General features: G+C 48.6%; 2 protein-coding genes and 1 long non-coding RNA gene across 4 annotated transcripts; 1 reads left to right on the plus strand and 2 right to left on the minus strand.

The window, feature by feature from the left end:
• Positions 1-18,987: 18,987 nt before the first annotated feature.
• Positions 18,988-152,610, plus strand: Plcg2 (phospholipase C gamma 2). The gene is made up of 33 exons (XM_087900458.1): positions 18,988-19,130; positions 24,774-25,012; positions 71,069-71,218; positions 72,910-73,003; positions 74,203-74,250; positions 82,181-82,265; positions 84,509-84,592; positions 95,318-95,361; positions 96,116-96,188; positions 98,660-98,761; positions 100,146-100,264; positions 102,365-102,450; positions 104,122-104,242; positions 105,294-105,462; positions 106,663-106,767; positions 109,265-109,354; positions 109,997-110,172; positions 110,270-110,470; positions 112,210-112,329; positions 115,320-115,500; positions 117,216-117,287; positions 120,090-120,199; positions 123,695-123,791; positions 125,000-125,066; positions 126,720-126,877; positions 127,990-128,092; positions 130,503-130,712; positions 132,377-132,522; positions 133,412-133,526; positions 134,462-134,629; positions 140,624-140,712; positions 151,382-151,566; positions 152,214-152,610. Exons 2-33 carry the CDS (start codon positions 24,820-24,822, stop codon positions 152,254-152,256), a joined length of 3,804 nt encoding a protein of 1,267 aa, XP_087756584.1. The 5' UTR covers positions 18,988-19,130; positions 24,774-24,819; the 3' UTR covers positions 152,257-152,610.
• LOC146890172 (uncharacterized) lies at positions 135,647-136,571 on the minus strand. The gene is made up of 2 exons (XR_014999047.2): positions 136,495-136,571; positions 135,647-135,903 (listed from the first exon to the last, which is right to left on the minus strand). It is a non-coding gene; the product is annotated as an uncharacterized LOC146890172 (long non-coding RNA).
• Positions 152,611-176,931: 24,321 nt separating the features above from the next.
• Positions 176,932-191,097, minus strand: Sdr42e1 (short chain dehydrogenase/reductase family 42E, member 1). 2 transcript variants are annotated; one of them, XM_048437362.3, is made up of 4 exons: positions 190,942-191,097; positions 180,656-180,791; positions 179,404-179,497; positions 176,932-178,603 (listed from the first exon to the last, which is right to left on the minus strand). In XM_048437362.3, exons 3-4 carry the CDS (start codon positions 179,469-179,471, stop codon positions 177,490-177,492), a joined length of 1,182 nt encoding a protein of 393 aa, XP_048293319.3. In that variant the 5' UTR covers positions 179,472-179,497; positions 180,656-180,791; positions 190,942-191,097; the 3' UTR covers positions 176,932-177,489. The 2 variants fall into 2 exon arrangements, with proteins under 2 accessions (XP_048293319.3, XP_048293320.3); XM_048437363.3 differs by lacking the exon at positions 180,656-180,791 and having other exon boundaries at positions 190,942-191,075.
• Between the last annotated feature and the right edge of the window lie 20,446 nt (positions 191,098-211,543).

The following is a 211,543-nucleotide window of genomic DNA, read 5'->3' on the forward strand; positions in this document are numbered from 1 at the left end:
TGAGACATCCTCTTAGCACCAATCATTCATACCCTCTATGGAACAATGACCAGAAAGAGTGGTCACTGTAACCCTGAATTTCCAAAATGGTTTGGTATTCTTTAAGTAGGACAGATGGTCCTGAGGGTGGGGAGGCATGTGTGGGAAGAAAGCCAGACAAACATGAGCTGTCCCAAATATCGCCAGAAAAGGGTTGTGACACTTCTTACTTTGAGGACGGGAGCTCATGTAGCCCAGGCTGGCTTAGAACTTGATCAGTAGTGGAGGCTGGCCTTGAAGTTGTAATCTTTTTAGTGCTGGGATTGTAAGCATTCTCCCTCATGCCTGGCTAGGAACTATAATTTTTGAAAGACTCGAGGAAGAAAGAAAGGGGAGAAAACAAGGGGTCCTTACTGGGTGTAGTGGTGCAAAACTGTGATCCTAGTACTAGGCAGGCTGAGGCAGGAGGATGGTGGGCTACAAGTCAGCCTGAATTGCATGGTGTCTCAATAGCAATGAGCCTTGGGTGCTTGGGAGGCAAAGGTAAAGGAAAAGGAGAAAAATGCTGGGGTTTTTTCAAGCAATACTTTAACCTCAGTTTTGGTATACTTTTACAAAGAATGCTCTAGAACGTTCATGTTATTTTGCTACCCTTCTGGAGAGTGTAAGAACCATCGAATGCTTGCCGTGATGAAACCTGGGCACATGGCTGGTTTCTCACCCTGGTCACTTCAGGACTGTGAGAGGAAAAACACTCTGGTCAGCGTGCCAAAGGGTCCTCTCCTCTTGACAGAGCTCTCAGGTCAGGGGGTTCTGATATGGGAGGTCCTTTTGTCTATGTGTTGTTTTCATTGGTTAATAAAGGAACTGCTTTGGGCCTATAGCAGAGCTGTAGGGGAACAAAGCTAGGTGGGAAAAACCAAATGGCATGCTGGGAGAAAAGAGGCAGAATCAGAGAGACTCTATGGAGCTGCCGCCAGAGTCAGACATGATGGAACGACCTCGTGGTGATACACAGATGAATAGAAATGGGTTAAATTAAGATGTAAGAGTTAGCCAAAAAGAAGCTAGAGCTAATGGACTAAGCAGTGTTTTAATTAATGCAGTTTCTGTGTGGTTATTTTGGTTCTGGGCAGCCGGGACAAACAAGCAGCCTCTCCTCCAACAGGGTTGCACCCCAGCATCTGGATCTTGACTAGTCTAAGCCAGTAAATGGTCTTCCTCCAACTCCCACTCATTGGACAGGACAGGCACATGACCCAGCCTAGCTGCCCAATGACTAGGAAGAAGGGTAGCCTTCTTTGATGACCTGTGACCACCGGAAATCTCTCTTTTCCTTTTATTATATTTGATTTATTGTTGTTTGTGTATTGGAGGTATGAGTGTGGACATGCATGTTACTACCTCGGTGGAGGTCAGAGGACAATTTGTGGGAGTCAGTCCTTCCACTGGGGATCAAACTCAGGTCTCCAGGCTTGCAGGGCAAGTGCCTTACCCACTAAGCCATTTCGTTGACCCCAGGTAGCTTCGTAAGACTGAAAACCCTCCTGATCATTTGGTCTTCCCAACTTTGAACTCTGTTCAGGTCCATCTGGATGACAAGGGCAGCTCAGAGCTGTGTTCCAAATAACACTGGCCAATGACTGGACCACTGGCCACTGATAGCTGGTCATGTGGTGGATACTCCAAGGGCATCCTGGTGGAGGCCGGCATGTGGCTAGATTCTAGGGAAAGAGATAAAAATGCATATTGTCTGCCCTCAAGAGGGCAGATTCTATAGCCCCACGAGTCTCAGGAGTGGCCTCAAGTAAAATCAGTGGGGCTGAAGTGAGATGCAAGGTTCCTCAGGATCTCTCAGAGTCTCTGGCTTTACAAACACAAATATTTGTCCACGTGAGGCTCCTGCTTTTTTTTCTTTCTTTGTTTGTTTTGGTTTTTCCATACAGGGTTTCTCTGTCTAACAGTCCTGGCTGTCCTGGAACTCACGCTGTAGACCAGGCTGTCCTGGAACTCACAGAGATCCACCTGCCTCTGCCTCCTGAGTGCTGGGATTAAAGGCATGCGCCACCACCGGCTGAGGCTTCAGCTGAGACAAACACAGTTGTCTTTCTTGACCCGTGGGTTTCAGGCTCTAGTACAGGTGGAGACCACAACTCCCAGAAGTCACCAGGGTCAGAGATAAGGCGGCAAGAAGACCTCTCTACAGTCCAGGAAATGTAGTCCAGAGTGGTGCATTCTGGGGAAGGTAGTTTATGTGGCTTTCATGGCGGGATTTGGAGTTTCTGGGTAGGATTTGTTTTTGTGACTCCTAAGTCCCCACATCCAAAGAGACCTAACAGCTGTACACAGCTGGTGATGGCACCTGTCTAGACCGGTTCTGTCTCACTCACACTTGAATAAACTGACTCCATCCCGGAAGGCAGCGAGGCTCTGCTGCCCCTGAAGCCCTGTATTTGGTGATTAGGCTGTGTAATGTCTGCAAATAGATAGAGGGGGTCCTTAAGAATTTCTGGGAGGCGGGGGCGGGGTGGGCCTGGAGAGAGAAAAGTTAAGTGCTTGCTGCCCAAGAATTAGGATCCCAGCTTGGATCTCCCAAAGCCAAACATGGTGTTGAGTGTGGTGGAAGACGCCTTTATTTCAAGCCAGCACTGGGAAGGAAGAGGCAGGTGGATCTCTGTGAGTTCAAGGCTGGGTTATGCAGCAAGTTCCAGGCCAGCCAAGATTGCACAGTGAGACCCCGAGACTCTGTCTCCAATCAAAAGAAAAAAAAAAAAGAGAGAGAGAGAGAGAAAACCCAAACATGGTGGCACACACAGGTAATCCCAGCACTGAAGGGGCAGAGTCAGGAGGATCCCTAGGTCTCCCTGGAGAACTATCTAGTCAAATCAGTGATCTCCAGGTTCATTGAGAGACCCTGTCTTAAAAACAAAGGTGAGGCCAGGCAGTGGTGGTGCACACTTTTAATCCCAGTACTTGGGAGGCAGAGGCAGGCTGATCTTGTGAGTTTGAGACCAGCCTGATCTACAAAGCGAGTTCCAGGACAGGCTTCAACGCTACACAGATACACGAAGAAACCCTGCCTCGAAAAACCAAAAAAGAAGGTGAATGTGAGGAAGACAGGGAACTTTGACCCCTGGCCCCCATTTTAACATGGGCACTTACACACCTGGACACGCACGTATATACAACCCACGCAGAGTTTCACAAGTCTTACCCTTCTCCCAGTTGGTTTTCTCTGACAATGCCCTAAACTGGGCCCTCATTCCAGAGACGCCCCTGGTATGTAACAGCGCTGGCATCTCTTTAACTCTGACTGCTTGTGCCCAACAACACCTTGAACACGCTGTGCTGCACCTCATGGGTTCTCACCTCAGCTGTCCGGGAATCTGCCACTAAGTCCCAGAGCCAGGATTCAAACACCCGACCCCCGAGACACATTCCTCAGCGTTCTGCGGTGCTCCATCCTCTCTGAGCCTAAAGAGGACCGGGCGTTGGTTTTGGGGTTTCCACGCGTCTCCCCTCCACTGGGACCTGGAGGCCTGTGCATCAGGGTTGGAGTTTGGCAGAGTGGGGAAACTCTGGACACCCCGACCCAAGTCCACTCTTCCGCAGAGGGGAGGGGGTGGCCGGGGTTGGGACATGTCCTCTTTCAGGCTCTCCTTTGCTGGCCTCTGACCACTTCCTCTTCCCCTGGGCGGAGGGAGGGAGGGAGACGGCTGTGGCTGTGTGGAGCAGAGCAGTGGCCTTAGCCGAGAAAGAAAGGGGCCTCAGGAACGCTCCCAGGAGTGGCTCCCAATGTCTTCATGGACCTATCATGAAGCTTTGTTGGAATTTCATGAGATGATAATGGGTGTTTGTCCTTCAGTCTATCATATGATAGATTCTACATATTGGTTTATTATGTATGTTGAACCATCCCCCCCATCTCTGAGATGAAGCCGAGTTGATCATGGTGGATAATATTTTGATGTGTTCTTGAACTACTTGTCTCATTGAGAATTTTTACCTCCGTATTCAACAGAAATGCTAGCTTATAATTTTCTTTTGTTGTTGAGTCGATCAGGGTAACAGTGCCTTCAGAGAGAGAGAGAGAGAGAGAGAGAGAGAGAGAGAGAGAATTTGGATATGTTCTTTCAGTCTCTCTTGTCTGGAACGTTTTAAGGGGTACGGGTGTCAGGTCCCTTTTAGGGTTTGGTAAAATTCTGATCTCAGTCCATCTGACCCTGGGCTTGTTCGGGGATATTTAAATGATTGTTTTTATCTCAATTAACGTTGCCGTTTCCATTAGGATTGTTTACTTTGTCTGGATGCTCATCGGCAATGTAGCAGATATGAAAACTTCCTTCCTTTTCCTGGCTGAATACTATTCTCCCTTGCCTGTCCATGTCAGGGGACTGTTGTCCTGCTTCTGACACTTGACCAGCGTAGATGGTGCGCCTCTCTGAGTACTGAAGTGTGGGTCCCTGTTGGGGTTCTTGTTTGCAGTGTTTTGGGAGGCTGTCCCAAAATAAGTGCAGTTGCTGGATTGTTTGTGATGACCTGGGGTCTTCAGCAGGGCAGGCATCGGGAAGTCTCACTCCTGCCATACTGGGAATAGGGCTGTGGGAAAGCAAGAGACACATACAATGGGGTCAGACCCTGGCTCCGCCCACTCCCCCGTGGTGGGATTTATTTAGTTTCACAGGGGTGCAGTCCCTACAATCCTTAGATCCCTACTCAGACAGAAGGATAGGCTGGATCCTGGGCTCCGGGGAGGGGCAGGCCTGCAACCAACTCTCACTGTCTTGGTGGCAGCACATGGGTCCCACCCCTCCAAGGAACATCCTTTGGAGGCTGGCCTTTCTCCCTCCAAGGACTCAAGATTTCTTCTTTGATTTCATTTCTTTATCTCACCATGCATGGCTTGTGCCACTGAAGATCAAACTAGGGGACTAATGATGAGGGACCCTGAGGTTCAGCCTGTGGGTGCCAGCAAGACTCAGGCCCAGAGAGTCTCTCTCATATTTGACCATATTCATCCTTTATGACTGAACCATTCTGGAAGCCCAGTTTGCAAGGGAACCAGTGAGGCCAGGAGATGAGGAGCCCAGGTCAGGATGAAGTGTGTGTGTGTGGGGGATGCTGGAGGAGCAATGAGCATAGGTAAAGGAAGCTATGGAGGAGTGAGGAGCGAGGAGCACAGGCGAAGGGATGATGGAGGAGGGAGGAGCATACGTGAGGGGGATGGAGGAGTGAGGAGCACAGGCGAAGGGATGATGGAGGAGTCAGGAGCATACGTGAGGGGGATGGGGGAGTGAGGAGCACAGGCGAAGGGATGATGGAGGAGGGAAGAGCATACGTGAGGGGGATGGAGGAGGGAGGAGCACAGGCGAAGGGATTATGGAGGAATCAGGAGCATACATGAGGGGGATGGGGAGTGAGGAGCACAGGCGAAGGGATGATGGAGGAGTGAGGAGCATGGGCAAAGGGATGATGGAGGAGGGAGGAGCACAGGCGGAGGGATGATGGAAGAGTGAGGAGCACAGGCGGAGGGATGATGGAGGAGGGAGGAGCACAGGCGAAGGGATGATGGAGGAGGGAGGAGCAGAGGCGAAGGGATGATGGAGGAGGGAGGAGCACAGGCGAAGGGATGATGGAGGAGGGAGAAGCACAGGCGAAGGATGATGGAGGAGGGAGGAGCACAGGCGAAGGGATGATGGAGGAGGGAGGAGCATAGGTGAGGGGGATGGAGAAGGGAGGAGCATACGTGAAGGGGATGGAGAAGTGAGGAGCACAGGCAAAGGGATGATGGAGGAGGGAGGAGCACAGGTGGAGGGGTGAGTGTGCTCTCACCCTTTCAGAGGCAAAGAGGTGAAGCCTGTGTCTTAGTTAGGGTTTATATTGCTATGAAGAGACACCATGACCACAGCAACTCTTACAAAGGAAAACATTTAATTGAAGCGAAGGCTTACGGTACAGGGATTCAGTTCATTATCTTCATTGCTGGGAGCATGGTGGCATTCAGGCCGACATGGTGCTGGCTATGTCTTCATCAGAAGACAAAAGGAAGTGAACTGTAGCACTGGGCATGGCTTGAGCATATTTGAGACCTCAAAGCCCACCCCAACAGGGAATACTTCCTCCCTGTAGGGGTAGGCTTGAGGTCTCATATATGCCACACCTACTCCAACAAGGCCACGCCTCCTAATAATGCCACTCCCTATGAGCTTATGAGGGTCAGTTACTTTCAAACTACCTCAGGGTGTAAGTGGAACCTGGGGAAGGAGTTGTTTGTGATGGGCTTGTCTCTGAGCCTGGGTCCTGCTGTCCTGGGCCTGGACAGTCCCTCCTAGGTAGCATTAAGTGTGTATGATAGCCCCACATATCTGTCTCCTTCTGAAAAGGGGGAAGTCAAGGCCCCATGCAGCAGGATTTTGTTCCTTGGGAATCAGGCCTGGGCAACAGTCTTAGGACTTCAGACTGGGTTTCCTATGGTACCCGCCATGGAGACAATGGAGTATGTGCCCCGACCCATTGTCTTTCTGATTCCATCCAACCCTTCTGATTCAGACTCTTCCTTCCTCATCATGACTTCTCTGCTCCTTTCATCTCACACCAAGCTTGGAGTGGTCCCTTTGGACATTCACAAAGCAGTGTACTTCAGTTTGCAGTCTTTTAGCATCAGGGCCTGGGAAGCAGGTGTCAATCGCTGCTCCAATGGAGGACTGACTGCTCCTGAGGTGGACCCCGTGAGTGTGGACCCCCGACCCACCCAGTGCTTCCCACAAAAGGGGCAAGCCCAGTGTGGACCCCCGACCCACCCAGTGCTTCCCACAAAAGGGGCAAGCCCAGATATGTCCAGTGCTGCTGTTGCCTATGGTAGGGTACTAAGTAGAATCGAGTAGAATATTTCAAGAAGAAACACAGCAACTAAGTGTGGCAACCCACAACTGTCATTCCAGCATGCTGGAGGCAGAGTTAGAAGGGTTTGTGTGACTCAGTCTCCCGTCTTGTCATTACTGGGTACATGGGTATTAGAAGTAGGTTTTGCTTTTTTTTTTTTTTTTTTTTTTTTTTTTTTTTTTTTGGACATAGCCTCATTGTGCAGCCCTGGCTGTCCTGGGACTTGCTATGTAGAACAGGCTGGCCTTGAACTCAGAGATCTAACTATCTAACTGCTTCTGCTTCCTGGAGTCAGAGGGGTTAAAAGTGGGTGCCACTATGCCCAATGGGTTCTGAACCTGAGACCTCACGCTTGCAAGGCAAGCACTTTATTACTGAGCCATCTCTCCATTCTCCAGTTTTAATTCTTTTCCAGCCAGGTTCTCCTGTAGCCCAGGCTGCTCTCAGATTCGCCATGTAGGTAAGAAGGACCCAAACTTCTGCTCCTTTCTCTCAAGAGCTGGGATTACAGGTATGCACCAGCATGCCTAGTTTTGGGGTGTGCTGGGGATCAAACCCAGGGCTTTATGCATGCTAAGGAAGCCCTCATCTTATCTATTCTCCTGGTTACATCCCCAGCCCCAACTTTGAAAGCATTCATATATTTAGTGTGTATAAATGTAGGCATGCATGTTCATATGTGTTGGCGGCTGTTATGTGTGTGGCGCATATGCACATGCGCAGAAGGCAGAGATAAATCTCAAGTGTTGTTCCTGAGGACATCCTCCACTTTTTTTTTTGTGACAAGGGGTCTCTCACTAGCCTGGAACTTTCCCAGCAGGCTAGGCTGGCTGGCTAGTGAGCCCTGGGGGTCCTCCAGTCTCTATCCCTACCGAGTGCATACAAGAATGCACCAGCATGTACCACAATGGCCAGCTTTTCTTTTTCCTTTAATGTTGGCTTCAGGGATCAAACAGGCCCTCATGCTTGTGTGATAAGCATTTTATAGACTGAACTATCTCCCTAGTCCTATTTTGGTTTTGAGACTGTGTCTCTGGTAGGGTTAACTTCAAATGTGACATATAGCGGAGGGTGGTCTTGAACTCCTGATTCTCCTGCCTTGATCTTCCGAGTGCTAAAATTACAGACATGGGCCTGTACATACATTTCTATTTGGACATGCTTGCTTTTCTGTATTTTTAAAGGCAGATTCATGGAGCTGTGGGTCCCGTTTCATGCAGTGCACACACAAGAGGTAACTCCACAGTGTTTAGTATGTTCCCAAGGTGGTGACCTCTGCCACAACCTTTGAACTTGTCGCCTGCCAGAACACCCTTCCTATCAAGCAGTCACTCTCATGTCATCCCCTGCCTCCCTTCAAATCCCAGCCCTCTTTTCTCTCTGAAAGCGGGCTTATTCTGGGTGTTTCGTGTAAAGCAGAATCCCCCTTGTGTGTGTTTTTTCTTGACTAATTTCTTTAGCTTTCTGTTGTTAAGATCAGCTCGTGATGTAGTATGGAACTATACTTCCTCTCTTTTTACGGCTGAGCAATATTCCATTGTGTGAACAGGCCGCTTTTTACTGACCTGTTGATCAGTGGACGGGCCTCTGGGTTCTTTCCAGTCTTAGAGACCGCGAATAACACAGCTATTCATACACAGGTCTCTGTGCGGACAAGCCTTCATTTCTCTGGTATTTACCTAGGAGTGGGAGGGCTGAGTCACACACGAGTCTGTGTTTAGCCTTAGAACAGCTAGCAGGTGCCTTGACAGCAACGTCACCACGCTGCCCTCCCTCCCACCTCGGCGTAGCATCCTCACACTTCAGCAACTCTTTATTTATTTATTTATTTTGGTCTATTCATTTTCCAGAACCGAGGATTGAATCCAGGGCTTCCTGCATACTGGGCGGGCGGTCTACCACAAAACTGTACCCCCACGCCTCATTTCACTTTGTATTTGAGATAGGATTTCACTAACTAGCTCCGTCTATCCTTGCTGGGACTTACTCTGTAACCGAGGCAGGCCTTGAGCTTGTGACCCTTCTGCCTCAACTGTAAGAGGAGAAGGGATGACAGGCCTGATCCACTGGGCCCCACCTGTTTTAGTTAGCATTCCACTTGGATGTAGTGAGTTATAGCAGTCATCATTGCACTTGGGGGGAGATGCGGCAGGGGGTTAAGAATTTGAGGCCAGCAAGACTCTCTCTCTGCCATCCTTGCAGGTGTGAAGCAACCTCTCATAATTTCAGTGTGCTCTCCCCAAGATCTCTACATGTATTTTTTGGCCATGTGTCTGTGTCTATTTTCAGTGAGAAAATATCTCTTTGAATTCTATTTTTGTTTGTTTGTTGTCTTTTTGTTTTTTGAGACAACGTTTCTCTGTGTAACAGCCCCGGCTGTCCTGGAACTAGCTCTTGTAGACCAGGTTGACCTCGAACTCACAGAGATCCACCAGTCTCTTCCTCCCGAGTACTGGGATTAAAGGTGTGCGCCACCACCACCCGACTCTCTTTGAATTCTTCATTCACATTTAATTGTGCTGTCTTTTAATTATAAAATTCTTTATCAGCCGAACTTGGTAACTCAAGTCCATAATCCCAGCCCTGGGAGATTGCTGCTGGAGGTTAAGAATTGTCTTAAATTCTTGTGTATCTGGGGACTGACTTCCAATCCTCCTATCTCCGATCTCCGCAGTGCTGGGATTACAGGTGTGTGCCGCCACTCTGGGTTTATCTGGTGCCAGAGATCTCAGCCAGGGCATTTTGCATGCCAGGCAAGCACTCTGCCAACTGAGCTGCCTCCCAACACCCCCTTTTAATAGTTTGTCATTTATGTTGTGAATGTTTGGCCTGCATGGATGTCTGTGTACCATGTGAATACTTAGTGCCCATGGAGGTAGGTCAGAGACAGTGTCAGATCCCTTAGGACTGCAGTTATAGACACTTGGGAGCCACCATGCTAGTGCTGGGAACCGAACCCAGATCCTCAGCAAGAGCAGCCAGTGCTCATGACTGACATCTCTCCAGCCCCCAGTTTCTGCTTTGTTTTTTGGAGGTTTTGTTATGAGGCCCAGACTGACCTCTAATTTACGATCTTTCTGCTTTGGCTCCTACAGGTTTAGATTGCAGGCCTGAGCCACCACCTCTGCTGGTAGCTACATGTATGCATTTTAAAATTAAATTTGCTTTTTTTTTTTTTGACAATGCCATCCGTGTTTACAGCCCATTCTGTTACTCTCACTTCATCCTCTTCTGTCCCCTCTCACTTCTGTCCCCTCCCCTCCCTGTGTGTCCTTTCCCAATGAGGACCTCCAAATCCTTCCCCAGATAATTCTACCCGGGACCAAGCCTTCAAACATAGGAGCCAAGGGGGTCATTCTCATTCAAACCACCAACCACCTCAGCAGTTAAGAGCATTGGTGGCTCTTCAGAGGACTTGTTTTTTTTTTTTTTTCTTTTTTCTCAGCATCCATGCGATACCTCACTAACCTGGTCTCAGGGGATCCAATGTCCTTGTCTGTCCTCTTCCGGCACCAGGCATGTGTGTGGTACCCTGACATACATGCAGGCAAACTCCATACTGATAAAAAAAATATTCACTTGCTTTGTGTGTGCATGGACGTGCAAGCTAAATATTCGCTTACTATAAGTGTGCTGTGCAAGCCAAGTATCAGCACCTTTGCTCCTGAGTCATCTCCTCTGCCGTGTCTCCTTTCTTGATGGCCTTCCTCAGGTAATAATTCCAATAACCACCGTATGGTTTACCCTTAGCAACGTTGTGTCTGTTATGCTTGGCGTTTATCTCCAGGCAGCCCCTTCCTGATTTTGGATTTGCAAGGGGCTTCTTTTAGTAAGAATCATTTTGAAATACAACGTAGCCTGAGTTGGTAGCGTAATTGTTTTAGTGTGTGCAAAGTTCTGGGTTCAAATCCAGCACCTCATTAAAAAACAATATATGTTGTGGTGATGGTTGAAGCTGTGATCCCAGCACTTGGGAGGGTGGAGGCAGAGGTCATCTTGGCCTACAGATGGGGATCAGCCTGGGACATAAGATACACTATCTCAAAAAAAATTAAAAAGGTTGCTAAGCAGGTTCTGGGGGGTCTAAGGATGCTGTCACCTTTGGTCGTGCTGTCCTCTGCAGGTGCCAGGTGCTTCTGTCCTACTCCTCCAGATGTGTGCCTTCTTACACTCGCTTTTCTTGCTGGCTTCTAGACAGGAGCCTAGTGCTAGTACCTCCGAGTGATGGAGCAGAAGCGAGCATCGCTGTCGCAGCTGCAAGGGCGTTGGGAAAGCAGGGTTCCAGCTTCCGCTTTAGACAGGTGCGTCCTCTTACGAAAGGCGGCCGCACACGCAGAAAGATGGCTTGACTGAGATCTAAACGTGGCATAGCCCACGCATACTAACAAGTCAGTGTTTCAGAAGTGTGTAACTATGATTCTTCTGGCGACATGAGTTACATGAGTGCCAGGTGATGTGTGGACATGGCTAAGCACGTACAGTCAGAGCCGACAGCCTACGTTCACCACATCCCTTTCCCTCACCAACCTGGTGGCCTTATTCCTGACTTTAATTTCATCATGCCCCAGTAGGTATGGTGGATGGTCTAGCAATCCCATCAGACCTGACTTAGAGGCTCAGTTAGTAATGGAATGTCTCCTGGGGACACTGGTGGGGACTCCCCAGGAGGGTCCAGACTGAAGAACCTGGGAGGGAGGTTGTCTGCCCAGCAAGGAGGCTGCAGGGAGGGTTGCTTTCCCTGCTTTACCTCGGGTTTTGGGGTGTGTGGTTTAAATCTGAATGTCAGACTTGCTTTTCCAGGTGCGTCCTGGAGTCCGTGTGATTGTATCAACACGGGCACTGTTTATAATGGCAACAGCCATGACCTTCAGTGCCAAAAGGAAACTTTCCCACTCTTGACTCAGGCAGTTCTTCTGCATTGGGATATTGTTGCTATTCACCCAGGCAGGAGGCTGGAGGGCTGGAGGGCAGATGCAATGCTCCAGGCTGGTCTTCCAGACCATGCATGGGTCAGCTGCCTCTTCCTGCTGTTTGGTGCTGGCCAAATGCCATCTTGTCCAGGAACCTTGGCACTGTGCCCTGGTTCCTCCCTCCTCATCTACCTTATTCACCTGAGATGATAATCTCATATACGAGCTTCCTGTTTATGGCCCGTCTACCCTGGCAGAATGGAAAAGCTACAGGACTTATCCCCCCGCCCCTTCCCCTGCCCCTGTGTGTGTCTGGCTCTCTATCTCTTGTGGGTGTATGTAGTGGTAGTGTTGTGTGTATAGTGATTATACCTCTGTGCATGCGTGTGTGTAATCGTGAAGGTCAGAGGCCCAGGTTGGCGATCTTCCTCAATCCCTTTCCACCTTAGTTTTTGAGACAAGGTCTCTCACTGAACCTGGAGCTCAACAATTCTGCTAGACCAGAATTGTTAGCAAGCTGTCAAGGGTCTTTTATCTCACCTTCCTCAGTACTGGGATTACAGAAGCGGTTGCCATATGCAGCCTTACACAGTTGCTGGGGATCCGAACTCACATCCGTATTCTTACATAGCGTGCGCTTTACCGAGTCATCTCCCCGACCTCTTTCTTCTGTCTTCCCTCTCTAAGACAGGGTTTCCCTAGATGACCCAGACTGACTCTGAACTCTTAGCCTATGGTCTTCCTGACTCAGCATCGAAAGTCTATGCCACCACACCTTGTTCTTTGTCTATTTTCAGATCTCAGCTTCTAGAACCGTGCCTTGTGCACAGCTGGTATTAGGTTCATGTTCGCTGCGTAAATCATCCTCCTTTCTCTTTACAGAATAGCTTTTTTCTTAAGTTGAGTTCTGTTCAGCGCACTGATCTGCTTCGAACCCTTCTGTAGCTCCCTATTGGACCCCAGATGCCACAGGTTCCATAGACACGACCTGAACCAATCTCTGGTTCGATGAATGGCATTTCTTGGGGCCAGACACCATTCATTCCAACCCAGCTGAGTCCATCTTGACACTTACTACATAACCTAGGCTGGCCTTGAACTCCTGATTCCTGGGATTAAAGTTGTGTGCTATTATGCCCGGTTTAATCATTTTCCCCCTTAGATTAGAAAAGGCAATTTTAGGCAGTAAAATCCATCCTTTTGGGTATCATCCTCTGAGTTTGGGCAGGTATAAAGCCAGAGGGTCAGGGCTGGGGGGATGCTCAGTGGTTAAGCATGCATGCCACTCTTGCAGAGGACCTGAGTTTAGCTCTCAGTGCTCCGGTCAGGTGCTCACTACTGTCCGCAGCTCCAGCTGCAGGGGGTCCTAGGCTCTCTTCTGGCCTTCGCTGGCACCTGCACACATGTGGCACGTCTGCACACACATACACATAATATATACATAATCAAAACCAATAAAATCCACATAAAACAATTCCATCACTCCCCTGGAAGTGTCTTACACTGTTTTATTAGCTTTCTTCCTGTCCCAGCCCCAGTTCGTCATGAACATGTCTTCTATCTCTGTGGTTTTGCCTGTTCCTGAATGTCCTAAGAACAGCATTAGAACTGGGCAATGCGGCTCAGTAGTAAGGTCTCTGTCTAGAACCCCTCCGGCTCCCCCCCCCCCCCAGGGCTTGGGAGTGTGGCTCAATGGTAGAGTGCTTGCCTAGCGCACTTAAGACTCTGCGTTCCATTCCCAGCACTGAAAAAAAGAAAAGAAAAAGAAAACATAAAAACCAACCAAACAACAAACCAGAGTTTGTGACATCTTTGGCTTAGCATGACACACTGCGGACCCAGCCTCAGTGGGCTTTGGGAATAAGTCTCCTTGCTGGCTGTGGATCCCTGTTTGCCATCTATGAGTTGAGAAGCATGTGGGCTCATCCTATGGTTACCAGCAACTATATATGGAATTTCTGCCAAGATCACTGTTCAGATCATTTCGTGGATGCATTTTTTTTTAAAAAATTTCCCTTGCATAAACACAGGTGAGGTTGCTGGAACCTTTGATTTTTTTTTTATCCATATAATCTTTCTATAAGCTGCTTGGCTTTTTCCCAAAGAGACCACAGGCTTTGTGTTTTCTGGCCAGTCACTGCACATCTTCCCTGGCATGAGTACTCTCGACTCTGCTTGCTCTTCTCCTTTTTCTCACTCTTCCTTCCTACCTCATATTGAGGTGCATGCGTGTGCTGTATGTATATGTACATGAGATGTACATGCACGCACAGGCCAGAGGACAACCTCAGATATCATTGCTTATTATCTGTCCACCTTGTCTTTTTTCTTCCTTTTTTTTTTTTTTTTTTTTTTGAGATAGTTTCTCACTGGCTTTGGGCTTGCAGATTTACCTAGGCTGACTAGCTTGTGAGTCCCGAGGATCCTTTTGTCTCTACCTCCACAATGCTGGAATTACAATGACACATTGTTTAACGGCTGGCTTTTCTGTGGGATCTGGGTATTGAACTTAGATCCTTATGCTAGCCCTGTAAACACTTTACTGATTGAGCCATCTTCCCTGGCTTATTGATGGTTCCCGTTTTTCTTTAACTTTTTAAAATTTATTTTTATTTCATGCTCATTGGTGGTTTTGCCTGCATGTTTAGCAGCCTGTGCTCTTAACCACTGAGCCATCTCCCCAGCCCTAATTTTTTTAAACATTAAAATATGAAAAAAAAATGTTTATGTGTATGTGTATCTGTGTGTGGGTACATGCATGCCATCTGGAGGTCAGAGGACAACTTGCAGGGGCCAGCTCTCTGTTTTTAACCATATAGGTCCCAGGTGATGAAGCTTGGTGCTGCCGCCAGCGCAGCCTGGATAGCCAAGACCGGCACCTTTATTTTGCCCAGCAACCTTTTATACCTCTACCCCTTCTGTGGAGACCCACTGGCCAGAAAGAACACAAACATCCTTGTCAATTGCAGACCACAAGGAAGTTCCGCTGTCAGTCAGGGGGAGTGAGGGCAGCTGGATCACAACAGCTTGGCAGCAAGTATTCTCCTGCTGTGGCATCTCGCCAGCCTTCGGACACTATTGGAAACACTGAGTGGAGGTGGCATCTCTGGCTATCTGTCTTGTGTTCTTTCAGGGGCACCTGGACTGGGAAGGTTAACTCAGGATTAACAATAGAAAGGACTTTGATAAACTAAGAATAGCAGGCACTTCTATATTGTTTTCTATAATATAGAATTCAAACCTGTTTTCAAAATGTAGGTTATAAAAATGCTCTATTTCTTTTCTAGGGATAGGGCTCAGAGTTTGTTGAATTGGTCAAAGATCTGAGCTTTAGCTTCCTGGCCTGTGGTGGGAACGGAAGGGATGGCCTCCGAGCCGGTTGTGTTGTGTCTGTAATCCCAGCACATGGGAGGTAGAGGTAGGAATATTGGGCATTCAAGGTCTTTCTCAGCTACAGTAAAGAGTAAAGAGTTCATGGCCAAGTGCATTTCCCTGGCCCTCTCTTTGATTTTTTAAAGGAAGGATCTCACACAGTTAGTTCCCAGCACTCTGGAGGCAGAGGCAGGTGGATCTCTGGGTTTGAGCCTGGTCTACAGAGTGAGTTCCAGGACAGCCAGGGCTACATAGTGAGACTCTCCCTTCCTTCCTTCCTTCCTTCCTTCCTTCCTTCCTTCCTTCCTTCCTTCCTTTTAATATTTATTTATTTATTTTGTATATGGTATTCTGTCTACATGTATGCCTGTAGGCCAGAAGAGGGTACCAGGTCTCATTATGTATGGTTGTGAGCCACCATATGGTTGCTGGGAATTGAACTCAGGTCCTCTGGAAGAGCAGCTAGTGCTCTTAACCTTTGAGCCATCTCTCCAGCCCTGAGACCCCATTTCTAACAACAACAACAACAACAACAACAAACAAACAAACAAGATAAGAATGTTTCTATATACCCCAGATTGGCTTTGAACTCATCCTTCTCCGACCTCAGCCCCTGAGTGCCAGGATCACAGGCATGTGCCACCATGACTGGTTAACATTATAGTTTCTCTTGATTTTGAACCATTAATCTTGATGTCACATGCAACAGCTTGCATCACAGCAGAGCAGTGCAGAGTGCTGAACACCCTCCTTCACGTGGGGACAGCAGTGTCAACCCTAGAGTCCTATCTGACCAGTAATGGTTCTTAGGAAGTCCCCAGTCCAGGACCTGCTCACCTGACACATCACCTGACAGCAATCCTGTTCCCCAAGCTGGAAGATGAACGAGGCTTACCAAAGTCAAGAACTCTGTACAGGGCCATGTCAGGTCCAAAGGAGACTCCAGTTCCTCAAACTCCAAAAGGCCGTCCTGGAGGATTTCTGGTGGTGAGACAAAAGCCAGCATTCCTCGGGAACTTGTGCAGCCGGTTCCCCTCGGCAAAAAGGACTCCTTCTTATCGCTGGTAGAAAGGACAGTCGGCTGTTTGTGGTGCCTGTTAGCATACCCAAGCACTGCTGCCTCCAGGGTCCCTAAGAAAAGCACCTGCTCCACATTTCAGAGCCCATGCTGTGCCCTAACTCTTCTCACCCTAGACTCCCTCTAGTACAGGCGTTAACCTTGTAACCCTGTTATTGTCAATATATTCTCTCTGTCTCCCTTGCCCAAATCTTCCCCCTCCCCCCCCTCTCTGCCTGTCTGTCTCTCTGCTCTGTTTCTGCTTCTCTAAGAGATAGGGGGCCAGTCCACTGGTCATGTTTAGCCTACTTCTTTCTCTTTCTGCTCTGGACACTTCCAAATGCCTCTGGCTGGTCTTTCTCGCGTATCTACAATAAAACCCTTTGCCTTAACCACACCGTGGAGCAGTAATGACGTCACACAGATGTGAGTACTAAAACTGAGATTGTGACCTGACTCAGAAGTCCCTTGTTTGCCTAGCCCGCCAACCCACTCTAGGCTCACTGGATTGGGCTGCGGTGATTTCGGCAGCAGCCCTGGAGCCAAGCAGTGCCCACCCAGCTCCTTGCTAGGTACTTGGTTTGTGTTGGTTGAATGACTAAACCTGGCTCAGCAGGATTCCAGGTCTGAGAAGCCGGAGATCTGCAAGGACAGCAGCAAAATCCCAGGTCCTCCCTAGTCAGTCTGGATGGAATTGTCAGAGGGGTTGGACCTGCCTGCTGTGGAAGCTGCCAGGTTTGCCAACCAGTTCTGGGTGGTACTTCCTCTCCCAGAGCCCAGTTCGCAGCAGCTGGGACTCAGCCTGTCCCCAGGGGCTACGTACTTTGAACAATGCCAGGAAAGGAAACCAGACTCAAAAGCACTTGGGCTTTTTCTTGTCGCTATTGGTGCCAGGGCTGGGGGGTTCAGACTGGTAAGGCCCAGGGGCAGGGTAGTCGTTCGGACCTGACCACTTCAGGGGTGAGGAGGCCCAGGTTTGAGAGCTCCTTCAGATCTGGAATAATCAACTGCGGCTCAATGGTGTTTGTGCAGTGGCACGCCGTCTCCTTCAAACCTGCCAGACCAGCAGCCCTTGTGTGATGGGCTTGCCGCCCGGTTTGTCGACTAAAATGTGATGTTCTGCGGTTCTAGCATGTTCTACTCCAGTTTTTCTCAACCTCTGGGCCGTGACCCCTTTGCCAAACCTCTCTCTCCCCGAGAATATTTACACTACGATTCGTTACAGTAGCAAAATTACAGTTATGAAGTAGCAATGAAATCATCTCTTGGTTGGGGGTCGGCACAGCGTGAGGAGTTGTTTTAAAGAGTGGGAGCATTTAGGAAGGTTGAGATCCACTGTTCTGCTCCAAAGAGAGAGCCCTGACCTGTCAGCCGTGACTTGTCAGGCCCCACGCCCTGTAGTCTTTAGTGACCTTAAGTCTCTTTTGCATTAATTAATTAATTCGTTTCATAAGAAAGCTTGGGAGTGCCACAGCACAGCTATGGAGGTCAGAGGAGAGCTACCAGGAGTCAGTTCCCTCCTGACATCACATGGGTCCCTGGACCAGAATACAGGTTGGCAGGCTCGGTAGCAAGTGCCTTCACCCCAGGTCCATCTCACTGTGCATGGATGGAAGGTGAGTGACCTGGAATCGAGGCTGGAACCACGCCTTTAGGAAGCTTCTGTCCCATCTCGAAGGCGAGCGGACGAGGCCCCAGTAGCCATTTACTCCTTGAAGTCCAGGATGGTACAGCATGGCATCTCTTTGGCGGTCACAATTTCCCAGGCAGCCACTGTGGTGAAGCTGTAGCTTGTTTGTCATGAGGTTGTCTGTCAGGCACTAGCCAGTCAAGTCCAAGTGCAAGGCAGCACGAGAGAGCAAAGCTCCCAAACCACACACACACACACACCAAACAAAAATCCATCACCACTATCAATAACAACAACAACAATAACAAACCCTCCAAAACAAAACAAAACTAGGTATGGTAGCTCACACCTGTAATTCCAACACTCAGGAGGCAGAAGATGGAAGGTAACTGTGAATTTGAGGACAGCCTGGGCTACATGGCGAGTTTCAGGCTGGTCAGGGATACATAGTGAGACCTGGTCTCAAACAAAATAAAATTCCCCAATGATGATATAAAGCGCAGGTCTTTAATCCCAGTACTAGGGAGACAGAGGCAGGAGGATTTCTATGAGTTTGAGGCCAGCCTGATCTACAGAGTGAGTTCTGGGACAGCCAGGACTCTGTTACACTGAGAAAGCCTGTCTCGAAAAACCAAAATAACAAAACAAAGCAAAAACAAAACAACAACAAAGACAAACAACCCCCCAAACAAACAAATAACAACAAAATCCCCCAAACCAAGGCGCCAATTCTCTAGTGTCCAGTTACTCTTTGCAACAAACATTGGGCCTGGCACTATTTTTATCTGTTTTGCAGAGAGGGAAACTGAGGCTGGTTTACTTAAGGCGTCTAAGGTAGGAAGAAATGCATTGACTTCAACAGTGTCAGCTCCGAGTGGGGGAAGGCAGTAAATGATGCAGGATATTTACATGCAGAGGTGTCCCCAACACCCTGATGTTCCTGGAAAATTTTTGTTCATCTAGCTAAGTGATTGCAGCTAGGTAGCTTATCCCGGGGCTGCCTCAGTTTCCCCCTAGGCGGGCAGAGGCGTGACTCAGGGCGTGAGCTTTTGGGGTGCTCTGGCGGGTCGGGACCGCCTTGGGACGGGGCGGCGCGTTGAGGGGGGCGGCCCCGAGGAGTCACGTGGCGCGACCGCTGCCAAAGCAGAAGTAGGAGCCCGGCTGAACAAGACGTGTGCTACCGGACAGTCCGGGCCCCAGGCGGCTGCTGCACGCGGGGACCCCTGTGGCCCCCCCACCCCACCCGTGGCTGGCAGGCCCAGGGATCGGGCGGGTGGCTGCGCTCCGGTGGCACGACCAGGTGAGTGGTCTGGGGGGACTGGGCGCCCGGGTACCTGCGTGCGCTCCGGAGGGACCCGCGAGCTGGCACCGCGCATCGGGTGGGGACTGCGACAGAGTGCGAGGCAGAGGGCGAAGGCAGGGCTGGGGTGCGCGATCCAAGCAGGTGGCCGGGTGTGCCCTGGGGAACCCTGCTTAGGGACAACCCGGCCCAGCCGCTGGCCACTTCCTCCCCCGGGCTGGCGCCACCTCTCCGAGACGTGTGTTGTGGCCAACCAGGGTTTGAATGAGAGACGCGGCTCCGGGTGCTGGGGTGACTGGAGCGTTGGCCTTCAAGACTCCTGCGGCTGAGGGTCCTGCTCTGGAGGCACGTTCCTGCTTGCGGGACAGCCCTGACCCTTGATTTTGAACTCGGGACAGTACTTCCCAGTAGTACACAGGTGGCTCAAGGGTCGGGGCGGAGCAGCCCTTTTTCCACACGCGATTCCCAAGACCCGCCCCTCGCGCACCTGTACTCAGAAATGCGCTTTTCTGTTCGACCTGGGGATCTCCAAAGGGTCGTTTGTCCCGCTGGGAACCAGAATTCGAGGGAAAGGTGGGTTGCATATGGACCCCGGAGGTTGATGTCCGTAGAGGCTGGGGCGGGCCCTTTCGGTACCCTGATCTCAAATTAGTGAGAGGCTGTCAGGGTGTGGGGGCGACACACCCGAAAAACAGGTGGCCTCCTCTCTGAGACCTACATTTGACTTTCAGTTCCATTTTTGTTACACAGCAGACAGCGAGGAGCCCCTCCGAGTCCAGTTTTCTCTCCTGGCGCTCTACTGACCCAGAGTTTGTTTGCTGGGACATTGAAAGAGGCGCCTTGAAGTTCCTGACCCTGGCGGCAAAAGGCCCTTTCTGGTGGGCGCAGGTCATGCATGGCCTCTGCTTTTGCTTCTGCGGGACACTTACAGGATGTTAGGGTCCGGGCTGGCCCTAGGCTGTTAGCCATTTTGCGCGGTTGTGAGCCTCAGTGTAGCAGCCCCTGGGGATTTTGGTTGTGGATCTTACTGATGCTTAAAATTGCTAGGTGCTGCTGCCTCTCAGGCGAGGCGAGGGAGGCGGGGCGTGTGAGGTCCTTTGGAGGAGCCGTGGTGACCGATGAAGCACCCCTTTGCGCCTCCTGGGTGAAGTTGGTGGGAAGTTAATGGTAGGAAAACTTCTACAAACATATAAGGGCTTTTCTGTATCAACATAAAGTGGACCGATCCGCGTGATTCCTCCCAGTCGCTCCCAGTGATCCTTCCTCTGGATTTACAAGCAACCTTTGTGAAATTTTTATTTTTTTAATGCATTGCAATAACAACACATTTATAACTCACTGGTTTGTTTCTTTTTATCAAAATAAATTACGAATTTCCCGAGATTAAATAGTTATAAACTCTTTTCTTGTCTTTTGAGACAGTGTTTCTCTGTGTAATCCTCACCCTGGTTGTCCTGGAACTAGCTCTGTAGACCAGACTGGCCTCAACCTCACAGAGATCCGCCTGCCTCAGCCTCCCAAGTGTTGGGATTAAAGGGTGGATCACCATCACCTGGCTAGAAGTTCATTCTTTTCCATAGCTCCTGTACATTTTTAGATTTTTATTATTTTTAAGACAGGGTCTCATTGTGTAGTTCAGTTTGGCTTTGAACTTTTTGATCTTCTTGCCTTCACCTCCAAAGCGCTGGGACAACTGGTGTGTACCAATACCCTTGGCCTGAGCATTCCCATTATTTATAAAAGGGTTCTCCCCTCCCCCCTCCCCAGAGATGAGGAGTCAGTGTTTCTTGGTTTTATGGTCCTGTGAGCATCTTCACGGATGTCTCTCTGCACAGGCATGCTTGCTGGATCAAAAATTTGCATAGTTATACTTTAGAAGATGCTTATAGGTGCCCTTAAAAAAGTGTCAAACCTGTTTTCACCTCCACCTCTAGGGGTGGACATTGCTTGGTTCTTGGGTTGGAACTTGGCTTCCCCTGATGCTTTAGGGTGAATGAAGATGAATTCCAGCAATCCTCCTGCAGTAGGAGGGACAGGCAACATGCAAGGGTTCATCTGAGCCAAAATCTAGAAGAATTCTTTTTGGGGTTTTGGCTGAAAACCAGCACTGACCCAAATGTGCAGAGAGTGTTCAAGAGAAGGACGCTCCCTGTTTCCTGTTTTGGGGTTCTTGTGTATGAGAAGTTGGTTACAAAGTGTGAAGGCCGTAGAAGTGTGACTGTGAAGTCTCTTCTTATCCCTCGGTCCCGGCCATGCTTCTGTGAGGGGAGGGTGGCTAGCCAGGCTATTTCATTATTTTGGGAAGAATAAAACAAAAGCGAAGAGGGAGTTGTCCTATGGCTAGGGTCCTGCTCTGGGATCACAGTCGCCTGGAGACCTTCTTGCCTTGGGTGCTAAGGCTTGGAATTCTACTTGAGCTGGACACAACCTGGTGGTCCATCCAGAAGCTGTTCGCAGTGTGGTGTTGCTTCAGGGCTTGAGAGCCAGGCTTTTTGTCTCCCTGGCAGTGGGGACCTGAGGAGATGCCTGATTGGAACATTCTGTACAGTTCCGAGCTGTGTGTTGGGGACCAACTTCAAGCCCTGGTTCTTCCACTTGTAAGCTGTGTGACCTTGGACAGACCAGTTCCCGACCCACTCTTTCAAGGGTTCGCCAGTTTTGTTAGGATTTGGTCAAATTCTGCCATAATTCTGAGTTCTAGAAAGTAGGCATTGAAGGATCAGACTCAAATGACTGTCTTCATGCTTTGTGTCAACGTGCGTGTGTGACCTCGGTAGCATAATTTTCTCCTCTCTGGATGGACTTTGAGTTTTCAAACCTCAAACTTTCCCTCCCTTCCCTCAGTGGTGGTGGAAATTGAACTCAGGGCTTTGCTCTTGATGAGCAAGTGCTCTACCCCTGAGCCATACCCTCAGCCCTATTTCCCAGACATTTGTCAGTGGAGTACCTGGGGTGACCTGGTGTGACATCTATGGGAGCATGGATTAACAGCTACTTTCCAGGGGACCTGGCAGCTTCCACATTGCTTCTGGTTTTTCTTTCCAAAACAACGAAATAGACTGGGAATCCTCCTTTAACATACCCAGTGGCTAACCTGGGTAACTGATAATATCGGTGTAGCAGTGTGTGAGGTAGCCCCTGAAGGGACAGGAGGGCTCAGGGTGTCCTTTCTGAGCTTGCGTCCTGGCCTGTATCAGAGCCTGCTCCCTTGGACTAAAAGACTGTGTCTCCAACAGGGTCTCTTTCTGTAGCCCAGGCTGGGCTTAACAAACCTCCTGCTTCTGCCTCCCAAGTGCTGGGGTTATAGGTGTGTGCCACCACGCTCAGTTTTATTTTGATAGGGTCTAGTATGGGTTAAGCTGGCCTTAACTGTGGCTGACCTTGACCTTCTGATCTTGCTCCCACCTCCCTAGTGCTGGGCTTCTAGACTTCACCATGCCCTATTTATGTGATGCTAAGGACTAAATCCGGACTCTGTCTTACTGTGCCTAGGGGGTGGCACTGCTGGACTCTGCCTTGGTGTGTTCAGGCAATAGACCAGGAACAGTGGCGAGAATGACTTCCCATGCCTAGTACTCCCACATAAACAGATATGTATGTGACGTGTAGGTGAAGGGGCAAAGGGCAAGGCCTGGGCCTCTCCCTGCTCCCTGGTGTTTGCATCCTAGTTCCCAGGCCAAGTGGAGCCGATACTGAGAGTGCCGGCTCCCCAGCTGGTACACTGTGGAGTATATCAACGTGCCGTGCCTAAACACTCATCCGTCAGCTCTCAGTTCCTAAAACCACACCGGTGGTCCATACCCTAGGGTAATTCAGCCCCATTTTACACATGAGAGGACTGAGACTCAGGGCAGATTGTCCAGTGACTGAGCAGGTTAGAGTCCCTAACAGCCCCTAGTCCCATGCCTGCCTCTCACTTCCAGTTCTTTGGCCTGGGATAGCTCTTTAGTGCTGCTTGGTAACCTTGGTGGATATGGAGTAACAACCGTGGGACCTGGCAGGAGGAGCTGAGGTTACAGACCCATAGAGCACCCTCTTAGTTGATTTTTTTTTTTAAAAAAAATTGTGTTTGAGTATTTTCATGCATGTCTGTTTATGTGTCATGTGAGTGCCTGGTGCCCGTGGAGGTCAGAAGAGGGGATCAGGACCCCCCGGAGCTGGGGTTATTGGTAGTTGTGAGTTGCCTGACGTGAATGCTGGGAACTGAGCCCAGATCCTCTGTAAGAGTAGCAGGTGTTCTTAACTGCTGAGCCCTCTTTCCATCCAACTCTTTCTCCCCACTGTTTTGAGATACTGTCTTGTGTAGTCTAGGGTAGCCTCTAACTCACTGTGTAACCGAGGTTGACCCTGAGTTGATTCCCCAGCTCCCTGCTTCCAAGTGCTAGGGCCTGCATCACCACAAGGGTCTTTTGTCCTTCTGTTGAGGACCTGAGGTGACAGGTAATCTTGTTGAGTGCTCACAACTCTATGAGGGAGGTAATGTTACCTTCCTTTGCATGGCTGGAAATGAGGCCCAAAGGGCGTGGTGCCCCTGGTACAGGTACAATGCCCCATCTAGCAGGCTCAAGGACTATGGGACTTTGGGCTGAGGAGTGATGGAACTGGATTTGTATTCTAAAATGCCGCTAGTCACTGGGCTGAGAATCTCAGAGGCCCAGGGCAAGAAGTAGGGTTCAGGGCCCAGAAGAGAGCTCACCATCCGTACTATGGTACTATGTCTGTAGTGGCTTTGGGAGTATGAGGAAGTCTGGACAATATTTGGAGCACTCTCTTAAGTCCCAGCTACCTGTTGGACTGCTCTGCTCCCAAGACCTCTGGATCTTCTCTGTTGCTGGAGGCAGCAGGTTCCCCTTGGGGCTTAGGAATGGCTAGAACTTTATCCTAAAGAAGGGATAGGTTGAGCTGGTGGTGGCATGCACTTTTAATTCCAGCACTCAGGAAGCAGAGGCAGGCGGATCTCTGAGTTCGAGACCAGCCTGGTCTACAGAGTGAGTTCTAGGACTACCCAGAGAAACCCTGTCTCTAAAGAGCAAAGACCACAGCAACAACGATTGAAAAACCGTAAATAAAAAAAGAAGGGATGGAATGGAACTGGAGGAGGCCAGGACTCCATCCCTGGGTTTGTTGGGGGGCTGCCAGGCCTGGGCATTTTCTGTCCTTTCTGCCTCGTTGTTATGCAGAGGAACCAGTTGCTGTAATTTTGTTGCAAGTGGATAGCGAGGAGTCTTCTAGCAGGTGAGCTGCACTAGCAGGTGAGCTGCACCGTTGGAGAGCGGAGGTTACCTAACTGAACTGCTTTGGTTATTCAAATTTGGACAGGAAGAGAGGAGGGTCACCCATCGAGCTATGGTGATTTGGTTATTCAAAGTTTGTCTAGCAGTTGGGGCTATGTGTGTCTGTGGGTCTCTGAGGCTAGCCAGGGACCCGCTCTCCACCCACTTCACTTAAATCTTTGCCTTCCGGCTGGCTCCACTCTCTGAGTGACCAAGGGCTCTCAGCACTAGAACCTTCAACCGTCCCTCAGTCCGATGGGAATGAGACAGGCTCTTGCCTCCTGATACTGACACCTCATTCACTCACCCACCTCAGTTCATTAAACTCAGTCCATTTTTTTTTTCTTTCTCCTGCTTCTTTCCCTTGCAGCCTCCGTATTTCTCCTGCTGCTTCTCTCTCTCTGGAGTGGCTGACCATGACCACCATGATCAACGTGGACACCCTTCCAGAATATGAGAAGAGTCAGATCAAGCGAGCCCTGGAGCTCGGGACGGTGATGACTGTGTTCAGCGCCCGGAAGGGCACCTCAGAGCGCAGGACAGTGCAGGTGATCATGGAGACTCGGCAGGTGGCGTGGAGCAAGACTGCGGACAAGATCGAGGGCTTCTGTGAGTACTTGCTGGGCCGCACAGTGAGGGCCATCGGCCCTGCCCTCCGGAGAAGCGCCTGTGTATCCTCGGGCCGCGCAGTGAGGGCCATCGGCCCTACCCTCCGGAGAAGCGCCTGTGTATCCTCCGGCCTTTAAGCTGTCTCATTTTGTCAGCATGAATGTTGGTTTGGTCCCTACTTTTAAAGACAAAAGTGTTTCCACTTTATGGGGGGTGGGGGTGGGGTGGGGTTGACAGCAGGTCGGGGAAGTTGATCCAGGGAAGTTCTTGTGAAATGACAGCAACCCCAGTTGGTCAACTCAGCCATGATATTGAAACAGCAGTGAGGTTCATCTGGTTCCCATAGCTGTCTAGCTGTCTGGCTTCTGAGGGACTCACTGGGGCCCCCGGAAGGCTGGAAGCTTGGTAGCCAAAAGGCTAAAGATTGATTGATTGATTTTATTGCAAACTGCAGCAGCAAGAGGTTTTTACTTTGGTGTTTAAAGGCACAGGGGAAAAAAAAAATCATTGGATGTTTTGTGGCCTTCAGATGACGTTCTGGTCCTGGCTGTGCCCTCCCTCATCCCTGTCCCCTTACACTGGGCTATGGGCTCAGTTCCTGGACTGTCTGAGGAGATGTCCTGTAGCAAACAGAGTCATGGCACTTAAGCAGTTTTCAGTTGCAGACGTGTGCTTTAATTGTATTTGTTAAGATGTGTTTTGTTTATTTCGGTCTGCATGTGTGGATGTGTTCGTGCCCACAGCATTTGTAGAGATGTCGGGGGGGTGGGGGGGACCATATGTGGGAGTCGTTCTCTCCTACGTCGGTTCTGGGGACAGAACTCAGGTTATCAGGTTTGGGGGGCAAATACCTTTAGCCACTGGGTGATCCTGCCAGTCATGCTTGCTTTAGAAGGGTCTCATGTAGCCCAAGCTAGCCCAAATGTAGCTAAGGATGACTTTCAATTTATGATCTTCCTGCATTAGCGCTCAGGGCTGGGATAAGAGGTGTGTACCACAATGCTGTTCTTTTTTTTTTTTTTTTTTAATTCAGCGCCGAGGATGGAACCCGGGGCTTTGAACACGTGAGGCAAACACTCTACCAAATGATCTGTCTATTGAACAGTTACCAAGATTCTTTTTAATAGTAATTTCTTTGCATATATGTGTGTTTTGGCATGTATGTGAAGGCCAGAGGACAACTTACATAGGAGTTGATCCTCTCTTTACCATGTGGGTCCCAGGGATCAAATTTCAGTCATCAGGCTTGGTGGCAGGAGTCTTTATCCACAGAGCCATCTTGGCAACCCCCTGAGTAGCTTTTCACTGAAAAACTATAAATGTACCTTTAAAATAGTAGCTCCCAGAAGGCTGAGACAGGAGAATTGTGAGATCTTGTCTAAAATATAAAGTACTCTTAGAGTGCCTTTCACCTCTGACCCTTCACCCATACCCTGTACAAGCTCTGTTGTCATACACACTGTGAACAATAGTAAATAGGGAAGGAAGAGATTAATTTCGGCTTACAGGTGCAGCTCATCACTGAGGAAAGCCAGGCCAGGAACTCAAAGCAGACATGAAGAGATGCATTGGAAGAACACAGCTCATTAACTTGGCTTACTATCTCTGGCTTGTCAGCTAGCAACCCTAGGGATGCCACCGCCCACAGTGGGCTGGGTCCTCCTACATGCATTTGCAGTGAAGAAAATGCCCCTCAGACAGGGTCACAGGACAATCTGATGGAGGTGATTACTTTTCCAAGGTGACTCGGGGTGGAGGAAGGTTGACAGATGAAGCTGATGATGTCACGCTCACAGGCAGCTTGTTCTGTCTTCTGCTAATGTTCTACCTTCATGGAATGGGTATTTAACTATTTATCGCAAATGGCAACTGCTACCTTCTGCTCCTTGGTTTCTTTTCGCCCGGGGCTGGCTCCTTATCAGCACACAGATCTGTCTCTTGCTTTCTGGGACCTGGCCACTTTGTAACAGTTTAACCCTAGTAGGACCTGTTGTGTAGTTCACTAGCTGCAACAAAGGTGTGGTTTTTTTTTCAGTCTTCTTAAAAAGTCCTTATTTTATTGAAGCAAAATCAACTTAACATACTTACAGTCCATGTTTTAAAGAGACAAATGTAAGCTGCAAGCCCAGGTGTGGTGGCTCAAACCAATAACCCCAGCCCTTTGGAGGCAGGAGGATTATGGGTTCATGAGAATGCTGGATCAGGTAAAGTGGCATGCACCATTTTTTTGGTTTGGTTTTATTTTTTTGAGAGAGTTTCTCAGTAGACCAGGCAGTCCTCGAAAGCACAGGAATCCTCCTGCCTCTGCCTGCTGAGTGCTGGAATTAAAGGTGTGCACCACTACCACCCAGCCATATTTTTAAAGATTTAGAATATTTTTTTAAAGATTTAAAATCAGGTTTTATTTTTAAAGATTTATTTATTGATTTTTTAAAAATTAAACCTATCCTTATAGGTGTGTACTTGTGCCAGTTTATGTGCACGGGTGTGCAGGTGTCTATGGACATCAGACGGTCCTCTGATGTGGGTGCTGGGAACTAAACTCAGGTCCTCTACCAGAGCAGTGAGTGCTCTTAGCCATGGAGTCTTCTCTCTGTCTTGGGTGGAGAAGTTTTTACGTGAACCCCACATGCTTGCTGTGAAATTCATGGGTCACATACAGAGGGAGATGCAGCCCTTGCTTCGTTTCCGCGTGCACAGGTGTGGGTGCCTGAGGTCTAGGGTACAGTGTAGCTTAACCTTCTAGGGCAGTTTGGTATAACGCCACAAAAGCAGCAGCTTCCTTTTGCACTTGAGCCCTGACGCCTTCGCTTACACTGCCATGGACTTCTATACCTGTCCATTCACTACCAGAGTTGAGTAATTTCTTAATAAGATTTTTAAAAAAACAATTTAGTGTGTGTGTGTGTGTGTGTGTGTGTGTGTGTATGTATGTGTGTGTGTGAGTGACAACATGTATGCCTCTTTCCCTCCCAACCTACTTTATTTGGAGATAGCTCTACCAGGTACCTGATAGGGCTGCGGCAGTTGCTAAATTAGATGCAAATGCTCAGGAGCCCACAGTGTCCTGCTGGGAACCAGTAGGTGTCTTGACTTCCTGTTTGCTGGCTTGGCCTCCTGTTTGCTGGCTTGACCTTTCTGTGTTTGCATTTCTTTCTCTGTAGATGGGACAATGTTGCCACTACACACACTGTGGCTGGGAGTGAGCGTTGAGGAGCCCATCAGAGGGGTCTCCCTTGCTCTACAGCACTTGAGAAACCCTGCGCCGTACTCCTCTGATTCTGCGGCCATTATTGCTGCTGCTTCTGCTTTCCCTATACATTGACGTATCATCCACCCTCCTTGCCTGGGTTCTCTGGTAGACAGAGGAGCCAGATCTAAAAGAGAAACTGGCATTGAGACTTTGAGCAGGCTGTGATAGGTGTTCCTGAGGGTGAGGGCGTCTGTGGAGAGTCAGAAAAGCCATCGAGACAAGAGGCTCCGCTGAACCCTTTGAAAGGAGCAGCAGGCCTTAGGACTGACTGAGGACAGTCAGTGCCCCTTCTGGTCTTTTGTTGCAAAGAGTGAGGACAGGGTTCATTTAAGGGCTCCTAGGCAACAGGATCTGCTGGCCACTGTGGGATCTGGAGGGAATGGGCGTAGGTGAGGGTTATATGGGCATGCAATATTAGGGTTCCTAGCAAGTGCGGTGTGACTTTTGGATAAATGTATTAGTTATTATTGTCTTAGCCGCTGTTCTATTGCTGTGAAGAGACACCATGACCAAGGCAACTCATGCACTTAATTGGGGGCTTGCTCACGGTTTTAGAGGTTTCATGGCAGGCATGGTACTGGGGAAGTATTGGGAACTGTATCTTAGAGAGAGAGAGAGAGAGTGAGTTAGAAATAGTGGGCTGGGTATGGGATTTTGAAAACCTTAAGGCCCACCCCAGTGACATACTTTCTCCAACAAGGCCACACCTTCTAATTCTGCTAATCGTATTAGAGAGTGCCACTCCCTGGTGACTCAGCATTCAACTATATCAGCCTATGGGGGCCATTCTTTTGTAGGGGTGCGGGGGGAGGTGAGTTTTCAGACAGTTTTTTCTGTGTAGCCCTGTTGTCCAGGAACTCACTTTGTGGACCAGGCTAATCTGGAACTCTCATAGATCCACTGGCCTCTGCCTCCCCAGTGCTAAGATTAAAGGCGTGCGCTCCACCCCTCCCTCCTCACCCTGCTGGGGCCAGTCCTATTCAGATCACCAGTTATATTTCTCACTGCCGAGACAAAATACTTGACAAGAAGCAATTAAAAAAAGAGAGCATCCAACCTGGCGCAGACAGTGATAGCGGAGAAAGCGTGGCAGCAGGACTTTGAGGCAGCTGGTCACACTGCATCCTGAATCGGGAAGTGGAGAGAGATGAGTGCTGGTGCTTCTCCTTCGAATTCAGTCTGGTATCCCAGAGCATGGGATGGTGCCGCCCACAGTTCCCACGCATCTTCCCACTAAGTTAACTCAGTCTAGAAACCCCCTCACAGATAGGTCAGGAGGTCTGTTTCCAGAGTGATTCGCGTCTTGTCAGGTTAACAGTGGAGATTAACCATTGCAGTAGATGTGACCACCCGCTTGTAGGCCTGCTGAGGTACCGAGTCCTGCCACCTAGGGCAGTGAGTGGTTTACAGTCACAGTGGTTTGCCTCACCCTCACCCCAAGAGCATGTGACAATGTCTAGAGCCATGCGTGGTTGGCACAGTTGAAGTCAGGGTACCACTGACATCCCATGTATAGATACAGGTATAGATATAGATACAGTGCAAGGTACAGGACAGCCTCTCCACAAAGAACTGTCTGGTGCAGTGTGTTAGTGGGGCTTCAGTGACAAGCTGTCTGAATACATGCTGGCTTTACTTCAAGCTGTGGAGTGTCGTGGGTATCAGCAGTTTCCTCTGGAAACGTCCGTAGGAGTTATCTCCTGTTCCTATTTGACATCAGACTGAGTATAGATTCTGCTGAAGAGAAAGGGGAAGAAGAGCAGAGAAAGAGGAGAGGGAGGAGGAGGGGACGGGGGGGGTGAGATAGAGGGGAGATTGAGTTCCTGCCCAAGAGAGAAGGTGAGGCAGAGACTAATGTGTCAGGACTGTGTGGTTAGTGCCATTGCTGGGTTTTGTATGTTGGAGGAGGCCGCTTGTTCTTCCCGGCCGCCCGGCTAGCTTAGACCTGAAATAATCACACAGAATCCATATTATTTAAATCACTGCTTGGCCCATTAGCTCTAGCTTCTTATTGGCCAACTCTTATATTAATTTAACCCATTTCTATTAATCTGTATATTGCCATGTGACTGTGGTTTACTGGGTAAAGTTCCTAGTGTCCATCTCTGGCAGCTCCATGGCTTCTCTCTGACTCTACCGTTATTTCTCCCAGCATACAGCCTAGCTTTCCCCGCCTAGTTCTGTTCTGCCCTTGCCATAGGCTCAAAGCAGTTCTTTATCCATTAACCAATAAAAGCAACACATAGACAGAAGAACCTCCCACACCATTTGTATTTGGTGACAGCAGAAAGCATACTGTCTATCTGGGTGTGGGGACCCAGTGGGAACCCAGCAGTGATCAGGGAAGGCCTTGAGCTACAGCAGAAGAGCTACCTTGTGTGGAGCATGAGGGGCAGGATTTGCAGCCGGCCCGCAAGGATGGTATATCGAAGCAGGAATTGTGGGAGCCATGAATGCAAATGAGCAGATGGTGGGTCAGATCTGGAGAGGACTCAATCGGCCTACTCCGTGTGGCTGGCCCGAGGCACTGGTGGTGGTCCTTAGCTGGTGTGTTTCTGGGTCTGGTGATGAGGATTATGGTGACAATGATGCTGATTGTGATGATTGTGGTGCTGATGGTGCTGATGGTGGTGGTGACTATGATGGTGGTGGGAGGAGGTGGTGGAAGAGACTGTGGTATAGTAATAAGGATGATTGTGTCAGTTGTGACCGTGTTGGTGACGATGATGGTGATGATGTTGGTGCGAGCATTCTAATAATGTTCGCTGCATGCTGGCCCCTGAGTAAACATATCCTGTACACCTATTTTTCGGTTGTCATGGTGACTAAACAGTAGAGATTACATTCATTTTATGTATGGGGAGATTAATTCCTGGGGACCAGTGCAAGGGTGACTGGTGGTCTCAAGTCTTCCGGATCTAATTTGCCACTGTCTCCTCACGGTGTTTTCAGAGTTCCCAGCTTGGCTCCAGCATGGTGACCTCAGTCACACCGCACTTCAGCAGGAGGGAAAAGCCACAGTCCCCATGTGCAGAGGCCACATACTGTGGAGTGCTGGATACACCAAGGGGGGCGAGCACTCCAGATCGTCCTCTGGGTGTGTGGGAGGACTGGATGGCTGAGGGGGAACCTGGACAGAGTGTGTAGATCGACTGCTGGAGGGGGAACCTGGGCAGAGTGTGTAGATCGACTGCTGGACGAGGGAAGAAAGGAAGGTTTTTGTGTCTCCTGCTTCTCTCTGAAGTCCATCCTTGGATGTTGTCCTGGCTAGTTTTATGTCAATTTGACAAAACCTAGGGTCGTTGAAGAGGAGGGAACCCCCTTTGAGATAATACCTCCATTAGATCGGGCTGTAACAAAGCGGTGGATTGTTTCCCACAAACTGATGGCTAGGCCCAATGGCTAAAGACAACACCTCTATAACTCACTGAACATCAGGAAATTGAACTGTTGCCTACCTAGAGTCTTCACCCCTACCGACTTGTCCATGCTTATGGTACTGGAAGGTATTCTGCATGCCATCAGCGAGGGAAGGCAAACATCAGCCCCGCTACAAATCCTTTTATCTAGAGTGGTGACCGGTGCAATCGTGGCACCAAAGTTGTAGGAGTAACCAACTATCATCTGATTGGATTTAGGGTTCACTCCATCAGATGGAATCCTTGCCTGATACTGCTTGGGTGGCTAAGAACCTGAGACTAGACAGGCCACGGGCCTAGGATGAAACAAAAATACTGTTCTGCTAAAGGAATGTAGCAAAAAAGACTCCCAGATAAGTGGCTCGTCCATTCATCATCAGAGAATCTTCCCCCTGCCTCCTGCAATGGAGGGGAACAAATACAGAGACCCACAGCTGGGCAGTGTGCAAAAGTGAGGACCTTGGAACACTCAGTCCTAGAAGGGATGTCTCCATCAAATCTCTCCCCTCAGGGTTCAGGAAACTCCGTGGAAGAAGAGGAAGACTGTAAGAGTCACGGGGATGGAGGATACCAAGGAACCAAGGCCTTCTAGATGCAAAAGAACTGACAGGCATACAAACTCAACAGAGGCTGGTAGCCTGCACAGGGACTGCGTAGGTCTAAGTCAGAGGGGGTCCCACGGCTGAGAGGGGAAGTGCACACAAACCCTCCTCCCTAACCGGGAAGCTACCTCCAATTGGTAAGCACTCATAAAGGAAAAATTAGTTTTTTTTCTAACAGAATCTCACTGGGTATAAAAACCACATGTCAGGGCGGACCCCATACCCGTCAGAAGATGGTTAACACAAAATGAACTAAATGGTATTGTGGGTTTTTTTTGTTTTGTCCTGCTCTGGTTTGTTTGTTTTTGGTTTATGCTAATTAATATTAATGAATGACTTAAAAAAGATGCCTGTTTGTTTTCTAATGAAAGAAGGTGTGAATTTCGGTGGGTGGATAGGATCTGGGAGGAGTTAGGGGAGGGGAAACTGCAATCAGAATATATTATATGGCAAATAATATATTTTCAGTTTATTTTTCAAATAACTTTTCAATAATGTATTTTTCAAAAATTTTCAATTTAAAAAAGCTAATAAAATTGAAAAAAAATAAAATATCAGGGACTGGAGAGATGGTTCAGTGGTTCGGATCACTAATTTCTTCCAAAGGACCTGGGTTCAATTCCCAGCTCCCACAAGGGAGCTCACAACTGTCTATAGCTCCAGTTCCAGGGCTTCTGATAACCTCACACACTCATCCAAGCAGGCAAAATACCAGTGAATATAAAACAAAAAATACATCATATATATATATATATATATATATATATTTTAAAAAGGTCAGGTTGTGTATTAGGTTTTTTTTTTTTTTTTTTTTTTTTTTTTTTTTTTTTTTGGCTGTGAAGAGACACCATGGCCATAGCAACTCTTACAAAGAAAACATTTATTCTGGGTTAGTCCATTATCATCATGACGGGGAGCATGGAGGCAGATGTGATGCTGGAGCTGAGAGCCCTACATCTTGACCAGAAGGCAGCAGGAAGTCAACTAATTGTTACACTGAGGGAAGCTTGAGCAAAAGAGACCTCAAAGGCCATCCCCACAGTGACACACTCCCTCCAACAAGTAGTGCCATTCCCTTTGGGGGCCATTTCCTTTGAAACCATCACAGGCTAGAAGCAAGCATTTTCTTAGTCAGTGGTTGAGGTGGGAGCGCCCAGTCCATTATGGGTGGGGCCGCCCCATTGGCTGGTGGACCCTGGTACTATATAAAAAAGCAGACTGAGCAAGCTACAAGGAGCAAGCCAGGAAGAAGCACTCCTCCATGGCCCCAGCATCAATTCCTGCCTCCAGCTTCCTGCCCTGTTGGAGTTTCTGCTTTGGTTTTCCTCAATAGACGGTGATTCAGGCTATAGAAACCAAATAAACCCTTTCCGCCCCAGGTTGCTTTCCTTTGCCATTGTTTCAGGTGTACAGCCCTGCAGAGAGGACCTGGGAGGCATTATCCAGATGCTCTGGTTCTAGAAGAATCCTCTTTTATTAATTAATTAATTAATTAATTTTGCACCTGCTGTGTACCGCTGGCATACCTCTTCTGCACTGGAGCAGCTGCCCTGGAGGCCATTGGTACTTTATTCTTGATGGTGCTGCCCTGCATTGCGCTGGTGCTGGGAACTTGTTTTGCCTTGTTATCCTATAACTTTGTCCTATCCCAGTCTCTGTTATTGTTCAGCGAACAGTCAGAGGACCTAGTCTGGGTCACACTGCCTGTTGCTTGTTTGTGCCTAGAGGTCCAGAAGAAACAGGACAGTAATGATCCCTAAAGACCCAAAGAATTCTCAACAGGGCTTGGACTTGCCAAATAGGCCAGGCTGACTGGCCAGTGAGCTCCAGGGGCCTTCATTGACTTCTCCCCCCTCAGTGCTGGGATTGCAAGTGCACACCAGCACGTGAGGCATTTTTATGTAGCTACCAGGGATTGAGTTTGGGCCCTCATGCTTATGCAACGAGCATGTTATTACAGAGCCATCTCCCCAACTCCAAAGGAAACCTGTGGTGAAACATTTTGGAGAGAATTTGCCCCCACCACCTGTCTATCTTGGATGTGACTGCAGACTGCAGCCCAGAAACAACAGAGCACTGTGTCACTGTGGACAAAGTTAGATGGTCTGGTGCCAACTGCCCTGTTTGTGGGCAGTCCTGGGCATCAGGACTAGACCTCACCCTGGACTGTGGGCTTGGGAAGGAGGAGACTGGCTGCTTAGAGGGGAGAGTCCAACCCCCACTTGTTACCTGCTCGATAGACTAATCAGGAAAGGGACCTACATGTACCCTTGGTTCCCCAGATTTGACCCTGAGTATATCAGTGTCTGGGTCTCAGAGACAGCACCTCTGAACTATCCTGATCTTCACTCACACAATGTGATTGTATTCTGTTCTTTTTTTGCTGTCTTCTCTCCCTCCTTTTTTCCTTTTCCCTTTTCTTTCTTTCCTTGTTTTAGGGTCTTGTTCTCCAGTTCATGGTGCCCTTACACTTGTAGAGAGTCTCCTGCTTCCACCTCCCCGATGCTGGGGCTACAGGTATGCACCTCCTGTCACCTGTAAAACTGGGGCTTCAGTGTTCTCATGGGTAAGACAGAGTGACAGTAGAGCATATTCGTCCCTAAGGTGTCACAGGGACTGAACTTGTGAGTGCTTGTAAGAAGAGATGGAAGGGTCTTAACAGGGCACCTCTCAGTTGGGGGCTGAAACAGCAGGCCACTTGCAGGTGCCAGTGCAAGAGATGTGGAGGGGACCCCAGGTGTAGCCTGCACTCTTTGGTGGGGCATGCCTCCTGCTGTGCTGTGGCTAAGTTGGGGGTCCTGCCAGAGTAGACCCAGGATGTGAGGCTGTGTGCTGGGCAGCCTGGCTCCTTGCTTTTGTCCTTCCACAGGCTGGGGAGGCCTGGGCTGTTGTGGGCTTGCAGAAGTGGCATGCACTGGTGGTGTATGGTTCTGCAAGCAGCTCCAGTGCTGTCGGTTCAGCACGTGGCTCTGCAGCGGTGAGAAGAAGCTGCAGCTTGCACCTCTAAGTTGTTCTGGTGGTCACGGGTGGGTGTACATGGAGGTGGGTTGACAGGCTCATGTGAGGGATTCTGTGCAGAGACCAAAGAAAATGGAGCTTAGTAATCTGTAGAAAAGAAAGTAGCAACCTTACCTTAGCAGCAGGAGGAGGGGCTAGCATGCACTCCAACTCCAAGGAGGGGAGGAGGCAGGGTGGGTGCCTTCCCTCCAGCTTCAGGAGCTGAGGGCTCTCTGGTCTCAGCAGCATCAGCAGCCTGTCCTGCTGCCAGCCTCATCCCCTGTAGAGTAATGCAGATGCCCTGGAGGGGATTCCTGTCCCTAAGGTAGCAAGAAGTACCGGCTATGTGTCCTGAGGGTTTGCTGTGGAAGTGAGCTCAGAGTCATCCCCAAGTGAACCCTCCCTCACCACCCCCTCCGCCAGCTCCTTGCCCCCACTGTAGAGAAGTTTCATGAACTCATCAGTAGAAGCATTTAAAAACTAAATGGGGTGAGAACATCCACTTAGTCCCTCCACCTGGGAGAAGTGTGTCGAGATGCCTAACTCTTTTTTTTTTTTTTAAAAATAATGTGAGATCTAGTGTTTTTACTAAATACTGACTTTTATATTATACTTGAATTTGCCTGTTTTCATCCTTGCCATCTGATGACAGTTACATAATGATAAACTAATTTAAAAACTGAGGCTGAGATCGAAGATCGTGTGGCAGATGTTCCATGGGGTAGAGCAAGGACTCAGGGCACAGGCCTCTCTCTCTGGTTCATTGCCCCAACTGTTCAGGAGGCGGAGGCAGGAGGATCCCAGGTTCTAGGCCTGCCTGAACTACAGAGTGAGCTCAGACCTGGGTGGGTTAGCACGCACCTGTAATCCCAGCACTTGGGAGATGGGGGCAGGAGAATCAGGAGTTCCTGATCAGCTGTCTACATAGGGAGCTCTTGAGACAGCCTGGGCTACATGAGACCCTTCTGTCTCTTCCTTCAAAACAAAACAAGAAAAAAGAAAGACACAGTAAATGCAAGGCCAGCCTGGGCAGCCTAGCAAGGCCGTGTCTCAAAATAAAAAGTTTAAAAAAGCGTGCGTTGGAGCGGAGGCACAGCTGGGGCTGGCAGGATGGCTCAGTGGGTAAAGGGCCTGACTGCCCGAGTTCGATCTCTGGGACCCACATGGTGGGAGGAGAGAACAAGCTTCCGCAGGCTGCCTCCTGACCTCCCCTTGTGTGCCATGGCATAAATGAAATAAATAAATGAAAAGGGTAGGGGCAGAGAGTGGCTGGGATAGAGAACGGTCAGTGGTCGGGCATTTGCTGTGCACACATGGAGCCCTAGAGCTAATCCCTAGTGTGCAGAAGAAACGGAGAGATTGTCGGGATCGGATGGCCTGCCTTGAAAGCTCAGCTCTTCAGTTTAGGAGGTTTGTTTCCCATCTGCAGAATGGGGTGTGAGGGTGCCCCCCTGCAGGATGTCAGGAGTCCAAGGGGAGTTAGCTATGTCCCACATGACGGGGTTGTGCTAGATGTGTGACTCCAGGCACGCAGGGTGAATAAGATGCTGTTCAGTTCATAGCCGCGAATCTGCTATGCCCCCTCCCGGAAGGCAGTCACGTTTTAAGCCCTGGAATCTTTGCGTGTGCCGCCCTACCTGTCGAAAGGCTCTTGGCAGAGGTCTTGAGATGGTACAATGATCCTGGGTGATGGAGCTAGGCTGTTGTAGTCACAGCGATTCTCACAGGTGTGAAGGTCAAAGTTCGACCGAGAAGCAGATGGTATTTTGTTGGCTTTGAAGAAAGGGGCCATAGGCTGAGGGATGCAGGCAGTTTCTGGAGACTGGAACTGTCGATGGAGCTGGTTTTGGAGCCTTTACAAAGAACGGGTCCTGCTCAGATCTGTGAGATGATGAATTAGAGAGTCTTAAGCTATGGGTTACAGCAGGATGGAAACTAATACGTTTGCCTAACCAGTGTGGATAAGCTGAAACGCTGACTTTGAGTCTTTTCTATCTTTATAAAGTTTATTTTTATAAAAATACAGCTAGGTCTTGTGCACACCCCTCCCTCCTTAGAGAAATTAGTATGGCAATTGAGTAGTGGTCCTTTTGCACATCTGTAATCCCAGCTCCTGGGCAGCAGAGGCAGGAGGGTCACTCTAAGTTTAAGGCCAGCCTGGTTGGCATATGAAGTATCAGGCCAGCCTGGTCTACATAGTATCAGGTGAGCCAGTGCTACATGGTGGCATCCTGTCTCAACAAAACAAAGATTTAATCCACAATAAACTTATATTTTGTTTGTCTTGCTATAAAAAACAAAAACAAAACCCACAAAACTCCTGGTTAATATGTAGCCCTCAAATAACTTGCATTTTGTCCTGTGTCTGATGACCATTTTTGTTGATTTTAGAAACTTTCGTCATAAATCTTTTCTATTCTGTGTGTGTACACGCGTGGAGGTCCAAGGACTCCAGGTGTCTTCCTTAATTACCCTCTCCTTTGTTTTTTGAGACAGGGTCTCTCACTGAGTCTTACTGACTCAGCTAGACTGGCTTCCTGTGAGCCCCAGGGATCCTCAGGTCTCCATCTCCCTGGCGGGGGTATTACAGGTGCGCCCTCCAAACCACCTCTTCATCCATCCATCCATGCATCCATCCATGCATGCATCCATCCATCTATCATCCATCCATCCATCCATTTGTTTAAATGCTGTTTTCTGGGGATCCGAACTCGGTGGCAAGCACTCTGTCTGTGGAGCCATCTCCCAGTTCCCCAGGCCTTTATTTAAACATATTTCACTCAACAAATTCGTGTGCTAGATGGGTCTTTCAGTGTCCGGTGGTGAAAATCTGCTCCGCGCCCGTCTATCTTCCGTGTTGTTTGAAGTGAGTCTAGTGTTGAGGTTTGTTTCTTAAACCAGTGTCCTACTTTTAGGATATTACGTAGTCTCGTGTTTTCCGGTGCCAAATGTTGATTCTGGAACTTTTTTTTTTTTTTTTTTTTTTAGTAGCTACACTTAGGCAAATTTTCTGTTTTTCATAGGATAGATTTCTAAACACAGCTGTGTGGTGGGCTTGGGCACAGTGTGGTCAGTTTTCCCCAGGAGGCTTGTACCTTTTCTACCCGTCACCCACCCTCGCCAGGGCAGACTTCAACTTTTAGAGACTTAAAGTCGAGCAGCAGAAACCGGGTGTGCTTCAGTCAAGTGTGGTGGTGTTGTGGAGGCGATTCCTTTCCGCCCTCAGGGTGTTTGTTCTGGCCCAGGCCTCCAGACCTCAGGACCAAGCCGGCAAGCTCCCCTTGGCTGGAGTGTTGTATGTGGAGCCTGCCTCAGCATCGGCTTGATGGTATGAGGGTGGGGAAGCTCTGGAGCCTTTCTTGTGGCTGAGGCGGTCAGCCCACTCTTTCTTTTAATCCACATGGGAAGGAGATGCCGTTTTCCAGTCTCCTTACCGTGAGAGATCTGATGTGGAGGTTAGTCAGGCAATCCTGGGTGGGCGCAGGCAGGCAGATGGAGTTCAGTCCCCAGCTGGATGTAGTTCGTACTTGTTTGTAATCCTGTTGCCGGGGAGTGGAGCAGGAATGGACTCCTGGGGCTTGCTGACCAGCCTCTTATCTCTGCAGGTGAGAGAGCATGGCTTAAAGATGCCAAGTGGCTGGCTCTTGAGTTTGACATCTGGTTTCTACATGCACACATTCGCATGCGTCACTGTACATACATGGACATGTCTGACCGCTAGTTTCACAAGATCCTTTTTTAGTACACTTTTATAAATGTGTGTGTGTACATGCAAACACGCATGGCACCTGTGAAGAGGTCAGAGGATGACTTGGGAATCTGTTTTCTCCTTCCACTGGGATCAAACTCGGGTCCTCAGGCTTAGTGGCAGGCACCCTTACCTGCTGAGCCATATCGCTGGCCCCTGGCTATAGTTTGAGTTGTCAACCTGACCTAATCTAGGACTACCAGGGAAGGACTTCTCCATGAGGAGTGGGTCTGTAGTAGGCTGGCCTGAGGGCATTTTCTTAATTGGACTAATTGAAGGGAAAGGCCCTCTTAATTGAAGGTGGATTCATAGGCTGGGCCGGGATTGAATGAATAGGGGAGTGAGCTGAGTACAGGGTGACCATCTGTCTGGAACACCTGCCACTGAGATGTCCTCATGTGGAGGGGTCATGTGGAGAGACTGTGACCGGGACCTTTGAACTAAAACAAACCTGTCCTCCCGTGATGTGCCATTCACCCCAGAGGCAAAACAGAGACTACGACAGGACTATAGATGTGAGTACACACAGAATGAGGCCAGCTTGACTTTCAGATGGGAGTGTGCTTCCAATAGTAGGGCCTATGAGAGTTGCCAAGCAGAGCTGACTGGAGTGGATGGTGGCTTGTTGTTTCTTCTCGCGTTGTCTCCAGTGGCTCCCGGGAGAAGTTTAATAGCCGTATGATGTTGGACCGGCCCCCTCCTGCCTCCTCCTCAGGTTAAGCCCCAAACGTCCTCTCTGTTCCTCAAACTGCCACTGAAGTTCTATTTATTTATTTACTGGTAAATTTTGAGACAGAGTTTCTCTGTGTAGCTTTGAAGCCTGTCCTGGAACTTGCTCTGTAGACCAGGCTGGCCTCGAACTCTCAGAGATCCACCTGTTTCTGCCTGCTTGAGTGCTGGGATTAAAGGCGTGCACCACCTCCTAACTGAAATATATTTTTTTAACATTTGCTTATTATGGATGTGTGTGTGTGTGTGTGTGTGTGTGTGTGAGAGAGAGAGAGAGAGAGAGAGAGAGAGAGAGAGAGAGAGAGAGAGACTAGGGACGGAACGGGGGGGGGTGTCTTTTGGTTGGTGGCTGCTCTGCCGTTGAGCTACACCCTCAACCCCAAAGGTGCCGTGTTTACAGGCAGCAGCTTACCTCTGTTTGCTTGGTACCTGTTCAACTTTGGATGTCGCAGGGGAGGTGTGGCATAGAACTCCTCATGTCACATTTGATGCTTCAGCCAAATGTGTCTGTTTAGTGACCATAGGCACCTCATATCTGTATGACCAAAGCTGTCTCCCCATTTTCTAACTGCCCCCAAGCTCCTCTGTCTGCCATTTGCTCAGTGGTCCGTGAGAAGAACATGGAAGAGGTGTGTCAACTCACACCAGCCCTGGGGCGTGTTGAAGGAGTTGATGGGGTGGCTGCCATGTGCTAGCCTCCCTCTGTGCACCTGTAACCAGGTGGTGCATCTGGACGGTTTCAGTAGTGTTTAGGCATCATGACCAGCTTGTGACTCTTGAGGGGCCAGATCATGTCACCAGGCTCTTTGGGGAGCTGCATCAGACAGTTGTCCCTAGTCACCTTGTACCCCAAACCTTTAGATTAAGAGATAGAAAAGATAAGCTCCAGGCTGGGAGAGGATGTTGGCAAAACACGGCTGACAAAGGACCTGTATCCAAAACAAGAAGTTTGAGAACTCAACAGAGGACAGGCAACCCAGTTAAAAGTGGGCCAGAGATCTGAACCCCTTCCCTGCCCCCACCCACCTCCCTGTCTTCCATCCTGTGGAAGCCACATCCAGCCGCTTCTGGGCCAGCCATTTTCAGATGACCTCAGTGCAGGTCATGTGTGCAGTTTAAAGTTTGCTAGCTAACACATTAAAAAAGGGTAAGAAGTAATGGATGAAACTATACATGTTATATTTAATTCAGTGTAGCTGGTGTTGTTTTAACATAGATACTATAATTAATGAGGCATTTAATAAAAATTATTTTATTGTTTTGTTTGTATGTTTTTCCTGCCTATATCTATGTGCACCACATGCATGCCTGGTGCCTGCTGAGGTCAGAAGAGGGCATCAGATACCATAGACTGTAGTTACAGATGGTTATGAGTCATTATGTGGGTGCTGGGAATTGAACCCGTGACTCTGCAAGAGCAACAAGTTATTAACCATTTGTGCCAACTCTTCAGCCCTGAGACATTTAAAAATCTTGTCTGCATGTGTGCCTGTGTACCACATGTGTGCCTGGCATCCATGGAGGTCAGAAGAAGGTGTCAGATCCCCTGGAACTGGAGTCATAAATGGTTGTGAGCACCATGTGGGTGCTGGGAACCAAACCTGGCTTTTCTGCAAGAGTAGCAAGTGCTCTTAACCACTGAGCCCTTTCTCTAGCTCCATTAATGAGACATTTTACGTTATTGTTTTTGGTCTGGTCTGACTTTTCAAAATCCACTGATTTTTATTTGTTTTTGAGACAGGGGTCTAATTTTTTAACCCATGATTCATGAAACCCAATATGCTTCTTCTGTCTTCACAGTGCTGGGATTACAGATGTTATCACACCTAGCCCGTGTGTGTGTGTGTGTGTGTGTGTGTGTGTGTGTGTGTGACTGTATCCGTCCCAGTTGCTCTCCACCTTAATTTTTTTAAAAAATATTTATTTAGGTTTTCGAGACAGGGTTTCTCTGTGTAGCTCTGGCTGTCCTGGGACTCACTCTGTAGACCAGGCTTAAACTCAGGATCCCGAACTCAGGGATCTACCTGCCTTTGCCTCCTGAGTGCTGGGATTAAAGGAATGTGCCATCACCACCCCACACTATCTTATTTTTTAAAATAAATATAATTAAATTTTAACAAAACCTTTTAGTACATGCAGAATTTTACATCTGAGTACAATGGTGACACTTTCAAAACTTACCATTTATACAAGTTGTTACAGAGTAACAACCAGTGGGTTAAATAAGTAAAATTAACAATTTTTTTAAAAAGTTAACTGTAAAAGGTTTGACTTATTTCTCTGAACACACAAAAATAAGTTAATTGTAATTTTCAGTCAAACTACCCATTAGAAATGTTTCTACTTTTTTTTTTTTAAATCCTGAGACAGGGTCTCTCACTGAACGTGGAGCCCACTTGATTGGCTAGGCTGGCCAGCCAGCAATGCTCAAAGACCCTCCTGTGTCTGCCTCCTCAGCACCGGGATTACAATCACTTGCCACCATGCCTGGTTTTGTTTTATTTATTGCATATACAGTATTTGGTCTGCATTTATGCTTGTACACCAGAAAAAGGTGTGAAATCTCATTCCAGATGGTTGTGAGCCACCGTGTGGTTGTTGGGAATTGAACTCGGGTCCTCCGAAAGGGGAGCCAGTGTTCTGCACTGCAAAGCCCTCTCTCCAGCCCGTGCCATGCCTTTGTATGTGCATTCTGAGAACCACACTCACATCCTCATGCTTGTGTAGCTAGTATTTTACTAACTGAGCCTTCTCTCCAGCCATTAACACGGTGTGCGCTTGTGTGGGTGTGTGGAGACTCGGGTTGTCCGGGATCAGTCACCCTCCACTGTGTGTGTGTGTGTGTGTGTGTGTGTGTGTAGGCAGGATCTCTCCCTGAACCCGGAGCTCACTATTTTGACTAGTCTGAGTAGCCAGCTTACTCCACTCTGGGATTACAGGGTTCTATATTGTCCTAGGGATCTGAACTCTGGGCTTGTTTATCAAGAACTTTACCCAATGAGCCATCTCCCAGGCTTCTCCCCAGACCCCGGTGTGTGGGTGTGTGTTATACCTATATCACATATCGGTTGTCTCAATTCAGATCAATTCTCTGCAGCCTCCTGTGGTGGATGAGAACCAGAGTGGGTGGCACAGGCCTGGCAGGTGGTCCCATTCCTGTTTGCCGTCGCCTGTCTCCTTGTTCGTCACGCTGTGCGGTGGTCTACGTAAGGTAGTTGCTATGGTGATTACACTCTAAACTCCACAAGGTCAGATGTGGATACACGTGTGTGGCTCGACCACCCCTAGCTTCTCTGGGAAGAGGAATGTGCTTCTGTCTGGAGGCTGTGTCGCCTGTGCAGGGTTGCCTTAACCTTACAGGGAGCGAACCCATGCTGCTTTGAGGTTAGAACTTGCAGAAGAAAGAGATGGGAGGGTACTGCGTCCAGTGCAAGGGGGGCTCCATGTTCCCAAACAGAGACTTTAGCCTATGGCCTACTGTTGGACCCTGACATCTATACATAGAGGGTGGGGCAGATAGAAAGAGGGAGGGAATGTTTTTCTGTTTAAAGTGGCTCCAAGCACAGTGTCTTCCTCTGTCATTTCTTCTTTATGTTACTCAGTTATCCACTGAATAGCCATTGCTAGGAGCTAAGAACTGTTTTGAATGGCTAGAAGGAGACACGGTGTTTATATTGCATCTCACCCTTCATTGGTGATGAGCAAGTAGACGTTGGCTACCACTCAGACAAGTGCATCATAGTGAAAATGAGGGTGCTTTCTGCTGCTTTAGGGGGACCCTGGGAAGTTCTGTACCTTTCTCAGGGAAGCATCAGCAAAGGACTGGCAAAGAGTGGTATCCACCTCATGTGTCAGTAGGAAAACCAGAGTGTGTGAACCATTGGGCTCAGCCCTTCAACTGATCACTTCCATTGTCGGGATCGTTGTTAGGGAATGGTTTTGATTCTCTGGAATCTCGGGCAAGGCCCGCATCCATGTTAGTCACCCCGGAAGAGAATGTATTCTTGGGTCTGGGAACAAATTGGGATGGCGCCAATTTTCTTTGGTAATGCAACAAACCCCACCAAACAACAGGCTCAGAAAACCCCCTCTGTGGGCCGGGGATATCAGGAGGGCTTGATGGACAGGTGTGTCTGTGCCCCAACTGGTGTTAACCAAAGACACAGTCTGCTGAAGGCTGGGGTGGACAATACGTGACAACAGAAGGTACGGGTCATTCTGCATGTCGTCTCAGTCAAAACAAACCTCAGGGCTGGTTCTCACAGTGTAGACCTTTGGTAGCCAGGGTAGCCGGAGCAGCTCACCAGGCCTTGACCTTGGAGTACTGAGCTGTCTAGAACACAGCTCTAAGGCTCTTTGGGATGCATCACTAGCATCTTGTTCTTTATGTGGCCTCTCCCTCCGGGGCAATCCAGTGAGCTTTCTCACATGCTAGGCTCCTAGGGAGTGGACAGAGAGCCCCAAGGTTTCTTGAGGTCTGGGCTCTGATGTACACCGTTTTACTTTTGTCTTGTCCTCTTGATGTCCAAAGCGGGTCACTAGACCAAGGAGCACAGTAGAGTGGTTTCAGTGGAAGGACCCAGGGAGGTACCGGCCTTGCTCTTGGGTTTCACTGTCTCATGGTGGCCTCCTTGACCACCGCTGACTGGGAGGGGCTGTCTACCCGCTTCTGTGGGGCTTTGAAGGGGTCCTGGGTCCCATGTCAGGTTTGTTGCTGCCAGAGCCTCAGGAAACAAGCTGGTAATCGACGTTTCCAAGCCTCACCTGTCCTTCAGGACGCGGCTGGCATATGTGGCGCATCAAAGAAGGCGTCGTGATTCTTTTGTTTCACAACTAGTTTGCTGTTATTTTTTTATTTTTACATTTTCATATAATCTATTTGGATCATATTTCTCCCTCCCCAAATTCCTCCCAAATCCTTGTCACTTCCATACCTACCCAACCCTCCCCCACTTGAAACAAAAAGACCAAAATGCTTTTTTTTATTTTGATTTTTTTGGGACAGAATTCCTCTGTAGCTTTGGCGCCTATCCTGGAACTAGCTCTTGTAGACCAGGTTAGCCTCAAACTCACAGAGATCCACCCGCCTCTGCCTCCCGAGCCTCCACCACGGCTCGGTCCCAGGCAGGTTTGAAAACAGCTTGCAACTGAGGATCATGTTGGATTTCTGATCCTCTTGCCTCTTCCTCCCTAGTGCTGGGATTGCAGGCATGCACTACTATGTCCTGTTTATGTGGTACTGGGGTTCGAATCCTGGGTCGTGCGCATGCTACGCAAGCCCTCTATCAACTGAACCATATCCGCAGCCCCTTCGCATGTCGACTGAGAACACACTGTGTGTCTGGCCAAGGCAGGTCAACCCTATTTGATAGTTCGTCTGGTGACTGTGACTTTGGGGGAGAGGGGCCAACACGAGCCCTAGAAGCTGAGAGGAGAGGGAAGTCCCATGCAGGGAGAGAAGGAGTAAGATGGAGCTGGCTGTCATCTCATCTCTGGTCCTTCCTCTCTTGGGACCTAGGCTCCAACACTTCCTCTCTGCGGCTGGCATGCCTGGTCTGCTCTTTGAGGGTTGCAACACCTGCTTCTTAGGGCTGCTGTGGGGACCGAGGGGTTTCTTTGCTCAGCTGTTGCCACAGTCCTCTGAGCCTCAGGGCTCCTCGTCAGGGAGGCCCGTTCGGGGCCGGCTCAAGGCTCAGTTGCTCCTCCCTTCCAGGCTCCTGCCTGGCTCCCCCGTTTGTCTCCTTCTTTTTGGGATTTGGCCATGCTATAATTACAACCTGTAAGGGTAGTTAGGGTTTCCCTCCCTCAGTCGGCCCTGGGAAGGGCTGTTTGTTGCTGCTGTTATTCCAAGGCCTGACGTGATGTCCAGCACGCTATACACTGAGTAGGTGGACTCCATATTCCTTGCCCCCACCTCCCTGGTCTCAGGGACATCTAGCTGCTGAAGTGAAGTGGAGCTCAATGTGTTCAGCAAGGGCTATGTTTCCAGAACCTTCTGTGGCCTGGACAAGAGCCAGGCCAGAGCCAACTATCCGGGAACACCCTTCCTCAGATGTGGCAGGCTTGGTTGGTGCTGTGGGTAGAGGAAATGTCTCGAATAGGTTGTGTGAGGATGCCCCTTGTCTTGAGTTTCCATGGAAACTATGGGCTGCCCAACCCATCTCTCTGACTCAGGATGAGGAGGAGAGGAAGGAACATCATGGGAGTTAGTGTGTAAGTGGCTTTTGTTTGTGAGACAGTTATTTTTTTTCTATTTTCTTGTGCATGTTGTATGTGAGTATATGTGAGTTTGCATGTGTGTAGGCATGTGTCCGTGTGTGAGTTCATGTGGAGGCCCGAAACTGATGTTGAGAATCAACCTCAGCCACTTGTTCTTGAGCTTTCAGATACAGACCAGCTAATAGAATTGAGGTGGGTTTCTCCATCACTTCACTGCCGGAATACACACTCCTGAAGGGTAACCCTGGGCATGCCACCGTCCCCTTCTATAAAACAAGGCACAGTGTCAGCCTCTTTACCACATTGCTATGTGGATGAAGTGAGTTAAGAACCGAGGAACCAGGCTGTGCACAGCCATGCGTGGTGCACATGCGAAATGAGTGGCCGCTGTGGAGAGGCGCGGAATGGTTTTTAATCTATTGATGTGTAGCAAACCTCTCCAAACTTTAAATCAGGTGTTTGAGAAGCTAGTTGGTCCCTTCAGGTAACCAGCAAGGACTACCAACAGGGGAACAGCTTGCTCACTTCCATTGCCAAGGGTTCGAGATATCCTGACTGCTGTCCTATTGTATGGGTTACATACATGTTCTTTAACTGGGCCCCATTCCCTACCCTGTTACATAGTCCCACTCTCCTACCTTGATCGTGTAGCATATGTTAGCTAAGCCTGCTTCCTGGTGATGCAAGACCTCCCCTCCACTCAGAGACCTTTCAAAGTCGGCACCCTGTTCTGCCCTGAGAGGCAGAAATTCTCCTCTCGAGTTCTTCTTATTGACTGTTGTAGACACCCGAAATCTCTTGCCCGAGGGGTGTTTGAACTCAGCCCCTCTTGGTCTTGAACCCCCTTCTTCTCCTTCCCTAAAACCTAACAGGAGGATGTTGGAGGGCAGTGCGGGTGAGCAGAACGACGGAGTTGTGAACTTAGAGGTACACAAGCCTTTGGGGAGGGCTCCGCTGACCTTCCTCTCGGTCACAGGTTCGCGGGCAGCTGCTGCCTCTTCTGAGGTGGCTGCTTTTTGTTTGGAGCTGGGTCCTGGGTTCCTGATGGGCTCCCCCAGTTACTCTGCACCCTGCCCTTGCTGGGCTGGCCCTCCAGTCTTTCCTCTGGGCCTCAGGAAGTGGCTGTGTAGAAAAAGGCATGGCAGAGGGTGGGGAGCTTTGGGTCACTGGTGCACAAAACCCCAAAATAGATTATTTTCTAAGTTACCAAGCCAGTGGGGGCAGAGACAAATGCTTTGCATAATTTCCTACCCAGAAGGAAAGGTTCTACTGCAAATAAGTTTTTGGAGAAAAAAAAAGAAAAAAGAAAAAAACCCCAAGAGACTTCAAAGGATCCAAGTGTTTGGTTCAGAGCATCACAAAATGAGAACCAGAGAGGCTCAGGTTCGAATCCCTGACCTGCCATTTTGCAAGCTGTGTGACCTGAATCAGGCTCCTTAGCTTCTCTGAGCCACTTCAATGATGAGGAAGATGAGAGTAGACCTTCCGGCACGTATGAAGCAGAGCCTACACTGCCCTGGACACGCTGCAGAGACACCGCCTTGGTGCATCTCTGTCTCTCTTCTGTTTTTCTTTCCTTCTCTCTTCTTGGTCCCCAACTTGTACTCTGTTCCAGGGAGCTTCATCAGCAAGGAGGGGATGGAACTAAGTCCTATATTTTTCTGAGAAGATACATCCAAAGCCCCCCCTCCCCTCTGGGTCACTGGGAAGGAGAGCGCACGCATGGGCAGTGACTTCCATAACCTCTTCTTCTCAAACCCCAGAAACCTGTGGACCCGGGATGCTCTTTGGCATGGGAGACTATGGGTGCAGTCAGGTGGGGCAGGCTGAGCCGGGGGAGGGTCCTGGGTTATCCAGGTGGATCCGGTGTGTTCGAGAGGTCTGGTGACAAACAGATCAGGTGGAGCAGAGGTTGAAGTGGTGCGTGGGTAGGGACGGGGTTGTGCTAAGGTATCTGGATGGGGCTGAGGCTTTGCAGCTCAGCTGTCAGAATGCTTGTCTCACATACACGAAGAACGTGAAGAAGGAGCAACATGAGTCTCTGGAGCCTCAGGAAGAAGCCGGGCTCTGAGCTCCTCGACTTCAGCCCAATGAGACTGACTTTCACATGGCAACTGGTTAGTGTGTTGAGGCAGAGGCAGGATCTTGAGCTTGTCCAATGCTTGCTAGGTAGCTTGGTGGCTGGACACTTCTTGGTGTTGCTGTCCCCAGCCTCTTCAGACGTGACGTCTAAGGCCAAGGTGTCTGGTGTTCTGAAGGTTGATGGGGCGCGGTGCGATCGGTAATTAATGATCCGCCAGACTAGCTTAATACAAAATATCCAGCTTTAGTAAACAGAAGGAAGACTTACACCAGAATCCCAACGATCCGTCAGGACGCAGAGAGAGAGAGACAGAGAGAGAGACAGAGAGAGAGAGAGAGAGAGAGAGAGAGAGGGAGGGAGGGAGAGAGAGAAAGAGAGAGAGAGAGGAGAGAGAGAGAGACAGAGAGAGAGAGCGCGTGTGCGCGCTAGGGGAAGCACACCCGCCAGGTTTATAGGTAAATTTTTGCCTTAAGGCAACACGCCCCACGGACAGAATGTGATTGGCTGAACTCCCCTATCAGAGGGTGGCCTCACAGGTGGGCTTTTTTGGCCATATGGGTTAAGCTAGTATCTGCTGTGGTACTGTTTCTTTTAGTTGGTGGCAGCCATCTCCCCATCTGGCCAGGCTTTGCACTGTTATGTCTTTTCTAGGGTCAGGGTCAGCTGAGGGTAGGGGTGGGAACAGGGTGCTCTTATGGCAGCGCCTCCCTTCCTTTACCCTGTGGCATAGACTTCAAGTTGTAAAGCTCCTGTTGGGTGTGGTGGCAAATGCCTGTAATTCCAGCACTGGGGACTCTGAGGTCAGTCTGGGCCCCACAGTGAGTTCAGGCTTGTCAGGGCTACAGAATGAGATCTGGTTTGTGAAAGAAGGGTTTGGGGCTGGGGAGATGGCTCAGTGGGCAAGCGTCAGGACCTGTGTTCGAATCCCTAGCACCTCCCTCTGTGTGGGAGGGATGGGCAGGGTGGCCGGCCCGCATTCCAGTGCTCAGAAGGTGGGGCGGGGTCCTTAGAGTGAGCTGCTAGCTAGACTGAGCTGTGCTTGTGAGCTCTGTGTTCAACGGAGAGATCATGCCTCAGTAAGCAAGGTAGGGAGTGATTGAGGAAGACCCCTAACAGCAGCTGTTCTTGCACACTTGTGTGTGCACACACAAACACACGTACACACACACACACTACACACATAAAAATATGCATAAGAGTGGGGGAGGGGCTGGGAGACGACTCCGTGGGTAAAATGTTTACTGAACAAGCGTGAGAATCTGAGCTCAGATCCCAGCACACATATAAAAAAAAAAAAAGCCAGTCACAGTGGCATGGTGTGTCAACTGCGCATGGAGGGCCTAAAGACAAGGTTTCTGGGGGTTTGCTCCCTAAGCAGCGAGAGAGCCTGTCTCAGAAGCTAACGTGGAAGCTGGGCGGTGGTGGCACAGCCATGGGACAAAGTAGCCATGGGACAAAGAAAGTAGCCCCTCCCTTAGGTGACCTCAGACAGCAAGGCTTGTAAGTTTTTGTTTGTTTGTTTTGGAGATGACCTTGAACTTCTGATCCGCCTGCCTCCACCTCCAGATTGCCCGGGTAACAGGTGTCAGCCACTACACCTGGTGGATGCTGGGCTGGGGTGGGGCATGCTAAGTGGGCACTCTACCAACTGAGATATAGTCCCAGGGCAGCCTTGGAGAAACCCTGCTCGTCTTTCAGGCTCCATTCTGGGGCTGGAGTGGCGCTCAGTGGTAGAGCCTTTGCCTTAGGAACTCAAAGCTGCCCCCACCCCCAGCCGTACAGTGAAAACGAGGGGTATCTCAAGAGGCAGACTTCTTGCTATCTACTCCCAGCTCTGCTTACCTGTGTTTGAGGTCTTGTGTGCCTCAGTTTCCCTTGGGCATGGTGAGAATCATAATTGCATTTATCTTTTAGGTGGTTTTTTTTTTTTTTTTTGGCTTTTCAAGACAGGGTTTCTCTGTCTAGCCCTAGCTGTCCTGGAACCAGCTCTTGTAGACCAAGCTGGCCTCGAAACTCACAGAGATCCACCTGCTTCTGCCTCCCGAGTGCTGGGATTAAAGGCGTGTGCTACCACGGTCCGGCTTTTAGGGGGGTTTTAGAACGCATACATTACCACATAAGAAGTGGTTGGAAGAAGGTACATCTGTTCACCGAGGTGGCATGGGGCAGCAGTTAGGATAAGACATGCTGTGTCCTATTCAGTACCAAACACCATGACAGGTGAGATTGTTTATTAAACATATCCTTGGTCCTTGAAGAATCCTGCTATTTCACTGGTGGGATCGAGTGTCAGAAGGCAGTAGGCACTTCCTGAAGTCACTCAGTTAGCTGGGCCTTGGCCGTGACTCTTCAGGGCAACTCTGGGGGCAACTAGAGACAATTTGAAGCAACTGGGGGTTTTCCAGAGTTCCTCTTCCACCTCCTATTCAAGTATTGCCATTCTCCTGCCGGATCAGACAATTGTCCACAGGGCGCTTGGCCCTGAATTTGACTGGATCTCCTCCTAGCTGTCCTGAGGAGAGTAGATTGCAGCCAGGGGACAGATGAGTTCAAAATCAACCTTCCAGGAGGGATCTACTGAGCCATGGCATGCCTGCTAGAGAGTGGACGCCATTCTTCCCCCTGCAGGTGCAGGCTCCACAGGCCTGTGGCTGGGGTGGCAGGTTGTTACGGTGAGATCTCACCCTTCAAAGTGTCGACTTAGTTAAACAAATAGACGAACACCTCTGTCTTGACCTAAGGGACACCCTGGCAGCCGCTGTGGCTCACAAGCTGCAGGCTGCTCCAGGCTGCTCTAGGCAGCTGAGCACGTTCACAGCTCTGAGCAGCTGGGTGAGCCGACTCTTCCTCTGCTTTCATCAGCCACAGTGCTGATAGGCGTGCGGCCTTGTTTGGTGGTGGTGGCGGCAGCAGCGGCTGCAGCCGGGGTCCTCTGAAGACAGCAGAAGTTATGAAAGTCACTTTCCTTCCCTAGGAGCCTTGTAGAGTTCAGCTGTGGAGGTTGACCAGCGGCTTCAGAGTGCCTGGTGAACGTTCTAGAACACTGAAGTCACCCAGTAAATATGAATCTCCTTCCTCTTAGCATGTGTTCTTTTCTTTTTATGAGTTGTTCGACTTCAGAAAACTAAAAAGGGTGCAGAAGGAGTCGAGAGAGGGAGAGAGGGAGAGAGAGGAGAGAGAAGAGGGAGAAGGTTCGTGCTCATCACCAGAGACCTGTTTGTAGGGTAGCATTGCAAGCTAGGCAAGCATCCTGACGTCTAGCTCACTGTTTTGGGCCCTGGTGTATTTGCTTTGTTTAGGCACACCTGGCCACCTGGCTTTGGTCAGGAGATGCCCTTTGGCAGGTGTAGGAGGGACCTCAGAGAAAAGCTTGTGTGTGCTAGTAGGTGTCAAGGCCCTGTGGCCAGAAAGTGTTCATTGGCTTTTTCTAAAACAAAACAAGACAATACAGGTAGAAAGAGCAGCAGGAAGAATGGCTGCAAACACGGTGGAGAAGCTGGGAGTATTTCATCAGCATGAGGAAAAGGCTGTGCTCATCTTCCCGGGCATCTTAACCCATGAGAATATTTAAAGCATCATATTTAAGTGTGCAGTATAATGGTTAATTATAGAACATACCACTTCAGGGCCATCAGTCAGATCTAGGCTGGGCCCTGACCAGATGGCTGCTGCTCTTAGGACCCCCTCTCTCCCTAGCTGGTCCCATCTTCTCCTCTTCCCTCTCTTCTCTTCCCTTCTTCCCTTCTTTCTTCTCCCCTTATTGAGTTAGGGTCCTCTCACATACTCTACGGTGGCTTTGAACTTGTTAACACCACCAAGGATCCTCCTGAACTTCTGACCCTCCTCTCCCTACCCTCTAAGTGCTGGGATGACAGGCATGGGCCAGCACACCCAGTCCTATGAGTTCTAGGAATCAAACCCAGGGCTCTGCGGATACTGGGCAAAGCATGCTGCTAGCTGAGCATCGTCTGAAACCCCTGCCCTCTTAGCATACAAGGCTTCGCCTTTGCTTATATGCTGTTTGGGACATTTTCCCAATCCTGCCAATGCAGGTAATTTAATATGTCCCTTTTGGCCACTGCAGAATGCCCCGTAGTGGGGAATCCTCTACAGCTTTTGTTTATTTAGCCTCCGACACATCGGAGCCAAGGGTCTTGTTTTTGCTCTGTTACTGCTTCCTATCACGTCCAGTATCAATGGGAGGAGTGTTCTTTCTCCAAATCCTAGCGGTAAGAAGTATTTACTCTTTAGACTGGGTTTGAAAACAGTACGATCTCTCCCCTAGGATTACACACACACACTCATAGACTTTCCTTTTTAAAATAATGTACTTATTTTTGTTCTATTAGCATTGATTGATGTTTTGCCTGCATGCATGTCTGTGTGAGGGTGTCAGATCCTCTGGAATTGGAGTGACAGACAGTTGCAAGCTGCCACGTGGGTGCTGGGAACTGAACCCTGGTCCTCTGGAAGAGCAGCCAGTGTTCTAACCATGAGCCATCTCTCCAGACCCAACACACTCACATCCTTAAACAGGATTTTTTTTAAGGGGGTGATGGTGGTGGTGGTTTTATTTATTCATATTTAAAATATTACTATTATTATTGGTGGTGTTGGTGTTCGTACTGGGGTGTGTGTGCATGCGTGTGTGTATGTGTGTGTGATCACGCATTCCACAGCACATCTGGAGGTCAGAGGGCAACTTTTGGGAGCTGGTTGTCTTTCCACCATGGGATCCAGGTATTAAACTCAGGTTGTCAGCCTACGTGGTGAGGTCTTCCACTGACCTTTGTTTTGTTTTTTTTGAGTCACAGCTTTGTTGTGTAGCCTGGGCTTGCTTTGAACTTGATATGTAGTCCAGGTTGGTCAAAACTCACAATCCTCCTGCCTCAGCCTCGCTCCCAAGTGCCGGGATTGCTTTCTGCTACTTCTACGTGGTCACTTGGCTGTCGTTAGTCTAAATGATCACTTCACCCTTCCTCCATGGCTGCCCAGTATTCATAGTGTGTCTGGGGTACCCCTTCTCTGCTGAATTCTATTGCAGACAGTGTTCTGTAGACACCTATAGACTGAGAAACAGCAAAGAAGTCTGAGTTTTAATAACGGGTGTGCCTGGGTCTGCCTGCTGCCCCTGACACCCCTGTCTTTTTAAATTTATTTTATCAGGGTTTCTCCATGTAGCCCTGGCTGCCCTAGAACTCACTCTGTAGACCAGGCTGTCCTCGAACTCACGGAGATCTGCCTGAGTGCTGGATTAAAGGGTGTGTGACACCGCTGCCCAGTCCACTCTGTCTTCTTCTGCTTCTGTGGCTTTCATTCTGTTATGGAGGTGGCTGGTATTTTATTTTGTTTTGTTTTGGAGACAGACTTTCCCTGTATAGCCTTGGTTGTCCTGAAACTCAACTTTGTAGATCCACCTGTCTTTGCTTCCTGAGTGCTGGAATTAAAGTTGTATGCCAACACTACTCGGGTGTTTATTTTAATTAATACATGTTCATGCTTTGCTGTTATGAAATACTTTAAATGTAAACATCAGCACACAGAAAACACTATAAACAGTATCATGCATTTACTAAGCTTGACCATATCTTGGTATTTTTATTATATATATATTATATATATTTGAGATCTGTCTGCCTATCTACTTCCCTCCCTCTTACCTTGGGTTTTTTTAGTTTGTTTGTTTGTTTGTTTGTTTGTTTGTTTGTGTCAGGACCAAACTCAGGGTCTTGTACACAGTAGGGCAATAAAGTAACACTCAATAAAAATGATCTATGAATGGTGTGGAGCTCATACCTGTATTCCTAGCACTCGAGAGGCTGAGGCAGGAGGATCACCATGAGTTTGGGTCCAGCCTGGGCTGCATCGTCAGAACTTGTAGAAAGGAGCACATTGCTCCCAGCTGCACCCCAGTTTTGTGCCTCTCTCTGTTTATGAACTTCTGCTCCAGGTGCCTGCTGGGTACTTCCACCTCAGCGCTCAGTGCCCAGGTCTGTTTCTTTCTGTTGCACTTGGCTGTGGGTGCCCTGCTGAGGGCCGGGTCACTCACTGTCTAAGATCGAGGTCTGCATTGAGCCTTTTGCTTCCCTGCGAGCAAGCATGTTATTTGCCAAGGTTGTAGGCCACAGCCAGCACAGGGTCCTGGAGGTGAGGCAATGCATGTCTAGCCCCACCAACACGTGCCCAATCCAGGTAGGTATGGTGGTTTGAACGAGAATGGTTCTGATTGGCTCATATATTTGAATGCTTGGTCTCCAGTTGGTGGAACAGTTCTGGAGAGATAAGGAGGTGAGGTCTTGTTGGAGGAGATGCATCACCGAGGGTGGGAGGGGTGGGGGGGGGTGGGCTTTGAGGTTTCAAAAGATTTCTGCAGTTCCCAGTGCTCTCACTCTGCCTTGTGGTTGTGGATAAAGATGGGAGCTCTCAGCTGTTCCTTTGCTCCACCATCATGGACTCTAACCCTCTGGAACTATAAGCCAAACTGAACACCTTCTTTTATAAGTTGCCTGGGTCATGATGTCCTATTACAGACATGAAAAAGTAACAAAGTCAGGGAGGAGGCTCGCTCGCTTTTCCACCAAATCCCCACTTGGTGGAAATCTGGCACGTTCTTGAATGTCTCGGTTGCAGACCGAAAGCTGGCAAGCCTTCCTTCCAGTGTGAGGGAGGGAATGGCCAATTTGTAATTGACAAAGACACCTGTTGAGGGTCACAGAAGGCTCCAGAAGACCCTATGGGGATAATGGACCACACTGAAAAGTCCTGAGAAAGGAGTGCAAGAAGCTACCGGTGTATGTGGGGGTATGGAGCTCGTGTGAGCAGATGTCCCGGCTGTAGAGGATATGTGCAGGTATAGAGTGACCCGAAGTCTCCAGGAAACGGTTGCAGTGTGACCAGCAGGGGATGGCATTGTTTTCCCTAGAATATACCTTCCATTCCTCCAGCTCAACACCTTTGCACCTACTGTTGCTCTGCCTAGAAGGATGCTTATTTTAGATTAGTTTTGTAAATGTATGTGTAGATGTGTGTGCCTATACGAATTTATGCATACCATGGTGTGCAGGCTTCCTTAGACACCAGAGGAGGGCGTAAGATTTCCTGGAGCTGGATTCTGAGCCACCTGATGGAGGTGCTGGGAACCGAACCCAGGTCCCCAACAAGCACAGTAAATGCTCTTAACCACTGAGCCACCTCTCAAGCCCCTCCTGTGTGTATGTGTGTGGCAGTGGAATGCATGTGTGTGGTTTGCTTGCTCATGCGTGTGCTTGTAGATGCCAGAGGGTGACATTGTCTGTCCGCCTCACCTGCTTCCATACCTTGTTTTCCAAGACGGAGTTTCTCAGCAATCCTGGCGTTTGCTGTTCCGGCTAGGCTGGCTGGTCTGTAAATCCCATTTCCCTTTTCTACCCCGGGCTGTATGCAGACACTGCACACATCCCTTTACCTGGGTGCTGAGGATTCACACTCAGGCCTCTAGGTTTGCACAGCCAGTGCTTTGCCGCCTGAGTTGAGAGCTGCAACTTTTTTTTTGTCTGACTGATCTATTTTATTTTTATTTTTTTTATTGTTTTTATTGAGTTATGCATTTTTCTCCACTACCCTCCCTTCCTTCCCTCTCCCCTTCTACCCTCTTCCGTGATCCCCACGCTCCCAGTTTACTCAGGAGATCTTGTCTTTTTAACCTTCCTATGTAGGGGATCTGCAACTTCTAGAATAATCTTTCTTAGATGTCAGCTTAGATGTCACCTCCTAAGGGTGACCTCCCTGATTACTCAGAGAGCCCTCCCCACTTCCCATCATGCCTCACCCTGCTTTGGTTAAGTTTTGCAGTATTTATCACTGTCAGATGCTATATATACTGACTTACCGAGGGCAGGGCTGGGATCTGCTTTGTCCCCTGCCTTCCAGAACAACGCCTGACAGCTGGGTCTGGCACCAGCATTGACCTGGAGAGCCCTTGAATGACAGACAGCATTGATTGCTTGTGTCAGGCACTCGCTGATCTTTTGGAGCTGAACTCATGTCTTTAAGTCCTCATGTCCCTGTTGTTTATGGTTTTCATCTTACCAACAGGAAGTGGAGACCGGAGGAGTGACAAGTGGCGTGCATGACACAGCAAGGTTGTTAGGGACCCTGGCCATTGTTGGGAAGAGGGAAGACAGGTTGTGGATCAGGTCATGCCGCAAATTAAAGCCATTGCATTTGTGGAGCTCAGGCTGACCTTTCTGACTGAGGGTGGTCCGGACACCCAGGCTCCACCTCTTGCCCTTGTCCTGCCTCTCTGAGAGGGAAGGGACTGCTCACCTCCCCACTGGCTGCAGCCGGAACTGCTGGGAGGCCACCCTGGTCTGCCTAGTCTTGGTTTGCAAAATGCTGAACCTGGTGGGGAAATGAAGGGTTGGCCTGCTAACCACAGTGGGGACTCATTTGCAAGAGTGAGGCTGGGGCTGGGCCCTGCCCTCCCCCTATCACAAGGGAGCCCTTTCTGCAGGCAGCTCCTCTGTAGGAGAACCCAGTGGGTCCCCAGTTGTGAGTGAGGGAGCTGGGAAGAAGTCAGACTCTAGCCTCAGTCCTCTCCTCTGAGGAATGGGCTGATCATAAAAGCGCGAGATGCAAAGGAGGGGGTTCTTCAGAACCCTTCATTCACCGTGAGTGCTTGCCCAGGAATCGCTACTGTTACGGTGTGGAGTTGGTGGACATTTTTAGAGACCTTCCGGCCCCTCCCTCACATGGCTTCTACTTTTCAGGAATAATCCTCAGATTCAGTAGCAGTGTATCTTCTACATTTCCTTTTGAACATAATTTAAATTTATTGATTTACTTCTGAGACAGGATCTGATATAGCCCAAGCTGGTCTAAGACTTGCTATCTACTTGAGGATGGCTTTGAACTTCAGATCTTTCTGCTGCAACCCCCGAGTGCCGGGATGACAGATACGGGGGCACCATACCTTGGGCCTGTGCACGCTAGGCAAACATACTCCCAACTGAGCTACATGCCTGGCCCTAACTATAGTTCAACTTCCAGGAGTCTGATAGAAAGCCGACCCCACGCCTCATCTTGACAAGACCTCCCTTCTGCAAAGCTAAGGATGAGGCAGAGGCCACCTGGTCCATGTGGGTGCTAGTCAGCTGGAGATGGCAGGATATGCCCCAGAAGTGGCTACTTGACTGTCCCTTGTGTGTGCAGCCTGATGCCGGGCCCCGATGGTCACCCAAGGACCTTGAGTGGTTATTGTAAATTGTGGCAAGAAGCAGGAAAGAGGAAGTCTGGGGAGAGGAAGGGGAGGTTCAGAGAGGCGGCTCTCAGAGCCAGGCCTGCATGTGGTGCAGTCGGTCCTGACTGAGCTGCCTTTCCGAGCCGCTGCCTTCAGAGCGGTCTCCTTCCCTCATCTCCGCCTTAAGGAAGTGCTCCCAGCACAAGGGCTCTGCGCTTCCAGAAGGGCTCATGGACTGAGGGAAAAACCAGTCTTTTTAAAGAAGGAGAGGGCCGAGGAGATGGCTCAGTGGATAAAGTACCTGCCGTACAAGCACAAGGACCCAAGTTCGGGTCCCCTGTACCCATTTAAAAAGCTGGCCATCATGGTTTTTAACTCCAGGGCTGAAGGGGCAGAGACTTCAGATCCTGACGTTCACAGACCAGCCAACCAAGCCGAACTGAAGAGTTTCAGGATTAGTGAGTGACCCTGCCTCAAAACGAGCAATAGAGGTCAGCTTCGGGCCTCTACACGTGTGCAAATGCACCTGCACACACACACACACACACACACACACACACAGCCATACTAACTAGTGCGTACAAGACCTACACATGTACATACACATGTACACACCTGCACCCAGTAGTACAGACAGAACACATATGCACATACCCACACGGACTAATGCATGCAACACACACACATACACACCACTCCAAAAGATAAAACTAGTGAGATCCGTGCCCCCTGCCCCCCAAGGTTTCCCAGTCCCAGGGAGCTACATATGCAGTGGCTTGGGTATGCAGTGGCTTAGGTGGGGGATAGGGTCATGAGGACTCCAGCCGATCCCCCAGAGACCCCGCCCTTCTTCTACATTTTTCCCATACTTCATCGGCGCCCTTTTCTTGTGGATGTATCTTGGCCTGATGTTCCTGAGCCAGTGTGGCCTTTCCCAGTGCAGCTGGAGACTTCTGAAACAGCGGGGAAAGAGACATCCCGCGTGACTTCGCAGATGCCTGGCTTTGGCCTTTGGAGTTTCCACTCACTCGTAGAGATTTCCCTAGCTTTAAGGAAAGGGCCTGACTGTCGTCAGTCTAAAGCGTTCACCCCAAGGTGTTTGGAGAGGCCTTGTGGGAGTCCCTTTGAAAACAGGGAGGCTGAGGAAAGGGCCCTTCTCATCCCGTCTTTGAACCTCTCACCACGGGGCGGTCTATCCACCACCTTGATTACTTTGGCATCCAAACCCAACCAGGTGGCCCTGACTTCATGGCTGCGCCTTCTGCGGGTGGCTCTAGATAAAGGGACTTTCTTCTCGGGGGCTGGCGGGAAGATGAAGGGGCTGGGGAGGCTGGAGCTGGCATCTACCTCGAGGAAGCCCTGTCTGTTCTCTGTCCAAGTCAGACGTTTCTGGTTGGCACTTGACCTTGGCAGTGCTCCGCATTCTCCAGGCTGTTGATGGGATGACCATCCATCCGTCCGTGGGTGTGCGTCCGTGGGTGTTCGCGTCTTGGCGCGGGAGCTGAGCTCTCTCTAGACCAGCAGGGATCAGGCAGAGCTTGTCCAACCTGCTCAGGCCGGTTTCCTCTTCTGCAAAATGGAAGAAGTGAAGAGTTTCACATCTCAGAGCTCTGAGTAGCAGGCTTGTGTGAAGTCTGAGGATGGTAGGAAGTCTTTCTTGGACCCAAGGTCCACTTGTCCTCTCCAAGAACCTTCCTTTTTATTTTTTTAAAAATAAACTTTTTATTTTTATTGGCCAATATTAGTTATGCATTTTCATACATGAATTTAGTGTTTTCTTTTCTCCCCCCCCCTCACATTCAGTCCCATATCTTCTCTTGTTCCCCATACCTGTCCTGTGCTCACCTTCTCCCTCCTGTCTTCATGTCTGTTGTGTGTGCGTGACATAGTCAGTTTAATTAGGGTAACTTATAGAGGTCAGAACTCGCACCCAGAACCATGAGAACCTGCCTGACCAAAAGCCACACCAGTAAAGAAAATGTCTCCCTACTGTGCTTGGTGGCACATGCTTATAATCCTGCACTCAGGAAACAGAGGCAGGTGGATCTCTGTGAGATCAAGACCAGCCTGGTCTACAGAGTGAGTTTCAGGACAGCCAGCACTACACAGTGTAACCCTGTCTTGGGAAAAAGATAAAGAAAAAAAGAAAAGGTCTCTCCTTCCCCAGCAACCATTTGCTGCCTATAAACCCTCGGGGAGGGGCATGGCAATGTGAGTTCCGCCCCCTCCATGGTAGAATGTTGGGCGCGAATCTTGTGTAAGTCTTGTGTAGGTATTTACAACTCTTATACAATGGCCGCCTCGTACTCAAAGACAGCAACGCTTCTCCCCCTCCTCTGGCTCTTACTGCCTGTCCCCTCTCCCATGATGTTTGCCTGAGCCTTGGAGAGAATGATGTGGATGTCTCATGTTAAGGTTAGGCACTCCACAGTGACTTATTCTCAGTCCTTTGGCCAGCTAAGAGTCTTTGCAGTGACCACTGCCCAGCACACAGGAACCAATGACCTAAGTAGTCAGTGCTAATCTATGGGTGTACATGTAATTATTTGCAAGGTAATTGGACAGGTATGTTTTGAAGGAGGCTGTCCCTTTACAGCCCCCTGACAGCCCATAGCCTCCTAGGTAGTGAGCTGAGGTGTGTTTTGGTTGATTTGGTTGTAGCTTACTCGGATTTCTATTGGGTAGCAAGGAAGAAGTCGTTGCTTAGGACTTGGATGGATTCTTCTCATGGAGTCTGCATTATTTCTCTCTCTAGAGCCTGGATTTGACCCTGCGGGTACAGAGACAAAGTGCCTTGCTCCCCTGGTCTCCAGGACAGTGCGGTTCTCGGCAGAGGGAGGTAGAGGAAGCCGGGGCCCCGTAGCGCCTCCTCCTTGTTTTGGGTGTTGGCTCTGTCTTGGAGTGTGTGACCTTGGGTAAACTTCTCGCCTGCTCTGAAGTTTAGTTTTCACATCTGCAAACGAGTGTCCTGATGACTCTGTCATAGGGCTGCTGGGAGCACAGAGCGGGATGCTTTGGCCAGGGCCTCCCCCAGAGAACTGGGTCTCAGTTGTCAATGGCAGAAGTATCAAGAAGCGTTCTGTGGGACTGTGGTGGTGTCCACACGTGCTGCTGGATGGTTTAATACAGTGGGGAGTCATTCTCTCACTCTGGAGGGTAGGTGGCTGGCCTGGAAGTGCTGGCAGGGCTGTGGTCCCCTGAAGACCTGGGGAAGCTTTGTGTTGCCTTGCTCACCTTTGGTGATGGCTGGCAGACGTTGGTGTGACACATTCTCTCCCATCTCTGCTGCTGTCAGTAGATGGTCCTCCACTTCCAGCTGTGTGTGACTTGGCTCAAATTTCCCCCTCCCCCCTTTAATATTGGCCATTGAAGCCAGGGCGGGCTTGGCACAATTTAGGCAAGCATTCTGCTCCGGAGCTACACCCCAGCCCTTGCTTCTTTGAGATACGGTCTCTTGCTATGTCTCCCTCTATATCCTAGGCTGGTTTGGAACTTACCGCTTACTTTGTAGCCCAAGCTGACTTGGAACTGTTGGTCTTCCTGATCAGCCCTCCTGAGTGCTGGGATGACAGGCATGCGTCACGACACCTGTCTTCTTTCTCCTCACAAAGGTGCTAGGCACTGGTTCTCATTCTGCCTACTTTAACATGATCCAGTCTTAACTTGGCTATATCCTCAAGGGCCCTATTTCCAAAGAAAGTTGTATTCATAGGTCCTGGAGGCTAGGATATACATTTTTTTTTTGGTGGAGAAGTGCAATACAACCTTTAGTATTAGACATTTATACTTTATCTCCAGGGCCACAAGGCTAGAGCCATCCTTACTCCGAATCCGTGGTATTCAGGGTTTTCATGCCTGGGGACTTTCAGTGGCTGGGTCTCCCACTGTCCTCTCATGATGTGGGCACTGGGAGAGTTAGTGCAGCTTCTTCAAAGTTACATAGTGAGTGAGTGGAGGTGGGACTGGACCCTGGCTCCCCAGGTCCTAGAGCCACCCCTATCCTGCTGAACCATTTTCCCTGTGTTGGCATGTGTGCACGAGTGCATGCACGTGTGTATGTGTGCGCATGCATGCATGCACATATGTGTGTGTGTCTGTAACAACCACAGGCCTGTTTGATTTCTGGAGCCAAGACTTTCTGGATGTGAGCAGCGTGAGAAACTTCAGGGGAGAGGATTTTGGGTCTTCTCTTCTCCCGTCCTCTTTCCCTGGCTAGCAGTTAAGGAAGAGTCCTGACTTTGGGGCTGGGGATGTGGCTCAGTGGTAGAGCACTTACCTACCAACCCTGTGTGAAGCCCCGCGGTCAACTCCTAGTACTGAAAAAAAAAAGTATGATTTGGAGTTAGATCACACAGGTTCCATTCTGGCTTGATCAATGTGACCTAGTGTGGGTCATTTCCTGTCTGCCTTAGTTTCCCCACGTGTGGCGCACTGAGGATAACGTAGCCTTACACATGAACACAAGTAACAGAAACACGCTGTGTTGCTCAGACTTGATGAGGGTTCCTTCCCCTTGCTCCTCTTTGGTTTTCTCTGGCACCAAGAGGCAGATTCTGGGAAGGAAGATGAGGAGTGTCGCTGTCCATGGGAGACAAAGCAGTAGAGAAAGTTCTCTGTGTCTGTGGTAGAAACAGAGATAAAGGTCAGTGTTCTAAGAACCTTCCTTTTCCTGTAAAGACCACAGAGCCCCAAAGACTGTGTGCGTGCGTGCGTGCGTGCATGTATGTGTGTACACATACACAGGGCCCCTGGTTGACCGAGGTCAGTGGAGGGTGCCTTTGAGCCGGGACCCCAACTTCCCACATCTGTGATAGCTCAGCATGCCCGGCCATCCTGGTGCCCGTCACTACTGCGTTCCTAGCTAATATCAGAAACCATGCCCTTTCCCAAAGACCACCCAGTGCCAGGCCAGCTCTGGCCCTCCTGCAGGCACTTCCTCTGGGTTCCAGCATCCTCCTTATCAGGAGGCCACAAGAGCATCTATTTCTGGCCTTGCTGGAAATAGTTTGGTCCTTAAAGGGTGGAGGGCGGAGTCAGCTTCAGGAACAGAGAAGTAGCCAGTGGAGGGATGAGGACTCAATCCTCTGTGCCTCAGGGTCAGGTGTCATGGCCAGGTGTGTGTGTGTGTGTGTGTGTACTTTATATAGCGCTCTCTACCTTATTTTCTTTTAAAGATTTATTATTATACATGTATATGGGTATTCTGCTTGCCTGCATTTACAAATGCTATGGGCATGTCGTACCTATGGAGGCCAGTAGAGGGCACTGGAGTCCCCCGGGAATTGGAGTTATAGATAGCTGTGAACCACCATCTGGGTACTGGGAACCAGACCCTGGTGTAACAAATGCTCTTAACCTCTCAGCCATGTCTCCAGTTCCTGTACCTTAGTTTCTGAGCCTGGGTCCGTTACTGGATCTGGTGCGCCTGACTTAGCCTGACTGGCTGGCAGGCTGCACCTGTCTGTATGCCAAGTGCCAGGGCTACAGATCCACACCACCGTGCCTGGCTTTTCCATGGTCACCAGGAATGGGACTCGGGTCCCAGGGATGGTTCAGTTTTATAGCACGCGGCATACGTAGAAGTTTGTATCCACAGGAAGAGACTGAGTAGTTAGTGTGTTTACTTAAGGAACTGTTTGCCCTTAGCTATATATATAGCCTCAACTTCTGAGTTGTCTGCTGAAATGTCTGATTATTATTTTTTTAAACAAATCTTTTATTTTTTAATATTTATTTATTTATTAGGTACACAATATTCTGTCTGTGTGTGTGCCTGCAGGCCAGAAGAGGGCACCAGACCTCATTACAGATGGTTGTAAGCCACCATGTGGTTGCTGGGAATTGAACTCAGGACCTTTGGAAGGGCAGTCAATGCTCTTCACCGCTGAGCCATCTCTCCAGCCCCCCTGGCTGATCTCTAAAAGACCTCTTCTGCTGTGTGGACAACACAAATGGAGAGGATATAATCACACCTCGGTGGTATCATCTCCCAGCCTGGACCCAGACTGCTCTCTGAGTCCCTGACCCAGCCCCTTCTCCAGATGACCTTGATGTGACCTCTATTTCTATCGATGGGACTTGCACAGGGACGTTGGCTTCCTTCTCCTCTGGGCTGAGATGTCTCTGTCAGTGACCAGAGGAGAAAGCTCCTCTTCCTCCCTGAAATTGGCCAGGAACTGAGCTGGAAAAAAAAAAAAAAAAGAGAGAGAGAGGCGGTGGGTAAGAAGCAACACAGTATGGTGTAGCTCAGGCTGACCTCAAACTTACTAGTAACCGAGGATGACCTTGAACTTCTGATTTTCCTGCCTTAATCGCCCAAATGCTGAGATTGCAGGTGTGCATCATTATGCCCGGCTTATGATCTGCTTGCTGGCCTGGAACCCATGGCCCTCCCTTTGCATACTAGGCAAGCACTCTGCCAGCTGAACTGCGTCCCCAGTCCAGACACAAGGAGTGGAAGACACCAAAGTCTGTCAGGGTCATGGGCTCTATGCTTGGCAAGCTGCCTGGAGAGCAGACTTGGAACTGTACGCTGATCTCTGCCTTGCCTACTCCGTCTCCAGCACTCTTGGGTGCTCATGGGTGGCCTGTAGCCTGTCCTCCCCGAGCGGCAGAAAGCAGACAAGGCAGGTGGCTGTGGAGGGGTCAGTCGAACCAGAAAAGGACAGGAGGCTCAGCATGGCCGGACTTAGCCCAGGTTCACCATCAGAAAGTGTCCCTGCCTCTGCCTTGACAGAGTGTGGCTGGGGCAGAGGGCGGGGTGGCGGGAAGTTTCTGTCACCTTGAACTCACCCAGGGACTGACACTTCTGCAGAACAGAAGCATTCACAGCTACGTGGACGAGGTTCCTGTGGGCGTGGTTACCAGCATACTCTACATGGAAGGAAGCAGGAGGCCTGGGTGATCTCTCACCTGGGCTCTTTGCACAGTTTCTGAAACAGGTGTTGTTGTTTTTAACTAAGAACAGCCTTTCCTCTCTATCCTTAGTGCTTGAGATTGTGTGTGTGTGTGTGTGTGTGCATGTGTGCATGCATGTGCATGCGTGTGCATGTATGTGTGTGTACTTATGCATATGGGGGTCAGAGGACAACCTTGGGTATCCAGTGAGCCTCACGGAGTCTCCTGTCTCCATCTCCTCAGTGCTGGAATTATAAGCATGCATCACTACACTGGACTTCTTTATGTGGTATCTGGGGGCTTGAACTTGGGTCTTCATGCTTGTATACTGGAGCTATAGCCCCAGTTTCCAAGTAATTTTTAATATCTAAGACTTCGTTCAGAAGGCTATATCCAGCTCTGCATTTACTCACGGAACAGTGGCAGCCAAACCAGAAGAAAGTGACCTACCCCGGGCCACACAGCCAGGAGAGAAAGAGCTGGACTTTAAGCCTAGGTCTTCTAGATGCTTCCAAATCTCTAGGCTGCTCTGACTGCTGTGGGCTAGATTGGTCTCCAGTGTGTGGCAAGACACAACTACATGTGAATCAGCCTGGCACCTTTGGTTTCTCTAAGCAGGGTCCCTAACTGCGGTGTCACAGCCCTGGGTCTCCTTATGCAAAGTGAAGCCAGTGGAGGGAGCAGTTGAGAGGTGGAACAGAGGAGCATCTGCCCAGTAGCTGAAGTAACTTTGACAGACACCTCCTGGGGCTGTGGCTTGTTTCCTTTGGTTCACAGAGTAGTGGAACAAAGTCAGTATCTGTGTAGAACTGAGATAGGGAGATGGCTAAGCCGGGTCCCCAACCCCACAGAACGGTGGAAAGCGGAGCTGGGGTTTGAACTGGGGTCTTTGGGCTCCCTCACAGGCTCTGTCCTCTCTTCCCAGCCTGAGCCCATCTTCAAGGCTTGGGCTAGACAAACACATGCGCACTCAACAGGCTTCTGGGGCAGAGCCTCGTCCGTCACTTCATCCTGATGTTCCTTGTGCTGGCTCGTTGGGGTGCTGGGACTACATGGGCGGGCAGATGATGAGTTGACAAGGAGGGTCACAGCACGTGTACGCAGCTGTCCGGCTCTCCCTCCGTCTCCCCCCTCGACTGTGTCTCGAGACTATGTGAAGATTCTGTTTGTTGGCAGATAGTGCCATTTAAGGTCAGGCATGGGAAAGAGGGCCACCTTCTGGGTGTGAGGGTTTGGAGGATACCCCAAGGGGACCCTCCAGGAGGCTGGAGATCAGGAAGGGGAGGAGCAAGGAGACAAGAAGGCGTTTTGTTGTCTTGTTTTTGAGGCAGAATCTCAGGGAGCACTGGGTGGTTTTGAACTCCTATTCTTCTTGTCTCAGTTTCCCGAGCATCAGGCTAATAGGTATGAGCCACCATGCTGGTGAGGAGGCTGATGTATGAGAACAGATTGTCACATCTCAGACAGGGCAGCCAGAGGCGGATGATGTAAGGCAAGGGACCGAGAAGAAGAGTGGTAGTGGGGACATCCCCCCCCCACACACACACACAAGGGTGGGGAGAGCAGGAAGTGGGAGACTGGTTAACTCCAGGAACCAGGGTCGGGAGGGTATCTGGACCTGGGGAAGACCCAAGGCAATGCCAGGAAGGGGCAGGACATGCAAAGAGCAGGCTTCGCTTGCGGCTGTTATCTTGTTTCTTCAAGCAGGAAGCTCAGCCGCGGAGCCCCACCGCACAAGAACACACAGTCCGAGCTCAGCTGCCCTTAGCCTGCTTCGCAAAGGCAGGTGGTGGTTTTGCTAACTGTGCCCTAGGCAGAAATCCCCACCAGCACAGACAGTGACCCCTGACCATCCTGCCCCATATCCTTCCCATTATTGGTAACTGTTGTCAGGCAACGGGGAGGGGGGTTTCACCTGCTGTGCCTCCTTGTGCTGTTGTAGACACATGTACAAATATAGCTGTTTCTCCTTGGCTGGACTGAATATATTTCTTTGTGGTGTGTGTGTGTGTGCGTGTGTGTGCGCGCGCGCACGCACATGCGTATGTATATGTGCGAGCATGCCTGTGTGAGGCCAGAGATCAACATCATTTGTTTGCCTCTGTTTGCTCTCCATCTTTATTCTCTTTGAGACAGAGTTTCTCACTAAGCCCAGAGCCTCCCATTTTGTCTAGGCTGGCTGGCTGGCGAGCCCCAGGGACCTGCCTGTCTCTAACCCCCAAGGCCAATGTTACAGATGCATGTAGCCACACCCAGCTTTTATGTGGGTGCTGGGGATCTGAACTCAGGTCCTGATCCTTGCATAACAAGCGCATGACCCACGGAGCCATCTCCCCAGCTCCTAAATCTGTTACGTTTCTGAGAACATGAAGAATGGCAACTTTGTGGGGCTTCACATTATATCCCATTATCTTCATAATACAAAGGGAGCAGGACTGTCACTCAGTTTGAGCACCCGACCCGTTTCCCCAGCATTGATTAACACTGAGACTAGACTATGTAAGACGCTCCATTCCCTCTCCACAGTTAGAGAGCATCTACTCAAAAGCATTCCAAATTCTTTGATGCCGTAGTGACCTTTCTACTGGGCATGTGTTATGATTTGGATAGTGAGTGCCCTTTCCCATAGGGCTTGCTTTCCCAGTTGGTGGTATTTTTCTTATAGAAGGTTCTAGAAACCTTAGGAGGCGGATCCTAGCCAGAATGTTACTGGGGTGTACCCTCGAGAATTGTATCTTGCCTGGGTTCTTGTCTGCCTGTCTGCCTGCCTGTCCATCATGTGTCTTCCTCCCCACCACCACTTTGCTCTGACATGACATTCCCATCATGAGGGAGTAAAACCCGAGACTGGGTTGCATGTGGAGACACAATGTCGGAAGGGCTGAGAGATGGCTCGTTCAGGAAGTGCTTGCTGTGTAAGCATGAGGCCCCGAGTTTCATGTGGAACCAGGTCACAGAATGCACATCTGGAACCCCAATGCTGGGAGATTAGAGACTGATCCACGGGGCTCCCCAGCCTACCATCTATGGGACTGATGAGCTCCAGATTCAGGAGAGATGGCTCCATGGTTGCGAACACTGACTGCTCTGGAAGAGGACCTGAGTTGGGCTCCTGGAACCCACAAGGTCACCCCTAACCACATGTAACTACAGGGGACCAAACGCCCTCTTCCGGCCTCCACAGGCACTGCATGCGTGTGGTGAACAGACATGCATGTAAAATAAAAATAAATTCTGGAAATGAAGAGGAGGGCTAGAGAGATGGCTCAGAGGGTAAAGGTGTTTGCCCCCAAGCCTGACACCCTGCATTCTATGCCAGGGACTCACATGGTAGAAGGAGACAACTGGCTCTTAGAAGTTGTCTGTATGCTATAACATACTTAGACAAACAAACAAATAAATGTATGTTTAAGAAGAAAGATGTAGAGCAATAGAGAAAGATGTCTGATGTTGACCTCTGACCTTTATGTGCACCATGTGCACCCTCAGGGGCATCCTCCACCATGTATACACATGATCGTGTACATATCCATGTAACACACACACACACACACACACACACACACACACACAGAGTACAGTAGTGGTTCTGAGCTACTGTTTTCTTCTGTGCTTTCTCTACTTTGTGTTGTCATGGAAACGGTAATGAGACAATCTGTCAAAACACCAGCTGAATTTCAGCTCTGTTAGTGTAATGCCAGGCTGATTAGATGTGAGCATGAAGAGTCAGAAGGACCCAGGGAGTGGGCACCAGCTTTGCTGCAGGATCATCTTTAACAAGCAGAGCGGTGGGAACGTGCCTCCCTTGCTGCCTGCAGATGTAAGCCCTCACTGTTTGCATTGGTGCCTGCACTTGACCCTCCTGCTGGAGGTCTGAGGTCTGGAGGATGCATTTTTGGGCAGATAACAATGTTGATACCCAGGTAGTGAAAAGTAGGAGTGTCAGAGGACAATTCGTAGGAGTCACTTCTCTCCTGCCATTGTATAGGTCCTGGGATTGAGCTCAGGTCATTAGCCTTTATTTACCTGCTGAGCCATCTTGCTGGCCCTTCACTGTATTATATTTATTTATTTAGTCATTCATTCATTCATTTAATGAATACATACATTCATTCATTTAATGACTCCTGTCCATCCTTGCTCAATTGTCTTAATGATTTAAGAATGAGTAGGTAACCCACACATGCAAGTTTCTACACTTTCGTCTAACTTACTAGGTGTTGTTAGGTGTAGACATATACCTGTAATCTCAGTATTTGGGAAGCTGAGGCAGGAGGTTTGTGAACTTGAGGCCAGTCTGGGTTACATATTGAGATCCTATTTGAACCCCCCTAGCCTTCCCCCTGGCGATGGTTGGGTGCTGTCTTAGTTGGGAACACACACACACATACATACACACACACATTCATTCCATCCTCAGTAAAGTCCTGTGTCCGAGTTAATGTCGCGCCTATACTTGACAAAACAGAGGCTGGCAAAGTGACATCACTGCCTGAAGCCACTGCTCTGATGGGGAGGTTGTGTGACAATTTCAGGCCAGCTGACTCAGAGTCTGTCTCTCAGCCTGGGTGTCAGCTGTGTCATGTCTTGTGAATTGGATGGCCCCAGGAATGTGGAGTCTTATCCCAGTCTTGGGTCAAATCAGTTTCTGTGTTGCTCTGTGCCTGAGGTGGCCTGAGGTGGCCTGAGGTGGCGGGGTCGCTCTGTGAGATGTGCCTGCCTGCTGCAGGGTTCCTGCTGGGCATGCCACTAAAGATGTCACAGCAGTTTCTCAGCTTTGTAGATAGGCCTGTCTTAACAGCACACCCCACAGTTGATGGGGGGGGTCTTCCATCTTCCTGGGGGTTCTTGGTCACTGAAAGAGAATGACCAGGCAGGAGAAACCCTTCAGCTACTCACAGACTTTATCTACTGTTCATCCACAGGCCTGGGAAGTGTCAGCCATGGATGTGAAGGGCTTGACCTTGTATACCCGTCACTGAGACCTGGGAGGTGACCTCTAACCTCTGGGTGCTGGACTTGGTCTGGGCTTGAAGTCCTTTGTTATCCCAGTATCCCTAAGAGTGTGATGGATGGGGAACTGATTTCTAGCTTACAATCCCCACTCCACCCCCCCTCCAAAATCCAACACAGGTGTCCAGTTGATCAATTGCCCAAGATTGTTCATAGCAACTTTGTCACCAGAAGCAAGTGTTTATCAGTGGATAATGAATGGGAAGAGAAAATGAGGTATACAAGTGTGCCAGAAGTATTACCCATATTCACGACCGCAGTGCCAACTCATGCTCTGGCACAAGCAGACTTTGAGAAGGTGGGCCTTGAGAAGGTCGTACCAAGCATGGAGCTCCAGATCAGAGACCCTGTCCTTGGTTCCATTTCCATGAAATGCCCAGAACTGGTGGCTCTCTAGTGATCACAAGTATATTAGTGACAATAGTCATTACTATTAGGGCTACTGTGGGCATGAAAGACGGTGGAGGGGATGGGGAAGGGTCCAATTTTCCCTTTATGTCACAGAATGTCCCCAGATTTACTGTGTGGATGGCCGTGCACATCTGTGAGGATGTGCAGCAATCGGGGGCCAAGGGAAATATCTTAGTTAGGATTTCTATTGCTGTGAAGAGACACATAAGTACAATAACTTTTATAAAGAAAAAGTGTTTAATTGGGGCTGGCTCACAGTTTCAGAGGTTTAGTCCATTTTTGTCATGGTGGGAAGCAATGATGCTCATCTCATGGTGACCAGGAAGGAGCGTGGAGGAGAGAGAGGAAGAGGGTGGAGAAATGACTTACTTCCTCCAGCTAAACCCTACCTCCTATCTAGCACCGCTTGTAGACTACTAGGTTCAAAGCCTGTCAGTGGACTAGATGTCACCTCCATGGCCCCATTTCTGATCACTGTTTCCTGTGTCAGCTCCAAGCTGTGGAGAGGAAATGGAGCATCTTACGTAGTCTAGTCTGAGTGATAATCAGTGCAGAGGAAACGGGTCGGGTCCTCAAACTGAGTGACAGTCCTGCTCCCTTTGTATTAAAAATATGATGGGATACATTTCGTCTAGACTGGCTGGCTGGCGAGCCCCAGGGACCTGCCTGTCTCTAACCCCCAGGCCAATGTTACAGATGCATGTAGCTATACCCAGCTTTTATGTGGGTGCTGGGGATCTGAACTCAGGTTCTGATGCTTGCATGGAGCATGGAGCCATCTTCCCAACCCCTAAATCTGTTACATGAGTGTGGGGGTACACTTAATGTTCACATCAAAGCACCTGTCTTAGTCAGGGTTTTTATTGCTGTGAAGAGACACCATGACCATAGTAACTCTTACAAAGGAAAACATTTAACTGGGGCTGACTGACAGTTTCAGAGGTTCAGTCCGTTTTCACCATGGTGGGACAGGGTGGCACACAGGCAGACATGGTGCTGGAGAAGGAGTTGAGAGTTCTACATCTTGATGTGCAGGCAGCAGAAGGAGACTGTGTGCCACACTGGGCAGTAGCTTGAGCATATGAGACCTCAAAGGCTGCCCCCACAGTGACACACTTCCTCCCACAAGGCCACAGCTACTTCAACAAGGTCACCATTCCTAGTAGTACCACTCCCTGTGGGCCAAGCACTCAAACACTTGAGTCTAAGAGGGCCATTCCTGTTCAGACCAGCACAGCACCTTTCCTCCTCCAGGGCTCATTGGGGGTGGCAGATACCTGGTTGGCTTTCGGTTTACTGTTCACACTCAAGAGGAGTGGGCCCTGAGCTCAGATGGGACTCTGGTGCAGAGATGAACTCACAGCTGTTTTCTAGGACTGAGGTGCTGGGGTGCCTGGGGGCAGGGTGTGTGGCTGGACCGCCACTCTTCTGCAGTGATCTGGGGATTCTTGTGTTTGCTTCCTTTCAGTGGATATCATGGAGATAAAGGAAATCCGCCCAGGGAAGAACTCCAAGGATTTTGAGCGAGCCAAGTCCTCGGTCTCCCGCCACAAGGGAGATTGCTGCTTCACCATCTTCTACGGCACCCAGTTCGTCCTCAGCACGCTCAGTTTGGCAAGTGGGTGCAGATTTGTCTGCTCATCTCCCTCCCTGGGCCTCCTTTTCCTTCTGAGAGATCTCTGGGAGAGGATACTCGTATCTGTATGTCCACTAGTACGTGTTCTCGACACTTAGTCTTGAGTCCCAGCCCTGCTGATTTCTAGTTGTGTCTTGGGCACAGCATTTAACCTTTCTGAGCAGCAGTTAGCTTGGCTGCGAACTGGGGGGGAATGACGTGGCTTTCTGCTTGGGACATTGTGAGAAGTATGCTGTGTGTCGGCCTGGCTCAAGCTGAGGTTGAATAAGGTGGTTAGTGTGGTCACTGCAGGCTAGGCTCTGCTGGACAAAAATGTCACTTGCTTTCCTGTAGCAGCTGCTGCACAGCAAAGACTGGTCTGGACGGACTGTCCTGAGACCTTGGGTGCGTATGCAGACAGAGAGAACACACACATATACATGTGCACACATGTACATAGCACACAAGGATGCACGCACAAAACACACACATGTATGCAGCACTTACATATGCCTGTATAGAATAGAGTATCATGCATTCATGCATACACACAGAACATGCATACACATAGCACACACATATATGCATGTGCATACATGTACATAGCATACATATACATTCAGGCACACAGTGTACATATGTATGCACACAGCACACTTATACATACAGAACACAAAACTACACATGCATGTGCCTAAACATACTTAGCATACATATACATGCATGTACATAGCGCAGCTATGTATACATACACATGTATGTGTGCATGTATGCAAAAACACAGCACATACACATGTTTACAGCACATACTTGTGAACACAGCAAATATGTACACAACATGCACATGACACACAGATAATACACATATGCATGTACACACCACACATGCACAAGCACACATACCTGATTCCACATAGCATATAAACACATATACATGCATGTTCATACCACAGATGCCTATGTATAGCACACACTTTGATGTATGCACATAACACACATGGAAATACACACACAGCACACACATGCATGCAGTGCATTCACATGCATACAGGATACACATACTACACAATGCTTGTACATATGATATAACATACAATATACACACAGCACATATGTACATATAACACACATTTGAGAACATATAGATTCACATATGTGGGGATGAGATTTCTGGCCATCCTTGTGGTGTGTCCATCAAAAAGCTGAAGAGTGAGCTGGGGTTATAGCTCAGTGGTAGAGATACCATTCACAAGGTCCAGATTCCAGCCTCTAGTGGAAACAAGTCACCCAGGAGTTCACACACCCTCCACCCTCTCAAGCACGATCAATAAAAACTCAGAGACAGATATTGGGGTTCAACCTGAAGGTCAGAAAAGCAAAACAGCCAGCCACTGACTCTTCTCTCAACCTCAGTCCGAAAATGGTGATCTTGCCTCCAGGAAACCTCTGAATGAGACTGAGCCTGAGAATCGTCTCCTCCTGTCGTAAAATCCGCTCTAGGGCTGGGATTAAGGGTGTGCACTGCTACTACCCAGTTTCTGTGGCAAGATACTGGGATTAAAGGTGTGTGTCCTTGCTGCCTGGTCTGTAAGTCTGGCCAGTGTGGCTGTTTTTTCTGATCTTCAGGCAAGCTCTGTTTATTAAAATACAAATGAAATGTCACTACAACCCTCTCTGTCCCATTCCGTCTACAGCCGACTCAAAGGAGGATGCCATGAAGTGGCTCTCTGGCTTGAAGATCCTTCATCAGGAAGCCATGAGCGCATCTACTCCCACCATGATTGAGAGGTACACACCTTCCTGTTCTCTTCCTCCTTTCTTCTGGGGCCTTTGGGAATATAGACCAAAGGGAGCAAATGGGACGGACATTCAGGCTTCACGCTTATCACACCCTGTATGGCAGTACTGGCTAGTGGCTGAGGACTCTCCAATGTTCCAGATGAGGGTCCCTCTCCTGCTAGCCTTGGCCTTTGGTGTGTGCAGGGTACCTCAGCCAAGTGGAAACACCCATTGGTGTATGTACTTGTGCATGTGCGTATGAATCTTTCTGTGTATATCTGCGTGCATTTAAATATCTGTGTTTCTATATGCCTATTATGTGCGTGTGCATGTATATGTGAGAGTATTTGCATATGTGTATATATTTGTTTATCTGCATGTGTTCACAGTGTATGTGTATATACATGTACACACAGGCAACACAAGCACAATGCAGAGACGCATGTACAAGTATGTGTGTCTCTGTTGTATGTGTGTGTTCATGTATACAGGTATGTAGGCATCTGTGTGTGGGTCTGTGAATACGTGTATGTGTGAAGGGTAGGTCTTTCTCCTGCAAGGATTTAATGATGGATGAAGTGTACTGAAGCCGAGTCTGGAGACAGCCACCCCACGGTGGCAAGTTCAGCGTGCCATATGTGCACAGGGTTCCGGACTGGGTCACTTTCTCCTTCACTTTTCAGAGTGACATGTATGCACAGGGTTCCGGACTGGGTCACTTTCTCCTTCACTTTTCAGAGTGACATGTATGCACAGGGTTCCGGACTGGGTCACTTTCTCCTTCACTTTTCAGAGTGACATGTATGCACAGAGTTCCGGACTGGGTCACTTTCTCCTTCACTTTTCAGAGTGACATGTATGCACAGGGTTCCGGACTGGGTCACTTTCTCCTTCACTTTTCAGAGTGACATGTATGCACAGGGTTCCGGGCTGGGTCACTTTCTCCTTTGCTTTTCTTCTCAGATGTTTGGGAATTAGTGGCAGGAAACTATTCTGTATGGAGACGCCACTTTATCTCATGCGTGAGCGGGCCCTCTGGGTTTAGAGAGGGGTCTTCAGCCATAGGGGAGGCTGGCTCCCACACTGCCTTGTGGAAGGGGTTGGGACCCTCTTCTCATTTTGGTGACTTTGCCCTCATTCCCTAGAGCTCTTTGGACTTGCTGTGTTCTCTGACGTTTTTCTCCTTTTGACCCCAAATCTCTTTGCAGTTGGCTGCGAAAGCAGATTTATTCAGTAGATCAAACCAGAAGAAACAGGTAAGGACGATGAACAGACGATTAACTGCTTGGCAGTTTTCTTTGAACTCCGATACTTGCTTGTTTTAGTGTCTGGGGAGCGCGTTTGGTACATGTCCTGAGACCAAAGGGCTCTGGGTTCCCAGGTAGATAGAACCTCTCTCCCTTTCCTCTCTCTCTTCTTCTCTTCCTCTTCCCTCCCTCTTCTTCCCTCTCCCCCTCCCCGTCCCTCCCTCACTGTCTGCCTTTTTTCCTTCTTCCCTCCCTCCCCTCTTCCCTTCTTCTCTCCTTATTCCCTTCCTTCTTCACTTCCTCCCTCTCTCCTTCCCTCTCTCCCTCCTCTACTTTCTCCCTTCCCTCATTTCTCCCTCCCTGCAGTTCTCTGTCTCTACCTTTCCCCTTTCCCTCCCTTTGCCCCCTCTATCTATACCTGGTATTGAACCTAAGGCCTACTGGATGCCAGGCGGTCAGTCACTCTACCTCTGAGCCAGGACCCCAACCCCTCACTGGTGGATTCTAGGCAGGCACTGTACCACGAGGCAATGCCTCTAGTAGCCTTCTTCCTTTTTCTTTTGAGACAGAATCTCACTATATTGTCCAGGCTGGTCTCTCTGTAGCTCTGGCTGGCTTTGAACTTTCAGTCTTCCTGCCTCAGTGCCCTGAGTAGCTGGTCTGAGAGACCTACACCTCCAGGCCTGGATTTTTTTTTAAAACAGATTTCAGCTTAGGTTTTCCCTTAGGTGAAGGCAGTGCTAACCTAGGAACTATATCCCTATTGGCGGATGTATAGTGGCTCCGGGCTGCCAGGAAAGCCGCCGCGGGGTGCTTTTGTGTGAACTCGGGCACCAGGTGTGAGTTGGGGGTATGTCAGCTGTGGGATACCAGCCGCCCAGCGTGTGGCAGAGGTGGTGGCAGTGTATAGTTCCAGCTGTGGTCCAGTGTGGTCCCCTTGCTCCACTCCCTCCGCTGCTCTGGTCTTTGTTCTTTGTTAGCCTGAAGGATGGATAACCACGGGATCTTTTGCGTACATTTGCATTTCTTTCTGTGCTGGTGACTGCCCGTCTTTCTGTTTACTTCCTGGTTCTGATTAACGATGATGAAGCGATAAAAGCCACTCAGGGGCTGGAGAGATGGCTCAACAGTAAAGATCAATCTTTGCTCTTGCAGAGGACCTGGGTTTGTTTCTCAGCACCCACATGGTGCCTCGTGATCGTTCATGATGCAGTTCTAAAGGATCCAACACCCTCTTCTGACCTCCATAGGCACCAGGCACACATGTAGTACACATACATACACACAGGCAGAACACTCACACACATAAAATAACTGAACCCCCAAAACACAACCCAAAATCACCCTTCATGGAGCTGTGGCGAACATAGCAGCCAGACAGTGTTAACTCTATAATCCTTGTCTCACATTTGATCTTTTTTGTTTTAAACAAAAAAAGCTTATTTTCAGACTGAAATGTGGCTTAGTTGGTATAGTGGTGCTTGCAACCCCGGCTTCCATCCCAATGTGAATGGACGCGTGGAGTGTGGAGTGCCTGTCATTCTAGCGCGGGGTAGGGGGGTGGGGGAGTAGGGGGGTGGAGAACACGAAATGAGGCAGGAGGGTCAGAAAGTCACGGTCATCACCTGCTGCATAGAGAGTGTGAAGCCAGCTGAGGTCACACGAGGCCCTGTTTCAAACAGACAGACAAACAAACAAACAAGTTCTTTTTATTTCTTTTATTTTCGGTTTCGTATTTGAGGCAGAGCTGAAAGACACCCAGCTCTCCCGTTTTATCCCTGTGTCGTGAAGGTGACTTGCTCTCACTGGGCATCGCCTTCATCTCCTGTCCACTTCTCTCTCGTGTTCAGTGTACCCAGCTGGGGCATCTGTGACCTGTAACCCCGATGTCCATGCGTTCTTTCTTCTGCATCTCCCTCCCGTCCATCATTTCACGGTCACTGGCACCTGACTGCCCTCTGGTGGTCCCAGGGTGGAGCTAGAGGGTGCTATGAACTATTCCATGCTGAGGCCTTAGGATGCATTCTTCTCTGAGACTGGGCTGCTCTGGATACCACTGTCTCCATGGTGATGGAGTGATCTCCTTCTGTCTCTTCTTTGGGGCAGAGATGGACGCCTGTCCCTTGCGGAGGATGGATTCTCCAAATCCTGTCTAGAGCCCCATCTTCCCATCAGCCAATGGAGGGGGGACCTGTTTCTGGCAGTGGTCCCTGGCTGTGCCTCCTCCCGTTTCTCCCCCAGCTCCTTCCCAGCAGTCCCTGCTGCTTGTCAACACTGAGAATTGAAAGGCCCCACCCTCTCCAGGAGACTCCAGGGATATTTGAAAAGGAACGTTGACCGAAGTGTTTCTTTCAGGAAGAGCAGAAAGGGCTGTCTGGCCAGTTTCCCTCCCTTTCCTGTCGCCTACGGTCGCTGACTAAGCCTGGTTTCCCGGCTGAAAACCCAGGAGCTGCCAAGGGCAAGAATGGACTGGCCTAGCTCGAACTCCAGGCGTTTTCCTTGGCCCAAGCCCTGTCCAGCTTCTCGGTTTCTCCTGGGGCAAAAAGGTAGCAGCTGGCTTTTGAGGGAGAACTCGCTCGCCAACAGCCACTGTGTGAAGCCCATCACGTGCCTACTAAGTACTCCCAGCCTACCCTTGAGCTAGGCTCCTATCTTACAGTGAAGACACGGAGGCCCAGAGATGTCAAGTCACTTGCCTAAGGCAGCCCAGTGTGCTGAGGATGACGGCCTGTTTGTAGCCGTATCATACGTTCTTACCTATAAGTGGGCTTTAAGTGCACAGACCTACAGGGTTAATTGTGTTCAAAGAGTTGTACATCTATTGCCACATTGCATCTCCAGCGCTGACTGTGAGTTCCATCTCATTGTCACGGTTCTCCTTAAACTCCTGCTCCCCAGCCCCTCCCTCCCGGGCTCCTGGGAGTCATTGCCCTGTACGATTCTGTCCCTTTCGGTGCCTCCTATAAATGTAACTGTAATCCATTGCCCCTCGCGCTCTTGCTGGTTTGAGTCCATTTGGAATAAGGTCTTCAGGGTTTAGCCACACTGGGCAAAGCCCTCTCCCGTTGAGCTGTACCCCAATATCTGCGGCCTTCTCACTTTTTCTTTGAGACGAGGTCTCGCATGGTTGTCCAGGCAGCAAGTCTTGTCTTAAACTTGTGATCCTCCTGCCTCAGTCTCTGGAATAGCAGAATTGCCTTCTTTTCTTGCGATTGAATACTCTCCCGAAGCTTGTGGACTCTTGGGCTTCCTCTGCCGTAGTGACTCATGGTGCCCATATGGGGAACACCTGCTGGGGTGCCCGCTCTTCCTGCTGGGGCAGTGGGGCCTGGTTAACATTCTGAGAAACTCCTTCCTGAGCCGTTTTCCGTGACGGTGGTGTCCTCACACAGTCCCTCATGCACCCTCACACACGTCTGTCTGTCTCTTCCTCATCCTTGCCAACGCTCTCTTTCCCTCCTTCTTTGCCGCCCCCCCACCCCATACCACCGAATTTGCATAAGCGGAACAGACTTCCTTCTTCAGCTCTGTTGGGACGGAGGGAAGACTGTTGGGTCTGCAGGGATGCGGGAGGCGGAGCACTGCAGGTGGGAGAGGGAGAGCTCACTTAGCTCCTGGATGCAAATAGGTTTCGTGTGGTTAATAGTGGAGGCCACACCTGTGCGGATTCCGTTGCCCTGGCCAGCGTTTTGGGTATGGGATTGTTTTTTAGAAAAAGAGGTTAATATTTTACGTGTATGAGTGTTTTGTTTGCATGTATGCATGCGTGTGTGCTGTGTGTATATCTAGTACCCAAGCAGTCGAGGTAGAGTCCATTGGAACTGGAGTTACGGATGGTTGTGAACTGCCATGTGGGTGCGGGGAACTGAACTCAGGTCCTCTCGAAGAGCAGTTGGTGTAACTTCTCCCGTTCCGGCTCCTCCTTTTGACACAGGGTTTCACTAGGTAGTCCAGGGCTGAGAAGGAAGTCCTCAAGCAAGGGGAATTCTCAGCCCCTTAAGGGCATGGTGAACTAGCCCCCTGCCTCCTCTACGGAGTTGTAGATGTGGGGGTACAGACCCAAAGAATTTTTATTCTGACATATCCTTGGGAAGTGACTTTGGATCCCCAAACGGCCTCAGGAAACAGACCCCTTCAGCTACACAGTGGATGTAGGAGTTGCTGAATACATGGGCCATTTAATTAGTCACAGATACAGTGGATGGCCCAGGACCTCCAACACAGTGGCTGTGTGTGTGGTTGGCTGCGGGTGTGCTGACCCACACAGATATAGAACATATGCATCACCTAGTAAGTTCTGTGAGGTTATCAGGTTTGGTGATGCATACCTGTCGTTCTTGCCCTTAGGATGCTGAGGACTATGTGGTGAGAGCCAGTCTCAACACACACACACATACACACACACACACACACACACACACAGACACAGAGACACACACACAGACACATAGGCACAGAGACATGCACAGACACACATAGACACATGCACACAGAGACATACACACAGACACACACACAGAGGGACACAGACACACACACATAGACATACACAGGCACAAACACACATTCAGACACACACACACAGAGACACAGACACACACAGACACATACAGACACACAGAAACACAGAGACAGACATACAGACACAGAGACATGCACACTCAGTCTCTCTCACACACACACAGACACATGTACATAGACACACACTCTCACACACAGACACTCTCTTTCTCTCTCTCTCTCACACACACACACAAACACAAACACACATGGGGGGTGGGAGGAGAGGGAGACGGGAACAGACAGACAATAAGCAGTACTCCAAAACTACAGAGAAACCCTGTCTCAATATACATATATAACTGCTTGTGTGATATTGGGGGTAACTGATTATTCTTCCTCAGTTTCCCTATCTATGAAAAGCCACGATGTCATCCAGACTGGATGTTGGTTTATAGGATTCAGTGAGGTCACATGGGAAAGTGCCTGGACAGGGCGTGGCTTACAGAAAACACTCCACATTAAATCTCTATTGTCATCATTATTACAAAAAGCTGTGGGCGAGAGATCGTTTAGCATCAGGGTGGCAGGCAGATTCCAGGATCTCCACTGGGGATGGCTATTCAAGGAGTGGCCTTGAAGAATTCCCAGGGCCCAGCTCAGTCTTCTGGTGATCTGCATGGTTGATGATGTCTGCATGGAAGGGGTGTCAGCTGCCCCTTGGGGAAGTTTGGCTATTTTTTGTTTTTTAAATTCCCAGAAGAGATCGCTTTGGTTTCCATTTGACCCAAGGATAGAATCTGAGTTACTGGTTTCTGTCCAGGAAGTGGATGCTGGGGACTGAGAAGAGACGGATGGAGGACGGACGGATGGCTGCAGGGAGTGCAGGCAGCAGGCTGGCTCACGCTCCAGGGGGGATGCAGGGACTGCCCACCAGCTCTCTGGAATGAGGGTTCTGAGAGTCAAGTCTCCTTTGTATGTTCGAACCTGTCACTGGGTCCTGGGGGCCCCTGGCATGGGACGGGCCTGTGAGGAAGACGCTCTCTCCATCTCCTGGGAGTGGCAGAGGCGGATGCAGCTAAGAGCTGCTGCCTTCCCTCCTTCTAGCTGCCGGGAAGTGCTTGGACTGGATGTGTGTTGTTGGAGGTGGGGGAGGGGAGGGAGTTCTGGAAGGGGCCTCAGTTGTTCCTAGCATGAAGAATCTGAAAGAGCCCTTTGGCCACTGGTGTCTTTGGACAGGTGTCGGGTTGGAGTGTTTGGGTTCACTGTCCTGGGTGCCCAGGTTCCCTGCACCGGCTGTGTGAGTCAGACCCTATGCAGCTGCCTTGACTCTTGGGTCCCCTCCTCATTCTCAGCTTCCAGATGTGGGCATGTCCTTTCCTGGGCTCCTCCTGGGGACCTCTGACTTCTTCCTCCTTTACCTGCATGGTCTCATTCTTTCTCTCCTGTGTCTTGCAATGTGTCTGTCACCTGCTGCTTCCCTGTCTTCTTCCTGCCCTGGCCAAAGGGTGTGTCACTTACCCTGCGAGACATCTTCTGTAGTCCACTGGCTTCTATGCACAGTCAGCCTTCTTGGCTCACTGGGGGTGTCCAGTGGTGGGAGCCTGCGCGGGGGGGGGGTGTCTCTGCAAATAGCACAGCCAGCAGCGTCGTGAGGCAAGAGGGAAGTCCAGTTCTGCAGGACTCAGTAGCTGCTGCCTGTTCAAACGTTGAGAGTCTTAACACCAGGCAGTTTATTTTAGGCATATTTAAGTACAGCACAATTTGGTAAGAAGATTCCTGGTGATAAATAACCCAGTCCCGTGTGTACGATACAGCTTAAGGCATGACCACATTCAGACTTCTTTGTAAAGCACATGTGACCCCTTCCAGAGAGACGGATTTCATAAATTGAGGAACAATGCTAAAGATAAGAGTCAGGGGGGGTGACCGAGATAAACATCTGGGTCTGGGGAGCCAGGTGTGGCCTGCCGTACAGGTAGTGCAGAGGTCACTAGGCTGTTAACCACTCCCAGCCTCCTGGGCAGAAAACAGGTTACGCATCTCTTCCCTGGAAGAGACAGCCCTGTGTGTTAACGTTCCTGGATCCGCCAGTGGTGATCTGTGTGCACAAGGACCTCGTGCCCACTGTCAGAGCCTTGAGCGCTGTTTGTTCAGGAGGGGAGGGCAGCCCTGTGTAGGCCGGCCTGATGGAAGGTGTGGGAAGAAGTCTGGCGGAGGCTGCAGCGGTGCGTGGAATCGCAACGTACACGCGGCTCTCCTCGGAATATTAGGACAAAGGCCAAACTGACAGTACGGGACAGGTGTGTGCATTTTCTGCCCACACCTGGGACAGGGTCCTTCTTTGAGAGTGCAGCCCTCTTTAGCTCTGCTAAATGCTTGGGTCTCTGGCCAGAAGGACCCTCTGTCACCCTCATCTCTGGTGTCCAGAAGGTCACTGACTGTGTCTGTTCTGGGTGGCCTGGGTTGCAATGACTCTGGTCTGATACCTCCTCAGACAGCAGGCCTCTCTGAGCTTCAGTTTCCCCGTTTCCCCAGTGATGGCCCTAAGGCTGCCTCATGATGCCTTAGAAGCTGGAGAAGACGTAGCTGGACCTCAGGAAGCAGAGCCCTACCCCCATGGGCCCCATCAGCATCACCTTCATCGTTCCCACCTCTCCTCTTTACTGGAAACTTCCAGAAGCGCAGGAGCAGCTTCTGGAGATTCCACTCTCAGGTGTTCTGGCTTGATGACTGTTGTAGAATTTGGTTTGGATTTAGGCTGGCACTGTCCACCCCCATCCCCTTAAGTCACAGCCCCCACCTACCCTGAAGCCTGGGTCCAGAACTTGGTGTTTTGTTTGTGTGTCTAGGTAGAGGTGAGTAGGGTAGGGAGGAGCCACGGCTTGGGTGAGGACGACACAAACTGCCTGGCACATAGCAGTACTGTCCGTCTTTCTGTCTGCCCCTTTCTGGTTCACTTCACTTTGAAATCCCATGAGCTTTGTTTCTGAGCTTCTTCAGGTGCCTGATGCTCATAGTGTTTTACCCATATCGGGTCTCCCCCAGGACTTGCCTCCAGAGCTGTCTCCCACGTGACCCTTGTCTACCATCTTTGCCGAGGGGTAGGGACCAGCCTCATCAGATTGTTCCTTCCTTCCGCCCCCCTGGTATCTTATTTCTTTTTCTTTTTGGTTTTTCGAGACAGGGTTTCTTTGTAGCTTTGGAGCCTGCCCTGAAACTAGCTCTTGTAGACCAGGCTGGCCTCGAACTCACAGAGATCCGCCTGCTTCTGCCTCCCAAGTGCTGGGATTAAAGGCGTGTGCCACCACCACCCGGCATAGTATCTTATTTCTTATTAGTTTTCTCATGGAGGGGTGCCAAGGTGGGTGTCGATAGGGTTGTGCCACCCTTCCCACCCAACCCCGAGGCTGATGAAACCAAGGTCTTCTCTTTGCAGCATCAGCCTCCGAGAGCTGAAAGCCATCTTGCCCCTGGTCAACTTCAAAGTGAGCAGTGTCAAGTTCCTCAAGGACAAGCTTGTGGTGAGTAGCGAAGCTCAGCCGGGGGGACTCGAACTCAGACCCGCTTAGTGCCTCATTCACAGACCCATGCTAGCCTGGGGCTCTGTGGATTGGAACCCAACCAAGTCCAGTGCCTCTGGAGCGCATCAACCCCGGTCCAGCCAGTGGAGCCCTTCTGAGGACTTGCCGAGGATGGACCGAGAGGAGCCTATCTTGCTGGACTGTGTGACTTGGAACATCTGTGTGTTTCTGTCCCCACTAGTCTGTCTGTCACCATTCCCAGGACCTTCCTACAGCCTCTTACCTTAGCAACAGGAACACACAGGCCCATTGTAAAATGCTGTGGCAGATACCTTCTAGCGGGTACCAGAGGTATCTGCCGTTGTGTTTTGTATGTAAGCCCTAGCAGCAGTCTCATTAGGCCTGACTCTTTTTTTGTCCTCTTTCTCCGACTACTCATTCTTCCAATTGTCTGTCCTTGTCTGTCCTTCCTTCCCCCACCCCTGAAGTTTGCTGTGTTCTCCTGCGCTGGAACTGTGGGTGGGGCAGCCGGTAGAGTCTCTCTGCCCCTTGAATGTTGGGATGCAGTGGAGCGAGGCTGGATGGAGCTGGTGAAGGTGCATCTTTCCCACCGCAGACAGATGCTGTCAGGGAATGCACACTGGATCCCAAGAGCCCCTTCAGGAGTCTCACTTAACTGTGTTTGTGCCAGCTGCCCTTCATGGGATTCCCCTTACTGGACAACTGCATTCCTTTGGGTACCCGTGAGCTTCTGGGACAGCAGGCCATGTTGATGCAGACTGTGCTATCCTTGAACCTGCCCTTTCACCCCGTTCTCCACTCATTACAGCAGAAAGCGGATCCGAGAGATTGAGAGAGAGAAGAGAGACACGTCGTTAATCCCTATACGATTCTCAATCTTGCTTTCTTTTAAATCCAGTGTTAAATTATATGTATGTGTGTGTATGTACGTGTGTGGGTGCATTTGAAGGCAGAGGCATTGGGGTCCCTTGGAGGTGCAGTTGCAGTGGTTGTGAAAGCCACTTGATATGGGTGCTGGGAACTGTACTTGGGTCCTTTGCAAGAACAATACATGCTGTTAAACTGAGCGGCAACCTCATCCATGCGGTCTGGCTTTCTCAAGCAGTTGAAGAGCCAGGCGTGTTGAAGATACTGTCTTGGTTTCTGAGACATCCTATGAGGGCGGCGATAGCGCTGCCATTTTCCAAATGAAGAAACCGAGAGTCTAAAAAAGAGTCCAGTGAGTTGATTAAAGCCATAAAGCAACCGATTAAGGCTGACCTCTGACTTTTGACCGAGTAAGTTAGGTTTTTTAAATACATTTTTCTTAGGGATAGGATGATGGCTCAGCCAGTCAATTCCTTGAAGACCTGAGTTTAAGTCTTAGAACTCATGACAAAGGAGCTAGGTTTTGGGCTGGTGATATGGCCCGGAGAATGAAAGTGCCCACCTTGTAAGCTTGGCGGCCCGAGTTCGATCCCTAGAGCCCCTGGAAAGATGGAAGGAGAGAGCTGATTCTGCAACATTGTCCTCCGACCTCTACATACAGCAATGTGGCATCCTGCCCATACCATACATGTGTGTACACACAGAGTAGGCATGGTTGGCATGTTCTTGTCATTCCTATGCTGGAGGGACTGAGAAAGATGGATCTCTGGGACCGGCTGGCCAGGCAGCCTATCATTCTGGGTGTGTTTCAAACCAGTGAGAAGCCTTGTTTAAAAAAAAAAAGATGACACAAAAGAGCCAAACCAAACAACAACAACAACAAAAACCCCTCCAAAATGGTAGATGCTGGTTGAGGAATGAAAACTGAAGTTTTCCTTTAGCCTTCACACACACACACACACACACACACACACACACACACACACACACAGACTTTCTGCCTAAACACGTACACGTTAGTCAGAAATGTGTACTTGATCAGTATATCTGAATTTGGCAATCTAAAAGAAAGTATACCCCCCCCCCCCCAAAAAAAGGGAGTCATCCCCTGTGGCTCTTGAAAAACTGGCCAAGACTCTTCCCTCCTGGGGTTCCCTGGGTCTCAAGGGTGGGCACTCTATGTATTCTCCCAGGCAGGAGACTGGGGAATCACTGGCATTTGGGGTTCAGAGGATTGCGGGTTGACTCCAGCCATTCTGTTTGTGTGCCGAGGGTGGAGGGCGGAGGGCGGAGGGCGGAGGTGCGATGGTGGACACCTAGCTGTATGCAATCATTTTTGCCTTTTATACTTACAGGAAATCGGTGCCCAGAAAGACGAGCTCAGTTTTGAACAGTTCCATCTCTTCTATAAAAAGCTCATGTTTGACCAGCAAAAATCGGTAAGAGGACTCTGTCTTGTGTTTCTGAGTCGGGTGCAGAGCTGAGAAGCCCACAGGAAGGGTTCTGCTTCCCACTGAGTCAAAGAAGCACAGATGAGTGTGGCGGTGGATGACTTTAGGAGCCTGGCAAATTGTCTTAACCATGCAGAGCTGTGGGGACAGTATCGGGGGTAGGTGGGCCTTGCTGACCATCCTGGAGGGAATTCTGTGGCCAAAAATTTGATCAGGACTTTGAAGGGCATGAAAGAAAACAGTATAACTCACACAGCACTATCAAACCATTCTGGAAGAGAGTCAAGCAAAGTTATTCATAGCCATCTCTGGATTTTATATTTTCATTACTTCAGTTATTTTTGAGACGGGATCACTTATAGTCCAGACTGGCCTCAAACTTGCCCTGCAAAGTTGGCTTTGAATTTCCAGTCCTCCTGCCTCCAGCCCATGAGTGCTGGGATTATAGAGTGAGTTGCCCCGGTCAGGTTATAGAATCAGGGTGGTACCCAGGGCTTTGTCCATGGTAGGCAGGCAGTCTAGCCACAGAGCCAGCCCCCGACTTCTCCTTTTCTTAACGTAGATGCATCAGGTTGTTTTAAAATAAAGATGCACTTTCTTTTTTTTATATTTATTTATTTATTTATTTATTTATTTATTTATTTATTTATTTATATTATGTATACAATATTCTGTCTGTGTATCTGCCTGCAGGCCAGAAGAGGGCACCAGACCCCATTACAGATGGCTGTGAGCCCCCATGTGGTTGCTGGGAATTGAACTCAGGACCTCTGGAAGAGCAGGCAATGCTCTTAACCTCTGAGCCATCTCTCCAGCCCCCAAAGATGCACTTTCATTTTGATAGGAAGATGGCATTTGGCAACTCAGTTTTGCTGAAGCCACCAGATTGTTTATTAGGCCTAACTAACACTGGCTAAATTCTAGGGCCCTGTCGAGTGGCCTCCATGGAGGCTCCACCTAGATGAGCTTTGTGTCTTTGAGACATGAGAGCCACATTCGTCTCTCTTCATCTGGGAGGTTGTTAGTGGTGTTCGTTGAGTGAAACACAGGATTAAGTAACCATCTCATACATGTTTGCATGTTGTGTCAGCCAGTTCTCTTTCCGTCATTGTGTGGCTTCTGGGGACTGAACTCAGTCTGGAGGCTTGTATGGCTTGCTAGTTTGGGTCTTCATTGGGTTCATTTGGCTTACTCATCCCAATTGTGATGAATCACTGAGAGAAGTCAGGGCGGAAACCTTGGAGGACTGCTGCTTACTGGCTTATTTCCCATGTTCAGCTATCCGTACACAGCTCGGGTCCTTGTGCTCAGGGGTGGCACCTTTCATGGTGGATTGGGCACTCCGACATCAACTAGAGTCTTAGTCACTGTTCTGTTGCTGTGAAGAGACTCCATAAACAAGACAACAACACTTATTTATTTATTTTGTTTTTCGAGACAGGGTTTCTCTGTAGCTTTGGAGCCTGCCCTGGAACTAGCTCTTGTAGACCAGGCTGGCCTCGAACTCCCAGAGATCCGCCTGCCTCTGCCTCCCGAGTGCTGAGATTAAAGGCGTGTGCTATCACTGCCCGGCTTGACAACACTTATTTTTAAAACAAGCCTTTCATTGGGGTCTTGCTTAGAGTTTCAGACTATTAGTCCATTATAGTTATGGTGGGGAGCATGGCAATAGGCAGGAACAGGGACTGGCAAAGCCCATGGCCAGTGACACACTTCCTCCAATGAGGCCACACCTACTCCCACAAGGTCACACCTCCTAATCCTTACAATCAGTTATCCAACTGGGGACCAAACATGCAAAAATATGAGCCTCTAGGGGCATTTTTATTCAAACCAGCACATTCCACTCCCTGGCCGCCATAGGCACACAGCCATTCCATCATGCAAAATGCCTTTAGTCCAATTCAAAAGTCCCCATGTCTTTCAGTCCCAAGACTGCTATAAAGTCCAAAGTCTCTTCAAGGCAATCTCTTAACCATTACCCTAGTAAAAATCAAAATAAAAGAGCAGACTATATACTTTCAGTATACAATGGCCCAGAATATATATTACCACTCTGAAAGCAAAAGAAACACAGTGAGGAAACACTGGACCAAAGCAAGCCCAAGAACCAGCTGGGCAAACTCCAAATTCTGCATCTCCATGTCTGCTGTCAGAGTCTTCAGATCTCCAACTCCTTTCAGCCTGTTGACTGCAACACACTTCTCTCTCTTGGGCTGGTTCCACTTCCTGTTAGCAGCTCTCCTTGGCAGGTATCCTACAGCTCCGACGTCTCCAACATCTTGGGGTCTCCGGTGAAATCCAGGCTTCACCTTCACAGCTTCATGGGGCGGCCTCTCTGTGGGCCTCCATGCAGGGAAACCCCTGATATCTTCTTGGCCTGAGAGGCTTTCCTTAGCTGCGGATGGAGATTCCACAGCCCCTTTCTTGTATTCTTGACTCTGAAGCCAGAACCACATGGCCAAGCTCTCCTGATTGATGGAACATGGCCCTCCCATCCAATTACAGCTGCCTCCGTTTCCCTTCATTGCTTAAGTGTTCCTTTAATTCTGTTTCACAGGTCAGAAGCGAAGCTAAGTGGGTCTCGCCCTGGGGCCATTGCTCCTTCATTCCATCCAGCCGCAGGCTTTTCTTTAAGCCTTTTCTCTCCTTGTGCACAGAACTTAGCTCTGTTATACTTCTGGTGCTTCTCTCCTCCTCGCGTCATACCCTCTGTGTTTTCCTTTGTCCAGCTTGCTTCTTTTCAGTGTAGATCTGCCCAAGAATGATAGCTATTAACCACATGACACCGTCAGTACTAGGCTGTCCTGAAAAGCCTTTGCCAAAGCCATTAATCCAAAACTCTTCAGTGTGGCACCTGGTAGATTTCTAGGACAAGGACAAATGACATCCGTATCCTTTGCCAACATAACCACAAGAACGATGTCAGGGCCACTTACTAATATTCTTCCCTTCTGAAACGTTTTAAGTCTGGTTGTCATACTTTACATTCTTCCCAACACGGCTGTCTTCCATGTGTCTACAATGGCCCACTAAGCCCCCACTTAAAGCCTTCAGCCTCTTTCCTAATCCAAAGACCACATCCCACTGACAAGCAGTATAGTCAGGCCTGATACAGCAGTACCCTGCTCCATGGTGCCAATTCCTGTCTTAGTCTGTCTTCTATTGCTGTGAAGAGCCGCCATGACCATGGCAACTCTTAGGAAAGAAAATATTAATAGGGGATTGGCTTAAAGTTTCAGAGGTTTAGTCCCTTATCATCATGGCAGGGAGACTGGCAGTACACATGGCACTGGAGCCTGAGAGCTTTACATTTGGTCCTCAGGCAGAGAGGGAGGGAGGGAGGGAAGGAGGGAAGGAGAGAGAGGTGGTGCTGGGCCTGCCATGGGCTTTTGAAACTTCAAAAAGTCTATTCCCAGTGACACACCTCTCCCTACAGGGCCACACCTCCTAATCCTTCCACGCATTTCTTCAGCTGGGGACCAAGTATGCAAATATGTGAGCCAATGCAGACCACCATAGCCAGCAGCCAAGAAAATGCCCCCACAGATATACCCACAGGCCAATCTGATAGAGACAATTCCTCAATTGAGGTTCCCCTTTTCCAGGTGACTTTAGTTTGTGTCAAGTTGACAAAAACGACACACACAGTAGGTGCTTTCACCAACTGAGCAATCTCCCTGGCTCTAGTGAGTGTTATGTATGTATATTTATATATCTAGATATTTGGGTTTGCTGGGTACAAGAAGGGCAGAGGTTGTCTTCCAGCCTAACCTCTGACCAAGCCATGTTGTGGAAGCCATTTTTTTCTCCCTCAGTCTTCTTTGTGGGCATTGAGTTAGACCCCTGCTTATAAAGGGTTAAAACTGTGTAAAGCCACCTTTAAATAGGAGCCTGCAGCAGCGACAGCAGAGCCTTGTGTTTCTTAAATCAGGTCAGAGTACTTTGTAGAGTTCCAGTCTTTAACAGTCATTAGTCCCACACACAGTGACAGTGTGTGTGTAAGCGTTGATGGTGACAGCTGCTGTCTTAGGTAATTGGCCCGAACTATCCAAAGCTCCATTTGTTCGTTCAAGCTGTGGGGCTGGAGCTGGAGAGTTTGGTGGTTATGAACGCCTGGGGCACTTGGAGAGGAGTTCAGTTTCCAGCACCCACAGAGGGGTGGTGTGCAACCACCTGGAACTCCAGCTCTGGGGGCTACAGTGCCCTCTTGTGGCCACCAATGACACCTGCACTCATGCACATATACCCACACACAGACAAACACACATGAATAGAAAGAAAAATTAACAGCTAACTAGTTGTAAGGTTTACCATAGTGTTCCTGGAAAGTTCAGAATGTCATCTGTTGGACGTATGGCGGCAAAACCCAAGAATAAGGTCTGCCTCAAAGCTGCTTCTCCTGCCTGTGGGGGTGGTGGTGGGTGGGATCGAATTACACATGAGCTATATTTATTCCTTTACTCTCTCATTGGTGCTGGGAACAAACCCAGGACCACATGTACACAACACATGCCCTTTGCCACTCTCTCCCATGTTCCTACTAGGATGTCCCATTAAGGACACTTCAGGTCCTTTCTGTCTTGGTTATTGTTCTATTGCTATGAAGAGACACCATGGCCAAGGCAGTCTCGGTCTTATCCCCAGCCCGAGGTGTATTTCAATTTTAAACTATTTCATGTTGAAGTGACCTCACTATGTACCCCAGGCTGTCTTAGAGCTTGCTATGTGGCCCAGTTTGGCCTCAAATGAACTATTCTCCTATTTCAGCTTCCTCAATGCCACTACACTTTCCATAGCCTGAATTTTTTATTATAATCTTTTTATTTAAAGTGTGTGTGTGTGTGTGTGTGTGTGTGTGTGTGTGTGTGTGTATGCTTGTGTGCCTGTGAGAGGAGAGAAGGAGAGAGAGGGAGACAGAGGGAGAGGACTGGGAGGGAGGGAGGGAGGGAGGGAGGGAGGGAGGGAGGAAGGGATGCTCCCTCTTCTCCCTGGGATGTGCTAGGTGGAACCCTGTGGAAACATTCATGTTGAAGACTGCCCTCTGGTGTTCAGAATACCACACTGAGCCTGAGTCTGCCAGGGTTTAAGCATTTGAAAATTAACAGCCTCCATTTAAAACCTAGAGTTTTGGCTTTTCCTCCTCCTCCTCCTTTTCCTCTTTCTTCTCTTTCTCCTCCTCCCCCTCCTCCCCCTCCTCCCCCTCCTCCTCCTCCTCCTCCTCCTTTTTCTTTCTTTCTTTTTTTTTTTTTTTCCTTCAAGCCAGGGTTTCTCTGTGTAGCCCTGGCTGTCCTGGAACTTACTCTGTAGAGCAGGCCGGCCTCGAGTCAGAGATCCGCCTGCCTCTGCCTCCCAGGTGTTGGGATTAAAGGTGTGCACCACCATTACCCTGCAGATTTTTGGCTTCTTAGAACCACCCACCCGTCCATATTGGGATCTCTCCATTTCTGGGTCCACAGTTCCCTGTAGCATCCCATGGAAGGAAATGAATGGCTGCCATCTCCTTCCCAGGCTGGCCCAGCAGTCTCTCTCAATTTATGTTCACGGACAGCTGTAATCGCCCCCGTCGATGGGTGAAACACCCCCAGTCCAGCTGCTGTATTTTGTAACTAACTCCATGGTTTTAGAGTTTGAATAATGCCAGCTCAACCTATACTGGCAGTTTTCACTGACTTGCCAAACCATCCTGCTTCTGTACAGTCAATGCCGTCTCCAACCACTAACAGATCGTTCTGGTTCCTGAGCTCCGGGGAGGGGGTGGGGGAGTTGGGTTTCCTGGAGTTGTTATGGAGACCTATGATCCTCACATCTGTATCTAGGGAGCGGGTACTTGATCATTCCGCAGCCCAATGGTTTCTAGCTTTTAGTTGCCTGTTCTTCCTTATGTCTAACCACCTGCCGGCATTACAGCTCTTAGGGCTTAATGTTGGAAGATTGGGCAACGGCAGGAAGATAAATTCATATATAGGTGTTAGTAATATGAGCAAAGCCGGCAGCCGACAGTCTCTTAGGCAGGTCACATGACAGCACGGTGCCAAGCCCGTTACATTTTCGTCCTTCTCGGTGCTTTGCTGGAGGTTGTGTGCCCCTGGCACATTTCCCAGCTGACTTTGATGCCCAGCCTCAGATGCTTCCTGTTAATTTTTAAAACATCAGCGGTGAAAACGGTTTCACTGGGAGAGCTCCGTGGGTAGAGGGGCTAGGCTGCCAAGCCTGACGGCCTGAGTTTGATTCCTGGGACCCACACGGTAGAAGGCATGGACTGAGTCCTGCTCGATGTCCTCTGACCTTCACACGTGTGCACCATGGCTTCGTTACTTCATTTGTGCCCTTTCTCTCCCTCCATCTTCTTTCTTCTTCTCCTTCCTCCCTCCCCACTTTCTCTTTCTCTTTCTCTTTTGAGGTATAGTCTTACTATGTAGCCCAGGCTGGCCTTAAAGTCAAGATCCTCCGTCTCATCCTCCCCAGACACATGCTACTCCCCCCCCCACTCATTTCCTTCTTATAGGGTCTGGAGGCAAATCTTGGCTCTTGTGTCACGGCACTCATGAACACGGACACAGAATGGCTGCTTTGTCACGGCTTCTTGGCCTCGTCCTGGCCCAGCCTGTGACAACTCCTATGGTTAGAGAACATTCTAGGAAAAGTAGAAAACTCTTGGGAAGAAAAACCTGGTGATAGGGCCTGAGAGGCCACGTGGGGCTGGGCTTGCGTGTCCAATAAGAAGGCCATGGCTGTGCACGCCTTTGATACCAGCACTTAGGAGGCAGAGGCAGGTGGCTCTTTGAGTTCGAGGCCAGCCTGGTCTGCAAAACAAGTTCCTGGACAGCCAGGGATACACGGGGAAGCCTTGTCTCAAAACCAAATCAAACCAAACCAACCAAGCAAACAAAAACAACAAAGAAGAAGAGAAGTAGGAGGAGGAGGAAGAAGAGGAGGAGGAAGAAGAGGGAAGAGGAGGAGGAGGGGAAGGAGGAGGAGGAGGAAGAGAAGCCATCATTGTCCCGTGGTTTCCCATTCAGCTTGTACTGACTTGAGTGTGGGAAGGGAAGGGTCCACACCCCTGAGACAGCCTGGAGGAGCATTTTTGGAGTGATGCAGATGATTCTAGCCTGAGGTAGTCTGTGTGTTTGAGGGGGGGGTGGTCCTGAAGTAGTTCGCAGCGACTCTGGTTGGCATCTGTCCTGCTGACTCTGTCCTTGGGCTCCTAGAGACTCATGGCTCCCACCTGCAGAGTAGGAGTGAGAAACCACAATTGTCAGTGCGCAAACCTCCAGCCCCGAGGAAACTCCAGCTCCCCTTCCTCACTCCTGTGAACTTGCTGTCTCCTCTCTTCCTTTGACATGGCCCCTCCCTCTCCAGTTGGGGTCTTTTCCCTTCTGCAGCCTGAGACAAAGGTGGCAGTTCTTACTGACTTTGAGCTGCCAGAGAAAGCGAATTAATGTCGCCATTATTTTAGCCATTCATCTGACTTTTGTGACAGCTGTTTGCTGGCCCGAGAGGGTACTATGAGTGACACAGGCCCGTCCTCTGACCTCGCTGACATCTTGCTGGGCTGGACAGACTCACAGATGTCTGGAGTTATCCAGAGCCCAGTGTCCACCCAGGCTCCTTGTTGGATTAGATTTGATCATAGAGTCTTTTTTTTTTTTTTAAGATTTATTATCTATCATGTATACATATACAGTGTTCAACTGCACATATGCCTGCAGACCAGAAGAGGGCGCCAGACCTCATTATGGATGGTTGTGAGTCACCGTGTGGTTGCTGGGAATTGAACTCGTGACCTCTGGAAGAGCAGTCAGTGCCCTTTAACTGCTGAGCCATCGCTCCAGCCCCTTGATCACAGAGTCTTACCCAGAAATGCCGTCCACACCCTGCGTGGCTGAATCAAGGACCATATGAGGCTAACAAGGTCCTTGCCCTTCCCGCAGGCCCGCCTCCTCGAAAGAAACACATGAATGGGGGCAGTGTGCCTGAGTTGGAAAGACTGGCCCAATCCTCAGTCTGGTGACGAGGTTTGTGACATCTATTCAGAGTAAATGGCACACCCTGAAGTCCCACTTTCCCAAGCCTGTGGATGGCTAGAGGGCCTGGCTGGAGGATGCGGAGCTGTTCACGATGTGTCTGTCGCAGGCTGGTGACCATAGGACCATTTCCTCCTGGTGGACTATTTCTCACCTTTATACAATTACAGGCTACTCACCCGGCAGCCAAGGCAGGATGAGGGTCTGCCAGGCTGTTAACTAGAAACAGACGAGGAGTGTGTGGCTGTGTGCATATGCACATGTGTGAGCACAAGTGTGTGTAGGTACACGTGTGTGCATATGCGTATCTCAGTGTGTGCATAAGAGTGTATGCACATGTGTTTACATGCAGCTATGAGTCTGTGTGTGAGGGCATATTTGTATGTATGCATACGTATACGTGTGTTCGCATGCACAGTGCTCAGCCAGTGAGCCGGTGCAGATGGGAGCCAGGAGGGAGGCTCTCCTCAGCCCCATGTCACACATGCAGCTGATGTTTCAGAGGCCGTGAGGGCAGTGCCGACATGGCGCTGTGTTCCTTTGCTGCTATTGGGATTGAACAGTAAAAGGATCATCTGTAAACACCAGCGGTCTGGAACACAGCAGTGTGTAAGTTACCACTGACACTAGCAGTCTGGAATACAGAAGTGCGTAAGTTACCACTGACATTAGCGTTCTGGAATACAGCAGTGTGTAGGTTACCACTTGAGGCTGGGACCACAGTACCTGGACAGAGGAATGACTAGGGAAGATCAAGTTTCGGCTCAAGGCTTCAGTCCTTCGTGGTGGGGAAGGCACCCATGGAGGCAGACACATGTGACAGAGATACCTCATATCATAGTGGACCAGGCAGCAGGGATGACCAGGCTGGAACCTTCTTCATGAGCTAAGCCTGCCTCTGAAAGATTCCATAGCCTTCTAAAACCACCAGCGGGAAAACAAGCCTTCAAAACATGAGCTTGTGGACATGGTTCGGATTCCAGCCATGGAAAGCGGGGCAGTTCTGATGTGGTGTGCATGTGTGTGAGTGTGGTATAGATGTGTATGACATATATGTGTGATGTGTTTGTGTGTGATATGCTTGTATGGTGTGTATTTGTGTTGTGTGTATGTGTGCTATGTTCATGTGTATGTATGTATGTATGTGGTGTGTGTGTATATGTGTCGGGTGTGCAGTGTATGTATATGTGTAATTTGATGTGGTATGTATGTGTGTATGTAGTATGTGTATGTATGTGTATATATGTGGGGTGTGTGTAGTATGTATATTTGTGGTGTGTATGTGTGTGTAATGTGTGTATGTGTGGGTTGTGGTGTGTATATATATGGGTGGTATATATGTGAGGATGTATGTAGTGTGTGTGTGTGTGCGCGCATGTGTATATGGTATGTGTGGTGCTGGGGATCAAACCCAGCTAAACAAGCACTCTACCCTGAGTTGCATCTCCAGTCTTTGATTAAAAAAACAAGAACAAAACCATTTTGAATGACATTTATTTATTTATTTGTGTGTGGCAGAGGATGAGAGAGGGTGTGTATCATGGTGTGGTTGAAGAGGTCAGAGGGCAGCTTGTGAGAGTCAGTTCTCCCTCCACAGTGTGGGCCTCAGGACCCAAGGTCAAGCTGCCAGGCAGGCTCGGCAGCAAGTGCTGTCCCTGCTCAGCAATCTCTGTTCCTGTCTTTATTTTCTGGTGACAAGGTCTGTCCGTGTGGTGTGTGTTAGTCTTGATCTTACAATCCTCCTCTCCTGTCTTCGCCCCCGAGTGCTGAGATTATAGGTGGCCACCACCGTATTCAATACCACATTGATAGGTACTATTCATTTTTTCTTTCTTTTACATCCATTGAGATGATGTCATTTCTGTCCTTGGATCAACCTAGGCGCTGTGGGTTTGTTTTTTTTTTCTTCCCCTGTGCTGAACCATTCTGGCTGTCTTAGTAACATTTCTATTGCTGTGATAAAACACCAAATACAACCCGGGGAGGGAAGAGTTCATTCTGGCTCACATCTCTCAGGCCACATTCCATCACTAAGGGAAGTCAAGGCAGGAACTCGAAAGGCAGGACCCTGGAGCAGGATCTGAAGCTGAAGCCATGGAGGGGGCTGCCTTCGGCTTGCTCAGTACACTCAGGGCCACCTCCTTAGGGGTGTCACCTCTCACAGTGGTCTGGGCCCTCTTTAGTCAATCATTAGTCAAGAAAATGCACTAGAGACTTGCCGCCAGGCCATCTCCATGGAGGGGCATCTTATCCACTGAGGTCCCTCTTCCTAAATGACACTAGCTTGTGTCAAGTTGGCAAAAAACTAACCAGGACACTTGCTTTGGTAATTTTTTTTAAAAATGTAACTTTTTCTTTATTATTATTTAGACTTATTGTATTTTATATGTTTGAGTTCTTTGCCTGCATGTAAGTATGTCACCATGTGTGTGCCTGGTGCCTGTGGCATTCAGAAGAGGGTGTTGGATCCCTTGGAACCAGAGTTACAAATGGCTGTGAGCTGCCATGTGGGTGCTGGGAACTGAACCCAGGTCCTCTGCAGGAACAACAAACACCACCACCACCGCTACCACTGCCCCAAACTGCTGAGTCATCTCTCCAGCCCATTGATAACTTTGGAAAGAAGTCTTGGTGCCATGTGGAGCTTGGTCTGATACTCTCATTTTCTGCCTGTTTCTCATTTCAGATACTTGATGAATTCAAAAAGGACTCCTCCGTGTTCATCCTTGGGTGAGACACCTCTGACGCTTTGCTGCTCAGGGCTGTGTCCGTGTGCCAAGCCGGCCTCTGGTGGTGGGGGCGGGTGGGTGCCGTGTGCCTTTACTGACCCCAGGTTTGTAGCGCAGCGTGGGTGAGTGAACAACATCCGTGGGATGTGGAGTGTTGTGAGGAAGGTCTAGGAGTTTCTGAAGAGAGAACTGTGAACCTCAGGCTTCCTTCCTGATGCTTCAGGGAATGTGACAAACCATTAGGTTTCTCCTTTCCCCTTGCCCTCCCCTCCCCTCCACTCCTCTCCCTTCCCTTTTCTTCTCTCCCCTTTCCTCCCTTTCCCCTCCCCTCTCTTTCCTTCTCTCCCCTCTGCTCCCCTTCCCTTTCTTGTGTCTCCTCTTCCCTACCTTTTCTTCTCTCCTCCTTCCATCCCCTCCCCTCCCCTGTCTCTTCTCTCCCCTTCTCTGCTCTCCTCCCTTCCCTCCCCTCCCGCCCCCCCTCCCTCCCTGTCTCTTCCCAGTGTGTCGCTTCCTTGTCTCTTGCTGCTCTGGTCTCCCCATTCTATCTGTCTGAGGGCTCCTCAGACCTCCTACAGCTCTTGAATGCTGTCCAGGACCTCTAAGAATGTCCTGTTGGGTCTCTCTTTGAGCCTCTTCTGTCTCTGTTTCGAGATTAGCCATGTGCTCCGTGCATGGGGCGGGGCCTCAGGATGGAGTGGACCTTTGCTTGCCAATGTCCTTCTTTCTAACCACCCTGTCACTTTCTCCGAGGGCAGGAACACAGACCGGCCTGATGCCTCTGCTGTCTACCTGCAGGACTTCCAGAGGTTTCTTTTACATGAACAACAGGTGAGAGGATTGCAAGATGTGGCGTCAGGGACACAGTGCTCTCCCGGACACTTGCTGTCGCAGAACAACCGTGGCCTCCCTGGGGGGGGACATCAAGTTCCCTGTCTCCTATGCCACTTTCAATGACCTTGCAGTGCCAAGGAGACTCTGCCAGAGCAGGACAGGGGCTTGAGGGCTTGAACAAAACATCCCTCACCTGACTGGTGTCAACTCTTCCCCTGAAGCCACCTGAGAAGCATCTTCCAGGGAGGCTATCTCTCCTGGGTGGGAGGACGTAACTAGCTGACCAAGCCTCGGGTCCTCTGGGGGATGAGATGGAAGTTTCCACAGAAGCTGCAATCTACGACACACTGGCTCCCTGCGTTGAGGCAGTCACAGGAGTTTCCTGTTGGAATGTCATTATCTGATGGCACGTGTTCACTCTGTGTGTGCGGATGTTCTTGGCTGCCATGATGTGCCTGGTAGACAGATGCTGTTAAATGTTCCCCTGTGATACACAGCATGACCCCGTGACCCCATACAGAAGGCCCACATTTCCCACCAGCAGCAATGAGGGGGAGAGGCTGTGACAGGAAAGGGAAAACCTGCAGTGGCCAGCTGTGTGGCATTGAGCTGGATTGCTGTGTGTGGCATTCCAGCCACAATAGCCCCAAGTTCTATTAGCAAGTGCCCGTGCCTTTGGGTCAAAGGTTGTGCCGTGCAGGGAAAGGAGAGAAAAGCCATCCAGCCTGTTTGAGGCACCTGGGTCAGCCAAAGTGTTTGCATCAAATATCCTGCACTTTGAGTTCCTTGTAGTAGTCCAGAAGCTGCTGAGGACCGAACCCACGGCTAATGCTTTACCACTGATCTGAACCCCCAACTCCAGTCCGTGCTTTCTTTTAACACCTCTCCTTTCTGGGGAACTCACGGCCTGCTGGTTGTTTTGGTGTCTGCGAATCAGAGAGATGTGTTAGTTCACCACGGGGCTGGCTGTGGTCCCTCAGTCCTGTGCTGGCGAAGTATGGCCTCATCACCCCTATCAGTCTGACTTTGGGCTTCTTTTTTTTTTCTGACATTCCTCCCCGCCCCCAACCCTTTCTACCCAACCGCATACTCCTCTCAATCACAAGGAAACACCGTGTAGAATATCTGAAACCCAGAGGGCATCGGCAAGTATTCGGTCTCTGCGGCATCTTTCATCTTGTTGCTTGTGGATATTTGGGGTTTCAGAGCGCGGAGAGGAAAATAAACCACCAGATGCTATGGGTTCTTATTTATTTGTTTAGAAGGAGATGCTTCTGGAATGTTCAGCATTATGCAGAATCTGCTAGTGGGATTATATTTGTCGATCTGGGTAGTACTACATGGCTGGGCCCTGGAGGACGGGATGCATGGTGTCCATCTAGGTCCCTTTGCCTAAGTAGAGTGATTAGAACTTGATCCTGTTACTAATGAGTTCTCGAGATCTGGGATCCTCTTGAGGTTGCCTTGAGACCGTGTGCCCTCTCTATGTGACAGTAACATTATGTGACTTGCAGGATGGTGCAGACTAGAGGACCGTACAGGGATGGGACTGTTTGAATAAGCTATCATGAACTGGAGGCTTCCCGCAGTAAAGAGCACACACTGATTCCATATGGTCCTGGCCCCAAACCTGTGCCCTCCATAACTATTGTACCCCCCCCCCTTTCATGGATGAGGAGGCACAATGGAGACAAGCAACTTGTCATCTTGACTGAGCCAGGGGACACACCCCGATGGGCTGACTGTATAGCTACCTTTCTCATGGCAGTGACGAGAAGAAGCAATTTCGGGGGGGGGGCAGAATTCATTCTGGCTTCGAGTTAGAGGGCTCTAGTCCACCGTAGTTGGGAAGAGATGGCGGCAGGCAGGAACAGCATAGCAGGGGCTGCAGGAGGCTGGTCACATTGCCTCAGTAGCCGGCAAGTAGAGAACAGGAAGTGGGGCTGGACTATAAAACCCCAAGGCCCACCCCCAGTGACCTACTTCCTCTATCAAGACTCCCCTCTCCAGAAGGTTCTGTGGCCTTTCCAAGACAGCACCGCCACCTGTAAACAAGGTGTCCATGCCCATGAGCCTGTGGGGGATATTTTGCAATCAAATCACAACATCGGCATAACTCATCATGCTCCCTGGCTGCTTCACGCTGACACCCAGAGGGAGGGACAATGGTCTCCCATTCACAAGCTGGTGGTTGCTTTACTTTCAAAGATGAAGTTTTATTGGGGGTGCAGTCATGCTCATGGCCTGTATTGGGTCCGTGACTCCTTTCTCACGGTGATGGCTGTTGAACGATGATGGCAGGGAACACCGTGATCCAAGGTCAAGCTGGGATGGGGCTTTGGTGTGTGGGCCTGGATGGCAGGTAGATTTGAACTTGGATGATGGTTCAGTCTTTGGTTACCTTGACCACATTCTGAGAAGGATGCCTGTCGCTTTGGTGATTTTGTGTTGTCTCTGTCATCTTGAAGGAACTATGGGCTCAGGATCTGAACAAAGTCCGGGAGCGGATGACCAAGTTCATTGATGACACCATGAGGGAAACCGCAGAGCCCTTCTTGTTCGTGGACGAGGTGAGTGGGCTGGGGCTTGTCGCGTGAGCAGTACCTCTGTGTCTTCCTGTGTCCCCTTCAGAGGGTGTCATTGTCAGGTGCTCTGAGACAGACTCCTGGGGAGTGGTTTTCGCTGGGTGGGGACTATGCCCACCTTTCTCTTTCTTGAGTCTCTCCTGAGGGAGTTTATTGATTTCACCGCTAGAGGGCGTTCGCCACCAGGGAGAAACCAACCAAACAGAACAAATGCTTAGATGGATGGGCCTGGAAGTCATTTCTCAATAGCACTTGACCTTGTACAGGTGACAGAGGAGGACCAGAAGGGATGCGGGTTATCACCTGCCCGGTGGGGTAGTCTGATTTATAGCCGTGAAATGTACTTCTGAGTCAGTCAGTGTTTCTGAGTCTTTTTAAGTGTTAGGAGTGGGTAGATGGGGAAGTTCCTAGCCCCCTCTCCCCCCACCCCGGCCTCCCCGTGTGTGTGTCGGTTCTTGTCTGCCACCTTTTTCGAAGCAGTGTCTCTATGGCTGTGGCATATGCCAGGTTCACTGGCTCTGGAGCTTCTGGGGTTCTCTTGTTTCCAGTTCACACCTCAGTGGAGGAACATGGAGGTTACAGTGTATACTGCCACAGCCAGCTTTCGTGTGGGTTCTGGGGTTCAAACCCATGAAACCTTCTTAACCCATAGTTTACCAACAAAGTCATCTAGCCAGCCCCTCCCTCCCTCTCCCTCTCTCTCCCTCTCTTTCCCTCTCTCTCTCTCTCCCTTTCTTTCTAAGGTGCTAAGAGTTGGGATAGGAAATTCTGTGCCCTCTTCTCTGTTCAGTAGCCCACATTTTTGAACCCAAGGCTTCAGAGTTGTTAGCCAAGCACTCTGCCACCAACTCATCCCCTAGGCCCCTTCTACTTTTCGTTTTGAGGCAGGTTTTCAGTAAGTTGTTCAGGCTGGATTTGAACTCATGGTAGCCCAGAGAAGCCTTGACTCTGATTCTCCTGCCTCATCCTTCTGAGTATCTGGACCGACAGACTTGAGCCCCTAGGCCCAGCATCTTTCCACCCCTTGATGTTCACATATCTATAATGCTCTGTCTCTGATGCCGAGTGTTGGACTCACCCACGGTTAGTCGCTGATATGACGTGACACTCCCGTGTGGGCACCTACTGTTTTGGCAGCAGCGGACATTTTGGGATACACGCGAAAAAGGGAAATGATGTGAAGGGTTTACGTTGAGAAGGAGGGATGCAGTCTGAGCCATCTGTACTGAAACCATGGAAACCTGAGGTCTGTGGACCAGCTATTGGTCCCATGTGTCCAGGTTGTCCAACTGTATACACTAACTAGTGAGAAACAAGTAGACTCCAAGTCTCCTGTCCCACCCCACCTCCACCCTCGTGTCTCTTTCAGTTCCTCACGTACCTCTTTTCACGGGAGAACAGCATCTGGGATGAGAAGTACGACGTGGTGGACATGCAAGACATGAACAACCCCTTGTCGCATTACTGGATCTCCTCTTCCCACAACACGTGAGTTTCTGAGTGAGCCCAGGCTGAGAGTGCACTCGCAGCACTGAGAGTGATCCAGTCAGCCGGTGCCCCATGCACAGCCCTGACAGAGCTGGCTGTGAAGGGCTGGGGAGGGAGGACCACATTGTTCAGAGGGGTTGGGAGAAGGGTAGGAGACGACAGCGCTCTTTCCAGCGTGTACTGGAATGCTTCTGCGTCCTCTGTGACCTTCTAAAGCAAGTTCGCAAAGCTGGCTTTCTGTGATTTGATCATCTTCGATCATCCTGCCATGGAAGCATTCACTCAGCCGGGGAGCTAGGGTTTGTAGAACATCTACCCTGGGCCAGGCTCTCTGCCTACCAGGAGTGAGGATTCCTCAGTGGAAGAGGCAGGGGGAGTCACATTCTCAGGTGCTCGGGGAGGAAGGCGTTCACTGAGTGTCAGCTCCGAGCACGGGCTGGTGGCTGGACAGAGGGCCTGGTGGGAAGGAGGGTTTCATTCCAAAAGCTTCATGGGCAGAGGTCCTGGAGCAGAAGCAGAGGGGAGGCATCTAAGGCTGGAGTGGAGAGGCTGGAACGAGAGTGGCCTGATAGACGGCCAGCCTGAGCAGAAGCTTGTAAATCACAGGGCAGCAGGGCCCCTCCGGCCACTTCAGCTAGAGAGCGACATGTTCTCCTTCACTTCTTCGGATAATTTTGCTGATTGGAAAAGAGGAGGATGAATCGAGAGAGTGAAGGGATGTTGCCTTCTGACGTCATTTCCGGACGAGGGTGGAGTCTTTGACTTTAGGTTGGAAAGTGCTATTCATGGACACCTCCCTAAGTATCTTTTCATGGGGCAGACGGGCATGAGCCAGACCCACAGTGCGTCATCCCCTAGGTATTTGGGAAGGGGAATTCTTTTCCAGGTGAATGGGTAGGAAGTACGTCTTGAGTTTGTCTTAGGACAGTGGATTCTCCAAGCCTAGAGACAGCTAAGGAACATCCTGAGAGGGAGGGCGGCCTGGGGAGAAGGCAAGGATACAACAATTTATATCTTTCAAAACCTCAACAACAATCCTAAATAACCTAAGCAATAAATGGGCTAACGAAAGACTGGATAAGAAAATGTAATTCATATGTAATGTGTGTATGCGTGTGTGTGTTACATGTATATCCAATAGAATTTTACGAAGCTGTAAAGAAAATGAAGTCATTCATTACATTTGTAAGAAAAATGGATGGAACCATAAATCATTATGTTGAATGAAATAAATCAGACTCAGAAACATGACTATTATTTGTTTTGAAAAAAAAAAACCCAATCCTATTTTATGGGAGTTTTTGTTGACTAGGTTTATGGCACCACACATTCTACCAGGAGTTGTTGAGCCTCCTGCCCGTGCTGGCCTTGAGCCTCAGGGATACATGGAGCTGGGGTCCATTTTTTGGCACCCAGAGTCCAGTGAGCAGCGACAGGGACGCAGCTTACTCTCTGCTTCCCCATTGCTCCTGACACACTCAACCCAGGTCTCCAAGAAGGAACACAGCGTCTTCATTGCATTTGGATCGCTTAGGTAGTCACTGTGTACATCTTATTGGTGGCCCCAAACCCAAGGCCTCAGGATGACATGTATGTGGTTCAGACCTTAGCCTGTGTGTTTCCAGATCAGAAGATCTCAGGCCCATGGGGCTTGGGCTCAGATGGTCTCTGTTTTAGAGTTTCTGTTGCTGCAAAGAGACATCACGACCACAGCAACTCTTATAAAGGAAAACATTTAGTTGGGGCTGGCTTACAGTTCAGAGTTCAGTTTAGTCCATTACCGTCATGGTGGGAAGTATGGTAGAATGCAGGCGGACTTGGTGCCGGAGGTGCTGAAGTTCTACATCTGCACCCTCAGGCAGCAGGAAGGAAAAATGAGACACTGGGCCTGGCTTGAGCATCTAAGACCTCAAAGCCCGCCCCTGTGACACACTTCCTCCAACAAACCCACACCCACTCCAACAAGGCCACATAGCCTAATGAAGCCACTCCCTAATTGCTTGGTGGGGGAACATTTTTGTTTTAAACGACCACAGTTTCCCAGCATGAACTGTGTAAAGCACTGACTCCCTCCCTGATGCGGCTCGTTCTGTCCTTCAGGTACCTCACCGGGGACCAGCTGCGTAGTGAGTCCTCCACAGAAGCTTATATCCGCTGCCTGCGTGCTGGTTGTCGCTGCATAGAGCGTGAGTGTGCCGTCCTGACTCTGACGGCGTGACGAGCAGAACCATGAATCTCAGCATTTGTTTTTTGGTGTTAAAGACTTTAATATTGGTGGGAGAGCAGGGGAGGGAGACAGGCTGAGGGGTCCTTGTGCTGGAGGGAGAGGGGGAGGGAGACAGGCTGAGGGGTCCTCGTGCAGAGCCATTCTAGGGAAGAAGATGATGAGGGTTTCCCTTAGATGATAGTTGTCTCGAAGCAAGAAGTGTTGTCTATCTGGGAAGGAGGTTGGGACATCTAGAAAGTGTCCTGATACACTAGGCAGCTGGGGGCCAGCATCAGGGGTCACTCTCTGCTAAGAGGAACACAGATACGTCCCTCTTAGCACGACACACCCAGGGGCCACATGTCTACAGGTGAGGCTTTGAGAGCCACCATGAAAGGGACTGTCAGGTCCAGCTGTGGCCAGGCAGGTGGCAGAGCCTTGTTTCTGTCTGCCTTTCTTATCACCTCTTTGGCTCTTTCGTGTGTGTGTGTGTGTGTGTGTGTGTGTGTGTGTACACGAGCATGTGTGTTTACATGTGTATCACCGCGTGTATAAACACCAGAAGTTGGTGACAATCACTGTTCAGAAGGAAGGGTCTCTCAGTGAACCTGTAGCTCTAGCCTAGCTAACCAGCTTGCCCCATGGATCCCTTGCCTCCACTTGCTCAGCATCTACATGGGTTCTGGGGATTTGAACTCGGGTCCTCATGCTTGTGCAGCAAATGCTTTATTCCTTGAACTGTCTGTTCAGCCAATCTTTGGGGCTTTCTTTCCCAGCCTGGTTAGTAGCCTGTCACTGTAACAAAACCCCTGGGATTACGAATTCAGTGATGGAGGAAGGCTTCTTGTTTTCTTCCGGTTTTGTATCTTGGGTTCAGATCATTGTTTGGGGCTTCTGACGACAGGCCACAACAAGAAAATGTGGCAGGGCCAATGCTTCCACCAAACTAGGAGAGGAAGAGGGATAAGCTGGGCTCTCACCATCCCTTTCAAGGATAACCCCCCTCCCCCACAGTGACCCAAGGACCTCCTTCTTTGCCGTTTCTAGTACGCCTTCAGGAACCAAGCCTGGTAACATTTTCCTCAGTCATAGCCATGTATGTGGCTGAGAAAACGGTCCAGACCACAGACCATGACTCGAGCGTTTTCAAACCTGCTTGTCCTGTGCCAAAGTGGAGTGGCAGTTACATATGGGCCTCCTGGGTTTAGGTTTTTCTCTCTGGGAAAGACCCGTGAGGAAATGAAGCCAGAAGCCCCCAGCTCCTGTGTCCTGGGGTTGTTCAAGCCCCCATAGTTTTATTTCCGCTTGCATAACTTACTACAAATCTTTAGGAAACTGACCCATTGAGCTGTGCTGTTTCTACTGGTGAGAGGGGGAGCCTCAAACAGCTGACGTGAGAAACTAGAACCTGTTGGGAATATCTTCTGGAGAAAGATGCATGGGAAGGAGTGTTTTAGGGAAGCATGTTGTGTTCTGTGAGCCGGAAGATACGGCCACCTGTGTGCAGATAAACCTGGGTCCGCCCTGTAACGGAGCTGGTGCGGGTCCCTGGGTCTAACCTCATGTCCTCAGTCCAGCCACATGTCCTGTCTGCCTGCTCCCTCTTGGTGGCTGTGCTTCCTGGTGCTGAGCACCCGTGTTTTCTCCCCAGTGGACTGCTGGGACGGGCCTGACGGGAAGCCCATCATCTACCACGGCTGGACACGGACCACCAAGATCAAGTTCGATGATGTTGTTCAGGCCATCCGAGACCATGCCTTTGTTACCTCCAGGTCAGTGGCTGATTTTCCGGAGGCGTGTCTGTAAGGGGAAAGCTGATAGGGCTGGACACCAGACAGACAGACAGACAGACGCAGATACACACATACACACATGCATATACACACTGCCCAGTTCTCCTAAACCCTGGGGAGCTTGGGTTTCATTTGACTAGTTATTGGCAGGTGGCCTTTGTAGCTTTATGCAATGATAGTGGTCTTAAAAATTATGTTTATTATTTTAATTATATGAGCGTGTGCGTGTGTGTGTGTGTGTATGTGTATGTGTGTGTGAGCTCAGGTGCTAGAGTAGGCCAAAGGCCCTGGGTCCCAGCTGGAGTCACAGGTGACTGTGAGCGGCCAGATGTGGGTTCTGGGAGCTGAACTGGGGCTCTCTGGAAGAATATTATGAACTCTCCACCACTGAGCCATCTCTTTAGACCCTATGAGACTAAGTTCTAGATGCTTTTTTCCCAGTTTGAGCTTTTGTGGTTCTTTGCCGTGTTACCACATCTTACCAGGCATGGTGATGACTGCATGGACCTCACAGAGCCGTAAGACTAAAATGGCATGAGGCATGCTATGTGCTTAGTGTTGCGCGTGGTCAGCATTCAGTAAACAGGCTCAGATGTTTTTGAGGCAATTCCTGGAGTTGCATAGGGGTGAGGCTGGACTGGGGCAGGGCTTCTGTGAACGTCTTTTCCTGTTCTTCAGGATGCCTTTTAGTTAGTCTGCAGGGCTCACATGTTCCCTTCTCCACACAGCCCTTTCCTGGGCATCCCCTCCTTCATCAGCCACTGAAGCCCCGAGGGACCCTGTGTTCACAGAGACGGTATAGCAGCTACTCCGACTCTTGTCAGCTTCCTGTCATGATGAAAAGATGCTGCTTTCATGGATTTATAAAGAGGGGGAGCTCATTTGGGATCATGTTTTGGAGGTTCCAATTACTGACCTATTACCTGTCCTGCCCCAGTGCCTGAGACATGGGCGTTTGCTCATCGGTGTGGACAGTTACAAGGTTCCCGCTTCCTGTCTCCTGTCCGACTCTGTCCTCTGCCCCCTGCAGCTTCCCCGTGATCTTGTCCATCGAGGAGCACTGCAGCGTGGAGCAGCAACGTTACATGGCCAAGGTGTTCAAGGAAGTGTTAGGAGACCTGCTGCTGACGAAGCCCACGGAGGCCAGCGCCGACCAGCTGCCCTCGCCCAGCCAGCTTCGCGAGAAGATTATCATCAAGGTAGGTATGCGTGTGGGGGCCACTGTCTACCGGGGCAGGGGGTGGGCATCCTCAAGGACTCAGTGCCAGACTCAAGATCTCGCCTTCTTTACCTTGTCTCTGATCTTGGGCCAAACCTTGATCATTTAACCTCTCGGTGCCCCTGTGCCCTTCTGGAAATGGGGTGAGTGTGATATTGAACCTAATTATCTCATTACCTTGGTAACAAGGAACAGCTGTGAGCGGATACGTGCAGAATCCTCAGCACCACATTCATCCTCTCAGTTCTAACTTGGGATGGGGGCGGGGGTGGGTTCCATCCAACCTGGGCTACCTAGTGAGACCCAGATCTTAGAACAAAACCAAACAGAGCTCATTTATTCTTGGGTAAACCTCACCAAGGTGTGAGCCAGTCTTGTGTGAGCGTTGGAGGGGTTCCAGTGGCCCAGGTCCCATTCCTGCCCTTGGGAGCTCTCAGACTATGTGGGGTATGGATAGCTGCATAACAGGGCGTGAGTCGCAGCGGGATGCTGAGGCTGGTGTTCCTTTTCTGTGGAGGGGATGCGTGATTTTATCTGCCCTCGGGAGCTTCAGCCTTTGCATATTTGTGTTAGTGTAAAGAGAGCAGATAAATAGAGGAATAAAGCATGCACGAAGTTATATTCCTCATAAGAGGTAGAATATTCTAGGAGCTTCGGGCTTGGTTCCCAAAGGGCTTTGGGGACCAAGGATGCTAACATCCTCCTCTCTCTACAGGGCAGAGGTTTTCAGTGGGGCTTCCATAGACCCCCTAAGAAGTGAGAGTTAGTATTTTGCAAGGGGGAAGGGACATGGGAGTTTGGGTGGGGAAATACTGCATCTTACTGACCTACAAGTGTCAGTAACATTTTTTCCCCCTTTTACTCAGTCCCCCACCCTCCCTTCAAGCCCACTGTACAGCGTAAGAAAACAGAAGCGTGATTCCTGCTGGAAAAGAGGCAGGGATGGGAAGGGAGAAGGATGGGCTAATCTTAGACTGAGTGGCAAGCAGGGTACCCCTGAGGGAGGCGAGGTCTCCAAGAATGGAGCTGAGATTATAGGGAATGCTGAGCCGTCAACGGATCGGAGGTGGCAGAGAGCAGGTGCATGCTGGGTGGCTGGTGGTGGGTGAGTTCTTGCGGCTCAAAGACTCTGAGCTTGGGTCTTTAGCGACGAGGGCTCTGTGCACTTTCCCCCCTTCAGCATAAGAAGCTGGGCCCCCGAGGTGATGTCGATGTCAACGTGGAGGACAAAAAAGACGAGCACAAGACCCAGGGAGAGCTGTACATGTGGGACTCCATTGACCAGGTGGGCCTGCGTCCCCCCTCCCCTCACCCCCAGAGCTGCGGGTGCCGACTCTCAGCTGCCTGGATCCCCCCAGCCCCCCAGAGCTGTAGGTGCCGACTCTCTGCTGTCTGGGTTCCCCTGCCCCCACCCCAGAACTGTGGATGCTGACTCTCAGCTGTCTGGGGGTCCCCCCCCCCAGAGCTGTGGGTGCCGACTCAGCTGCCTGCCCCCCCCCCCCCAGAGCTGTAGGTGCTGAGTCTCAGCTGTCTGGGTCCCCTGCGCTCCCAGAACTGTGGGTGTTGACTCTCAGCTGTCTGGGTCCCCCTCACACAGAGCTGTAGGTGCTGACTCTCAGCTGTCTGGGTCCCCCTCACACAGAGCTGTAGATGCTGACTCTCAGGTATCCTAGGCTCCCGCCATAAAATCTGGCACTATCCTTGCCTTTGCCCCGTGTGGAGCTGTGTGCCTTGTCTTTTTACTGCATTATAATGCCTTCAAATAACTTCTTATTCAATTTAATATGTACTTAAACACAGACCAACACAGAAGACTGCCATGTTCCCTAGACTCATGATTCTCAGGATGCATCACGACTGAGTGTCTTTTACCCCTCGTTCTGCCTTGGCCTTGTAGGGTCCTTTCCCAAACAGGAGCATCTGCTGTAACCACAGCAACCAGAGCATCCGCAGTGCTGTGATATTGTCAGCTTGCTGTGGACCGTATTTCTGCTTCACCCCTTGCCCACTGTGTTAGGTAGACATTTGTCACAGCGACCAAGTGCCCCTCTGAGAAAGCCGCTTGGGGAAAAGAGGGGTTCTTTTGACTCTTGATCTTGGAGGTTTCAGTCCGGGCCACTTGCTTCTGTGTTACTTCGGTGTTGGTTCATTGTGAGGCAAAGCATTCCGATGGGGAATGTGTGGAGGAGCCAAGCGGCTCGCCTCATGGTGGATGGGAGCTGATAAGGGATAAGAGATCAGCCCTTTAGAGGTACGGCCTCAGTGGCTCCTCCTTCAGCCAGCCCAAGCTTCCAACTGCCTATTCAGTTAGTAGCTTATCAATGAATTGATTAACCCCTTCATGAAGTGGGTGCCCAATGACCTAGTCCTCCCCCAAACCCTTATCACTTATAAGCAACCTTTTATTACAGAGTCCTTATAGGAACAGGCATTGGTTTGACCTATAACATTCACTAATAATGTCCTTTTCCCAGCATCTATATTAGCAATCCTAACTTGCGGTTGTTGCCTTCTGATCTGAAATTGTCCCATCCCGGATCATCATCATCTTTATTATTATTATTGTCATTATTATTTGTGGCGGAGTAAAATTTTCAAGCTTTAATACTTCTCCCACACCTCCTGGCACCCAGATTCACTTGAATTTATCCCATGTCTGTTCTAGTATCCTATAAAGAAAATGAAATAGAAAATAAATATGAGATAGATAAAATTTAAGTAAATCAGAATGAAATGTCACATACACACAATGGAGTCTTAATTCAGCCTTTACATCTGGAGATTGGGATTTTAAGAGATAAATAAGAATATTGATGCTTTACCTCATATATTTTTAAGCTCAAGAGTTTTAAAAATACTTATTTATCTGGCAGCTGGAGAGATGACTTGGGTGGCTAATAACATTTGCTGCTCTTCCAGAGTACATGAGTTTGGTGCCCAGCATCCATGTTGGGTAGCTCACAACCATTTGTAGTTCCAGCTCCAGGGGATCTGCTGCCCTCTTCTGGCCTCCATGGGCACTGCACTCATGTGGGATACACATAGACACACAACACACGCACACAACACATCCCAACCAACCAACCAACAAAAAGCCCTTTCAGAATATATTTATTATGTATTTATTACATATGTAAATATAAGCATATTTAGATTTGCATAAGTGTTTCCTGTGTGGGAGTGATGTAGAAATAGACGAGACCCTATTTGACCAGGCTGGTCTCTAACTTACAGAGATTCACCTGCCGCTGTGTGCTGGGATTAAAGATGTATACCACTGTGTCCAGCAAAACCCATTATTCTATACAATAATTTAAAGCAATTAGTGAAATGTAAACATGTTGTTAGGTCAGTTGGCTGAGATGGTCCAGAAAGGCTTACAACAGAGCAGGTGAAAGGCTGTGGATGCAGCTCCGTGGCCGAGCCCTTGCCTAACATGCACAAGGTCCTGGGTTCGATCCCCAGGACTGAGGGAAAGTTAGGAGTATTGGGGAAAGCTGTTCATGAGGGGGCATAGTCTCCTCTTCCCTGAAAAACTGCACACTGGCAGCGCAGCAGAGACTTTTTATTCCCATCTGCTCCTAGACGCTGATTCAAAAAGTCCTGAGAAGTCCCTAGAATCCAGAAGTAGATGTTTTAAAGAGCAGATCTCGTAAAATCATCATAAATGTGAAAACTGGGGCAGAGCAGTCCCCAGTGAATGCTGGGGTGATGTCCCGCAGGTCCCTAGAGTCAATAGGGCTGAGACCTTGGGGGAGACTAACGGCAGCCTGGCTCTCTAGAAATGGACTCGCCACTACTGTGCCATCGCTGACGCCAAGCTGTCCTTCAGTGACGACATTGAACAGACTGTGGAGGAGGAGCTGGTCCAGGTAGGTGGAGACCCGCCCGTCCTGACCTTCTGGAACTGGGCTTGTCCTTGGAGAATCCCCACCTGGAGATTTAGTGTATGACTTAACACATCTGGCCTGGCCAAGCATCCTCATCCTGAAGGAGTGGCTGCTTTGAGTAGCCAAACTCAACTAGCTCTTCCTGATTGGCTAGCTGGCCCTAGGGCTTAACCAATAAGATTCAAGGTTCTTTCCTGCTCTCTATAGGGCCTGACTGGCCCAAGATCTAGGATATCTGGGCTGGCCAAGCATCCTCATCCTGCAGGAGTGACTGCTTTGAGTAGCCAAACTTAACTAGGTCTTCCTGATTGGTTAGTTGGCCTTAGGGCTTAACCAGTAAGATTCAAGGTTCTTCCTGCTCCCTATAGGGCCCGACTGGCCCAAGATCTAGGACCAGTGTTCCCTGGGGAAGGTGATGGACCCCGCCCGTAGTTCTGCCCTCCGTGTTCCCTCCATCTTCTGCCCATCTTTGGGCTTTTCTTGAGTCCAGCCCAGTGTGAGCTCAGGCTTCTGGTACTGGGACTCCTAAGTCCGTTAGGACTCCTGGAAACGTCCATCAATGAGGAGTTGTCAGGAGAGGGCAGTGGGCGCTGTCACAGGCTATAATGACTCCTTGTGGTTCAGGACACTCCTCCCACGGAGCTGCATTTTGGGGAGAAATGGTTCCACAAGAAAGTGGAGAGGAGGACCAGCGCGGAGAAGCTGCTGCAAGAATACTGTGCCGAGACGGGGGCCAAGGACGGCACCTTCCTGGTGCGGGAGAGCGAGACCTTCCCCAACGACTACACCCTCTCCTTCTGGTAAGCCCCCTTCCTCCGAGACTGGTGGGCGGGAGGTGGTGTGGTCAGACTGCTGTCCTGCCTGGCTCTCATGACGTCCCTGTCCTGTTCCCGACAGGCGGTCTGGTCGGGTGCAGCACTGTCGAATCCGGTCCACCATGGACGGTGGGGTCATGAAGTACTACCTGACAGACAACCTCACGTTCAACAGCATCTACGCCCTCATCCAGCACTACCGTGAGGCACACCTACGCTGTGCAGAGTTCGAGCTACGGCTCACCGACCCAGTGCCCAACCCCAACCCACACGAGTCCAAGCCGTAGGTTCTGGGATTGGGTGGGAGGTACCCCACCCACACGGGTCGCACCTACCAGGTGCCTATATGGGGTTCTCATTCCCAGCGGCCCATTCAGTTTTGCCCTGTGGGACATTTGGATTCCTGGAGAACACCACGAGTCCTCTTCCTGCCAGCCAGACTTTTGTCCCATTCTCTTTCTCCTCTCTCTTGCTCATTCCTTTATTTTATTGATGTGTGGGGGGGGGGGGGAGGTCTGTGTGCGGGTATTTTCATGTGCAGTGCTCAGGGAGGCCAGCAGAGGGAGCTGGAGACCCTGGAGCTAGAGTTATACGAGGTTGTGAGCTGTCTGACATGGATCCTGGGAGCTGAACTCAGGTCCTCTTGCAAGAGTAGTGTGATTTTTTTTTTTAAGTTAAAAAGTTATGAGTAGTTTTGCCTGCATGTATTTATGTGTACTGTATGATGCCCACAGAGGCCAGGAGAGGGTGTCAGATCCCGTAGATCTGGAATCACAGGCAGTTAGGAGCCACTGTGTGTGTGCTGGGATCATACCTGGATCCTCTGCAAGAGCCATTAGTGCCCTTATTTGCTGAGCCATTTCAAGACAGTGTTTCTCTGTGTATTCCCAGCTGTCCTAGAATTTGCTCTGTAGACCAGACAGGCCTCGAACTCACAGAGATCCACCTTCCTCGGTCTCCTGAGTACTGGGATTAAAGGCGTGTACCAGCACTGCCTGGCTTTTTTTTTTCCTCCAGCCCCCACTTTCTCTTTTCTTTTCTCCTCCCCATGGCTTCCTCTCCCTTCCTTCTCTTTCAGCACCCTGAGGTCTGGAGCTCTGATTTCAGAGGCTGGGTTGAGCCTTCTGTGTCCATGCTTGTCAGGGCTCCTTCTTGTGGTCAAAGGGAACCGAAGAGCAATCACGAGGGCCTGTTCTTGTCATTTCTTTATCCACTAAGGAGCATTGCAGGCCATGCCTGGCAAAGAGGTCAACACAGTCCAGAAATGCAAGGAAAATCTTTAGGCAGGTGGCCGCTAACATTTTTGTTTTGGAGGCAGCTGAATAATTTATATTATTATTATTATTATTATTATTATCATCATCATCATCTTCATTATTATCATCATAATAATTTCCTATTCATACCAGTTGCCTTTCAAAACCTGACAACTAGTAGCTTTAGTAACCAAAGTCTTTCTGAGCCTTCCCTGTGTTCCGTGTCCTGGATGACCCGAGGCACACTGTTGTAGTTCTGCCAGCCTTTGGGGCTGGGCAGGTGGGCACGGATGAGTGGACTTATTCTCTTAAGTTTCACGTAGACCTTCTCATATTCCTGGGGGGAGGGGGTTCTGCCTTCTCTCCAGACATGTTGGCTCAGTCTCATAATCTCAGCTGGTTGGAGGCTGAGCGGTAGGCAGATCGCAAGTTCGAGGCCAGCTAGGGTTATACAGCATGTCTGAAGAGAGCTTAGCAAGATCCTGCCTCAAACGAAATGAAAAAGCATAAAGCCGATGGTGGAGTCAATGGGAGAGTGCTTGCCTGGCGTGCATGTGACCTTAGATTCATCCCCAGTGCGGCAATAAATAAAATCAAACAGGAAAACTGAATAGGAATCACTGTCCTTGGAGGTGCATATGGTTGGGGACGTCCCAGTGTAATTTCTATGTCTGTTTCCTTGGTCCCTGCCTGGTGGTGTTTTGTCTCCTGCTGGCTGTCGGTCTGGGAGGGTTCTCACCAGCCTGTTGTCCTGTCCTGGGCACAGGTGGTACTACGACAGGCTGAGCAGGGGGGAAGCAGAGGACATGCTGATGCGGATTCCCCGAGACGGAGCCTTCCTCATCCGGAAGCGGGAGGGGACCGATTCCTATGCCATCACCTTCAGGTAGGTGCCATCTGATTCAGGTAGGCTGGCACTGTTGGGTGTGTGGGGGTTAGTGCTCCCCAGAGGAGGTGGGGGAAGGATAGGTATGGGACCCAAGTGAAGGGAGTCTCGGGTGGAGACTGAGTTGCTGCTCCGTGTCCTTGACTGCATTGCTAATGGTGAGGACAGCAACAAGAAGGATGTTCATCCCAAGTACTAGGCACAGTCTGTCTGTCTGTCCATCTGTCTGTCTCTCTTACACTCCCTATGGTCATTCTGTTCTAACGTCTGTATTAACTTCTAGCAACCCTGGGATTTAGGGGGCTGTGACCACCGTCTTTGTTTACTTTCTTTCGTAAAAACTTTTATTATTATTGTATGTGGGCATACATGTTCCGTAGTGTCATGTGGGGTCAGAGGACAGTTTTTGCAGAGTTGGTTCTTAGTTCCACTCTCCCTGGGTTCTGGGGATTGAACTTAGGTCGTTAAGCTTGTGTGCCAGGTGCTTTGCCTGCTCAGCCATCTCACACGGCCATCTCGCCCGCCCATCATCCCATCCTTCTTTTCTTCAGTGGGAAATGAGGCACAGTGAGAGTCAGTGGCTTGTTCAAGCATGTGGGGGTGGGGCTAGAAACTGGACGTAGACCTAGATCTGGGCTCCCCTCCCAACAGCACCTACTCCCTTTGTTGCCACTCAGATGGTCCAGATTTTACCCTGGCACCACGGTCTTCCCTCTGCACAAGGGTTGGTGTTGGGACCCCGGTCATCAAGTGTCCCCTCCCTCGTTCCAGGTCTTCTCAGTGTTCTGCCAATGGCAGTACCTTATATATTTGTATAGCTATGTCTCAGACCCTGGCTGATCTGTAGTGGATTGACTCAGTTATTCTAAGAATGGAAATAGAATCCCAGAGATGTTAAGTGACCTGTGAAGCACCACACAGCTTTGGCGTTGACTGAGTCGGAATGATGGTCCACTTCTACAGCCTGTGCTGATCCTTACAGGGTCAGCTGGTAGCCAGATGAGGCCTGTGGAGATCTTTGGGCTAGATAACATCCAGCCTATCCGATGTTAAAGACTGACTCTGAAGTTCATATTTGGGGGGTAGCAGTAATAATTCTGAGTCCATGGTCCTGTATAGTAGCTTCCAGATGTGCACAGCTGCCATGGGCTATCCAGTTTGGTGCTGCCCCTTGCCAACTCCCTTTCAACAATTTTTGTCTCATATCTATCTATCTATCTATCTATCTATCTATCTATCTATCTATCTATCTATCTATCTATCTATCTCTGTCTATCATCTTTCTGTCTTTCAGTCTGTCTATCTATCTTCTATCTATCTCTCTATCTATTATTGTTTGAGATAGGGTCTCACTATGTAGCCCTGGCTAGCCTGGAACTCAAAGAGGTCTGCCTGTCTCTCTCTTCCTGTGAATGTGGGGATCAAAGGTGTGTGCCGCCACATCTTTTTGATACTGGCTATTCTGACCTAAGAGAGGTAATGGCTCATGGTGGCTTAGATTTTCATTTTTATTGTGGTGTTAATGTTTTCCACTTACCTGTTGCCCATTTACTTATCTTTTGATTAATGTCTGTTTAGAAACTGTGCCCATTTTCTACCAGGTGTTTTTAGTTTGCTTTTGTTGTTTTTGTTATTGAGTCCCTCGAGTCCCTTAAACATCTGCACCCGAACAGATGGCCATCCCAAGTTCAGTTCACAAATAGAACTTTCCAGTTCTGTTCTGTTTGTGACCTCGTTGTGAAGATGGTTGTGTCTTGGGCTGTACAGACGTGTCTCGGTTGGATGTAATCCTGTTTGTCTGTGTTTGCTTTTGAACTCTCAGAGATCTGCCTGCCTCTGCTGGTTTTAAAGACGTACGCCACCAAACTCAGTTATTGTAAGGTAGGAGTGTCACATACTTGACTTTGTTTCTTTGCTTAAAATTGCTTTGGCTGTTCAGGGTCAATGCCACAGAAACAAAGTCAGCCAGCACATGCTATTTGTCCGTATTTGTAGTGTGGCGTTTTGGCTCATGTATGCACAAGTCATGACAACCTTGGGGCAATTAATGTGTTCATTGCCTTAGAGTTCTGAGAGTCCTGTCATTTCTTTATGTTGTATACATGGAGAAGGTTTTTATTCTTTAAATTTATTTGTCTTTGTTTGCTTGTTTCTTTATTTCTGTGTGTATTTTGCCTACATGTATATCTGTGTATCACATGTGTGCCTGGTGCCTATGGAAGTCAGAAAGAGAGTCAGATCCCCTGGAACTGATGTTAATAGACAGTTGTGAGCTGCCATTGAACCCAGGGGCTGAGAATTGAACCCAGGTCCTCTGGAAGAGCAGGACCTCCCCAGTCTATACATTCTTTGCTGTGAAATTAGGATTGAGCTCAATTTTTCTTACTCTTCTAAATTAGTAAGACCGAGGAATCTGTTGCCTGTCCTGTTTTGAATCTTTTCTGCCTCATGTTTCAAACAGATGAGAAAAAAAAACCCTTAACTCATTTTGGAAAAAGAGTCTTTGTAACTCTGGGCTACTGGGGACAAGATTCAAGGACTTGGGAACTGATGGAGGTTTTAGAGCCAGGTTCAGAAAGCGGTTTGTGGGAGTACCATGAAGCAAACAATTTAAGGTTCACAGACTGCATGGACCCTGCTACAGCTATGTAAGAGAAGACCACAGCATAGACTCAAACAAACAGTGAACATGGTTCAATAAAACTTTATTAAAAAAGACAAAGGAAGCCAGTTTAGCTTGTGGGTCATAGTAGGGCACCTCAATCAAGTTGATTGAAGAAGAACTGGGTGTTGATCATCATGTATGGATTCTTCCAGATCTGAACTGAAAATATCCCACTGTCTTGTGTTCCATAGGAGGACTGAATTTTGTCTGTTTCAGTTCTGTAAGGGTGAATAACAAGGTTGTGGCCAGTAGGTGCTTCTTACAGGGTGATTGCGTAGCTGCAAGCATCCTTGGTTGCTAATCCTTTGTGGTCCTCCCTCTTAAGGGCCAAGGGCAAGGTGAAACACTGTCGCATCAACCGGGATGGCCGGCATTTTGTGCTGGGGACCTCTGCCTACTTTGAGAGCCTGGTGGAGCTTGTCAGCTACTATGAGAAGCATGCACTCTATCGCAAGATGAGGCTGCGCTATCCCGTGACCCCTGAGCTCCTGGAGCGATATAATATGGTAGGTTGACTCCCTTGGGAATTGAGTTAGTTATTGCACAGACTAAATTGTATATATGCAATATGCACACTTTCATGTACATACCGTGTGTCTGGTATGGGATGTCCTGGGGATGCCAAATTGGCCACAGCACACCAAGACACTGCCCTCATGCTACCCACAGTCACACAGCCAATGTCAGATGGGATGCATGCTAAAGAGAAAAGGCTGGGAAGGCACGGGAGTGTATGAAGAGATGGGGCAATGGCTGCAGTTTTCAGAGGTTCTAAGGAGAAGATCTTATTGAGAAGGAGCAAGCCGTGCAGACATCTGGAGGAGGAAGGACTGCAGGGGCAAAAGCCTTGGGGGGTAGGATGCGGGCATGAAGTGAGCTCCCCTGGAGTGATGCGTGATGGCGATGGGGGCTGAGAGGTGGGTTCATGTAGGCTCTGACGGGCCATTGTAAGGCCCTTCTCCTGCTTGTTGTAGCATTCTGAGTGCAGGAGAGACCCATCCGGTTGCTTTATCATCTCACTTCTTGTCAGACGGTTCTCTTGATTTCTTGAGAAGAGATGGACTCTGAGGGCTGGTTAGCGCCAGCTGTCAACTCAATACAGCCTAAGAATCAGCGGGAGGAAAGTCTTAGGAGAGAAATTTTCTAGGCTAGGTTGGCCTGTGGACATGTCTCTGGGGGACCGTCTTGACTGTTAATTGATGTAGGAGGGTCCAGCCCATTGTGGGTAGCACCATTCCCTAGGCTGTGAGTCCAGAACAGGTCTGAGAGAGGAGAAAACTGGCTGAGAAAGCAAGCATGGAGGTGTTTTTTTTCTCTACGCTCTTGACTGTGGATGGATGAGGTGATTTGAGTCCCTGACGTCCCCATGATGCTGGACGGTCCACCTAGAGTTACAAGAAAACTCTTCCTTCTCTAAGGTGGCTTTGGTCAGGATATTTGTAACACAGCAACAGACATCAGTCTAGGACATAGGCCCTAAGATCCTGTGCCTCTCCCAGGGGCCAGGGAGTGTGTATAAAGTCTGCTTTGAGGAAAAGCGGGCTCTAGAGGAGAGAACACAGTGTGCCAGAGCACGGCGTTTTGGTTAGCATGGGCTCCCCTGGAGAGTCCAGACCTTTATACCAAGAGGAGGAGACTCTATGGTGGGCAGAGGAGTGGTCAGGGGTGGCGCTCTAACAGGACAAAACCGTGAAAGGGTGGCAGCTGTGGCCCTGGGCAGAGGGACAGGAAGGCTGGGGGAGGGGCTAGGGCAGGAGAGGGGCTTTGGCGGCTGCTGTTGCAAGCATTCGCATACCACTCCAGGGAAAAGGCCTCACTGGTCTGTTTGCCAATCTCTCAAGCCACAGATGTGCTGTCCTTGGGCAGGGTATCATAATGCCATCCTAGCACCCTTTGGGACCTGAAAAGGTGTCTACAACCTCAAGCCTGTTTGCAAATTTGGGGCAACTTCTTTGAAGCGTCTTGCTTTCTCTACCTCTGAGCCAAAGAAAATTTTATGAGGTTCCAATTTTTCTTTCCAAAGAACAGGATGTCCCGAGGAAGCCTGCAGCCTGGCTGTGGACATGGGCCATTTCAGGAACCTAGGATGCCACATTTCCTGTTTGGGTGGTCCTAGGAACTGAACCCAGGGCCTTGCACATGCCCGGCAAAGGCTTCTTCCTCTGAGCCACATTCTCCGAGCCATTTCCATTGACTTTTCTTTGCTCTTTTTGTCTTTCAGGAAAGAGACATCAACTCTCTCTATGACGTCAGCAGGATGTATGTGGACCCAAGTGAAATCAACCCTTCCATGGTAGAGCACCATTCCCACCCATTAGACTGAGAGAGAGTCCCTGCCCCACCACTGGGCTCCATAGCAGTTATAGCAGGGAACGTTCTGGAACATCTGGCCGTAACTAAAATTTCTCTTGACACATGATGATGGGCAGCCTGCCATGTGGTTCTGTAGAGGTTAATAGAATCTCATTCACATGCAGCCGTGCCTTGCTAGAATCCCGAGTTTCCGTGAACCACCTTTGGGCCAAACAGCTTCTAATTAAAAATCGTCCATAATTTTTTTCCTGCTTACTGACTGAGCCTGAGGTGTTTATGAATTATGTCTGGTTCGCTGACCTCCTTGCAAGGCAAATGCTATCTCAGATTCCCACCCTGCCTCTGTCTCATAGATTCATGTAGGTAAAGGTAGATTTTGCTTTTTGCCCCCAGCTCCTCCTCGCTTTGGTTCTGTCTCAAATTTGGTGGGGCGGACCGGGCGGGGGAGAGAACTATAGCGAATTTTTTTTTTTTTGGTCTGGTACACGATTAGGGTACAGCTCTTGCTGGTGGGTTCTGTTGAGATCCAAGACTGCAGTTCCTTTTCTTTTTAAAAAAGAAATTCCCAATCCCTTGTGGATGGAGATCTAGAGTGAGAAATTAAGGCATCAGCAGGGATGTGCAGAGGTTAGCAACAGCTTCTCAGAGGGAAGGCTGCGCCATGGCGAGACACTGCTTGTCCAGCTGTGTAGGCTTTAGACATTTATCCAGCGCCCGCAGAGGAATGGCGATCTGGCCTCCATCTTCCTTACAGGGTGATAGACTCCGTCTATGCTGAAGGGCTTGTGTCTCTTTCCTTGTAAACATTGCTTCACAAATCGGGCTACTGTCTCAAAGGAGCTTCAGGCAGATGCTAGGGGAGAGCAGGGGCCGTAAGAATGATGTCGCAGTCCCCACTTCCCACCCTGAGCTGGAGATGGAACCCGAGGCCTCCTGGATGCTATCTAGGCTGGTGACTTATCACCCAGATACATTTCCAGTGGCACCACCTCCTCCCGACAAGACGGTCTAGATGAATTGTCCTGGCTGACCTGGGTATGTTCTCAGAACTAGAAGGATAACATGCAAGATAGCACGTGATAACATGTAAGGTGTGTTGAAGACAAGTGTCCAGCGTGGTTCTAAGCACTTAGCCTTAGTTAGGTCCTCATGCCAACTCCACAAAGTAGGTACTTTTTTGGTACCCGTTTTATAGATGAGGGAACTGAGGTTATTCAGTTATTACTGAGTGCACTACAGGCAGCTGGATTGGAAGCCAGCTCTCTTGGCCGTGTTCCAAAATGGCCATGCAGTGGCTAACTCATTTCTGTGTAGTCCGAGGTCCTTTCTTGCTGTCCCAGAAAAGCAGCCTCTCTCTAATGCCATTCAGTAGCACCTCTCTCCGCCACAACTGTGCCACCCTGTCACCATGAGCCCGGCTCTGGCCCTCACACCCAGAATGCCCAGGGGCAAGAGAGCAAGACTAGTCTGGCCAGTATCCAGGTGGAGTTCTCCATGACAGAGCTGCTAGAAGCTGCATGGCCGTCTATGGAATCTGGTAGAGGAGGGCAATAGCTCGAAGTCATTGACCTAGTTCTAGGCTCAGCTATTTGTTAGTTGCTTGGCCTTCGACAGGCTCTGCATCTCTCTGAGCCCCAGCTTTCTCATCTGTAAAAAGGGCACGATAGGAGCAGCTCCCTGTTGAGGTGGCTGTGATAATTAATGGAGCCAGTGGAGGGTAAACGGTTCAGGGTGACACTCCATCACTCCAGAATGGCAGATGCCTAGGAAATGCAGGGTGTAGCCTTTTTTTTTTTTTTAACCATCACATGAACTATTTCATTGAATTTTCTCTGGAATCCTGTGGAATATATAAAATTTTGATTGCCATTTGAGATGGGGAAATGGCGGCTTAGCGGGTTCCAGCTAGCACAGACTGGGATGGGCAGAGCAACAGTTCCAGCTTCCGGGGCTGATCAGCATCTAGTCTCCCGGAAGCAGTTTTCCTGAGTCCTGTCTCCTTTAGCAGGGAGGCGCTGAGGATCTAAATGGACTTGGCAGTTTTAGAGTGCTCCCCATTAGTGTATCCATGCTGTGTGGGCGTTCATTCTTTTCATGTGTTTACTAGTGTCAAGCAGCAGGCACCAAGAAATGTCCTTGGAAATGTTGCCCCACATAAATCCTGTTTTTCTTGCTGCCGATACTAAGCCCAGCTTTTGTTGTTTTGCTGGGGAAAGGGTGGGGGATGTTGAGACAGAGTCTCATTGTTTAGTTCAGGCAGGTCTTGAACTTGTGATCCTCCTGCCTCAGCCTCTCAGATACTGGAGCTACGGGTAGCACCACTACACCTAGTATCTCAGCTACTCTTGAGAACTGTCCATGCTGTGTAGATGGTTTATTGGGGGAACCATTTGCCTAAGGAGAAATAGTGATCAGGTTCCTAGCGTGTCTAAGAAATAGTGTATGATCTTCTAGGAGAGTCATTGAGTACAGTAGCTCTTTGGGGACTTCTGAGGTGGTGGTTGTGGCTTAATCTAAGAGGTTGTGTTGAGAAATTAGCAGTGTTGTACCTTGTCCATGGACCCTTTCTCCTTGTTGTTTGATTACTAGTCTCTCTCCCACTTCCTGGTAACTTTGCGTGACTTTGGTTCCTATGCAATACCAACTCTTGCCAGCAGATGGCTCTGTAACATTGGCCGCCAACATCTTCTGTTTCCTAATGAGACTATGATGGTACAGGTTCTGCTTCCCCGTGTCTACTCCTGTCTCCCAACTGCCCCTTTTCTTCCTGTTTCCCCCAAAGCCTCAGAGGACTGTGAAAGCGCTCTATGACTACAAAGCCAAGCGCAGCGATGAGTTGACCTTCTGCCGTGGTGCCCTTATCCACAACGTCTCCAAGGAGCCAGGGGGATGGTAAGTCTGCGTGGGGATGGGGATCTTGGAGGCTAACTTGGCTGGTCTTTTGTGGTGACTCTGAGGTTCTGGGCAGAGCTCTGAGCTCTCTTGTCTCACATTCAAGATTGCTTTGACCTGTTGTGCTGAGTCCCTGAGATGGTTTTTCTGTGCATGGGTCCTTTGGAAAAGTAGATAAAAAAAACACTGTTGCAGTGGCCAGTACGTCATATAATATATTGACCAGCGCATCATATAATACAGTGGCCAGCGCATCATATAATACAGTGGCCAGTGCATCATATAATACAGTTCATATCACCATAAACTCTCTGTATTGTTACAACTGCACCTTCTGTTTGTTGGGGTCTTTTTGTACGCCAGGCACTCTGCTAATTGCTACGTTGCCTAATCCAATCTTCCTGACAGTCCTGTGGAACGAAGACTGCTTTGGGTCCCAATTGGCCGACACAGCCATTGAGACTTCCCAAGGCAGTGTAGTTACTGTGCAGCGATTACACGGCCTGTATGTGATTTAAAAAGAAAAGAAACCTAAAATGTTTAAATGTATCTATGTGTGTCTATTTGTCCCTATGTGCACTACGCAGGTACTCAGTCCAGCCCAGAGCATCAAAACCCCTGCAAATGAAGTTACAGGTGGTTCAGAGCCACTGCGTGGGTGCTGGGAATTGAGCCTGGGTCCTCTACATGAGTGCCTAGATTCATCCCCCTGAGTTCCTCTCTCTGCTCGGAGCCCCGCCTCTTCCCTCCTGCCTAGTTATTGGCCATTCAGCTCTTTATGAAACACAGGTGCCTTAGACAGGTAAAACAAAGCATAGGCACATCTTCAGGCAGTGTAGACAAATACCCTGCAGCAAGACCCTCTTTAATTCCAAACCAGTTCATACCTGGCTCCCGACATCAAAGACAGATCAGCGGGTGAGGAGCTTCCTCCCTAGGTCTCTCTGTTGATGCCTCTGTCCCCACAGAACCAGCTTGTGCACAGTGGTGCCCTCTGACCTCCTGTCCCCGTGCAGGAGCTTGGCAGCACCCAAGACTCTCCCCTCTGGGTTAAACAGTCAGAAATCAGACTCTCAACTCAAGGCGATCCTCCACAATTCTTTTGCCCCTGGATCTGGGGAATCCCCAGGCACAGTTGGCGCCCAGGGGAGGGAGTATGGGTAAACCTTGGTGAGGACTCCCGAGTCACATTGTCCTTCAGCATGTGGGAGGCTTTGTCATGCCCCATGCCTTCCCTCAGCTCCGATGTGAACTTTCCTAAAACTCCAAAGCTTTTGTCTGGGATAAATTAAAAGGCAGCATAAATTCATCTGCCAAGGGGCTGTGGGTAAATGCCAGCTGCCACTTGTTTCCTTCTTGAATGGCAAGAGGGCCACCTAGTTGTCTGTATCAGATCAATTGGGGGTTGATCAATCAAACCAATTGGGGGGAACAAATAATTTTTGTTCAGGCAGAGACATTTTTGAGAGTGAAAGTAGCGTGGATATTAAAAATTACATGTGGATAACAGTTATAAAGTTCTTGGTCCTAGAATCCAGGCAGCCCAAGCTGAAGATGGTCTGCAGAAAGGAAATAATGGGGGTGCAGAAAGGGCCAGCACTTGGCAGTCACAGTGTGGATGGTGCCACATGGCCTTGCTTTGCTTGTTCAGGCTGGAGAGGTTAATTAAGTGGTTCCTGCTACTGCAGGGTATGGATCTTGTTTCCGTGTGGAAGATCTCAGACAATGGGGAAGGCAGAGATGTTATGTTAGGTTAATGTGTGTCTGCTGGGACAGTGGCTGGCCCAGGGTCCAGAGATGCACAGAGGGGCAGTGGCAAAGGGTCCCTTTTGAAATGGATTTGCTGCAAGCTGCTGGGGTCCCGAAAGCAGCCAGTCCCAAGCAGGGATGGTGCACGAGACCACTCGGCAGGAAGGTGGCTGGTCCCCAGCCAGCCATGTGGGCAGTTGGCTGGTCCCCCAGCGAGCCATGCTGTAGATCCCTCAGTAGCTTGCGGCCATGTGGGCAGCAGGCGGGCAAGAGGCAGACAGATAGGCGCACCATGCAGACTGAAGTTAGACATTTATTAGGTGGGTTATGGAGGGGAAGGGAGGAGGGGAGGGGAGGAGAGTAGAGAGAGAGAGAGAGAGAGAGAGAGAGAGAGGATGAGAAGGAGAGAGACAGGGAAGAGGAGAAGTGGGGAGAGAGGCAGAAGCTGCCTCTTCGAGGGGAGAGGACCAGGACCAGAAGCTGAAGATCAGCCTGCCTCAGTGGAAGGGGGAGGGAGTGGGCGTGGCTTGTCTCTTAAAGAGACAGAACAGTCATTACACCTAGAGGAGATACTGCTGAGTCCTAGGTAGTTAGCAGGCTTGGTTGTCAGGTTAGTAGCCTCTTATCGGGCCCAGTAGCTGAGACTTCTGAAGTACATGTCAGGTTTGGGTTGCAGACAGTCCCTGGGCTCAGACCCAGTGGGGCTGTGATGCCAGGCTATGGAGGCCGGACTTTGGATGGAGAACTGTTATGTGGTGTGGCTAGAAGTGCTTTTGATAAGAGCCTCTGGCTGCAGAAAGCAGCCCAGTGGGTGGCTTGTTTGAAAGGAGGCCCTACTCTCAGGAATGGACTGGGCTGGGAGCATGGGGGTACCCAGTGTGGTAAGGTCACAGCACATCCACAGATGGATCACATCCCGTGCCGCTGGCACTGTGAGGAGGGTGTGGGTGTGCCTACCTAGCTGAGTGATAATAAGAACACTGTTTATCTTGCTGGGCATGGGTCCCAGGGCCAGCCTAATGCTGAGCGCCACCCCCAGCTTCTCATTGGCAGATTCTGGGTAAGTGTCTGTTTAATACTGAACTGTTGAGCTGAGCCTAAGAACGAACATTGTCATATCGCTGTTGTGTGCTGGACGCTGTTCAAAGCATTTGGCATACAGAGACCTAGACAGTTCTAATAAAATCCAAGTGGCTCCAGCATTGTCCCATTTTACAGATAAGGAGCCTGCAATACAGAGCACTGGTGTAGTCACCGAAGAAACTGGGATTTCTTTTTTTAAAAGTATTTATTTTCATTACTTTTTACATATGAGTAAATATATGCCTCTCTGTGTATGTGCCTGAGAGTGCAGTGCCCATGGAGGCCAGAAGAGGGCAGAAGAGCCCATGGAGCTGGAGTTACAGTTACCTGCTATGGATGCTGAGTCATCTCTCCAGCCCCAAGCAACAAAGGTTTAATTGCAGGCCATTTGGCCCCAGAACTTCCTCACAACCTTCCCACAAATGGGGCCGGTGATCTCTGGAAGGGCCTTGGCCCCTGTTAAATCTCTGAAAGCTTCACATAGTGTTGCCAATACCAGAGTCCAGTCAGGAGTTTTCAGTCATCCGACCATAAGTGTTTTTAAAAGGCACAGACTCCCTTGGACATGCTGTTGTCACACACAGATCATGACAGCCCTCTCCAGTCACATGGCCACTCCAGAGGTGAGTCGGCTAAGTCCTTGGTGTCCGTGCTTCTCCACAGGTGGAAAGGGGACTACGGGACCCGGATCCAGCAGTACTTCCCATCCAACTACGTTGAGGATATCTCAGCAGGTGATGCTGAGGAGATGGAGAAGCAGGTATGTCTCTATCATCTATTGCCGAGGCCTCTGGAGGAGTCCCCGGAGCTATCTCGGTGTGGGGGTGTCTCTGCAGAGTTTGGCAGTGGAGCAGGCAGAGTGATGCAGACTTTGGGACTGGCCCCAAGTTGTCGTGGGTGGAAGTCTCCGTGACGAGCCGGTTGTGTTTTAATCAGGCGGTCCTGGGCTGAAAAGCACAGGAGAATTCCCATGGGAGTGGAAATAGCCAGACAGGGAATTTGTCCTCTGCTCAAAGCGATGTGCAAATGAAACACGTTCGGTTTAGGAAGCCAGACATGCAGAACGTGCTTGGCATGAGGAAAAAACCGTGCCTTGCTGGAAGGTGAGATAGGGCCTTCTGGTGAATTTGTAAGCCAGGCTTCGGTACCTAGCCAGCTGTGATCAGGATGCTCTCAGTAGAAGGAGGTGACCCCTTGACTCCACCAGCCTGCCACATCTGTATGTGACGTGGACATACAATCTTTTGGAGCCCATAGTGTTTATTCCCTAAGGGTGGCAAGGCAATCGGGAAGGGCTTCCTGGAGGAGGGGACATTGGAGCTTTCAAAGTGAAGCTGGGGTTCATTCCCAAGCGGTGGGCATAGGGAGGCACAACCTAAACCAGAATGTGGTGATGGGAAACCAGTTGTATTCAGGATGCCTGGACTGGGACAGGGACAGGACCCCTCCCTGCCTCTCTGTGTCATCATGAGGTTGGCGGAGGATGCTGGAATAGTATAGCAGTGGCAGCAGCATTTCCATCTTAGCTGGACCTCAGGATGTTTCCAGGGTGCCACAGGGAGTTGGCCAAGGCTTGGAGAGCCTCGGAAACCAGATGGCGGACTCCAGCTGTTGTTTTCCAGAGGACACGGGGAGCCACAGAAGGCTCTTGAGCTGGAGGAGCAGCAGGCCAAATGGTCTCGTATCAGATAAGGGCTCCGCCATGGGGTTTGAAATTTGTCCGAGAATTCACAAGGTGTGTTTCTGTGGATCGGAAAATGTGGCGCAGGGACTGTGGGTGCCTCTGCGCTGCTGGGTCCCCGTCCTCTGTGCTGTGGTATTAGTGCCCTCCCTGCGGACGCTGTAATGAATATGCATTTTCAGCAACGCCACAAGTCATGGTGGTGCTAAATGGCCCGCTCTGGAAACCGGTTGTCATTTTATTATTCTGTTTATGACTACTGAGAATTGGGTTTTGTTTCTTCACAGATTATTGAAGACAATCCCCTTGGGTCTCTCTGCAGAGGCATATTGGACCTTAATACCTACAATGTTGGTATGTACATGTTTTCTTAGTCCGATGCCATTCCAGATCCACCCACGGCACCCTGCCAAGCCTGACTTCAGGACTAGCCCAAGCAGGGAGGTGGCTGGTACCAGTCCTGTGCCTCCAAACTTAGGTGGCATGGTGCCTAAAGTCGAATGCATGGGAACCGATGGGGCCCTGAGCCCGCTGCTCCCATCTGCTCACACAGGCCCGTCTGGCCCCTAAGAGCACCGGTGACTCAGCTGTTGTCACCCTGTTAGCATCTGCCTGTGTCTGCGTGCTTTTCAGACAGCTCAGCTGTTTGTTGGTCAGGCTGTGGTGGATCATGGGGTTGGAAGTCTTGGTTTCTAAGCTCCTAAGGCTGAGTGCCTGTCTCTTTTCTCTGAACCTGCCAGAAGCCTGTTCTGCCCTCAGTGTGTGTGCCGCCAGGGATATAACAGTGTGGTCTGTGGAGAGAGAAGCCATGGTTTGCACGCGGCAGCTCCCCGTGTTCAGGGCCTGCGCACATATAAGTGGGTGCATTGCAGCTTCCAAGGCTGTAGCTGCAAGTGCACAAGGAAGATGGTCCAGGCATAAGGGCCAAGCTCCTTTCTCAGCTGAGCTCCGAGTTTCCACTGCCCACTGATTCTTGAACTGGATCTCCTTTTTCTTGGGGAGGCCCAAGCATGGTCCCCTCAGATTTCCGTGATAGCAGTCCTGAGATCCCCTTCCCAGTACGGCCAACACTTTATGTCTGCCTTTATTTTCTTCTCCCTTTTCCCATCCTATGACTCTGGCAGGGAAGGTGGAGGGGTTTTGCTCCAGATGAGAAAATGGGTAAGTCCCTGGCTACTTCCCAGATTCGCCGGGACTCTGTTCTCACCTTTGTAGCTGATGCCCCGTGTTGCCTCCTTCCCTGTATTGTCCTGTTAGAAGACACGACACTGTCACTCGGCAGTAGGGGCTTGTTATCAGGCTGGATCTGCCTTTTAGCTCTGCCAGTGTGACTTCCCAAATGTTGCTGTCTCTTGTGCCTCAGTTTCTCGAGCTCTCTGTAAGATGAGTGTAGCAGGTCTCGTGTCCCCGGGTCCCCCTGAGGTTTGCTAAAGGCTGGAAAACACACAGTGTAGTCATCTGCTGGGGATGTCACCTCGGAAAGTGCAGCCACCAATGCTGAGCAGATCAGGGTAACAGTAAAGTTCCTCACTAAAGTTACCTTCTTTACTTGTCGCCTGCCAGACACCATGATATGCACCACCTAGTGGTCACATGGTTCCCAACCTTCCTCCATCCTCCCATGGCTGCCTCTCTGTCTGGGTCTCCACTCTTCCCCGCTCCCTTCTCTTCTAGGGATGTTATTCCTTGGATTTAAGATTTATCCTAGGTACAGCACATTTTACCTTGAGATAGTTGGTACATCAGCAAAGAATTCCATTTCTGAATAAGTTTACATTTATAGGAACGGAGGTCTGACATATCTTTTTGGAGGTCACAACTCAGCCCAATGCTCACCTTTAGCACTAACACATACAAAAGGTTCAGATACTGCCTGCTGGGAGTCAGGGATCCCCATCAGCCTGGACTGTGATGGTAGCCGTGGCAGTTCTGGTGAGGTCTCTAGAGAAGAGGTCTCTGTGGTCAGCTATTGGGCCCATCAGGACTTTCCTTACCCTCTCTCTACAGTGAAAATCCCCCAGGGTAAGAACCAGAAGGCATTTGTCTTCATCCTGGAACCTAAGAAGCAGGGGGACCCTCCTGTGGAGTTTGCGACTGATCGCGTGGAGGAGCTGTTTGAGTGGTTTCAGAGCATCCGGGAGATCACGTGGAAGATTGACACCAAGGTGAGTCTAAGCACGCTGGGCAACAGGGTGCCTGCCCATCCCAGCCTATGCTGCTCTGCCGAGGCCAGGCATAGGTTCAGAGGCCATTGTTATATTTCAGAGGGACCCTGGATTCTAAACTCCGGTGTTGGCTACAGGAGGCACTTAGTGGCACCATCTCTAATCGAGGGGCCAATGATGACAGAGTTCTGACTTGGGACAGGCAGGGTAAAAGTGGGAACTTAGGGTTAGGCCAGCAGCTTACAAATCTGGTCTTGACATTGGCTGTGTAGTTCAGAGTTGGGGGTAATTCTGTCTCTTGGGATGTATGGACTAACCTAGACAATATCCCTAAAGCACTCAGCGTGGGAGGCTGGAAGCCAGTGACCTCCCAGACGCTGACGCCCTTCTGAAAAACATTCTCTCAGGAGGCTGCTAGAGTCTGGAGCTGTGTGAGAAGATAGCTCTGTGTAGGAGCCTGACGGCATTGTACAATGGTACAGTGGGTGTGTGGAGGGGGCTCCTCCTTCCCCTAGTCCGTGTGCTGGGCTCTGGTCCAGAGGAGACTGTCTTCTGCATTGAGCTGGGCTACGCGAGTCCCATGTATGGGTGTGGAAGCCAGAGGAGGGTGTTGGATGCCGTCCTCTATTTCTCCTTCACGTAGTCCTTTGAGGCAGGCTTTCTCCCTCAACCTGGAACTTAGCTTTTTTTTTTTGGGGGGGGGGAAAGACTGGCAACAGAAAACCCTAGCAATCCTCCTGCCTCTTCCCCACCACAGTGTTGAGGTTGCAGCTATGAAAGGCCACACCTGGCTTTTTAGGTGGGTGCTGGGATCTGAACTCAGGTTGATAAGGGTTGCACAGTGAGCTGTGCTAACCACTGAGCAATCTCTCCAGCCCATACCTATGTTCTTTTGAGAGCATCGGCGGGGCTGTTCTAGACTACAATGTTCCCTGGATGGGAACAGCACGGTGGAGAATCTTCAGAGGATAGAGGGAGGGGATTTGTCCTCAGGACAGGAAAACACCCATCCCTGGGTGTTTAGGGGGTGTTTAGAGAGCTGCCTGGGTGAGTCAGGAGTACAGCATGGTACAGGTGCTGGCTCAGCGCTGTCTTGGTGTCTGTTTCCACAGGAGAACAACATGAAGTACTGGGAGAGGAACCAGTCCATCGCCATCGAACTCTCTGACTTGGTTGTCTACTGCAAGCCAACCAGCAAAACCAAGGACCATTTGGGTAAGTCTCCCGAGACCCAGCGGGGGTGAGGTGAGCTGGCGTTTGCTGTGAGGTTGGTGCTGTTGGTACAATGAGGCGAGCATGTGCTTTGCTTCCTAACGGATCCAGACGGAGGCCCTTCTGGTATTCCCCACAGCCAGGACATTGGCAGTTCTACACAAAACAAATTATAATCTGCTCAGAAGGAAAGTTTGCGGGACATTCAGGTCTCTTTTGATTGCCTGAGACTCTCTTTGTTGTGCCAGACGTTGCTAAGGGCAAGTGGTACCAGCTACGATGTGATTGTCACTGCCCTTAGTATCTTGTGTGTGTGTGTTCATAACATTTTTGAGCAAACATCACAACCAAGCCAATTTATTTGGACTTAGGGATCTAGGTTCTAGAGGAATAAGAAAGAGGAAGAGAGGGGGGGCAGGAGAGAGAGAACCAGGAAAGGCATGAGGCTTCAAAACCTCAAATTGTCCCCCAGTGATGTACCTCCTCCAGCAAGACCACACTTGTAACATGAGGGCCTGCTTGTAGGGGTTTCTGTCCTGCCACCAGGTCCCACAGCCTTTTTGCCCCAAAGAAAACCACACAGGGGTCTACATAAGTTATAAACCGATTGGCTTATTAGCTCAGGCTTCTTATTAACTCTTATAACTTATATTAGCCCATTATTCTTATCTATGTTAGCCACATGGCTCGGTACGTTTTTCAGCGGGGCAGGTCACATCTTCCTTCTCCGGTGTCTGGGCAGGACTGCAGAAAGAGCTTCCCTTTTCCTAGAACACGCCTGTTCTCATTGCCCCACCTCTACTTCCTGTCTGGTTGTCCCGCCTATACTTCCTGCCTGGCTACTGGCCAATCAGTGTTTATTTAAAACATAATTGACAGAATACAGAATTGCCCCGCACCACACACTTCCTAAACCTCCCCTAACAGTGCCACCAACTGGGGACTAAGTGTTCAAATACACAGGGGTCATTCTCATTTATGTCCCCTAGTCTCATTCCCATTGCTGTGATACAATACCTGGTCATGTCACACTCGCGATGAGCCTAGAGAGAGAATAAGCTAATCCATGCCTAGTACGTAGCTAGCGTCCTCGGTGCTCACACAGTCCAGAGCCCCAAGCCAGGGAACGGTGCTGCCCACTTTCAGGTTGGGGCTACCCACATCAGATACGGCAGTCAAGACCACCCCCATAGGTGTGCCAACAGGCTGACCTGATCTAGACAGTCCCTTGCTGAGATTCTCTGCCCAGGTCATTCCAGTTTGTGTCAGACTGACAATTAAAATGACCCATCATGGTAGGTGTCTGTGTGTGTGTGCAGATGTAGTTGTGTGTTTGGAGACCAGAGGCCAACCTTGGCTGTTGTTCCTCATATGTCCATCTTGTTTCCTTTCTTTCTTCCTTCCTTCCTTTCTTCCTTCCTTCCTTCCTTCCTTCCTTCCTTCCTTCCTTCCTTCCTTCCTTCTTCCCCCCCCTCCCTCCCTCCCTCCCTTCCTCCCTCCCTCCCTCTCTCCTTCTCCTGCTTTCTTTCTTTTTTTGAGATGGTCTCTGCCACTGGGCTTGGAATCAGCAAGCTGGTAGACTGGCTGGCCAGCAAGCTCTGCAGATCTGCCTTCTGCAAGCCCCACATACTGGGATTGCAAGTACACACTGCCGTGCCCGGCCTTTCCCCATAACTTTTGGGCTCAAACTCAAGACCTGTTCCTATACTTGGCACTTTACTGAGGGGCAATGTTCCTATCCCCACAACATCTTTTCAAGAGAGTACTGGTTTCCTTTTGTTACCTGGGTCTCTGCCATTGCGCCCAGAAGCAAGGATGACCTTCTCCTCTGTCTTGGTCAATGTTCTGCTACTGTGAAGAGACACCATGGCCGTGACAACTCTTCTTTTTTTTTTTTTTTAAGATTTATTTATTTATTATGTATACAACATTCTGCCTCCATGTATGCCCTCATGCCAGAAGAGGGCACCAGATATCATTACAGATGGTTGTGAGCCACCATGTGGTCACTGGAAATTGACCTCAGAACCTCTGGAAGAGCAGCCAGTGCTCTTAACCACTGAGCCATATCTCCAGCCCCCCGTTTTCTTATAAAGAAAACATTTAACTAGGGCTGACTTACAAATTCAGAGGCTGAGACCATTTTTATCATGGTGGAAGCATGGTAGCGTGCAGGCAGACATGGTGCTGGAGAGGTAGCTGAGGATTCTGTGTCTGGATCCTTAGGCAGCAGGAAGAGAGAGAGCCCTTGAAACTCAAAGCCCATTCCAGGTGACAAGATTCCTCCGACAAGGCCACACCTACTCCATTGAGGCCACACCCCCAAATAATGCCTCCCTTCTGGTGACCAAGCATTCAGATCTATGGGCCTATGGGGGCCATTCTTATTTAAACCACCACCTTTTCTCTGCAGAAAACCCAGACTTCCGAGAAATCCGCTCCTTCGTGGAGACAAAGGCAGACAGCATTGTCCGGCAGAAGCCCATCGATCTATTGCGGTACAATCAGAAGGGCCTCACGCGTGTCTACCCGAAGGGACAGAGAGTTGACTCTTCAAACTACGACCCCTTCCGCCTGTGGCTGTGTGGCTCCCAGATGGTGGCACTCAATTTCCAGACGGCAGGTAAGGGACTACGGTAGCCAGCCTGTCCAGGCCAGGCAGTGACCCCATCACAGCTGGTAAAGTCAGCTGGCGGCTGGTGAATGTGGTGTTTCTGAACAAGTGGTTGGACTGGCCCAGCAAAGCTGAACTTGAAGGTGGGTCGTGTACAGTGCCTGAGCTGAGTGGATACCTGATTGAAGACGGCTTGGTGCTCATGAGTGACAGAAGCGTTATCATTGTGGCTTAGGAAGAAAACACAATAACTTCTTTAACTAGTAAGTGTAGCAGTGGCTTGCACCCTGAGGCTTGGCTGAACCCAGGTGTTCTACGGCTGCCTTAACCCTCCTCTTTGTGTGGTGTTTTCTTTCTGAGGGCTTCAGGCTCTCTCTCTCTCTCTCTCTCTCTCTCTCTCTCTCTCTCTCTCTCAACTTCCATAGTAGGGAAAACCCCCATGCACACAAATTCTTGGACTCCACTCTTTGCATCCTGTGGATTTTCTTATAGCTTCTTGGATTCCACAGAAGGGAGCTGAAGTTCATTTAACAGCTGGCCCAACCCAGCTCTAGGCATCTGTAGGTCAGGTTCCATCCCTGTCTACCATAGATGCCCCTGCCTCCTGGGTCTTCCCATGAACCTTGTTCCAGGTCTTAGTGCCCAGCTGCGGGCAGACATCCTTTACTCACGGGGCGGTTCCCAAGAAGCTCTCACTTAGATGAACTGCCCTGAGAGGGTCCACTGAGCGCCTGCCTCCTGGTGCTTGTCCAAGTTCCTCCTCTAGACTAGGTGGAAGCATGGGCACTGCCCTCTGGTGTGATTTCACCAGAAACTCTTCTGATCTTTGCCCATCGGCTGAAAACAAATGTTAAATTGTACTTAGAGTCAAGGTGTTGAGTAACATTAGCCTTTTCCCCCCTCACCAACTCAAGGGATGTTTGCCTTGGTTTTCCTGCAACGCAGTGGGTCCTCTTGCCCAACGCATCCCACCAAGCTGGCTTCTTTTTTTTTTTTTTTAAAGATTTATTTATTTATTATGAATACAGTGTTCTGTCTGTCTGTATGTTTGCTGGCCCAAAGAGGGTACCAGATCTTATTGTAGATGGTTGTGAGCCACCATGTGGTTGCTGGGAATTGAACTCAGGACCTCAGTAAGAGCAATCAGTGCTCTTAACCTCTGAGCCATCTCTCCAGCCCCCAAGCTGGCTTCTTATATGCCTTTGAATATCTGCCTGTTATTTGAACTGAGACGACTGACCATTAAAACACATTTATTATTGCGTGTGTATGTGTGGACGTGTATGCCATGACAGACATATGACAGTCAGAGGACATCTCTCCTTCCATTTTTATGTGGGTTCTGGGGACCTCACCCAGGTCATCAGGCCACCTTGGATTCTAATGATTTACCTGTCAGTGTTTTCTAAGTGCTGGGGTTGGAACTTGGGGCTTGCGTGTGCCAAGCAGGTGTTCGACACCCCTTTGTAGTAGATTCTAATTTAGTAAAGTTTAGAAGATTTTTTTTTTTCTGATGCGGGGTTGTTTTTAAATGCTGTCCATGTTTTCTTGGAGTCAGTGTTCTTTTCAAACAGTTGAAATCATCATGGGAAGGCCATGTAACCCGTGCTCACGAGCGCCTGGAAGCTGGTGTTCCCTGGCTGCCCCGTAACATCCCTGCTCTCTCCTCTCAGACAGGTACATGCAGATGAACCATGCGCTGTTCTCACTCAATGGGCGGACAGGCTATGTCCTGCAGCCTGAGAGCATGCGGTCTGAGAAGTATGACCCGATGCCACCCGAGTCCCAGAGGAAGATCCTGATGACGCTCACTGTCAAGGTAGAGTGCACAACGGGGCGGGTCTCCTTGGACAATACTGACACTATCAGCTCTGTTAAGCCATTGCCATCTCGACAGCACTTCAGGCTCATGTGGTTCACCAGGATCATTCTGGAGTGACCCCTTTTAAACCCTTCCAGTCACTTGCCCTTGTCTGGGTGTGAGATGTCCATTTGTAGTACCTGTGAGGTCAGCCTCTGGCCAAGAGGGGTGTTCATCTCCCGTTTGCCTTGGACTTGGAGAGGCCAGAGCTTTCTTAAGTTAGTCCAGTCCTTAGCATTTGGGGAAGATATGAGAGAGAGTTTGGAAGACCCAGGAAATTTAGGTGAGATGGGCTGGGGATGTAGCTTTGTTTTTAGGAGTGCTTGTCCAACATGCATGAAGCTCTGGGAGCACCAGGGAAACAGAGGCAGGAGGATTGTCATGAAGGTGAGGTGAGGCCAGCCTTGTCTACATAACAGGTTTGAAGCTAGCTCGGGATAAATGAGACCTCATTTTAGAAATGCAAAAAGCAAAGGCTTTGTAAGAACCTTTACATAAGGTTCTTTGTAAGAACCCTTAAATAAGGGTTCGTTATAAACAGAGCACCACACTTTTCTCGTCTGGGAAATGCATTGTCAAGGTAGCCACATACCTGTGCTCAGGCGAGTCTTTCTGACTGAGTCACATGGCTTCGGCTCTGGTCAAGGTCTGGGAGGCTACTGCCCCTCCCTGTCATCAGGCGATGGTGAGTGGATCAGTATCCAAGCTTCTGGGTGCCATAGTGACTTCTCCACGGGATAAGGCTAGCTGTGAACTTGTGCAGTCTGACTCTAGAATCCTAAAAGAATCCACAAAGCACTGCTGTGTGGATCCAGGAGAGTTCCAGTCCTTGCCTTCCGTGTCCTAGGTCCTTGGTGCACGCCACCTCCCCAAACTCGGGCGGAGTATCGCCTGTCCCTTTGTGGAGGTGGAAATCTGCGGGGCCGAGTACGACAGCAACAAGTTCAAGACGACGGTTGTGAGTAAGTAACTGGCCCTTTCTGTTTGTGCGGGTGTGCCCAGGTACTTGCGGAGGTCAGAGGTCAACAATCAGATGACTTCCTCAGACATTCTCCGTCTTGGTTTCCGAGGCAGGATCTCTCTGTGAACCTGGAGCTCGTCAATTCAGCCACATTGGCTGGCCGGTAGGCTCCAGGGGTCTGCCTGTGTCTCCCCCAGCACTGGTTTACAGACATGTGCTTGGCTCGGACACAAACGCTGGGCTCTGAACTTGGGTCATCCTGCTTACAGCAGGCACCGGGCTGAAGCATCTCTCCAGCCCCGCTAGTCCTTCCGCTTGAAGGTTAAGGGAGGAGACTCCTAAGTGGGTTACTGTTCCATGGGGATTTTATGATGTACTTTTGCTGTTGTGCACCCCCCCCCCCCAATCCCTGCTTCAACCTCTCATTGAGGAATCAGAGCCACCTGCCTAACTGCTAGACACCCTCAGGGAACAGCTCAGGTACACAGCAATTAAACTGGCCTTTGATAGGGTGGCAGGTTTGCTGTGAGTCTTGCCTTATAAGGCTGGTCATCCATGAGAATGCCCAACACTTCTGAGACCCCCTAGCTCACTTTCTTCTTTAGGCCAAGGGGTGAGGCTCACCTCCTCTCTGGGTGCCCTCCCCACACTGAATTCTGTTCTACACCTGCCCCGCTTCCCTTCCCTTCTCCTATCCCACAAAGTGAATTGGGTGAAGTGGCAGTGTGTTTCTCTGCTCACAGAAGGCTGGCCTGCAGCTGGATTACTTGTTGGGAAGGAAATAACAAATACAACCCTTCAGGGCTTCTTACACCAGGGTGTGGATGCGAATTGATTTACCAGACTGTGGAGGGATTTGAAGCTGAGGCTGCAGAGGCTGGCTTACCCTGAGGAGGCAGGGCATGTGAATTGGTAACAAGTTTTGGTCTTTTCCAGACGACAACGGCCTCAGCCCTGTCTGGGCTCCAACACAGGAGAAGGTGACCTTTGAAATTTATGATCCAAACCTTGCGTTCCTCCGCTTTGTGGTCTATGAGGAGGACATGTTCAGTGACCCCAACTTCCTGGCTCATGCCACATACCCTATTAAAGGGATCAAGTCAGGTAAGGAGCATTAGCAAGGATGTTCCATGTGGGGGAGCCAAGTTCTTTGGTCTGTGCTGCAGGCTGTCCAAAGAACACGCCAGCGTCTTTCCCGGCTCAGGTTAAGCCACAACAAAACCAGTCAGGCGGGCAGTAAGCACAAGGGTGGGGAGAACGTGGAGAAAGGCTGAGTCCTGTAGTTATCAGTGAGCAAAGCATCAGCTACTCCATCTTCAACCGGGTACTGTTTGATTTCATTGTGAGATGCCTTGGGCAGTTTGTCTTCATTAGCAGGTGAAGAAATACGTTCTTCCACAAGCCATGCGTGTCGCTGGCCAGCATCCTAAGGATGAGGCCCCGAGCAAACACAGGGCCCAGCTCTCTTAAGCATTCTGAATTTATCGTATTCTACTAGACTTGGAGGTTGACCTAATTCTTGGATTTATTTTTATGCCAAACACAATACAAAACCCCCTCCTGCCCTACGAAGGCCCAGTCAAAGCAAGTCACATAAAAAAAAAAAAAAACCAAAAACCAAAAAACCCATATATCTGGGCATCTCTCAGCCCGTATCAGAGAAGCCTACTTTTGAGGTAGATGGTTATAAATGCAGAGAATAAGAGACCGTGGGGTGCTTGGTTCTGTAACATCTATGTCACCCCTCCTCAGGGATTATTGAGGAAGAGGAGATAGATTATCAGACCTCCAGACAAGACGGGTATAATATCAAGCCAACCTAAATCACAGCACAGATGGGGTCAGGGCTTATGAAGTACCACTCCTCGCTGAGGTGTTGTTAGCAACTGGTGGCTGCTGGGAGAGGAAGAGCCCCATCTTTTTCAGGGAGTCGGCCCCTGAGAGACTACCCAGCCCAGCTCCAGTAGATGGTCCCACACCTGTGCCTAAGTATATCCAGAGGGTTTAAAAAAGAGCACATGAAGTTGGGGGGGGGGTGGTAGGGAAGAACTAGGGTGGATTTGAACAAAGCACACTATGTATGTATATGACATTTTCAAACAAAAGTATGAAAAAAAAAAAGAAAAACAACCAAAATTTGCTGTATTGAATTTTCCCAAGTGCAGCTAAGACAGTGTCTTCCCAGACCTGGAAGTTCTCGGAAGTGGCCATCCTTAAGTGATACGCTTTCTCTCTGTTTCTTCCTCCCTGGATTTCACATATGATCCAACACACAGGCCAGCTTCATGGCGAATGTCTTCCTTCTTTATCCCCAGCATTGCTGATTCATAAGACAGACCTTACAGATCCTTCCGGATTCCCCAGGAGGCCACTGTTTCCTGGGTTCCCAGAGCAGTCATTTTTCAAGAGAAAGAAATTACTATCATTTTTTGTCATTTCTATCAAATTACTGTCTTTTGATGTTTGGAAGCCTGGGCTCTATTCCGTGCTGAACTGGGCCTTTTGAAAACTTGGACCATGCCGCCTCTTCTCTCATAAATTCTCTCAGCTTCTCAGTCATTTCCCTCACTCCTTGCTAGCCCCTCCTGTAAGAAGATGCTAATTGCTGGCTCCAACAGGGGATGCTCCCATTCAGCCCAGTGTGGAGCTCTGACATCAACCCGACCCCTGGGCAGACCTGGGCAGTGCTGAACAAAAGGGTCTGGGCCCCAGCTGCCCATCTGCCTGCAGAGGACCCCAGCACCCGAGTGAGTCTCGGGAGATAGATAAGTAAAACCTCATTTGTTGTAGGGAGGGGCCTGCTTGTTCGTCCCTGCTGCCCCGCTAGCTTAGCCCTGAAATAACCACACAGAAACTGTGTTCATTAAATCACTGCTTGGCTTATTAGCTCTAACATCTTATTGGCTAACTCTTACACCTCGATTTAGCCCATTTCTATTAATCTGTATCACTACATGACAGTGGCTTACCAGGAAAGATTCAGCATGTCTGATTCTGGTGGCTCCATGGTGTCTCTCTCGACTCTGCTTTCTTCCTCCCAGCATTCAGTTCTGTTTTTCCCCACCTACCTAAGCTCTGCCTTATCAAAAGGTCAAGGCAGTTTCTTTATTCATTAACCAATGAAAGCAACACAAACAGAAGGACCTCCTACACCACTCATTCCTACTTAGCAGCTTAGAAAGAACATTTGAATACATTACGATAATAATAATAGCCAACACCCCGAGGTGGTAAGCACATACTACAGATGCTGTTACAGTCAGCATCAGAGCTACTGGACTCTGTGGGCTATGTGCTTTTTCAGACTAGCCCAGTATACAGGGTTCAAAAATGATGCTCCCTCCTCTTCTTGACAAGAAGAGTAGCTTTGGGAGAATCTTTGTAGTTCTGGTCTTAGTACCCTCATGGCATTAAGGAGCTAGACCAGCTGGGTCCTGACCCTCTTGCTCTTCCCCTAACCCTACCATCCTTTGAAAGATGGGGGAGGTCACCCTTGGGATGAAGTTGGAGTTCACGACACATGGTCTTTGCTTCTTGCTAGGGAACCAGTTCCCCTAAGATGATTTAGCCCAGAGACTGAGAAAACCAACAAGGAAGTATCAAGGAAGATTAATACTGGGAGCCTCCGTCCCATTCTAACCAGGAGAGAACCACAGCAAGGATGGTCTCCCTTTCTTCGCCAGCTCCTAGCATATCTATATTCATGAGAGACAGGAAATAAAATGAATAGTCCCTTTGTGCAGATGGCTTCCAGGGCCTTCTAAACTCGAAAATAAACTTTGCCCATTGTTAGGATAGCTGCATTTAAGCTTTCAAATTGGCTGGGCCCTGCTCAGGAGGGAGACAACACTTAACTGCACTCAGCTACCTTCATTTCTTTTTATTTAATTCTCACAGGAAGCCCGTGAGGGCTTGCTTATCTTTTTCTCTTTTTTTTAATTAAATCATTTTTACTTTTAAAATCTGAGTACTTCAGAGCCTAGAGATTTGAACTAACTCATTCAAGGTCACAAGCTGGTACTTGCCCTGTTGTTTTGCCCTCTCTATAAGCTGTCCTTGAGGGGACTCTTATTTCAAGTGGGTACTTAAAGCACCCCCAACATTGACTTTTCTTCATTTCCCTTCTCCACGTGAAATAAACAAAACGAAAAACAATACAATGTTTGTATTGTTGGTGAAACTGAGAAATACCTTGACTCTAGGTCACACGAGAGCTTCTCAGAGTTGGGAAGGAAGACGGGGTATGGGCAACCAAGGACAGAGCCTATGCCTCCGCTATCAGCCAGTCCTGCCCTATGGCTGGAGTCCACAGCTGCCTGGCAATGTCCTGGGCTGCCCCAGAAGAGCCTGAGGCCCTGTTTATTCTCACAGTCCGTTGACACTGAACTGTCTCTAGGTCAGCCCATGAGATGCCCAGGAGCTGTACCTTAACAGTGCTCAGAAGGGATGATAGCTCCAGAGTCTGCTCCTGCACCCACATCTTAGCAGGACTCACAGACTCCATTAAGCTTGGCCAGTACTGGGCTACACTGCAGGCCTTCTGTGATTATCAACCCAGCCAGAAACCAGAACAACCAATGAACTGGCCACCACCGAAAGCCCCATCACGCATCAGGTGGAAATGGATCAGACCACTTCAGGACAGCAGTATCTGATTAACTCAGAATGTCCCCCAAATGCTACAGTGGGGAAAGTGTAGCCCCAGGAGGTTTTATACCCACCCCCAACTAACAGACATCTAGAAACTCAAAGGACAGTTCCCTTTAAAACGCACAACCAGTGAGTCTTTGCCACATGAACGCAGGAGAACAAAGTCAGCTAACTAAAACATTCACAAAGAAGTTCAGCCAAAACGACAAGGGGAGTTGTGCGACTTAACATGTTTGAACACTTCCTGCATATGGATTTTTTTTTTTAATCAATGACCAGCCGGGTGGTGGTGGTGGCACATACCTTTAATCCCATTGCTCGGGAGGCAGAGGCAGGTGGATCTCTGTGAGTTTGAGGCCAGCCTGGTCTACAGAGTGAGCTCCAGATGGTGAATGCTATTACACAAAGAAACCCTGTCGTGGGGGAAAAAAAAAAAGGACCAAAGTAATACTGAGTTTTGATTAGTGGGATGCATGTTGCTATATTGGCGTCTTTGTCTTGCTTGGAGCTACAAAGAAGATGGATGTGAAAAAATATAATAAAAGGGGGCTAAAAAGCTGGCTCAGTGGCTAAAGGTGCGTGCCACTGAGTCTGATGACCTGAGTTCAACCCCTGGGACCCACGTGGTGGAAGGGGAGAAATCAATCCTACAGATTGTCTACTGACATCCACCTATACACTACAGCTGCAATGCTTCCTCCCAAAATAAGTCAATAAAAAACAAAAGTATACGGTAAAGGATTAACAATAGTATAGAGGTATCGGCCTATAATCGTCCCTCACCATGGTCTTCTAGCTTTGTGAAAAAATTTAAATTATAAAATGTCAGAAAAGCATCCCCAAGCCTTTCTTTGTAGGAGAATCATGGTTGTTAAGCAGGGCATAGGGCAGCTGGCTTTCAAGACTTCCTCCCTGCCGCAGGGAGTTCCAGTTCGCTTGCTTGTTCTAAAAGAAGTCAACAGGATGCAAAGGTTCCCTACCACGTTGGTGTAGAAGCAATAACAGCTTTAAAAAAAAATATAAAACCGGGAGGAAAAAAGGGAAAGCACAAGGTTGGGTGGTCATGCCCCTGCCTCCTCCTGAGCAGCAGAAGAGGAGATTCAATAGATGCTGTTTCAAGGTGTTAAGACGGGACTGGTGAGGTGGCTCCCCGGGGAAAGGTGCTCAATGCCAAGCCTGATGACCTGGGATCAACCCTCAGGAAACATATGGTGGAGGGAGAGAACTGGCTCCCCCACACTGTCCTCACCTTGGCACATGCGCGTGTGCACGCACACATGCATATAAACAAGCACAAATTTTAAAAAATTGATAAAACAATGGGTAGTGTGGATCTTCCCTGAGAGGAGGCTGACATATGGATGGAGGAAGGAAACGGGGGTGTCTCTAATGTGTGTCTTGCTTATCCTGTAGGCTCAGCAGATGCTATGTAAATAAAAAGCTTTCAGGGGGCCAAGGGGTAGTAAGAATGGGTGACTGAGACAAAAGGTTAAATTTAAGCTGCGAGGGGCTGTTCACTGGATCTGTGCTTTTTAAAAGGCACACAAGCATCTGCTTAGAGTGGTGTGCGGTAGGCTAGGGAGCGAGCGGTTCATGTTTTCCGTGGACTTTCACACAAGACAGTCAACGAGCTGTCGAGATGAATGGCTGCAAACGTTATTTAATGGGGGTGAGGGGAGTCGGCTCCAGTTCATCCTGTGTCAATCCTCAATTAGAAGACACGTTTCGAGGTCTGCCGCACGTGGGTCCTGCTTGTAAATAAAATAGGAAGTGGGTTCTAGAGAGGGTGATCAGTACAGCTAGGGCTGCAAAGTGATAGTAACATAGGAGAGCACTGAAGATAAGCCCACCCCCTCCTGTGCTTTGTAAAGACCCAAGTGGAGGCAATGGGTTGAGGATTCATTATAGTCCTGAGTCTTTCAACTTCATGAGTATTTAAGGAATTAATTCACAGTCATATCTACTACCCTAATTGCAGTGAGGGGTAGTATGTAGATTCTTCTTTCTAAAATTACATTGATTTGTTGTGTGTCTGTATTTCGTCAGATTTAAATTTAAATTATAAAATTTAAATAATAAAGCATGAATGGGAGCTGTTTCTCTCCCTCTTTCATATGGGAGTCAGTTTGTCAGGCATGGCAGTGGGTACCTTTACCTACTGAACCATTTTGTCAGCCCAGTTTTGATTTTTTTCTGAGCCAATCATTTCTAGTTGGCAGGTGTTTTTTAACTTTACTCATAGTCCCATGTGGGTGTGTTTGTTCCGAATGTTAGTCCTTCTCTTTGACCTTAGGATGGGAACTTGGGCATCCGGATTGTAGGCCCCAGCATGGCACACTGACCTCTCTACCCTCTGGATGGCCATGCCATTTCCAGGCTATCACAAGAAAGCCAAGAGCTGATGTTCATGGCCCGCCATTGGCTCTTCTCTTTGTGTCTCTGCTGCAGGGTTTAGATCAGTCCCTCTGAAGAATGGATACAGTGAAGACATTGAGTTGGCTTCCCTCCTGGTTTTCTGTGAGATGCGGCCAGTCCTGGTGAGTGGGGGACGCTGACAGGTTGGGCATGGGTGGGAAAAGGATAGAAGTGCTGTGGATTGATGAGTTGAAACCCTTCCTGGACCAGTCGAGGTCCTGAGCTTTCCCCCTCAGCATCCTTTCTGGAAGAGTGCTATAGGATTCTACAGGGGGAGGTCCTTGGAAGAAGTTACTTGTCACCAACAGCCTGGGCAGAGGATTCTCTTCCAGAAGAGTTCATGCTCTCAATATGTGTTGGCCACCTGTTGGCCTTGGGTCCAGCTTCAATGACCCGAAAGAACATTTGATGACGTCATCCTGGCCTGTGTTGGGGGAGGGTGGATCCCTGATTCCCATGGGTGTCATGATTCCATAACTCTCTGCACTAGAGGGGCCTTCATTCTGGTCCTTTTTTTTTTCTTCTCCTTTGACTATCCAGCTTGGTTTGTTGTATTCACTTTTTATCACCATGACCAAGTCCTGACAAGGAACCACCTGAGGGAGGAGAGTTTGTTTGGCTCACAGTTGGAAGTGATCCAGTCCTCTGTGGTGGGGAAGGCACAGAGACTGTGGGGTGGGGAGAGTTTGTAGGGCTACTTGCTCAGGAATTGGGGAGCAGAGACCGGATGGGAAGTGGGACTGAGCTATAAAAATGTCAAGGTCCGCCATTAATGATCCACTTTCTCCACGGCTTCCTACCACCAGCTGGGAACCACATGTTTAAACACATGAGTCTGTAAGGGTCATTTTGCATTCAAATCATAATATGTAAATGTGACAGAAAGATCCTGACCTCACTGAATAATACTGAAGAACACAATGAGTTTGTACCAGGCTCCGATAGATGCTACCCCATGTAGCAAGGATTTTTTTTCTTTTATTGAAAATAGATTTTTTATACAATATATTCTGATCATGGTTTCCCTTCCCCCAACTCCTCTGAAGATTTCTCCCTGTCTTCTCTCCCATCGGAATCCACACCATTCCCTTGGTTAGAAAACAAACAAGCATCTAAAGAACAATTATAAAATAGGATAAAACAGAACCAAACCAGACTAGGGCAAAATAAACAAACAGAAGAAAAAAATGTCAAAGGAAGAGCGGGACATACAGACATACAGTCTCAGAGACACACGTATTCATAGGCAAAGGAATCCCCTAAAATACAAGGCTAGAAGCCATATATATATATGAAAAGGGCCTATAAGATTAAAAACAATATCTTGTCAAAACTTAATGAGACAAACTCCCAAGATGCCCTTGAGTCCATTTTGTGTTCTCCATCTACTGCAGGGCATGGGGTCTACCCAGTGAGACTTCATTGGTGACTTGGGTCCACTTCTCTCAGCTCTGGGACCCTATCTGGTGCAGACCCATGCAGGCCCTGTGCATGCTGCTCACAGTATCCATGAATTCATATGTGCATTGGTCCTATTGCATTTAGAAGGTCTAGTTTTCCTTGGTGTCCTCCATCCTTACTGGCTCTTACAACCTTTCCATCTCCTCTTTCATGGGGTTTCCTGATCCCTGAAGGGAGAGATTTGGTGAAGGCCTCCCATTTAGGACTGAGTCTTCCAAGGTTTCCTACCCTCTGCACATTGCAAAAGACCTCAAGGGTTTTAAAGATCTCCTCTTCAGAATGAATTAGACACAAGTCAGCGTGTCATAAATAGGACCAAGATGCTTAATAAATCTGTTAAGACACAACCTTTTCGTATGATTTCCAAAATCCCCAAGGGGCTGGGGAGATGGAGTGGCTGGTAAAGTGGCCACAGGTGCAAAGACCCGAGTTCTGATCCTTGACACTCACCCAAACACCAGACATAGCAGGGCAGGGACTGGGGAGGAGAGGACTCCTGGGACTTGATGACCAGGCTAGCCAGTCAGTGAAACCCAGGTCTGTGAGAGACCCTGTCTCAAACAGTATAGTGGAGAGAAGCTAAAGAAGACACCTAACATTGACCTCTGCCTTCCACACACATGTACATACACAGCCTTATGCTTATGTGCACAGAGACATACACACATGTTGGAGAAGGGACCTCTTGTTGATTCCTGGCCACCTGGCTAGCTTAGACCCAAAATAATCACACAGAAACTGTGTTAATTAAATCACTACTTGTCCCATTAGCTCTAGCTTCTTACTGGCTATCTCTTACATATTAATTTAACCCATTTCTATTAATCTGTGTATTGCCAGGCGGCTGTGGCTTACCCGCTAAAGTTCCGGCATCTGTCTCCAGTGGCGGATTCATGGCTTCTCCCTGACTCTGCCCTTCTTTCTCCCAGCATTCAGTTTAGCTTTCCCTGCCTGCGTAAGTTCTGCCTTGCTATAGGTCCAAAGCAGTTTCTTTGTCATGGTACAGAGGGAAATCCTACACGCACACATACATTTACACACACACATACATACACACACACACACAAACAAAAACCCCTCAGTACAGATCATATTTGGAGGGAAAAGAAAAATCAGTATTGAGTTCATTTGCTTTCTTCATTTCCTAGGGGTGTGTGTGTGTGTGTGTGTGTGTGTATGTTCATTCAAACCAGTATAAACACACACACACACGCACATGCACACACTAGACTTTGGCATCCTTCAGATTTGGCACCAGGATAATCTTTGTAGGATGTTCGGTAGCATCCTTGCTTTTTGTCCACTAGATGCCAGCAGCACCTACCTCATACAACAGCACAAACTCTCTCCAGGCATTGTCCCCCGTCTTTCAGGTGACCATATCCTTCTCTGAGAACCGCCGCTTGAAAATGAGATTCTAAGCACCTTTCTATATTAGATTCTGCCATTAAGTAGATTGGCCATAAACTCAGTATTCCTCCAAGTCAGACGTTTAGATGGAACCCATTTACCCCTCAGGCTCTCAGGCCCATCTCCTCGTAGGTTTCCCTTCACTTATGTCTGAATTATTCGCTTAGGCTCCATTCCCAGATAGGGAAGGAGTGGGACCGGATAATTTCGCAGGGTGGTAGAACTGCAAACTGAAGCCTTGAAAACAAGGAAGCCAGAGGAGGTATTGCTGAGTCAGGCGCCCTGCCCCACCACCCACTGCTGGGTGTGGGCTTCTTCCCTCCTTTGCCTGGGGGAGCTGAAGTTGTGCGGGCCCCTCTGTGCGCATAAAGTCCATCTGCAGTCAGTTTCATCGAGGCACCAGGCAGTAAACACGGCTGCGGAAGGCAGGAGGCTAGCACTTTGCAAAGCTGTTGTAAACACCCCGGAACAGTTTTAAATAAATTATTAGGGATCACTGATAGCCGAGAGATGAGGAGATTTGAAAGAAAATTGTGCTTCGCTAGCCTTGGCTTCCTTGAAGAAGGATGCCTGATGTGTGGGGGACCCCACTGTTGAGTGCAGGAGATTAGGGTTGGGTAGGAGGTTCTGAAGGGAGAGGTCCTCTCTTCTAGGCTGTTCCTTCAGAGATGTACCTGAGTGTGTGCACTTTTCCTCTCAGCGGCTGCCTCCTGAGCCTTTGTTTAATTGCGCATCTGTCACCTGGTTCTGTACCACCCCCAGCTGCCAGTTGGCATTTCCATCCATGCCAGGATGAAGGCCTCTCTCAGAGGTGGTATAGGCCACACGCGCAGCCAGCGAGGCTTCCTCCTTGACGTTTAGGGTCCAACCTTGCTGGATGTGTCACTGTAACCTCTGGGTGCAAGAGCCAGCAAGACTTTTCTGAGCAAGGGATGGATCCATTGAGAGCCCCGATGGAATTTTCCCGTGAAGTATTTGTTGAAGGAGAGCTTAAAGGGTCAGAAATCTGTCAATAAATACTTCAGATCTCTTCCATAGAGGCACTTTCCACGCCGCAGTCGCTTTAACAGTCCTCAGTCTCTTACCATGTTTGCCAAATACGCTTTCAAAGGATATTTTGGTACTGTTATACTCCTTGCTGTATTTAATTTGGGGAGCAGGGTAAAAAAAAGAGGGAGGTAGAACATCCCCACGAAGAGCCTGTTAGTAGCTCGCTGTTTTCTTTGCCCTGTCGTTTTTTTTTCTTTTTTCCCCTGCACGTGGTGTTTGTGAAGTTGAATTCACACATGTGCCCTTCACCCCTCGCAGATGGCTTGAAGCAGCTCTTGTCTGGTGTGTGGTTTTCAAAGCCCGCAAGGCTTTGTTTCGTCAGCGATGGTCCCCGAGTTACTCGGACCCTCTCTTGCTGCCGGCAGCTTTAGTTGTCGGTAGGGTTTTAGTCTTTGTTGACTCTGTAAATAATAAAGGTCATCACATAACTTCTTTTTGATTAAAAATATTCCCGATGGCTAGCTATTTGGCAGTGGGATAATGGAGCAAAGAACAAGAAGGCTCACCGCTTTTTTTCTTTGTGGCAGTGGTTCTCAACCTGTGGGTCGCGACCCCTTCGGGAATTGATATCTGCGTAACAGATATACTGTGTAGCAGATATTTATGTAACGATTCATGACAGTAGCCAAGTTATAGTTAGGAAGTAGCAGGGAAAATAATTTTATGGTTGTTGGCCACTACAACATGAGGAACTGCTCTAAGGGCCCCAGTGTTAGGAAGGTTGAGAACCGTTGCTTTAGGGGGAATATGTTCTGAAGGTCAGCAGTATCTCTAGGTCAGCCTGTTAGAGCCAGTCTTGACACTTAGTGGAAGGGCTCTCTGCCCAGGTGACTTGCGTTTGGGAGATGCTAAACGCACACCTGGCCATCAGGGAGTAAGCAAGCTGCTGGTACCTGGCAGGGATCTTTGAGAAAACCAGTTTCCCCAGTAACCTGGTTTGGGTTGGGCTGTGTTTTGCTCTGGGCTGGTGGGAGCAAGGGACAAGAGGTAGTGAGATCCCCAGGAAGGCCAGCTTGTTACAGCTGATACAGGTCAGCCAAAGTGTGGATTCTTTGGAGCAAAGCTATGATGCATTGGTGGTTTTGAAAATCATGTAAAACAACAGAGGAATAAAAATGCTAAAAGCCTCCGGTGAGGCTGGGAAAGGGGCATGCTTATAAATCCAGAATTCTGGAGAACCAAGAGCTGAGCTGGTCTGGGAGTTTTTGAAGTTGAGAATTATGCCCCCTGCCCCCATCTGCTCATGCTGGGGAGGGATCTGAAGATGTAGATTAAGCCCCTCCTTGTGCTGTACCGGCTCAAGGTTGGTCATGTCAGCTCCAGAGAGAGAGATATTGCTCTGCCTGCCTCCGCAGATCCAATAACACAACACAGGTACTGATGGGACAAAGTCCCAAGCTGCAGTAGACAAAACTGGCACCCACAAGAGGAAGAAAGGCCCACTGTGCAGCTGGAGTGAGCAGTGAGCAGTGAGCACCGAGACAGAGGTCACAGGCCCTGTGGGGAGCTACCTGGAGAGGATTCTGGAACTGGAAATGAAAAAGGAACCCTGATCACTTATCTAATGAAAATTTCAACGTCAAGAAAGAGGCCTATGTTTAAGACAGAGTGGCCGAAATCCTTCAGAATTCAGAACATCACCACTCGAGATCGAAACTGTATGGGGAATGACAGGCTGGGCCATGCATCAGGCAGTTGGCAGAGGGCAAGTCTCTCTAGGGTCACTTGATTCAATGGGATGAATAGAAAATGGCAGGCAGAGCCAAACAAAGTATATTGAACTCCGAGGATGAAGAACCAAGCAGCCAAGCACACTAGAGTATGTATAAGGTAGAGTCTACTATCCGACTTGTCCTCATTAGCATTGAAAATTGAAGGATTGGAACATGGCCCCTGCAGGCTCGCAGGAGGAGTTAATGCAGTGCCTAGCTGCCCACCTGTCAGGACAGTGAAATGCTTGTGCGGGACTGGGGAGGTGGCTCCATTGATAAGGTGTCTGCGTTTGGGTTCCAGTTCCCATGTAAAAGTCAGGCTGTATGGAACACATCTATAACCCCAGTGCATTCTGGGAAAAGTAGGACAGGCAGATCCTTGGAGTTCATTGGCTGGATAGACTGGTTAAGCTCTGGGTTCTGTGAGAAACCTTGTCTCAAAAACAGACAAAAAACCAACAATAACATAACAATAACAAAACAAAAACAAAACCTTCCCCCCTCCCCCCAAAAAAAAACCCGGGTGGCCAGGCATAGTGGTGCACACCTCTAATCTCAACAGTCAGCTTTAGGAGAGGCAGAGGCAGGTAGCTGTGTGAGTTCAAGATTGCGTTTCCCAGCCAGCCAGGGCTCTGCCGTGAGATCCTGTCTCCAACACAAACAATTAAGGTGGAGAGGGATGGAGAAAGCTACCTGACCTTGACCGCTGGCTTCTGTGCACACCCCACCCTCCACAAACGCGCAAGTCTGAGTTTACAAGAATTTCACCTAAAGAACACCCCTAGGTGGCCCCCATACAAAAGACACTTCTAGAGCATAAAGTGCGGCGGTGAAAAAACCAGGGAAATCTGTGTGTGATAGCGTCTCATGGGCTTGAGAATGCTGGTGAAGGTCTTGTGAGGCTAGCAAGTAAGTGTACACGAAACCGATACGCTATAATGAAAAGATTCTCTCATCGGAAACTACACATGACCAGCACAAAAACCAGGACAAATAAGCGACCTAAAGGTCTCACCCCTGATGGCCGGGGACTGGGCTGACAGTGCCCTGAAGAGGGAAGCATCATTCTGATATTTTGATGTAAAAGAGAAATGCCATTTTAAATGCGATGGGTTGAAAACCCAGCTCTATTGGAATACATGAGGCCCTCAGGGGCTGCAAGGAGAGGAAAGAAGGCACAGAAACTTAACCAGGAGAGTAAACAAACAAAGGGTTGCGTCAGAACAGGAATCAGGAATCAGAATGTATAGTAACCACAGTGACCTGGGTAAGGAATTCCGTTTAACTGGGCAACTGGACTGGACTCTTATTAGGGCAGGAATCCAATAATGCGGAATTTTCAAGAAGCCTAAACACAAATTACAAAAGGCAGAAATTAGAGCATTGGAAATGGAAGACTAAGGAGAAAAGCAGTAGTGTAAAATTAAGTACTAAAGGCATCCAGGCACAGTGGCACACGCCTGTAGTCCCAGCTAGGATGTGGGCTGCGGCAGGATCACGCGAGCTCGTCACCCAGCCTCAATCACACACTGAGACTCTACAAAGTACAAAATCCTATAAAGCATCAAGAAGAACAATTTGGAATGATCAAGAATGAGTTTCCAAAAGACATGGTAGGAAGACGTTTGTGAAGTCAGAGCTAATTCGGATTCAGGATGCATCTTTGAGCCCGCTGAGGTCCTCAGTGGGTAAAACTGCTTGTTTCGAAGCCGAGGACTGAATTCAAGCCCCTGGACCTACAGGCTGGAAGGAGAGACCTGACTCTCTAAGTTGATCTCGACCTCCTTGCTTGCCCTCTGGCAAATCTCCTGCTCCTAAGAAAATAAATGTAAAAACATAAGAATATGTTTTCAGAGTCCGGGTGATCCTGTGCCCACAAACAATAAGCCCCGTGTCGTTCAGCGTCAGAGACAAACCTCTGCATTCTGCAAATGGATAAAAATCTCTTTACTTGGGAATCTCGTGAACTCGATTGCACTCTGGGTCAAAGCAAACCTTCCTGTACCTTTAAATATGATGACTATTTGAATTGCCTGTGACACCATCAGGTTAGAGAGATGTTGAGAATACTTGGTATTTGAAACAAGAACTCCCAGGGCTGGAGAAATGGCCCAGCGGTTACTGACTGCACTTGCGGGGGGACCTGGGTTTGGTCCCCAGCACACACAGGACAGATCCCAACTGCCTGAAACTCCAGTTTTAGGGAATCCAGGATTCTCTTCGCAGGCACCAGACATGCACATGATACACATGCATACACGCAGGCAAAATATTCACACACATACGATAAAAATAAATCATAAAAGAGAATATCCTAAATAAGAAGCAAAAATTACTTGAAAATTACGAATGAAATATATGTCACACCCTGTGCAGGCAAACCTAATTTTCTCAGACATTGTATATGTCGAGGATTTGGGGAAGCGAATGAAGGCTTGAGGCAGTCCTGCATGGTGCCCTTTACTCTCAGCTCATGATTGCTGTGTGTGTCCCTACCCCATCTGAATATATTTCAGTGTTCCAGCATGTGGTGGATTATTAAGGCCACTGTGAAGATCTGTGATCTTTGGTCTTTGCCGTCGTGGCTATTTGGGGGCGCCGCGGGCTGCTCCCGGGTGAGATTCTGGACTGATAATTGTGTTCTGACTGTTCTGTGGACTGGCCAATGTCCTTCCCTGCTTCTCCTCTGGTCTCCTCATCCCCCGGGACACAATTAAGAGCATCAGTTAATAAAATATCCCAGTGGCAGGATCTGTCACTTTAAATCAAAAGCTAGGAATGACTCAGCTTAGTGAGGAAGACGTGTTGAGAGCGGAGACAGGGCAGAAGCTAGGGCTCGCATATGAGTTAAGCTGGGAATGCAAGGGAAAGGCTCTTGCAGGGAAAAGCTACTCCCATACATGCAGATGAGACACCTTATTTCAATATGGAGAAAGCCCCAGTGGTCTGGTTAGAAGATCAAGGCAGTCATAGCAGTCACTTAACCAAAGCCCCGACTCTCCACAGTTCTGTGAAGGGCGAGGGAGGTGAGAAAACTGCAGGGGAAAAAAATTAACAGAGTCAGCAGGGAGGTTCATAGCCTTTAAGGAAAGAAGCCAGCTCCGTGGCGTCACAGTGGGAGATGAAGCAGAGGGTGCTGATGCAGGGCTCACAGTGATTCATCCAGGAGAGCCAGTCAGAGTCCCCCGGCCACGGATGAAGGAGGCTGTGTGGCGTAGTCTCTGTGTAGATGAAATAATCTTCCCTTGAAAGCGATGGCGGCTTCCGTAGCTACAGAGAGATGTCAATGCCAAGCTTCAAAAGACAGTCTGCCTTTGGCTAGGGGCTAACGTAGCTGGCGGCTATATGTGAACCGCTAGTTTGCCTTTCTAAAAACCCCGAGGATTATCCTAAATCGACTCTGCATTCCGAAGCCTGGGTGACGGCGCATCCATTCATGACATGATTTACTGAAGCATTTAAGCCTGCCGTTGAGACCTCCAAAGAGAAATCCCCTTTCCAAGTATTGCTGTGCGTTGACGGTGCGCCGGTCACCCAAGGGCCTAGCGGAGATGGAGGACAAGATTAATGTTCTCATGCTTGCGGATGCAACACGCCTTCCGCAGCCCACATATCAAGGAGTGATTTTGACTTCTGAGGCTGATTATTTAGGGAATTCATTTCCTAAGCTGTGGCGGCTCGAGGTACGCTTTGCGTGGAGAACTTTCTAGAAAGGATTTGCCTTTCTAGAAGCCACTTAGAATGCTGGTAATTCTTGGCAGGTCCGAAAGGCAGTTGGCAACAAGTGGATTGCCGTTCCCATGGATGACTAGCAACTGTAGGTGGGCCTTGGTGGGAAGTAGAGCCAGAAGACCCGCCCTCAACAAACCACTACAGCAGTGGTGGTCCTCAACCTTCCTTGTGTGCGACCCTTTAATCCAGTTCCTCATGTGGTAGTGACCCCCAACCATAAAATTGCTTTCATTGCTGCTTCATAACTGATTCTGCACTGTTAAGAAGCATACTGTACATATCCGTGTTTCCTGGTGGTCTTAGGTGACACCCCCCGTGAAAGGATCGTTCCACCCCCAAAGGGGTTGCGACCCATGGTTTGGGAACCGCCACGCTACAGTCATGTGATAACATTAGGATGGAGAAGTTGTGTCTGAATGAACCAAGAAAGAGCAGCTCTGGCGGAGATGCTGTGTCCGCTGGTGAGACGGCAGCAAATGGATGGAGGAGTAGTTAGTGACGCAGAGGTGGGGTTCACAGGAAGTGCCGCTGTGTATCACAGCACCTGCTCCTCACCTGCGCCCCACTTGTAGCTGTTTATAGAAGTGCAACACAAGACAGGCAGCGTCATGAGGGTGTGTCTGTGAGAGCAGGTGCCTCTGGGGCTAGAAGAGGGTGTTGGATTCCCGAGAGCCTGAGTTAGGGGTGACTGCGAATTGCCCCATATGGGTGTTTGGAACTGACCTCTGGTCCCCACGGGATCAGCAAGAACTCTTAATGGCTGGGTCTTCTCTCCTTGGTTTTGAGGTAGTCTCTCAATCCACCAAGCTTACTAATTAGGCGAGGCTGATTGACCAGTGAGCCCCTTGAATCTACCTGTCTCTGCCTCCCCAGAGCTGATAAAAGGTTTGCCCTGATCTTCTCAGGGTTTTCACATAGGTTCTGGGGTCGTCTTCATGTTTACAACTCAAGCATGTTGTTGAGCGAGCATCTCCCCGGCCCTTTTAAGTCCCTTGCACAATATGAAATCGTTTGCTCTCTGCCACCTGTGTCCTCACTTGTGGCACTTTTTCTTCCCTGGGAACATATCCCTGCACTGGCAGCCATGGAGTTAGGTAAAAAGCCAGAAGGCGATCTGACCAAGTGACAAGCAGATTCAGAAAGGGGTGCAGTACCTTTGTGTTTCAGGGTTTCATAGAAAATTGCCATTCGGAAGACCAAGGGCCTTAGCTGCTGCTAGCTTCTGCTGGAGGAGATGACGGTGGCGCAGAGGCTGGAGCCGACAGGAGAGACTCCAGTTTCGGCATTGCCATAGTTACCTTTGGTTAAATTAGGCCCTGGACTCCGGGAGTGGTCCCCGTTGCACGCTCTGTGAGAGCCCAGGTGTGTTTCCCACGCTGGCTCAGACAATGTCCCTCACAGGGTTGTTCTGCTTCCTCCCCTCCAGGAGAGCGAAGAGGAACTCTATTCCTCCTGTCGCCAACTGAGGCGGCGGCAAGAGGAGCTCAATAACCAGCTCTTCCTGTATGACACGCACCAGAACCTGCGCGGAGCCAACCGCGATGCCCTGGTGAAGGAGTTCAATGTTAACGAGAACCAGCTGCAGCTGTACCAGGAGAAGTGTAACCGGAGGTAGGTGTCAGTGGGTATCGTCACCCCCATTCCCCTATGTGTGCAGTCTTGGCGCGTCTAGCAGTGACCTCAGCACCAGGGGCTTCTTTTTATAATGCATCAAGCACCTGCTGCTTCCCTTCTGAAGAACCTGTTTTCTCCACGGATATTTCAGTCTAATAATGACAATCTATGGTGAGCACCAATTGTTTGCTCTGTTGTACTGGGGAAACCCAGAGCCTCATAAATAGCTAGGCAAGCACTCTCCTATTAAGCCACAGTGACTACTAACTTCTGAGTTATCCTTACTGAGTGGTCAGCTGTAGGCTAAGCGGTTCAGATCTGAGCAGAATTCTCCCCAGAGGAGTCTTCTGGTCGTGTCCCAGACACGGGATGGGTGGGAGAGGCAGCCAGTGGTCCTGCATGTTCTTGGACCAAGCATCAGATGAACTCATCTTCAAAGAACACGTCACGAGCTCCTCACCCAAGGTGTGTTCCCGCTGGATCCTTGGAAAAGCTGTTGTCACCTTATTTACCAAGGAGCAAGTGGAGATTTCCCGAGTCTCCGGGTGTGCGAGGAGCCCAGAGCCGCCTCCACTCGGCCACAAGGGACCTGTTAGGTAGGGTGGATCATAGCCACTGATGGGATTCAATCTGTTTCTTTTCAGGCTGAGAGAAAAGAGAGTCAGCAACAGCCGGTTCTACTCCTAGAAGCCGTGTGTGTGTGTGTGTGTGTGTGTGTGTGTGTGTGTGTGTGTACGTGTATGTGAGCGCATGTGCACGAGTATGTCTGGGTTTGGGAGAGCTTTATAATCAGCCCCCAGGAAGAGTCTCATCTGTGACTGCCATTGTCCTCTCTCCGAGCCACTTTTGAGATGACATTACTGAAGACACCCCTATGGGCAGAAGGAGTTGGCGCATTTCCTGCTGTGTTTTTTTTTTTTCCACCTCGGACAACTTTCTTAACTTATACTCCTGATAGAGGATCCCCAAACTGTGTTTCTCATGTTTGCCCTCCCCTGTCCCCGGCCTCATTGAATAAAGACAACCGTTTCAAGCCGTTAAGCTTCCTCTACATCTGTACAGCGAGCAGGGATTCCTCTGTGGTGAACAAGCTTCTGCCGATGACCCAGGTAATTGACTTCCTCAGAGGATGAGTTGAGACATGGGGAACTAATTCATTAGGTTTTGAAGGATTTTCGCTAAGAGGCAAATGACGACAATTAAGGCCATTGGATTCCACAGGACCCCAAAGGTGCCTGGTCAGGGGCTCAGCTCAATGTGTGTTAACTATCACCAGCATGGAGGTTGGCTAGACAGATCAGCATGGAATCTGCTCTTAGGACAGTTTCTGTCTCGTGGCTAGTGGTATTGTAGGGTTGGGATACCAGCTTCTTGTGCGTCCTTGCTGTGGCCCCCCCCCCCCATCACACCCAGGACCCCCTGAGTCTGGTGGGAGGCGGCTGCAAAGGTCCTGGGGCTACAGCCAACAGCAGCATCGCTAGTTAAAAAGAGGAAGCTGACAGGTTGGTTTATAGGAACATTTCTCTGAGTTATTGAACTTGCTGGTGCATCAAGCTAAGTTTTGATGGCAGTGATGCAGTGATGTCAGGATGGTGCAGGAAGCCGATGGTCACTCCAGAGAGGCAGGCGCACCCAGTGCATGGTCACCTGGATGACATCATTTCGGTACTTTCAGGAATTAACAAGGCTGTGTATGTGTGCATGCGTGTGTATGTGTTTATGTATGTGTGTCTGTGCGTGTGTGCGTTTTGCTGGAGTAGAACTCAGACTCATGTGTTATCCCGCAAGTCCCCAGCTTTATCAAACTTTCAAAGGAGAAGCTACGCAGGCAGTAAACAGCTTCTCAGTGAGTGGAGAATTGACTTGGGAGAACAGGTGTAGCCACGAACAGCTAGGAGCCGCGGGCAGGTGGAGGAGGGAGCCAACGGCAAGCTGCTTCCTGGCAGAGTGGAACCTGGGGTCAGAAACCCACGGGACTCTCTCCTCCCCTGGGTGATAGCCAGGATGCCAGGCTTAATGCGCATGCGCGCGTGCGTACGCACGTGCGTGCGTGTTGCTGGGGGAAAAGATGAAAAGTTAGTTCTCTCTGACCAAAGGACCTTCATTTTCCAAAAATTTCCTGAGCAGGGCTGCTTCATTACCGACTTCCAAGCCAAGGTCAGGAGCCTCGGAGGAAAGCAGCTGTTACTGGGTTCAGGGACCACATCCAGCCTTGAGCTCCTGAAGAGAAAGACCTCCCGCAAAGCCAGGACCGAGTTAATGGCAGCCCGAGGAGGAGTGTTCCCTTGTGACTCCTCTGATCCCGACTTTGTATTTTATTTGATAATTGACAAGGAAGGAAAGGAGTCCTCATTATAGCGGAGTAGAAAGTAACTTTGATGAAAGGTTGGGAGAAGGCTGCGGGGAAGGACTTGCCACGCTCGGTAGCAGTTTTCCCACTGGCTGGGACCAGGTAGTGGCTAGAACTTATTTCTCCCATGTGGCAACATCCTGGCCCCGTTCTATCACATTGCTACCTCTACACAGCAGAGCCTGGGCTGCTGCCACCCCTTGCTCGGCTCCCCTTGCCACCTTAGTGTTTTAAAAAAAATGCTAAGGCTGGAGTCTTCTATTGCTTAAAATGGATATTTTTGCTGCTGTATCAAAGAAAGTGAGAGGGGGCAGGAAGAAGGCAGCAAGAAGCATCTCTTTGACCATGGAGGCATGACGTCCATGGAGAGCCACACCCTGCAGGGCAGGGGTAGGAAGGAACAGCTGTACCAGGGAACTGGTAAGAACATCCTCCTTCTTGTCCATCGATAGAGACCGCTTGGTGGGGTTCATCCATCTTGAGCTTGATTGGGTCATAACTGTCTAGACAGCAGACCACGGGCATCTTGGGTGACAGCAGCGCTGGTGACACCAACCATGCACACTGTTAGGTGACACTGGTTTGCTCACCATCCTTGGTGTATGATTTGGGACATTGAGAAAATACAAAGCTGGGGTGGCAAGGTCACTGGGTGTGGGAGACTTCAGTAGATAAAGTTATACATTTGTGTGCCGAGAGGTTTGGATGTATGGTAATTAAACAGGCTACAGAGCCTTGCACTTCCCAAGGTGATTCCAGGACCCTCTGCTTACCATGGTGCATGGGTCCAGTCTTGTTGACAGAGGTTTCTGTCCCGCCCAGTCCCAAAGAAACACACAGAGGGCAGGGCGGTGGTGGTGCACGCCTTTAATCCCAGAGGCAGGTAGATCTCTGTGAGTTCAAGGACAGTCTGGTCTACAAGAGCTAGTTCCAAGATGGGTTTCAGAGCTACAGAGAAACCCAGTCTCAAAAAACCAAAAAAAAAAAAAAAAAAAGGACACAGAGGTCTACATTAATTATAAACTGGTTGGCCTTTTTGCTTAGGCTTCTTATTAACTCTTACATTTTAAATTAACCCATAATTCTTGTCTGTGTAAGCCATGGGGTTTGGTACCTTTTATTAGTGAGGCTTTCTCATTTTGCTTCCTCTGCGTCTGGGTGATGACTGCAGACTGACCCTTTCCTCTTCCCAGAATTCTATTCTGGTCGCCCTGCTTATACTTCCTGCCTGGCTGATGGCCAATAAACATTTTATTAAGCCAGTGCAAGTGACAAATCTTTACGGGGGACAAGACCATTGTCTCACAGTACAGTCTACTGTAGAAAGTGGTGGAGAGAGATTTCTTTTAACTTTTCTTTTTAAAATATTTATTTTTAGTTGTGTGCATTGTGTGTCTATGGGTTAGTATGTGCACACAAGTGCAGTACCCACAGAGACCAGAAGAGGGTGTTGGATTCCTTGGAGCTGGAGTTAGACCACATAATGTGGATACAAGAAACCAAACCCAGGTCCTCTGCAAGACCAGCAAGTGATTCTCCAGTCCCTGCCCTCCCAGCTGCTCCTTTCAACAAAGCTGCACAACAGAATCTATCCATTGATGTGCTTCCTGACCAGGTTACATCCTAAACTCAAGTCACCATGGCCAGGGGTCTTAAAGCAACTGAGTCCATGATTCTAGAACATTCTAGAACTTTTCAGGCATCGCCTTGCAGATTCTAGGCTAGAATCTGCCTAAACAGAAGGTTTGTTCTCACCTTCAAAGAGACAATACTGTAAAAGATCAAACAACAGAGTCCAAGCCCTTTCACACATGAGCCCCAAATGGTGGTTCCTGGTTCTTTGCTACCCCGAATGGACTGACCATCCAGTAGATTTTTGTCTCATGTTTCCAATGAATCTTTTTACGATGCTCAGTGATTTCTGCGTTACAACTTGTATCTTGTATTTTTATTGATCAAGCTCAATTAAAAATTTTTTAAAACCTTAGAGCCTCATGATTCATGGAGAATATGTAAATTTTGCTTAATAGCTGTAGTTAAGCGGCATGCAAGCCCAAAGTAATTGGACTCTAGATTTGAGGGGGGAAACAGGGTGAAAATAAAAATTCCAGGAGGAACAGGGAAAATAGGAAGATCCCCTATTCAAAGTTGCCTGTGTGTGTCGGTTTGGAAGGGAGGGTGTCTGTCAGCCACAGCCCCCTGACGATATCTGAAAAGAATGTTGCTTCTATTTGAAGATATGATGTTTTAGATGTTGGCTTAGAAATTTTCACAGGACACACAGATTTGTAAAATGCGTGTCAGAGATGGTTGAGAGATGGCATTTTAAGGTTGCTGGTCTTGGGTTACTAAGTTATATTCTGAATTACATGAAGCAGCTAGAATGGCTACAAGGAGCCCCAGTCCTTCCCACATAGCAGAAATGTGGATTCTTCCGAACGCGGGCAATACTGGACTTCTTGGAGGTAACTCCCAAACTATGTCCTAGTCATAAAAATTAGTATTCCAGAAAGCTGTAAGGCGACCAAGTTGGCATCTAGAAGTCGCTCATTGATTTGACTTGGGTTGGGTTTTATTTAAACATTTTAAAGGGATTTTGTATTGATTTTTAAATTATGCAGATTTGTGCCTCCAGTGCAGGTTTGTTTATGTCAGCGAAGTGTCTGAGGAAGTCAAAAGAGGGCATCAGAACCCCTGGAGCCGCAGTCCAGGCAGTTGTGAGCCTCCAGATGTGGGTACTGAGAAACAAACTCAGGTCTTCTGCAAGAACAGCAAGTGCTCTTAACCACTGACATCCCCAGCCCTTGTCTTGGGCTTTTAAGTTTCAAAACATCTCCTTCAAGAGCCACATCCCATAGCAACTGTCTCCCTCAGAAATACCCACATTTCTTATTTTTGCCAGGCTTTACAAAGCTGCACATGCAAACTAATATCTCGCTATTAAAGCTTAATTTTATATGAATAACGTGCTTGTGCATACATAGAGAATTACATGAATGAGATACGTAGATATGGCTTATTGTTAATGTTGCATTAAATGGTTACATTAGAAGGAATAAAAATATCTGATAAAAACAGTGTCTACCAGACATTTCCTAACCTTGCCATTCTTCACGTTTTATGCTCCTAAATGAAAGGAAGAAACAGTTCACCCATGAGAAGGGTAAAGTCACACTTTCCACTCCCAACCCCTTACAAAAAGTTTCTCTATTTTCACATTTTTTTCTCTAGATGAAAAGTCACTTTCTTTCGCTAAGATTCACTCTTTAGAACCCCACAGTTATAAATAAACACATGACTCTCTCTGCAATTGTTGTCCTTTGGAAGGTTTAGAGCTAGAAAGACAGAATAAGGTTGTTTTAATCCTCTGTGTTTCTCAGCAAGGTGGGGGAGATGCTAGGGATGCCGGCCATGACATTTCCTTGCCAGCTGTTGTGCCTGGCACACAGGAAACTGTTGTTTAGCCGTCAGCAATCAAACTAATCACTCCAGTCAAAGACTTTAGAACACACCGTGATAAACCTTCTGGTAGAACATGAACAAGGCATAGTCACAACCAAAGAGGAAATTAGATCTAGACATGATTGCCTTAATTCAAACACAGGAACTGATGTCCCAAATTTCACCAACCCATTGGCAAGAGTCTGATAAAAAAAGTCGCTACTGGTTCATGTAGTTGGAGGCTGCTCGTTCATTTCTGGCTGCCCAGGCCACGGAATAATCACTCAGAAACTATATTATTTGTAATACTGTTTGGCCAATAGCTTAAGTGTATTTCTGGCTTATTCTTATATCTTAAATTAACTCATCTCCATTAATCTATGTATTGCTACAAGGCTGTGGCTTACCAGCAAGGTTCTGTCCTGCGCCTGTCTCCGACAGGGCTACATGGCCTTTCGTGACTCCACCTTCTTTCTCCCAGCATTCACTTTAGTGTCCACCCCCCCTCCAGCTCTACTCTGCCCTCTCACAGGCCAAGGTAGTTTCTTTATTCATTAACCAGTAAAAACAACACACACAGAAGGACTTTCCACACCAGATTCAAAAGAGAACTCAGAACAATATATAGACATGCCATAAACAATCTAGAATACCCAAGTGTATAGGATTCCCAGCTTTCCACTGTTTCCACAATTTAAGTCTTTCTTGTCCATAGACACATAAATTGGGTCCTGTGGACACTCAGTAACCTGTTGCTTTGTGAACAATGAACACTGGTGTGATACTTTTAATTGTCAACTCCCCACAACCTACAGTCACCTGGAAAGAGTCTCAGTTGATGAAACTGTCCAGATCAGCTTGACACATGGGCATGTATGTGGGGGGGTTTTCTGAATTGACTGATGCCCATTGTGGGAGGTACCATTCCCTAATTAGTGAGATCTTGAATAGTGAAAGGAGCCATGTGTTTATTCTCTCAGTTCTTGACTATGGAAGCTTTACGTTCCTACCTTGAATTCCCCACAGTTATGGACTGTAACCCAGAAGTCTAAACCAAATGAGCCCTTTAGTCCCCATCTTGCTTTGGTCAAGGTGTTCTGTTGCAGACACAGAAATGAAACTAGGCTAACTGGTGTGGCCTGTTCTGTGCCTACCCAACACATTTATCTTAGTGTTGCTCCTGGGCTTGACATCTGCCTTACACTACACATAGATGGGTCGGCCAGGGCCACATGGCCAAACAGAGGTGTCCACTTGACCTTTCGCAAAGAACTAAAGCAACATGTGTCCAGCTATTAAGGGGGGAGGTTATGGGGGAAAAACGGAAATCACCAGTATAAGGATGCAAAATAAGGATATAAAATCCAGAGACCTGGGGCAGCAGTACGGTAAGGCAGAGGCCATCACCTGCTATCTATCCGTCTGGGATGCTCCACAGCTGGGCAGTTCCCTTCTCCATGAGTCAGGATGATAGAAAGGGTTCAGTAAATTATCATTGCAGATGCTGGCTGTCCTGTGCGCTGAAGGGTCTCAACTGCTGCAGACTTACTGTCTTAAAGGGTTTGAAGTCTCCATAGTAGCATGACTTTGGAAAAGGACTCTGCTTGACTTGTGATGAGCCTGCAAGGTCAGAAAGCCAGGAGCCCTCTTAGGCAGGGAGCTATTGTATATTTTTAACTTCTGAAGACGTCAGGGGCTCCTGAAAATCTCATCCCTAGGACCCCACAGACGTTCTGCTGAACTGGCTCAGTGGATGGCTGTCCCCGGAGCTAGAGGTGACTCAGCACAGTGACACTGTTGCAGACACTCTAAATGCTGCGGCATGGGGAACATGCCTTCATGCTGTCCTAAGAACTGCATGTCATTGGCCTGCCCTCATGACTGGTGTGTGACCAGTCACGTATGGTTTTGTTTGGGATAGGGGTCACAAGGAAGCAGATTGGAGCTTGAAGATGTCTTTCAAACTACTACATTTAGACATTAATAAAGAAAAAAAAGAATCCCTAAGGTATTAGGAATACCATTAAAAGATCAGATGCTTGTAATGTTAGCATATTCAAAAGGAAAGATGCTAACTTTAAGAGCAAAGAAAACTTATTGGCCAAACATAGGATACACATGTATGAACTCATCAGTTAACTAAAAAGCCACTCAATGAAATAATAGCAGAAAACCTGCTAACTCTCAGAAAGACCTGGGCACTTACAGAAGGACTTTAGAATCCCAATAGAGGGACCGGAAAACATGCTCAGTTGACAGACTGCAGCCAAAAGTTCAGGGAAGAATTTTAGACCCCTCAGGAGTAATTGACAAGCCTCATTTAAGGACACCCCTGTTAGACTACCAGCAGATTTCTCAGCAGGGACCCTATGGGCAAAAAAAACATGGTATACTATTTTTACATTTTGAGAAAAAATTAAAAGCAATTGCCAATCAAGGTTAATATAATCAGGAAATTTATCCTAAGAACTGGAGGGGAAATGCCGTCTGTTCAAGGAAGGGAGATACTGAAGGGATTGAAAACCAACCTTTGGAAAGATGCTTTTCAGAACAGATAAATGAAGACCTTCCAAGAACTGAGGAGACTCAGGACTCCAGACATACATTAAACACTGTGCCTGGGGGATTCCTCCATGCAGAAGTGAAGAAAGAGAAACATTATTATGAGAGCCAGTAATGTCAATGCCAAAAGATTTGATTTTGGTGTGTGTGTGTGTGTGTGTGTGTGTGTGTGTGTGTATGCAGTGCCCCCCAGAGGCCAGAAGAGGGCGTTAGATCCCTGGATCTGGAGTTACAGGTGATTGTGAATTGCCCAGTGTGGGTGCTGGGAACTGAACAATCATCTGCAAGAGGATTATGTGCTCTTAGCTGCTGAACCATCACTCCAGCCCCAGGTAATTCATATATAAGCTTATTTATATGTTATTCATATATCACCAATAAACCTAAAGAGAGATGTTAGCTCCGGTAAATGATGCATCAGAGCTAAACTATACTACAGATCAAATACATTCAACATACATTGGCAGAGCATTCTGTCCAACTGCTGCAGAATGCACATTCAAGTAACACGTGGAACTTTCTCTAAAATAGACCACATATTAGGTCACAAAACATCATCCTGGAGCCTGTGGAGGGAGACCTGCTGGGAACAGGACTTCTAAGAAGCATGACCTCTTTCTCACTAGATCTGGCCTTGGGCGGGACTGTGCTTCCCGAACAAGCCGAATAGGAAGAGTAATAGGCATGATGTGAAGTCCAGTGTGTTGCCTGGAGCTGTTGAATTGATGCTACAAACCCAGGGACAGCCCCTGTAAGGGAAAAAAACTACCCAGGGACAGTCACTGTAAGAGAGAACTACCCAGAAGAGCATTCAAATCACATATCCAACTTTGAGAAAATGAACAAAATATTTATCATTAAAAAACGAAACCCCAAAATGCTTTGGGGCTTAGGTGTACTGACTGTACTAAAATACCAACTTCCCCTTGAATTCATTGAAAATGACTGAAAACCATGGAAATGGTCTCCGGGTTGCTGACAGCACACTGTAGAATCGGAGAGCCATTTTTGCTGTGACCTCAAGGTTGGTACCGGGAGTTTTATCAATGTATCATTGTGCAACACAATTTGTATCAGTATTTATTTTTCTGCAGAATGACTGCTTGTGGGAGGACTTTCCCCAAATGGTTACAGTCTGATATATGACTGTGGTTAGCTGTTTGTTGTAGATACTTCCAGGAACTGGGCAGCTGGGTTTCACCTTGTATCTTTCCTTGTATTTATCTGTGTTTGATGAACTATGGCCTTGTGCATCCGTTTAGATTATCACACATCAGAGGACTCTCCTACCAGCCAATCTGTAGTTGCTGGCTACATCAGAGAATCATTAACATTTTGTTTAACTAGGGAATTCTACACTGGCATTTCAGTGTTGGTTGGATACTATTGCATGCACAATTTAGGGTTTATTTGTGCATTCCACTATATAGGTACAAGATACATTTCCCCCCTCAAATCTGGCTTATAATTATTGAATTTTAAATTTTAACTCTGATATGTGTGTGAGAGTTTTGTGTGCATGTCTGTCTGAGCATCATAGGCCTGTAGAAGCCCGTAGAGGGCACCAGATCCCCAGAACTACAGTTACAGATGGCTATGAGCTGCTATGTAGGTGCTGAGAACTGAACCTGAGACCTTTGAAAGAGCTCTCCTTGCTCTTAACCACGGAGCAATCTCCCCATTCCCTGAAGCTATGATTTCTACAAAGCACCCGCTCCTCACTTGGGTCAGCAGTGTAGCTTACAGCAGGTTGAAAGCCTGGCATGGCCTCCTTCCTTTCTTATCCCACCATTGTGTGGGGCCAGTCACCTGATGGATTCTGTGTACAGACAGCTTCATCACTTGGGGTGGCGGCCGTGCCCATGCGACCGCTGGTAGGAGCTAGCTCATCTTATCCCTCTTCCAGGCCGGAGGTACCAAGGCTCCTATTGAGTCTGGATCACCCCACTCTGACCTCAAAGTCACCAAAGGCCTCCAGTCTTGAGCCAGCAGTCACCCTGGCTCACAGGAACAGCAGAGCCTCACTGGATAGGCCACCCTCCCAAAGAGGGCGACTGTCTCTGATGAGGAGACTGTGCCCTGGGGCGGGGCTGGTGCTTTGTGGTAGCTGAATTGCTCCTCCCAAGTGAGGACAGTCGTCACTCCTTCAGTGACCTCGCAGAAGCAGAATTGGGTGACAGAGCAAGTCAGGTGTTCCCTCTCCCAGCAATGATTAGTCATGCTTAGCTCTTGAACCCTGCCTCAGTTTGTCAACTGTTCAAATCTAAAGTTCAGGTCAGTTCCCTGAAGATGGACTTGGGGGTCCCAGGGCCCCGTTCTCATAGCCACATGGATTAAGTCTCCTCCTTCTCTCTAGTTAGTTGACTTCTATTGACGTATGGGAATGGCTGGCTGAGCCCAGTCCACGGGACTCCAGGAGCTTGGCCTTTTGCCCTAGAGCTCCAGGCATGGGGTCAAGGAGGAAGAGAATGTCAGAAAGTTGTCCTGGTGAGCCAGTGTCTTACAAACATACATGCCAAACAAGTAAAAGACCCAGGGTGTCTGTCTGCATCTCCCATAAACTCTTGGGGTGCTATAGGTGGGGGCCATCTGGAGATGGGTGCTATGAACTGAGCTTAGACATCTCCTGGGTCACAGTAGCCCACATCTTCCCAGGATAAGGCTCATGGATATTTTTCAGTATTGCCTCCACATGTGTGCCTCATGAGGCGGTCTTGGGGTGACCCTGAAACACCTGAGAGGCACAGACTGTGACATGGGAGGTGGTGGGAGTGCCGTTCTCCAGAATCAGCCTTCAGAGACCAGGGATGGAAAGTTCTGCGTGTTTCCGTGAGCGTTCCAGGACTGAGGACACCAGGAGACAGATCATTTGACCCCAAACATGAGCTGAGCTAGGATGATGTCAGTGGACACACCAAAGGGGACAGGAAGGAGCCCACAAGGCCTCAACACCCCCCCCCCCATAAAGAACTATAGGGAACTGATGAAAATTGAGAGTGAGAGAGGTGGTCACCCCCAGGGAAGAGTATACCAGCTGGTTGTCCAGTGCCAAATGGTCATCCTTAAAACATACAAATGACATTATATAGACTGAGCAGGTCATAGTTAGGAATATCCTATATGCGTGTGTGTGTATGTGTGTGTGTATGTGTGTGTGTGTGTGTTTACATGCAATAACAATAAGAGAAGGAACCAGAACTTTGAAGGAGAGTGGAGAGGGGCATATAGCAGGGTTCAGAGGAAGGAAAAGGAAGGGAAAAATGTAATTATAATCTCAAAAATAAACAAAATATGAAGGAGAAGAAAAGAATAAGGGGGCAGGGTGGGGTGGTGCACTCCCATGATCCAGCCACTTGGGAGGTAGAGGCAGGAGGATCCAGAGTTCAGCTATATAAGCCAACTTGAGGCTAGCCTGGGCTATGGGAGACCTTGTCTCAACACCAACCAACCAATCAATCAAAGAATAAGGGACAAAAACTCTCAGTTATTGACAGGTCCCCAGGCAGGCACATTGAGGTGAGCTTCGTGGTTCTCCCACTCCTGGATGGTCACCTCACAGGAGCGGCAGAGGGGAATAATCCAAGTTGCCCCACACTGCCTGTCGGATCATCCACACAGGTGCCCATGCTACTTGTGAAAGTGTGCCTTGCCGACAGGACGGGCGTGAGCCCTGCAGGAGGGAGCTGTGTTTCCTTTCTCCGCGGGACCTCTGGATCAGGACCAACATCCAATAGAGGACAAGGGCTTCAGGTCATTACCCTGACCGTGGAAACCAGCCTCAAAGTCACTTCCAGCCACATAGCTCATAGCTACAATGTCTGAGCTACAAAGTCCCCATCAGCTGACAGAGGCGACCACTCTCGCGGTATGACTAACTACTTAGGACACAAACCTTATTCCCTGTTGTCTTACCACGTCTGTTTGAGTTATTGCAAGACCTGCAGACAGTGGTCTTTTCATGGATATATGTACTGTGCTCAAATCCACCAAGCCCAGCTAAAGAGGCCACAGGGAGGTTCCCCAACAGGGCTCAGCTGGATACATACTCAACACGATGCAAGGACTTGACACCACACTTCACATCTCAAGGAGAAAGTTGCTTACTGAGAAAGTCATTACGTACAAGCAGAAGGGAGAGCAATCCCAACAGACACAAAATTCTTAACGCAGAATTGTAAAAAACACAAAAAATAAGGTAACATGATGTCCACCAAAACCAGGTAAGGACGACAACGAAAAGAAAACCCCAGATCGACCTATATTAATGACAATCGGTGTGAAAAATCTTTAGCAAAAATATGTGCCGATTAAATTCAACAGTACAGTGAAAAGCTCACACATCATAATCATATTGGCTTAATTCCAGAAATGGAAGGAGGTTCAAGACACTCAAATCAATAAATGTAATACAGAAGAATAAACAGCCAAGGATATAAACCACACGATCATCATAATGCATGCCAGAAGAACATTTCATAAAATTCAACTTCCCTTCACGGTAAAAGTCCTGAACAAATTCTGCATAAGAAGATCACACCTCAGCATAGTATAGGCTTCTACAAGTTCACAATGGTGAAGAACAGAATTACTGTTCTGCAGCACAGCAGGATAGCCACGGTCAGCAACACGCCCCTGCACATGTCAAAGGATTTTGTTCCCAATACAAAGAAATAATCACTATGCCAACAACTGTCATCTACGCCTTAAATATAGTAAGCGTGTAACAAAACATCCCACAACCCAGAATATAAGTAATTAGTGTGCCAATAAACATATTTCAAAGCAAAGCATTCTGAATACACAGAAACAAGGCCTGGCCCAATGCATCATTTGGGATTGACTTCTGAGCCCTGTGTGAGTTCAAGTCAGGGAAGAAACAATAGGGGCGTCTCTAGTTTTCAGAACTTGGAGCAGAAAACTCTCAATTACCGTTTGTCCTCTAGATTGGTCTCTCCAACTTTAAGAAAAGTTCCCACTTTCAGTGTAGCTCAAAGCAACATTGGATGGAGGCAGTCAGAGCCAGAACAAATGAACTAGCAACGTCTTGCTGCAGAGAATCGTTGGGATGCTTCCGTCATACCTGTGTGCTCCTCTTCTCCCATCCAGGCTCCATCCCAGCATCCCTAATTGTGTGCCGAGCATCTGTGCCTGCCTTGAAACTTTCTCACATCCCACCAGTTCCCTTATCCAAACCCTTCTACTGCTCTCGGAGGAGCCATTCTTAATTAAGGACCCATGTGCAGGATACAGAAGGCTTGCTTGTCATTTACTCCGTACACATCCCCTGGGGAGAGAGCAGGAATGCATTAACTCCACTTTACAGATAATTGCCGTAAGTTACACCGAATGTAGGAGGTGGATCCTAGGGACTGTGTCGATTGCTCAGTCGGGAAAGTTCTTGCTGTGCAAAGATGAAGTCACGAGGTCAGTGCTCAGAGCCTACACAAAGCAAACTGGAAACAACAGGAGTAGCCACATGTGCTGTTAATCCCAGTGCCGGGGCACTGAAGACAGAGGATCCTGGGGTCTGCTGGCTGACCAGCCTAGCCTGCTGGTTGACCTCAGGTCAGTGAGAGATCCTTTCTCGAAAAGCAAGATGCATGGGGAATGACATTTGAGGTCGTCCCCTGGCTTCCACATGTGCACACATGCACACACGCAGAAGAGGTCCATAAGTGCTAGCAAACGACCAACCCTCACTGCCATAGAATTCTTTTCCATACAGAAGGAAAGCCACAACAAAGAAAGTCTCCAGCATTCTGGGAGCTCTGAAAGTGGTGCGGGAGAATTGTCTGTATTCTGTCAATCATATTTTGAATAAATGCTGATTGGCCAGGCAGGAAGTATAGGCGGGTCAACCAGACAGGAAGTAGAGGTGAGGACAGGAGAATGCTAGCATTCCTTCTGTTCCTGCCCAGACCACCTGGAAGCAAGATGTAACCTGCCCGGCTAAGAAAGGTACTGAGCCACGTGGCTAACATAAATAAGAATAATGGGTAGATATAAGTTATAAGAGTTAGCAAGAAGCCTGAGCTAATGAGACAATCAGTTTTATAACTTATGGAGATCTCTTTGTGATTTTCTCTGGGACTTGCTGGTTGTGGGATACGGGACGGGACTGAAACCCCAACAAGCCGGCCCTCATGTTACATGAAAGAAGGTCACATTTCTGCACAGTGTCAGTATCTAGGGGAAGCGATGCTAGCTGGATGCCGTATCGCCAATCCTTGCAAGGTTCTGTCATGTCTGTGTCCCACCCTCAGAGCGGTCCAAGACTGCAGGGAAGGCAATGTCTACCAGCAGTGAGTGATACCCGGGCTCTGCTCCCCCAGACAGCAATTCAAAGCGGAGGTTAGGGCACAGGCAGCATGTGCCAGCACATGGTTGGGTGCCAATGGAAGTCTTAGAGCACGCCCAAAGATGGTCAGACTAGACTCCAGCATGCCACACCCCCCACAGAATAAATGTTTCTTCAGCTTCATATACGTCTTCCCTGTCTCTGCTGTAGTCCCATAGCTTGATTGTCACGTATCTTAGGAATCTGTGGAGGGCAGAAGTTCTTGATACAGATGCTCATCATTCGCAGCAAAACAGTTTGTCTTTGCTGCCAATGCGGCTTGTGTGACGTTTGGCTCTGAATTGTGCCATACCGGAATAATCAAGCCACTTCAAAGATGGCGGTTGAGAGTTTTGGGGACCAAGTGGGTATAGTTCAGTTAGTAGAGAACTCCCTTAGCACATATGAAGAAGCCCTGAGCTCCATCCTTTAGCACGTATGAAGAAGCCCTGAGCTCCATCCCTTAGCACGTATGAGGAAGCCCTGAGCTTCATCCCTTAGCATATATGAAGAAGCGCTGAACTTCATCCCTTAGCATGTATGTAGAAGCCCTGAACTCCATCCCTTAGCATGTATGAAGAAGCCCTGAGCTCCATCCTCAGCTGCATAAACCAGCTTGGTGGGCCATGGCCTCCTAGCACCCAGGAGATGGAGGCCAAAGGATCAGAAGTTCAAGGTCATCTTTAGCCACATAGTGAGCTAAAGACTAGCCTGGACTACATAAGACCACATGAAGAAAGAATGGCAGTGTGGGGATGAGGCTGTTAGATTTCTGGAATTCACATATACCTGACCCAAATGTAAGCTTTGGCCTCTTAGCTGGGCGACACTGGGCAAAGCACACTGTCTCCCCAAGCCTGAGTCTCCTCCCATGGGAACAGGTGGCGCTAATGTACCTGGTTGTTACGGTACTGAGAAAACCCAGTGAGCCCGAAAACCATAGCGTGTCATACAGCATAAGCTTCCAACAAACAGGAGCAATTACCCTGTTGAGAACGTAGAGCTGAGCAGTTAAGTGAACAGAGATGATGGCCTGACATCTGTCATTATCTTCATGTCGAACACGTTGAGCAAGCTCAGTGCGAGTTTGTGGGAACAGACTGTGATCACCCCCAAAACACAGTGAGCAATTCCTTGTGAAAGCTGGCCAGTGTTGAAAAAAAAAAGCCGTGTTATCTATTTCAGACATGAATTCCTAGGAGCTGCGAGGAGCACAAAAGACACACACTTATAACAACAACAACAACAACAACACATGTATATATAATAGAAGTTTTTATTGTGAGGTTCCATTGGAAGACAGGCGAGAAAGACATCGAGACTATTTGCCATGATTAAAATTCTAGATGTTAGAAATGAATATTTTAATTACTCGCATGCTTCTGAATAATAAACACTGTAACTATCTACAGATAGATCTCTTGTCAGATCACGTTGCTGTTGTAGTTTTGTAATGAGTTGGGTTTGGCTTCAGTCACAATTATGTGTTTTTTTTCCCTTGGGGAGGGGGATGTGACCTATTTTTCTTTTATTCATTTATTTATAAAAAATTTTCATTTCCTCCCATCCTCCCAATACCCTCCCATTCCCCCCACTCCCTCTCCTCCTCCCTCTCCAGTCCCAAGAGCAGTCAGGGCTTCCTGCCCCGTGGGAAGTCCAAATTCCTCCCCCCTCCCTCCAGGTCCAGGAAGGTGAGCATCCAAACAGACCAGGATCCCAGAAAGCCAGCACATGCAGACGAAACAAGACCCAGCGCCATTGTCAATGGCCTCCCAGTCAGCCCCCATGTCAGCCACATTCAGAGAATCCAGTCCGATCACACGCTCCTTCAGTCCCAGTCCAGCTGGCCCTGGTGAGCTCCCACCAGACCAGTCCCCTTGTATCAGTGGGTGAACGCACCCCTCGCGGTCCTGACTTCCTTTTTCATGTTCTCCCTCCTTCTGCTCCTCATTTGGACCTTGGGGGCTCAGTCCAGTGCTCCAATGTGGGTCTCCGTCTCCATCTCCATCCATCGTCGGATGAAGGTTTCCTCCAATCCTGCCTTCCTTGCTCACGTTCTCCCTCCTTCTACTTCTCATTTGGACCTAGGGAGTTAAGTCCAGTGTCCCAATGTGTGTCTCTGTCTCTATCTCCATCCATCGCCAGATGAAGGTTCTATGGTGATATGCAAAATATCCATCAGTATGGTTATGGGCTAAGGCCAGTTCAGGCACCCTCTCCTCCACTGCCCAGGGAACAATCTGGGAACCTCTCCTTGGGCCTGGGAACCCCTCCAGAATCAAGTCTCTTGCAAACCCCAAAATGGTTCCCTTAGTTGAGATACACACCTCCCCTCTCCCACATCCATCCTTCCTCCCTCCCCCCATCCCATTCCCCCAAGCCATCCCCAATCCTCCCCCTCTCCCTTCTCTCCAACCATCTCCCCTTACTTCCACCCCCCCACTCCCCGTGCACCCAAGTTTGCCTGGCAATCTTGTCTAATTCCAATATCCAGGAGGATAACTATATGATTTTCTTCAGGTTCACCTTCTTTTTTAGCTTCTCTAGGCTCACGAATTATAGGCTCAAAGACCTTTAATTAAGGCTAGAATCCATTTATGAGTGAGTACATACCATATTCCTCTTTTTGGGTCTGGGATACCTCACTCAGTAAAGCGTTTTCTATTTCCATCCATTTGCATGCAAAATTCAAGATGTCATTGTTTTTTACCGCTGAGTAAAACTAATGAGTATATGTTCCACACCTTCTTTAACCATTCTTCTATTGAGGGGCACCTCGGTTGTTTCCAGGTTCTGGCTATTACAAATAGTGCAGCTATGAACATAGTTGAACAAATACTTTTGTAGTATGATAGGGCATCTCTTGGGTATATTCCCAAGAGTGAAATTGCTGGGTCCTGAGGGAGGTTGACTCCCAGTGTTCTGAGGGACCGCCACACTGATTTCCACAGTGGCTGCACAAGTTTACATTCCCACCAACAATGGATGAGTGTTCCCCTCTCTCCACATCCTCTCCAGCATAGGCTATCATTGGCGTTTTTGAGTTTAGCTATTCTGACAGGTGTAAGATGGTATCTCAAAGTTGTTTTGATTTGCATTTCCCTGATCGCTAAGGAGGTTGAGCATGACCTTAAGTGTCTTTTGGCCATTCGAAGTTCATCTGTTGTGAATTCTCTGTTCAGTTCAGTACCCCATTTTTTAATTGGGTTAATTAGAGTTTTAGTGTCTAGTTTCTTGAGTTTGTATATTTTGGAGATCAGACCTTTGTCTGATGAGGGGTTGGTGAAGATCTTCTCCCAGTCAGAAGGTAGCCTTTTTGTCTTACTGACAGTATCCTTTGCTTTACAGAAGCTTCTCAGTTTCAGGAGGTCCCATTTATTCATTGATTCTCTTATTGTCTGTGCTACTGGGGTTCTACTTAGGAAGTGGTCTCCTGTGCCTATGTCTTGTAGACTACTTCCCACTTTCTCTTCTATCAGGTTCAAAGTGGTCAGATTAATATTGAGGTCTTTAATCCATTTGGACTTGAGTTTTGTGCATGGTGATAGATATGGATCTACTTTCATTCTTCTACAGGTTGACACAATTATGTGTTTTAATGACAAAGTATATTTCCTGGTTTCCGGTGACGTACTCTCCAACAGGCTGAAGCACGGCAAACATGGCACCATTTTCCTTCCTTCTCCCTTGCTAAAGTGTTAGGTTATAGTCCTAAAGCTGGCCTCTAAGGTTTGTTCCCTTATTTGACTACTTCCTTATGCCTGACTAAAACTTCAAGGTTCAGCCATCAAAACTCCAAGGTCCAGCAATCAAACTCCATCTTTTGGCTATACTGACTACAAGCAGGATTTACCAAATCACCCTAGCACAGACTTCCCCCTTTCTCCTTAAAAACCCACTCCTGAAGAAACACCTGCTGTGGTCTTTGTCCGACTCAGATGCGGCAGCTGTCCTCCGCCCCACCTAGAGTTTCTGAAACATCAGACGGTGACAGAGCTGCAAAGTCTGGAGATGCTGTGAACTGGCTGAGCCCATTTTTAATTTTAAAATTTCTTTTATTTAAAATCTCCTTCCCTCCCTCCCTTTCTCCTTTCTTCCTTTTTTTTTTCCCATTTCAAGACAGGGTCTCTCCATGTAACAGCCCTGGCTGTCCTGGAGCTTGCTCTGTAGATCAGGCTGGCCTTGAATTCACAGAGATCTCCCTACTTCTGCCTCCCAAGTGCTGGGATTAAAGGTGTGCACCACCTGGCAAACACTTACCTTTCAAGCTGGTCCTCTGGTTTCTCTTCAGATTGTATAAACCTTTTGCCTTAATTTCTTTTCTAAATTCACTCATTTCTACTCCATGTGTATTGGTGTTTCGCCTGCACACATGTCTATGTGTGAGTGTCAAGTCCCCTCGAACTGGAGCTACAGATAGCCATGAGCCACCATGTGGGTGCTGGGAATTGAACCCGGGTCCTCTGGAAGAGCAGCCAGCACCCTCAACAGCGGAACCATCTCTTTAACCCCTATTTTTTCATAGTATATATTTTAATCAAATGTTTCATCTTCCTAGCTCTTCCCTGCTCTTCCCCACCTCCCTACCCACCCAACTTCACGTTCTCTTTCTCTCTCAAAAACAAAAACCCAAAAATCAAAATAAAAAAAACAAACAAAACAATAAAATGCCCAAATGAAACAAAAACCTGCAAAAACAAACAACAAACATGGGGTTGGTTTCTATTGGTCACTGTTCCAAGGCATCTCTTTGCTGCTAGGGCAAAAAGATCAGGCTCAAACATATGTGCTTGCAGGAAACTTCTGGCTGAAGGGAAGGACTCTCTGGGATGGCCAGAGATAGAACAGGCCACAATTGGATAGAACAATCCATCCCTGCGAACAGGAGGTGATATGAGGTGTAACATGAGGGGACTGGGCCTGCTTGTTGGGGTTCTCTGTCCTGCCCAGCCCCCCAGCTGTTTAGCCCCAAAGAAAATGACACAGAGGACTCCGTAAGTTATAATGCTGATTGGCCCGTTAGGTCAGGCTTCTTACTGGCTAACTCTCACATCTTGATTAACCCATTTTTCTGATCTATGTTAGCCATGTGGCTCAGTACCTTTTTCAGTGGGGCAGCTCACATCCTGCTGCTTCGGTGATCTGGGAAGAAGTGGGAGGAATCAACTTCCTCCTCTCCAGAATTCTCCTGCTCTCCTTGCATCATTTCCACTTCCTATCTGGTTTTCCCACCTACACCTCCTGCCTGGCCAATCAGCGTTTATTTAAAACATGATTGACAGAATACAGACAATTCTCCTGCATCATTTCCCCCTCTTTAAAAAAGAAAAAACAAAGGAAAATATCCATAGTCCATATTTTGGGAATGTGGGCGTAGTATTCCAGGCTACTTCCAGCTGGTTGGGGGCGCTGATAATCTTATGGGGACCTAAAGAAAATTTAGAATTATGATCAAGTCCTGTGAGTCTTGATCATCTCAGGTGGCAGTCTTGAACCTGTTCTGGATGAAGAACTCAGACATCTGGGCCATCTGTTCCTACCGGAGATTGCTCAGGTGGTCTCCCTTGGTCAAAGATGATTTTTCTTAACTCTGAATAAATCCAGAGCCTCTTATTTTCTGTGGAAACAAAAGCAAAATCTCTTCTCCAAAGTAACATACCTTTTGCCTTCAATTTTGAAGCCAAGGTATTTTCAAAATACCTATCTTGGATTAATTCTGCAGCATTTATAAGCAAATATTTTTTAGCAGCTGTTGCTCCTTCCTCAGCATTTAAACAATTCAAAGAAAGCATAATAACATACAGTATCAAGATTCTCTGCGTATTTTCCATCTTTACGTGGCTTTATTTTAACCTCTATTTCTTTTATTTTTACTTTTAACTTTTGGCTTTTTGAGACAGGTTCTCTGCATATCTTTGTCCTGGAACTTCCTCTGTAGACCAGGCTATCTTTGAACTCCCAGAGATCAGTCTGTCTCTGCCTCCCAGGCTACTCTTTCTTTCTTTTTTTTTTTTAACTCTGAGAACTTTAACCTTTAGCCTGTATATATTTTTAACAAAATGTAAACTATTTAGAGGTTATTTTACTCTTTGAATCTCTCTTTACTGTATATCTCTCTTTTTTTGACCACATGGGTCTTTAATTTGCTAAGGAATATGGAGAAAACAACAGTCAAAAGCTCTTAAGGCGTTTCAAGGTCCTTGCCAGGAAGCAAGCTGCAACAGTGTTTCCATAGTCCAGACTGCCTGCTTGAAAGAGTCAGAGTTTTTCCTGGCAGGACGGCCCAGAAAGTCGACATTTTAAAACAGCGCAGCTTTTTTCCTGCTACGGCTGAAATGTTTTACTCTAGTCTTTCCCAAGCTTTCTCAGGCTTTCTGTGGATGCAGTTATCCACGTGGGTGCCATTATGTAACATGAGGGGGCCTGTTTGTTGGGGGTTTTTCTGTCCTGCCCAGTTCCCCCAGCTGTTTAGCCCCAAAGAAAAATCAATCACACAGGAGATCTCTATAAGTTATAAAGCTGATTGGCCCATTAGGTCTGGCTACTTATTAGCTAACTCTCTACAGACAATTCTCCTGCATCAATGAGGCCTTAGGGACCCCAGGTCCTTTTGTGAATCCCTTCTGAACCTTCACACACTCAGCCCAGGGGTACTAGCACCTGCTGAGCCAAGGGAAGTCCCACACAGGATTTAGGAACACCTCAGAGCATTTTTCAGCGGCATTTGTATTTGCTGTCTGAAACCATTTGTCCCTTCTTGGTGGAAGATAAAAAAGCCACCCAGTGGGGCTGAGGAGATGGTTCAGGTGTAACCTGACCTTGAAATTGTGAGTCCTGAGTTTGGCTCCTATAATCTCTGTAAGAAGCCAGGCATGGCAGTGTACACATCTGAGCTCAGAGATAGGCGGATACCCGACGGGCAGTCAGTGTAGCCCACTTGTGAGGGTTCTAGTCACCGAGAGACCTTGGCCCTCAACCAAAATGCAGATGACATCCGAGGAAGGATGCTCTAAGTTGTCTTCTGTTTTATACTCGTGTACACACACAAATACACTAATGCGCGCACACACACGCCCCTCTGGAGGCAGCTTCCTAACCAACAGACCTTCTGCCTCCCAACTGTAAAATAGACGTGCAGTTTCCTGGCATCACTTCCAGTCATCCCCTACCCCTCATTTCCCAGGTCCCCACAGGAAAGGGTCCGTTCCAGAGCTCGTGCAGCTGCCATTTTGTATGGCATCCCCAAAGCCTGCATTTCTTACTCGACCTTGAGTGTTTTTGCTGGGTAGAGTTGAGAGTCTCAGGTTTAAAGGCAAGGGTCCTTAGGAAGTCCGTGGTGGTCTCAGGGGAGAGACTAGCCGGCCGTCAACGCACACACCTGTTCAGCAGCGTTTGCTGCTCACGGGATAGAAAGACTGTTCTGGTTCCTGGGGCAGGCCTAGCTCCTGCCACAACGGGGTGAAGGGGAAGAAGATGTTATGTCCGTTTTCCTAGAGAACAAGAGAGCTAGGCTGTTCAGTTGGCCAAATCAGGCTGGCCTTGAACTCACAGAGACCTCCCTGCTTCTGCCTCCCGAGTGCTGGGTTTAAAGGTGTGTGCCATCTGGCAAACACTTACCTTTCAAGCTGGTGCTTTGCATAACACAACCCAAACATGAAGCTAGGAAAGATCCAGTTCAGGAAGGAAACCTCAAGGGAGTGTTTGGTTCTACAGGTGTTATCAAAAAAGGCCCCCTTCGCCAGGAAGAGTGTAACGCGGAGCTCAGGTGTGCTCCCCCGGGCCCAGGTGCTTAGGAGCCATGGAAACCCTAAGACACATGCTTTTCTTGTTCCCGGAAACCTGACTCCAAAAGCCCCATGCAGAAGAGGAAAACTGACACTCAAGGGCTAGGTGACTCTGGCTGGGTTTGCTGAAATCAGGAGGATCATGGGGCCACTGTGACGTCAGCAAGGCTCTTCTCTACCCCACTTGTTAGCTGTACTTCAGGGTGACCCAGCAGCCCAGACGCCATCAACTGAGCTCCGGTCTCTCCTGAGGGGAAGCCAGGGAAGTGCTACATGCTTGTCCTCCTAATGCAGCAACCTGGTCAGGGAGGGCTTATCTCCCGAGGGAGGCCTGGGCCTCAGGTGCTGGGAGAAAGGCTGGAAGGAGAATGCTGCTGAATGGTTCTTCTTGGTTCAGTGACTGCATCCATGAGAATGAAGGTCTTCTGATTGGTCAGGTCTGCATGTGATGATCATGCCTACGGAAGTGGCAGGACTGGCCTTTTGTCATCAAAGTCCTTTGTCCAAAGCAAGGGGTGCTAGCCAGTTTAGCCTGCTTGGTGAATTGTAAGCTTGTAAGAAAGAGGCCCTGTCACCAAAAACAAGGTGGATGGTTTCTGCTGAATGACATACGAGGTTAACTTCCAACCTCCACATGCATGCATCCGGTGCATCTGCATACATACACACACACACTCACACACATACATACATATACATACACACATACTCATACACATACACACACTCACACACATATACACACATACACACTCACACATTACACACATACACACTCATATACACACACACTCACACATGCACATACACACACACACACACACACACTCACACACATATACACACATTCAAAAAACGGTCAGTCCTATTTTCCAGACACAGACAACCAAGTTCTCCGGAGGCTACAGGTGCACGCTAACGACAAAGAAACATTGATGATGTGGGTCTCATAGCATCAAGTTTAGGGCATTCCCTGAAGAATCCAGGCTCTATTCAAGGGAACCCGTGCAGGCCCCTTGAATCTTCTCAAAGTTTCCCAGAATAACTGTGTGTGCTATCCACTGCAGCAACCCACTTCACTACTGCTTTCCTGGAGACAAAACCTCGGCACCATAAAGACTTCCTTCTTCCCGCTCTGCTCCTGGGCAACTGCGCGATATAAACATCTTCCGCAGCAGTTGGTGGGGCAGCCAGACCATGCTGCCATGGTTCCCCATGGGAAGCTGCCTTCAGAGCCCACACCCTCCCCATTAGGCAGCACTGTGGTGGAGTTAGAGCGTGATTTCAGGTTTCAAAGTGCAGAGAGCTTGAGCTCCGCCCTTAACTGTCAGATCCGAGCTTTGCCCTCAATGTCAGTCTGTTCCCTCACACCAGGATGTGGCAGACACTGAGCACACAGGGCTGTGGGCTCCTAGGGAACACTCCAGACATTTCAGAGAGTTCAGTAACAATAGGCCCTCAAAAGAGAACACTCCGGAAGGACCGTACGGTGACTGTACTGTGAAGTGGTGGCCTGCGCGTGCTGCAAATGTCTAATTTAACCTCCAGAGGGGTCCTATACAGCAGGCTGTCTGTCCATCTCTCTGCTTCAACACAAATATGACCCGTGGTCACACAGGGAGGGATGGTCTTGTTCCACAAAGGGCGGGGATTTTAGAGGACCCTAAAACCTATGCTGTGTACAGCCAGCAATTCCCTGGAGTAGCCACTGCCCCCTGAGAGTGGTCTGTTAGGGATACAAGCCAAACGTCAGTTTGGGCCATTCCATATCAGTCTGAATTTCACTGTTCTATGCACACACAGTGTATGAGGTGAACACGGGTTCCTCTTTGAGATATCCAAGTTAGAATTTCTAAACCAACTAATGCCCTTCCCTGGCTCCGGGGTGACTTCCTGCTGTACACAGCTAGGGTTCAAGGGCACAGAGACCAAACTTCAAACTTATCTTTGTGTCTTCTTGTCTCCCAACAGGGTCAGTTGGGGCAGAGGAAAGTCATGAATAGTTAATCCAAGAATCCACCTTTTCCCTTTTTTATTAGCATGTATTATATATGACATTCTCACACATGTATAAAATGTAGCTTGATCATCTTCACCCCTCCCCATACCCTCTTTGGTCCCACTCCCATTGATTTCTTCCCTCTTTCCTCCTAGATTCCATTCTAAACCATCTCTCTCTGTCTCTCTCTGTCTGTGTCCCTGTCTCTCTCTGTGTCTGTTTCTCTGTCTCTGTCTCTCTCTGTCTCTGTCTCTCTCTCTCTCTCTCTCTCTCTCTCTCTCTCTCTCTCTCTGTGTGTGTGTGTGTGTGTGTGTGTGTGTGTGTCCCAAAGAGCTTTATTAGGACTGCTCACAGGATCACAGGGCAACTTAGCTGTGACTATACCACTAGAGAAACACTCTCTCTCTCTCTCTCTCTCTCTCTCTCTCTCTCTCTCTCCCCAGAAACTGCCAGTGGCACTCAGCTCCTCTCCCTCCCATGGAAAAATGGTGACAGATCCTATCTTGCGCAGTCCAGAAAAGGCAGTCATAGCTACCGTTAGTTCTGAGGACAGAGGTCATGTCACTCTTGGAAGACAGACTCCAACGCTCCTCGCCTTCTACCAGAGTTTGTATTCTTTCCACTGCTCTTGCTACCGAGTCCCCTGAGACTTGGAGCGGGTGATACAGATGTCCCGTCTATGGATGAGCATTCAACACTTGAGCATTCTATGAGCACAGACTTCTCCTAGGCGCTTTGACCAGGTATGAACTGCTGACCACTACAGAGAGAAGCTTCTCTGATCCCAGCTAAGAGCAGCCCTAACCTATGGGTATAAACCTAAACATATAGAAATCAGTTTTACGGGCACAACTTCTCTACCTAGCAGAATAACAGTAGTAGGTCCCACTTGGTTATGACTTATTTATTAACTTCTGGACAGGATTACAGCACCAGGAGCACCCTGTCCCCCCTGTGAAGAAGGTCTCCGATCCAATTAGGAAGTAGTTGGTTAGTCCCCTAATGGAATGCCACTATTGCACCAAAGGTTATACACTGCCTGTCATTGGTATTGCAGTAGGCATGGTTTACAGCGAGCTACTGCTCTCCTCTAGCAGTCTGCACAGAACCTTCTGGCACTATGAAATCTAGCAAGCTCTTCCAGCTTGTGCTGCAGTTAAGGTGTGTGGTGCCTTCTGTAATAGGGCCTTACGATCTAGTGCTGGTGGTCAGCCGGGAGCATTGGCAACAGTCAACATTGTTTTGGAAATGTTAGGGGCATCCCTGACCAACAGCTCATAAGGAGGTAACCCATCCCTGGCCATGGGGTTTAAAGACTCATTGTTAAGGAGTAGTTTGAAGACCCAGGAGTGGTACCAAATGATGCAAAACATCTTAAAAAAAAAAAACCTGCATCCTTGAAAACCACCCCAGAGAGTAGGCTCAGCTCCTGCGTGTAGCCTTCTTTTCACACTGACAGAACCGTGGAAGGAGGGAGCCAGGTAAGAAGGGAGAGAGCCAAGAGTAGGACCAGAATTCCATCCCACAGAATGAACTCTGAGTCTTGACCTCCAGACCTTCTACTGTGACCGCGGTCTTTAAACCACTCTACCACCTCCTGCAGGTCAAACGCCTGAGGCTCATAGCCTAGCTCTTTCTTGGCTTTCTCCAAGCTGAAGTAATGGGTGACACCAGTTTTATAAACTTCTGTGCGGGTGAGGAAAGGCTGGAAATTGTAGAACCTGCCCAGAACGAAGTGGGCCATCTCTATTAGGAAAGCGAAGCCGTAGATGAGGGTGAGGGGCAGGCGGGTGGATGGGAATGTGTAGCCTAGGCCCTCAACCAGGGGCCGAAAAAATTCAAAGTTATTCACAGGTCTACCGTCTGAGATGAAGTAGGGCTGCCCAGAGGCAACATGGCCCTTATCAGCTCTCAGAGCCTCGGAGGCCAGGATGTGAGCTTGCACCAGGTTATCCACGTGAACAAACTCAACCAGGTTATCGGGATCCCCGTACACAAATCTGAACAGGCCCCTCTCAATGTAACTCACTATCCTGGGGAGGTGCCTTTGCTCTCCGGTCCCATAGATGCCGGCTGGCCTTAGTGCACAGGTTCTCAGGACACCATTGCCTTGCTTGAAGGCCAAGCCATTGGCTTCCAGAACCTTCTTCTCTGCAATGGATTTGGTTCGGGAGTAGTGATCTGGGTGCAGATGAAGAGGCAGGTAAGGCAGAGATTCATCCCCATTTCTGATGACCTGACCTCCGAAGATGACGTTGGATGTGCTTGTGTAAACTAACCGGGGCACTCCTCTCTCCAGGCAGGCCTGGAGGATGTTGTTGGTGCCACCCACATTGACCTCTTCAATCAGGGTTCTGTTCAGTTGCTCCCTCCCAGACATCCCGTAAGAGGCGATGTGAAACACACACGCAATGTCATTGTCCTGGAAGGCTGTCTCCACGTCTGAGAGGCAGCGGATGTCTCCACGGACGAACATGATTCCCTCTGGGAGGTTCTGGGCAGGTTGGCTGATGTCAAACAGAACCACACGGAGTCCTCTCTGGTTCAGAGCACAGCCGAGGCTGAAGTGAGAAAGATCAGGGTTAGGTCAGTGTCTAGGGAAAGAGTACGAAGTAACTTGCCAGTAAGGTAGGGCTCACCCGAGTCTTGTTAACTTATCCTGGGTCACTTACCTTATGTATTCATTGCTACAGGTCTCATGTAAATTTTGAAAACAAAACAAAACAAAGCAGGAATCCTCTCAACTCTCAACGACATAAATGACAATGTCACAGGTGACAGAATGCCGGCTGTGGTGTAAAAGTGAACCATTTCCCAGAGGCTCAGGTCACGGAGTCTTTGGTCCCTAGCTAGTGGCAGTGATGCTGTTTTGGAAGTTTATAGAACCTTAAGGGTTGGAGCCCTGCTGGAGGGCAGTGGGCCACCAGAGGGCAGGCCTTGAGGATGATAGACAGACCCAGCTTCCTGCTGGCTTTGTGCTCTTGGGTTTCAGGGGCACTGTCTCACATTCTCCCCACATAGGGCTGCACCCCATTAAATCACAAGTCACGCTAAACTTTCCTCCCTTAAACTGCTTCTTGCTAGGTATCTGGTCACAATGATGAGGAAAGAAATGAAGAGGACTTTATAAAAAAAATTATCTTTGGCGAAATGAATAATCATCAGGCCCCAGTTTGCAGGTTTTAAAAACGATTTTTCTTGAAATGGAATAAACCTGTGCTTTTCAAGTTTCAAGTCTGAGCAGGGAGCCCCAGAGTTAACTTTTGGTTTGGCACTATACCAACATGTCAAAGCCCATGAGAATTGAAAACTACCCAGTCAAATAATTAACTACGCGATGATATTTTGTAGACGAACTTACCGGAAGCCAAAATATCCGCCTCCTCCCGTTACGAGTACGGTTTCCTCTGGGTACCTTGGGGAATCCATACCAGATGGCAAAGGGACAACCAGACCTGCAGGAAATGCCATAACATTCTGACCCTGTTTAAACACGTTTTACCTTTGTTCTGAGCTAACAAGAAGAGAAAGGTAACTGACTTGCTACTCAGTGGTATCACGTGTACCCATCGTGTGAGAATCTCTGGTGACATGGCCAGCACCGAGAAACCCAAGCCAAACGACAGAATACGCTGGTGCAGGCTACACTTTGAGACACATGGCTCCAGTCACACCTGTGCTACTTTAGCTACGCCCCCCCTACACTTCTTGGCTTCCAATTCCTCCCCATATAATAGAAACATAGACGCGTCTTCCTTGCCTACTTGACAAAGTGAGTGTTAAACAAACAGAGTGTGGGTGCTTTCAAAACCACGGACCCCTTTCGAACAAAAGGCATTACTGTTGACTTCTGGAACTGATCGGGGCCTTTGGGAAGAACTCATTTAAAAGTGGTTGAGAGAAGGATTTCTTCCTGGCACAGAAAACCCAAGATAGAGCGCAGAAGAAATCTCCGGCATCTTCAGTATGCTCTGCTTGAGGTTGGTTTATTAACTCCATACTTAAAAACAGAGAATAAAATTCCTTTCTGTATCTAATCACGCCCTCCACCTTGGATATCTTTCAAACACTTCAAGGGAGAGCGCTCAGTGCATTTGACAGGGTGGGAACCTTGCTTCGGTCTCCCTCCTTGTCTGTTTACTCTCCCGCAGATTCATCTCAAGGTCAGGGACTACTTCCTTTCTAGAACGTAACAACAGAAATGGGCAAGATGTCTCATTCCACATAGGTGAGAAATGGACCCAGGAGTGCACACGTCTCCTAAGGCATGGGAACAACACAGTCTTCATTCCCCACTTTCTTCCCTTCCCTCCCTCCTTCTTTCCATTCCTCCGTCCCTCCCTCCATCCCTCCCTCTCTCTCTCAATGGAGATATTTGGGTATGCTTAGATAGGTAGTCTACAAGTAACCAAGAGTTCAACCACCGCCCCTTCCCAGCCAGGTGCCCATCCGTGACTTTGACCACTGCGATTGCAGATGGTTTCGAACAACAAAGAACACAATACAGATGTTAGTGGAACAGCGTGGGCTGGGCTGACACAGGAAGAAGGGCACACACGCAAAGAGCTGTGTGACATCAGCGTGAGCACACAGGTCAAAATAATAATACTCACGACACAAGGTTGTAGGCAGCAGCCGGGGAGACTGGGCAGGTGCCTTAGCCTTGAGATGGTTTTGTGAGCTTGACTGAGACACTCTGCTTTCTCTAACCCGTACTTTCCTGTAAGCTGTCAGGATGTCTTCACGCTTCTAGAAGAGCAACAGTATATAGCAGAGAGAGTGAGGACAAAGAGAGACTCGCCACTAGTGTCACACAGTTCACCGGGCACTTTATGAACACATGAGCTACTTAAAAAGCACCATTATCTCCTAGTTTGCCAGTCGAGAGTAAATAACTCTCCCATGCACACCCAATGGATAGTTGGCACCGTGAGCCCATACTCGTAATCTTAACCCCTGAAACATGAACTTTGAGGAAAGAGAATGGTGTCTAGGTTCTCTTTAGTTATATGACTTTAGATCAGTAAATGGCTCTGAGCCTGTGACTTCATCTAAAAAGTTGAGCTGAGGACAAGCTCACAAGTTTATAAAGACAAGATGGGATAATGCAGACAGAACACCCCAAACATACCACATGGGGCATGCTCACCCCATAGATGTCATTTTTTGTTTCCTTTCTTCCAAGCTCTGATGTGTGTCTATTCAGTATTTCTGTCCAGCCATGATTAGAGCTCTCAAGACACAGGGTTATAGAGGGCAACATGTGCTAGAAATCTGTGTGTTGTGTCTCTAGCCAGTGAGGCTAACAGGATTAGTCATGGAGAGTGATCACAATTATAGATAAGGCTCACCAACAGTGTCAGAGGTGTGAGGCAAGAACCATTCAGAGATCTGGGCAAAGCAGTGTGGAGGATGGTGGCTGGGTTCCATGAAGCAAGTGCCAACATTATGCTACAAGAAAATCCATGAAGACCATACATGAATGAGCACCTTTTTAATATATCAAATGGTGACCTTATAGCAATATGTGCCTAAGAACTTTAAATCTTTGAAGAAAGAAATGAAGAAGACGCCAGAAAATGGAAAAATCTCCCATGCTCTTGGGTAGGTAGAATTAACATAGTAAAAATGGCAATCTTACCAAAAGCAGTCTACAAGTTCAATCTAATGCCCATTAAAATCCCAGCAAAATTCTTCACCGATCTCAAAAGAACAATACTCAACTTCATATGGAAAAGCAAAAAAAAAAAAAAAAAAAAACTAGGATAGCCAAATAATACTGTACAATAAAGGAACTTCTGGAGGCATAGCAATTCCTGACTTCAAACTCTACTACAGAGCTACAGTACTGAAAACAGCCTGGTATTAGCATAAAAACAGACAGGAGGACCAATGGAACCGAATCAAAGACCGGGATATCAATCCACACACCTTTGAACACCTGATTTTTGACAAAGAAGCAAAAAATATAAAATGAAAAAAAGGAAGCATATTCAACAAGTGGTGCTGGTATAACTGGATATCAACATGTAGAAGGACGAAAATAGATCCATATCTATCACCATGCACAAAACTCAAGTCCAAATGGATCAAAGACCTTAACAGAAAACCAAGCACACCGAACCTCATAGAAAAGAAAGTGGAAAGTACACTAGAATGCTTTGGCACAGGAGAACACTTCCTAAATATAACCCCAGTAGCACAGACACCAAGAGAAACAATTAATAAATGGGACCTTCTGAAACTGAGACACTTCTGTAAAGCAAAGGACATGGTCAACAAGACAAAATGGCACCCCACAGAACAGGAAAAGATCTTCATCAACCCCACATCGGACAAAGGGCTGATCTCCAAGAAATACACAAAGAACTCAAGAAATTGGTCATCAAAAGACTAGATAATCTAATAAAAAATGGGGTATAGACCTAAACAGAGAATTCTCAACAGAAGAATCTAAAATGGCTGAAAGACACTTAAGGAAATGTTCAACATCCTTAGCCATCAGAGAAATGCAAATCAAAACAACTCTGAGATTATATCTTACACCTGAAAGAATGGCCAAGATCAGAAACACTGATAACAACTTATGCTGGAGAGGTTGTGGGGGAAAGGGAACACTCCTGCACTGCTGGTGGGAGTGCAAGCTGGTACAGCCCCTTTGGATATCAGCATGGTGATTTCTCAGAAAATTAGGAAACAACCTACTTCAAGACCCAGCAATACCACTTTTGGGTATATGCACAAAGGATGCTCAATCGTACCACAAGGACATGTGCTTAACTATGTTCATATCAGCATTGTTTGTCATGGCCAGAACCTAGAAACAACCTAAATGTCTCTTGACCAAAGAATGGATAAGGAAAATGTGGTACATTTGCACAATGGAGTACTACACAGCAGAAAAAAATAACGTCAGCTTGAAATTTGCAGGCAAATGGGTGGATCTAGAAAACATCATACAGAGTGAGGTAACCCAAATCCAAAAAGACAATTATAATATGTACCCACTTATAAGCGACTTTTAGACATAAAACAAAACAAAACAAAACAGTCTACAAACCACAATCCCAGAGAACCTAGACAACAAAGAGGAACCTCAGAGAGACATACATGGATCTGATCGACATGGGAAGTAGAAAAAGACAAGATCTCCTGAGTAAACTGGGAGCATAGGGATCATGGGAGAGGGTAGAAGGGGAGGGGAGAGAAAGGAGGGAAGCTGAGAAAAATGTATAGCTCAATAAAAACAATTAATTTTTTTTAAAAAATGAAAAATAAAAACAAAATAAGAAGTTTATTCTTTAAAAATATGTGTCTGTATGTGTGCATGCATACACAAATACATGTATTTGTTTATTTCTAATTTTTATGTATGAGAGTTTCGCCTGTACGTATTCACGTGTATCATGTGCACGAAGTACCTGTGGGGGCGAGAAGAAGGTGTCAAGTGTCCTTGAACAGGAGTGAAGACTGTTGTAAGCAGCCATGTGGGTGCTAGGACTCAAATCTGGGTGGTCCTCTGGAAGAGCAATCAGTGCCCTTAGCCACGGAGCCATTTTATCTTTTGCAATGCTGGGTTAGAGCGCAGCTCTCACACACACAAGGCGCGTGCTCTACCACCAAGCCACAGCCCCGTCTTCTTTTCTGAGAACAGAATGCTCACGCTCAGAACTGCAGAGCCCATGCCAGCAAGTGTCAGCAATTCTGCTGTGGAACACCACATTCCGCGACTTTAGCCCTCCTCCTGGGGACGACTGACTGATGTGTCCAGACTTTCGACCTTCACCTCCATCACTTGTGTCAACAGCCCGCTCTTCTCCCAGAGACCTTGCGTTTGAGTCTTGTGGAGCGTCTCTTCTTCCTGGCAACATGCCAGGCTCCCAGGTGCGCCCTGTTCTCAGCACAGTGTGATGCGTGGCTCTTGCAGGTCCCAGCCGGGTGTAGCTTCCTCAGAGAGGCTTCTGCTCACTTGCCTCGGCTCACCTTGCCCTCCAGTTGCTCTGTACAGCGCCTTTTCCATGGCGTGTTTCATGGCTAACTGTGTGCCTTTAATCTGACCCACTCCTCCTAGGTGAAAAATCTACGAGAAACAGGTCCTTCCTTTCCGCTGGGGTATTCCTTCACAGAACCCAGAAATGGGCAGATTCCCGATAAATATTCGCTCAACTTCTGGATGATTCTTAACAACACAAAGCATAACCAGTTTAGCAAAGCTGTGACAGACTCAAATGAGCAGGGCCCTGAGGTGTCAAGTAGTCATTGTTGTCCACGCTGTTTAATGCTTCTTTTAACTTCCTAAAACGTGCTGAGTTCAGAACGAGACAGATGCCAGCCTCAGGGACATCGGGCCTTGGCACTGTGGCACTTACAATGGGAACACAGACTTCTGCTAACGTCCAAAGAACGTTCTCAGGAGACTTCTCAGGAGAGCTGTATTATGGCTCATAGCTGCTGTAGGAGTGTAACACTTTGGCCAATTGGCTCAGCATCATAGGACATGCAGAGCATTGTGCTAGGGAGTGCAGGGGCAAAGCAAGAGAGGAAGAGGCTGTGGGGCTCCTTAAAGGGTACACTCTCAATGACCCAACGTCCTTCCTCTGGGTCCCACCTCCCAAAGGTTCTACCACATCCCCCCGCATGAGGCCATAGGTAGGATGGAGCTGAGACCACTGAAGACACTGAAAACCCAAGTCATAACGCAAGACCAGAGGTGAGACAGAATTACTTTTCTGACTGATCCACAGGCCAAGTGCTGCAGGAACTTGGAAAATGGTGGCTGACTCTAGTCAAGGAACACTCCCAGGAAGAGGGAGCTCGGAGCCGAACTTGGACCACAGGAGGATTCAGGAATGCCAACCCAAAGTGGACAGTCATCACTGGCTTGGGACACATCACAAATAAACGGAAGTCTCATGGGGAAGGCTATGCTGGACAAGCGAGTGGGAATCCGCAGTGACTGAGATGTCACTCAAGGTCATGGTGTGGAGTTATACTTGGGGAAGGAGGAGAGTTGAAACTGCCATAGAGAAAGCCTTGGGTCCCCTTCTGGGGAATCTGACCTCCATTCCGTAGATAGCAGGAAACTTTTGGTTTATAGCGCAAAACTGACAGGGAAGCCATGTTTTCTTAAAGAAAGGGTTTCCACTAGGGAAGGGAGAGGCTTGAACAGAGTCCAGGCAGGACGTGATAAGGGGCTACGTGAGAGGAATATTGGTGAGGACTAAGGGCCAGCGTACACAGCTGGGACCAAGGAGAGGATGGGAAAGACACCAAGGTCCCAGCAGATAGTAGCATCCGGGAGAAGCCGGAGGAAGGTGACGACTCTGACAGAGAGAGGATGCTAGATACTACCCATTGTGTAAGAAGAGCCGTGACTAGGGGGGCTGCTGAGATGCTCAGTTGGTAAAGTGCTGGCCTAGCAAATGCAAGAATCTGAGTCTGTGCATAGACCCCATGCGAACAATTGCTGGGTCTCATGGCTCGCACTTGCGATGCTGGGGCTGGGAGGTGAAGTGAAGCAGATCTTGGGGCTTTCGAGTCAGCCTGCCTCGGCGAACCGAAGAGCTCTAGATCCTGGCAAGAGATCCTGCCTTAAACGTCGGTGTGAATGGTACCTGAAGGATGACATCCAAGGGTCTCCAGATCTCTCTCTCTCTCTCTCTCCCTCTCTCTCTCCCTCTCCCCTTCTTTCTCTCTCTTCCTCTCTCTCTCTCTCTCTCTCTCTCTCTCTCTCTCTCTCACACACACACACACACACACACACACTGACTGCTAACAAGATGCCCGATCACAGAGTTTGAACTGTTTTAAATATCCCCACAGAATACCACTGTGAGGAATCCCAAACATGAATCAGGCCTCTAAGAGTCCAATTAAAAACTTGTGACAGAAATATCTGGAATTGTTCTTTGCTTTTATAACCACACATTCCAGTTCAGCCAGAAGCCCAGGGGTCAGGAATATCCAGTCATGAGTGCCTCAGAAACTTGCCAAGCCTATTGATGCTACCCCTCATTATCTTTGAACTAGTTTCAGAGAGCTCTGAAGCAAGAATCTGCTGAACTGACCTATGGGAGGACCGAAAGAGAAAGGTTAACAAAATTCCTAATTTAGCAAGACAAACAACCACAGAAATAAAGCTTGCCCTTCAGGTCTAGAAAATCTTCTGAGGTCAGGAGCCACAAGGGGCATTAAAAAAAATGAGGTTGGGAATGTGAGCTTTGCTACCTAAGTGTGGGGATCATCAGAACCCCAGCACCCACACAAAAGCCAGGCAAGTGTGTCTGCAAGCCCAGTGATGGAAGGCAAGAGATAGGCGGATCCTGGGTGCTCAGTGGCAAACCAGTCTAGCTGAAAATGGGAACCCCACATTCAGTAAGAAGACTCTGTCCCAAATTAACAGGGAGGAGAGTAGTGGACTCTAGGTGTCCAGATGCACAGGAGTGAACACATACCCACACCCACACATGCAATACACGAAAACATGTGTGCGTCTGCCACAATACACATTTACCTCACATAACAGAGTGGGGGAGGGGAGAGGGGGAGGAGAGAGGGGGAGAGAAAAAAAATCAGCAAAATCAATCTATAGAAGCCCCAGGAAATCCTCTTGAGGGCTAAGGCAGGAGGAGAAAGCCTATACAGTATCTCTTTATCCGTTTCCAGACACTAGAACTTCTGTTTTATTACTTAGTTTCCATCTGACTCCTCCTGGGGTCACACTGGATGATTGCACCTGCTTGGAGGCTCTTCCAAAATGGAGCTTTGCTCAGTAATTGCTTTTCTGTTGGGATGGGGGAGGCAGCATCTGACCCGAGCTGTCATTTTCTCAGAAACAGGTTAAAGTTAAGCACATGATTAAGGGGAAAAAAAGGAATCTTAATTGCAAGGAGGAGAAAGAAAGAAGTTTCAAATCTGCCTGACCTCTTGATAATGCTAAGGTGAAGCCGGGGTAACAGTTGGACATCTCACAGGGGAGTTCGAGGCAGAAAGTAATGAAATATGACTGGGAGTGCTTTAGATTTACAAAGACCTAATTAAGGCTAAGGATCAGTAATAAAAACCTAAGATTATGCACACCGCTCCTCCAGTCCTGTGGTTCAAAGCCGAGATGCCGCTCAACCCCTGGCATCACGACTCAATGCAGATGCAATTAGCATTTGGCCAATGCATCTAAAGCGGCAAGAGTTTAAGATGTCCTCCTGCTAGGGCTGGCCTTTTGTTTTTGTAGTGCTGGGGAGGGGACCTAGGCCTTGTAGCTAGGCAAATACTCAACCACTGAACCAAGTTGCCTAAAGAGCCTGGTTAACAGTAGCTGGGTTGGAGACATGGCTCAGTAGGTGGAGTCTTACCTAGCAAGGTTACCTGGGTTCCCTCCTGATGTAGGTGGGCTTTCTGTCTATGTGTTGCTTTCATTGGTTAATTAATAAACAAACTGCTTGACCTGATAGGTCAGAACATAGGTGGGTGGAGGAGACAGAACAGAATGCTGGGAGAAAGACACAGAGTCAGAGAGATGCCATGATTCCCCTTCCCAAGATGGACGCTGGCTAGACTCATGCCGGTAAGCCACGACCTCATGGTGGCATACAGATTATTAGAAATGGGCTGAATCAAGACGTGAGAGTTAGCCAATAAGAGGCTTGAACTAATGGGCCAGACAGTGTTTAAAAGAACACAGTTTCCGTGTAATTATTTCGGGTGTAAACTAGCCGGGACAGGAATGCAGCCCGCTGCTCCATTTGCAACACCCTCCCCCCAGCACTGTACAAAGAGGACACAGCAGTGCACACCTGTAACAGTCCCAGTTCTTTGGTGGTAGAGCTAGGAGATTCAGGCAAAAGAGTTTAAATCCAGCCTGTTAAAAACAAAAAAACCAAACAACCCCCCCCCCAAACTGTTTTCATAGAGCTAAAGCACCCACCTGTTATCCCAACACTGGAGAGCCAGAGGCAGGGGGACCACCACTTCAGGTTTGTTTCTGGCTATAGAGACTGTGTCTCAAAAAAATTCCTGGGTTCAAGAGACTGTGCCTCAAAAAGTGTAACACTGCCCCAATTCATTATAAAGGAAATTAAAACACTTCCAGGGGTGTGACCTTATAATTAGGTGTCTTTGATTTTTGAAAAAATACTTATCAGAAGGCAATGTCCTAAGGTCCTGGGTCCTGGGAAACACGGGAGATGACAGGGCTTAGGAGCTGGTGCTGTTTGTGTCCCAGGAAAGGTGCGAAAAGGATGTATTTGTGGTTACTCTCATGTAATACGGATGAAGACGCAGCTGTCAGTGAAAGAGAGGTGAGGTGTAGACTCTAAAGGTCAGGACAGACGGCACCGCATGTGGCAGAGGCTGGCGGGCAGGCGGGTATCACCTGATGTGGGTCAGGTCTTCATGTCCAGCCGTCCACCCACACTTCCCTTACCTAGATATCTGTTACACAAAAGGCGCTCACAATTCTTTCCATTGCTGACCTAAAGGAATGAAATGGAGTGTCTTTTATTTGGACATGTTTCTGCACGTGGGGGTCTGAGCTCACCATTACCGGTTGTTTCTCAGGAGCCATCCCTCCATCCTCCTCCTCTGCTTCTTTACTTTTTATTATTTTTTTTTTTTAAAAAAGAGACACGATGGTGCATGCCTGTGTGAGTTCCTGCCACCTAAATGCAGGTGCCCGTGGACCTCCTACATCTGAGTTACAGGGGGTTGTGAACCACCAGATGTGGGTTCTGGCACTGAACCCAGGTCCTCTGGAAGAGGAATATGTGCCCTTAACTGCTGAGCCATCTCCAGTCCCAGGCCTCCCCACTCTTTTGTAGACAGGATCTCTCACTGGCTGGACTTAGTGGTTTGGCTTGGCTGGCTATCCAGTGAGCCCCAAGGATCTGTCTGTCCCCATCTTCCCAGGACTACTAGGATTTCACACACGTGCCACCATGGCTAGCATCCGTCTGAGGGATCAAACGCAGGTCTTTATGCTTGTATGACAAGCATTTTATGGCAAGCGCCTTACTGATTGAGCCATCTTCCCATCCTCCAAACCATTTTATATTGCTATTACCGATCTGTTTTGCAAATTACCGTGGCAACCCTATTTAAATGTAGACTCCTTCTCTAGAGCCATCTTCAGGGACAAGGAGCATCCGACAGACTGGAGATCAGTAATCTAGACCGAGTGAGCACACCACAGCTTTTCAAATAGCCTTCGTCCTCTCTGCTACTCTTGTGTCTCCTTCCATCCCGGGGTCAGCATGGCTGTTACTCTGTTCTACCACAGGGGTGTTTCTTGCCATTTCATGAGCCCTTATCGTGCCAGGCACCATGTTACAACTTGCTTATAAATTTTGTTACTAAGCGCCCACCACTGCCCTAAAGAGACAGTACTAATTAGCAGGTACCATTTTGCAGATGAGTAAACTGAGGCCCGGAGCCAGAATGATCAACTCCAAGTTCCATAGGTGGTGCGTGGATACAGGTGTATCCACTGGGGCCAAGGACCGTCTGACTCCATCACTCTTGACTCAACCTCAGCAGCCCCAGGTGACTGGGCAGAGTCCATGACCTGGAGCAATCGGTATAGAGTTCACATTGATCTGAACTGTGTGTGATTTCACAACCAGCACGTTCTGCAATGGTTCAGGAGGGCAAAGGAGAAGCTGCCTCATCTCCTCCCAGGTAGTGGGGTGCATGGCACACAGCATTAAAGTTCTGATACTGGGAGTCAGAGGTCCAGGATTTAGATCTACCATCAGCTGCTCGTGGGATCCTGAATCCTAGCCTCCTCCTCCCTACAACGCAAATCACAGCAACTATGGCTACACATGTTGCTTAGTACAGGCCAGGGCTTTTAAAGGCATACCACTGGTGCTCAGGCACAGTCCTGAGGCCATCTGATTCCCAGAGATGAGGAAAACGGTTCTGATACCATGCTAAGAAATCCAGAACTTGAAGCAGTCCCGCCGACTCTAACCTCAATGCATAGGGCCCAGCGTTGGTGCTGGGACAAGCCCTGCCCACTTCATTCCAGCGGTCCCTTCTGCATATGACTCACATGCCTGGCCTAGCACACACCTAATATATATCTTCTGATAACAATGAATCTTTGTAATTGGAACCTCAGTTTGCCACTGTAACTGGGAAATCCAAATCATTTGTCACAAAGAGCTAGTGTCTCCCCCATCCAAGTGATGTGAAAGAAAGCCTTGACTTGATTCTGGCTCGGTAGCCGTGGGAGGCTCTCTGCATGGGACCTACTGTCTGTGAAATTAGGTCAAAAAGCCGAGGAGGAGACCCGGTGTCTAAGAACTTGACATCCTAGATGGCTCAGCTGAATGAGCACCTTGGAGCCAGAGAGAAACAAAGAAGATCATGTCCCTGCCATCTTAGGTTGGTGCTGCTTACAACCGTATCCCAGGGATGCCACTTGTCACCCTGCACAGCCACTTGTCACCTTCAGCAGGCATCAGTCATCCTCAGCTGCCACTTGTCACCCTCAAACACCAGCTATCACCTGCAAGTCCTGCTTGTCACACTATAATGGCACATGACACCTTCAAAAGGTTTCAGTCACCCTTAGTTAACACTTGTCACCCTCAAACACCAGCTATCATCTGCAAGTCCTGCTTGTCACGCTCGAATGACACCTGACACCTTCAACAGGTTTCAGTCATCATTAGCTGACACTTGTCACCCTCAGCCATCAGCTATTACCCTCAACCACTACCTGTAACTCTCAAATGCCACCTGTCACTCTCAACTGTCACCTTCAGCTTCAGTCACCCTCGGCTGGCTGCCACCTGTTACCCAGCAGTCTCCTGGCACAAGCCCAGTCAAAGCCCACTTAGGACTTCCCTGCCACACCAGAAGAGGGTGACGACAGCCCTTGCGACCCCAGTTCACTCACAGAGGCAGACGACAGCGTGGCTGGTAGCTGCAGGACAAGAGAGCCTACTCAGCCTCTGGTGCCTTGCTGTCCCCGGCTCTGGGGCAAAAGCTGTCAAACTGGCTCCCGAAGACACTTCCGGGTTTGTCTAGGAAGCCCGGAGGTCCAGGCCTCTCTATGATGAGCCTGCTAATCCTTATCTGTGCAGCAGCAGCAGCTCCCTCTGCAAATCTTCCTGATTTCCCAGCCAGTGTGCTCCAGAGTCCTTCAAAAGGGTCACCTAAACTCCTCTTCATACCTCCAGCTTCTGCCTCCAGGCTTTCACCTCTTTGTGTACCCCCACTAACGAGTGTAGAGCTGATGAAAGGCGGGGTTCGGCTCAGTCTGCGGCAGATGACTAGATAGATGGGTGAATGCGTGGATAAATGCGGGGATAGATAGGTGGGTGGGTCGGTGGATAAGTGGGTGTGTAGATGGGTGGATATGTGAATGGGTGAACGGGTACGTAGGTGGGCAGAAAGATAGGTGGGCGGATGGATGTGGAGGTAAATAGGTACATGGGTGAGTGGGCAGGTTGGTGGAGAGGTGCGTGTATCGATAGATGGGTGAGTGAACGTTTGGATGGATGTGTGGGTGGATGGGTTGATGGATACCTGGGTAGGAAATGAATGGGTAATGAATGAAGGTCTGTAAGCAACCGAGCATTCACTCTCCAAGTCTCTTTAAAAATATTTTCTTTTATGTGCACGGATGTGTTTGGCCCTCATGTTTGTGCACCACATTCCTGCCTGATGCCTGAGGAAGTCAGAAAAAGACCTCAGATCTCCAAGAACTGAAGTTCCAGGCAGTTGTGGGCCACCATGTAGGTGCTGGAAATAAACCCTGGGTCCTCTGCGAGAGTAAGAAGTACTTTTCACCACCAAGCCAGCACTCCAGCTCCTTCTCACACCCTTTAAAAATCTGTTTTCTCTGAGCGTTGGTATCTATATGTGCATATGTTTGACTGTGTCCCTGATTTCCTAGTTTTCCAGCTCCACATACTATGACCCTTGATGGTTTAACGAGGCAGGACAGACCTTTGCTCCTGAAGGACGTAGAGGTTACATGGAGAGAAAGTTTTCTCCCTGTTAGGAACACCTTATGCCTTCTCATTAGGGCTGTGGGCTTATGGAAAGCGGCAAGTCTGTGCACATATCCCACAGAGACTTCGTGCCTTATACGGGACCGTGGGCCATAGGGTTTCATTTTGGTAACTGGAAGGATGGAAATTTTGACTTCAAGTGTCTTTCTTTCTTTCTTTCTTTCTTTCTTTCTTTCTTTCTTTCTTTTTTTCTTTCTTGTTTTCTCTCTCTCTTTCTTTTTTGGGGGGTTGGATATTGATCTAGTGGGTTGTGGAAAGGGGGAAGGGGAGAAGGAAGAAGAGAAGAGCAGAGAGAGAGAGAGAGAGAGAGAGAGAGAGAGAGAGAGAGAGAGAAACGGGGGGGGGGAAAGAAGTGGGGAGAAGGGACAGAGGCAGAAGCCGCCTCTTCGGGAGAGAGACGGAAAAGCTCAAGTGCTTTTCTCATCAACAGAACTGGTCCCACATTTGGACTCAAAGGGGCTCGCATGAATTACACCATCCACTTTTTAGCTTTCCTTAAGAATATGCAAAATGACACGAGGTAAACTCAAGCCCTAGGATGCAAAAGTGAACGGAGGCCTGATGAAGAAAGCCAAGATGTGACCCAGGCTTTCCTAGATGGCTGGCCTCAGCTGCGATCTGACTATAGGCCTCAGGAGATGGAGACAGGATTGTACTCAGTGGTCCACAGGAACAACTTTTCTGTGACTCCTTGGGATATAGAAGATAGAAGATGAAGGATGCTCAGGGCTGGGAGCCCAGCTATGTACTCTTGAGACCAGCAGCCATGGAAGAGAGGCCCCCCTGGGAGTGCAGCATCGAAGATCGTTTTCCTATGTGCAATCCCAGGATCCTCCAGGGGATGCCCACATTTCCTGTGTGGATAAACATGAAAAGTGTTATATTAAATGTTAATATTCTTCTGTCCCCGAGGACTCTTAAAATATAAACATTTACATCTGAAAGGAAAATTATGAACTTTATAATTACTCCCTGAGTTCTCACCGCTCGTTAGTAGATTTTTAGCCTGAACAAGAAATCTGAGCTAGAAATAACCAGAGAAAGAAACTGACCTTGTTTGAGTTTCCATGTCAATAGTCATTTTGTTTTGCTTGCCCAATTAATACATCTAGATCATGGCGCCTTTCAGAAAGACCACATTTTTGGCAGGCTTCCTTAGAACGTTATACTATTTAATATGCTGAGAATCATGTTCACACTTACTAGCTCATCAAATTCTCACAACCTCTCATATTCAAGCTCTGGGGTGGGGAATAGGAGAAGGCAATTCCAAGGGAACATCTTAAGTCTAACTAGGGCAATTTTTAGGATTCCAGAGAGGGCCGAACAACTGTATGTGTCCAGTAGGCACTGCCAGCTTCCATAATATCCCTAAAACCTTAGTGGCTTTGTGCAATAAAAATGTATTTCTTCCTCTCATCAGCATCAAATTCAGCCTGCGTGGAAGGAGAGAGTGCTTGTGTGCCCCGTATCATTCAGGGAGCCAAACTTTCTTTACCTGCTATGTTATCCTTCTCAGCACATGGCCTCCAAAGTCATCGTAGAAGGGGAAGTACAAGCGTGGCTTTCCCCAATAATCCTACTTAAAAAGAATCTCAGAATTCTTCAATCCCTTCCCTGCTCTTAGCTCATTCTTAAAATTTGTGAAACGAACAAACAAATGTCATGCTTTTAGTTGTCAGTGTTCAAATCCCCAAGCGGGTGAGATGTTCTTTTGACCCAGCTTGGGTCAGAAATACCCTGCACTGGAATCTGCTGTGGCGAGATGTGGTGCTGGGAGGGGAGCCAGGATGAGCAACATGGACAGTTGTGACCACCCACTGTGCACCGGGGCAGTTTGCAGAGAGAACTGTGAGGACAGAGAGCTGCACCAGCAGGTAGGAGGAGCACGGAGAGCTGCACCAGCAGGTAAGAGGAGCACAGAGAGCTGCACCAGCAGGTAGGAGGAGCACGGAGAGCTGCACCAGCAGGTAGGAGGAGCACAGAGAGCTGCACCAGCAGGTAGGAGGAGCACGGAGAGCTGCACCAGCAGGTAAGAGGAGCACGGAGAGCTGCACCAGCAGGTAAGAGGAGCACGGAGAGCTGCACCAGCAGGTAGAGGAGCACGGAGAGCTGCACCAGCAGGTAGGAGCATGCGATGCACAGGCCCAAGTACCTGGTTTTGATTCCTGGGAGGGAGAAGAGACTCTTGAAAGCTGTCTTCTGTGTGTCACATATGCTCCGTGATACATGTACCCTTGCATCCACATAACAAAAATGTCTTGAAAAATATAAAAGTTATCATTGTAGGCTTGTTAGAAATGTTGGGCCTGAGCTGTGACCGACTCTAGACCTTAGCAAAATCCCCGAAGAATTCCTAGACACAATTCAGGTTGGAAAGCTCCACCCTGGAAGTGGTGTGACCTAGTACTACAAGGACTCTCGGAGCTGGGGAGCAAGGTCCATGCAGTAGTCACACACGGGCTGTGAAGATGGCTTGGTGGGTAAGATTGTTTACTATGCAAATCTAAATGTGAATCCTCAGAAGACCTGTTAAAAGGTTGAACATCACTGTGCTTGTTGTAACCCCAGCACTGGGGGACAGAGACACAGGGATCCCAAGAGCTAGCTGGACAGACTGCCGAGCCATAAGGTGGAGCTTCTGCTTCAGTGAGAGACCCTGTCTCAAGTCAGCAAGCGTGTATCCACACACTCATGTGCATGCACCATACACACAATCTTGCAGGAATGCATGCATGCGCGCCCATGTGCACTCATACACAAATAAAAAATAAACCTTAAAAATAGTCACTCCCCCTCCCTTGAAAATCAATCAAGTTAAGTAACATGGCCAGACATAGAAATCATGAAGGGCAGGGCTGGGATCAAAAGTCACAGGCTCAGGCTCCAACTCCCTGGGCTCAGCATCCTGTGCACTCTGCTCTCTCTCTCTTGGATGAATGTGTTTGCTCACACCAACAAGGAAAAAAATTAAAAGAAGGGAAACAAATAGACAAAAGTCAAGCAACATTTAAATGGTGGTTAACAATTTCAAGAATTAATTTGTTTTAGGAAAAGAAATAAGCATTTATTACTTACAGTGCATTTGATAAAATGATTTCCCCACTACATATTAAAGAACTCTCCAAGTAACTTAATGAATGTTTATATTTCATTTATTCAGCAATTAAGCATCTTCACATTCTTTTATGAGCATTTATAGCACTTATTAAGAATTATCAAGCATCCTATCTGGGTCAATGGTTTTTCTTTTTCCTTTAAAAAACTTTGCAATATCTTATTGGAACGGTTGCCTTTCTCAGTACAAATTAAATGACATATTTAAATAGTGCTGATTAAAACTTCATGTTATAAGATTCACTCAGCTCTCAGTACCCCACGAGAGAAGTTTCTTTTTTGCAGTGGATGATAGTTAATACAGAGACTCACACATGATCAAAGCACAGAGAATAAGTCGCTGCGGTGCCTGGCCCTAAATGAGGACAGCTATATCATGCCCCTTCCTGAGACACAGGGAACATCACATCAGGGGCAGGGCCAGAAAGATGGTAAGAGCCAGAGGTTGGGAAGGACTGTAGGAAAATAGTGTCTTCTGGACATGACTCAGGAACTCACTGCAGCCATGGTTACCTGCAGAAGACCCACCCATGACCAGGACCATCAAAGTGTCAGTGTAGAAAGGGGAGGGGCTTACAAGAACCCACCCCTCCTTGAGGGACTACGAATAGTTACTGGTGGCTGGGGGAAGAGATGTCTCTTTTGCCAGTGGACCACCGACAAGTTGCCTATGTTCCAGTAAATAACCACCAACCAATGCTCATGCAGGCACCCATGAACAAGGGAAAGAGAGAGAGAGAGAGAGAGAGAGAGAGAGAGAGAGAGAGAGAGAGAGGAAAGGGAGGGAGCAAGTTGTTGAGAAGAAGGTTTTCACTGGGAGAAGGGTGAGGATTGAGACAGGATAATGGGGTGAGGACTAAAATTCATTATATTCGTGCATGAAAATGTCAAAAAGAAAACAGGAAACTTCATGTTATTCTGAGTTTCCTGCCCAAGAGATAGATGCCTCATGTCCTACCTTCAGTGAGTGGCTGAGATGGTCACATGACCTATGATTATGCCTTCAGGAACTGAGAAGCACAGGTACCAGCTGTATTAGTCGTTTTGAATTGACAATCTTACAAATTCATCCTATTACCGGCAAATCAAAGGCAAACATTTTGGATTCCTGTAACTGGAAACTCAAAAGGTGAATTCAGAGATCTCTCGGCTCACTTTGCTAATGTTGGGCTGGCCTCTTTACTCGGCAAAATTATAGAACTTGTTGGCAACCAAAGCCAGTAATTTCTCTATTTCCTAGACTCTTCCCTAGTAGGGAAGTTTTCTTTTCTACTGAAAGTCTCGGAGAAGACTCTGGTTGGCTAGTCATGGATCATGTGACAGCCTCTTACTTAATCAGTACAGCTGGAATATACCTTCTTATTAGTAGGAACTGGATTATTAGTCCCATCTATGTCTGCTATTACAAATTAACAGACATTTGGCACCTTTAAGCCCTAACTCTACTCTCTCATAGCTCCAGAGAGAGTGGTTGGAAGCCATTGACTAAAGTCAAGGTGTTGCCAAATTAGATTTAGCATGTGTGTGTGTGTGTGTGTATAGATAAGAATATAACCTTTAGGGTTTGTTCTCTCTTCCCACCATCATCTAGGTCTTGGGGATATAACTCAGGCTGTCCGGTTTAGTGGGAAGCATGTTTACCAGCTGCTGTCTTGTCAACCCTAGAATGTATTCTTATCTCTTGACTCACAGCCCTTTCACCTCAAATCAACAAAGAAGCTGGAATTCTTCTATTATTGCATGCCATGGCCCTTTCTCTCTTCTGAGTTTAATCTCCTTTGTTTTCTCTCTTATTTATATTTGTGAGTACATTTAGGGACCATGGTGCTAACCCTCAAGCGTCACTTGTTTGATATCTATAACCTTGCCTTCAAAGCTGTCTTTGCCATGTTAAATTACATTTCTGGGTTCCAGACACTAGCGTGTGGAACACGAGGGTGTGCCACCCACAGTTGGCTGGACTCTCCCGCTTCAGTCATGACTAAAGACAATCTCTCACAGACATGGACATAGGCTATTCTGATCGGGGCAAGTCCTCAGTTGACGTTTTCTCTTCCTGGGTGACTCTAGGTTGTGACAAGTTGACACACGAGACTAACTAGCAGACTGACCGCTGAATTTCAGTTCACGAAAAGGAAAATGGGACGGGGGCAATATGTCCTTGGGGACCTTATTTGATCGAACACAGAGGAATTTGGTCCCATTCAATTGTCAGGACAGAAAATATTTATAGAACATGTTAGATATTCTACCCAAAAGAAGATGGTTTGGGAACACATCAAAAATGCTGTATCAATTAAGGCAACCACTTTGTACTCCGTGGAGCATTATTGGTTGTTACCCAAAGTATGTCCTTCCTTTCTTCTATGGTGATAGTGTTTTACTGGCCTATGTGGTCATTGTTAATAAAAAAAACTATACTTTTTATAGGCTTCACCGTAGTATGTACATAATGGTTCCCTTAATCAAAATATCTTTTTCCTTGCTCTCATCTCTGTCCTTCTTCCATCTCGACTATCCTGTTCCCTCACGTTCTCCTTCCCCCTTTCCTTCTCCCCTTGTCTTCCCCTTCTCCCTTCTCTTCACCCCCACCCCATGCTCCCAAGGGGAGATTTAAGGAGATCTCGCCTAGTTCCCTTTTCCAGGTGAATCCATGTATGTTTTTCTTTGGCTTCACCTTGTTACTTAGCTTCTCTAGGGTCGTGGACTATAGACTCCTTAAGGGACACTATATTGGTTGATGACCGAATCACCCCAGAGACTCTGCCTTTAATACCATTTTTTTTTTTTGGGTGGGGGCTCTGGTGTATGATTTTACAGGGAGCCTGAGTATTCAGATCACCGCCTCTTCCTCAGAACAAGCCTGATTGCTTCCAGATGTTCTTCAGGGCAATACCTGCCAACACTTTCCTGACAGAATCAGAGGGGCACCTTCTGCCCTTTACAGATATTTTCTCCCAGGGGACATGTGTCTGTTTGGAGACGGCAGTTTTCAAACAGACTGCTGTGACTAGCTGAGATTTGTCACAGTCAGTCTTACTTACACAGAAGAGGCCACTTGAAGTAATGAGCACGCGTGCATGTATGCACGCGAGTGCGGTGTTTGCACACCTGAGCACAGGGGCCATAGGAGGACATTGAGATATCTGCTCTATATCCTTCCACCTTATTCCTTTTAGGCAGGGTCTTGCGCTGGACTGGGAATCATGCTGGCAGCCAGTAAGCCCCAGGGATCTCTGGACTCCATCGCCTCCCACTCCCTCTTGCAGTGTCTGCAGCCCTCCTGATCTCTTTACGAGGATGCTCAGGATCTGGGCCCAGGCCTTCATGCTTACATTTTAAACTTCTCAGCAGAGAGGAAAGAAATCCAGATTAGAAGCATGGGCTTTGTAGCCAGGGCTGAGGAGACCTGGATCCTGGCTGAGACGAGGCAGTGCCTGCCTCCCCACAGATGCCCCATCTGTGCAAACTTAGATGTGTAGAGCTGGGTACAGTGGCCCAGGCCTGCAGTCCCAGAACTTGGGAGGCTGGGGCAGGGAGAGAGAGTCCGAGGCTTGATCCTATCACAAAACAAAAGATTAAATGCGCAAACAGTTCACAGGAATGCTCATAGCAGCACGGTTCTAAGCAGCTCCAAACTGGAACTATCCGGCAGGTTTAGTGATTGACAAGTGAATACCCGAATGTGTTATGTTCAATTAATGGGATACATTCCCACCACAAGAGGCAATGAAATAGCAATGCTTGCTACAGCATGGATGGATCATAAAAACACGACACTTGTGTTCTCATTAGGTAAAGAGGCCAGACACAAAAGCTACCTTCTGCATGATTTCACTTGTAGAATTTGCCAGAATAGACAAATCCATTGAGATAGAAGGCACATGGGTGGTGTCTAGAAGCTGGTGGCTTTTTTTTTTTTTTTGAGGGGGAGTGACTGCTGGTGAGTACAACATTTCTTTCTGGAGTGATGAAATGTAACTGTGGTTACATAATTTTGTGACTATGAGTCATTGAATTGAACACAGGGAGTGAATAGATTGTGTAATATGCAAATTATACATCAATAACACTGTCATAAAAATATTACGCCAATCTTATTCTAATTTCAAGGCTGATTGAGTGGAAGAGAGTCGGGATGGCCTATCACCTTGGCCACGTCCACCCACAGAAGTACGTCAAGGGTGCTAAAATCAATGTGGGAAAGAGTGTAGTAGTCAATAAGCTTAATTCTCTTGTTCCACTGTCTTGACGTTCATGACTCTGCCCCGAGGCTCTTCTCTTTCCTCCTTCCTTCTTAGGGCAAGAAAAGTGTTCAGGGTGGGAGCCACAGTGAGCTTTGAGTAGTAAACGGCTTCTAATTGGCTGCGTCAAAAACCAAGAGTAGACTTGTACATTTTCCACTATCTAATGACTTCTTTTCCGTCCCTCTGCTAACTGCAAGGATCATTTATACCAGGGTTATTTTAGTCTTTTTCGCTATGTATGAGTCAATATTTATCATGTTTCCCTAACCCACAGCATAACCAAATGCTCTTCTCCCTTGGCAACAGTGGCCATAAAAACACAGTGTTAAAAGACAGCGCACCAGGAGGAGGCCACACTCCTTAGGTGTCTATGTCCTATGTCTATGTATGTGAGGAGTGTTCAGGTGACATTTTTCGGGAACTGACAGGGTTACCACTCAGGCTTGATCTGAAGGCTTCTGCGCACACGCCTGGTTCATGTGCAGTCTGGGCACAGATGCTTCATTAGGGATTCGGTCGGATCAGGCACATTGAAACGCCCATGTATTGAGACTTCCATCTTTATGAAAAATCTTTCGTCTCTGACCCCCTTTCCTATAGAATCCTTTCTTCTCTAATCTGCTCTACGGTCATCATTTTTTTTTCTCTCTTCCTTTGAGTTGCCATCTCCCTTCCCCCTCCTTATCCATGTTCTTTGCCACGTCTTAGTGGGTTAAAACCCAAGACTCAAACATCAGTCTTTCTTCCTCCTCCACGGTCAGACTTCTCCTTGAGGAAGTCTTCAGTTCTCTTGCTTTCTCTTAATCGTGGCCCCTAGGTTGATAACTCCCAAATGCATGTGAGCCTGACCTTTCTGTGGGTGCTGGGGATTTGAACTTAGGTCCTCATGTTTGCGAGGCATACACTTTGTCTCCTGATCTATTTCCCCACTGGTGCGGGAGAATTATCTGCATTCTGTCAATCATATTTTAATAAAACGCTGATTGGCCAGGCAGGCAGTATAGGCGGGAAAGCCAGACAGGAAGTAGGGGTGGAGCAAAGAGACTGGGAGTATTCTGGGACACAGGAAGCTCTTTCTCTACTCCTGCGCAGACCTCTGAAGAGGCAGCATGTAACTTGCCCAGCTGAAAAAGGTACGGAGCTGTTATGGCTAACATAGATGAGAATAATGGGTTAATACAAGTTATAAGAGTTAACAAGAAGCCTGACCTAATGGGCCAATCAGTTTATAACCTTATGGAGTCCTGTGTGTAATTTCTCTTTGGGATTTGCCGGCTGTTGGGGTACCGGGCGGGACGGAAACCCCAACAAGCCGGCCCTCATGCTACACCCCACCCCAGCAGAGACTACACATTGTCCTGGAATCCATCCACATGTCCCACCCATTTGCTGTCTCGCTGTCGCTGGTGACCTGAAGAAAGTGCTTCCTTATGTTATGACATGTAACTGGAGTCTGGAACCACAGCAGGCTGCATGGGGGCAAGAGTTTTACAGGCAAGAACCTGTAAGATCAAAACCAAAAAGCAGATAGCATGCTTTCAATATATAATAGCATAGGATATACATTACAGTCCCCAAAGATAGGGAAAGAAGCATAGAGAAGAAATACTGGACCAAAGCAAGACCAAAAACTGGCTGGGCAAACTCCAAACTCTGCATCTCCATGTCTGATATCAAAGCACTCTTCAGGTCTCCAACTCTTTTCAGCTTTGTTGAATACAACACACTTCTCTCTCTCGGGCTGGCTCTACTCCCTGTTAGCAGGCAGGTAGCCTTTGGCTCGGGCACCTCCAACATCTTGTGATCATCCAGGCTTCACCTTCACAACTTCACGAAATGGCCTTTCTTGGTTTCTAGTCAGGGACACTCCTGACACAGGCCTGGTCCCAGTGACTTTCCTTGGTTGTGGAGGGAGATTCCATGACTGTTTTCTTCTGTCCTTAAAAAAGCCAGAGCCATGTGACTGAAGTTGCCAAGTTCTGCTGCTTACTGAGTTGGAACATGGCCTTCTCATTCAATGACATCTTCACCAGCTTTCTGTTTTTGTTAGTTTCCTCTACTGCCTTAGCTTAGCTGTGCTGGAACTTGCTCTGTAGACCAAGCTGGCCTCAAACTCAGAGAGTTCCCTCAGCCTCTGCCTTCAGCGTGCTGGGATCATCACACCTGGCTCGAAGCTTTTCTTTACTTCCTTTTTACAAGTTGGAAGTTTAGCTGGGTGGGGTCTTGCCCCAAGGTTACCACACCTTTTTTTTTTTCATTTCTTAATCTGTTTATCTCTTTGAGCACAGGATTTAGCTCCATTCCACTTCCTGGTGCTCCTTTTCTCCTCAAATTGTATATTTTCTTGCTCCTTTTCATCATAAATCTGTGAGTGACCAGACCAGTAATAGCCACACAACAGAGTCTATCCTATGCTCTTTTGAGATTTCCTCTGCCAAGGGAATTAATTCAAATCTCTTCACTTTTGCCTCAGACAGATTATTTGGATCAGGGCAAAAGGTAGCCACATTCTTCACCAAAATATCACAGGAATGATTCTAGGCAGCATACTGAGATTCTTCTCCTCTGAAACCTCCTGAACCAGTCTACCATAGTTCAAACCACTCTTAGTACCACTGTCTTCCCTTCTTACCAGTATGACCCAGTAAGCAGTGCTTACAGCATTCCCTGCTTTCCTAACCCAAACTCCCAAAGTCCAAATTCCTCCAAACAAAAGCATGGCCAGGTCTATCACAGCAATAACCCAGTCTCTACTATCAACTTCTGTCTTAGGGTTTCTATTGCTGGAACTTGTTCTGTAGACCAAGCTGGCCTCAAACTCAGAGTTCCCTCAGCCTCTGCCTTCTGAGTGCTGGGATTAAGGGCATGAATCATCATCACACCTGGCTTGAAGCTTTTCTTTAGTTCCTTTTCACAAGTGGAAATTTAGCTGGGTGGGATCTTGCCCAAAGCACCTTGACCATAGCAACTCTGATAAAGGAAAATATTTAGTGGGGTGGCTTACATTTTCAGAGAGTTAGTCCGTTATCATCATGGTGGAACGTGGTGGCATGCAGGCAGACATGGTGTAGGAAAGGTTGCTGAGAGTTCTACATCGCATGCAGGCATCAGGAAGTGGTCTGAGACACTGGGTCGTATCTTGAGCATATATAAGACCTCAAAACCTGCCTCCAAAGTGGCATACTCCCTCCAACAAGACCATACATACTTCAATATGGCCACATCTAATAGAGCCTCTTTCCATGGAGGCCATTTTCTCTCAAGCTCCTCAGAGTGATTTATAACTTATACTGTCAGAGGTTCCTACTGCTTCAGGTACATAGGAGCAAAACGTTATTGTATGGATATAGGCCAACTCCAACCAAGCAGTGTGACTTGGGTCCACATAAGTGCCAACCTAGGGGTAGTTAAAATGTGAGTGTTGATGCGTCTCTCTCCCCACTGACGAGGACAGCACTCAGTCCTCATTTGAGAAGCAACTTTGTGCAATAGATGACGATGAATACAGACTCACAACTCAAAGTCGAGGGCAGAGAGTAAGTGTTTGCCAAGTGCTCTCACAGAGTAAGCAAAAAGATATACTAACCTGGGAGTACTGGATAGTTAACTTTGGGGTTCAAATGTTCAGCCAGCATTTATTGAGCACTTACTGTGTTCCAGGCAGTGTTCTTGCTGTTGGTATGGCTCATGTCCTATGACCAACATACTTTCTGTTTTCAAGTTCTGGTGAGTATCTTCAAGTTCTGGTGGGTAATCAGAAGTAACGGCAATAGCCTGTATTATTTTTTGGGGGGGGTGCTCCAGGATGTCCCTGATCAACAACTTGTGGGGCGGTATCCCTTACCTGTCACTGGGCTTTTTATTTAATAATACAATACCCTGAACAAAATAGCGACTTAGGAGAGAAAGGGCTTATTTGAGCTCACAGTTCCCGGTGACAGTCCATCCCAGCAGGGATGTCACAGCCAAAGGCGCTTGAAGCCGGTAGGCAACAGCCATAGCCAATAACAGAGAGAAATGCATGCATTTTAGCACTCAGTCCAAGCAAGGGAATGGAGGTGCAGTCTTCCCACATCAATGAACGTACTCAAGGCAGTCCCTGGGAGATACGCTGTGAGGCCAATATGGTAATTCCTCACGGAGACTCTCCTCGTAGGTTGTGTCCCATTGGCAGTTGATGCGAATCATCATAGGACTATAAGGAGGCAGTGATGGCATTGGGGAAATAAGGAGAGTGATCGCACTCCAGGTAGGTGGTGGCTTGGACCAGGCGAGCTGCCATGGAGGTAGGTGGGAGGGGTCAGGCAGTGGCTACCAAGACTTCTTGAAGGCCTGGCAGTGGGCTGAGTCCCAGAGCAGAGCAGTGGGAGTCCAGAGTCTCCGTGCTGGGCTGCTAGAAAGAGGAAGCTGGGGCTGAGATGGGAAAGGTGTGGGCAAAGTGAGCTGAGGACAAGGACTCAGGGAGAGGAAGGTAGAGTGTGTGGTGAAATGCTAACCTCAGGGAGAAGAGGAGTCACTGGGACAGTACAGAGGGGAGAAGAGAAGGACCTTAAGCTGAGAGGTCTGAGAGACGCTCAAGGAGGCACCTGTGAGGTGAATGAGGCCCCACAGAGGCAATGGGAGGGAGGAAGGACCTTTCGAGAAGGCAGAGCTATCTTTTGCGCTGTCTGTGCCAAGGTGATTCTGTGAGTCTTCAGGGATACTGTATCACCACAAACCAGGTAGCCTGAACATCAGGAGCACATTCTCTCAAGGTCTGAAGTCATCACAATGGCAGAGCCATGGCCCCTCTGAAGGCTCTAGAAGGGGCTACTAGCCAGCGCTTCCAAGCTTCTGGTGGCTCCAGGATTCAGACTGTGCTCCAGGATTCAGACTGTGGCAGCATGTCTAATCTCTTCCTCTACCTCTCAGTGGCCTTGGCTCTGTGTCTATCTTGGTCTCTTCTTTAGATTCTTTATTACTATTTTTATTTTATGTGCATGAGTGTTTTGTCTGCTTACATGCATTTGTGCAATATACAGGCAGTACCCACAGAGGCCAGAAGAAAGAATTAGAAATCAGATCCCCTGGAACTAAAGTTAGAGAAGCTTGTAAGTCACCATGTAGGCTTTGGGAACCAAAACCCGGTCCTCTGAAAGAACAATGCAAGTTCTTAATATCTTCTGAAGCTCTTCAGATTCTTATGAATAAACATGTCATTGGGTTGGAGCCACGCTAATCCATGTAGAAGCCATCTAGACCCCTGATTATATCTGCATGGCCCTCTTTATCTAGTAAGGCTGTAGTCGTGGCTCCTGACCTAGGGGACAGGTGTAACTTTTTCATTTATGTTACAGAAATCTGTACTTGCCGCTTTCATCTCCCTCACAAGCTTCATCCTAACGCCTAAGCACCAAAGGTAGGAGAAACAGCAGCACCCGTGACTTTGTGCCTACAGATTCTGTTTTTCAAACAGATGAGGGAGGTTGAGTTTCACATTGAACTCAGGGTGTAGAGGAGGCCATGGCAGGTGGAGATGTAAAAAGGCACCAGACATTCTTGGGACTTGAACCAGAACATCCTGGGATTGGGAATTTGAGCCAATCTTGGATCCCAAAGCAGAGGAGGCTTCATGTGATAATCTGAATCATGAAGAGGTAAAATAGGATTGCACCACACATTCTACTTTGGAATATGATTTTCTTGCTTTAAAAATATGGCGAACATTTCTCAAGTCATTAAGTATTCTTCAAGAATGGGATTTTTAATGGCCGCATAGCAGTCTGTCAAATAAAAGCACCATTGTTTATGTAGCAAACCTTTATGGGAATCCACTGGGGATGTTTCTACATTATACACATGATAAATACCAATGAAATGAATGACATTTGTTATAAATCATCATGTATATCTTTGATTATTGTCAAATGAACTCATTTTAAATAACCATGAACCATGAATCGACGTTTTGTGATCGCAATTTCCACTCACTGTTTTCTTTAGGAATGAAAACTTCTCCTTCAATCAGGGGGAAAAAAAACCGGATGAAAAGTTCTGGGAACATCTGGCTTATGGTCTGATACAGCTTTAATATTTAGCTGTGCGCCCAGATTTTAAAATGTCTTATTTTGAATCATCTCATGCCAGGTTTCATCTTCCTTCTGGAGATACAGGCGAGACTACCCCGTCCTGTGAACTGCCCTTGGCCTGGAGCCATGGCTACCGGAGAAAACAGGATTAGAACTTTTATCTCCTCATTACAGCATTATTTCTTCGGTGTCTGAGGCCCCAGAAGAGAGCAGGAGAGCAGGGAGAAGTACGGGGCAGGAGTTTCTGTGGGCACACAAAGAACTTCTGCCATAAAAGATGTCCGTGAAAACCGTGGCATCCTTTCACCTAGATCTCTCCAGGGAGCAACATAAGGTGCATGTCCGTGCTGGTTACTAGCTTTCTTGATTTTTAAGTGCAAGGGTTAAATATATATTTATTGACAATTAAGCATCGATAGTAATTTATGCAATTTTAAAAATAATGTTTTATGCTGAAGAAATAGTGTAGGATCTATGTGGCTATCAAAAGAGAAAGGTGAAATTGTGTTTACAATTCATCTAAACTGGCACAGTAACCATTAACTAAGAAGAAAAATATAGACCACTTATTTATCTTAAAACCACTGGAAATTATCATCTGATAATAAGAAAGTGACCAGCTAATTATTTAATACTACAGTTGATTGTCTAACAAAAGCAACTGAAGGGAAGGAGGGCAGGAGAGGGAGAAAAGCGGGGAGAGGGAGGGAAGGGAGGGGAGAGGAAAAGGGAGGGTGACCGAGAGGACTCATTCCGGCTGCCTGTTTGAGGATAAAGTCTGTCATAGTGGTGAAGCCATGGCCACGATCACATCACATCTATAGTCAGGTGCAGACCAAGGGGACTGTGGGTGCTAATTTCTCTTTCTCCTTTTTATCCAGTCTAGGGCTCCATCTCACGCGATGATGTCGCCGACATTCAGGGTGGGTCTTCCCCTCTCAGTGCATCCTTCCCGGAAACATCTCCATCTATATACCTGGATGTGTTCCCACGGCGATTCCAAACCCAGTCCAGCTGACAGGGGAGATGAGCCATGCAGATATTCTTGTCTCAACTGCTGCAGACAGTCTGGGCTCCTAGCGGAGAGTGAGGCCACATTGTTGGCTAAGTAGCAGAAGTGGAAGTTTAGCCCACTTGAACCACTGTGGTAAAGGCTGGTGAGGGCTGCTGTATCTCCGCGTTTTTGGGCACTGGTAATATTTCAGACCATGACTTAAGGAGTCATGTAGGTATGCCAGTATTCAGTGATTGTCAAGTTAGGGTGTCGGAGCAGCAATGGCGCTAAGGAGTGCTTTTCTGTCCCTGTGATTTCACACGTGCAAACGTATTTGATGGTCATAGAGATAGTTCAGGGGACAAATTCTTGCCGTTCGACAACGAGGACCTTAGTTCAAATCCCCAGACATGGTTACCCCTGCAACTGCAGCCCCAGCACTGTGGGAGGCAGAGAAAGGAGGATCTCTGGGGCTTGCTGGCTGCCAGCCTAGCTCCTGACTCACTGAGGGTTCCTGTCTCAAAGGAATAAGGTGGGAGCCACAGAGGAGGTCACCTGACCTAATGTCCTCTCCTGTCTATTGGGTGAGCACACACATGTGTATTTACCATATGTAGTTTTTTGGTGCCCACACATCTCACTCCAGCTTCAACCCAAACACCTAGGCTTCCCGCTCCCCCCCCTCCCCCAGTTGATTGAAAGCATCTGCGACTTTAAAACTCACGAATAAGCCCTGAGTGATAGGGTGGACAGGCACAGGTGGGGGTGGGGTGGGGGGAGTGAGCAATGTGGGAAGTGACTGCTCTCCAGACATCCCTTTCCGTTTGGATGGTCCCTTCTCATCTGCCTGCAGCAAGTGCCTGCCTCCCACAGCATCTTCCTCTCACGGGTATAGTGTCTAACGTCAGAGAGGGAAGAGGGTCGAGGAAATGCCTCGGCAGGTAAAGGGCATCCTGCACGTGTAGGAGAACCAGTTTGGATTCCCAGAATTCCCGTAAAAGCTCACAGACGCTGCACAGCCTTCAGCCTACACTGAGCCCTGAGCAAACCACTGACCGAAAAGGCAGTTGATTAAAAGCTGATGAACTGGGGCTGGAGAGATGGCTCAGAGGTTAAAAGCACAGACTGCTCTTCCAGAGGTCCTGAGTTCAATTCCCAGCAACGATATGGTGGCTCACAATCATCTGTAATGAGATCTGGTGACCTCTTCTGGTCTGCAGGCATACATGTAAACAGAACACTGTATACATAATAAGCAAGTTTTTTTTTTTTTTAAAAAAGCTGATGAGCTAATGTTAAAAGCCGAGCATGGTGGTGTATGTCTGTAATGCCAGCCTTCAGGTGTGTGTAGGGGAGACAGGTAGACCCTGAAGCTTATTGGCCAACCAGCTCAGACAAAGTGAAGAGCTTCATGTTCAGCGAGAGACCTTGTCTCAAAAAATAAAAGTGGAGGCTGGTAGAGGAGGACACATGATGTTAACACCTGGTCTTCACATATGCTTGCATGTACCTGAGTGCACATGTGTGCAAATCACACACACACACACACACACACACACACACAGAGAGAGAGAGAGAGAGAGAGAGAGAGAGAGAGAGAGAGAGAACTCATCAGGAATTAATACAATAATCCAACTAATAGATATTCTGGTACACTGACTACCCTGGTAGCCGGGAACTGCTAACGCCATGACTCTGCGCTCCAGTCAGGGATTTGAGACCCTCACCTGGCAAAGCAAAGTCATATTATACGACTGACACCGGTTTGTAAACACTTCCCACGTCGGCCATGCTTGTTTGGTAAGAGCTTGTTTATTGGCCTTCCCTCCTGGATGGACTGTGGGTTCCCCGAGAGCAGAGAGCAGGTTTCTTTTTATTTCCCTTGCATTCTTAGTTCAGTCCTTGGGGCTGAAGCGATGGTACGGGGCAATGCACATAGTCAGTGAATGCTGGTTTCATGCACGTCCTACTTAAACACTTAGATGAGCCCATGGAAGGGGCTGAGGGGCTAACTTGGTGGTAGGCTCAGGGCCCCCTGTTCCACTTCAGGTGCCATAAGAAATCAAAGCAAACAAAATCTTTGGAAGATACTTAAAGAGGTTCATTCTGGAAAAGACAGACAAAGTCATTAGGATCAAGCCTCTTGTAGTTTGGTAAACGAGGACAGGGAGGTGGCGCAGCGGGTGAAGTGTTGGCGGGAAGTCCTAGTTCGCTTTTTGGTTGCTGTGACGAACATCCTGACCAAAAGAAACACGAGGGGGAAAGGATTTATCTGATTTACAGGTTACAGGCCACAATCTGAGGGAAGCCATGCCAGGAATTCAAGGCGGCCACCTGGAGGCAGGAACTGAAGCAGAGACCGTGGAGGAGCGCCACTTACTGTCTTGCTTCCTTACTCAGCTAGCTTTCCTGACTATGCAGGCCAGGCTCACCTGCCCAGGGGCAGCACTGCCCACAGTGGTCTGGGTCCTCCCACAGAAATCGCCACTCAAGAGAATGCCCCCACCGACGAGCCCACAGGCCAATCTGATAGAGGGAGTTCCTCACTGGGCGTCTCTCTTCCCAGGCATTCCCTAGGTTTGTGTCAGGCTGACCAGAAATAATCACAACACAGTTCAAGCCTGAGAGCCCGAGTCTGGATCCCCAGGAGCTACACGAAGCCAGATGTGGTGTTTCACATCTAGAAGCCCAGTTCTTCTGGTAAGAGACAGGAAGTGGAGATTCCTGGAAGTTCACGGCCCAGCTTGCCTGCAGTACACAACATGTGAATGACAAACAGATGGTGTTTTAAACAAGGTGAAGGCAGGAACCAACACTAGAAGTTGTCCTCTGACTCTTATTTTCATGCTGTAGCTTATACCTGCCAACACTTACATATGTGAACACACATGCACCATGCAAACACATACATGTACACACGTGCCTGCATTCCCACACATACACACATGCATAAACATACACATGTGCATGCATATATACATACAAACATGTATGCATCCATACACATATACAGGTGCACACACACACACACAGACACATGCACTATACACACACAGATTTTCCAAAAGAGTTTGAATAAATAAGTCAGCTTAAATATTTTAAAATTTCCCTCAGAAGCACCAAAACACTGAAAGAGACAGTTGCCAACTGGGAGTTTTATACCCACTGAAAATATCCCTCAAAGGAAAAGATGAATTGACATTTTCAGCAAAACAAAGCATGAGCAATTTCATCCCCATCTCCCAATTTTAAGGAAACACAAAGGGAAAGTGACTTCAGCAGTGAACTTGGAGACAAACCAGAGAATGAAAAGCAACAAGAGGTAGGTAATAATTTGCTATGAAAATCTAATGATTGTTGACTATATCAGAAGAAACTTAATTGGATGTTTATTTCCTGCCTGCCTGTTTCCAAATACTTAGCAGCTGCTTCCCAATAATTGATTGACTCAGATGCTTAATATAAATTATAAATGCTCAGCCAATAGCTCAGGCTTATTACTAGCTAACCCTTACACTTAAATTATTTCTATCTATACTTTGCCACGTGGCTTTCTTCCTTTTCTCAGTGCAGCATTCTCATCTTGCTTCTCTGTGTTTGCCTGCCACTCTGCCCTTCTTCCCATCATCCCTTGTTTGGTCGCCCCACCTACACTTCTTTCCTAGCTCTTGGTCAATCAGCTACACTTCTTTCCTAGCTCCTCGTCAATCAGCTTGATTAAACCAATTTGAGTGATAAATCTTTACAGTATACAAGAGGAAAGAAATACAACGCAGTCGAACAGATTTGACATATCTGGATAATTAGAATTTATGACACAGAGGCATGTTGGAGTGGCTCGGCGGTAGTGTGCCTGTCTAGAATCCCCCAGTGAGGGACTAGGGGTCAGTGGAAGGGCATTTCCAGAGTGAACAAGGTTCCGGACTCCATTCCTATTCCAGAACAACAACTAAGAATGAATTTATTTTCTCCAGCTGTTGTATGTCTTCGTTAAATATCCCTCATCATCAATATACAAGAAGAAAGAACTTTTGGTGGTGCTGGGGGTGTGATTGGCACCCACTGGGCCAGTATCACTGTGCTGCTGGTCAACACTGCGCTGCTGGTCAATATTGCCATGGCTTCTAGGGGTCCAAATGTCCTGACTTATCTGAGAATGTAGCAAGCACACCAGGTCATGACGAACTTTGACAGGTTTCTCCACAATCTCTGAAAGAAATGCAAACAACTCAGAAATGTCAACATAGTGAGAAGTGAGAGTAGAGGAGCACAGGAGGTTGGGGAGCAAGGGCATTCAAGAGAAGACAAGAAAGTTGAAAAGTCATCGAGAATGTTCAGACAGTCAGATAATGGATTTAAGTTAAATACATGAGTATTTACATTACGTGTAAATGAAACAATTTAGTGCGAAGACCGTTATTGTTTTCAAAAAGATTTATTTTATAGGCATTGTGTGTGTGTATGTGTGCGTGTGTGTGTGTGTGCTGTGTGTCTTGTGCATGTATGTATGCACGAATCCAGATGCAAGAGATTGATGTTTGGGATCTTCTTTGATTGCTCTTCACACTACTTTTTATGACAATGTCTCTCACTGAACGCGGAGCTCATGAATTTGTCCGGGCTGACTGGCCAGTGAGCAGCAGGGATACACCTGTCTCTGCCTCCCCAGTGCTGGAAACACACGCCACGATGCCCAGGTTTTTAGGTGGGTTCTGGGGATGTGAATGCGTGTTTGTGAGGCAGGCACTTTATTGGGAGCATCCAGCTCCAGGTGTTCTAGGTCTCAACGTGTGAAATGAAGAATTACGTAAGATACAAGGTTTGTACAATTACACAAAATATTCATCATCCCCCGGGTGTTCAATAAGCGTGTATCTTCTCAGCAACATTGCCCCCAATCTCCGAGATTATGTTATGTCCTGTGCCAGTCTGTCTGTATGTTGACCTTTGGGTCAAGGTCACACTAATACATGATCACTCTATGCTCAGTACATCACTAGGTACCGTTTACTATATTAAAATGTTGCCCAGCACGTGCAAGACCCTCATTTTGATG

This window comes from Myodes glareolus, chromosome 22, assembly GCF_982192425.1.
Source record: "Myodes glareolus chromosome 22, mMyoGla1.1, whole genome shotgun sequence".
NCBI classification, from domain to species: domain Eukaryota; kingdom Metazoa; phylum Chordata; class Mammalia; order Rodentia; family Cricetidae; genus Myodes; species Myodes glareolus.

What these genes read in the sequence shown, in the direction of transcription:
- Plcg2 (XM_087900458.1), top strand. Translation starts at nt 24,820, where the DNA reads ATGACCACCATGATCAACGTGGACACCCTTCCAGAATATGAGAAGAGT. An exon ending in ACTCAATTTCCAGACGGCAG is followed by an intron (nt 130,713 to 132,376) that starts GTAAGGGACTAC and finishes CTCTCCTCTCAG; the next exon opens with ACAGGTACATGCAGATGAAC. An exon ending in TATTAAAGGGATCAAGTCAG is followed by an intron (nt 134,630 to 140,623) that starts GTAAGGAGCATT and finishes TCTCTGCTGCAG; the next exon opens with GGTTTAGATCAGTCCCTCTG.
- Sdr42e1 (XM_048437362.3), bottom strand. Translation starts at nt 179,471, where the DNA reads ATGGATTCCCCAAGGTACCCAGAGGAAACCGTACTCGTAACGGGAGGA. An exon ending in GGCGGATATTTTGGCTTCCG is followed by an intron (nt 178,604 to 179,403) that starts GTAAGTTCGTCT and finishes TTCTCACTTCAG; the next exon opens with CCTCGGCTGTGCTCTGAACC.